Raw genomic sequence first — 286,028 nt, 5'->3', positions numbered from 1 at the left:
GAAATAACTACAGAAGAGAAACTCTCAAATATTTATGTTGCTCGCAGTTTTAGATATTGTAATAAAATTGTTCAATTTTTTGCTCATTTTCATTGTTTATTGGTGTAACAAGCCAGACAGATTGTCGCAACGTGATGAATCGCAACCTAGGCGTGTGCTACAGAAATTTGTATGATGAGAGGCTGTAGCTTTTCAAAGATTTCTCAGACACGAGCCGTGCCAGGGCAAGTTCGAATACGAGCGGGCGAAAGCAAGAAGAAAAAGCTTCGAGGGAAGCGAAACCCCAATCTAACCAGGTGCGCCGAGCACGATGGGTCCCCCGGCCGTTCGAATCAACCGTGGGATTCCTTATGAAAATTAATTAACATATCGATCGGTGCCGGTGCATACCTATTGGTTCGCGGGCGAGCGTTCGCGTCGAAAAACGAGGTAAAAAAGAAAATGAGAGGGAAAATCGAAAACTAAAATGAAAAAAACAAAATATCTGCGAAAATGGAGCATGAGGCAAATCGATGAATTTTGCGTCAAAATCAAAGAACTTGTTTTTAAATTAAAGTTGAAATATTGCAGGATATGGTAAACATAGAGAGATTATGGTACGAACGCGTTGGGTAGACAATTTTTGCAGCCAGAATTGAAATCAGCGTGACAAAATCTAACAAAATGATGTATGCAAGTTTAACACAGATTTTCAAAGTTAAAAAAATCTCTATTTTTCCTATACCCTGCAATGTGTCAGCTTCAGTTTGAGAAATAAAAGTCATCGCTCTGTCTCATTTGTATCGAAAGTTCTTTGATTTTGACCGTGCGGCGGAGGGACGCGCGACAACGTCGGTGATGTAACGCGATCTTTAATCGCCGTATGAAATCAACGAAACGAGCATCGACGCGCCGCGACGTTATGTTTCCGTGACACGAGGCGGACCGATCCCGTAAAAGTCGAACCAGTCATTGTAATTAATTCACACCTACGAACGGTATAAGGTAAATCTTCGTAATCGGTAGTAGGCGGACCGATCGAGCTGCAAGTTTGTCCGATGAAAATTGAACGGTGGGATGTTTAAACAAAACGCACCGTTGTACAATGTTTATCAAAAGTTCCAAGAGTACCCTCCGTTAGACAAATTTGTATCATCCTACAGGGTGGACCAATAGTTTTAAAAGAGCACCAAATCCTGTTATTTTTTATATCCTAGCATTTTTTGCGAATTTTCGAAAGCCGTAATCGACTCTACACGAAAAACGAAATTACTTTCCGAACAACTTAATATTTCTTTTGAAGAATTTCTCGAGAATCGAAAATTGATAAATACTTTTTGGACTCACTGTATGCGCGAGGAGAGGAAGAAAAAGAATCGGCGTCCCACGATTCGATCTCGTTTACATTGTTTATCGCGTTTCGTGCTAGCACCGCGGGGACAAATATGTCGGGCATGCTCGTCCACGATTAGGAAGGACGTCTCGGATAATATAATAACGGGAGGGAAAAAAAGAGAGGCATGTAGATATAAAAATAAATAGTCAGGGAACGGAGAACCCGACGTGCCACACGCAGAGACCACGCGAGACGTGTTTATAGTAATGAGCCTTGTCGTTATTTGTCCAGCGAAAGGGATTTATCGAGATACCTCGTGAGATCTTGTTGCTCGATCTTCTTCTTCTTCTTCTTCTTCTACGTCGTCGTCGTCGTCGTCGTCGTCCTCTTCGTCCTCGTCCTCGTAGTCGCGGTTCTCTTCCCTTCTTTCTCCTCCTCACTTTCTTTCCCCCTCGCCGACTGATGGCCATTCAATTCTTCCTGTCGCGGGGTTCGCAAGGCGATTCAGTAATATGAAAGGTTCGATGTCACCGCAGTTACTCGCGTTTAAAAATCGTCGGAACGCGCCGGTTGTAAAGATATGGTTTTCCACGGTGAGAAAGTTATGGCAGTTCTTTTGACTGGCGTCCCAACGATTCTCGCCAATTTTAGTGCACCATAGACTCGCCCGAAAGACATTCGAATTATTTTCCAGCGTGACTCGTAGGCAGAACGTTTAGCTCTTTGGGTTGGGTCCAGCTCAAGGGACGAGTTTTTAATCGATGCATTCCTTTATTTATACGGAATTTCGGAGTTGTTTAATCCCCGTGTGGGCAATCGAGTATCTAGGTATCCATTTCTTCGTTTATGGGAAAAACAGGTGACAATTTTAAAATGAAAGATTTTTTATTAGTTACTCTGACATTTTATGAGGATTAATTTAGAAACTGTGCAAGTACAGCGAGTACTTTTTAAACAGTTTCTTTTTTGTTGTTTACTACTGTGTATCTAATGCCACATAAAATACGTATCTACAGTTTTTTTTAAATATAAAATGAAATATTTACTTTACATCAGAAGATTTGTAAAGCTATGAACATTGTTATTATACAGCACTATCCTTGTAGTTTACTTATAATAGCTTTAGCCACGTGAATACAAAATGGTCGTCAATCTACTTGCGAAGTTCCGTCGTTTTTATTTCTACATTCCCGACGTTTTTCTTGTGCACGAGAGACATATCCATTTCGTGTATAATGGAAACTTTATTTCCCCGAGCTCTGATTTCTCACGAACATAATATCGAGAAAGACTAACATCAATGAGAAAAATAAACCGATACCACATAAATCAATGGAAACTCATGGTTCGTCGTTGCCGTTCCAGAAATAATAAAGTGTGACGTCCCATTTTCGTGGATCTTAAGTATCAGCTAGGCTCGAGAGACACAAATCATCGGAATCGTCACGCATTAAGAGCGTATTACAGTGATTGGAAAGTGATAACCGTAATAACCACGGCGAGCCATAGCCAGCATGCTTGTGCGTGTCCGTGGGTGTGTTAGTGTGCCGGTCGAGGAGGCGTCGACCGATCAGGGAATCAGCTTTAAATCGCCGATAATTTCTTTCTCCATCCTCGTCTGTCGACCAAGGGACGTGCTTTGGGTATCGAGTACCAGGTACCGGGTGATCGGCTCGTAAAATTTTGTGACATCCAAATTATCTGAATGCAAACCGTACGTCCCTGCCTCCTAACCAACGGCAATTATTAGATATTTGCCTTGTTCTCAGCAACATTGTCGAAGGACCTTTCATGTACGAAAAAATTGGCTCGGCAATTTCGTCCGGAATTTATTCAGAGAATACCTCATTTTTTACGGAGATCAAATGCTGATTATTCGTTTTCTTGTAGAAAAAGGCTACATGCATGAAAAATATTTGGCCCTATTTAATTCACAAAATAGGAAAAACTGAGAAGTTCAGATTTAGGATGTTAATCGTGCCCATAATTATGAAAACGATATTAACACAATCAACGTGTTAGAGAAATTATAAATAGTTTTCTTTGCCAACGAAAAATATTTGTAATCATTTCCGATGGTTTCAGAAAAAGTATGTACTTAAGGTAGTTCTTTAGTGTAAACACTAAACAGTGAAGTGTCCCTTTTAAGTTCATCTGGACCAATCTTTCGTGGATGAAGCCATGCGAGTAAAGCCGCCAATCTATCGACGGTTAAAACAGAATCCCTCCAAATACGTGGAATACGATTTAGTACTCCGTTGTTATACGCATATCCATTCAGAGTAAAAAATCTGAAACCGGTCATTTGATCAGCGATCGCAGGATTAGCGTTAATTAACTAGATATAATGACAGTACCACGTAGAACGACGAGTTTCGATAACTGAAAATCCATTAAGCGAAACCAAACATTAGTGTCACGCTGTGTCACAAATATTAGCCATTTCTTCGTATCGTTTTCATGATACAGCCATCTAAAAATAAAACAAATGAAGGCCCTCGAAAAGCTACGACAAACTTGTTATACAAACTTTAGCTTGAAGTCTCCCGTTTTCATCGACCCCGTATAACTTAACATAAACTGTTTCGTTTGAGTAGAACATTATTCCAGCTAATTCCAGCGAATTCTTCTACTTGCTCGAGAAAAGTCAGGTGGTTTGGTCGGGCATAAAGGGCATTTCAACACTTTCGCGAACCACTGTACATAGTGCTCAAGTATTAATCGTGTTCAGGCACTGATTGTCTTCCGAGCCCTCGAAATGCCTCACGAAAAAATAAAGAAACGAAGCTAAAGGAAAATGAAAATATCCCGCAGTCGAGCGATACCTTTCCACCTGTGGGACTTCCGGCTGTGGCGGTACAAATCACCGGAATTGTCGCACATTACGAGCGTATTACAGTGATTCTCCCGTGGAGATAGCCTTAATAACGAGGCAACAAAGTACATGTGTATAGGGGGCAGGGCGGGGAGGCGTCGACCGTCGAGAAAATCATCTTTAAACCGCCGATAATTTCTTCGTTCGTCCTTTCTCTCGCCCTCCGGGTGGATGATGGTTGGGGGTTGCTGTCGGAGGGATGGGAGAGCGAGTAGATCAGCCTTTGCGTGAGCGGAGAGGAGAGGAGAGACGCGGATGATCGGGGGAGAAAGGTGCTCGTAAGTATATCGCAGGCACGAGGGTCACGAGCGGCTCGTTCGGGGCCCCGGTTACGGTGTGATCTTATTATACCGCAAACCGATGATGACCGTGTTTAGGTGTTGGCTTGCCAGATTTAAGAATACACCGGAGCCCCTTCTGCATCGACGATTATGGTAACGAGGCCTCTTTAGTCACGTTGACGTACACCTTATTCGCGCGTTCCCTGTTTCACGGGCGCTATCTTATACGCCGTTTTACACGGTCCCCGACTATAACGCCGCGTACATACCGGTTCCGAGTGGTTTATCCGGTGCCTCCTTATTGAAACTTTGTGGTTACCACGATGGCCGCTGCTCGCCTCGGGAACTGTCAAAAAGCGTTAGACGCAACCGCGTCCACGCGCGACCGTCCCCCGATCGGCCCGGGAACGGTCCTAGGAGATTCGGAGAAGAGCATCCGTCGCACAGGCCCGACTGGCCCGAATTTCCCATAGTACGCTGCTTTTCGTTTGCGGGTTTTACGTTGAATCGACCTCCTGCTCTTCAAAGCGGCGAAGATCGAGGATAGCAACGAGGTGAACATCATGAGTTCACATCTGTCCGCGCGGATCAATAAACGAAAACAAAAATAACAAGATAAAAACGCGCCGGGTCTGAATACCAAAATATAAGTTGACATGCTATGTATGCAATTAAATTTTGGAATGTATCGTGTTAATGTTGTAAAAAACATTGCAGAGAGGAATTCTGTAAATTAATATATTCAATTATGTGTTCAAAAATGAAATTTCATATTTCGAACATCGACGAGCCTGTCACGTTACAATAAATATAATTTATGACGTGCATGCTATTGAACGTATACATATGTATATGACACTCAATACTATCCACGATATAAGAATTCATAACCATGGCAGTTTCAGAAAAATGTTTGAAAGATCATCATGATCGAAAATGATCATTTAAATACTTTTAGGATTGGAATTTCAGTTTCTAACAATGAGTATACTTAACCACTGTCGATGTGTTCAACATTGCATTGTAGATAATAATCGGTTCGATGTATAGCGGTGCAAATGATTCGATCGTTATCGGAGAAGGGGTCTCGTGTACATTCGAGCGTTCGGATAAATTAAAAAAAATTGATTTGCACGGAAATCAGACTCTATGCAAGGGGGCATACTAGTGGCTTCGCGAAAACGGGGGAGCTTTCGTACCTAATTATCGGTGCAACCAGACCTAGCCAACAGAAACTAGACTAAATTGAATTAGGTATCCTCTGTACAGAGTAATTGTGTGAGTGGTTGATCACTGCGAACAAGTGATTCCATTGCGCAAAATCAGAAACCACTAAATATTTATCCACTAAAGGTTTATTACACTTATAATAAAAGATTGTTCTATTTCCTAATTTGTGTTTTCCAGAAGTAAATCGTAAAGGCATTAGAAGAATAGAAAAATTTTGTTCGATTCGTAAAAATGAATGAAAGAAGAAATACATCTGCAGATGATACGTCTGCATAAGATCTGCAGTCTACATAGTGATTAGATACTATATTTGTTAATCAAATTCATGAACGCGAAGAATATTATTCGTAAAACAGGTTTGAGTGTATGCACTTATTCACGAAGAGAGTCAGGACACAACTAGTAATAAGACTTATTTATAGGATACAGCATAGTGCCACATAAATCAGGTAGAGTGACTTAACTGCTCTCCTACCGACCAAATTATCAATGATTTAAATGATAGAGATAAATGAATAAAATCTCCATAATTGATAGAAGAGTGTCTCTTTAACATTTTCATAGTATGATGGCTGGTTTGTGTTTTTTGTGTCACTTTGCCCGCAAGGACGTATACCTGAATATTACTGGAATACATATACAAGAATATACTTGAATATACTAGAATAAAATAGAAAATATACCAGAATATACGGTAACATATAAGAATATACTAGAATAAACCAGAATATACCCGAATATACTAGAATAAAATAGAATATACCAGACTATATACCAAAACAAAAATAAATTAGGATGTTCCAGAATATACAAAAATAAATGAGGATGTATCAGAATGTCCTAGAATGTACAAAAATAGGTAGACATTACCGTACTTTGACAAGTCGCCGCGTGTCTCGTTGGTTCGCACGTGACCTGGAATCCACCAATCAGCGAGAGGTGCATAGCGCAGCTCGGTATCCTGAGATTTCTCACGAATTGTCCAGGCACCAGTTGCCGTGGGGTTGGCGTCGACGAGGGTGGAGGAGGCGTCCGACGTTGTTGCTGGTACGCGCAGACGCGTTAATGGCCGCGAGAGCCAAGGCTTCGATGTCATTTCTTGTTTGCGATGTGTTGTTGCCGGTATGAGATATATCCGGCCTAATGACAGGCCACGTCGCGCCGCGCCGTATGCGATCCTCGTACCCTCCAGCGGTTCTTTCTATTCTGAACACCGGCGAATCTTCCTTTTCCGAAGCCACGACGCGACTACGCGACGCTTCGGTCCTTCTTCATCGTCACCGCCATTTTTCACAGAATGATCCTTGTTAACATGTCGACTGCCGAATTATAAACATTCCGCAATGTCGAAACAGCTCACCTTACAAGGGACCTTTGGTGACCTGAAAATTTCAAGAGAAATATCAGGCAATTTCTTTTTTCAGCCTAATTTCGGTTCTTCAGGGCGGAAACACCGCTTACTGTATCTTTAAAAATACATTGGGACAACGCAAGATGTAGCTATCACATTGACAACATTCTTTTGTTTAAGTAAAAAGTCCCCCATCATTGTAAAAAAGTTCGAGTTCTCTATCCTGTATCCTGATGAGTATTGAAAAGGGTCGAGTTCAGAATTGAAGCTTTCCAACCAATTGTACGAACCATTTTATTAGGCACAAAATAGAGGAGCACAATTATAATGTATAAAGAAGAAAGTGTTTGTAGCATGTATCAGAATTCTATCGAGTATTGAATAGGGTCAAGATCAGAATTGAAGCTTTCCAACCAATTGTACGAACCATTTTATTAGGCAAAAAATAGAGGAGCACAATTATGATGTATAAAGAAGAAAGTTTGTAGCATATATCAGAATTCTATCGAGTATTGAAAAGGGTCAAGATCAGAATTGAAGCTTTCCAACCAATTGTACGAACCATTTTGTTAAGCAAAATATAGAGGAGCACATTTATGATGTACCAAGAAAAAAGATTGTAGGATACATCAGAATTCTTTTTAGCGTGAAGGGCTGGACCAAAAGCTCGACAAATCGAGCAACGTCTATTGGTAATTCCGCGCACGGTGTAAAGAGGCTGTATCCATCGCATCGATCTCCCAATGGGCAGGCGAGCAGCAGCGTGGAATATTCCCTTGACAAAATCGGGATTTCTTTCTGCTAGAGCAGGGAAGAGAGATCGCCAGGGAAGATCGTATATCGCGTTCGGAGTGGCAAAGGTGGTGGGTTTCCTCGTGGCTCTCGCGCAACAAACCACAACGGCACAAGGGGCTCTCTTGCCATTTTCCAAGGTGGCTGCTTTATTATTGGCACGGAGCCTTAAATCTCGTAGGCGCTCGTAGGCCGTGCTCGTCGAAGCCTCCTCCTTGGCAGTCGAGTTGTTGCCGGCTATAATACATTATGCCTACCTAAGGCTGTTAGTGGCCACCTCGTGCTGGCGCGTTAAGTTATTAGAGAATCAATTACTCCTTGCTATTGTTTATGACGGCCCAAGGGTCTGACGTGGTCCCCCATCCCATCGTTCCTCTCCAACCCCTTCCTCCCCTTAACTTCCCACGTCCCTCCTCTTTGCCACGTCGCTCTCCCGTCTCTCCCTCTGCCTTTTTTTCCTTCTCCTCCCTCGTTCTCGTTTCATTCGCCTGTGCCTTCCTTTCTCCGCGGCCGTTCATCGTACTGTCGGCGCTCTTCCGACCGTCTAAACAGACCTCGTTTGCCCAGCCCTCCTCTTCGTCCCTTCGAAGAGTTAACGTTGCTTGTTCCGCTAACGAACGCTCGTCGATCACGATTCGTTTCCGTGACGATCGTTGCCACGTTCCCCGTTCCAATAGACTGCATAGACTATTTCTACTCTGGACGGAAGTTTTCCGTTCCCTATACCTCGATATACCGTTCTCAAAATGCATCGAGACTATTCTTAGTAGATCGCGGATCTTTATGCAAAATAAACATTTTCTGCGCAGATTGTACGAAACAGAAGCTAACCACAAATATCTTCCACTCTTTCGAAATTGTATGGGGTTGGAAATAATATGTCGACATCCTCAAATTTTTGTAATCTTTTCGCTGTTTTCAAATTTTACCAGGGCAGTCCTTAAATGAAATATTCAATATGTTTAGTTAGTATACATATTTCGGACTGTTGTAAAATTGAAACAGAAATAAAATGGGTACCGTAATTAATAAATTAAATGTAATGGAATTAAAAAGAGAATGTAAAATTGTCGTTAAGCTTTTCGTGATCCCATTTTAATAATAAATAATTTTCTTGCTGTACATATATTCTACAAAAATACCTTCCAATAATAGCCTCCCCACGAACCAAGAAGAATGCACGCGCTCTTGACGGACGCGCGATCCAAGCGATTTCTGAAAGCATCCCTCGCGGATCCAATAAATATCGAGCGAAAATTTACAGTCCCGGGGTTCCGGCGCTTTTCTCTTCGCCTCGTGGTCGGCCGTACAGAAAAGAGGAAAAGAAAATTCCCGGCGAGAAACACGGCACCCGGCATTTATCAAGGCTGGCGAGCGTCTCGTTAGAGAATATGCAACGAATTCGCAGCGGCTCCGCCGCCGACGGATAATAACCGAGTCTACCGCATCTCTAATTGCGCGGGCGAGGGTAGAAGGTAGAGTACGGTGGCAACGGCAACAGAAACAGCAACATCAGTCTAGGAAGGTAACCTCCTCGCGGTTCCTCATTCGCGCCGGATAAGAGATAAGGATCGGGGTCGAACCCCAAGAGCCACGGTTACGGGGACCGGCCGGTTTCGAGCGGCTCGGACGGACGGAAGAAATACGACGGGCTGGGAATTAATACGCGCCGGCTGGAATATGAATGGCGTTACGCAATTATCGGTTAACCCACAAATTGATAAAGAGTTATGGCCGCTGACGGAGAACGCTGTCTACCCCCGGTCTTTACCTCCTTCGACGGCGAAGCTGTTTCGGGAGGGCTGGTCACGTCGATGCCACCTCGAGATAAATTTGTAAAGTCTATTTAATTAGCAACTACGCCGCCCGTGTTCCTCGTATACTTTCTGCCGCGTTATCTCGTCCATTAAAATTTCTTTCGCAATCGCGCGGCCATCACAGTCTCTTCGCAGTTAATCATTCTTCTTGCTTTTTGCCGAGGAAAAAGAAATTCTACGTTTATTCTGGGAATACAGCACAAAATGTGACTGCATGGTATACCTATTTGTATACTCGGAGCTATTTATTAAAATTAATGATCTCTTCCAACGTAGAATACTTCCATTGTATATGATTTTTGTCATTTTGTGGATATGAAATTGAGATATAATACCCCGTACAATACTTAAATCTTTAGTAATTGATTAAATAATGATTATAAGTGTTAATTCAAGTATTATAATTGTGAAGGATTTTTTGGGGTTCGTATTCGGCAGTGAAGGTGTGAAAGCAAAAATTTGAAAGAGCCCTAAGAAAGAGGCGAGTGCTCTGTGTGCGAAAGCGTATAACGCAGAGGTATCCAAACCTATTCGAAAAAGAAGACGCCTAATCGTTGGACTAGAAGAGATTTACGAGGAACTGGTAGCAGCACTATCTGCCAAATGTATAATTAAAGGTGGGCCGACAGGGTGCTTCAAAAAATGCTGAAACTCGAGCTCCTATTGGGCGCGGTCGCTTCTGGGGCGAGTGATTTCGTCGCCTCAGGGCCGACCAAACCATTCCGTGATCGATCCTGCTGATCGATTGTTCTACCTACCTGCTCCCAACGATCAAGGAAACCCGTGGCAAGCTGCCATGTACCGTTCAATTACAATGGAAATACTAGAAATCAATCCGTACAGACGTTGAATCGATAAAAGATACTGTTACAATGGATGGAAAGCTTTAAGGAGAACTCTTAATCAGAAAGCCCTTATTATTCACCTGGAGACAGTGCGCACTCGGAGTACGTAGAAGATTAACGCTTCCTGCAATGAACAAAAATGTTTAAAGCGATGATAATTACAAGGGTGGTCATAGTAGTTTAACTTCTTGCCATTTGCATTTGCCCTTTTACTTGTAATTTATACTAATCTATGCAAGTTCCTTTCGCGTTTCTGGCTTTACTATCGGTAATCAACTACTAACTAACGTATTCTCGTTTTCAAGGATGTTCAACTTCTGACACAATTATTGAATTTTCAAAAAAAGTTGTCTATAAAGAAGTTAGCTTTGTTACACACTGTAAGAAGTTCGAGCAGCATTTTCACGCACAGAATCTCTCTATTTAATAAAGGATAAAAAGCATTTACTGTTACTCAAGCACAGAATTTTTCATAACTGGTTAACTATTGGTGTTTTCGCCTTAGCGTTAAACGCTGCAATATTTAGCGAGAATATCTTATCTGTGAAAATCGAAGCCACCGAATCGGAGGAAGGTATCCATCGATAATGCGTGCGAGCACGAGAAGAAGAAGAAGCTGAAAAACATAACGAACAAGCTGATAGAAGACGACCCTGACGGCGTGTCCGAGTGAAAGTCAGAGAGAGTGAGAGAGAGAGAGAGAGAGAGAGAATGAGCGAGTCGTGCAAGGGGGGGGCAGGAACGGGCCCTCATGGGCGAAACTGGTGTGGGGCTAGGTGTTAAAACACGGTAATTAACAACGAAGAACGCCGCGGAGGAATGGACGAGGACGAGAGAGACCACCTCCGGCCGCTCACGGTGGCTACCAAGATTTACTGCCAAATGGCGGCGTATTTATGAACTACGCCTCGCGCAACCACACCGCAGAGACACGTACAGACGGGACTCGGGCCTGTGTAATCACACGCATGCACGAAGACAGAGCCGGAGGCTCGGCCATAAGGGCCGGCGAGTGGAGTGCTAACCGGCCATCGATCATGTTTCGTGGATAGTTAGGAGCCATGAAACATTCATGCACGATCGACCACCCATCGGAGCCTTCGTCTTTTCGCTTGGATGGGCAAACCAGGCCCGTTTTCACCCATCCTGTGTTCTGCGCGTCCGCCAGACGTTTTCCCGAATCGATTGTCCACCCAGATCGATCTATCGATGCCTATCGAACGTTTCTCCGGGAGATAGAGAAAGGAACTCCGTTTATGCGAACTTGTTGGGACACCAGCAATTCATATGACTGGGATGTTTGCGTAATTTGAAAATACTGTTATACTATTTTCAATTTATTAAACATATTAAGAAAGAAGATCAATGTCTATTTCACTCCAGATTGTTGCAATTCAGGTAGAATATTTCTATTTAATAGGACAATATTGAAAGAAAAAATATACAATTTTTGATTTGGCTCCTGTGTTCTGCAATCAGAGTGCGAATATTTTGCATAAAGATCTGAAGATGCGAAAAATATGTTCGACAAAACCTGTAGATCTGGATAGGCTACGTCTTTTATGTCGTATTACTTTTCTCCGTGAAACAAAGAGTTTTCGAAAGAAATTGAGCAGAAAGTCGGGAATTTGAAAATTGAAGTGTTCTTTCATTATCTTTTATTTTATATTTTTTCATTATATGTATATATACTTTAGTCTTAAAAATTTTTGGGTTCCATTTTCCCAAGGGTCGAGGTCTTATAAAGAGAACTGCGTTTATAAAAATCCTGTAAAATGAACCGTTAAATAAATATTGTGCAGTGGGTGGAGTCTTACTATGTAGAAAAAACGTGAAATGGCCACGCGATAACGGTCTATTTGACAGTACCGAAATCTGCTCGGGACAGTGTGACCCGCGCGCAAAGAGCCGAAACTCGGTCCAGCATCGGCCCGAGGCAAGCGTGAGGCAACTGGAAGGGGAAGATATGACGACACTGGTAACGCTTATCCTCCTTCGACGTGCGAAAATCTGCTACTATTTAACTGTTTGCATTCGAATGGTGACTCTGAGGCGCCAGTAAAAATTGCCATACAATTATTCGAAACAGTTTTAACAATCTTAAATTCGTCTGTATTCTATAAATTGTAAAAAGCTCAACTGTTCTATTAGAATACAGGTTCAATTTCATGTGCACAGTGTAAAAAAGGTTACATAGGATAAAAATGATCTGGGTTAAGAAATGTCTTGAGAAAGAGAAGACCCCCTTAAGAAAGAAAATAAACGTCTATTTCACTCGAGATTGTTTAATGTAAAATTAAATGATATTGCCTTTCCGGTGAATAGTGCCTTGGGGCAGCATGGCTCCGTGGCGGTCAGTGTCAATTAGGCCAGTGCCCCACAGGGCATTTGAGGAAGAGCCTGGTGAAGAGGAACCGGAAGGGTGACGCAACCGCGGCGAAGAAAGGACATCCGGGTCTCGGAAAGCGGTCGGGCGCGACGGTTTTAACGCGACGGGGTCGGTTCCGGTGTGGTCGGTTGTTCATCGATATGGAGAGCGGTGTCGTCGTGGTGCGCGAGAAAAAGGGCGTGACGTATGGTACCCCGGGGTCCTCTGATACGAAAGAGGCTCTCCCCCAAACAGCACCACCACCGCTGCCGCTTATATTATTACCGGCATACATATTTATGCGTGGAACACGCAAGACACCGGTGAAGGTGCAGAGAAAGAAGAAGAGGCAACGAACGAGAGAAACGGAGACGGGTGGATGGTAAAGGTGGGGAATGGTGAGGAAACGAAGAGGGAACAAGGTGAGGAATGCGCGAGAGAGGAGGACTCACGTTGGCTCGGTTGAGTTAGTTATTACTGAATCAATTACCCGCTCGTATTTATAGAGTGTACCGTGTTTCTTTTCTGTTTCTCTCGACGCTCGCCACTCGAGCCCTCTCCCCTGTTTCTCTCTTCCTCTCACAACCTCTCGTTCTTTCCCTTCCTTCTCTCTCCCATCTCGCGCTGTGTACCTCGACCTCCTCCTCCTTCTTCTTCTTCTTCTCCTGACGTTGTCTTCCCGCGAGAGTCTTCGACCGGATCGAGAAGAATCTCCTCCGCGAGCACCGCCGAGATCGCGTCGAGATACGACCGGAAATTCACGGCACCACCTTGGAATATACGGCACCCACTGGCGACGCCAGTCTCACTTTTTACCCTAGCTAGAGTGACGAAGCTCGCATAATGCTAGGGACCGCGCACAGCGGGCCGCTTCTATTAAAATAAACGGAATTAGTAAAATCTTCACGTGCAGACATTTTCATGCTTTCCTAAATCTATAGGTTTGATTTGCAACCGCAAAAATAATTATTTTACTCGAAATATCATGCATATGACTAGACAGCGGATGTTTATAGGTTCAAAATAATATATAACAGTACTCTCAAATTCTTCTAATATTTTGACTGTTTCAAATTACCTACAGCTACTCATTTTTGTCATAAATGCCAATATGATTCTCAGCCCGCCAAATCAGTGTAGGCTTACACATTTGTAGAGCCTAAAGAATAACAAGCAACCTTATCAATATATGAATTTCAGGTATCCTAAAATCTCATCACTTTTCAACATCCTCTGTCCGTAGTTCCGCAATCCGATCGCGACTCGTATGCGGGTCAGGCAATTTTAAACTTGTCGATCCCTTTTTCACTAGTCAATTCCTATTACAACCGGCGATCCATCGGCAGCGTTACCGCGTGACCAAGATTTATCGCCGTCATTTTATTCGACGGTTATCGACGTTTAAACGAGCAGCAAGACCGAATTTGTGGGAGACCGCTGACAGATAGCAGCAGGAGGTGCGGTGGGGGCTTAGCGTTGTTCGCGTTCGATGGTGTATCGGTCCCATAACCGGCAATAACAACGAGGCCAAACGTTGGCAAAACAATTACCGCGCTACTTTCTCTCTTCCTCTTTGTGGTTCCTGTTCTGCGGCCCCTCTCTCCAACCAACTCGCGTGTACGTCTGCATCTTCTTCGAGTAAGTAGGTAGCCAGGCTATTTACGACTATTGCCTCTCTTGCCAGGCTCGTTTCATTACCGATGCATTGCCGGATGCCAACGGCACCGGTCCCCAAAGTCACGCGACCATAATGCTCCACGACTCGTAAATACGTAGAGAGGAAACGAGCCGCGTTGGACGCCATTGTGATCCTCGACGGGTTCGCCACGAAACAATCCCCACGCCCGCGACTAGGAAATTGGATTTCAGATTACGAACTGGCCTTCCGTGTAGCCCGGGTTAATTACCAAGCTGGATGGATTTGGTCCCGGCGAACGATCGACGATCGTAGCTTCGAGATCGATGATTTCCTAACGGTAGACGGTTCACCGTTCAACCAACCATCTATGAATCATCCGTTCCTAAGGGATTTTGTCGTTCCGGCACAGGGACACGCGTAACGATCCAAGCAGAAATACTGGACTGAGATTACCATTTTCAATTTAGCGCCGCGCCGGGTTGTTGGTTCGTCCACGGCTCCGCCACAGCTCGAGGATATTGACTAGAAACCGGCCCCGAGACTCGGAGATTAAACCCGTGGCTGTTACTCCTGCCTTTTACATCAGTAAAGGGTGAACTGTGAACCGTGGTCGTACGATATCGCGTCTCGGAATGGAGATGGCCAGTTTATGGTTGTCGCAGAGAACTTTTTCTCCGCTTTGCGCTGACCGCCGTAGACCACCGTCTACATGATAATCGATGTGATATTAATAACATTCATACAACTGAAACTAAACCTCTATGAACTTATACAGGGTGTCTCATTCAACTCTGCTAAAAAATGTATCGAGAGAAAGTTATCGTAACTGATGTCATACATAAATTATGGTAAGCCACTTACAGGGAATTAAAATATCATGCTAGCGAACACAGTGAGAGTTCGCGATTAACGAAGGAAAGTATGTAATCCTATTTTATAACGATACGCTGACACTATTAATAGCGTCTGGGTCGATTGAGTTCGAAAGCTTTTTTTCATGAAATTCGGTATGCGAAAAAGTAGAAAAACGAGCCTGTTCTTGAGGAGAAATTCGGTTAAGAGTCCCGGAGGACCTCCGGATTGTGGAACAATCATCAGGTTGCAACGATGTTGGCATGGTCGCTGTTGATGGGGACGACTCCCGTTTCATGGGACCTGCCAGGGGCTCCCATGTCGTGGGACACGACAGCGACCACCCCCAAGTTGTGGAACCTAATAGCTGCGACCCCCGAGTCGTTGGACCCGATATCGATGACCCCGAAGTCGTGAAACCCCCGATTGTATAATCGAAAGTGTTTGATACTATTACAATTGTTCGAGGCATAACAGGTCAAGTTGAACTTTTCTCTGGGGACCATTCAAGTCAATTATTATCTTAACCATTATGCCGATTAACGGGAAACTTGTTTAAAAAGACTGTCACAGAAGATACAGATACACGATAATTTTAAACAATATTTTCATCACGTTATACGGGAGTCTACTGTATCCGCCTTCAATTTCTTTTGAAAATTTGTTGTAAGCTCTTATTTAGGCTCAACAATAACAGAGTATCAGTCCATGCGAATGGAGAAAGAGATGGAACAGTGAATGCGGAGCGTACGAAAAGAGCAATTTGTTTGGACACGATAATGAGGGGATCGTTAAGACGAATAATGATCCGCGTGTGCCTGTCCTCCCTTCCTCGTGACCCGTGCCTTCGTGCTACTCGCCCTTTTATCCTTTAATACGCCACGGAAGGCGCATCATTGGGATTCAAAACCGATAATGCGCCGGCGCCACGTGCCGCTAATGTGATAATGCTCACGTGCTGCGAATCAGTTTCGATTTTCGTTGATCCGGGACAGGTTTTCGTTTCACTTCAAATCTATTATCGTGGCATTTCCGACATCTACAATAGAAATTTTATTCAACGATCTCGGTGATTATATTAGACTGCTGAACGAATGTAACGAACGAATTTGTAATATAACTAGACTACGGATTTTATGCATTTATGACAAAAATGGATACGTACAATTTAAAACAGTGGAGGTATTAACAATATTTAAGGCCTCCAGTGTACTAGTTTCGCCTTAATAAGATAATTAAAAGAAGAATGAAATTTTTATTTGGCTCCTGTGTCTTGCAATCCATGCAAACATTTTTTATTTTGCATAAAGACCCGCAGTCTACATATTTATCACTGATACTGACCTTTTTCTTTTTCCACCTCTTATTCTTCTTGTATATAATACGAATTTATAACAACATATTTATCACTGATACTAATCTTTTCCTTTCACCACTTGTTATTCTTCTTGTATATAATTCATAATTATACTGTACTTCGTAATTGTAATTCAATCGTAATAACGAATTACATTGCAATTTAAGTAAATGAGAGAATTGCAAAAAACATTGCAATTTAATTGGACGAAGCGACTCAATTACGAATTACGAAACAGTTGAATACGATGTGATTGAATTACTTTGTAACTATAATTCGTGAAGTAATTCAATTGCGGTTCAACACAACTATGCTCCATGTTTGGAAAAAAAGAAGCCTTTTCTCTTTTGCATAAAAATCCGCAGTCTATCGATAACCGATAGCCCAGTGGATGGGTTGGTTGAAGGAGCTCTCGATTATGGCGGCCGTATATTCCCGAAGCGCATAACGCTGTCAAATTAAAGCGCAGTCATTTAACCGAACGCCACGACCCAGATCTTCCCTCGGACCTGTTGTGTACCTGTTCACACCGCGACCCTCGTACGTCGTACGTGAGGACATACGACGTCGTTAATGCGTGCACGGAAGTTTTCCTCGTAACTGATACTTGTCTCCGTTCTCCAGTTACCACGGAGGAATGGTACCGCGCAGGGTACCATGACCACCTCAGCCGTCGCATTCGTTGCGCTCGAACGTGCAATTTCGAGACACGGTTTTGCCCCCTCTCCCCTTCCAACGCCACGTTCTCCGGCTGGCCCCGATAGTCTAGAGCCGGCTAGACAACACGCTTGCCGGCAGGCTCTTTCCTACAACCTTGCCGATCCGTTCCTGTGAGAATCGCGCGACCGTTTCCAACGAACCATTCAATACCGTCGACGCCACCGTCCTGCTCGGCTTCGAGTCCCGTGGGAGGTCACTTCGAAACCGGAACAACCCGAAAGCGTTAACTCGCCTGGTTACACGTAACAGGTTGCTACAACTTCTGAAACGAGCGAGCTGAACGAAATCACCAGCTTCAACTTTCGAACCCTTTGCACTATTTTGATAGGAGCTATTTTTTAACTGGAAAAAATCTAACGCTCCTTCCAATCTAGAATATTTCCATTCCCTATGATTTTTCAAAATTTCAATCAGCTAAAATTGGTTAGAAAATCACCAGCTTTAACTTTTAACCCTTTGCACTCGGAACTATTTCAACTGGAAAATCTAACACTTCTTCGAACCTAGAATATTTCCATTCCCCATGATTTTTCAAAATTTCAATCAGCTAAAATTGGTTAGAAAATCACCAGCTTTAACCTTTAAGCCTTTGCACTCGGAACTATTTTAACTGGAAAATCTAACGTTCCTTCCAATCTAGAATATTTCCATTCCCTATGATTTTTCAAAATTTCAATCAGCTAAAATTGGTTAGAAAATCACCAGCTTTAACCTTTAACCCTTTGCACTCGGAACTATTTTAACTAGAAAATCTAACACTTCTTCGAACCTAGAATATTTCCATTCCCCATGATTTTTCAAAATTTCAATCAGCTAAAATTGGTTAGAAAATCACCAGCTTTAACCTTTAAGCCTTTGCACTCGGAACTATTTTAACTGGAAAATCTAACACTTCTTCCAACCTAGAATATTTCCATTCTCTATGATTTTTCAAATTTTCAATCAGCTAAAGGGTAGGGATGGGATCAAGTACCTCGCAAACAGGTTCGAATCTTGATTGATGGAATTCGAATTCTCTATAAGTACATCGAAAAAAAATAGTACTCCCAACTATACTCGAACCTTTGCCAGACAGTTTCGAACCCTTTAGAAGTACTGTGGTAAACGTAAATGATACTTGCAAGTATACTCAAATCTTGGTCGAACAGTTTCGAAACTTTCGAAATTTTTATGAATATCTTTACGAATTTCCGTATTCTTGCACGCTCCGTGGCAACGTAAGGCTGTTCCGGCGCGGCGTCTGTTTGCTGTTTTTTTTTTAAACACGCTGTGGAGATGAGAGGGAAAACGGGGTCTCATAATTTGACATGCTTCTACCGATGATTGTAGTTTGGAATGTACTTTGCGACAAAAAAACTGATGTATTATATCGAATATTATCTAGGTGATGTCGAGAACAATCATTTGTATATGTTAACTGCATTATTGGATCCACGATTCAAAACATTAGCTTTTTCTAAAGATGAATCTATCCCTCGAGCACGGGATGCCTTGACTGATATAGCCACTAATTATTATATTAATAATGATAATTCATCTACAACATGTGATAGTTCACAGACGCAGATGTCCGAAAATCGGCGCAATAGCGAATTATCAATTTGGTCATCCTTTGACAATGAAATAGCAATTACAAATACTACGATACTTATCTGATCGTCTGCTGTGTTAGAAGTGGAAAATTATCTAAAATCACAATATTTAGAGCGCAAAGAAGACCCGTTATTATTTTTGCGTGAAAGTTCAATCAAGTACCCCATTTTATCAAAAATTGCACGTGACTATCTTTGTATAATGGCCACTTCTGTACCTTCAGAAAGACTTTTCTCAAAAGCAGGAAATATCATAGATAAAAAAAGAAATAGGATAAAACCAAGTATTGTAAATGAAATATTATTCTTAAATAGTTACGAATTAAATAAAGAAAGTGCTTAAAACCTACTAGGCAGTTCTGATTTCCAAGATTCGAGTACTACTTGTGAAAGTTTCGATTACTTTCAACATCGAAGTACTTATAAGTATCTTTTCGAAACTTGTAAGTACTCATTCCGAGGTACGATAACTACTTGTATACAATGAATACTTTTCAAGTATAATCATTGAAACTTTTATTGCTTTTAAGTAGTAATCGAAACCCATGAAATGGAACTTGGTTATTGAGCTTGACCGGGATTCGTGAGTACATATTGAACTTGATCCCATCTCTACTAAAGGGCCATATCTATGATCACGCTAAAAAGGATTTTCTAAAGATTGTTTCAACACTAAACGTACCGAGCTTTGGAAGTAGCCGATACATGTGTTCCTTCATAAAAATAACAAGATTATAATTATTTGAACTTTTATCAGCTAAATGATATCACTATACGTCCCTGATGATTCCTTGTTATTCCCAAGGTCCCGATGGCCCACCGTCATCTAACTAGGTTGCTTCGCGGTTGTTGTCGAAGGGTGCACAATATTTAAGGGTGGATGATACCAGGACGACAGGGGAGGAGCGTAGCTTTCGATCATGGCATTTCTCGTCCCAGACACCCCTCGATGTCCGTATCGATTATACACCACCCTCTGACGGCCGATACCGGTGCGTGAAACTTGGCCGGGCCGCACCGAGGGGGACACAGGCTTTTAATTATCCCGTCGTAGTAATTACGAAGGGGGTTGAAAGTGTAATCGATAAGTCAAAAATGACTTCGCGAAGTACTTCCGGAGCTCGCCCGACACCTTTCGACGTTTCTTCATACTATCGCACGCATTGCATGAATATTCAGCCGCGAAGCGAATCGAACACTTTAAAGTTCCCCGTTCTCTCTCTCCCGCGAACCCTTAAATGGCTTTGCCTTTTAATTAGTCGGGACCCGGTGTATTAAAGTTTTAATTGCCATCGTAAGACGCAAGAAACCGCGGAGGAATTTCGAGATGGCCATTCGTTATCTCTTGCAATCAGAAACGCGCGCTATTAAGGACCGGGATTCGTTTGTTTATTATTAACCATCAATGAAAAAAGGCATCGATGATTTTGAATAAACTTTGAATAATTTTGAAGTGACAGTCCCTGCATAGATATTTAGATATTCCATTTCCTCCGCGAGTTTACGTACACACATTTCATAAATTCAGCCCAGCATCTATATTATTATTGTCAATAGAATGTATATTGTTACTGTGGGAGCGCCTGCAATAATAACCCGTTCTCACGGAATCACGCACGCCGCATCAACAAAATTAACCGTATATAAATGTTATGCAACATCCAGATAGATGAACAGGTGTGTTTATATGTTTTTGCAATAAACCGCGCGGTAATATCGTATAACCACTGCACTGTCGAGACAAACTATTATTCGAATAATTAACCAATGAACACTGTTTTCTACTTTTTCTGTATCACGTTTTAAAACAATTTATTATACGTCTCAACCTGTTCATTGATAACAATAGACAGCGGACCTTTATGAAAAATAAAAAACTTCTGAATTGCAACAAACTGCAGTGAAGTAGATATTTATTTTCTTTCTTAATATTCTTCTAATGTTTTCACTGTTTTCGATTACACCTACCCATTTTTCCCATAAATGCATAGAATCCGCTGTCTAGTTATTGACACATAATACACACCAGAGAACTGTTCGCACAATTATGACACCCCCGTAGAGGTACAATTCTATTTTCGACAGGCTTGTTACACGCTCGTCATTGTCAACACGCCCTACGTAAAAACCCCGAGGGTCCCCCGTGAACAAGAAAAATTCGTAACTGCTGCCCTCCCCCCATAAACGTTTAGTTTCTTAAATTACGATATTAATTATATGTATTTATCATGAGCCCGATCTCCGCGTACATTGTTCTCCTTGTCGAGGCTGTGGAAGCGGGTGGCGAGTGCGCGGTGTACGTTACACGTAATTAACCATTCAGTGCTATTTGTCACGACACGTTTTTCGCAAGAAAAGGTGATCGTGGTCGACAACCAGCCCCGAAAACCTATTATCGTACCCATCGCCTCTGGCCACGTGTTGATTCACGTGCGCGCCGAGGAATACTCTCGTGTATACCATACATACGCAGGGACAACCACCGATAGACAGTGTGCGAATTTCCGTGCATGTTGCCAAAGAGGAGATGATGGGGCGGCACCCGCCCCAAACAATCGCGGTGGAGGATGGTAACAAAACCGAGGGTGTCGCGTAACGAGATCATAGCGCCGAGGGGGTAGTTCATGTGCGAGAACCTATCATCTCATCTGATTCACTCTAATTCGTGGCTTCCAATACCGGGACCAGCTCTTGTACACCCCGCGACGAAGCTATAGTATGTGCAGAATGAGACACCTAACTTGATCATCTCGAATAACTTTTAAATCATGCGTTGTACAGAAAACAGGCCAATACTGTGCGCATAAGACCACACGACCGAAGTGAGAACTTCTATGATGATTGCATACCTGTCGGCTCCCCCGAGTTCACCCGAGTAGCGTTTCACCTCGGAGCGTGATGGATCAGACTAATTCACTGCAAGAGAGGTGTGCACTTGAAATGCACTGATATACCTGCAAGTTAGTTCACATGCAAACATTGTGAAAGTGAATCGGACGATTAAGCCGGTTATTATTGAGTGAACAGTGTTTTTTTGCGTCAAATCATGATCTAAGAAATAACTACTCAAAAAACATTGAATATTTTTTGGGTTTCCCAACTTATACGGCAAAATTTTGTTCCGCCGAAAGCAGAGGTGGGCATTATTTGGCGAAAAAAGTATTTGAAATACTATTTAATATTTTAGATTTTATTTTGCATAAAGAAAATAGTATTTTATTTGGACAATCTGAACCTCGAAATAAAATATTTCTATTTGAACAATCTGAACCTCGAAATGAAATACTTCTGTTTGAACAATCTGAACCTCGAAATAAAATATTTCTATTTTAACAATTTCATCCACAAAATAAAATATTTCTATTTTAATAATCTGAAACGCAAAGTAAAATATTTCGATTTTAATCGTCTGAAACACAAAATAGAACATTTTATTTTTTGCGTCGCGTTATACCTAATACTTTCAGAAATCGCATTACTTATTTAATATTTCTTATTTTAGCAATAATTTAAAGAAGAAACGGTACTCAATATAAGAAACTATATCATTTGCCACATTTTCGTTTTATTTTTTTGTTTGACTGCTGCTATTCGCATACAACAAGGTGCAGCGTTCCAAATTGGAATCTGTTAGGGTGCTCCTTCGAGGACACAGAATCAGTCCAGCAAAGCTAAAAAGTCTCTCAACTGGGGCAGAGGAGCGAATAGCTGTGTTGTATTTTAAAAATAATGTTTTCACGTATTTGTACTTTGCAATAATTTCAATTCGTGTATCACTATCGCTCAAATATTGAAATAATTCTGATTCTGCAATGTTTGTATGACTGATATCATTTGTTTCTTTTTCCATGAAGGAAAAAGTCATCTACTTCTTTGTTTTGTGAAAGTAATTGAGGTCGTGACTCTGTATCTGGATTTGCTATCTGTTTCGAAGCATTTAATAGGGTTTCTTTAATAAAAGCACGTTTTTCTTCATTTAAGTCTTTTGGAATCCATCGTAATTTCCAGTTTGAATGGCTAACGATCGGCTAAAAATCGGATAAATCACGAAATCGAGATTTTAAACTCGATAGTAAATGAAGTTTCAAAGGTTCGCAATATCCATTGAATGCGAACCATTATTTTGAGCAATAATATTTAAAATTGAAATTGAAAATAAAGACAAAGTCCAAATAGTTTCAATATTCTTAAAATAAAATACTATTTTTCAAAAATTACTGCATCAAATAAAATATTTTATTTTCCAAAATTACTGCATCAAACAAAATATTTTATTTTCAAAAATTACTGGATCAAATAAAATATTTTATTTTCGAAGTTGTACAGATACTGTAAAATAAATGGGATTATATTTACTATTTGCTATTTAAAATACTGTTTTCCCAGCTCTGGCCGAAAACATTGTCTTCAGAAAATTGTCTTTCTGCAGCGAAAGTGTTGCTGGCTTCCCAACGGTCTATGTATATTGTTTTACGTAATTCTCATCCTACGAAATTTTACAGCAGAAAAACAAAATGCGTCCCAACCTTTACGACAGTCCCGTACTATTTCTATAAAAAGCGTGAAAATTTGTTTGCCGAGCGAGAATCATTCGCTTGCCGATTAGCCAGGAGAGCGAAAGGCCGGGCGCGGTAGAAAAAAGCATCCCGTCAATCCTCACCCCGTGGGATATAATTGAGTTCTCCCGCGCCTCCCGGCTCCTGGAGGCCCTCTCCCGAAGACGTGGTGGACGAGGATGGACGGTGATCGTTGCTTTTCTCTTCATCCAATGGATTCACGGTTCGCGGATGAGTCTACGTGGAGGATGGATCGTGGCCACGGGAGGACGAGCAGCCGGAGAGAGGAGGCTGGAGGAGGTGGTAGGAAAAGGAACGGAGGCGGGTAAAGGGGCTCTCACGTTACCTTCGGTGCGGCCAGGTGTCGGGTTACCTCCGACCTCATCTTCCTCCGTGCCTCCGCGAGTTTGCCACCATCGACATCGGCCGCGTCTCTACGTCTGTCCTTACGCACGCCTACCATCCGTCCTGTCATCTTAGTTTCGCACATGTCCCGGTTTTTATAGCCACTCCGTGGCAACGACGTTCCTTCCACGGGGGATGATAAACCTGCGCAGGATATATCCGACGACATTTCCACCGTTCCCTTTTCTTTTTCCGCGCAACACAACCCGCGAATTGATAGCAATCGCATCGGTATTATTAGACTGCGGATCTATATGCGTTCACTATGAAGAAATTGGTTGGGCGAAATATAAAACGGTAAAAGATTTAAAAAATTCAAGAATGTTGTAATGTTGCTCCCAATGTGACAAAGTCGTTAAGGGATGAAATCTATTTTTATGTTATTTCTGGTTCCCACAATCAATGAAAAGTAAAAATTGTCTGCATCGATTACAAGAAATAGACACTAAGTTCATTTTCACAGAGGAGAAATCACATTGAATTTCGTCTACTCAATTTTGCTATAAATGCATAAAGATACACTATGAAGAAATTGGTTGGGCGACATGTAAAACAGTAAAAGATTTAAAAAATTCAAGAATGTTGTAATGTTGCTCCCAATGTGACAAAGTCGTTAAGGGATGAAATCTATTTTTATGTTATTCCTGGTTCCCGCAATCAATGCGAAGTAAAAATTGTCTGCATCGATCACAAGAAATAGACACTAAATTCATTTTAACAGAGGAAAAATCACGTTGAATTTCGTCTACTAAATTTTGCTATAAATGCATAAAGATCCGCAGTCTAGTAATTACGAAGGTCACGAAATTTTATTTTTATAAGCTAAATATAAGTGTCTTTTTTAACGTTCATAAGTTCTGTTGCAATTGAAGTTAGTCATCATCGGATTCAATTAATTTCATGATTGTGATATACGTGATCCGTTACCAGGAAGTTGAATATCGAATTGTGCGCGGTTCAGAAGTGATCCAGAGTGACTGAAGTACCAATTAATTAACAGAGCTTCCGTTTACGTGGCTCGTTAAGATCGAGTACCATTGCAGTTGTCTAGCAATTTGCTTCTAATCCAAAGGTTCTTAATAAAACCGGTACCCGGGGACCATCCGCCGCTCACTTAACGATGCAATCGAAGATTACAGAAGGCAGTTCCATAAACTCCAGCGAAATTAAATCCCCCTGTCTAGCATTAGATCTCGGAGGTATCCTTTCGCTGAACTCGCCGTCGCCATTCTTAGCGAAAGCTTAATGACAAATTGTAATGCACCGTCTCTTTTCGCCTCTTTCTTTCTGTCTTGCTATTAGCTCATTAACGAGTGGTATACGGCTACTGGCCAGTCACGTAATTCCGGCATTAAACTCTCCCGTTTAGATGCTCGTGAGAGATCAATGACTACTTGCATCTCGGCCAGCCTGTCTTTCACAGTGCCAGCCACTGTCGTGTTCAGAATTATGCTCGATTTATTTCTTGATCGAAGATAACGCGGATATTAGGTTGTTGCATATGAAATGTCCCGTTTTTAAGCTCTATTTTCCATTCTGAAACAGTTGGTTTGTTGTTGTTATTATCAATAATATGTCTATACGTAACAATATGCACCTATTGAAATACGAAGTGGTTTATACGAAGTATAATAAACAGGATTGAAGGGAACATAATTTTTCCTTATGATGTAAATATGGGTTAACAAGCATAACATTTTTTCCAAATAAGCAACATACGCTGTCAATGATTTAGAAGTTTTCTGGCTGTATTGCGGCAAAAATTGAATTTTGTGGTCGTTCACGTTCTTCATTTATAAAATTGTCATCGTCATTTCAATTTTTCTAGTATTTTGATAAATACTTCGGTATTCTTCTTTATAATGCACGAATAAAAGGGACATCTGAAGTCTAGTTTACTATCACAGCGCGCGTCGCGATTGCAGGTTTCATACTGAATGATATTGCCAGGATATGCCATAAATCGTACAGTCATCGTCGATTCAGTTCCCATTCGTCAAACCCTGTTATCTCGATTGGAAACTCGTCGAGTTCTCACGATTCTGATAAACGCGTCGCGAAACTGAAAGTAACGGGGTATGCTATAATATAGGGTAACTGCACCAGTGAATGAACATTTAAGAAATTGTTCAGGAAGATATTTTATTTAAAAAAAAAAATATGTGAATTAAAGGAATCTCATATATGCCAAATGGCTCCCTATACTTCATTTGTCAAAAATAAATGAACACAAATAAAATGAAATTATTATTATTTTTCTTTATTAAACGTTAAATAAAAAATATAAAAAATACCAGTCAATGAACACTACATTCTAGTAATTGAACAGTGATGGTACAATGAATGAACAAACTAAACAATATTCTCCTATTTATTTAACTCTTTAATCACAAAAAATCCCCTAGAATTAATTTTCTTTGGCTCCGTTATCTTTGTTAAAACATCCTGTCTCTTTTACCAAACCGTATCTGGAATCTCTGGCCATTTCCATACCTTCCCTTTTTCACATTCTACCATTGTTGTCACTTCATGAATACTCTGTTCATTTACTGGGCTATGAGTAATATCGTGGACCAGTGAATACACACCACGAATTTTTAACGAAATATTCATTTTATAGCTATTTTTGTGATTTATATTCAATATTTAAACCCTCGTACATCTATATTGTTAGTAACTTTTATCTCATGTGTAAAAGAAACATATAAAAACTCATGTGTAAAAGAAAAGGTCGTGTATACATACCTTACTAGTTTTAGCTCTGTTGCACACACTCAACGCACTTGGTGAAAATAGGCCATCTTAGAAACTAATGGTCAATTGACCAATATAAACCAATAGGAATACAGCTACGAAAAAGAGTCATATATTCCATTGGCCCAAGAGTCATTATCGCTAGTATGCCGTGCGGCTTAAAATTTCTTGAAATATACAAAAGCGTTAATTTACTGGTGCCCGTTTATTCACTGGTGCAGTTACCCTACTCGGTAATCAGGCCAATGGGATTAGGTCAGATTTATAGAAAGTTTCTAATGTGTTCATTTCGAGCAAAATTGTTGTTTTGAATAAAATCAGGTTGTCCATTTCGATCTCCCAAGTGTTATATTTTCTTTACCAATTTTCTATTATCTTCTTTCGATTATGGCAATAAAATTGAGGTCAATTGTATAATTCTCGGATAACGGGTATTCGCGATTCGTCGGTGGTCAATCCTAGATAGACTAAGGTAAAAGCTCAGTTAGAAAATATATTAAAAATATGTTAATGCTATCCTCTACAATATTTCGAAAGGATTGTTTATCGTGACTGTTTTTACGAATCGTTTTCGGCTTTTCTAAAAATATTTTGTTTTTAAATGAATAAGATAAGAGATCAGCTAAGAATTCTATAAAAAATACTTGTAAGTAGCGATGCTGATTCTGCGAAGTTAACTTCTCTTTGACATATTTTTGAACCTGGTTTTTCGAGATGTATGTTCTTGTTTGACTTAATACGAAATAAATTCCATATCTATCCTGCGGTATTGCAAACCCTACTTAAGATGTAAATGTTAACTAATCAATTTGAGTAAAAAAGCATCGATAAATAACTGTTGACCTTGTTATTTCATAGATCTCTTACCACTGTGTCAATTTGACACCGAGGGGCAGATTCAGTTCGTGAAATGAGTGGAGGATGAGGGTTAAGGGTTAAAATTGTCGAGATTTTGAAGCCTAGCCCAGAAAGAAACGGATAGAGAGAGGGAGAGACTGGTCCGTTTGCGGGACACCCCGTGGAAGAAAAATGTATCGATACAGTTCCCGACGGTAGGTTAAGTAAGAGAGTTGCCACATAGGGGCTCGCGGTGGTAATTCAATCCCCCTTGGGCGTAGGTAGGTACGTACTTACATCCAGTCGTGTACATGCTCCGCAGTACGTAAGATCGACTACAACACTGACGGTCGAAGAAGCGGGGAAAGGACGGTGAGAGGAGTGAACAGGAGAGGAGAGGAGAGGAGAAGAGACGATTGGTAGCGGTCGACGGAGAGATGGAACCTGCGGAGGAGACAGAAAAGTCTCACGGAGGAAGTTCGACGCGGTGGGAACTCTATCGAGGATGATGGATCATTTTGGATGGGACAGGTGACGATTCGATCAAGACGTCAACCTTTCAGGCTCCTACCTAGACGTCCATAGTGTATTCGAATACACGTGTACACGTGTAATAAATGAATCCCGGATCGTAATCCGTGTAGCATTGAATGCACAGATACCCGTTTACATTACACGTGTACTTGAACGCATTAGTTCACTGTTCGATTGATTTCGTAGAATATTATTCAATGGCATTTTTATCATGCAGCAACGAACTATTTTACGTTCCTTTTTCATATAAAATAATGATTGAGGATCTTTATGCATTTATGAAGAAGTTGATTGGCTGAAATATGAAACAGTGAGAGATTACAAAAATTTAAGAGCGTTGTAATATCGGTTTGAATGTACCAAAGTCATCAGGAGATAAAACCAATTTTCCTTTTACCTCTGTTTCCCACAATCAATGCAGAACATTTTCATATTGCATAAAGATCCGCAGTCTAGTAACAAAGTATACATCAGTCTCGTTTAGGGCTCGTGTTAAAATACAAGACGAGGGGGTTGAACCTCGGAGGATACATCATTCGAGGAGATCGCGAGGACCCTAAGTAAGTTGTACCCGGGGCCCCGAAAAAGTAGAACAAGACCGCGGGAGTCGGACCCGAAACTCAGTAGAACAAGACGGCAAGGGTCAGCCTCGTTATCAAGCCAGACATCCTAATCCCCTAATTGTAAGACGAGCCCAGAAGGGCGTGTCCCTTTTTGTATTTTTCGCTTGGTTCTCTAACTGTATTTGAGAAAAAGGGAAAAAAGAAAAACAGGAAAGGAGAAGAAAGACCGACAAAAAACGATTAAACAAAGCGAGCATCGTCTGCGCTGCCGGAGAAAGAGAGAGAGAGAGGATGTTTCTCTAGACTATGTTGGAGGAAAAAGGATGGAGGTATGGAGGAAGCTCGGACTGGACACCGGTGTAGCAAAGACGCTCACAGAGAAGGAGAGCGAATAAAAGAGGAAAGGAGACCGGTTCAAAGGTGACGGGAAGGAGGTGGAGGAGGCACACGAAGGAAGCTCGCCTTGCATGGCGGCCTCGAGTACCTACCGACTCCCACCGACTGGCTGCACCATCGCCATCGCCTCCACCTTCTTTGCCCCACCTCCCACCTACCTATCCTCGACGCGTATCCTGCACCTTCAGGGTGGCGTCACGCTCAAGACGCTTCCGGTGTTAAATTACTCGGTGCCTCTCTCTTTTTCGCTCTCCTCCTCCTCCTCCTCCTCCTTCTCCACCGCCATCACCTCTTCCTCCACCGCCGCCGCCACCGTCGCCGCCGACGACGTCGACGCTACCACCTCTTGCTTCCTCTGTTCGGCAAACTTCTTCACCTCCATCACCGTTCTTTTCTCATCTCCGCGCTTTTTGTCTCAGTACATGGCTCCTCCATCTCTTTTTTCTTCCTTCTCCCTCCCTCTTCCCTCGCTCTCTATCTCTATCTCTTTCTTTTTCGCTCGTCGACCCTTTTGTTCCCCGACCAGGATTTTGTTTGTTGCTTTCAACGTAAGTGGAGCGATCGGGTTGTTGGTCTTCGGCTGCTGCTGCTGCTGCTTTGGGTGCGAATCTTGGGAGCTGTCGATGGAACCGAGTCGTTTGTCCGTTCTTTGTGACGATCGCTTTGAATTAAAGATGCGCTGCGATCTTTACAGTTCATCTTTGTTGTATAAAACAGACAAAAATTTGGAAATTAAGTTTTAAGCAGTCGTCATAGAGAAGAAGGTTCAATCTTCAAATCGCTTTGAATGAAACATGTGCTGCTGCGATCTTTATGTACAGTTATATATTCCTAATCGTTTTGTTGTATAAAACAGACAAAAATTTGGAAATTAAGTTTTAAGCAGTCGTCATAGAGAAGAAGGTTCAATCTTCAAATCGCTTTGAATGAAACATGTGCTGCTGCGATCTTTATGTACAGTTATATATTCCTAATCTTTTTGTTGTATAAAACAGACAAGAATTTGGAAATTAAGTTTTAAGCAGTCGTCATAAACGGGAAGGTTGAGTCTTCAAATTCGTGACAGATACATTGAGAAAATAAATTTGTTGATGCTTCGATAGACGATTCAGTTTGTAACATTTTCGACCAAGTACGTATCCTCAGTTTTCCACATTCTACATAATGCACAATATCTTTTTGTCATAAATTGATCGAGGATTTTATGGATTTATGGCAAAAAGGCTTTTGCTTGTGCTATCTTGTTTCTGAATAAGCTTCCTCGGTACATATATCTGGAGTGTCGTTTATTGTAGTTCATGATCTAATAAAAACAGCATCCGACAGACTTTCGAAACGCATCGAACCGTCGTCGTCGTCGGCGCCCCATTAATCACAATCAATCCGCGCCCTATTCCACCGTTTCCTGCAGATGCGAACGCCCAGTAGTTTCTCAACTTCTCACCAAGACTGTTCCATTAGCGGCTCTGAAAGGAGTTGAAAGCGTTCAAAGTACCTGAACGCGTCGTGTGTGGCTTGCCACCGTGCCCGATGTCCGGCGAAGATGAAGAAACTCAGCTTCCCGTTACCGGCGGTTTGTTTACAAGTGTTTTCCTCGTCGAACAGCGATCCTTGTCGATCGGGAGGAGGTGTCGTACTCCTCCCCTTCCCCTCTCGAACCAAGGTAATAATGAAACACCTAGACAAATTTTCCCGTTCGGGTAACGATCTCGAAACCGCGCGATACAGATCGGAGAAGACGACGCTACGCGACGCATCCTAACCCCTCGAGCTCGGCTTAACGAGCCGGATCTCACGACGTAAATTACAAATAATAAATATCCGGCCTGTGAGGTTTATCGTGGCCGAAAGATCGGGGATTTCGGGATCGGATAGGGCGCCAGGACCCGTCCCGCGATGTGGGCGGGCATCGGGGCCCTTCTACGGGGGCCCCCCACTGACAACGACGCCGCGTGGTGCCCCGCTGTCTTGCCTGACCCTTTCTCGCCCCCTCGTCACCTCCGGAAAAAACAATGCTGCCAACGGGGCACACCTGACCCGCGAGAGACGGCATACCCCTCGGTCTCGTCACTCCTGTTGTCGATTTTTCAGTGCCGGGACCCGTTGCTCCCTGGTGCCCACTCTAACTGAGACGTGTTAAGTGTGCAAATTAATTCGGTGCTTTCCTTTTGGCGATATTCAGCTTTCACTTATAAAGAAATACACGAGATTGTGTTTTAATCAACAATTAGGTGGAACGGCAAGATTCGTGCGATCAATTCTCTCAAAATGATCTTGAGAGGATACATAAATATGTGTTATTCCCCTGTGCCCACTCTAACTGAGACGTGTTAAGTGTGCAAATTAATTCGGTGCTTTCCTTTTGGCGATATTCAGCTTTCACTTATAAAGAAATACACGAGATTGTGTTTTAATCAACAATTAGGTGGAACGGCAAGATTCGTGCGATCAATTCTCTCAAAATGATCTTGAGAGGATACATAAATATGTGTTACTCCCGTGTGCCCACTCTAACTGAGATGTATTTAAAAAAATTACATAAAAACAAATATTTTTTTGGTATTGTGTGAGCCCCATTTTACTATTCAACTTTGTCCTCAAGACATTTAATGTATCTTTGTGAGTGGGGAAGTAACGCCGTTTAATCCAGGGAGCAAATAACTTCTCCCGACAACCACGAACTTTGAACGAACATCCCACTCGATTTTATTCAATCCGTTGTCACTTTGCAGCTTCGTGGAACAACAACAAAAAATCCATATAACAAAACCATTAAAAACAATAATATGTATAAGAATGTCTATAACAAAATATAACTTTTCTGCTATGTGCTAGCGGTTATGAGAATTGAATAAGTTTTTAACCTACTTCGAAAAAGGAGGAGGTTACTCGATTCGATCTGTATGTGCCTTTATTTCGCTTTTTTTCTATGTATGTTCGCCGATTACGCCGAGATGGATGGACCAATCGGAACGAAACCTTTTGCATCTTGCATAGTATGTCTCCGCGGTGGTACCGTGAAAACAAATTTTGCATTTTTTCATTCTTTACGGTTTTTATTGCAAATAACCAATAAGACCGAAAAACCATCCTACGGTGTTCTACAAATTCTGCTCGTCCCACTAAAAAGTGTGGAATAAAAGAATTTTATAAAAAAAAATTAAACCGACTTCGAAAAAATGCACTGAAAAGTATGACATAATTTCTATTCAATTTATGTGAATACACACGAACTTAAATACAATACAATCTTTTCGGAGGCGGCGCAAAATTGAAAATTTTCGACACTGGAAATTACGAAAATCCTTAAATTCCTCTACATGCTTTCACATATTAATGTTTCTTCTCTTCCCACCTACTGATTTCCAAGTCCACCATATTCCAATGAAATCATAATCAGCAACATCTGTCATCTGGAAAATTTTCAATTTTGCGCCGCCTCCGAAAAGATTGTATTGTATGTAAGTGCTTGTGTATTCACATAAATTAAATGGAAATTATTTCATACTTTTTAGTGCGTTTTTTTTCAATTATTTCCGTTATCGCGAAGCTCGTGCGCTGGCTGAGAATCCCGCTTCGAACTGAACTTTTCGCGGTGTCGACCCATTGTAATCTCGAACACTTTGAAAACAACAAAGATATTTGAAGTGAACACGTTAGGTGACTCACCCCGTATATTGAAACCGTGTTACACTAAAACCGTGTTATAGGTAGGCGCTACCTTTTAATCACGGAGTGTATGTATGTCCGTATCTGTACGAGAGCAACGGTGCCGCGCCCGCTGCAACAGCTCCCTGAAGAGAAAGAGGAATAACATTTGCTAGGAGCATTAGCCTAGATTGAAGAAGGTCGTTGAAGTTTTCGGAACGATTCGGAGGGAACGCGCGGAAAGATTCGCACGCGGATGGGAACGAGATAAGAGAATCGAATGCCCCTCGTAAGATAGGAGGTCGACGGGGGCAGGGGCTCTCTAGAAAGAGGTGGAGAGAATCGCGGTGTGTCTGGCCACTCTATAATTTGTCGGGGTGAGTTACCGCCCTTGTCTTTGCTTAGCGCTGGGCGTTCGTTCCGTTTGGTTCTCTCTGGTGATGCTATCGGCGCATACCTCGCTAGACAGGTGGCCACCCCGTGACACCCACACATCCGCCACAGGCACGCAACGACGTGCACCGGGCACACGCACCCACCCAGTCGGCCGGCTCGTGAATCGTGCCGCGTCGCATGCGTGCGTGAATGCGTGTAAAACGGGCGCCCCCTTCTGCCCTCCACTCCACTCCCACCCTTCTCGTACACCTACTCCTGCTGGTCCTCCACCACCGTCTTCTCTTCATCTCTCTCCCTCTCTCTCACTTTTTGCCTCTCTGTTTTGCTCGCTTTGGCTCTCTGTAGAAAAGTTATCACGTCGGGCAGCCTGTTCCACACCCACGTACACCCCCCATGGGATAATGCTAATTTCCGATGGATTAGAAGAACGCGATCCCGGCGATCACGATAACGGAACGTCACTCTCCGGAGTCCCGGGCATTATGGGACCGACTCACAGTGGCCAGTTTGTCCGAAAAATCTTATCTTATGTTTAGACTGCGAATCTTTATGTAATTATGGCTTCTGAAAATTTTCAAAAAATGCCAGGATATAAAATATGACAGGATTTAGTACGATTTTAATTTGTTTCAGATCTAAAAAGGCTACTGCCACGGAAAATAAGATTCCATTTTATTCCACCTTCTTAAAATTCGTCTACAAAAATTGAAAATTGCATAAACATCCGCAGTCTACTTAGCAACACATATTTCTGTGTATGTCAAAATCATTTTAAGTAGGTTGATCGCACTAAACTAATTGTTGATTAAAACAATTCGACAATTTCGTTAGATTTCGATTAAAGCTTACGATAATTACTTCGAAAGCTGTATGATTATTGTTTCCCGTCGATCGTTGATTTATATGGAGAAGTAGGTGTGAAAGAGTCGTGTTCGACAGTGACGTCGTTTATGGTAAATGGGTCATGGTTTTGCGACAGATACATTGCGAAATTGTGGCAGTTCTTTGAACTTTTCTTGCGGTAATGGAAACCGATATTTCCAGCGGCTGTGTGTAATTATTGATATTACGCCGCGGTGAATGCGACCGGGCGACTACCACGGCCGCGACGAGCCCTAGATTTCTCTGTTCAAACATGGTCCGAGAGGGCTGATCGGCAAAGAGTGAAACTTGCACCGGAAAAATTTCAATAACTCATCGACTAGAACGTTCTTCTTTCCCCGTTGTATCCCGAAGCGAACCAATGGAGCATACTATACCCACCATTTTAAAACGAGAACGTCCAATGAAAAGAGATATTTTCAGACCGAAAAAGAGGTAGACCAGGCTATTAAAAATATTATACTCGATCTTCTATAAACTTATTTATATTCAGGATTAAAACTCGTAGTGTGGATTACACGGCTTCTCAAATAAAAGGTTTCACGCAGGATATTCCAAATAGAAGTTCAACTTTTACCAACTCTTCTTGTTTCATTTTAAATAAATTTGGTATATACAGTTGTTGTACATACAATAGAAGATTCATTATTGCTATCTGTACCTCTTTTCTAACAAAAACGAGTAGCCGAGATTTGAGGCAGCAGTACATCACATAATTTTCATAATATTCACGTAAATGTGAAATAGAAACTGGTCATTTGACCGTGGTACGTTTAATTACTAAAATAATTACTGATTTTATCAGAATTGTCGAACCATTCCCCTTCGATCTGCTAAAAAGTTCCGTTCCGAAAGTGTTTTCGAGAAGGATCGAGTCCGCGACGAGATGCCAAGAGGTCGCCACGAGACACCAAGGTTTCCATTTGAACTTGTAGCATGATTGGACGTAGTTAGTTCGGGAACGAGGCAACACGCATCCCAAACTTTGATTAAACGAGTCGCAGGGACCCGCGGCCCGACTCATTTGTCTGCCCCGTCTGCCTCTTTCCACCACCTTCTTTGCCTCTTCGCTCGTTCTCGTCCCCATCCCCCTCGCCTACTTCTTTCTTTCCATCCCCTACGATTCTCCTCCACGCTACCAAGAATTGCAACGATTCCTTGAAATCCAGCCGCGAGGGTGGTCAAAAAGTTTCGGCCGTTTAAAACAGGTGCTCGCGCGATGTCTATCTAGCCCGTTCCGGTATCGATCACTGGCGCCAGTTCCCAGAAAATCAGAACAGTTTTTTTCGATTAATCGCGCCCGTCGCGGGGCGCCTCTCGTTCCCTTGTTCTCCGTACCTTGAACCTAATGTAAAACGACTGAATCATAAGATCGCATTCATCGTCATAGTTAAAGAGACCTTTCAGACAATTTATTTTCTGTTGCAGTTGACCTTGAATGACCTTGAACGACCTTCATAGGTCATATTATCTTGAAGCACACTATCAGAATGTAAATAAACCATACTGTTCTATTTAAAAAAACAGAGTTGACCTCCATATCTCCTCCGACTATAAACAAATTAGTAATATCAAGTCCCAACAAAAACATCCTGTAAACAGGAGCCAAGTTCCTATGGCCGTAAAAAGTTGTGAGACCAAACAATATACGGCCAAGTTCGTTAGCTTAGAAATACCTCTTGCAATACTCAAAAAAGCGTTTGTAAAAATTAGTTTAAAAGAACGCTATTTAATTTTTAAGGAGTTACATGGAGGGCTAAATTATTCAAACTTGGCCGCTACGCCACTACCTAATATCTTTTATGGCCATTGGTTTAAAAAGTAACGGCAAGTTTGAATAATTTAGCCCTCCATGTATTCTTTAAAAATTAAATAGCGTTCTTTTAAACTAATTTTTACAAACGCTTTTTCCAGTATTGCAAGAGGTATTTCTAAGCTAACGAACTTGGTCGTATCTTCTTTGATCTCACAACTTTTTACGGCCATAGGAACTTGGCTCCTGTTTACAGGATGTTTTTGTTGGAATTTCATCAATTTTTGGTGAAATTTCATCGATTACCAAGTAGGTATCAAAGAAAAGAAATCCTTTTCTAATCTGCAAGACAAAATCCAAATTCAATGTATCGAAGACTAACACTCTGTCGGCGACGCTCGGATCCGTTTGCCCCCCGCCGCTATAGACGATGCTCGGTGCAGTTTCTTTTGTTTACGTTAGAGTGATTGTTTTTTTCATCAGAATTTGTCGCACTTCGAAGCTAATAAAACGTATACTTACGTATGTTATGCTGCTGTGTTCTATCCTACGTACCTATTTCGTAATGTTTCTTTTCCAATACAACCCCTTTAAGCTGTAAAATTTCAAACTTTGATAATTGTTCTTTTGAGTGTTTGTTATGGTGGACGTGTGTACCAAATTTCAAGCTTGTAGGTCAATGGGAAGTAGCCAAAAGGTTTTGATGATCTCTCAGTCAGTCAGTCAGTGACAAAAGTGATTTTTGAGGTCCTATATCTCGGAACCTACTAATGTTGGAAGATTATTGTTTTGTCAATATTGAGACATGATAGCATTTAACAAGTGTACGAAATTACATCTCTCCATCTGCTTCCAGTGCCGAGTTATAAGCGTCTAAAAAACGGCTAAGTTGCTTCGTGTAAAAGGAGGTAGTGCGAGAACTTGGCTGGTGCACTACCGTGCACCTAGATACCAAGTAAGTTTGGTTTGATGGATTTTCTTCTATCTTGGAAACCAAGTGAGTTATTCGGGTGCAAAAATTTCGAATGTATGTGGACGTCCCTTTGATTTCGCATTAGAAGATGGACAAACAAGGAGCGGGACTGCCGAATCGACGCGACGGATGAAGGAAGTGTCCTGGGTGGCTTGTAACCGTGGAAAGTCGTCCGTGTGTGGTCCGGGTTCGACCGGGGTCCTTCTGTTTCGTCGTTCGAGAGTCCCTCTGTTCGGCTTGGATCGGCAACGATGACGTTAGTAACCCGATATCACCGCCATCCACGTCCCGCAGACGGCTTCCATACAGATGTTCCAAAGGGAATAGGGCCGTAGAGAGGTGGCGTGCCATTATCCGTTTATGGAATGCCGTTTCGCGATCCACCCCGCGGTCTACACCCATTCGCCATCGTGCCATCGATAACGGTAATCGGTTTTGTTAGATGCGCGTCGAATCGTTGACGATAGAGCGAACCGTACAGAGCGGACTCTACTATAACGTAAGTGCTCGAGGCCTCGGGCCATCGGGGCTTTCGATGCTTGCCGTTCGACGTAACAGTATTACTTCTTTTTTCTTCCTTCTCTTTCTCCCGGCTTTTCTTTTTCATTTCTTTCCTTTCCTTTAGGTAATTTTATCGTATTATCACGGATAACCGGGTGGTGCTGGGAACGTACAGCAACGTGTAGCCGGTCAAGCAGGCGGAACAACGTTTTTGCACTGGAGGATATTGGTCGCACGGTGCTTCAACTTTAGAATGGTGTATTATATTCTATGCAACTTTCCTCTTAGACAGACTCACAGTTATACCGAATAGAAAATGGTGTGTAGTCTCTTCCGGATAGCATAACCCTGATTACGGGAAATATTGTTGGACCCACTCTACGACGCTGTTCTACGACGTGACTCGTTCCGTCTCTGTCGCACAGGTGTCACAATGTCACGTGACTCCAGCACTGGAAGAGAGAGGGTAACTTTTCCCCTTCGATCCAAGTAAACTCCCCTGATCTGTCGACTCCAAGCTAATCGGGATACTAACACTAAACATACCGAGCTTTAAAAGTAGCCGATACGTGTTACCTTATAAAAATGACAAGATTAAATTTATTCGAACTTCGTGCAATAATTGTGAGAGAAGAAATCTGGAATCGGTGATTTGACCGGTGGTGTTAGGTTTAATGCTAATAAATAGACTCCGGATCTTCATGCAAAATAAAAAGTTCGTGCATCAATTGCAAGACGCAGGAGCTAATTATTAATACTCTTAAGTCTTTTAATATTTTCACTGTTTTAAATTGCACTCGCTCATTTTTGTTGTACAGGGTTCGTCCAATAAGTATCGGGACTGATTTTTCCCATCCAGCAGCAAAGGGTGGAGGGCGGTTTAAAGGCGCTAAATTGATGGGGGGTCAGGTATGCTAGGATGACAAGTTCATTTGTTTGGGAGCTTTCGGAGTGTGAAGATCGCGATAGGAGTGAACAATCGAACAGCGTTGTGACATCAAATTTTGCGTTGAACTTAACAAATCTGCTATGGAGACTTTTGATACGATCCGTGCAGCTTATAAGGGCGAAGCCATGTCTAGAACGCGTGTTTTTGAGTGGCATAAATAATTCAAAGATGGCCGGGAAGACGTCGAAGCGGCTTCGACCGAATGCCTAGACAGCCTTGCAGTTACCGATTATCAGGAGGCGGTAAAACAATGGGAAAAGCGCTGGCAACGGTGTATCGATTCAGAAGGGTCATATTTTGAAGATTATTAAATCCATGTACAGAGATATTTTCAATCAATTTTTTTTTATGACTTCAATCCCGATACTTATTGGACAAACCCTGTAAATGCATAAAATCCGGAGTCTACTAATAAATAAATCGAAATCTGAAAGCAACATTTTCCTATTTCATTCGGAGAGTTGTTGAAGCAGTCGACGTACGGCGTGGGGTGTTTTTAACGAAAACCCTGAAGTCTCTCTGCGGAGGGGATGAAAAAGCGTGGAAGAATAATGGAAGGCGCCACCGTAACCGTTTCGGGAAAGAAGAAAACGCGAGGAATCCGTCGTACGAGAGAAAACACAGAGGAGGGATGTTGTATGTATACGATTCCCTACCGGCGATAAACGTTCCGACGCTTAGGAGGAGGTTTCGCGTGACGGAAACACGCGAGAACCGTGCATACATGCGTGTCTCTCGTGGAGCGACGCATCGCGTCGCATAAAGTAGGTGGATATGGCCGTCCCGGCGAGCAAGCGCCTCGTAGATAAGCAATTACGATGGAATCCGCAGATAACAGGGACAAATTCGAATTCCGAGATTCGGGGCTCCGATAGGATCGACACGAGACCTATCCTTCTCCCTCTCTGTTTCTCTTTACTTCGTTCCCACGACGGTATTCTTTTCCTCTCTTTTTTCCTTACAACTCCTGCCAGCTCTTTCTCGGTCTTTGTCGTCCTTCCATTTTCCCCTGAAAAATATTTCGTTGCGCGAATAATTTACTGCAACGCGCTCGTTCAAGTACTGGTCGAGCTAGTTCTTTTTCAGAAATTTTTAGGATTAAATGATGTACTTTAGTATTTTAATACGGAACTTTTTAATAAGAATATACACGGCCCACCCCTTAAATTTTCTCTCACCTGTAGTCGAACACCCTGTATATTTTAAGAAATGTTTTAATTCCTGCCAACAATTTTAATCAGGAAACACACGCTGCGACTGTTGATGATCATTGTATAAATATTTAATCCCTGCAAATCTGGGACTAATTCCTTTTGCACTATGATCACTAGACTGTGGATTTTTATGCATTTATCAAGTGATTGGTTGGATGAATTTTAAAACAGTAAAATATCAGAAAAATCTAAGAATATTGTTATGATGATTTCAATGTAAAAAATGTATAAAGGGATGAAATGAATTTTTAAAATGAAAACATTTTTATTTTGCATAAAGTTCCGCAGTCTAATGATCACAAACCCATATCCAATGCAATAATACCAGAAAGAACACCGGATATCACTCAATACTATAACGAAATCGTGAATGAAGTTTTAGAATCGTAAAAAAGATTACAGAATTGTTGATTATGTTCAAATATTAACAACTATAATAATTTACTGTATATCTCTCTCTCTCTACTTGAAAAGGTTCTGCAATGCAAGAATTTACACGATTTCCTCTAAACACTTGAAAATCGCTAAGGGTGGATTTGTAGTGGAGCTGCGAGCATCGATGATAGCGGCGCACAGTGGTCCAAACGGCCGATTTATGAGTGCAAAAGTCTAAACGCTTCTAATAATCGATAATTCTGTGTTACATGTATTCTATAGACATTAGATAAGTATAAAGAAGGCTAATTGAGTTCCGTAAGTTTTTTGAAATATCTTTTTTTCTTAAAATATAGCAAAGAGGAAGCAACATATTTCAATTTATAATGCCAGTTTTAATGTACAGTGTTAGAAAAGAAAAACTTGTGCACAATTCTTCATTTTTTACAAAAGTATAATTTTCAGAAATGAAATCTACGACAACAACAATAATAATACATATAAAAAAACACAATAATAATAAAAATAAAAACAAAACAATATTTATATCTAGTTATACTATTATATTTACATCTAATTAGATATAATTATATAACCTAACACAATCCAAGCTGTTAACGATCTCTTCGACACAATAAGAATGGGAAACATTCATGTGGAAGGCCCATAATAATAGAAAATCAATCTCGTTTTGTTTACGCTCTCTACGACTCGCAAAAAGAACTGCCAATCGGCCCTCCAACAACAATGCCACAACACCAGGCATTCTTTGCACATTATTGCCTAATACGTCTATTAATCGTCTATTATATATTATTATAATAGTATGTCTATTATATATGTACGTCCTACGCGTACTCGTCATCGAACTGTACCAGAAAAAATAAAATAATTTACTAATCTGCATTTTTCTACAAATAAATTTGATGAAACCATAAACTACATATTTCATTCCTAATATTCATGTAAAAATTAACGCGAATACGGGCGAGTATCGTTAGTATTTCCTACCAACTTAAGAAATGAATTTCTTAAAACCTCTTCGTTCCACGCGCACTCGTCATCGAACTGTATCAGAGAAAATAAAATGACTTGCTAATCTGCAATTTCCTGCTAATAAATTTGATGAAACCATAAACTACATATTCCATTCCTAATATTGATGCAAAAATTAGCGCGAATACGGGCGAATATCGTTAGTATTTCCTACAACAAACTTAAAAAATAAATTTCTTAATACTTCCTTGAGGAACATTACTTAAACATTTCCGAAAAATTGTTTTATATTTTTTTTCATATCTTCCCAATGCTTCTGAACACGGCTATTATAATTAGAAATCAATATTATCGTTCTAGACAATAAATAAGAGTTGAAGAGGATGTCCTTTATATCGATGTACTTGTCATACTGCTACTTTCAACCTATGCCACACTTAACAATAATTGATTTGAGAAGTAGTATTGTCGATTTCAGCTTCTACAGACATATGTGTTGATGTAAGAAACAGTATTAAATGCCTACTTCATGTTTGGTTTTTTGACTTTTGCACTCCTAAATCGGCAGTTTGGACCACTGTGCGGCGCGGTGAAAACAAACCAACATGCGTGACAACATTTCGACACATACTAATGAAAAAGTACATATGTATGTATTTTCATTGTTTTTCTTTTTTTTCACCGCACAGCTCACCTCGCTGCTCCACTATAAATCCACACTAATGAACAAACGCTGTTTTACAGACTGTTTATGATCGCAAAGCGTGCTATAAAATGACGGATGTACAAACAAAAAAAACAATACTGAAGCCTTATTCTTCAGATCTTTGACTACGTCATGCGTCGAAGAGAGATCCATTTCGTACGAAAAATCACGTCCCACCCTGTACACGGCCACCGTATGTTCGAGGTCCGTTTCCGGAGACACGCGTGTGGGACAAGAACGATCTTCTGGAGGATAGTAAACCGCGATCGTTGGAGATCCCTCGGGATTTTTTCGCTCGTTAGGTGTCCGGGATGATAGCGCGTTTACTATTCGAATATTATTTCTTGGTGTGTCGTTTGGGCGCGTAGGATTCGTGGCGGCGAGGCGAGGCGCGCGTTTAGCCTTATCAACGCGAGACTCGTCTCGCACACGGGCAATCGTGCTTGCACACGGTCGCGCGTGGTGCAAGAGAGCACAAACGTATCGCGTTACGATGGAGCAACGCCCATCGGTTTCGGATAGCAGAGAACGCACGAAATCGCCTAGCCGGCTAGCGCAACACGCGAAACGTGTCCACGTAGACGCGCCACGCCACACCACGGCGGGCTTAACATCGCCGCGATTGCCACTTTGATGCCACCACCGTTATATCGTACTGTCACGGTAATAACGACAATTTTTCGCTTTACACAACGGACGCTGACTTGCTCGGCCTTTGAACGACACCGTTGCTTTGCCAGCGCGATTCGTGTCGCGTTGCACACCTAGAGCGATCCCGCCACATTTTCACGCGGATCACTTCACTACATATGTATACTACATGTGTACAACATGGTACAACGTTGATACACAGATCTTTCCGATTTTTATTGGTTCCCCGGATCGACTGATTCGGTTTTGTTCGCGTTTTATGCAGTCATCTAGCCGGGTCAACTAAATCGACATTATTAGACTGCGGATCTTTATGCAAGATAAACATGTTTTGCATTGATTTATGGAAAGCAGGAATAATATTGAAATTGATTTGATCCTGTCACGACTTTAATACGGTAAAACCGACATTACTGCATTATTGAATTTTTAAAAATCTTTTCCCTCTTTGTATTTCACCCAACCAATTTCTTTATAAGTGAACCAGACGACTCCAGTTTTTCTGCGAGTTAGATGGGCTAGTTAATGTAATGAACATTTTGGAAAAGTTGCGTTTGAATTACGCAACAAGAAGTTGCTTTTTATAACTCTTTTATTCGGACTTGTGAAGAAAATTTAATACATGATGTCTTGTAGATCCACACATGTATGTTATATACATCCTGAAAATTTCATCGAGATTGGAGAAATCATGTAGATCTTCAATTTCTGAAATTTTACAACAATTTTGAATTTCATTTACACTCAATCTTGCTATAAATGCATAAAGATCCGCAGCGTACTCAAACTTTCCGAACTTAAGTGGACCTACGAAACACATTTGGTAAAAAGATGTAAAAAAGCATCTTGTGTCTGCCAACAATTGAGACCGACCGTACAATTTAGCGTATTCGTATGTTAATTTTGGTGGCGTTTTGGTGACGTTTATTGGGTCAGTATTTTGATCGAGTCCCCCGGAAGAAAGCGGGCAAATCTTCTCTTTTTGGTGGCCGGGGTCGCCGCGAGACCGTGTCCCCCCGACACCTCAGGCTTAATTAATTTTAAACAAAGTTAAAGTCAGGTGACGTGCAGCCACCAACCCGAGCGAATGCACTCGAGCGAGCGTCGCGTCGTTGGTAACGTAATACGGAGTCGGACTACCTGACCGATCTGACAGTAAGCTCGAAACAAAATCGAATCGGTGCACGGGGAGCATCCGTATAGCTGAAACTCGTTTATAAACAAGTGTCCCCTTTTGGTTTCTCTTCCTCTCGAAGTCGTGCTCGAAATCTAAGAGGAAATCATTTTCCTCCTAGATAAGAAATTCAGAAATCGTCACCTTTCATTTTTCTTTCGCAATTGTGGCCGATAACCATTTAAAAAGAAATTATTGCCACATTAGCTTGCAAAGTAATCCTTCTAACGTCTCAAAAAACCTTAACCCGTTGAGTCCAATATTGAAAAAGTTTTTCGTTTTATAAAAGGTGCACGAATACTTTTGTACAAACATTTCCAGTGCGTTAATGTGGAAAAACGCACTGTCCCAACTTTTACGGTGTCCTAACCTTTACGACAGCTCCTTAGAGTTTTATGATTATTCATTAAATCGCTCAAGAATTTCTCTAAGAAGTTCCATAATTGCATTCTAGGAGAAATAACGAAGTACTAGTCGGATACTCATCATAATAATTTCATACGACTCGGGTATCGACGGACGTTCTTCCGCAATAAATCGAAATGGAGCAAACCTCGCCGAGGTTAATAAGTTTTCTTTCTTGTGTTTTGTTCGAATCGTAAAATGCCAGAACGATGGACGGAGTACCATAGGAGCATGCTCCGCTCCGGAAACAAACGTCAACGGCGAACAGATCGATGATTCGCGTCCATGGAAACCGCGGCTGGACCAATGCGGGACGGCCGTACCGTTCTGCGCACCCGCCTTTTTGCTCTCTCGGCTGAGAACCGTGTATAACAAGCGAAAGAAAAGCGTCTGAATCGTACGCAACGCAAACCGAACAATATTTGCTCGAACGGCGACGGGACTGAAGCAACATTTCTTTCAGTTCATGCGAACCGCGTTCCGACGAAACACACAATTAAAGTTATACTTATTCGTAAATTCTAATAAAGTAGAGTAACTCTGTGGTTGACAGGAAGAACGCCCCATGTTGTATACTTTCACTTTCAAGATATTGCCGTTCAAAGTTTTGATCACTAATGCTGTGACATAGAACGTTTGTTAAATTGCATTGTTTTCTGAGCCTTTCGAATGTGTTTTCATGACTTTTTTTCTGGTAAATACGTAAATCTTATCGTCTAAAGCTTAATTAATGCATAAAATCTTTATTGAAATTGTGACATGCGGCGTTTTTGCTTACAACCACAGAACTTATGCCTAACACATTTTTTTGTGTTACTTCTCGCGTTAAAGGGGTGCAATCAGCCTCTGAAGAAATATAAATATTTTCGTGAAATGTCTCAAGAACGACAAATGATGTTTTAGAAAAATCTAAACGAAAATTGCACGGTATTATTGTGTCTACCAAACTGAAAATGCAGTAAAAATGCATTTAAAAAATTTCTCTTTACACAGTTTGGTAGACGCAATGATACCATGCAACTTTCGTTTCGACTTTGAGATATTCCACGAAAATATTGCAATTTTTCAACCTTTCAATGCGAGAAGTTCGATGACTTCTCCCTTGTCAGTCGAAACGATGAGTTTTCGGAAAAGTTAGAACAGGAGGCTGTTGTCGTGCGAGATTCAATTAAACGTAGCTGGCGAATCGATTAACAGCGAGTCAGGTACTTTTCGAATCTAGTGAAACGCGAACTCGCTCTCTCTCCCCCATCGTACTATAAGTACTCTGACTCTCTGTGGTTCGAGAACTCGGCGAGTTCTACTCATTAGGACATTATCCCCGGCCGCGTCTGAAGCAGCGTTCCGCGATATGCAATCAAGGCGCACAGACGCGCACTTAAATTACTCCTCGAGGGTATCGAACGAACGGGACGAGAACTTGGATCGTTAACGCGACGTGAAATCGCGGGGCCAAACTTTCCGAATTCTCCAGTTTTCCAGCCGACTAACAAACCCCGCGTTAAAGTTCGGCAAATGTTTTCGATTCGTTTTCCGTTATAATAATTCATGAAAAATGATATCCATTCCCTTCTCCAAGAAACTGTGATTTCTCGTTATTTTTTACCGCTAACTGTTACGGTGAAACTCGAATTGAATTCCAATCCCGTAGTTTCATTTCGTTTTATCGATTTCGTTTTTTACCGCTATCGGTTCGTCAAAAATGGTATTTATAAAATAATATTTTCCGATGAGAATTCAATTTCAGGTTTTAAGATCGGATGTGGAATTTTCTATGTTTCTGTGAAACGGTAACTTCGCTTCGATCAACCGAATCGTTCGTTGTCTCTCGACACTCGATTCACACGGGTTGAGTAAACACATCTGGTTACTATCGAATCAAGACAATGTAATCGGTCCAAAAATTCTTGTGTAAAATTTCTCGCGATGTAAACAAATTTATTTTCTTCGAAGAATCCAGAGGACACTCAAGGACACTGACATGAACGAAATCAAGGCATTGACTTATCGATCTCTGTTTCCAAAACTCAATAATTCCCACTTGGTACGATCCCAATTAAACTTCTCGCGATCTTAACCCTTGTATACTATAGTACATACATAGATCGTTTAAAAGGCTGCTCACAATTTTTTGGAAAACATACGATCTCCAGTAATTTGCTATTATTTAATGGAAGACCTTGATGGAAATACCGGGAAACTCTAAATTTTAAGGATTGCTTAATTCTTACTCCAAACAATCGGCAATACATCCAAAATTGGCTTATATGTGAGCCAGAGTCGCTAGATCAGGCGAATTAACTCGGACTGAGGGGAAACAGTACCGGAGTCACGTGACGTCGTGACACGTGCACGTCAGAGGCGTCACGTGACCGTGACGAAAGCGTGGGGGAACAGCGGAAATGGTTTCGGAGAAGGGGAATGGTAGAGCGATAAACAAATCTTAATCTGGCGACTCTGATGCGATAGGGTTGAAGGTTGCCATCCGTCCGTTTTTCCCCGGATTTGTCCTACTTTTTAGTGAGTCCGTGGACGTTCGGGGAGATTTTCTTTAAGGATTTTCCATGTTACTCGCTCACACAACATACATAAGAATTGTTGATTTTACAGACGTGTAAAGAAAAGAGTTCTTTGTACTTGTCTCACGTACGTCTTGTTTGTGGCACTGTCCGAGAAAATTCCGGATTGATCTCGACGGTTTATTTATTGTGAAAATAAACGAATAAAAAATATTTTCACCAGTGGGAACAGCGGAGGAAGTTCAGCACGACTGAAACAGGAATATGGGAACCGATTCGATCGATCTACAAACACTGGACAGGGGCGAAAGGCGAGCTAGGCTGGGTGGAAGTTCTCATGCCGCGGGACCCTCACACGAATATACTGACTCGGATGAGCCGACCGCAACAGGAAAACAAAAAGGTCGTCTTTGGGGTGCGATGCAACAGGCCGCCACCAAGAATCGTGCGGATAATGGCGGAGGATTTCCGCCGCAGAATGATGAAAACGATTTCCAAGACCTGAAATTCATCTGCTCGAAAAAGAAACGAAATGGGAAGAAGAAGTCGCGGAACAGGAATCGCAGAGTCACTTTTGCTGTCTGAATTCATCTCAATTTGATTAACCATTCCACAAAGCGGCGGACAACATACTTCGTGTTAATTTCTCCAAATTTGGATCGAACAACTTGACTTCTTTACATATTAGAATTAGTAAAAAAATTTAAAGTAAAAGTCACGATTTTAAAATTTGCCGAAGAACAACTTTTTAAAAACTTGTTGATCTATTATCTGACAAACTAATTTTTTCTAATATTTGAAGAAGATCAGGTCGGTCGAGTCAATTTTAAAGAAGTCGTTGCGTCTTGTTCCAATTTTTGGCATTCGGTGGTATTGAATACGAACATTTAATATAAATAAACGAAAAATGTAAAGACGCTATAGAAAGGTGGTTAATCTCATTGGCTCATGAACGGCTCAGTTGTAAGATAAGACACTCGAATGAAAGTTTCATCGAAATTGTACATATTAGTAACGTGATCATAAAATTAACTGTTACGAGAATGGCAATAAAGAACTCGTCGATTTATGAATAAATCACTCTACATACGAGGTACGGTAACAGTTTATTATAATACAGGATTAATATTCTTATAACAATAGATATAAGGTATTCTTTCACATTTTGCAACTTCAAATTTATGATTCGAATGGGCAGGGAGGCGATCACTTGGTACGGGCCTAGCGTATGTCCCTTTAAATTTCGTTTGACTCGAGGAACGCACACGATTATGTTCTGTCTCATCGACACGGTCGGGTGGACTGTAGTAGTAGGCTTTTGTCTACACATATAACTCTACGCAATCAAATTTTGCAAAAACTTTGACAGCTTATAACTCAATAACTATTTGTTTGCGACATGTGGCTTCTTTCAAACTGTTTCTCTTCTGGAGATGCGGTGTTAATGTAAAAATCAACTTTACCAACAATTTTGCGGCAAGTTTCTCTTACGAATGTCCACCGATCCAGAGGTGTAGATTCACCCCTAGAACGGATGACCATTACTTTTTATACACCCTGTACAATTACGTATTTACAAATGTACATATGTACAATACATATTTACAAATGTCAAACAGCGAGTGCCAAAAGCAGCACGTTTCAATCGAAGACGCCAACAATCGATTCGTCGCTGTTTCGTTTGGTCTTCCGTTGTTCCGAAAATTTTCTGTCATACTCGTTCAAAAAGTTTGGTTTGATCCTGAAACACACACCTACACAACCTCTGTTTAAATTCCAATTGACTATTTCAAAATTCCAAGTAATCGTGAAAAATTGTACTATAACATTTCAACTGAACCTCGTGGACGATGAACGGCCTCAAGACTTTGGTACTGCAGGATCTCACTCACGTGCTTCCACCGAAGAGTCTCCCAATACCATCGAAGGTAAATTTTATAATGTTTTGTATGTTTTTATAGTGTTTATATGTTTTAAAGTATTATCTGTTATATTGTTTTCTCTCTTGTATATTTATCATTTTCCAACATGCTACACCTTTTTGACACAACGAACTGTTTGTCCGACAATGCAACATTACTGAAATGCGGGATTTATAAAATTTAAGGAAAGGAAAATTGGAGTAAAGTTTCGACGATATTAATGGTCCTAGCGAATTATCACCATTATTTTGTGCCCCATAAACGCACGAAGATCCTCAGTTTAACACTTAATAACTATTAGCTTAATCCTCAGTTTAACACTAACAATTATTCAGAATGTAACTGAATATAGTATTATTATCTGCAGATTTAGAAGAAATTCGATTATTTCACTGCGTTTCTATAGATTTCGCAAATCAATTTCACCCTTCTGCAGATCAATTTCAGTCATTAAGAATACTTAAAATTAATTATTGATTTATTTAGTAAAACTTACTTGAAAATACATGACTTGTAATAGGTTGAAATTGATAGGATGAATTTGGAGTGCAAAACCTGTATAGTGTCAATGCATTGTGATCATTGCATTTTTAAAGTAAATTTTGAAGGTCCACTTAACATTTGACAAATAATTTTCTAATTACATATCGAATTATTACAGCTATCGACCTGCAACCTGCACACAGCGGCTTCGGCGCGTCGATTCTGGAACTTCTTCGAGTTCGCGAACAAAGATGAGGTTCCCCGCGACTCGGAGCAATGTCAGGTGTCGAAGGACATCGTTCCGCCGGAGCAGATCGCTGGCGAGATGGGCGAGATCGGTAAAATTCCGCAGAGTGCTCCTGCGGTAACATCGATGTCGATGAACCCGAGGATGCACGGGTACCAGCAGCTGCAAGATTCTCCAACGAATTGCTGGAACGCATCGGAGCCTCTTAAAGAGGACAACTTGATGTCTTTGCTGGACGGTAATTCGGTTCCCAAGACGATGAAATGGAAGCTGAAGGGATACAAAACGCTGCGACGTCATCAAACCGACGAGTTCGCGTTCGTGCCGGGTGGGATCTACGATTTCGACGTGGACTTGCTGTCGGACGTTCAGAAAGTACCGAAGACCAATTTCGGTGACGTGACTGCGAGTTCAGCGAGAGCGGTAAAGAATGATATAATATTATCGACGAAAGCGATCGAATCGAAGGATTTTCCGCGAGTTACGCAGAGAACCGAGGCTGTACAGTTGAAGAACACCGAAACGGCGAAACACTCAGAGAAAAATCAAAAGTTGGAAGATAGCACAGATCTTCCGGTGAAGACTCCGGAGTCAGCGTCCGGGACGAAGGTACCAGTCGCGCAGAAGGTGTTGCCGCTTCCTAAGGCAGACCAGATTAAATTTCTGCCGATTTCGAAGCCAGAAGTGCCAACTGTGTCGATGAAGTGTCAGTCGCAGCCGACGGCTCGGTACTCGTCGCAGCCGCCCGACAACTCCCAGAAACCACCTCTGCACGAGCCGTGGTTGGCGAAAACGACCGCTAACAAAAGGCATTTGGATCGTCAGGGAACGATGGAGCCAGTAGAGGAATCGGATACGCACTCGACTGCTCCTCAACAATCGTCTGCTGCGCCAGCTAAAGAGAATTGGAGAACGGAGGCTGAATCTCGCGTTCACGAAGAATCTATCGAAGCGGCACCAGCTAAGCAAACAATGGATGAGGCGTACGACCAGCCGGATCGACTAGAAGCTAAGATGGATGCAGTCGACGTTTATGAGAATCGGATGGCGGATAACAGGCGGGATTTCGCTAAAGCAACTGCAGCGAGGACGTCGAAGAACGAGGATCCGGCAGATTTTGCGCCGGGTCCGTGGAAACACCAGCGGAACGAGAATAGGCAGACTCGTTTCCAGGGGAAGTCAGATCAAAAAAGTTTGTACAGCGTCTACGAATCCATGGGGATCTCGCCTAAAGAAGGTCCACCGTTGAAGATCGTTGGTCCAGACCTAAAGCAGCAAGGAAAGACGTCGCCGTGCGCAGCGACTCAGGCTAGATTGCAGCAAAATGGCGGCAACGCTTCACAGCGACAGCAAGGCTCCTTCAGCTACGATGGCGGCTCTTCGATGGCGGGGAACGGTGGAGGATCGAGGAAACCACCAGCTCCTTATCCTCCGTTTACCAGCCGACGATCGTCCTCGTCGAACAGCTCCGCGCTTCGAGTTCCTTCAAAGGCGTCGATTAAAGGGGTCCCTAGATCGAAGGTTGTTTCTTCGAATATTTCCACGACCAGCAGAAGACCAGGACCTAGGAAGTGCGACGACGATGACGACGGGCGGATGATCGAAGGGAAAACGATCTGCACCAAACCGAGGGAGAACAAGTGTTCGCGTAAATGCGAGGAGCCCCAGAAGAAGTCGAAGCCGTGCAAGCGTTACTGCTGTCCCGCGTTGCAAACATCCTCTGAATGCGACTGGTCTAAATCTCAGTGTCCCAAGACGAAAGGGGGCTGCGGTGGCAACGACAGAATAAGGGTCGAAAAGAGGAAGACCGATCCTACGTGCCTGCCCCCCGAGCCTGAGAATGAGTGCGGGCGCAATGAGGAGAGGGGCCGAGAAGTCTGCACTACCCCGAGGCGGTCTTGCGGGAAGAGGGACAGGTAGTAGAGCTGTGACTTATGAGCACACTGCGGATTTTATGTATTTATGACAAAGATAATTAGGTGTAATTGAAAACAGGAAAACGATTGAAAGAGTTTAACACAATGACGATATACTATTTTGAACATACATATGTAAAAATCATTAATGGGGAAAATACATTTTTACTTAGCTCCTGTAGATTGCAAAAGATTTGACTGTTTCGTCAACAAAACGATGTTCGTTCTAGAACAGAGGCACGGTATTTGAGTGATTGATAAGTTTCAACAATGTTTTAGGGGTTGCAGCCAGATTTGCAATCAACATGCCAGTCCAAGGCAGCGATGCAAGCGCGAGCGACGCAGCTGCGAGCGAAGGGAACGGTCCTGCGACAAACAGCAGAGACGACAATGCGATCGCGAGCAGGACAGGGGTGGCCGGGAAATCTGCACGAAACCTCGAAGACGGGAATCCTGTGAACGTCGAAGAGACTCCTGCGAACGTCGAAGAGACTCCTGCGATCGCGATCGTAAAGCGACGAAATGCAGCGGTAGACGAAATTACACGCAATCGGCACACACAAGGAGGTCGGATACGCGCAGCAACATCAATCGATTCTTCTCGATGACCACCCTCGGATTTTCTTTGGTCGGCGTCAACCATAAAGAATCCAAAAACACTCTGTTCCGTATGCCATCGCCAATACGATTCTACGGAAAGGAAACCTCTGCGTGCGATAAACCGACAGCTTGCAAAACAGAGCAGAAGAAATGCAAGAAACCTCCGGCTAAGTGTCTGGACAAGAAACCGTCCCAGCCCAAATGCAAGATCGAGACCAAGGGCAAGACCGAGTCCAAATGCAAGATCGAGTACAAGAACAAGCCCGACATCAAGAGTAAGCCCGAGACCAAGAGCAAGGAAAAGGAGAGCAAGTGTTCAACGAAGAAGAACCTGTGTCAGACGTCCTGTGGGAAATCAGCGAAAAAAGAGAGTCCTTGCAAAGCTGGTAGTAGCGGGGCTGATCGTTGCGCTCAACGAAGACAACAGATTTGCAAAAGTAAATTTACATTCCAATACTTTCGGCCAATACATTACAATACTGTCGCAGTTGCAGTGATTAGAACTTCCGTCTGGAAGAAGGGCCCATGTTAGGTTCTTCAAATTTTATAGGAGCGCAATTAGGAACTCATTTTGATTTAACATTTGATGAAAAAAATCCGTAAAAATAGTCTTTCGGCTGGTTATTATTATGGCAATTCACGTTCGAGTTCAAAATTGCGCTCCTATTAGATTTAAGAAACCTGACCATTCATTTAAATATCGACAGTAAAAGATTTTATTTTTGTACGGCTTTCATATAAAAGTAATTTCAGTCAGCGAGGTACTGTCTTGTAATTCATTTTTGCGGCAGCCTGTAGATCTGGAAGACTCAATTGCATCATCGTTTCGAATTCTTCGATTATAGGTGCAAAAGCGTCATCGGAGAAGGAGACTGAGAGCACGAAGGAACGGGCGGAGAGAGAACGGAAGGAGATGCATGAGTGCAAGAAAGATATCAGCGGTCGGGATAAGAAAAAGGGACAGGAAGGAAAGAAAACAGCGACTGGTTTAGAGCGTGTCATCAGTCCCTGTAAACAGCAGAGCGGGAAAGGGTCAACCAGCTCCGGAAAAACCTCGTGTGCCGCAACCACGTTGAATGCTCTCTCCAACCCCAAGTCATTGTTTCTAAATCCAGACAACGATTTCGCGGCCAACAGTGTATCCGATCGACTATTCTCCACGGCAAAGTTCAGTCAGTACGATCACTATGATGGACAAAACCCGTCCGATGCTCTACAAAATCATTATATGAACATCGACGACGACGTTATCGCCGACAGCGGAACTATTACGAATATCCATCAGCAAGAAGATACGACAAATGATAGTTCAACGATCAACAACTGGTTCCTCTCGTGGTTCCACAGCTGAAGCTTCTGAATGAAGAAAAGTGATGCATGGTACGTGCGATTTCTTTTTTTGCATTTGACTGTCCTCTCTAAGAGGTCATTGTAAATCTAGTCGGCAATATAAATTTTCTCTGCCCTTGAGTAATTATTAGACTGTCGATCTTTATGCGTTTATAGCAAAATTGAGTAGATGAATTCCTCGAGAATACGTGTATATGATTTCTTCTCTATTAAAATCGTTAAAGGAAGAAATGAGATTCAATTTAGTTTCTATGTACATCTTGCAATCGATGCAGACAATTTTTATTTTGCATAAAGATCCGCAGTCTATTTATCACATTTAAAAAGTGATTCTTTAATTGTACAGGCCGGTAGAATCCGAATGCTCCACAAAAAAATCCTGGAAGATTTGCTTAAAAAAGCGTTGAGTAGTACTGGAAATATTTATCGCCGATCTCTGTAACTTGCTAAGCGAGCTCGTATTCCCCTCTCGCGCTCGTGCCAGTGACGGTAGTGGGGGTAGCTGCTCGAGCGGTCGTCGGCTCGCGAGCAATCAGTTGCCCAGACCAGGCTTACCCAATAACCACATCTTGCTCGAGCCGTGATATTATTCGAGATCGGTTAAGAACAAGAAAGCAGACCGCTTTAGACAATCCTAAATAAATTGGATCGTAGTTTTTTGAACCGGGGGGCCGGGCACGGTAGCGGTAAACGGGGATGTCTTTGCACAATGAGCGAGGCAGGACAGAGGCGTGCACGTGAATGGAGGGGTAGCAGGAGGTGCAATTATGGGTTTATTCAGGTCTCGCTACGGGATACCCGGGGTGCCGTCACCATGGAATTTTTCCTGGCGTGTATAGTATACCTGGCGCCTCTTCTCGGCCCCTTTTTACGTGGTTGCGCACGGTCTCTGTGTGTGTGTATGTTCGCAAAAGAGATGGACAACCGGGAAGGGAGACACGAGCGAAAGAGAGAAAGAACAGCTCATGGGGAAAGAACGACGATGGGGTGAAGGAAGGGGAACGGAAGCGTGAGGACGTCTCCGCGGGGATCCCCCGTACTCCGCCACTTATGGGAACGTGATACGGAGCTTTTCGTCGGATGCTCTCTTGCGTTTTCGCATTGTTGCGCAACCGTGTCGTCCTTCTTTCGCGTCCCCGCGCTCTCCTTCCCGTTGTTCTTTTTCCTTTTTTCTTTCTCTGCCTCATGTCTCCGCGCTCCTCGACAAAGGGAATCGATGTCAATGGCGACGCTCTTTGTGTTCCTTGCTCCTTTGCTTTCCGACTCGTCCCACGAAATATCGGAAATGTACGTAGAATCATGGGGGATCCTCGATTGTCAACATCGATTGCCAATTGTTCCATGCTCTAACCAAATTTCCTTCTAATTGATAAGATTTTGCTCTTTCTTATCGGGAGTTCATAGTCGCGTCAACATCTTACTGTATTTTGTTGGTTTTGCATTCAGCGTTCGAGTGAAATTGTCTACATATATAAATGTATTTACGGTTTATAATACTAAAAAAAAAGCGAAAAAAAGGCACATACAGACCGAATTGAGTAACCTCCTCCTTTTTCGAAGTCGGTTAAAAATGAAAATATTGACATGTGTTTATCTAACCAATTACTAAACATTTAAGTATTGTACGAGATATTATATCAACTTCATGTCGATGAAATGGAAGAAATCATATAGAATGGAATTATTTTTGGTCGGGCTGCAAGAGGTTTTAATCAACAGTTTTTGTAGACGATTTTTAAGAGAGAGAGAAAGTGGAATCAAATAAAATCTTATTTTCCGTGGTAGTAGTCTTTCTAGATCTTAAATACATTAAATTCTATCGTATTTTATATCCTAGCATTTTTCGAATATAATATTAATTAGTTTCGGGCATAATATTATAAACGTTATTGTTTGCACAGTTGGTGCATTTTTATTGAGTTCGATCTCGCACCTTGTTCTATCAACTCCAGTAATCATTCGATTTTTCGATTATTTTGGGAATGGGATGGTAATTGATAAAATTCTTTAATCATGTTCCAGAAAGATTTCATTGTAACGCGACAGTGTTGTTACAGGTACTCTTAATGAGGCAATAAGTAGGTGCAGACACAGTCGGACGCTTTTGAGCAAGTTGTCATCGAGAAGATCGAACGCTTGATTTCACAGTTTCTCGAGAGTGGGGGATCTCGAAAATCTAGACGTCACATTACGATGTCAACGACTTTTTCCTGGACCACAAACCGCCTGGTTCGTGTGTCCAGGATGAATGGCGACGCCACGGGTGGCACCCCGTCGGCGAGAACCGCACACAACCACTGGGAACGTGTCAATTTTGTCAGAATCGTTCAGACCTGAATGAAACTGTCATTCTCGGGGCTGTAGGCACCCGTTGGGAATTTTCTGTTATTCAATTCCGAACGAAATTCATTCACAAGTCATAGAATTGAAATCCATAAAGTCTCGAATGTTTAAAAAGCAACTATAATTCCGAATCCAGTCGGGATGGATTTTATGCATTTATGAGTGCATCGTAACACAATTTTAACAAAGGTAAAACAGTGGAAACCTGTGGAGAATTTGAAGCTACTGTTGCATATCGTTTTCAACTCGCTTAAATACCAGCAGTCTAATATTAAGCGTCGAAATAGTTGTAGCTTTTTTGCATCTGCAAGCAGGGGGAAACTTGAAAAGTAGAACCGGAAAGATGTGCTCAATATGGCGTTTGTCAAGGAAGTCACGTGTCGATGAATTTCATTTCCAGGAAGATCCGCCAGTCTTTGCCGACCCGACCACCCGCTGTTATTATTTTTTAACTGTGGAAGTGCACGTTGGACCGCGGAAGCAACGAAACAAGAACAGAAGGGTTTCCCGCGTAACACGTGGACTACCATCAGCGGAAGAGTCCCACGTCAATCAGAAGAGAAGAGGACAGTTTGTACAAAGAAAGCAGTGTCTTGTCAAGGTCCTGGACAAGGATGCGTCGAGCAATCTGGCGGACACTCATTATTTTAGGAGGCGGGCTCCTGTTTTTCCAAAAGTCCTTGCGGTCTGAGAAAACAAGGTGTTTTTCATCCACTGCTCCACGTGATCGACTTCTCTCGGCCCGAGCGCTGAGAAAATACATGTGAGAAAATTCTGGTTCGTACGGAATCAACGATCTTGTCGCATATTTTTGTGGATACAAATTCTTTTTTGTTTCGTCATTGATTTTACTTTTTTTTATACATAATGCTTGTGTGTTATATCGATAAATGCGCAAATGAAATTACACGGAACACGACGCGTTGCTATAAATTATATCTTCTTGTTCATAGGAAATTACAATGATCAATCTGGGTACATTAGATGCCGTGTAACGCGATCGAAAAATTGTATGAACTTTACACATTTAATGTACATTTACTAAATACATGTTTAAAGTCTGATTAAATAGCTCTTTACTGTATCAAAGTAGTGTTTGGAGCTGACCAATGCTTAAATAGTGATTATAAACGAATCAAATTTTATTTCTTTTGGAAAGAAAGGCGTAACATTCATATTTGTTAGACTTCGCTTTAATTTTCATCGTGAGTGTGACTCGTTACAATACGGAAAGGGGTTAATAGCGTTAATTGATTGCGAATCGTGCAGGTCTTGCTTGGCTATGCCTCGAGGAAGAAAAATATTATATTAGTCCAACTAATTGGCTATTACAATAATATAAGGCCTAATCTAAATTCAATTACTTTCCAATAATTTTGCAGCAGTAGTTTCCACGATGGCGAAACTCTTTCTTAAGGCGAATAATATTTTATTTCGAGCTAATACATATAATTTCGTACTTCTATATTTTGCAGCAATGATTTACAAATTTACATAATGGAGATAGGCTGTCAGCTCGTACGGGCGTTCTTAAATTTTAATTGATTTATGGGATCAGTTGATTGACAGCAACGACTGTATACCGATTAGCAGTGAAAAGTCGATAATCGTTTCTGGAATTTATTTACGGCCGGCGGCCACACGCGCGGTAACGTCGCGTTTCGATTTGCGTGTTGCGTAAATGGAAAACGGTTATTAACATCGACTTCTTCGGCGCGAACGGGTTCAGCTTAGTTAGACTCCCTGAAAAATCGATTTATGGCTGTAGCATGTTTATGAACGCCTCGACCCAAGAACACAGATAGTAGGTGCTTAACAACAGAAGTTGGATAATGTTTCACGGTTGTACACTGGCATACACGAATCCCATGTGGAATCTGTGAACGTGGAACGAAGGATTTCATTTTATTCGGAAACAAGCGAAAAAGTTTATATCGTTCGCAGAGAAATACGAACATCCGGAGAAGGAAATGGAATAATCGCGATGATCGATAAAACAACCTAGCATGCAAGAACGATTAACGATATTCCTAAAATAATAACGAAGTACGCAGTTGTACCTGAAATGGAAAATTAAACATTTTAACGCAAATGCGGCACGGGTTCCCGCTGTCCGATTGCTTTCAAACTTTCCACACAGCATTTTCCCACGAATTCTAACAATTTAGTGCGCGAAAGACTGCTTTTCATTAATTTCTATTATGCATAACGATCCGCAGTATAACTATTACACTCTAAGAAAGAAACAACGGGATTGTGTGATAAATATTGAGTTGGCAAGAAAATAATTTCTTTCTTATTGATTCTTTTTGGCTTTTCGTGAATATCTTACTCGTTAACATTCGTTGTTTGGATAAAAAATTGGGCTCTATTTCTTGTCAACCCAATAGTTTTGATTTGCATCTCCCTAAGTATCTAGAAACGAGTTTACCCGAATAGCATTTCACCTGGGAGCGTGACGGATCAGACTAATTCACTTCTAAAGAAGTTTTCGCTTCAAAACTGTTACCTCCAATAGGCTAAGAACCGACCACCTAGTTGCACAGTGTATGACGTATTTATTCGAATGAAATCCTGGAAAAAGGAAGAAAGAGGAGTATCAACGCAGTGCTGTTACAAATGACTGGACCTTTAAGAGCCTTTAATCTACGACAGAAAAGTGGATCTCGTTCGATTCCTAGATCGCAGCCGACGCGATACGTCGGGATACGTGTTAGGCTATGGCTTCAGGCTCGTTGTCGCGGGGGAAAATTGATAGAGGACAATGAAATAGTTGGCCAATCCAAAAATTTAACGAGGAACAGGATGGATTTAACGCCGGTCTCGGGATGGATTCGTTGGATTCGGTTGCGGATCTCCGCAACTACACTCGCACTAGAGGCAAAGAAGCGAGTGCAAGTCGGGGGTGTAATGAGGCTTATTTATCGTCGCGCGTGGTTCATCCAATGGGATGGCGGGATGGTGGTCGTGGCCATGCCCAGCGTCCAATCACGCTGCACGGTTAGTAGCTGTCAGATTGGCCACGCCCCGTCCAATCGGCGTTCAGCTGCGCATGACAGAGTGGCTTGGTCTCGAAGCACGCCGGAGCGGCAGTCCCTTCTGGTGCGTGCGTAGGAGAACGTCTCTTTTTCGCCCGATCCCGAGACAGAGAGAGAGAGAGAAAGGGATTTGAAATCTGACGTTTCGTTATCAGACTTCGGACTATCATCGAGGTCGGGAATCCCGATACTCGATTGTCAGCTGCTGCGTGTCTCGGTCGGGGTCTCGGCGCGCTGTCAACGGTAGTGTTTCGAGTGCGCGATAAACGTCGGCAACAGTGGATGGGGACTTTTGCAACCCTTGGAGAAGTGGATTGTGTTCGCCGCTCAGCCCGAAAGTCAACGACAGTCGATTTCCACGGAGAGACGTTCTCCGGGCGAGAGGAGCGGCGACGAATCGAGGGTGATAAAGAAAGAGAGGGACAGAGAAAATGGACTATTTAACACGCTCCTAAGAATAGCCGGTGCGCGTTCGTACGCGAGTATACTAAGCGCCTATAAATACACACGTACCTCGGGCCGCGCGGAAACACGAGCTCGTAGATTTCACGGTGCAACCTGCCACGAGGAGATAGAAAAGACGAGAGTCGAAGGGAAAAAGAGGGAGAATATAATCTTGAAGGAGGGCGCACCTGGCGCTCCGAGAGAAACTTGCCATAATCGGATCTAGTCGCGGAGGTAGTAACGCAAGATAATCGCGGGAACGCGGGGCGCGAGGAACACGGACAAAGATACAGTGCGTGCGTGCGTGTGGCCGCGTGTTTGCGTGTATATACGTCTGTGACCAGAGAAAAAGAGAGAGAGAGAGAGAGAGAGAGGGAGATCACGTACGTGTATGTGGCAATCGGTCCATTGCCGGTGGTACCAGTCTGAAAGCAGATTAGAGAATAACCGCACCTGAAGTGAGATTTTACTATTTCACTGGTCTACCCTTTCTTTCCCTCTCGTAACACGAGAAACATCCAGGCGCGGAGTCGCTCGGCAGTCGAGCTTGCGGCAACTCTCTACCAACCGCTCGCCTAAAAATATCCTCCTTCCTGCATATTCCGGCGCGTTTACACCGACGCTCGTTGTTTCTCTCTGGCGTGCGCGTACACTTTTTACACTCTCCTCGTTCGCTGGAAATCCGGATACGATAAAACGCGTCGTTAACGAAATCGAGATTCGATAGAACGACGACAAGAAGAGGGACGAGTAAAGGAAAATGCCTCGCGGAGAACCGAGAGAGGTATGAGGTAGGGATGTTCGATTCCGATCCGACCCATCGGAAAATCGACACGCGAACTTTCTGGAGAACCGTTTCTCTGAAGGATCGACCTTGTTTCTTAGTGGTCCGGCAACGAATCGATCCTCGAGAATAACTGGACAGTCTTACTACGGCTACTAAAAAGAAGAAGAAGGGAAAAGGGTGAGATTCGAGACCGATACTTGAAGGAGAATGGAACAACTCTAGTATGAGGATCGTCGTACACCCTCGAAGTGGCTCGCGCAGGTACCCGCCGTCGGAACGATTCTCGATAAGACCAGGTCCCATCCGTCGGCCGAACGACCCTTGTGTGGACCCGCCGCGATCTGTCGTCGACGAGGAGGATCCGGAACAGTGAGTGAAACCAAGTGTGTAAAGCAGAAGAGAAGTGGTTCACGGTGGAGGGTGTAGGGAACGGTGTGCAAGGGGTCACCGCGGTGGGCCCCGGAGATGACGCGATGATGGCCTACGGAGGAACCACCGGGAACGGTGGAGCGATTGGACCCCCTTCCGGTCGCACGGAAGTTTTAAGATCCGCCGGTGATTATAGTCCTCAAGGGACCCCAACGCCCCTCACGGGTCACTCTGCCGGACCTGTCGAGGCCAGTACTTATGGTCCCGCGACAGGACCCGCTAGCTACAGTCCCCAGGATAGCCCCGCAAGCTCCGCCGGCGGAGGCGGAAGCGGTACCAACGGACAACTACCCAGCTTCGGGTTCACCCAGGATCAGGTTGCCTGCGTTTGCGAAGTAAGTTCCCGCCGAGTGTGACGTTTTGCTTGGCCATTCAGCTTTTTGATTCCTCGTTCTCAAACGCGAAGGTGGTCGAAAATTTTTCCCCACGTGATTCGTACATTAGAGATATACCGAAAATAGGTGGGGACGTTTCTGTTCATTCTGTTCGGGAACATTTTTCTTCAGACGTCCGATAGTTACGATTAATCGCCGACTTTCTTCTGCGCCTCTCTTCTTCGGATGTTCAATTCTTACGGATTTGTTTCACTGAACTTGAGAAATTCTCAACTGAACTCGATGCATTTCAACTGTCGCCATGACCAAACGAGTCACCTATACGTCGTATGTGCATTCGAGCTCATCCGCGTTGTCGTTTCTAGTGGCAGACAGCCTCTTAGCTACAACGAGACTAAAAGCGGAGCCTGTAAAAACGATGTTAACACCGAAATTAGCTTTCGATGCTTTTCGCTACACATTTCATCACACTTATGTTTTAGCTCGACCCTTGGTCCAGACCCTTATACCATTATTCAAATCATGTTCCAGAATGGAAATACGTATTCCACGTCGGAATAAATGTTTGGAAAATAGCTCCGAGTGCAATGGTATAAAATAATATTACAGTTGAGTAAGTTCCATTAAAGAGATTTGTACAATGACATCAATATTTTAATAGTTAGCAGTTTAACCCATCGCCGACGTACTGGAACGCGTTTCAGACGAATTCTTCCTTTATTATTACTTCTATTGCTAACACGTTTAAATGAGAGACTATAATAATTTAAAGTAGATTTTTAAAAAATATAATAACAATGAACATCGATCCCGATTAGTCATATTAATAGCAGTTCGGATATAGTGTTCCATAGCTAAGAGGTTGACTGTCCAACGTATCAATCATGTGTTATTTGATGAACACTTGGAATAAACATTCCGATATGAAGTGAGATCAGAAAGTTTCGGTTGGAACAAGTCGCAGAAGACTGTCAGCTCTCGATTATGTGTGTGATCTGAATAAAAGTGAGCGCGCGTGGTTCTTTAAATTTGAAGTTTTCGAACACCTTCGCAATGCGAGTCGCCGATTGGTCGACAAGAATCTCGCGCGCGGTGTTGGTTGGCACGATCCGACGGAAAGGTGTAATGCGACGGTTTTCCAAACAACTCGGCTATCTACATACGTGGTGTCCGTCGGTAGATACGTTGAGGCTGCCGAGAATCATTTTGCAATCCGTGCTTGTTTATAATTGCAGGCAGACGAGCCACGCTGGTAGCATTGATAAAATAACGTGCGAAGCAGCACTTAACCTGTTGGCCGCCGCGAACGACTGTTCGCGGGATACTTAACAGCACCCTTAACATAAATTTATGCACCTTGCAATGGGATGACGAAACCAGCCCTGAAATTCTGTTCGCCTCAAGGTGTATCGTGCGCAACAATGTACAGCACCGCGCCAAGATTCACTCGCGTGTCACGCGGCTAATGGAGTTCATGCGTTTTTACTGCGATCATAAATTGTTTTGTGTGCGACGTTTACGCTCCTCGGCGTTGGACATTCCCGCACGTGCGCGGGCGAGCCAGTTTTCTTTCACGCGTTCATAAACATTTTGTTCTCGAATGCGGAGAACTCGTTTGTTATAGCCTCGAATTCTTTCATTGACTGTAATTATTAACGAGCCGCGGATCGAGCCTGTCGTGTCCAATAGGCATCTTAGACTCGATGCACACGTATCAAAGCAAATGCATGTTATACATGTCTTGAATCAACATTCGACATAGATATTGTTTATTTCCCACAGTCTTCTATTTAATTCCGTTGAAATTAACTGCGTCAAAAATATTCGCTGCTCACGCTAAAACTACATCTAGAACTCCATAACTGTCATATGCCTCCTCTTTTAATATTAGAATGTAAATTAGTAAATTTATTATATGATTTAAAAAGGAGGGGTTAGAATTATAATATAAATTAGTAAATATATTATGAAATTTAAGGAAATAATTTAATATGAGTGTAAATTATTAAATTTATATAAAATTTAACATTTAGAGGGAATTTTAAATTATAATATAAATTAGTAAATTTATTAAATTTATGAGAAAGATTTAATATTAGAATGTAAATTAGTAAATTTATTATATAATTTAAAAGGAGGGGTTAGAATTATAATATAAATTAATAAATTTATTATGAAATTTAAAAGGAGGGATTAGAATTATAATATAAATTAGTAGATTTATTATGAAATTGAAGGAATTAGTAAATTCATATAAAATTTAAAATTGAGAGGGAATTTTGAATTGTAATATAAATTAGTAAATTTATTATATTATTTAAAAGGAGGGTGGTTAAAAGAGGTGACGGGACGGATTTTCGAATATATCGGGACCCCGAATTTTCTACATTTCCGAGTTCTCGCACACCTCTGCATGTACGACAGTTACGGAATCCTTGATGTAGTTCTAGCGTCAGCAGCAAATATTTTCGACACTGTTCATTTACGTATATGAACTGATAAATTAAGAGAAGATCTATAACGACTAGGCTGGTTTTGAATAGACTATCAAAAGTGCTTCGAACCGTTTAAAAAATGAAAGCGGCTTTAATCTAAGGACGATTCGCCAGAGGTTAAGGAACGATTAAACGCAAAAATGTCTAAAATGTCTTAGAAACGCCACGACACGGTACTGCTGTGTGTTTTCGACAAAAAGAAAAACGGACGTTTGAGTGCCCGCTGTACAGATAGATGCGCGAGGAACGTCCACGTTCGCACACATTTTCCCATAAGTGCGTTGCGCGCACGGCTAGGCGTTTAGCTCCTTGCCCACGTCACATGGATGCTTCCCTACCTCATAATTTACGGCAAAAGGTTTTGCGCTTTCGATGAACTACTGGGGCCTCGGCATCGGCTCGAAATGGAATCGTTTAACGCGTAATTATGTTCGGATGGCAATAAGAAAGGACGCTTACAGAGTGGTCCAAAGAGCGTTTACGATCGAGCCTCTCAATAATTCAAGCGTTCGTTTAAAAGCATACCGTGCCGCTTGACGTTTACAGTTATTAAATAATCGGGCAACGACGAGCTTCGTCGCAGCGCGAGCAGAAGCGAAAATTTTACGCGAACGACAATAATTGACCGTCGATCCGTGGGATGTCGTTCGCCCTGTTACGTGGCGTTCGTTCGCGATTACACCGTGAGACGTGGGCGCTAGTTGTCTTGTATCATACGAAAAACAACCGCCGATTTCACGTTCGAGGAAAAAAGAAATATGTTATTTATGCTCTTTCTCTATCTTTCTCTGTTTTTCTCTTTCTCTCGTTCGCCGCCGGGTGCCGTCGCTCGTTCCGCCCCATCCCCCTTGAGCTACCTGTTTTCGAGAGTGAAGACAAATCGATTCCCCCCCGAGTAGTATTTCAAATAGCATACTGCGAACAGTCGATTTTATTTTAACTACGGCTTCGAAAGTAAAAGATCTCAGGCGGTGCTACAAGATTTTAAGTTAGGAGGAAACGTTTAGTTTTCGAGTTCAAATAGCTTCGAGTGCGAAGGGTTAATAACTATTGTTCTTTCTGGCTGGGAGAATCAGAGTATTGAGGAAGTATTCAAGTATTCAACAGATATATTTCTTGGGCATATGTGTGCCCATAATTATGAACCGTTAGATGGTGCTTGTTATTTCAACATTATATGGAATTCATTTAGTGTTAATATCCTTTCCCTGTAAACATCGCGAAACAAGAAATATATGACTTGGATCACTTTCATAATTATGGGTACATATTACAGGAGGAAATGCTAAGGATAGATTCTTGTTATTTTTACAAAGTACTGTAAAATAGTCACTTGTAGAGCTTCGTAAACCTGGTCTTAATTACACTGGTTTTGTTTAAGCCATCAACTATCAGTTTGAGGGATATTTAGCATTTAACCCTCGAATGTGATACTCCGGGTCTTGCGTGACCCTAGCAAAATTGTCTGTCAAATATGATGTTTCTTTAGCTTCATTCTAACGTTTGGATTTTATAGCCCTAAACTTGAAGTACCTCAGCAAAACGGAAACTTTTAGACGATTAACCCTTTGCACTAATTCTTCTACCATTATTAAAAATATTTGTTGCATTATCAAATTTGTATTCGACAAATTACTAAACGTATTTAACATTTTAATAAACTACTGGAAGTATTGTGCGAGGTATTATATCGATAAAATGAAGAAAATCATATAAAATGGAAATATTTCAGGCCGGAAGAAAAATTCGGTTTTCGAATTAGAATAGCTCCGAGTGGAAAGTATGTGGAAGTGTGTTGGAATGATAGGCAAGGAAGGGGATCCCCATTTGTGTTCGCTCGACACCGTACGGTTGATTTGTCGTCGGGCAATCGAAAGCTTCGTACATCGTCATTAGGGTCCGATCACGATCGGGCCGTCGTCCATTTCTCTCGGGCTTTCGACACGGCTCATTTCTCATTATGCTCGGCATTTCTCGCGCATCGTGATTAATCGGTCGTCAGGGGGGACGGTCGAGCGCGAAAACTAGATGGCACCCGGCGCGGCGACGCGAATGAAGAAGTAACCGTGGCAGGTGCTCACGAGCGTGCGCGAGCTCGAGCAAGACTCGTAACAGGCGTCTCATCTTAACCGGGGACTCGTTTTCGGTAATTTGGACGGTAATGAACGATCGTGTGTCGATCGTGTTGTCATTATGTTCCTCCGCCGTGTTAGGTGCTTACTTTTAATGGGAATTTAACTGGTTACCATCCATTTTTCTCCCCTGTCTCCTCGCGGTCAGGTGTTACGAGTCTTGCATCGAAAGCAGCGCCGAAAAAATTCAAATGTTCGAAGCTGATCGAACACGATCTTATCGTTCGAGCCTCGAATTCTGCTGAATATTTTTCCATTTTATCAAGAATCGTCGAGAAAACATTTTCCACGTTGAACAAAATTCCTTTGTTCAATTTCATTCTTCGCGATGAAAATTGAAAGCTTCGACATAAGCATCTCCGGATTTTTCTGGCAGGGTTCATATCACGTTGCTTCGATATCAAGGATTAGAATCCGTTTAACCCGCGCATGATGGATCGTAGTCGTCATGCGAGACTTTTTATAAATCAAAAGTGATTGCCCGATAGTTCTTGGTAAGAATGAGCTTTGCCTGGCTGGAAATATTCGGTGCGATTCGAGGTTCGATCTTCGAGAGCGGCTCGAGCATTGCAGCCCTGACTGAAGGTACTGAACTCGCGAAAAGGGCGTGCGTGTCACGGGTTTCATTAGATTGTTTGTCGATCGACGAGATCTCCTTCTCTTTTTATTTGTTGTCAGGCGGAGACCTAGCTTTGTTATGTCGTACACACCTTCGCGAGAACCGTTCTCCTTTGTTTTCTGTTTTGTTTCGAATGAGAAGCAGCAGCAGCACCCTTTTCGCGCGGGATAGAGACACGAGACGATTTAATCTGACTGAAAACATATACAAGATACACTAGAATAAGAGGAGACCGGGATGAGTTCTGCCGACTAACAGTGTGCCCCCCCTGTCTATCGTCTTCAAGGCGATGGTGTCGTCTGTCCAGGTTCTCCAGCAGGCAGGATCCGTGGAGAGGCTCGGCAGGTTTCTATGGTCCTTGCCGGCTTGCACCAGGCTGCACCGACACGAGAGCGTGCTGAAAGCGAAGGCGATCGTCGCCTTTCATCGGGGACATTTTAAGGATCTGTACAGGATCCTCGAGAGCCACACGTTCAGCCTGCACAATCACCAGAAACTACAGAATCTCTGGCTCAAGGCTCATTATATCGAGACCGAGAGACTCAGAGGAAGGCCTCTCGGTGCAGTCGGTTAGTATTCTCTCAGACATTAGCGCTTTTCTACGATCTAGGTACAGTATTTCCCCCGTAACGTCCCGCGGACACCGAGCACAAAATCTCATTGCTATTGTACATTGTTTTATAAAAATGACAACACTGAATTCAATGAAATTTCTTGCAATTTTTATAACGATATGTGCTTGAATGAAGAAACTCATTTAATAATTTATTATTACTATTCAATGATTATAAAGTACAAAATGTGACACCGGTCATTTGACTGATCGTGGTACGGTTAGCGTTAAGGGGCTAGACTTGTTTTCCCAGGATTGCTTCTCATTTCTCGATAATGAAAAGATGGGGTTTTTAAGCAGTCAAGAGTGCTAGATAAAAGACCAATTAAGCCGAGACAGCCCCGAAAAGTCCTACTTTTACGTTTACGAGGCGTAATTTGCGTTATTCGGAAGCATGTAGCTGTCGCAGCTTTATGAAAATAATTCAAATTACGCTGCCGAAAAAAAGGAAATATTACAGGAAAGCTATTTGAAAAGTACCTAAAATTGCTAGCTTCTTTTATTGTATGTAACAGCGGTTTCCAATCTGGGAGGCACCAAAGTTTTTTAATAAAAAATTAATTTCCGTACCATAATATGTACAATCTAAAATATGTAGCTATTTTCATAAAGCTGCGACAGCTGCATGCTGCCGAATAATGCAAATTACGCCTCGTAAACGTAAACGTAGAACTTGTGAGGGCTGTCGCGGCTTAGATTGATATTTCATCTAGCGCTTTTGACTATTGAAAGCTCTCATCTTTGTATTATCGAGAAATAAGAAGGCGCATCCCTTGCAGTCCTGGAAACGAGAAGCAGAGGGAATGATCATCGGGTCTTCGGCCCCGTTGCAACTTTGCAAACGGTTGCGCAACATAGATGCCAGATAGAGAAACGCGACGCTATGGAGGAAATACTGTAGCGTGTCAACCATACTGTGTGTACGATCCGACAGCAGTTGCACTAACAGTGAACTTGTCAGAAATATACTTGAATAACAAGGTGAAGTAATGGACACTCTTATTCGACGGTGTGTCGGTGTTTATTTAATAGTCCAGTCTCTCATTGAAACGAGAAAGCCAGTTATAGGATACAACATGATCTGTGTGAGTCATACTACGGACTTTTAGGTTTGCAAGTTAGATGTCAGATTTTGCGATCGTTCTCGGTGATAGAACATGAAATATACAAAGTGTTACGTTCAATTTTATCAGTCGAAATTCTCTCCTCGCAAGAGATATTTTACTATTATGCAAACAAACGCGCACACGTTTGTTTTCCTTTGATCGCCTTCTGGAAACCAACGAAAATAGTCGAAGCGACAAAACCACTTGGTTACTTGGATTCGAAAGATTTTAGTATCTTCTTTTTTTCTATCCTTAGGACACGTATTTTATCAGTTGCAATTTATTATTAGAAAGTACAAACTTGTATTGAAAATTTCTACCTTGATGACCTAGCATGCAAACAGTACGTTTATTTATGCATGATACATTATAAAAGTATAACATCCTGCTGTCGATGCTGGAAGTTTATGTCAGGGGTGGAATTATGGGAAATGATATAAATTGATGCTTTTAAATGAACATACCGTTAGAATGTACGTATAGTAAAAAGTACAGGAGACCCTCTCGATTATTCAACCCCCAGACGCTGATTTCTGATACGTGTAAACAGTTGTAGAACTCGGTATAAGACTTTAGTTCAGCACTGAAACTAACTAACTATCATTGGAACAATTATGTTTTTCCAGTACGGATAATCGAGGTTGTAGTGTTCCCAAAAATGTAGAATATACAGGGTGTAGCCGGACGGGTGGTACAACCGAGCAGGGGGTGATACTACATGTAAAAATAAGTCGAAAAAATGGAATAAAATTGTATTGTTTGACGCTTCGTTTTCGAAAAAATCGAGTTTCAAGTTCCGCCAGGTTCGCGTGATTTAGTATATGCACAAAGTAGAATTAGTTAATCATGGTCAGACAATTCTTATGCAATAGCACTTTCGCTGCATTTTCAAACTCGATTTTCTCGAAAACGAAGCTCCTTTTTTCAACTTATTTTTACATGTAGTATCATCCCCTTCTCGGTTGCACCACCCTGTATATCCTATTCTAAGCAAATTCTTTTCGAAACGAACATCTAATCGAATAATACTACATCGCAATCAACAGCTTTATAAATTCGCATTTGGGGTGTCATATGTATAATTAACAAGAAAAACCCAAACTATTTTGTCATTACTAGACAGCAGATCTTTGTGGAAAATAAAAATTTTGTGAAACAGAAATTCATGTTCTATCTTAACGTGTTTAACAGGTTGAAAATAATACAACGAAATTTTTAAATTCTTCCAATGTTTTGACTGTTTTAAATTGTGCACCTACTAATTCTTGCCGTAAATGTGCATAAAATCCGCTGTCTAGTTATTACGGTCGTCGCGTCCCGCGGTTATTCCGTCCATTTTCGTTCGAGCCGATACGAAATTTTTCGCACGGTTTCGTTCCCCTCTCCGATTCCACGACATCGTTTGACACTAGTGACGCGTACGTTAAAAATACAACAAGCAGCGGCCGCGACGAGGTTGTAACAACGCTCTGGATCTAATTCACCGGCGATCATAATGGCCGCGGCAGAAACATATCGCGAAGGCATAAGCGCGGCGCGCGGCAATTCCGCGCGGACCATGCCAGTTTTATTTCCGTCTGGCGCGTTGCGAACAGGAGGATCGCGAGTTTAACGAGCTGACATTCTAATTAGATCTTTCCATTTACTTTCGCGGACCGAATTCGTGTCACCCGATCCGCCGAGTCCACTAAGCCCAGAAAGCAAATAGGGAAACGTTGCCTCTTCTGATGATTTCCGGTCGACGGAGTCCTATATCTTCGGTAACGAGTCCCTTTGAAACTGAACGCGAACACTTCTCGCCGTTCATCGACCACGTATTACTTGTTCGTTCATAAATTATTTAACATCGCTCGCAGAACTGCTGGGGTCTAAAAGTAGACAACCGCTGAGAAACGGAGGAAATAGGAATTCACTTGTCACCGCGTTAACTTAGCCATTTTAAATTTAGCAGTGTATTTTTTAACGTCGAATAAATCTAGTGCGACGAATCACTGTTTCGAATAGAGCCGGTATAAATCGTTGAAGAGAAGAGGAAGTAATTGTATTTTTACTAGTTGGACTCTTGAATATTAACCAACTTGCGCGACAGAAATAAAGGTTTCTAAAATCGACGATACCAGAATTTGTCATTCGTGTCTTAGTTACGTATTATTGCGAGCAAAAGAAAATAGTTTCGATAACCGTACCGTAGAATATTCACCTCGTGGAATGCGTTAGTCATGCGACGTAACTTCTGTCGAGGATTCCAAAACGTTGGCAGCGTGCATACCGAAGTTAGTTCATTGAGGAATTCACGATTTTCTGTTTGCGTCACGACGCACTATTTCAGCGATGTTGATCGCTCTAATCGTCTTTATTTACACGCGACACCGAAAAGAGAACCGATAAAGTTCCGTGCAGCTCCGGGATACCGTGGAAATGCGAAACAATGCACACCGGCGGTGTTATTTGTAACGGGATCGAACGACAAAAATAAAATGGACTCCGTGGCGTGCACCGTTTCAAAAATACCGCGACATTATTTCGACCGGCTTTAACGTGAACCACGTAATCCACCCTTGACGCAGTTTCCTTTGTAATTAATGACGACGACACGGCCGACTTTCCTGGCAGGGAAAAATATCGTTAAGCCGCGTCCACGCTGAAGCAAAACTGATGCAGACGTCGCCAGATCAGGGGAATCGAGACGAATTCAGGGGAAAAAGGTACCCCCTCCCTGCCAATACCGGATTGGTCACGTGACATTGTGGCGAAGGCGTGGGGGAAGGTAGAGTGGGGACACGAGTCTTAATCTGGCGACTCTGGCCTCTTGTTGCCTTCTTCTTCTTTTATTCATGACTTTTTCACGAAAAGTTGCTCGTTGCTGCTTCAATGTGGACACAGCTTTATAACACGTTCCGTACCGAGCCGTTTCAGCTCGACGAGTAAGCAAACTTACGTGCTTTGTTCTATACTGCACTTTTAATAGTGCCTCATTCTTTTGGTGGAAATATATTCTACAGTGTTAAACTTGTTATAAAATATATGTTTTTATAAAAATGATAGGATAGTTTAACACGTACCATCGGTGGTACACGTGGCACGGAACGTGTTAAATAATGGACGCTTTCATTGACCGCGGAACAATTTCTAAGTGTCGTTTAAACAAGCCCGAAACAGTTGTCTAAATTTTTAGGTCACGATATGTGCTTTTGATCTACTGCAAAATATAATAGTAAAATTTTCACAAGAAATTCGAAATGGAAAGAATTTTGTTCATCGATTTGCAGATGTATTTGAAGTTCTATGTATAAGTTCTTACCAAGTTGTAGCTCTCAACCAGTAGCTACAAACCGTGGTGTTTGTAGCTGACCGAAGACGTTTGAATTACAGGCAAGTACCGTGTGCGACGTAAGTTCCCCCTGCCCAGAACGATCTGGGATGGCGAGGAGATGTCTTATTGCTTCAAGGAAAAGTCCAGGAGCGTCCTGAGGGATTGGTACGCTACCAATCCTTATCCCTCGCCCCGCGAGAAACGGGAATTGGCGGAAACTACGGGCCTCACCACCACGCAAGTCAGCAACTGGTTCAAGAACAGGAGACAACGGGATCGTGCGGCTGAGCACAGGTATTTATCGCATCTTTTCTTCGTGGTTATATCGGACAATACAACTATATGTATTGCAATTTGTGTTGGAAAGAAATTCGCGCGTTGCGTAACTGAAAATCGCGACGTACTAGACGCGTTTGTCCGTTTTTAGTGAGTAACACCGATACTGATGCTCGTGATTCTTCTTACAATATTGTACATACATATTTATATGTATACATACAATTTTTCGCGGGTGGCCTTGTTCGAAGTTAATCGACACCGGCCGAGGTTAATATCCGTGGAATTCCGGCGAGCGCAGGCGTAGGAGTTTCATGTTGTTTGGAAGGTCGTTGCTCTATATCCGATTTTAGAAACGACCGAGCAATCTCGAAGACGGCCTCATAACTGCGTAACGCAGCCGCTGCTTGTCCCTCGCGTGATTCGACTTTTCCTTGGAATTTTACCACTACGCGCTTCTTCGCCATTTATCAATTTCACGCGTTGACAAACTTTGTCGCATTCTTCGAATATCTTCATATCATTCTTCCGAACGATACTCCACGCGATTTCTGTTGGGAGAAACTATTTGATTTACTCGTGGAATCAATGGTACGCTTCACTTCTGGAAAGTACGATCTCTTAGCCAGTACTACTGCCAGCACGTTCACAGTTGAATTGTTCTTCCATCAAATCCTGCTCTCCTGTAAAGTTTGCATTTTATGTCATCCAACGTTGTTCTAGCTTCAATTGTTGAATTGTTGGCTGGAACTACGTTGGATGTGTGTGTGTGTATGTGTGGAATATATATCTCTCTCTCAATTTAATTATTGAAATGTTGGCTGGAACAACGTTGGATGATACACAGTCTAGCCACCAATTCAATTTTTCAATTCGCAAATTTTTGTATTCTCAGGACTCTCACTGTACGAGCCATTTAATGCGAAAGTGGTGTCCGTTTAGTTCGTCACTAAATCATACTTTAATTTAATAATTGCAATATAATTTATCAAGGCTTGCACAAGACTAACGGCACATCTGTCGATATTATTTTATAGAATTTATTTTCAAGTAACTATATCTGTCACACGAAAATGATACGAGTCAAAAATCGTTGAACAATGAGGAATTAAATTCTATAAAATAATATCGACAGATGTGCCGTTAGTCTAGTAAGTCTCGATTTTGACCAGCTTAATATGTCAAAGTTACCAGAAACTATTTTCATACAGCAGACCCGCAGAAAATGATGTTAATGTTTCCGAAGATCTTCATAATAATGTACAAATGGAACAGACTCCGTCGAAAACGATCGGGACTTAAACGGATATTAATTTTCACTCCATTCGCAAGCCGGCAATTTTCGAGGCAAAACGAAATCGTCCGAGGCGTAACACGACCCGCCGATGCCCGCTTAATCGAAGCTTCATTACCCTCGGCCGGAAAGTGTTAAAATTCTCGACTGCTCCGAGTCGATTTAGGTTCCGTTATAATATATACCCCCCTGAAATCATACAGAAACTGCTGTTCGGCTTTCTGCGTGCCTGCGCCTCAAGCTACTCCGCCATTTTCCTTTACTTTTTGCACTACACCAAGAACAAAAACCGAAAATCTCGTTCAAAGGGTCCCTTCATCCTCTTAACAGAGTAAAAAAATCTTCGTCTTCGGCCCGGGAAAAAACTTCAAATTAACCGCATTCCTCCAATCTTTAGCGAGGCTAATAGGTGTTTAAAACGCTATACGCTATAAGATCTTTATCAAACACGTAATAATACATACTTCCTTCACGACTAGATTTATTTTCGTGATAACAGGAAAGATTAATTTTTTATTGACGTTACTGTCTGGGTACAAATGAAACAGAAACCTTCTAAATTTTTGCGCGTTTTCGGCCAAATTGTGTTTCACGCAATTGCAGGTGCTACACATAAGTGCCGAAAATATTTAGACTAATGTTTTTAATGAACGATAAAAGCAACATTGCTCCATCCATCAATTCAAGTTTTCAATTCGCAAATCTTTGTATTCTGCAAACCCTTACCGTACGAGCCTCTTGTCTGATTTAGCACTAAATCACAATTCAATGAAATAATTGCAATAAAATTGATCAGGGCTTGCACAAGACCAACGAAAAAATTACTTCAAATGACGTCAGGAGTCACCCCTTTCAAGAAAGTACAGCATTTGTTCCAAACCCCCGTTCAAATTCGTTTAACCTCGCGGGGTTAGTTTAACCTCATCGCGCGCAACTATGAAAAAGGCTGATTTCGCGAGGCTGTCCTACGCTTCCGGCCAGTGGAGTTTCGTTTAATGGCGCGTGATGGAAACGGCAGACACTCGACAACGGGGAAACGGTGGAAGTACCATAAATATTCGAAAGCGAACGAAGACGAGCTGAAACGAAAAAAGGGGAGATAGAGAACGCAGGGATAAAAAGAGAAGGGAAAACCGGTCGATCCCTCGATTTCGGTGGTGAATCCATCGATGCGAATCGGTGGCCAGGATAGACAGACAGCGCAGCGCGCCGCGTCAACTCGCAGAGAATTTTGCGAGGGAGGAAGTGGGAAGCACCACCGTGGCGAGGCCCAGTCCAGTGTACAGCCGTGTCACGCCACGGGGAACGTATCGAATTTCTTATGGCTTCTGTGTATTCCCATGAACGGAGACGGAAGGTCAGAGAGAAACAAGGGAGGAGAGCGAGAGAGGGAACCGCGGTGGTGGTTCCTATAGTCCTATCCGATGGCTTTGGGGGTATCGTGGATACGCATGGCATCATTCGCGGCATATTAATTACAGGAAATCCCACAAAGCATTCATACCACCCTGTCTCCTGCACCCTCTCCTTCTGTGGGCAATTTGCCACGCGTGCGCGCGCGCACGCCAGCACGCCCCCTACGGCAGATATCGAACCGGCCGAAACTGTTTGATCGATCGATCGGACAACTCTTTGCCAGTTTGTTCGCAGTCTTCCTCTTTTTATCTTCAGGCATTTCTATGCATTTGCAGTGGCTCGTAAAACGACTTGCTCTAATTTGAAACCGTAGCAACGTTAAAAATATTCAAGAATGTCTGTGTATTATCTTCAGCTTGTTAAGATTGTTAAAAAGAAAAGGAACGTCTACGTGGTTACTGTTTCTTGTAATCGATGCCGACAATTGTACTTTTGCACGAAGATCCGCAGTCTATCGATCGCTATCACAATACTGACACTTTAAATGAGAATCACTTTACTATAAATGGACTGAACAACTTTTTCTGTAAAGCTGGAAGGACTACATACACGGTGGGCATACAAAGACCTATCTGCTTGTACGTCTGACCATTAGCAACCAATACTACTGACACTATACGTTACATCTCCTTGTACGGTACTGTTCGATTGTGAATTTTTCTGAGAAAAAGATTCCGGTCATTTTTAATGGTTCCTGGTAGTTAAAAAAAGATCCTGCTCATTTTTAATGGTCACCTACTGGTAGTAAAAAAAATCCCGGTCATTTTGAATGGTTACTGGTAACCAAAAGAAGATTCCGATCATTTTTAGTGGTCAGCGAAAATAATTTTGGTCGTTCATAATAGTTATTCATAACGAAAATTTATGAATTAGATCTATTATACCACAACTTTTGAATTTTGTGTTAGTACAATTATGTCTGTTGCTCGCGGATTTAACGATTGAAGAGGTTTCGGAAATTCAGACTGGTGGCTTGTGTTCAACAGACGTCCTTTCAGCTAGTTGGCCCGCAAGCTGATGTGAATTAAAGCTGGATCACTCGCCAGGGGCGGATACATGGTCGTGTATCGGGCCCCATGGGACTGGGGCGTCTCGTGGGCGTTCATATCGGGCAAAAAACTTCCGACATCGGGACGCATGGTGTAGGCTCCCTCGGGAACTCTTATCGAACGATTAAACGGCCCCGTTTAGAACGCGATATACAGTATGCACGTAATGCGCGGATGAAGAACAGACGATTTATTCAAAGGTTCGCGTGATTTGAACTTCTCCGGTTCGCGAGGCAACAACCTTCAATAATTTAACCCTAGCACCGCGGCCTCGCGTAATAGGTTATATTTATAGCGATCCCCTGAAACTGCACGGCGCGGTTTTTTACGTGAGCTTCGTTCTGAAAAAGAATCTTTATTGTAGCCAACACTAATCATAGTACACGTATAGTTATGCATCTGTGGGACCATGTTTTTTCTTTAAATGCAATGGTGCACGTGCATTATTTTTTTCAAGGAAATGCACATTTTTTACATAACCTGATTACTCTGTAGTCATTCTACGTAAAAAAATATTGACGTTCAATGGTAAAAGAAAACTATTTGTTGTCGAGATATTTTGAGAAAATCCGTTAGAAACAATTCTCGACCGAAAGGGTTAACAAATAAAAAAGATGCCGAACGTATCTATGTCACGAACCAATATAAATGTGCGCAGTCTATTATTCTCGGATACGGTAAGCAGAATGCAGCCTTGATCGAAGCACGATCAATTCACCGAAACGAAAATACCGGCGAGAGTTAGATTCCGTTTCGCGGAATTAATGAGTCACATACGAGCCACGCCGAAACTATGAGCGAATGGAAAAAGGAACAATGAAGCGGGTAGCAACAGGCGATAAAAATTGCTTACCGTTGTGTCTGAGCAACGGCGATCTGCGCGTTTTGTTTACGTTCCGAGGTGCCACTGAGTCTTTGAATCTTTATCTTCGTTAGATAAAGAGTCGCCTACATCTCCTACGCTCCTCATCTTTCGTGTCGACTTTTTTAAAAACTGTCTGACATGCAACACACATTCACAACGTCGACTTCTACAGCTTTCTTCGCGAAGAATGTTCTTTCAAATTAATTTTACACCGTAATTGTAAAATAATGAATCCGAACTAATGAATCTTAATATTGAAAATAATGAGGATCTTGGGATGACGACGAGAGAGAGATGGATCTGCTTCTACGGGTGCAGCAATCTTTGACATTGCTGTCGAAGGCAGAAAAACGTTGGCTTTGTTGTCTGATAACCACCGGTGTCCGGTGACTGAACGTGCGCGCGGACCAAAGGAACGTTCAGCGAAAGATAACGGAAAAAAAGATGCTGATCGCGAGATTTCTGGCGACGCCGTCTGCCGATTATCTTCGTCTAGGGTTGCCATCTATAAAATCGCAAACACAAGAACATCATACCGTTATACGAACACTTTTATCATCTAATTAATTCATATAACGGAAGTTCTGCTGTACCATATTACATTTCTCGAATTCTTTTAATCTTTGTTTGCATTATTTTTTGAGCCTTTCGAATTTATTTTGGTAAAGACGTAAATCCTATACTATAAAGCACAATTAACGCGTAAACTGAAATTTTTTGAAATTCTAACGCGCGGCGTTTTTCCTTGCAACCACAGAAACAACAATGCTTTGAATTTATTCCACGATTTCCACCAAACGAAACGAATCAAGTTCGAATTAGACGGAGCCCGATTTCCTGGAATAACGCGTGCACCCTAGAACACTTATCGTGGCACGCCCACGCCACACGACTCTTCTCTATTCCACTTAAATATACTTTTATTACCTTCATTAAGCCCGTCGGGGATAGAACGGAATCGTCGAAAGCCTGGCTCGCTTCCGTATTCTCGCTTAGGAAAAACTCCCGTGATAAATAGCCGCGTCGCGAGCCTTAGGACACGTGCATCCATCTTTCGAGGCATAAACGGTCGGGAAAGTGTATCGTAGTTGGCCCGTTTCGATGCATTGTCGCGTTTTCGTCCGGCTCCACAGACAAAAATAAACCTATCCGCTGTCGTTCGCACGTGCCGCCGCCATGACAATGTTTTTTCTTCCCGCTGCAAACGCGACCCTTGTTATAAACGTCGGTTTAAACCGTCTTTATTGCGGCCCGGGCTCTTCGGTGTCGTCGTCTCGTCGACGAACCAACCGGAGGATCGTCTCTGCACCACTTCTGATCCCCGAAACAGCTAACCCGCTCGAAGGGCTCGGAACAACACCGAAAATAAACAAAGCCGGAAGAGAGGACGTGTCGAGCACCTACCTACTTGCCAGACGCGACTCGTTCGTTCTTCCGTTTGCCTTCTTGCTTCGCTTCCGTTTAGCCCGTCGATGAATAAATACTGCCTCGTCGAGGTAAATCCGGGAGAGCCATTGTTGGCCCGCCGAAAAGTGAGTCGGTGGAATTTCAAATAGTACGAAGATTAGCAGAATTTAATAATGTCAATATTCTTTCGTTCAGGAGAAGAGTGACATAAGTCAAAGAAAGGAAGTTTTACAGGAGAGACATTTAAAAATTACCCAAAACTGCCAATTTTTTTAATTGCATACAGTGGGTGTACAAAGTGTCCGTACACCTTTTAAAAACTAATAACTTTTTTATAATTGTATCAAAGGACCTCATTTTTTTATAATCAATCAGAAGCATTGGTTGACGAAGTGATATGCAAAAAAGATTTTCCAAAAATTATAATTTACAAGGTTACATGCCAAGATAAAAAAGGCATTTTCTGAAACTCTTTTATTTGGGTCCATAATGAAAATTTAAAATATATGTTTTGTAGATCTATGTATATTAGTTATACACATGCTCTGAAAATTTCAACGAAATCGGTTGACGTTGGAAAAAATGACACGCATCGAAAGATGTACAATTCTGTGGACTTGAAGCAGAAATTGATCAAAAGTCGTATAAAACTACGATTTTCACCATTTTTAATCGCTTGTAGCTCGCGTGTATGTTAATCGATTTCGATGAAATTTTCAGCATGTGTGTAACTATTTTAGATCTACAAAACATACATTTTAAATTTTCTTTAAGGGCCCCAATAAAAAAGTTTCAAGAATCCCTTTTTTATTTTTGCATGTAACCTTGTAAATTATAAATTTGTGGAAAATCTTTTTTGCATATCATTTCGTAAACCAATGCTTCTAATTGATTATAAAAAATCAGGTCGTTTGGTACAATTATAAAAAAGTTATTAGTTTTCAAAAGGTGTACGAATACTTTGTACACCCACTGTATAACCAACTTAGAAATGAAAATAATTTCATGTTATTTAAATACTGGGTTCATTGTCATGTACATTAGTTATAATTATACTATATTATACTATAATTATACTTGTTTTAGAAATACTATATTTTGAGTTGCGTCTCGTTTCTTATGAATGAACGAATTACAAAACTGTACAAATTAATTCGTGGCTCTCACAGTTTGTGACTCTTTAGCTTGAATTAAAAATATTTGTTCATTACTTATTCACGCGGGAAGTTATCGAGAGATTATACAAGAAGTACCTTCAAAAAGTTGTTAAATCAAGCAGTGAATGATTCTGGGTATTGTCAATAATACACGTGGCCATAAGAATAGTCCGCTGTCTGTTAGTTGATTATTTTAGCTCTTTAAAGAAATGATTGCGAGTATAGCGTTCCCGATGGCGTTATTTCGAGATTATCAACCGAGGAGATAGGCTGCTGTAATGATAGGTATTAGAGGAACAGGAAATAGAAACGCAGGGTTGGCTAATACACTCGGCCAACCCCGTGCCAGGGTGGTTCCTCGGTTCGATGGATCGAAGCTGCATAGTTGTGGGGTCGGGAACTCCGTAATGGCTCTGTCGTTGTTCTCTAGTGTCAACAAAACATTGCTAATGTACCCACTCCAACGCAAACTCACCCTCGCCTCACCCTTCGTCACGCTACTGTCAGCGCACCCTTGTCTTCGCTCGAGGATAAATCGAGGGTCGTCGTTGGAACAGCCAGGAAAATGGAGGACGAGTTTTGGAGGACGAATCTTCATTGATATTCTATGAAATTTACAAAGCTCCGTTTCATTTCATCTCTCCAATGGCCTCGATTTTCTTCTCATTATTCGATCAATGAATAATATCGGAAACTTCATTTGCATAATCCACTTCAGCGTTCCATTATCGACCAATTAACATCCATTTTACGTGATTAACGTTTTAAACCGATCGCGAATTCCCTGATGGATTATTAACGTTTCCTGAGAACCGATTCCCCGTTTTATATTTAACGCCGAAGGACGATTCTGTCGCGGTACTGACGTTCGTTCCAGGTGTTCCTATTGAAAATATATTTTTCGGTTTCTCACACTGTGAAAAAGGAGAATGTTGAAGATTCTCCAAAAAAGTAAATTTTACAAACCGTAGAAAATTGAAGTACCTAAAAAATGGACTTTGGCAGTTTTCATATGAAGCCGACGATATTGCGACAGCACTTTCGAACAAAATGGTTTCGAGGAGAACGCGTTTAAGAAAAGAAGATTTCTATCTGGCTTGTGTCTCGTGCGGTCGATGCAGACAATTTCGATTTCCATGAAGATCCGCGCGGTCTATAAATCGCGGGCGAAGATCGTATTTAGATCGTGAGGGATGCGAGTGTCTTTCAGGGATCGAGTGTAATCAGTAACAAACGTGACGTAAAAATGCGGGGGTCATCTGTTAGCCCGGGGGTCAGCCATTAAATCACGGCCGGGGATCGTATTTAGATTGTCGCGGGTTAAAACAGCCGAGAAAATTCGACGGACCCAGTAATCGTTGCCAAAGGTGACGCTATTAAACGACAAACATACATCAAGGGAGGCGGTGGCATTCTCGTTGGCGGAATCTCTTCAAAGGGTGTTCCCAGTCGAGATATTCGGGATTGTTTTCACTATACATAGATACGTCGCCACCATAACCCCGTTGCAGTTGCCACTGCTGCTCTACTGTTAGGCGATAAACGCCGCTCGCTTTTATTATTGCTATCCATTAGATTATCTATTCGGAATTAGATTGGGCGGACTCCGTTATTCTTGGGCGAATATGTGCGCACGAGAGGCGGTCCACCGACGATGAACGCATTTGTTTGCGAGAAGCAACGTGTACGGCTCCATTATGTTTTCCACGAATTGAATTTAACGATCCCGTATATCGCGACGGTGACATCGTCACCGGACAAAGAGAAAAGGCACGATCTATAGCACGATCACGCGAACACATTACACGCCTCGCGAAACGTGACTTTCGCGCTGACAGCATGCAAATCGCGCGTTTTTCCTTTTGGTTTTTAGATGGGAGTCGACGAGATCACGACGAACGTAATTTTACGTATCTCGACGTGATCTGTGACGGAGACAATTGAGACTCTTGTACAGGACGCGCGAGTGTGTGAAATATAACAAAACATCAAAAATAACAAAACAACTGCAATTAGAAGGAACATTTATTTTATTCCGCGGTAATCGTAAATAGCGCTTTCTGGACCTGCGCAATCGCGAACCAATTCGCCTTTGCAATCTTCAAAACATTTCATATCGTAAAACGTGGACGTGCATTTGCATCTGTTTTGACATTAACGGTGTCTCATGTTGCTACCAATTTACGATTTCACCTTTTTGATCGTATAACACTTTGCACTCGAAGCTATTTCGAAGCAAGACTTGGAATTATTCCATTCTACATATGATTTTCTTCATTTTATGGATATCAAATTGATACAATACTTACATGTTTAGTCATTGATTTCTACCCGAATTGCAACAAACTGGAGTGAAATAGGGATTCATTTTTAAATTCGTCTAATGTTTTTAGTTATACCCACCCATTTTCGTCATAAATGCATAAAATCCGCTGTCTACTTAAGCACTACTTAACACTTCAAGCATCGTGTTATACAGGGTGTCCCAAAAAGTTGTACCTCTTGGAATGTGGTGATTCCCGAGGTTGAAAATCACAGACTCTAGTTATAATCATTTCCGAAGTCATCAGATGAGAAGTTGGATAGTCGAGGCGCCATGGCAATACGGGATCGAACAACGGCAAAGTAGCGCCACCCTCTTCCTCGCCGTAAGGTCCCCTCGGTTTTCAGGAAGAGTCAATATTGGCGCAGCCACCCCCGCGCGTCCAACCCTTACCAAAAGGCCGACAACCGTCAGTGTCCCCTCCGTAACGCCCTCTCGACACTGACTCCATTCTCTTCTCTCCCCCATCTGTTCTCCTCTACCACATCCGGGAAATGGCATCCATTCCCAAAAACCTTCTGACTCAGGGGGGGTGGACATCCTACGACCCCAATCCGCGTCCACTTCAATCGGATGTGCCTCCATCTTCCACTTACGCAATACTCAAGAGAACGATTTAATTAACGCTGAATAATGCACATTTAATATTGGGGTTAGTATTTGCTTGTTTATACGTTGGCCCTTTCAGCCTGGGAATGTACGGGTGTGCAATTAACTCTAACCGTACCACAGTACCACATGAGTCTTACATTTGTCATGGTAGATAATTACAGGGTGACAAGAAAAATAACGGAGTTAAACATTTCTTATTATAATTCTGTCAGATCGACGAACATTGAAAATCCAAATGATAACAACCATAACATAGACCTTTAGTATTCATATATTTAAGAAGTTTCGAAGTGGCCACCCTTTGGTGTTTTGAAATTTTCGGGTATGGGTCGCAGCTCTTCTGGCGTCATTCGGTCCCACACCCGGCGCAAAGATTTTTTCAGCGACTCGAAACTTTTATGGGGCTGAGCACAGTCCCTGGCCTCCAAAATCGACCAAACGCTGGAGTTCATAGAGTTGAGATCCGGTGAGTACGGCGGCCATTCCGCAGATGTGATGAAACCTGGAAAATGGGATTTGCTACGGTTTTCGTGGATCAAGGGGTCAAAATCAACCAAGAAGTGTATCGACGGGACATTCTCGAAGCCGTCGTACTTCTGTGGGCCCAGCAGCACCTCGGCGATCCGGAATGGACGTTACAGCAGGATTCCGCGCCAGTCCACAGAGCGAAAACGACTCAGGAGTGGTGCAAAGCCCATTTTCCCGGTTTCATCACATCTGTGGAATGGCCGCCGTACTCACCGAATCTCAACCTGATGGTCTACTACGTGTGGTCGATTTTGGAGGCCAGGGCCTGTGCTCGGCTCCATAAAAATTTGGAGTCATTGAAAAAATCTCTGTACCAGGAGTGGGACCGAATGACGCCAGAAGAGCTTCGGCCCATAGCCGAAAATTTCAAGACACGTTTGAAAGCCTCTGTATCGGCGCAAAGGGTGGCCATTTCGAAACTTCTTAAATATATGAATACTAAAGGTCCATGTTATGGTTGTTATTATTTGCTTTTTCAAAATTCGTCGATTTGACAGAATTATAATAAGAAATGATTAACTCCGTTATTTCTTGCCACCCTGTATATTGAAATTACAAAGATGCTTTATATTATACTTATATTTTTATAGAACAACATATACCAGTCACATGTTGTGCTCGGTGCGGTTAGAGTGAATAAACTGCGAGAATTTCTACAAAATAAAAATTGGTCAAGCAGTGGACAGAATTATAATACACGATGCAGTTGAGAGCAACGGTATTTCGAAATTCTTCCGACGTGTTCGCCACTCTACATACATTTCTACCAAAATTGAAGAAAATGGCTAGCGAAAGAAAGCTAGAGGTGAAAGATGGATCCCGAAGACTGATGAATTGACTCTCGCCTCTCCTAATCCAGCGGTGTCGCAGCCGTCGGTAGCGTGGGTCGTCATCGTGACTCCTCGACACGTCGTCGATCGCGATCGATTTCCATCAAAGTCGCTGCCGAGCCTCGATACCGATCGACTTCCATCAAAGTCGAAGACCTCGCCCTGTTCTCCGGAGTCGGCTAGCAGGCGAACGAGCGAGCGAACGTTCGTCTCCCGCTGGGCACGGATGAATCACTATGCTCGTACAAGCGTTTGTCATTCGACTGCGATGTCTACCGCGATCTCTTCGAGGCTCGTAAAAGACGGCCGAAACGTGTGATACGCCGCGGTTGCTGATACGAGCTCGCTGACAAGTCGACCGAGAATCTAATTTCGGAAAATTTACTTGTTTCATTTACGAGTCGCTACATCAATCTCATTAACAGTCGACGCCTGCACATTGTACTAATTCCGACGAATATTTCAAAATTCAACAGACGAAGTCGGTCAACCAAGTTTCTACTTCTACACTTTTACACATGTCGCTGAACCCCCTGATTCTGATTAAAAATAACCGCTATAAATGACCGAAATGTCTCTGACATTATCGTAGTAACTGCAATCAGATAACCGAATAACCATTATCGCTGATGTAAATTACTTTCATCTTATTTTTGACAAATAATATCATTAACAATTAGTGTCTACACACGGTATAATACGAATGATAGAATTTAATCTGAAAATACTGTACAGTCGTGTGCCCTGTGTCAGGTAGAAGGTAATTTTTTAAAAAATCAAGTTTGCTAGCAAACATTCCGAAAGAATTCACAGCCCTGTGTACTATTGGTAGAATGTTCATGCATTTTTTTTCATAAAGAACCCTTATCCCGTAACTACCCTTGTGGCTATCGACTCGAAACTTGCCGCAAAGGGTTTCTGATGAAGGAAGATCAATTTGGTTAGATGGCAGATTCAACCACCGTATTCCACTTTATACCAACGCGTCCGCAACGTAAAGGGTTAGTGGATGCCTGAGGACAGAATTGTATCGGCAAGGGTGGGTACACGATTCCGGCAGAAGTCGCAAAGAGTTCATTCATCAGCGGTGGAATGAGTCAGTTATCCGGAAGAAAAACGAATGGGGGATTGAGGAACGATGACCGGAAGCCGACAGTGGTGAAGCTTCGTTGCACAAATAAAGATGCGTTCGGGTCAAGCGGGTAGACACTCGTTGAAATCGTTCTCGCGATGCCGACGTCCCCGAAATAGCTACGACTACTGCCCGCGTACCATTGCCTGGTTTACGGTTACAGCATGCACGGTGTCTGGGCAACGCGGTCTGCGTATCTGAAACCAGAGAACCCATCTCTTCGTCACCGTGACTCCTCTTCGTACGGTCCGCCCAACATTCATGAACCGTTGCACGAAAAAGGTGACTCTCTGTCTACCGTGATTCCCGTCCGGCTCCCGAATCCTCGTACTTTCAGCCCTTGGTCTCCTTCAGCCACTCTCGAAAATGTGTTTCATTTCAACCCTTCTAACCCTCGTACGTTCCTCGTGGTGAACTCTCCATCGAACACATTTTAACTCTAACCGTACCGAGCACAATATAGGACTGGTACGCATTGTTTCATGGAAATTACAAGACTAAATTCATTGAAATATCTCGCAATTTTTATAACGGCACGTGCTTGAATGAAGAAATTCATCTAATCATTTCTAATGGAGTTACCCTTGTAACTTCAATAATTATAAAATAAAAAATGTGGAACAGGTCATTTAACTATAAAATCCAGAAGAAACGCTACAAGATGAAAAATCTCGTGCTACAACATTGGCATTCCTGAAGGACAAGTACTTTACAAATTTGAATGCACTATGATCCCTGAGAAGGGACATGTGATTTAAATAATTGTGATTTTTTATTTATTCCACACCTGCGGAGGCTACTACCACTAAAAATAATATTTTATTTGGTTCCATTTTAATGTTCCAAATTCCACTAGTGACGATTTCGGACTTTCTTCCTCGCTGGATTATTACTAGACTGCGGATCTTTATGGAAAATAAAACGTATTTGCATTGTTTGCAAGACACAGGTGGCAAATAAACGAATTTGTCATCTTTTCATTATCTCATTAAACTGAAACTGATACACTGATGTCCTTAAATCTTTTTAATATGACCACTGCTTTAAATTGTGCGTAGCTATTTTTATCATGAATGCATAAAATCCGCAGTCTAATTATTACACAGTAGACAAACCACCGTGCGACGCGTTGGCGGGGGTTTCTCCTCTTCATTCATTCGTTTCCCTGGGGCCAGCAATTTCGTGAATTCCGGCCGGCGAACGAGCGTATAAATAGCCAGTTTCCACGATTTCGCGCTTTCGTTCGCGGTGTTGACGAGTTCGGTCGCGGTTCCTGTTCGCCGATGATCTCTCATTCAGATTTAGGATCTGGCGAGCCATGGTCTGTTCCCGTTTGGCCCGTTTCGCAACGATCGGCTGCGATCGGCTCGTTTCTCATCGTTCGCATGACTCCTCGAACAGTCCCGAGCAACACGAATCGGACGCAAAAACGACGAGACGGCCTTAGCGTCAATCAGACCGCGGTATTTCTGCGTCGACGCGTTATGGGCGGACCCTTGCCGATTCCTTCGAAATCATTGAATAGAAATAGAGCGCCTTCGGTCCTGCTGCAGACGCGACGCTCGCTTTATGACGCAACTGTTGCGTATCGACGATGGTTATTCTTATTTTTTCATATTGAACATCTGAAACAACGGGTCAGATTGATTCCAGCTGTTATCTTACACTCCCATTCAGAGTGGACGACGTTCGTCACTTTTTATGAAATTTCTGAAGTACGATTTACTTTATTATTGCTGAATTACTGCAAATATGTACGTGTGTAATTTCTTCTTTCATTACACTGAATTACGTGCAAGTTAAATAATAAAGAGAGTATACGTATAAATGTTAAATTATGATGTTTGCTTTAACAGTTAATATTTCTTCAGTTAATGCTAACTAATTGTAAGTGAATTGATTTGTGTCTATTCCATTCATATTTTACATAATAGTTGCGATAGATGAAATACGGCGTATTTGAGAGCCTGTTAAATTTTAACGACCCGCAGCAACACAATTTAATGTGATAGAAAATTGCCCACTGTTGTTGTGAAAATGTTGTAACATGAATATACTGCGCTCTAATTGAAATAGAGTATGAGTACGAGCTCAAAGTGGAATACCACCGTGAAATTCAATATTTCCAAAGTGTACAATAAATCATAAATATTGCTGGATATTACTCGAAGCACACGGTGCAACATTGCTTGAATGTTCTCTTCAAAGTTCCGCAACCGTTCTTGGAAAACTAATTGAACCGTAGAAAACTGTGCGACAAATAGTTCGCAATAAGACGGGATCGCCGGTGCATCTGCTTAAATTATTTGTACGAACAGGCGAACATTTCTACGTAAAGATACGAGCTAGGGAACAAGGCAGCTTTAACGTCTGTACGCTAGTGGTGAATAAAGTTCCAGCTCATATCCGTGAATTTATTGGTCGACCGAATACAAAGTAGCTTCTGCGTAACTTGCGTGTACTGCGCGCGATAAAGTTGCATTTTACGAGTTGCATTGCAACATTACAGCGGTTCAAACGATTTATGCTACCAATAATTTCAGCAGACTCGGAAATATTCGCGTATTGTAGCCATTTAATATTTAGCGATAAATTCTGTCATTTAGTGATTACGTCACTACACACAGCAAAAAGAAAAGTGAAACGTTTAGGATTAAAACGTACGAGAGGATTCCCGTTCTCACGGATGATCTTCCACTGGTCAGATTAAATGCATAAAGAGAAGTTCCATTAATTTAGATTAGCTTCTAAACAGGTGTTTACCGCGTCAGTTTTATTTTGAAATCCACCTTTATTGTCGTTCTGTGTGCTTCTTATTATTTTGAGGAATTCATATTCTGAAAATTTACTGTAGACGTAACAGGTTGTCTTGTTTGTAAGAACTTGAATTTTTCGAAGAAGAGAAGGCGACAGAACTTTCCCTGCGTCTGATAGAAGAATCGTAGTTCGCTATCGACTGAGGGATTAGTTTCTTCGTTCAGCGACGACAATCGTGAAATTTCCTCGAAGGAGAGACATCGGGATGGAATAATGCTCGCCTAATTCGACCTACGACCCCGTGACAAAGGATTCGTAGGACGAAAAAGAGAGAAAAAGATAAAAGAGGTGATACCGGGGGGTTGGATGTTCGGTGAACATTGAATCCAGGGACGGTAAAGGTTTCTCTGGTTCGACCCAGAGAGAAAGAGAAAAGAAGAGAGCGTTGGGGCGGCCATGTTGGCGTGGCCTCAGCCATTTTCGGGTTCACGCGGACAAAAAAGGCGGGTAGGGCCCTCGGTGAAAACCGCTTTTAAAGAAGACCACGTCAAATCTGACAGGACGAGGGGCGGAAAGGGGGGCCACATATGGGCACGTAAGGGGCCAAAAAGGGTCCGCCTAGTCCTCGCGGCGTCGTTGCTCGTCCGGTGCTGCCGTTTCAAAAAGAACAATCCTCCCTTGCTCGCGTTCCTCGCTCCTCTTCTTCGTCATCTTCGTCACTCTCTCTCTCCCTCTCTTCTTGGTCCTCGTTTTCCCTCTTCTTTCCTCCGAGCGAGCCTCCCTCGTTTTCTTCTGTTAACTGTCCACCGACAGAGGGGGCATTCATTCATGCACGCATTCCCAGAATGCACCACTCGCTCGGAGAACCGGAGCCCGAGCATACCATCGCATGTGTACCAACGCGACCTTGAAGCTTCCGTTTCGAGGAACGAGACGATCCTCTCGAAAACGGGAAACTTGCCCGAGCTGCGAAGATGTTGGCCACAGTGATTTGTAAATTGTCAGATTCCTAACATTTTCGTGGCGACTGTTTAACACCTTCTCGAACCCATCGCACGCAGCTAAGAACTCATTAACCCTTTCACGGCCCGCGCTTTAGCTTGAGAGATAATTAGGGGTCTCTCGTGTAACGGGAAACATGTGATTTTTAAGAATTTTGTTTCGATATGCATAAGCAATCAGGGTTGAACAAGTTTCGGTTGAAAACGAACGAGTTAGAAACACAATAAAACTGTTTAGAACACATTTGTAGCTTTCGCTTGTCACGGCTCCACTGAACACGACCTCTCGCTTCCGATGCTCGTGAATAGATTGCGAAATATTTGCAGAAAATGGTAGAATATAAAATTCGTCGGAGTGTAGTACGGTTTTTATGTATTTCAGATCTACGAAAAGGCTACTGCCACTGAAAACAAGATTTTATTTAATTCCACATTCTTAAAATTCGTCTAGGAAAATTGCATAAACATCCGCAGTCTACTCATGAAAGATTTGTTTATAAACAGAACTAAAGTTGACAACCAAGACATTTGTGTTTCCAGTGCGATAATGTGGATACTGTGCGTACTGTTCCAACGTTTACGACAGTTCCCTACAAGCGGGTACACTTTTAGTTCAATTCTTATTATTTATTGTACGTCTTTTGTGATTACGAAGCATTTAAACAATCCCCGCGTGTTCATGGTTTCGCGACGCGCGCAACGCATATGTATATCTTTATGCGAGCGAAACTTAAGCCCGAATAACACGGTCCGGACACGGGGGACGAGGTTGCGCGTACCACGAGGATCGAAGCTTCTTGGCGTACTTACATAAGCTTTGTGTCCGGAGAGCTGACGAGTAACTCGACACCGTTCAAGGGAACGTGTGCGTGTACCGTTGCATACGTAGGTATACGTCATACGAAAATGCTTCCGCTGGCGGGATGCTACCGCGAAAAAGAGGCGACGAAAAGAAAGACGAAAAAGCGTCACGCCGGTCGGATATAGACGTCGAACGCATTCAACTAAAGCGCAGCAGGCCATCATCGTTTCCTCCGACCTCTGCCAGCGTCCAACAGGCCGCAGTCGAACATCACAAAACCACTAACGTGGCGTTACACTTTGGGACCAAACGTTAGAAAATTTTTTTGTGGCCGAATCTACCGTGGATTTGAAGATTGAAGCGCTTCCTGTTTGCGACGACTGCTCCGAATTTGATCTACGATCTTTTTTGGCGGTTTTATGGAACAGAAACGAAAAGGAGGCTCGTTCATGTGAAGCCCTCGTGTTGTAGCTTATGTTACACGGAAATTTTTGTTAGAACGAATACAAAATTTACTCAAATTGGTCTATTATAAATGTGTTATCGCACGAACCGATAAATCGTGTTCTGCGTGTTCTGCGACAGAATTAGTTCGCATAAAAGCCCGGATAGATAAAGACCTATTGTATCCGAGTTAGTTGGACGAGATATTTTCGCCCAGGGAAACACGAGTAAAACAATAGGATAACGTCGTAACGAACAATAAGGTTCAAATGTTCCGTGCAGCCCCGGGAGACAGCAAGAACAACCGATAGGAGACCCGGTGCCAGATCCGCGTCTTCATACGCCGCGTTTTCGTCGTTCTGGACGGTTTACGACTCACTATCGCGGACAGTCTCGTGCATCGGATTAAATCTGGTGCACCATGGGCCGCTGTATAACCTTTCGCTCGGCGAAACATCCGAGGAAATCATCCGCCCCGGCGAACACACTTCCGTATCCTTGCACGAATGCAGAACGCAGAAAAATTCGTAGACGTGTTCAGTAGGGTTGCTCTCTTATCCCCCCTAAATTGTGAGATTTACTGAGAAAATGATGTGTGTACGATTTTGGAGCTGTCGGGCAACGGAAACCCGTGCCACATTTGTGCTAAAATTTTAAATTGAAATAATACATATAAATTTATGGGGCTGGAAAATAGATCAACACTTTCGTATACATCTAATATGTTAAAAACAAATGATTGATATCATTTCACTGTATATCACCTCTCAGAAATATGAAACGAAATTGATTCAATATAACAATCGTCGGCGGAATTGATTCTGGCTATGGTTTTACTATTCGTTCGACTATCAATTCCGTATCCGTTACAATATAGATTCTAGAATCGGCTCTACAACTATTACAATATCGGTTCGAATATTGATTCCGATATCGGTTTCATGATTGTTATAATATCGGCTCAAATATCGGCTTGATAATTGCTGTAACATCGAATGCGTAACTATTATAATGTTCATTATAATCAGACGCCGGATGTCGATAGAAAATAAAAGTTATTCGAATCAGTTATAACAAACACGCATTGTGTTCTTAATATGTTTCATAGGTTGGAAACAATCTTTTAATCGCTTCAACAAATCATAACTATAGATTGTACAACAGCACTGGAAACGTTGCAACTGATGTAGAAACGGTCGAAGGAACTTTTGTCGTACAATTAGTCGTACGATAAATCCTGCAGGCCGTTTAACAGTTAATCGAAGTTATTCTCATAACAGTTCGAGCGCTCAGCTTATTTCACCGGACGGATGCGCCGAACGCCAGCCGTGAACGTTTTCTTTTTTCCTCCCCGTCGAATTCGCTTCCCCGCGATACACGTTTCGCGCATGATCGGTTCCGAAGCTTCTTTCCTTTTGTTTCACATCGACGGAGCACACAGAGCATCATCCCTCCTTTGTGCGTTACCTTGGTACGAGTCTGACGCTGCTCTTCGCCTCTCCTGCCTTCCCGTCCTTCCGGGGGAACAATGGACGTCACGGCGGACGTATCCGAGCGAAAAAATTCATTTTCTGGAGGAACTGTTCGTCCTGGAGCGACGTTGCGTGAGACGCTCTTGATTTTTCTGCCCCGACGTGTCCACGATGAAAGAAGGAAAAATAATGATGCTGACGCGACCGGTTGCTCACCTGAATTTTTAAAGTCCTCCAAAAGCATAAAGGTAATCCTAATCGAGGTTTTTCTGCCCCGACGTGTCCACGATGAAAGAAGAAAAAATAACGATGCTGACGCGACCGGTTGCTCGCCTGAATTTTTAAAGTCCTTCACAAGAATAAAGGTAATCCTAATCGAGGTTTTTCTGCCTCCACTTTTGCCGGTATTAGACAGCGGATTTGATGTATTTATGACAAAAATCGGAGGGTGTAAATTGAAACAGTAGAAACAGAAGAATTTAAAAAATTCTGCTATGCTATTTCCAACTAATTAATCATGTTAAGAAAGAAAATAATTCTTTTTCGTTATATAATAGTTATTTTGTATATTTTTTTATTCAAATTGATGAGTTATATTCAATAAAAATTGAGTAAATTGAAACAATAAAAACAGAAGAATTTAAAAATTCTGCTGTGCTATTTCCAACCAATTAATCATACTAAGAAAGAAAATAATTCTTTTCTCTTTATCATAGTTATTTTGTATATTTTTTTATTCAAATTGATGAGTTAAATTCAATAAAAATTGAGTAATTTGAAACAGTAAAAACAGAAGAATTTAAAAATTCTGCTGTGCTATTTCCAACCAATTAATCATACTAAGAAAGAAAATAATTCTTTTCTCTTTATCATAGTTATTTTGTATATTTTTTTATTCAAATTGATGAGTTAAATTCAATAAAAATTGAGTAAATTGAAACAGTAAAAACAGAAGAATTAAAAAATTCTGCTATGCTATTTCCAACTAATTAATCATGTTGAGAAGGAAAATAATTCTTTTTCGTAATAATAGTTATTTTGTATATTTTTTTATTCAAATTGATGAGTCAAATTCAATAAAAATTGAGTAAATTGAAACAGTAAAAACAGAAGAATTAAAAAATTCTGCTGTGCTATTTCCAACTAATTAATCATGTTGAGAAGGAAAATAATTCTTTTTCGTAATAATAGTTATTTTGTATATTTTTTTATTCAAATTGATGAGTCAAATTCAATAAAAATTGAGTAAATTGAAACAGTAAAAACAGAAGAATTTAAAAATTCTGCTGTGCTATTTCCAACCAATTAATCATATTAAGAAAGAAAATAATTCTTTTTCTTTATATAATAGTTATTTTGTATATTTTTTTATTCAAATTGATGAGTTAAATTCAATAAAAATGGAGTAAATTGAAACAGTAAAAACAGAAGAATTAAAAAATTCTGCTATGCTATTTCCAACTAATTAATCATGTTGAAAAAGAAAATAATTCTTTTTCTTTATGATAGTTATTTTGTATATCTTCTTATTCAAATTGATGAGTTAACATTTCTATCTTAGGTGTCTCAGTTATGTGTTTCGCATTAAAAAAATAATAGTCACGAAGTTTCTGTGTCAAATTGACACGAGGAACAGACGAGGATTAAAATCGCTCGAAGATCCTCGGAATTCCCGCGAATTCCGTAAACTCGCGATCTTCGCCGGGGATTACGGACACCTACAGCACCGTTGTAAATTGAAACTGGTCGAGGCGATCCGCAGAGAAGCCACTAGAAATCGCTAAGTTATTCAGTCAGGAAGAAAGTAAATACTGGCGCGGTTGTGTTTCGCTCTAAACTCGGCTATGTTCGCAACCGTATTTCGTGCAGTCTATTAAAGCTACCCAGGAACATCGGACCGTTTGCGTGGCACTCGAATCATGTTTCTTGTTGTTCCTATAAACCTACGATCCTCGTAAAACGCCGTTAATACCGTGCAATAAAATTCGTGGTCAAGGACTGTTACGATGACTTACGCGTAAATAGAAATGGCTAACGCGTGGGGCTCCCTGTTTCGAGAACGCAGAGTACATTTCGGCTGTCTTTTTGTTGAAACGGCTCGTTTCAGGCGATGAAGAGCACGCGTGCTTCCCTTCTGTTCAGTGTACGTCTTCGAATGTTGTCAACAGAATTTACGTTACTAATTATGAACTATTAATATTAACTCAATCTACATACAAAGAACTACAAAGAACGAGACATCTCATTTCCACGATGATGAAATGTCTCGTGCATTTTTATTATTGATATATGAATATTATTACGAAGGTGCTTAAAAATGATAAATATAAAATACTCCATATTTGACAAAATTAGAGTTTTTAACTGTTTGCTTTGTACGGAACGCAGAGGGATATTTGTAATCGATGTAGAAGGTCTAATATGTATACAAAAATACAATTTACAGAAAAGATCTCGTCCAACAATAGAGAAAGAGAACGTGTGGTTTGCAAAAACAAAATGGATGTTGAAAGGATACCAGATTTTTCTGTAAAAATTACTCCATCACATTATGCATTTCTGAATGATAACATTGACAAGATGTTTCAAGGCAACCTAAACCGAAGTAAGGAACTACAATTGCTCGGTAATTTACTAATCGCGTCTGCCGCAAATGCATAAACATCCCTCCGGATTACATACGGCAAATCCCCGCCATATTTCAATCGTCGTTGGATCGCCGCAGAGGTGACCACGCACGCGCGCTCGATCCCTGAAGCATTCTTAGATCCCGCGACGGAAATTTACGATCGAACGTTTGTCGCCGTTCTTCCGCCGACGCCGCCGTGGAGAGGTAAGCGTCTCGCCGCCTTGTTGGCCGGCATTTGGCATGAAAATTCTGATTTTCTGGCAGCGTTTGCCGTGGCAGAATGCATTCTTCCGCGCGATTATTCCCGTCGAAACAAGTCGATCCGTCGAGGATCAAGCGCCATTCATTTTCCGCGTTCAAAAGGTCGATAACTCTTCCCCGCGAAATATCCGCTGTCCGGCTATTCGTCTTTCGTTTCGTTATCCATGTTACCCTCGTAATTATCGCGCCGTTAATCTTGCCGGCCGCGGGAGCGATTGCCGCTCGAAACGAATTAGTTTCCTCCATTCGGAAAATCGAGGCTTCGATTACGATTGGCGGATTAAAAGTAACGTCGACCGAAGAACAATCGAGCTTTTATTTCAGTCGCTACGATGCACTTTGTGCATCAAATCTGAATTTATATAAAACTGGTATCTGGGAAACTTTTATGATCATCCGATAACTTCGATGTAAAATCAGGAGTATTAAGTTTCTAGAATTTTTCAAAAATCAACTTTGTTGTCCAAAATTCGGAAAAAATTAACAGTCCTGCGTCTTGTTAGGTACAACGTCCATGAATTTTTTCGTAATTTTTTGTTAAGCAGAACGGGAGAAATAGAGCATAATATGTATATCGAACCATGCTCACCCTGTATTGTATTGTAATATAATTTTATAAAAATCGCGATTTTGCAACCAAAAATTCAGCAAAAATTCACAATTGTGCGCGCGATTGAGTAGAATGTTCACGAATTTTTTCGTAATTATAAACACCCTGTAACCACCCTTGTGGTAGGGGTGCTAACTTGAAACTTGCCACAGTGTATTCTCTTTTGGGGCCTTATCGAATGATACGAAGAAAGATCAATTTGTTTTGGGGGCGTATATTTGAAATTGTTCCTCAGAGGTTGACTTAAAATATTCACTGTTTGTGAACGAAAATAAACGAAACATGACTCGTCGATTTCGATAATCTATGCCGAGTCCGATGATCGATTTGCATAAGGTGTTCCCGGGAAATAAAAGGAGGCTCGTTGGGTGGTTCGTCCGCGAGAGATGATTTCGATCTGTGTTTAAATCAGTTTCGCGCGGCGAGACCGATCAGGCGATCATTGACATGATTATTAACGAACCTCCCGTGTGCGGCAACGAAAGTTTCCCGGAGGCTGTTCCGTTGACCGGGTGGTTGAGGAATAGGCGACAGACCGATTCCCGCTCGCTTGTGTAACACGGTCCCGCGGAGACGAAGAAGACTACCGAGTGGCAGGTTCAGCGTAATCCGGATTAAAGAATTCCGGAACACCGAAAGCGTTTTAACGCAGCGGTCCTGTTATTCGACGGAAGACTACTGAGTTTACCTGCTGCGATTTTATCGGTCTGTCACGTAGCTATTAGTGGTCAACTACCTACCGATCGATCGCTCCTATCAACCCGAGAATCTGAATTCAGGCTTTATCAATCTTTCGATTTACCTTTTAAGAATTCCTCGCGAGTCACCTAAGTCAAGCGATCTGCTTAACATTTCGTGATATTTCTTGAGAATATTTATTTCTTCAGATAGCAAGAAATGTTTCGGGCAGAAGTTGAATTGCTGGCTGGAGCAACGTTGGTTGTGAGATTTCATTAACATCTATTAGCTTTTATTGTTCTCCCATCATTGCACTTTGTGTGTTTATGTGTATCGCGTCCAAAGTGGTTCCAGCCAACAATTCAATAATTAAATTAGCGATAACGAACAACGATGGATGATGAAAGGTGCAAATATTCCAGCCAACAATTCAATAATTAAATTAGCAGTAACGAACAACATTGGATGATGAAAAGTGCGAAGTTTCCAGCCACCAGTTCAATTGTTTAGTCTTGGTTGTTTTCAGTCTTTACTTGCAATGCATAACAACGCTACACGAGTACATAAATAAATACATTTAAAACTGGTAAGCTGTTGTTCATACATATATTTCAATAGCTCAGACAATCTAAATTTTTCATCTTACGTAAGATTTGAAAAATTGTATTTTGGCCAACTGTCCGAGGCAAACGTGCGACGGCAGCTTTAGCCGACGGCAGTATTAACTGACATTAGCCACATGATATTCGTCAGTAATTCTATACTATACTATATCAAGTCTCATTGATTCTACAGCTTTTCCTTGCTAGACCATATGGCCGGATAGATTTATGGGGAATAGAGTTAGGATAGATTTATCAGGACAACATGCAATTAAAACTAATCGAGCAGAGAATTTGTTGGCATGTTTATGCGTTATACTTTACAGTTCATTTTTGTAGAAGTGAGAATCACTGTTTTTTATACATATAATATTACATATTTTATACATATAATATTACACATGAACAACCATAGTACCCCATCATCCCCCGTATCAAAGACCCCATCTTGCATCGAGCCATCGTTCTCCAGATACTGCAATTTTTAATTTCTTCTTTTTTATGGTACCCCATTTCACCTCTCAACCATATGAGGTATTAGGTATGATGATATTAGGTACCTACGCCTAAAAATACTGTAATTAGACTATACATGTATATATATGTCATGCATGCGCAAAGATCCGCAGTCTACTGTTTAATTGTACACGGTGGAAGCTCAAGAGAGAGAAAGAGAGAGGTACAACCGAGCAGGAAGATATTTTCCCGTGAAATTGCGCGACGGTGGGATTTAGCAGTCAGAGGGGTGGTCGGCCAAGAATACACACGCGCGGATAAAAGGAAAGAAAAGAAAAGGCCAGAGAGGAGCCGAGGCTTGACCACGTGGAGAGTCGCGGGAGAAAGAAAGAGAAAGAGTAAAGAGAGAGAGTCGAAGTTTGTAAACAGAGGCGGTGTGTACACGGTAGGCTGCATCCCCATTATTTTAGGCCGAAGAAATTCTTTCCTATCTGCTTATGGAATCAGCTGCCGGCAGAAGTCCCTACCTTCTGGTTCCTCGACGTGCTCACCTGCCGGCCGGGATGGATAGAAGAAGCGAGACTGTGCTCTCGAAGTGGCCGTCGAAGGGGACCACCGGGGGGTACCGTTGGGAAAATCCTAGCTTCCTCCCTTCTGCCCCCTGACAAACTAGCCAAAACCGATATTCAATTTGCTCTGCGTCCTTCGGCCACAGCTCCTCGAGATCGGCGGAGCAGTTTGCCTTCCTGCCTCTTTTTCCAGCTTTCCTTCCTTCTACATCCCGCGACAAAACTACAGTTCATTGTACAAAGTATTCGTACAGCTTTTAGAAACGAATAGCTTCTTCGAAATTGGACCCAACAGCATCAGCATCACAGCTGATGTGTGAACAATTTTTTTTTAAATTGTAAACGCCGCACATTTTGAACGCAACGTGGACCAGAGCTCTCTACGAGCAGCTACAGAATTTTCTGAACGACCTAGCAGTTTTGTCGCGGGATGTACCTTTCCATTTTCCTCGGTTGAGTAATCCGTAGTCTTCCCTCTGTTCCAAGGAAACGGATAATACCCAGTGCCCCTTTAATTCGCAGGTAATCTTATGAAAGTTCCGCCAGGAAGTCAAGTTTCGCGTGTTTCGGCCACGGTTCGCCAGACAGATCCGCTTTGCCGTTATCTTCCCGTGCACCCGCTGGTTCGTTCGACTCACTTTTCGAAAGACGATCACGCGTTTGGCTAACTTTGAGCCCCGTTGATTTGTGGATTCTCGTTCCGCGGACATGCGTTCTTTGGCACTGACGGACTCCGCCGCGTCGGTGGAACATGTCAGGAAGATGACACCAGAAATATTACGTAGTGTTACCCAGCTTGTTTATTGTTATCGTTTCTAAACAGTGGTAGGTAAATCTTGTTCGTAAGCGTTATGTCTTCAGGCCATGCTTCGCTAAAATGGTAAATCATGAATATCGTGCCAATCTTTTTCCCTAACGGCTTTATAAGGATCTACTAGATGTCTTTTAATAATGATTAAAATTAATTTTGCTATAAATGCATAAAGATTGTCTAGACATGAAGTTCCTAAGTACACGAATGTCCAATCGTCGTATACGCTCGCTCTGTGCGTCGCTCACCGAAGTTGTACCGACAAGGCGCAACCAGAAAAGTGCCAGCTGATTTTCATCTAAGTCTCGTTCGGTTGGTGGGATTTTCGGCAGCGATGTCTCGCGATTCGCTCGATTACGACCTGCTAGCCAGAAAGGAATTTGGAGGGCGTGAGACGCAACACCGCGCCGAGAGAGCATGATCGTCAGCGTGGCGTCTCGCGCGAGACACGCGTACGACGCACACGCTCCTAGATCCCGCTCGGTTTTCGAAGAACAGAGATGAGAGCATCGAGACACGACCAACACCGGCAGAAAGTGAAAGAGAGAGAGAAAGAGAGAGAGACAGAGAGAGTGGGGCAGAAAGAGGCGGAAAGCCGGCTAAAAGCCGAGCCAAGAGATCTGAGATTTCGGGCTTCTATTCTCGTCGGAGATGCGATCCGATTGCGCTCGTCGTCGCGTTAGAAACGCGAGACAATATTATTAGACTCGTTAGAAAAACGAGGAAATGGAAACTGACTGGCAGCCAGTGAGATCTTAATTGACTGGAGCTGAAAATTTGGCGACTCCGCGGGATTCCGTAAGAATTTTCGCTTAATTGCGAATTGATCGATCGAGCCGCAACTATGCGTACAGTGTTGCGGCCGGAAACCGTGTTACATGGATTGTTTCACTCTGATGAACGAGTAATGCGACCAGCAGACTTTCTAATTATCTTTGTATTCTTTCCTTGTCCTGATAATGGTAACGATTTCGATGCCATTAAATATCAGTAATCATTAGACAGCGGATCTTCATGCAAAATAAAAATATTCTGCCTGAATTGGAACAAACTGGAGCGAAATAGAAACTGATTTTCCTTATTAATATGTTCAATTGGTTGAAAATAATATAACAGTATTCTTAAATTCTTCTAATAGGTTCACTGTTCCAAATGGCACCTACTCGTTTTTGTTATAAATGCATAACATCCACTGTCTAGCAATCGTATAATTAAAATCTAAACGACGCATCAATTATTATTGTATCTTGTATCTGCCAGTATAACGCGTCCTGCGAAATGAATAACGTTCTGAAACGCGTCGGGTTAGTTTATATTCCGTTGATATAAAGTAGTTGATATTCCGAGAGGCGTCGTCTTTCATCCCCAATGGCCGCAGACCCTCGAGGATGATGGGTGGCGCGCAATTCGAAAGCGGCGCGCGCGGGATGCATTACACCCTAACCGCGTTGCTGCGCGTACAAAATATCAATTCCCGGCTGACCGTTTCTGTCAGAAAGACACGTCGAACGAGGAGCCGCGTAGTTTCGCTGGGGAAGGGCAAGAGTGAACTCGGGATTAGCATAATTCGTAATTTAATTTCCCGATAAATTTCCCGACGCGTTATTCCCCGGACCCGACCAACCCGAGATGAGATGCTATCGGGTCGCGCGATTCCACTAATTCGCGTCTAAGTTTATATCGGCCTGGAGAGAGCAGCACGGGGTCGAGATAGGATCTCCCTCCTGTTCCCCTTCTTTCTCTCCTTTCCCTTCTGGAATCCTTTTCTCCCGCGGGCCGCCTCGTAAAATCGGATTATATCGGCTCTGTCGCCCCTGCGTTGACGCACACTTTATTCGAGCCACCACACGATATCGCCTGTGTACCTTGTCCCTGTTTTATCAAACAACTGGGGTCAGGGTTCGCGGTCCTAGCTTTCGGGTTTTTCTGTTAACGCGCCGAGAACCCCTTCGAAAAACCTTTTCTGGCGAATCTAGTGCAGAAATAAGCAGACCCCTGTCCGAGCGTTTTTGACAACACTCATTATTTTTCGACAAGATAATCAACACTTAATTGTATGACATCTAGAAAATTCATTGATATACTTCTCATTCTCTGCCCAGCACAAATTGTGTGCGCGGTGCGCCTAAAGAAACTTTAGTCTAAAGTCAAAATCTAACCGCCCATGTTTTATTCTGAAATCGGACATCTACAATCGCCTAACAACAATAAAAATCAGCAACGGGTCGCTTCGATTGCTCCTCTGATAGCTCTGGTGTTAATTGTTCGAGGCCCGACACTTTCGTCATCGTTCACGAATCCCGTTCTCGCCGAAAATGCCGATTAGCATTTATAATTCACTGTTCCAAACGTCGAAGGTTCAGCTGGTCTGGGATCCTGCGGCGAGGAAGACGGTTTTAAAGATTGTCCGTCCGTTGTTTCTCGACTGGCGAGATAGAATCTGTCTCTCGAGCCTGGTCGGGTCCCAATGTTGGAACCATTTTCTGGCTGTTTCTCCGTTTCGTTCGAGGGCGAACGAATCGATCTTACAACGCAGCGACGGCGTCGAATCACCGACGGAATTTCGAAGCGGCGCTTATTTACGAACTGCTCGATTAATAAAACCAGCCGCGCCTTCGATCATTATCTGCGCAGGGCTATAAACCCGCGCGGGGCCTCGTTTTTCGGGTGATTTCAGTATTACCTTCCTGATGCGCATCGGTAACAATTAAGAATAACGACGATTCAAATTATCCTATCGGGCATCTGGACACTTTTTTACGGCTCTTAGATGTTCTACCTGTTCGTCCTTGATGATCGAGTTCCCCTTTATTGTCTTCAACTAGGGAGTCTAAAAATTGCCGTACCATTATTCACAATATTGTTCACATTATTCAATATGTTGGTGTCTAATCAATTACTACACATTTACATAAGTATTGTATAAGGTATTATATCAATTATTCATATTCATAAAATGAACGAAATCATATACAATGGAATTATTCTAGGTCGAAAGAAATGTTTAATGACTATACGATTGTCATGATTACTTTTCGTAATCACTAGACTACGGATCTCTCTGTAAAATAAAATCTGTCCATCTGAATCGCAAGAAACTGAGTTGAGACAGAAATTTAACTTCTTCCTGAATATATTTAATAGATTAAAAATAATATACTGGTAAATACCTTAAATTCATCTAACATTTTGCTGCTTTACATTACACCTACTCATTTTCGTCTGACGAGTGCCTATGTATAATCCGCAGTCAGGTTGCAAGGGGGTTGAAAGGCTGCGCTGGCTAAAGTAGAAGAGGGAGAAAGAAGAGAGATAGACATTGATCCCAGGTGAACGGAGTGGTAGGTGTCACGGCGAACGAGTCGGCCAAATAAATGTCTCCTACGCGCGATGAGTCACAAATCCTAATGAAAATAATAATGCCCGAAAGATTCCGTTCTTTCGTGGCCGCGCGGCGCAACGCGGATAAATTTACTGCGCGATCTTGCCTCGGATAAGGCATACCTGGGGACACCTCGTCGGGGTTATGGACCCTGGCATGCAACGGGTGGCGAGGAAAGTACCGGTGGAAACAAGCCGATCCTCTTGTCCACCGTCTCGGAAACTACGTCGTTCCACGTGTGGGATCTGTTGCATCGCGTCTCGCGGAGATAATTCTTGTTGTCCCGGGAACGAAGAACCGGGACTCCCCTGCAACCGGGGGACCAGATTTTCACCTGCCGAACGGATTTATCGTCGCCTTCGCCGAGACACCGGGGTCGGATCCTGGGAAGGATCACCGAGCCGATTCCTTTTTAACACAGGATCTTTTTTTGGTGCTAGCTTCTGATCCTGGCGACGATAATTTCGCGATCGCCGCCGCTGAAAACAACTATGGCCACGTTTCCTACGCTCGGACAGGATTCATTGGAAATGGGAGAACACGACTGTTAGCATAACACTTTGACCGCCGCATAGTTCATCGTAAACTCACCTATACCGTCCCGGCGTCCCTTCATCCTTATAAGCCGTTCCTGTATCAATTTAACACATTTCTCACACGGAGGAACATGTTATTCTGCCATTTCTGGAACAATTGATCTGTAACTTTTATGTTTAAAGTGAAAACTTCTTTAGTACATCACTAGACAGCAGATCTTTGTGCGAAATAAACGTTTTCTTCTTGAATTGCAACAAACTGGAGTGAAATAGAAATTTATCTTCTGTCTTAATAGTTTAACAGTTCAATTCTAATGTTTTTACTGTTTTAAATTCGCTGTCTATACGTCACGCTCCCAGGTGATAGTACAGCTCTGAACAGCGGGAACAAACATTTGACAGACCTAGAATGTTGGATCTCTAATCCTACGTTGATCGAACCAGCACCGTTAACTCTACCGTGAATTTTACACGATTCCTTAATCTCGTGTTGATCAAACCGACTCTGACGACTACCGTGAATTTTTACACGAATCCCGGATAAGCAAGGAAGAGGAGTTCGATGCAGGGTTCTGTTATCAGCAGCTCGGTAGCCTAGCCGCGGGGGCTCCGGGGACCGGTTCTCGAAAACAACACCCCGTAGACAAGTGTCGTGGCACTTGCGGCGGAGACAGTGCCGTATCGCGGCGGGCACGTCTAAACGACTTGTAAAACAAGCGCTTAACGATTGCTCGTACCTGAACGCAGAGAGAACGGAACGGTGGAAGACGACGCGTGATGTTCTGGTGGTGGGGACGCGGTAGAAGGAACAGGGGGAACAAGAAGAAGAAGAAGAAGAAGAAGCAGAAGGGGACAGTCACGGGGCCCTTCAGGTCCCACGTGTTTCGACTTCGAGGAGGTCCAGCCCGCTAAATTGAGTTTACGAGACGACCGAGATCGTCTCTTTGTCTCGCGCCGGATCTCGCTTTATATTCCTATTCTTCCATCGTTTTTACCCGTCCCCCCATCCCCTTCCGCGTCCACCCTTAATTCACAAGTACCCTCTTCTCGGTAGTTTACGCATCGGCCACGGTATTATCTTACCCGATATTATTCCGTGCCCCTATCCTCTTCCGCTTCGAGTCACTGCCGATCACCGCTCGGAACTGCTCCATCCCTTTCTCTCTCTCGCTCTCTGTTTCTCTCTATAGCCTCGGGTTCTTTCGTTCAGTAATTATATTAGACTCATTCCGTATGCCCGGGGTAGAGGGAGACCGGTCCGGGCGAGATTATTCGATAGAGGGTATATTACGAAAGCGCGAATCGCGGCGAGGCCGATTCGCCGGGAAATATATTAATTGGGATGCGGGGATACGCCACCATGTATTGTTAACCGTGTAACGAGAGGCTCGTGGAATCGATAAGATACGTAAAACGCGACCACGCCGATCCAGAATCATCGAGCGAGCCTCCTCGAGCGAGATCGCGTGCTAGATCGGTTTACGGTTCGATATAGCCGCCTCTGAGGAAGGAGTGTGTATTCGTTCGTTCAGAAGAAAAGTCCAAAATGGAAATTTTACAGGAAAGCTATTTCTGAAAAGTACCTAAAAGTGCCAATTTCTTTTGCTGTATGTAACAGCGGGAGGCGCCAAAATTCTTAAATAAAAATAAAACTTGACAGTTTCCGAAACGTGTCTGTATCATTATATCCATTAAAAAATAAAAGATAATGATAAAAAAGTTAAATGGAACCGTTTTTGAACCATGTGTATGCTATTATATCCATTAAAGCAATAATTTTAGATATATTTTAGAGAACACCCGATAGACAGCGTCCATCATTTCTTACACGACCAAACGTTTTCTGTTGCAGTGGCCAAAGGGAGGACAAGACCCACGGCGGGGGGCACGATTCGAGTAGCGAGAGCGGCGACGAGTCGAAGAGGCTAGCGATAGGCCCGCCACAATCTCAGCAACCGTTGGCTTGCGCGTTGCAACAGCAACAGCAGCAGCAACAACAGCAACAACAGCAACAGATTGTGGAGCACCAACAGACGTCGAACATGTACCAACTTCCGCCACCCGTTTCCGTCTCAAGTCCTCACGCGTATCAAGGTCACGGCTCGACCTTGAGCCATCCTCATACGCCGACGCACCACATGCAACACCACGACGCCAGTAGTGAGAGCGGTGACGACAAGCGGAATCTTCATCATCAGATACAACAACATCTTCAGGTCGGTGCACAAACTACACACGGCTTGGTGCATCCGACGGCGACCTTGCCACCGCCACCACCTAGCTGCGCCCAACAGAAGAGTCAGCTGGATTACATGCAGTACTATAGCCCGCAGGTTAGCATGACGTTTCAGTAACACGGGTGATCTTCATCGAATTCGCTTATGTCTCTGTTTCGTTTCGAAAAAATCACGCTCTAGGCGTGAAGGGGTTTTCTATGAACGATTATATCGTCGGCCTCATATAAAAGCTGCCTAACATACAGTCCTTACTGTATTTTGCTCCTTAGCAAAACTGAACCAATAACCGCAAGTTTTGAATAAATCATTATTTATTGCTAGCAATATAGAAGAATAACAAAATATCAACATTATAATTATTTTTATCATAGTTAGAAGTAACTTAAGAAATTTAGGCTTAAACCACGACATGTGAAACAAACGTTAAAGCATGGAGGCGGATCCCTAATGTACTGGGGGTGTCTAACAGCATTTGGTGTTGGATCACTGCACCGAATTAATGACGTCATGAATCAGTACATGTACGAGGATATTTTACAAGATCATCTCATAGATGCTGTTAAAAATATGCCTTTTGAAGAAAAAAATGTAATTTTCATGCATGGCCGAGACCCTAAGCACACTGCTAAAAGTGTAAAAAATTGGTACAGTACTAAAAAATTTTCTGTTATGGATTAGCCTGCACAGAGCCCCGACCTCAACCCCATAGATAATCTATGAGGTTTACTAAAAAGACGACCTCGGGATTCATACGACTCCCAACCAATTCCAATCACAGATTTGTATGATAGAATTCAAGAAAAGTGGAAACAAATATCTCCGGATTATTGCAAAAAATTAGTAGAAAGTATGCCAAAGCGAATTAGTGCAGTTTTACAAGCACGAGGGTTGTGGACGAAATATTAAAAATAAATAATATATTAAATATTGCCAAGTGTTGGACGTGGTGCAAAACCGAGTCGATCTATTTTTGTTGTCATCGCTAAACGAGGAGACATTAATTATTGAATAAAATTTCTTAAGTTACTTCTAACTATGATAAAAATAATTATAAAGTTGATTTTTTGTTATTCTTCTATATTCCTAGCAATAAATAATGATTTATACAAAACTTGTGGTTATTGATTCAGTATCGCTCCTTACTGTAGTTTGAAAAAATCTCCGTGTAATTTTGAAAGACGTCTAAAAATAGGTTTAACTAAACAAGAAAGCTCTAGAAAAACGGTTGCGTCGGCTGTTACAGGATTACCTGATCAGCACGCCGACCTCGGCGGACCTGCAGAAGTCTCTTCCTCACACGGCGACGTCGATGCAGATGGGTGCTATAGCTCCTTCCATGGGTGGGCTGAGTCCGATGGGGCCGTCGACGATGCTGCCGAACACGATGCAGGGTGTGAACACGATGAACACGATGTCGATGAACGGCATGGGCATGGGGGCGTACCAGGGTATGGGTTCCATGGGCATGTCGACGTCCCACGGAGGTTATCACAGCGGCCTCGTGTTGGGTGATTATCATTCGTTGTGACCCTGGGCCCCAGCCAGCCAGAGCAAAGGAACCAAGAGGAAACTGAACGGAGAGCTGGTCTCATAAGGATCTGCCACGGCACGCGTCCTCTGAAAACGAAACCGTTTGCCAACGTGTCCGAGTAAACCGAAAGACTCCGTAATCGGTCTGAATTGATCGGTCCGGGACTATTGTGATCCCCTAAATCGATCGGAGAACGTTTCCCTACCTCGGTATCAAATCGAATTCAGAATCAATCGCGAACGTTCCCGGGGTTCTCGATGGAAGAGATCGAACGGAACGAACACGTAGATCGTCGATCGCACCGGTACGTGTAATTAACAAATCGAACAAATCGTTCGAAATCGAAACAGACTCGTCGTCGAGCGTTTCGAAGAGAAACGACTCGTAGTTTCTTGACACGAAGTCGTTTCGCCTCGATGACGATGACTCGCGGAGCTTTGAGAAGTCGCACAGTGGTCTAGCTCGGCTCTAGAGCCGGCTAGAGCGGAGATCGAGATGGACAGTCGCTTCCTGGTGAAATAGCAAAAGACATATTAGCATTTTTCTTTTCGCGTATCGCGTATCGCGGCGTTACGCGCGACAAAGCAGAGCTCGTACACTTCCAGAAACGCGGTGACCGCGCACCGTGTCTGTTTTTTTTCACGGATCCAGCAAACCCCTGCACCCCTCGAACCCATCCCCTAATTCTCGTAGCGTTAACGCCCGTACCTAGCTCCTCAGAATAAGAGACAACGCATACGTTATTTACGGTTACCAGTAGTCGGGATCGAGCCCGTGCACGCTTCAGCTGGTATGAGCGATGAGAACACACGTCCGGGATTAGCGGACGCCATGCTACGATCCGCTCGAGCAATAAAGCTTGCTCTCAGGACGATCAAAATTCATTTTACGGTATGGCCTCAATTATTCGAACGTCTTAGTGTCTGAAGTCCCTGCTGGATATCTTTAATACGTTGAAAGTAATTCATTAGTCTATTTAAATTCTTCAGATATTTTTACTGTCATAAATCAGACGTACCCATCTTTGTCATAAATGCATAAAATCCGCAGTCTAATCATTATACTAAATATATAAATCGTGCAATTGCAATTCAGAAATGAGAATGCATTATGACGACAACGTCTGATTTTTCGAGTAATTTATATATCCAGTGAACCAAATTTTCGAATCGACGTGGTCAATCTAAATTTTGCAGTTCCTGCTGCATCTTGAGAAATGATTTCGATTAAAATCGTTTTAATCAGCGTGGAATTCGTCACGAGAAATCCATCTCGTTCGTTTCTTTCGCGGCAGTATGGCTGACGTTACCTTGAGAAGACGGACGAAGAGTCGTCAAAAAGACAACAACGGAGATGCAAAATGGAGAATGATTCCTGAGGCGTGCACGGCTCCCCAGCCAGCAGCTAATTAATTAACGTCGCTATAACGAACCACACATGCTCTTTATACGCAATCTTCTTACACCGTACGCTTCTGTGTTTGTCCTGTGTACATATGTAGATAATACACATACACACACACCCACACCAACACACATACACGTACATACATACGAGACATGTATACATTATCACACACGTATACACTCACATTCGAGAGAAGATTAAGTTAATCTCGTTTGTATTAGGCGAGTGCCGGGTGCTCGCGATTCAATTTCACCTCGTGATACTTATAATTATTCTTGATGACGGCTCATTGCATGGAGTTTTTCTTTTTATTCGGTCCTTTATCACTGTCAAGATATGCCATGTTTGTTCTCGTTGTACAGATTGTTCGTCAATTAATTGAGAACTTTGACGATTCAATCGAAGAATTGAAATACATCATCGATAGCAATTTGTAATTTATTTTTCAATCAAATAGAAATGTAGACATTAAATCGGTATCGTGTTCCTTCGTTGGAACTTCAAGCTGTTATACAGGGAGTGCCAAAAGTGTTGTACTTCCTTGAAAGGGGCGATTCCTGCGATCTTTTCTTTGCGGAAATGTTCTCCTTGTTCAGGAGTTATTAACATCATCTCGTTAATAGCTCCTTAACAAAGCTGAAGAACATTGTCGCAAAGAAAGAAGTTACTTCAAACGGCCGCAGGAATCGGCACATTCTGCAAAATGCAACAATCTTTGGACACCCTGTGCAGTTCAAATCGGGTGAACCTTTCTTACTATAAAAATACCACCATATAATTCTAGTGTCTCATTAGTGTAAATTCTTTCTGACAATGTTGTATAATTTCAATTGTTTAGAATGCTCAGACTTATGAGCTGTGGCAAGTGACGTGTTCGTCCTTGCAGACTTGTCCCGAGACTGGCGATTTTCCTATTGGCCAACAACAAATTGGACCAAGCGTTTTTTTAACGCTGTCGCTCGAAATCGGGAACGCTTCGGTTTCCAGGAAGAAATAAATTGGATTAGCAGAGGGTTAATTAGCTTCTCGGTTGAAAAATGATTTGAAACGTGCCAGTAAGTGGACAGAAACGTGTAGATTCGAATGGTATGCAAATTAGCTCGACCAAAGCGGCGCATAGTAGGCGGAGCAGCTGTTTCCTGCCAACCAATTGGCTAGTGTCAATCGTCCCTTCGCGGATTAAATCAGCAACACCTTTTATGAATGCTACAGCCGCTACCGAGCCACGGGTTCACCTTGCTTCAAGTTGTTCGACGATTTAATCTCCGCGACAATGTCCTGCAAACAAATTTTTCTTCTCGGAATAGATGGTGTTGTTCGCACACTCGATATTTCGCACTATTACACTCTGCGCCGCTATCCAAAAGTTTCAGATTTTTCAAAATGCTCGCATAGAGCCTGCAGTAAATTCAGTGCACTCTTGATTCATTAATTATTAGCTTGTTGTATGTTATACAATTCTTATTTCGATACGTGCGCCGATAAAAACAGTTTCATAATCTCAACAATGACGGTAGTTCTAGTATTAAATATGAACGAATACTTTTTGTGTATAGTATTTTAAAGTACAGCTATTATACATATTGGCACTGCTAAGAATCGAGTATTGAATAGTACTATGTATATATAGAAGAAGAAATACTGTTTGATTGAAAATATCACTTACAAAGAGTATGTCTCACTTAATAAAGAGCAGTAACTTGTCCCAGTTCCCAGAATCACCTGTATGTTATTGAAGAAACTGGCTAAACATTTCGACAGACACATTCTTGTCAGCTTTTCGCTTTGAAAGGTCCAAAGTTTTCGAGAAGGGCTGCAAACAACTCGAATCGAAACTCTTCTTATTTTCGAACGTTCTGTACACAGGCAAAGAATCTCGCGATCCTATGAATATTTCTTTTGTAAATTACCGACGAAAATTCACCGAAAAATTCGAAACTCGACGCGCACCTGGTATATGATAGACACCGTCATAGAATAAGTTAGCGGGTAAGTTATCATTTAATCGCAGTTCGCAGTCTGTACATAACAAGAGGAGAACGAGAGTGATAGAGGCGGAAAGAGAGATTGCGAGAGAAAGAGGGAAGAATGTCAGTGAAAAGTGTGCGATCGTGGAAAAGAGCAATAGGCGGCAGAATACAATTTGAGAGAATGAGAGAGCGAGTGTGAGAGAGAATGGGAGAAAGAGAGAGAAGAGGGGACAAAAGTGGAAGAAAAGGCGAGACAGAGTCATGGGATAGAGGCAAGAGTTATCAGTTCTCTATTTAGGAGACATCTCTCGCGCAGATGTCCCGGAATGTATTCCATTCGCTGCGACATTGCCTTGTAAGATTCTTATCTAGGATGTTGAGGAGGGAAAGGATTTCCCTTTAAACAGAGTCCTCGGGACGAAACAGGGTAAGAGAGAAGAGAGAAGAGAGACAAAGGGAGAGAGATACAGGCCGGATACTAACGAGCAAAGAGACACAGCCGCTTTTCTACAGAACACGCGCCTTTGACTCTTCGCTGTACCAAACTCTCAGGCCACCTGGTACACGTAAGGAAATCGCAACAGGTGGAGATCTTTTCGCAGATCTTATGCTGCACTTTTAGTTTTCTTCGAAATTACAGCACAACTTCTTTATCTGTCCATTTTTATGATTTTTACTAGCCATAAATATACTTGATTTTATTTAACTATACGTGATTTGGTCCCGCGTTATGGTACACTTTCAGTTTTCTTCGAAATTACGGCACAACTTCTTTATCTGTCCATTTTAATGACTTCTATTAACCATAGACTGCGAATCATTATGCAAAATAAAAATTGTCTGCATCGATTGCAAGAACTAGAAACTAAATTGAATGTTACTCCTTCCCTTACTGATTTTAATAGAGAAGAAATCATATATTAAGATCTTTAATTTTTTTAATTTTTCAACAATTTTGAATTTCATCTTCTCAATTTTCAGTCTAGCCATAAATAATATTATATTTCATTCAACTAAACGTGATCTGGTGCAACGTTTGAAAATTATGGCACACAGGTTAAAAATAATCAAGTCTGGTGTACGAAACGTCTCGAGATCTCGACCATCGTTGCGTTTCTCTTCGAGATTTTTATCGACGAACACGAGCCAAACCATTTCGATTCACGCACAATCTATATGCTTTGTACGCCACAGTATACACATACTTCTCGACGACACCAGTTTGCGAAAAAGTTTCTTGCAGGAGATCTACAATGATCACGAATTCAATCGTTTTCTTCAAATCCGGACAAAAAGATTCTGCAATGTGTTCTCCAAGATACAGCTGTGTTTAGTCATCCTAATTTATAAAATGATACGTACTACTGTAAATGTAATTACTATTCCTTTTTAAAGAAACTTCTATCTCGAACTGTGTACACAGAAAAAGACATTTGTTACGCATTTTACTCGATCATGTTTTACGAAAGATTGATCATTTTCTAGTTTTACTCTCTACCAAATGTTTTTTCCATAATCACGCAGAACATTTATTTGCGAACGATCATTACTAGAGACTGCGGATCTTAACGAAAATTCGAAATTATTCGGATGGATTGTACAAAACATATTAAAATCTCATTTTGTCATTGAATGATCTGGATAAATTGAAATCCGCAGTCTGTGATCATCATAAAAATTTCATTCGACGACTCGAAGTTCGGGATCAATCTAATCATTGTTAATCGACCAAAGTTTCGTTTTAATTGCGAACTAAGTTTGCACAAATTGTCTAGCGACGAAAGACAGAAGATTAAGTGAGATGAGAGGATTAAATGGAAGAGAGTGAAAGAGAGAGAGGAAATTAGAGAAGGAACACGTAGAAACACGTAGAGACACATAGAGACACAATATCGCACGCGGGGAATACTTCACGATGCAAGGACGATTATTAATAACCGGGAGTTCTTCTCGTTCGTGTATTTTAGCGGACAAGCCTAAACGTTGCACAACTAACTAAGACAAATCGCTCTAGAAGAAGCAACCGTGAACGAAAGAAAGAGTAAGAGAGACTGATGCGTTTATGCAAGTGTATGAATGAGTGAGAGAAAGAGAAGGAGAGAGAGAGATAGATAGAGAGAGAGAAAGAGAACGAAGAAGGCATGAAATAAATAAGTAAAGATGTCACCGATGTACGATCGAACTGTAACCGAGTAAAGTTGATGTTATTTAAAGTAATAAAAGGAAACTATTATATACGTCGCGTAGCTGATTACATCTCTTTGTATCCTGCACACAAGATCCCTGTTAATCCTTCTGCGATCAATGAATTTTTCAGTGAGACATCGTTGCCAACGAACGATCTCGTTGAGAACTTACAATTTAGATCTGACCCAGACGTTTCAACTAAATCAAAGTTGCACGAGTTGCAAGAGATTTGGACCAAAACCAGACCTAAGCTGGTGCTGTAACAAATTCGAACTAAATCAAGACACGATTCAGACTTGAAAGAAATTTGGATCGATCCCAATGTCAACTGACAGTCCGACAAGAAATTTTGATTCAATTCAAGCCCATCCTAGATTCGCGAGAAATCTTGACTGAATCAAGAACGCGTTCTCCGAGCTGCACATTTGGATTAAATCCAGACAAGCTAATCCTCTGGTAAAGAAGCCTGCTGGGACGTTGTCAGTTATCCAGTTGAGCTTTATGCAAAATAAAATTTTTATTCGTCGATTGCAAGACGCAGGAACCGTATAAAAATGTCTTCCTATCTCTAACAATTTTAGTAAATTGAAAATAACATGTGCATAAATACGTTCACAGAATATTGACTAATATAAATTAAAAACGGTTGTTGTGACCATTCGTTCCATATTTTATCAGTCTAACTAAATTTAATGTTGCTAATGTTTTACAACATTTTTCTAGATCTCGCACTTCGAAAAATGGACGTTGCCGCATTCTCTCGAAACGCTGTGTGTCGTGTTAAAACGCCGAACAAGATGGTTGGAGGATTTAGCTCGATCAAACGCGAGAGGATCGTCCCGCCGTGAAAGTCGGCTCCGTTTAAGGGAAAACGGAGCGTTGTTTACGAAACTACCTGCAACAGCTCAGAAAGATCGTCGATACGATACGCGGTGGTAATTATTTCAAAACGAGCATCGGTCCAGTTCTATTAGCTCTATCAGCGATCGCCGATGACAGATAAGGTCATGGGGCCTCGGGTCTTTGTGCCGATATTTGCCGGTTCGAGTGTACGCAACGTTCCCTGCCTGGAACCATCCGCTTGTGCCACAAGGATCGATCCTGGAAAAGAGCATCTGGCCCTTCCACGTGACCCGATTTCTTTGTGCCGGCCAAACATCTTGTCTGCCCTATCGGCGATCATCAGGCTAGCAAAATCTCTTGAAATTATACGTATTATCCAGTGTGTCCCAGAAACTCTCTTTCTCTCCAACTGAAACATCTTTGTTGTTCGGAGCAATACGCGGGAATATTCCAAATATAAAAGTCTGTCAATCTTCAAATCTGTGGTAGTTTCATTGACGAGGCAAATTTTTGAAAGTTTTTCGAGCCGTTCGAATTTTCATCTCGAAGGACAATGAACACTGCTTTACGAAAGTAGCGGTTTGTATAATTACGAAATAGCCTGATTGAAAATTTTCGAGAATCGGCAACGTAGTGATTACATAAATACTTTTCGGATTCACCGTACATGCTGAAAATTTCATCGAAATTGGTTAGCATTTTTACGAGCTACTCAAAATGTAATTTTGATCATTTTTAGTCGTCTGTAGCTCATGGCAACGTTAAATAATTTTAAGAATGAATCGTGCGTGTGTACCTTGTCGTTTTTTATAGTTCCTAGAGCGAAGGCGGCTTTCAGGACTGGAGGACGAACGCCGACGATCCTAAAAAGTATCGAAAGATCCTTTAATCGGCTCCCTGGGCCTTCGACTCCGTCGTTCCCTATTTCGCCCCTTCCTTGTCGACGTCTTTTCCCCGATCCGTCAGCCGGGCGGAATAAGAGCAGTCGACGCATGCTCATCGGCCTGTTATAATTTCGGTTCTATTAGCCTCGTAGTGGGACCCGTAAGCCCTGAAGGGATTTCGAGAGATCGTAAAGTTAAGCCCGGACCCCACAGAGACAGCGCCGTGTGGATCCTTTCCCTTCTCTTTCTCCGTGTGTATGTGTCGACAATATGCTTCGAACGATTTATACTTCATACCAACAAGATCTATCAGTGCTACTCGGAACGTTGTCCGCCGTGACCCAAAAATTCGAATTATTCTCTCCCGAAATTTTCCAAATTCGTGGAACATCTCGACCGACCTACCAGGTATTTTTTTCTTTTAACCTTTAAGTGAATTTAAAATGTATTTGAAAAATGCAATGATCCAATGAAATTATATTTATGTTGTATCAAATACAACATTAAATAACTATCAGCATAAATTCGTGTAGGGCTGCGTCGGCACCAATTGTTCACGTAAGGGTTAAATCGTTTCCGGAAGAAATTGTGAGATAAAGTCGTAGGTAGAATTCGATGATTGCAAAGGTCTGTGCTCGATTTGAAAATGAAATACAAGCGGCTACATATTTTACTCTGAACAGCTAAATCCTAATTTAGGACCACTTCCTGTGGAACCATGATTTTAACGTTAGAACTACAGAATAATAAATGTGACTGATGCATATTGCTTCGATAAAAAAGTTCTACTTATGATTTTGAACAGCTAAATCCTGATTCGAGACCACCGTGGTACGCAGTCCGCTTGTAGTCCTCGACGATTCACGGCACCGCGCCCCGAAGAAGCGATATTAAGTGGTGATTGTGGCCAATTTCATAGAAAATCGAGTGTATAACAGGGGTCGAAGAGGGCGAAAAGTATTTGATGCAGTGAGTATCACTGGCCCACGTAGCCCATTGAATGCCGCAAGCTGCATAAAAGAGCGAAGCCGTCTGTGAAGAGGGTCCGGTTCGTTCAACGGCACACCGTCAAGTAGCATCTTGACACGGGGGCTCACAATGGCTACTTGTTAGCTCGCTGCGTCAACAGAGAAAGGGAAACGACACCCCAACGGCTCCCGATTCTGGCTTTTTATCTTCTAAATACACTTGTCTCGAGCCGATGGGATTTTTCAACGTCCGCATGAATTTCAACTTCAATGTTTCTTCCTTTAGAGAAATGCTACATCTCATTCTACTTTCCATTTGGCCATTTTTTCGCGTTCGTGAGGCGACATTGCAACAATGCATTCAGTCATGCTTATCGAGCTCGTCTTCATATCAAACGAGGCCATAGAAGATTATATGGTTGTCCACAAGAGATCGGAGGACATCACAAAATAAGTAAAAAGAATTGGATATAAGTGTTTTTCGGCAGGATAAATTTTGAATCGGTTTGCTAACAACGATAATTTAAGGTGATCACGTTTTGTTCTGTGGGTTAACTTCAAAGAAAAATATGTCCAATATGCTTTAAGTTGACCCATTTCGTTATACATAGCTCTTTTTGTGTCCTCGAGCGCCGCTTGTGTTAAAACCATGCGCACGATTTCCCCATAAAAACGGTCGAATATCGAGCAGGTGTTCCGCGAATGAACGGTATCCCCATTTCGAGGATCTTCGGATCGGAGGAAGAATTTTGGAAAATGTTGGAACGAGCTGCCCGAGGCGAGGGAACGAGGGAGCGACGCTTTCCGTACACGATGTAAAGCGGGTAATAAGTTTGACGGTGTTACAATGCAGTCATTACGCGCCGATAATGACGGCGCATTCAAGCGCGCACGGACCGACGACGGTGAATTGCGATGCACGGGCGAACGGAACGGCCCCATCCGACGCATCTGTCCGCTAACAATAGCTTCACGTTCCACCACCCTGCGAATCGTTACGCGGAAATTAATGACGACCGTTCTCGTCGGGACCCGCCTCGTCGAAATTATATTCTTTCGGAGCCGGCTAAGGAGACCACTGGTCGCCTTTCCGATCGAGTACTTGTTCGAATAAAATTTCATTCGCTAATCCACAGTTCTTTTGCTATTTCCATCAATTGCCTAGTGTTTATGAATCTTTTGTAAGGGACTGTCGTAGAGGTTGGGACACTGTACAAGTTGGGACAGTGCTTGTTTTTCACATTAACGCATTGGAAACACCAATTATCATGGTTGTCAACTTCATTTCTGTTTATAAACAAACTTTTCATGAATTCTAAGAAATAAAACGTGTCCCGACCTTAGTCGAGGTCACGTGAAGGTCGTAGTATTATCGGTGGTTGGTATCTACCTTGACCTCATTGTCAGTTATCGTGTCGCGATGGTGAAAATATGTAGTTCCACTTTAAAAACATCTCCGATGACGTTGAAATCTCAAAAATATGACCTTGATAATAATTTTTATGATCGCAATTTTTGCTCAGCCATCTTTTCCTATCATAAAGAATAAGCGAGAAGTTCAAGATGCTCAAATTACGTGAGACACCCTGTAGAAAGGACTGCATAAAATAATAGATTCGATAATCGACGGAATCGGATCGATGATCGTATTAAATGTTGCATACTTGCACCGTGCGCATCTCCGATTCGCGAAATAAAAGAGCACGGACAAGACGTTTTGGACGAAAGAATAATTCATGATGATCTTATTCGACTTGCGACACGTCTAGAAAAATGTGGAGGAGTTTCATTGGCATAGTGAATACTAATACGACGAATGCCGCGAAAACCATGAATGACTGCGGATTTTTATGCGAAATAAAAATTGTTTGCATCAATTATAAGACACAGTAACCAGATCGACATTTATTTCTCTCTCCGTTTAAATGAATCGCGTGGAATCGTCGCAAATAAGGGATCGAACGCGGCTCGATCGCTACACTGTCGATCACTAACGTAGAATCGATCGACGTTGGAAACGGGCATTTACAAAGGTATCGACGTAAATTACGCGGCGACGCGACGCGGGGTAGCGTCGCGCTCTACACAACGCGCTTAGAGTTCGCACCGGAGGTGGGAGAATGATTTCGAAGGGGGGAATATTTATGGGCAGACCGGCTGAAATTAATTTATGCAGCCGCATAGGCTGCCACGTAATTTATTCGCGGTGCCCGCGACGATCAGTCACTCTCTTCACTGGCTTTTGTGTGTAAGGAAATCCTTGGCCATTAGAAACGGCCACGAAGAGCCTTCCTCTCCACCTATACGCGCGCGCGCCCCAGCCGATCCCTCTTTCTCGCTTCTCTTCCTCGCCACGCTTCGATTGCGGGCCATCGTACGTAGAACACGATTCTAGATCTACCGACTCGCCCGTTCATTCGTGGAGCAAAGCTTTTCGGTCGTTGAATTCCAAAGATAATAGACCAGTCGCGCTTTGCACACAAGAACCGCTTTAAATCGCTTCCGAAAATAACAGAGCTCGAAAACTGTTCTAATGAAACTGCGGATTTTATGTATTTTCGGCGAAAATGGCCGGGTAAAATTTAAAACAGTGTAGGGATCAAAGGAAACTGATTTCAAATTAATAATATTATTAAACGAAGAAAGAAAATTATACTTAGCTCCTGCGTCTCGTAATTGATGGAGAAAATTTCTATTTTGCATAAAGATTATTTTCCAAGACTGGTGCAATCAAAAAGCGAATTCTGTCGGTCAAGAAATTTTTGTTGTCTAGTGCATTGTCTCCGGTTCATTCGGTTCATTGTCTCCGGAACGGTTTAGATTCAGATAAATGGAGTCGCGTAGTAAAGCGGCATGAAAAATCGCGAAGAAGAAACTTCATCCTCGGACGTGGAGGGAAGAAGTTCGCTGGCAGTGTCCCCAGAATGTTTGCAGTGGATCCATGACTTCAGGATCGTGGAGCGAAAGTTGCCGTTTCGGGAGCACGGTACGGCGGCGAATCGAGCAAGAGAGGAAGCGAGAAGTACAGACGAAAGGAGGAAGAAAGGAGAAGAGGAGGAAGATCTCTGTCCAGGATCTCCGGTGCACCCGCGTTATGATTTGTGGGGGCCCAGATCCTGATCCTGTCTGCCTGGAAGAGGCACCCACGCTTTCCAGGAACCGCGGTCCACCCCGTTCCCGCTGGAGGAGGAAGCGAAGGAAAAGACGGAGGTGGAGGTGGAAAGACAGGACCGGGTCCGTCTGGTGGGGAACGTCTTCGAGATCAGCCGACCCGATTACACCGAGGGTGTAATGGACGGACTAATTTGTGAAATTTAAATTCCGTCCCCGACGTTTTACCGCGAGGCGAGTCAAGCGGAGCGAAGCCGAGACACGGTGCCCGAAGCGTGGACCCTGGCCACGAGATAAATCGCGACCCCCTCCGGCAGGTTTCATAGAATCTGGGGGGACGATCCGACGGATCTTTCTGGAAAATCGTAGGTGGGCAGGTTTCGCGATACGGATTAGGTGCGTTCTGTCGTGTTGCCGCGCGCAACAGCGACACGGTGGTATACAGGCGGTTTCATAACATATTGTCGCTTGCAGTACCATGCCATCGAGATGAACCCGGAATTGTTTGTCCCACGAATAAGATGAAATTGACTAGTGTAATATTGATTGATTTTTAGGATTGATGATGGGAGACACATGTAAGGAGAAAGTTCGTTCACAGAAGAAAGAAGAGAAATCTGAGACAAAATGAAATTAAAAAAAAACTATATAAGATGGAGATTGAAAATTGCACAGGGAAAGCGAGTGATCGGTAGATAAGACAATGACGAAAGAGTTTAAGAATAGGATATGCACTATCTTTGCGTCATAATCTCACGCAAATAGAGTGTTCACTTTCCCTACTCGAACCTGATTGCAAAGTATAACTTGCCCATATATTTTGGTCGACCTGTCACAATCCACAAATCTCCAAGTCGCCGATGGCGCGTATACATCTTATTAACTCGATTGAAACGCTAGAAAACAAGACATAAAATAGCAGCACCGCTTATAAAGGACAGTCAATGAAAGGTTCCCCCACCCTGTTATCATTCTTCCAACAAAATTACAACAAAAACCATCGTCATTGTTATCCTCGGTGAAACAGACGTCCAACAAGGGGCCGTATCCAGCGGATAGGGAAATAAGAACGTGAAACGGTACTACAAAAGGTAGCCAATAAAAGGTCCCCTCGGTAGAAAATAGAATAAGGGTAGAGAAGATAGCTAGGAGCAACCATGTGAGGGGTGGAAGGAAAAGGGGGACTGGGAGACTGTATACAGAGAGGGGGAGGGGGTACGAAGAAGAAGGGACACGCGTGATCGTGGTCCTCCGTACACGCAGTTATGGGCACGCTTAAAGGGCCCGACTGCGTGTGGGTCCACGGGATACGAGGACGTGTGGATGTCCAGGCGGGGCCCTGGCCCCGTTGTAACCCGACACCGGCAACCCTGCCCCCCTCTGCCCCTTCCCCCTACGCAACCAGTACAGTCCGTCAGCCAAACCCTCCCTCCTCTCTCCCCGTCTGTTCTTCCATGAGGCCCCCCGGTTCCCGTTCGTTCATTCGTTCGCTCGGTCTCTCGCATCCTCACGACCCAAAACTAAATCATAACCGTATTATGCGGCCCGACAATAGGCCCGCTCGCTATACAGCGAGAAGCCGCCTCTAATCCGCCACTCCGTCGACGTCTTGCTCCCGATGCGATGGTACCATCTCTCGGGGCTTTCTCTCTTTCTTCTCCTTTTTACCTTTTCTCGTCTTCCTTCTCTTTCTTTGCTCACTCTCTGCCCCTCTCTCTCCTTCGGCCAACCACCCCCTTTCTCGCTGTTGCGCCACTTCCCTTCCTGGCGCGTTCCCTACCTTTGCGCAGTTCTTTCTTTGATTGTTCGCCGCGGGGACCATTGTTTTATCGGACGCGTCCCGTGTCTTGCCTCTCGATGCTCACTTCTTCGCCGACGGCTGTTCCCGGAAGCCTGAGAGACTCTGCCGATGTACCTCACTCTTTTTTTAATTTCATCGTAAATCTAAATCTAAAATGCTCTCTTTTGCACTATGTTCTTTCCAAAAATGGTTGTCCCTGGGGGAAGTCGTGTTTCCGCGAACTCTGTAAACCGTCAGAAATTTTGAACAACAATAGACGTTATGAACACACCAACTGGAATCGCTCGAACGTTCTCCGCGTATGCAAACATTGGGAAAACAGCGGGGTCGCGTCGTTCTGAGCCTTAGCCGAGCTAGCAAAGATAAAATCATCGCCAAAGGGTTCAACTACATTCTACGATTCGGATCAATGATTTATTTGAAACACAGTTCGCACGGACACGTGCCATCTGTTCTGTGTAGGCATCGGCGAGCAACAATCTCCTCGCGGAGACAGGCGAAAAGTGAAAGCGTTGGTGGTATTCCTGCAATTTTCTCTATTAGAGACAGATCACGCCGACGATTGTCGGTTCCCCTCGAGTATGCTAGCGGGAACAGACGGCGGACAACACCGCGATAGCTTTCCATTTTATTCTATCTTTTTATTCGCCTCTCGTAGCCGCGGCACGGCGGAAGAAAAATAAAAATAACCTTGTCACCTTTTGCCCACAATGTCCTTTCCTTGCACGACGCGGGTGCACGTTCCGCGAACTCGCGAATTATGAATATGATTATCTCGGACGGGCTCTTGACGGGAAGCCAGACCTGTCCCAGAGGTGTCACCTTACATCCTCCCTCTCCTTCGCGGTGTCGACGCTCCTAGGCCCCCCTCGTGTCCCTCGCCGTCGCTGATTCGACGCGTGACGTCGCTTCTCGTAACCGAATCTCGCAAATAATTGGACCTCGACGCTCCTCGCTTTTCCTCCGCTGCCCATTCCTAGACCCAAGAAAGTGCAAACTCTCTTTCACCCTAAAATACTGTTGCAATCGTGTCCACCGTGCAGAGGTCCTAAATCGTCGGCCACTTGCCAATCGAATCAGTAGACTGCGGATCTTCATGCGTTTATAGTGAAAGTGAGTAGACGGGATTCAAAAGCGTTGAAATATTTAAAAAATTAAAGATGTCGATATATGATTTCTCTATTAAAATCAATTTGGTTTCTATTTCTTGCAATCAATGCAAACAATTTTTATCTTGCATAAAGATCCGCAGTCTATGAATCAGTATATTGTTTTATAAATAACCTAGTAGAATCGTCAAAAATCTCTCGCGATCAAACAATTTCTGTTTGAAACATATCTGTATACAACAAGTAGATTACGAATAAATTTCCAAAAGTGTCCAAAAATCATGAACCGGCTTATACATACAATACTTCTAAACACAATTCTCTCTACAAGAACCACGCCCGTTGATCTTTCTATCCGTCCATCCTCGATCCGAACTGTTGAAACAGTTTACGGGTCCGCTGACGTATCGCGTCATCGGCTTGCACAGATCATTGTCCCGTGACGCGCGCATACACACACAACATACACACAGATGCAAGGAGGGGTGCGTTACCCTGCTATCTGGCCACCGGATCGTACCGACAAAATTCAATTCATAAGCGTCAAACACGAGCCGGCTGTTTAGCCCGTTCGGGGCCCATTGTTGTCGGTCAGCTCGTATCGGTGACAGTTTTAGGTGACGTCGATAGCACGAAGAAATTTCTATGATGCACCATGGCGCGCGCAACACGCACACACTCGCTCGTAACAGTGTAGAGAAAGTAGAGGCTCGTAGCCGTGCGTTCTATCTTCGATACGATCGGTAGTTACTTAGCACTTCTCTGACGCTCGTTCGATCGTTATCGCCGCTCGCAAACCGGCCCTGCCCCCCTCGTTGCCCCGTTTAAATTTATTGCGGACCCTTGCGGAAAAGAGGCTGACGGCCCATCTGCATCCCCTCCCCGTCCCAACCTTCCTCGCCTCTTCGTCTTGTTTCCCCCTCTCTCTTTCACTCACTCTTTCGCGCATCCCTTTCGATAGATTTCAATTTAACCGTGCCCCCATTTCCATGACGCGATTCGTAATTTCTTAATGGCGCAATTTCGCGCGATCGATGCCGGTTTTAAGGGTTGCTTGACCGGAGCACGGTAATTGAGTTCCTCTGTTCCCGGAACATCGAGCTGTTTCTTTTGTTTCATTTTTTTTTTTTAGAGAGAAAGAGAGGAGATGGACAAGGTTCCGATGGCCGACCGCGTCAGCCAGGACGATTTACATTTTTACATATTAATGCGCGCCAGAGATCGCCGAGAGGTTTTACTCGAATAGATGATAACAATATGCACTGTCCTAGTAACAATATTGTACTCTTGCTAAAGAAACCAATCGGTTTAAGACAATAATAAATAAACTATTCTTCTCATGAAAGCAATCATTTCGACAATCTGAACTGTCTGGACACCGTCCAAAATTCTTCTCAAAGAAAGAAAAAACTTCTCAAAGATAAAAAATCCAAGTTGTATGGTCGGATATTAAAACAGTTATTGTTCCTCCCAGAGTGTTCGAATATTAACACTATCCGTACCGAGCACAAAATTCAACTGCTATACATTGCTTTATAAAAATGACCACACTGAATTTACTTAGATTTCTTGCAATTTTTATAACAATATGGGCTTGAATGAAGAAATTCATTTAATAATTTCTAATGGAAGAGCATCTTTATATAATGTCGCCAATTAAAAAATAAACAATGCGCCGTCAGTCATTTAACCGGTCGTGGTACGATTAATGTTAAGGGAGTCACTGTACACGAGGCTTACCATTCATCAGTTCGTATAAACGAGGTTCTAATCGTACAAACAACTATGACTAGCGTAACACTTCAAAATACAATTCCCTCGATTCCCCAGACACCGTTGTGTCCGAGCTCTAATTCCGATTCAACTCTCGAATCGTCCGCCATAGATAGCTTCACCGAGCCCACCAAACATATGTCGAAGATCTCGTCCCCTTCGGCAACAATGACACCGTAGAATTTCGCGCAGACGATTGGCCGGTCTCTCGTCCAATCAGACACGTGGCAAGGACGTTATGGGGGTCGAAGCTCGCGGGTCATGGGGGGTTGACACGCGGCCGACGTTCCGAAGGGTGGAATTTATGGGATTACGAGACGGCAACCGGGAACGTAACGTCGTTATGATAACTCGTGTTCCCCTTCCTCCCTCGAGTGATTACATTGGATTACAGGGGCGGCTTGCCACCTTTCGTGGAAGTCGCGGGACGAGTCTATTTTCAGACGCCCCGGGGTGGTGTTGCGTTTGAATGTTGGTGACGACTGTTCGACACCGGCTCAGCTGTAGCCTGTGTGTCCGTCAGTGTCGGGCTCGTGGATTCGAGAAGGTAGAAACGTCGAGAAGATCCATCGAATAGGGTAAATGTACCTATTTCTACGAGTCTAAGTTTTACTACGGTATTTTTCCCCAATGACATTAAAATACGTAAAAATAAATAGTTTGCCCCGAATAAATTTGCACAATTCAACGAGATTGTATTCCCGTCGGCGGGGCAAACGAAATTGTCAATCTTTCTCATGTTTTTATAGTCCCGGGATTTGCATAAACATTCTTCGTAAAAGGTAAAAATAAGACCGTTTCTCTTCTATCTCGATCGCTAAACACCAAAGGACTGTATGTGTTGTATTAGATTTCGAGAGCCACCAATTTCTTTTTTGTATTCAGAACACATCATTCTTCCATAAACTGCTTGCACGCATTGTTTTATTTCATCATAAATTAGGAATAATCGGAGTAATCGGTACAGTTACCCTAGTTCTACAAATTGCAGTCAGTTGTATGTACATATGTAGAAAGTATTGGTACATTAGAATGTCGATTATCTGAATTAGTATATCAGTAAATGTCCAAAATATTGACACGAACATTAACGAAAGATGAAATAATATATTTTTAAAAAATATAAATTATATGAGAAAGGACAGAAAGAGGTGAACAGGTGTCAAGAAACTCGCCTTCGAAGGAGCCAAAACTAGATAACACAAATATTTCTCCTTCCACATTGCGTATAAATAAATCTTTCGATTGGGAGAACTGGAAGAGCCAAACGGAGCACGTAGAAAGGGAATATACAAGTTGCAGTGTCAGGTGATCGACTACAGAGTCGATCGTCGGCCGCTTGTATGTAATTCTAGACAGGAATTAAGCGGTGCAACGGTCAGCCACAGCTTCACCGTAACGAGCGGTATATCGTAGAAAGGACAACTTTGTGATATAACGACAGTTTGTGTGATTGGGTATCAAAATTCACGAACTTAATATCCGACCAATTTATTCGTCGAAAATCATTTCGTACAAATCCCCGTACAAATCGTTGGTGAACCGGTTGGGAACGTCTTTTCTTTTCTGCCCGAGGAAAATGTCTTTCTGTATCAATGTCTCTCGAGCCACTCTAATAAACCCAGCAACATTGTTGTCGTGACATGAGCAGCGGGATACCGTTCAATGCAACATTATACACCCGGAAGATGCAAACTGTGTCACTGCCATAAACCAGATACGTAGCAAGTAAAGCTACAGTTCACACATTCTTTTGGCAATTTCTAATTGTAAGACGATCAACACATCAGTGTAGCTCTCCAGGTGCCGCTTACACTGTGCACCGATTCTTCATCGATCAATGAACGATAGAGACGGAGTCAGTTGATAATCATGATCAGGTAATAAATAAAAAACTCATGTGTGTACTTCAAATTCAGTAATTGGCACATGGAAATATTCTAGAGGAAATGTTTAATTTTCCAGTTAAAATAGCGCCGAGTGCAAAGAGTTAAAATAAGGTACGATCGAAGCGCGATACCTCAGTAATCGGTACAGTTACCCAAGGGGTCTGCGTCTAGCTTGACCCATGAAACGAAGTCGCCTAAGTAGACCGAATGAATGATGCCGTTCGCGCGGTATAGTCGCGTGCCATGATCGGCAAGGATCATCTGAGCGTGTTGCGAAGGCAACGGCAAGCGTTAAAGTCATGAACAGCTGGATTCTCCGGTGACTGGGCAGTGGTCCATTCAGAATCCCATCGCGACAGCTGAAGGACGTTGTTTTCCTACGACAAATTACGCGCGCGTTCGCCGCGGCTCGCGTCGAGACGCGGCGAGCCGAGGCGAGGCAAGGCGAGGCAAGACGAAGCTTGAAAGCGTGTGTGCACACCACGCACACGTGCTCGTCGATGTAGTACGCGGCACTCGCACACCACGCACACCCGACCTACCCCACCGAGAGAATCGTGTTTCAATACGGAAACCGAAAACCATATCATTACGTTGAAGCTCCGTTTCGTCGCTCACGAAACACGTTCGCTCGCTCGCTCGCTCGCTCGCACTCGGCCGCGAATAGAGAGCTGTTTTGTCGTCGTGTCTGTGCACACCGTGGAGGCAGCGTTGTTTCTCGCAGGTGCGTATTAGCGCGAAAACCGACGCTGGGCGCCGCGCCGGTTCGCGCGCGTGCCGCTCTCCCAACCACGGAGAAATGCTCTTGGATCGCTCACTGTCGTGACTTTCTGATCCCTGCGGGGCGTCCTGGTCCGGAACCCCCGCACCCCGGTGAACGCTGGACCAAAGGGTTCGCAATCCTGCAAAGTGGGATCTCGCCAACCCGCAGGATCCCGCGTCATTTTTTGCAAGAGCGCGGGATGCGCCTTCTCATTTCTCGGTAATGCAAAGATGGGGTAGTCAAAAGCGCTAGATAAAAGATTAGTCTAAAAAACGGGTCTAAGTAATCGAAATTACACGGATGACGACGCGCAAGAGGAACTATTTTTTGGTTGCATTGATACCGACTATTCGACTTACAAATGTAGAGGAGCACAATTGGCGAATGCGGGGCAGAATTGTCCACCACGCCGGTTACATAATGGGGCCTCCTCGGTTTGCGGTCTCGGCAAATGGTGGGCAGTGCGAGTATTTAGATGAGTTGACTCCAATTGGCGTACGTACCGTGAGAATCCAGTATCTAGCGCGTAGACCGTGTGTGAACCGGTCTCTCGGGGCAGCGATGAAAAATGGGTGAACTAATCATGCAAATTGGGCACGATGTTACGTAATTCTGGTCTATCTTCAGCCGTACGCCTCTAGAGGCTCGACGGATAACGTGACAGCCGGATGACGACTAGCATTTGGCAAAATATTAATCTTTCCGCGGGAACTTCGTTAACCGACCGGATAACTCTTCTCGCGCCGCTGCAGTGTCCCGTTTCTGATTACAGTAGACTCTCGATTATACGTATACAATAACGAAACAGTAACGTAATTAAAAATAAATTAGTTCTGCAATCACCTAATATTCGTGCATTTATAAGAAAAGTGACAAATGAAAAAAGGAAATTTTACAGGAGAAAGCCAATTTTTTTATTGCATATGACCGTCTTAGAAATAAAAAATAATTTGTTATGTTATTTAGATACTAGATTAATTGTTCCATGAACATTCGCTATAAAGTACATCACAATTTTTGTGACATCTTTTACTTATGAATGAACGATGTCACGAAAGTCGAGAAAAGATCCTTTTTATTGACATAATAAGTATACAAATTAATTTGTATCGATTACGCAGTTAATCAATTGCAACTTTATTTTGAACTAAAATCCCTCAACCACCATATTGGATATTCATCAATTACTTGTAAGATGAACTAAATACATTATAGAGTAGAATGTACTTCGGTTCATATGTTCACGAAGGAAAGGCTGCGAATTAATATTGAGTAAACATGAGAAAATGATCCTTTCTACATCAATAATTATCTATTAGGAATTGGACGTGCAAATTCTTCGGTGATCGAGTTACACGAATCGAGTGGTAATAATAAAACGCGAAGGATTGAATTCTGACGTTCAAGGATTAATTACGAAGTCTCAGAGACGACCAAGTTTTTCCTTCGATATGAAATGAAAGCTTTTTAATTATAATTGATATCATTATTCGTCATTTTCTTTCTGCGGAGCAGGAGTTGTCTATTACAAATAATGAAATTGTAGTAATGGTTTGCGTAATGCGAAACTTTCTTCGCGTTTTCATTAAGCTTCAAACATTTTCTCGTTAATTCATACAATCTAAGGTTACTCACTGCGTACTCCAGAAGAAAACGTTCTCAGAGGGTAATTTTCCTTAAGAAAACTACGCTATATCCAATTACAGTTTTCTACATGTTTCCGCGGGACGGATATTAATGTCGTAAAATGAAACGCGAATAACATTGAACAATCTACCCTTAATACGGTCTCAAAGTTAATTGTCAATTCATTAACAACTACTTAAGACAAGTTGACTCCTGCATATCCCATATATGTATACAATTGTTTGTCTAATTGTAAGCTGAAAAATCATTTTAATTTATTTTAACAATAATTTTCGAAGGGGTAGAGAACATAGTAAATCTGAACGTTTTAGGTGAAAGGCCTAAATCAAAGGAATAAATCAAATATTACAATTAAGTAGAATTAATGAATAAATTAGATCCTACTATTTTTGTCTACAATTTCTCGATTTTCAACCATAATTACCAAAGCAACAACCAAAGTACAAAATGTTAGCAATTCACATAGTCTGTACAAAACGATCATAAACTACTTAATCGCGTGATTCTGTTTGTGTGCTAGTATTACTACATCGATTGCTATCGTAAAAAAACCAGTATCATTCAGTATTCATTTGGGCAATTACTGATGCCAAGTGTCGATTTCAAGTACTTTACTTTCAAATACGCTTCGATTCTTCGAATTACTTAAAAATCATGTGAAAGGTTTGACTAATATTAAGATCCTTGGTCCTCGGGGCTTCTTGGCGAAGAGTGAAACGGTTCACGGGCAGATTTGAGCGAGGAACGGAAGAGGTTCGGAACGATTATGCAGCACGACACGGTGTGCATTGAGGAGGAGTGCAGTGCACGCTGCGAGCAATGTGCGAGGCTTCGCGCGGCCGTCAATTACGATTAATTAGAGCGGAGACTGACAGCGGACGCAGCGACGGCTACTTAATACTTTAACTTGTCCCCAACCCTCCACCCGTTCACTTCCTCCGTCGTCGTCGACGGCGCGAATCGTGAGTGTCGCTCGTCGGTTCGACGCGTGCATCCCTTTCTGTCTTTACAGGGCCGTCGGGGCCATTTTACTCATCCACTGTTAGGTTCGTGCCAAAATAATTGCAGCTTTTCTTCTTGAATTTTAAAGCCATCGTATGGTCGACGCACAATGGAGCATTTGCCCCGAAATGTTGGCCAAAATTATTTAGCATTATTTTAAGAGTTGCATGCAACAGTATGTGATAAAAAATTAAATTGACCATGATTTTTTATGAAAAGAAAAATGATTTATAATTTTTTGTATGGGGATTTATAAATGACAGTGCAGAATGGTTAATATGAAAATATAGTAAACTTTGATAATACAGATTGAACATTCACAGGATCAGAATGTAAAAAATGTCGTTTAAAGTTACACGAAAGTGCATAAAAGAGTCAAAAGCACGAAGCGCCGAGGGAAATTGGAAATTTTTCGGTATCGATGTCGAGGCAATATTGAAATTTTGATGTTCGCTGAAAGTCCCACTGTTACTATACGGTTTAATCCGGACACTTTATTATTCATTATTAATTTAATCAATGCAGAGCGATATTAGTTACGTACCATTAACGTCGGAAGAAAAGTGATCGGTAGAGATATATTATTTCAGACGCGCAATTAATGGAGGAAATTAATTTAGGAAACGTCCGCATAAATCGCCTGTTTCTCCATCATCGTTTCACGGTTTCGAGCGTACATTTTCGTCACGCATGACATCGGCTTTGTATTAATAACAGTGATTTTCTACTTGCTGCGAACACTCCGGGAGTGTAATTATACCGAGTAATTACTAACGTCAGGCCTGATCCCATAAACCGTTCCAGTTTCCTTGAATAATGTTCTGCGTTTCGTTACGAGTATAGTGATAAAAGTGATGTAAATGAGTATATAATTCGGGACATGGTGTTACTTGCAAACTACAAAGTAATAAATCGTTAAAGAATTCTTAGAATATTAATATTGTATATTTAATGAGAAAATGTTCGGGACAATTCTCACTAGAAATATATTCATTCGTTATACAACTTATCTAGTAAATTGGATCACGAACGTGAAATTTCTTATTTTCGTGGACCGGTTAAGTTTCGCGAGGCATTGCCGTGGCCTTGATCGAGCGGAAGCAGCGATTAAATGTTTTGGTAGCGCAGAGGTTGATGGAGGACAACGTGTTCGACCGATTGTGCTCGTCGTCAGTCTTCTTCGCTAATTGAGCCATTGTCTAGGTCCGGTTAGGCACGTCTAAAAGCCTAATGGCCGTTTCCTAGAGACGCGCCAGCCCGAATACAGAACGAATTAGAATAATTCGTTCCGTCTGGCTGCGTCACCACGCCAGCAGATACGCATCGTCCTCCCATCGCCAAGAATCGGTGGTTTCACTTTAATTTCGACGACGATGGCACGTCCATTTTGCATCGCGTGGCGTGCCGTAATACGTTAATACCTACATCGTTAGTTTTGTAAGTATCACTTTTATCCGACGTTTTTTCTGTCTTCTTTTTTTTTCATTAAAACGCGATCGCGCCGACCAAAAACGTTGTTTCATCGTTCGCCGGGACTCGCAGCTCCGAACGTAAATATTTTATATTCGCAAAAAGTGGTTTCGTTCCGCCGGAGATTTATTCTATCAGATCGTATCGTCCGAATCTCGGTTCTGGTTTTTTTTTTATTTTTATTCTACCTCGGGCAAATTTTATCCGCGAAATAAATGTTCGGACGAAGCCGGGAATATTCGACGGGAACACGAACAGCGAATAAAACTTACGAACTAATCGTGAACTGCGTGTTTTATCTGTTTTTCGAATTATCGAACAGAACGGAGCAGAAATATTAACAGATATTAATCAAGTTTTCGATCTGCCGATCTTAATTGATTCGTTCTAGGGCTGTAATGTTCATTTTACAAAATGCATTTATAACAAAAATTGAGTAGGTGTAATTTAAAATAGTAAAAACATTAGAAGAATTTAATCTTTTAACCTGTTAACACCATATTAAGGGAGAAAATGAATTTCTATTTCACTTCCAGTTTGTTGCAATTCAGGTAGAACATTTTTATTTTGCATAGAGATGAAGAAAGAAAAGGGAATTGAACATCATGGACGTTCCTGGAAAAGTCAGGCTATTCCCGAAGACCTCGATGATCCTTTTAAAAGGAGGCCTCCCTCTTAATTTCATTACGGTTACTCGAGCGGCTCCATAATGGCCCTCATAACCTATAGGCCATCTGGCACGATCTTCGAGGATCTGTATCTACATACCGATCGGATATAATCGATCAAGGATCGATCAGCGGAACGACGTCTAGCTGGCTGGTCACCGACGATCAGCCGGTTTAGCTTAAACCCCGTGTAATCATGCTTCGATCGAATTTACATGGCAAATTGCGCGAATCTTCCCTTTCCTGTGTTCCTCGGCGAGCCAACGGGACGGATTCAAGTTGCCGAACACCGAGAAACATGTTTGCGGAAACGTTGGGATATCTCAAATTACTATTTTCCTTCCATAAAATATTATTGACTATTGTGGAAAAAAATTTGGTTATTGACATAAAAGTTAAATTACACCTACGTACTCTCGTTTTTGTTATAAATACATAAAGTCCGCGGTCTACTTATAAGAAATCGAATGCATTTTTAAAAGAAATTTGGAACTACAAAGTACATAATTGATTATTATAGAAAATTCTTCACCTGCTCCTTTTTGTTATAAATGCACAAAATCCGCGGTCTACTTCTAAGGAATCGAATGTATCATTAAAAGGAGTTAAAAGACGGATGTTTTAATCGACGTTCGGGGACACGTGCAGTCCGAAGACACCGTCGATCATCGTTTGATGAACAGACACGAACACGATCCGGAAAGCTGTGGAGAGAAGTGTTGCGTTTCGTGGATGTGGAGCCGCTGAATAAGATTTTTTCCAGGGAGAGGCGACAGCAGGAATCTTACAGGCGTCGATAAGGCACACATTAATTGAAGAACAACATCCGGCAAAGAGCCGGTGGCCAGCCACGAGCGGCTACGTGACATCATTGTTTACGACAGAACGAAAATGGAGTTAAACGAGAGCTGCGCTGGCCGAGTGATTCGGAGCAAAGGATAATTTTAGAGTGATAACGGTTACGGGAACTCCGTCCACGTGTCGTGCAATTCGATTTCGCGCGAATCACCACGCTCCGCGCCGAATGTTTGCTGAAACTCACCTTTTAACAAATTCAAATCTAATATTTCCTTCGTCGTAGATTTTATCGAATTCATAATGGAAATTAGTTTACTAGATCGTATGAATGGTAAGAAAAAATTGTGAAAAGCAATTTTGGAACGTAAATTTACAAAATGTGTTTTGTAGATTATTGAGTATAAGTGGAAATGGCCGAATGGTAACAAACTGTAATTTTGACAATTTTTAATTGTTCGTATCTAGTAATCCAATTAAGCAAGCTCGATGAAATTTTCAGCATGAATATGCATGTACATTTTGTAAAAGCTACCTTTTTATTCCAATTTTGTATTTTTATTTTATTGAATCGAATGAATTTTTATTTGGCTTTTTTGAGATAATGGATCGTCGAATTTCAATGTGACTGTGTTGGGGTAGAATATTTGCGAGACGCAATTTTGTATCTGACAATGGCAATTGAAGAACCTCGATCAATTGAATGGTCGTAACAATGTAATTACATTACGAAATTGCAGTTTAGCGCAACGAGAAACTTTTCTAAGTGATAAATTTACATTTTAACAGGCTCGATCATCGCTTCGCCGATGGACGATCACGGGTTTCGATCAGCTCGAAGCCTGTCCACCTGTCAAGTCCAATAGCGGAACTAATAGTTTCACAAAGGAGGATGGCTAACGTCCATCTAGTTAATTACAAAACTGTTTTGTACGTGTATACCTTTCCACCAAAAATCGATTCGACGTTTCTGCTATCTCAAAAAGTTGGGAGTCGTAATATCGTTGATAAAAGTAATTTATAATCAGTATAATACTAATAAATTATGACAAGAATAAGTAGATCAAGTGCAAACAGTAAAAGCATTTATAGAATTTACAAATACTTTTGTGTTTTGCTTAACTCTAATAGTTTTAGCTCAATTCAACACAAATTTTGGTTAACTACAGACACAAAATTTTAAAATCATGACCTTTACTTTTTCCTTCGCAATTGCGACCAATAACAATTTAACGAAAAATTATTTACACATTACTAATGCTTTTAACGTCTCAAAAATACTCGAGCTGTTGGGTCCAGTTTTGAAAAAGGCGCACGAATACTTTGTACACCCACTGTATATGGAGCAACCGCGGTGGTTCAGGGTCGTCGAAGAGGGTTCCAGTTTTACGAGCTTTTTTCGACCGACAGAAGCCACACGATCGGCGCGGCAGTCGAAGGACCGACCGACGAGGAGAGGAACACGATGATGGGGAAAAGAGTTAGGAAGCCCGCTAGAACCGAATAGCTCTGCCAAATTAAGCATGATTTATGGGAACCGCCGGCCAATATTCCATTCTATTAACATCGCATTATCCGACCCGTGAAATTACACGGCAACGACCCCGATATTCGGGAGTTGGTCCCGCGGCACAAAGTAAACTCTTTGCATTGATGCGGTCGTTCGCATTCCTCTTTCGCTCCACGAAAGAACCGAGGAATATTACCCTTTTTCCCTGAAATCATCATCTTAATTTGAACGCGTCCCGATTCCTTTTTCTTCTTTTCCACAAAACCGGTCACTCATTTTCGATAACTCTTTTTTCCGACCTTTATAGCATGAATTAATTTTCTTATCTTTCCGTTCGCATTATTTAACACTGTGTATTTAATACATTGAATTTCTTTTTCTTTTTGTAGATTATAAAATTTCTTATGTAAACATTTTTACAGCTTTAATAAAATCGTTGAAGACAAAATCTGAGTGGTTTCGTGCCGAGCAGTGGTTCTAGCGTTAAACAACAAATGAAATATATTGATAAAGATATATCAATCAAGTTTTTTTTTAATATAACAAGTGATTTTATGTTAAAACAGCGTCGATTACGCACATACCTAACAAAAACTGTATCAAACAAAATTTTATACTGACTCGATTGGTTTCAAAAAATGGCTATGCTGTTAATCAAAATGATTTTTCGGCATTCCGTTATTGTATCGTGCAATTTGTAATGTCGATTGAAATAATATAATGATTGAATTTGGTGTATTATTGCGCAAAATCCCTGCGGTATTGTTTATAAGGGAAGTGACAGGCATATTCAATGTACAATTACCGATCACAGGATCGACACTTTATAGTCTTGAACGGCCCCGTTACAATGTGGCATTCTATTGGTAGGCTACATGTTGCAATATTATACGTATACGCGGCCGAGCATCGAATTGCAGGCCGCAATGCGTGCTTGCGTTTAATTAATTCCCGCATATCCGGCCTGCGCGTGCAATCCATTCCATTCGCCGAATTTCCCGACGAATAGTAAATATTGCTGTTATTCAAATTTTCGGGTGGTAATTGATTAAACTCGATACAGTATTATCGATTGACCAGATTACGTGGCAGGTCGTTACTAAATATTCAAATAATCGAATCGTTATTATCGGAAAAACTACGGTTCTAACGCTTTCCCGTAACGATAACAATAAATACTAATCGAACCGTGGATATTCATACAGCTAATTCGCGTTCTTGTGTGTAGAATCAGGAATAGTTACCCTCTCTCTGCCATTACCGGACTACATAGTCACATGACGTCGTGACACGTGCACGACAGAGATGAAACGTGTCACGTGACTGGACCGTGGCGTGGGGATGCTCGCCCCTGGAAAATGGGGGAAGAGCGTCGTGGAAGGGGAAGGGTAAAGCAAGAGTTGAAAACTTGCGAAGACAAAAACGAGTACTGCAAAAGTCTACATGAGTACATAAATAAAAACGATGAAACTTGTACGCTGTTGTTCATATATTCCAATAGCTCAGACATCCAAAAATGTTCATCTTACGGAGGATTCGAAAAATCATATTTTGGACAACTTTTCGAGGCAAATACTGTGCGTCGACCCTGTAGATCGATCGATCGAGTCCGATCGTTCTCGAAAAACGGACGCGCGCACGTAGATAGGGAAAACCGTCGCTCGAAAAGGATAAAAGATCAGAATAGGGAGGTTCGGTAGGGCTGGCGATGGAAGAGAGACAGTCGAAAGGGGCGCTTGTAGTTTACATCGGATGCCCATCGATGCGGACGGTAGCCATTTTGAGCGAGAGAGGCCCGGTTTCGTGGCTTCTTCTCCACTATGTGTTCTGAACGGCGCGGCTCGCCGAAAGGATGAAGGAGGAAGAGCCGAGGAGTCCGGGAGAACGAGGATGAGGGCACCGAGGGTGGCTTCTGGCTCATTGGCTAGCCGTACAAATTCGTCGCGACGTATCCGTGGATTACGTGAGGGGGCCCGGTAACGTTGGTCCCCCGATGTTTCGGTACCACTTCGGGGCCCTGTGCCGCGGAGAAAGGGACATGTCCCCCAGCTCCCCCACCTCTACTCCACCCGTCGTCGTCTTATCTTGGACATCGGGCCCGAGCTTCCTTCTTAACGGGTGATCGGACACAGGCTACACGGACACAAGAAAGTATTCGAACCGCGGTGCACACATATCTGGAATTGATGTGTGTACGTGTACGGCGAACAGTAAACTCCCGTATAACGTTGTACGAGTCATACAGTTTATAATTAAACAGGTCAAATATTATACGGAAAATTACACAGATCCTGGTCAACGTTTTGCTACCGCAAACGAATCAAGACTGCTTCTCTGATACATGCTTCCACGAACAAAACGATACGAAGTCAAAATAATATATGATACATAATGATATACGAACGGGAACGCAACATTTGTGCTGCGTTGTACGAATCTGCGTCATGTATAGCAGGTCTGTCGTAACAATTCGCGTTAAAAGAGACTGTAATTGTAGACGGAAGATGTTTGAGCGATGTTGCACATTCGAAGAAGTTTAATCTGGGCCTTTGACGAACGGACGCATTTTTCCAAGAATATTTACCGACGCCTCTTGATCTTGTTATTAGAAGATATTACTCTTCGATATCTATAAATACCAACGAAGAACCAAAATACGTATATACATATATGTATACATAGACTATTTAAAACCTTTTGAAATTCTTCTACATTTTTTGTAGTAATATTTTTGGAGGAACATTGACAAGTTGAGAGAAATGGAGTAAAGGATGGAAGAAGAAAGTTTGAGGAAGGAGGAAGCACGTCGAATCGAAGATCGATCGGCGTTGAAAATCGCAGATATGATTGGTAGTGCGGTGGCTCGACGATCAGCTTGGGTAGGGGGTACACGGTGGTCCAGTTGAAAACGAGCGGAAAGGGGGGCGGGTAGGAGCGGAGAAAAAGAGTAGGGGGCCGTCGATGGAGGGAGAGAGAAAGGAGAGCACGGAGCTCGTGTTTCCGGCCGGGTGAACAACAATGCCCGCAGACAAATGAGCATCCCGCCTCCATTGTTCGCTTCATCGGCACGGCGCAGCCTCTCCCCTGGTACCCACCCCGGTTCCGCTTACGCCCCCTTCCCTCCAGCCGTCATCATAGAGCCCGCAACTCTCTCCTGGTTCCTCTCGCTGGTTGTCTATCACTCTCTCTCTCTCTCCCTCGTATCCTCGTCATCGTCATCGTCACCGTCGTCGTCCTCGTCCTCGTCCTCGTCGTCGTCGGCGGCGGCGGCGTCGCCCTCGAACGCCCAGCTGGGGGGCCCTCGATCAACCTGATGCGGGCCAACACCGATTAAACATCTCTGCTTCGTCGAATCTCCGTCAACGGGACCCCCTTCCTCCGCCCTTGTCGAACGACCCCCCATCCCGGCCGCTGTACCTCGCTTTTGTCTCTCTTCCATCGTCTTTCTCCTCTATTTTTACCTCCCTCATTGTTTCCACACACGCGCGCTTCGTGAAAATAACGCGACGCGCGTCGATAGCCGGATGGAATTGGAATCCTACCTCAGTTTCCATTTATTCTCTCTGCTCTACCTGTTTTTTGTTTGTATCCCTGCTTCGCTCTTTCTTTCGTAAATTGTTGATGCCGCCGCGCCGGACTCGATCCGCTCGCCAGTTGTTTATTGATCCTCGCGTGAACATTGCGACGATTAGCACGCCCGGATATCGTCGTTTCGTCTTTCTACGGTAGAACTTCGATTATCTCTTGTTTGGACAATACAGTTTCCAATTACCGTCAATTCACCAGCTAATTCAACTTCTGCTGTCCGAACGCGACGAACAATCTTGTCCCGCAACGAGTTCGAACGAACGAAGTCTCACTGTGTTAGAATTCGGAGTACGGGAATAAACCGGACGCGTACGTATTTTCATAATTATGATTAAGTAATACAGCAGATCGGAAATTTTCTATTTCACAGAGATCGAGAAAGGAGAGCGAAAGATATGTACATACATACGTGAGCAGAATAACCGCGAACAATTGGTACAAATTGCTTAAATCAGATTGCGTATGCATATATTAGTTCATTAGTCGCATCCTTTATTCGAGAGATATTATATTCAAATTTATCGAAATGATTATCTGGGCTGATTTAATTACATAATGTTATTCTGATTGCATTGAGATGGTCATTAAATGGTGTCAAAATTACAGTATTAATACCGCGTTTGTTACACTTATTATGTATTTTAGTCGTCTTTCGATCCCATCCAATTGCCAATTACACCTTGATACTTGCAATTATCAGAAACTGTTATTAAACAACTGATTTTGTGAACCAGCAATCTACCTCCTGAATTTCGTTCCAAATTATAATGTAAAAGAAACTTTCCAAGCCTCCTTTTGATACAGCACAACTACTGAAAACCCTATTAACAGGATTTAAAGTGTTCAAATAACAACGAAATAGAAGCGTCGCTAATCTGTATCGTCGATTCACGCATAACAATATCAAATTCCGAAATCTCACAATAATAATGGTACGTTCCGCGACAGAATAATGTCGTCCAAGAAATGCAGTTGGAAGTCTCGCGTGTTCAGAAATCAGAATGCAACATCCTGTACGACACAGTTAACACAGGTCTGTGAAACCCGAATCCTACTGCAGACAATACAATTTGAAAGACGCCGAGACTAAAGAGAGAATTCAGCTTTATTACAAATATTAGTCGCGAGAGAGGTTGACGAATTACCTCCGAACACCCGCTAATTTCGCAAACATTTTTCACGATTCTGGACCCACGCCAGTGGCACAAACGTTCTCCGTTTCCTGTAAGATTTGTCAACCTAATCCGCCCTCTAAACACGGGCTTAAGTTTAAAGATGCGCGCTGAAGTGGCAGTAAAGAGGGTAACGCGAGAGACTCGAGGGGGGGACCAGATGTCATGTAAGGATCCTCAGCATCCTCGGGTCCATTCATGGCTCCTGTGGCAGGGGGTACCTTGCTCGGACCGAACAACGTCGACCGCCTGCACCACAGAAATTCGATACTCCTCGGAACCACGGAACCGTGAGTTATATCCCGCTCATCTATATTCTAACTTGTTCCAATTTCCAATTCCACAGGCCAGAAGCAACGAGAGGGCCGAACACAACGTAAACGGTATCGGAACTTGATGGCGTGGACGCGAAATCCGCACAAAAATCAACCATTCTATAAATCAATTTCACCATTCTGTAAATCAACTGCATTTCAATGAAATTGTAAATGTAATTCAAAGTACTTTTCCCAGTGCTTGGTCTTTGATCGAATATGGCTAATCACATGCAAGTGTATTATCTATGCCATTGGTGTGCGAGATATTTGATACTTGATTAAAGGACTATTTTTGGTTTTGTCGTTCAGTTTTTCGTCGAAGTTTTTCATATCTTCCAACAACTCGTCATATGGTTCTTTTACCGTGTCTGCTAATTCTGAACTGTTTAAATATACATATGTAGAGTTAGTACATGACTACAGTGAGTATACGTAACTATTTGCTATTCACCTGTCGGTAGTCCCAATACTGCATAGTTTGCAAGTTTCAGTCGCTGCAAGTGCAGCTTTATCTAATCCATATTCCTGGAAGACTTTGAACTGATCCCGCCACATTGTTTTCGGTATCTTTGAAGTTTGCTCATCACCGTTTTGTTCTTGTAACTGATCTTTACCTGTATGTTATAATAACTCTGAATTGATGTTAATCTGTTGTACTTAACCCCTTGCTATACGATTTTCATCGGGACTATAATGATTCAAATTTTGTTTATCCTAACTAGCACAAAATGTGACTGGTACAGGTAGTTCTATAAAAATTACAAGACTGCATTTAGATTCCTCGCAATTTTTATACCAACATGTGTTTGAATGAATAAATTTACTTAATAATTTCCAATGGCAGCGTCACTTCGTAATCTCAATAACCATTAAAAAACATAACATTCATTACGAGTCCGACTCGTTATTATACAGTAAGAAGTTAATATTCAATTGCGTTTCTTTTCAACTGTACCAAAAGAATTGTCATTACAAACAAGAAGATAAATGTTACCTGACGATATACTATATGGCTTTAATGGCGTCTCAGTATCAAGAAAGTTCCAAAATTCTTTCACTTTAATTCGTTGACTGTAGCTGATCTTTTTATTGAAAGCCAGTTCCATGCAAATTTGATCGGTTTGTGACATAATGTACGATTATAATGCCGCCAATTCTTTTGAATGAATAACCGTCACTTCCGATTTAAATGTTCCTAAATTAGAAAACACATGTGAATCGGTATCTAGTGACTTTTAATAGTGCTCAGTGGGTAACGTAGAATTTGAATGCAAACTATGTAGCACAAAGACTGTCAGCCTTATGGGAGTTCGTGTCACCCGAATATTTCGGTGTTCTGTTACGCCCTCTAGGATATATTCTGGCTCCATCCAGAGAAACAGAAGGCCACCGACGGCATTTTGTCGGTGAAGAAGACCTCTGAGGAGATTCTCGTCGCGATGCATCGGTGAGAATGCGAATTATCACGAAACCATATCGATTATTACATTCTCTGCCATATTTCAGACGATGTTTTGGCACTATTTAGGCACTATCTAGAACTTTTAGCGATGTGGTATTTCAGATTACTGTAAGTTCCACGTTATCCCCGCGCCCGGTCGCGCCCGGTTACTGGTCCCGCTGAATAGCACAGGGGCTGGCAGTCTTTAATAGTACCATGTCAATGACGAAACTACATAACACGATTGGTCTACTTCATATTTGGTCTGTGGCGGCAGCTTTAAAAAAAATTCAGTTTCGACACTTTCGCGAGGATGCTTGAATCCCTGTTGTAAGTGTTGTTTCAATAAACAATAAACGTGATATCGTTTCGATCATCGACTCGTCTAGTTGTGATTTTCGAATAAATATCAAATCCAACTGGTGAAAAGAGACGAATGAATTGTACGGACGATGATGTCATTGCCCCGACAGGTTATGAGCAGTGCGCGGCGAGAATGTCAAGATGGCTGCCACGTACATCTGATCGGAGGTGTGTGCACTCGCGAAATTTGACGCCAAACCGTGATAAAACGAGCTGTGCATTTCAAGTCCCTGACATGTTGACAGTGCGTAGTTAGTCGGCCCGTATCCATGAGGACCGCTTTGTACTCCATCGATGAAAGTTCTTGTCGTCGCGGCCGGCGGCGGCTCGCATTGAACCATGTTCAGCAAAAAACTACATGTAGACGTCAAAAAGTCAACACTGAAAATTCAGGATGTTAAAAAAGATAGCGCGACTCGGTTCAAGCATCTCAAGATCGTATTAGGTGAGTCAACCACTTTCTATCCACCTCGTCGCGTCCTATAATTAAATGTTTCAACGTTAATTCGGTTCATAGACATTAACCGCGAATAACCAGTTTCCAGCTAATGAACACGACGACGATTAAGAGGGGGCGACAATTTTGTTAGCATTTGCCGCCTACGCGTCAACGCACCGAGACCTTATTATTATTATCGTAGAATTTCAAGAATCCGTTGAAAATTCGAATCAACGAGTTTTCTGTTCGTTGGAATACTTGCTCGCATTTCGTTGTCAGCTGTTGTTACGAACTTACAATATTTTTTCTCCAAATGTGCCGCGACACGATTTAGAAGAATCATATCTAAATTAGAAATTAGATTTGAGCTAATGTATTTTTCAACAAAAAAGTCGTCGTTATTTGTTGTCTTTGCGCTGTTAAGATTTTTTTGAAAAATAGTTTTCATTTGATTAAAACATTGTTAAACGTTATTTTTGAAGAATTAATGCAGTTAGTGTGTATACAATTAAAATTACAATGTTATATTCATAGGTGGTCAGTATCTAATCACCAAACCGCATGACCACATTAACCAATCCACAGTGGCCTCCAGTTCTGTCTAATGTTACATTATTATTACGTATAGATAGAAATGTGTAGATAAATGTAGTCACCATAGTTCGATACGATTTTTACATGTAGATTATAATTTAGAGGTTTGATTATTTCGAAATACTTGAGAAAGGCGAATTAAAAGTATTTACTAGAGTATAATAGAAATAAATTTGACTCTCTTGACCTTGAACTCAGTATTTATAGTATACTGAATATTGAATTAGAACTTTTTGTTCATTTGTATTGTTATGATTATGACATGTAAATATAGTGTTCACGGAAATATACAAAAACATAGAAGTAAACGTGAACTTCTATCTGCTGTATAATATTAGCATAAGACCAATGATGTCATAGAGATTTCATAGCTCTTTCCTGAACTGGAAAATTTTCAAAGAATGCCAAAATATATCCTTCGACAGAATTTAGTGAAATTTTGATATATTTCAGATCTACAAAGGCTAACAACCACTGAAAATAATATTCTATTTGGCTTCCCCTTCTTAGAAATCGTCTCAAAAAATTTCAAATTGCATAAACTTCCACAGTGTTCTCTTCCTGAGTTCTTATGTTAAATGACAAATGTTTATGCATTCAAAATATGGCAAAAATTACAAAATAGTCGTCCATATGTTAAATAAACGATATACCGTCGGAATCCTGTAAAAGTGTCGACACAATGAAAAATGAATGGCACTCTGTTGCAGAAAATGTGGACACCGACGAAGCGAAAGGATTTTTCGAAGGCAACTTCAGCCATGTCTATTTCATTCTTTACGATTGTTTTGTCTCGGCTGAAGCGAACTTGCGGCAGAGAGGTAAGACTATTTGTACACACAAACAATCTAGGTCTTAACAATGTAAATTACAACTGCATTGCATATATATATACATGTGGATATGATTGCGATATCTAATTCTATCAGTGCAACCAGATGCAGTTTTATTTGATAGAAGTAATGAATGCGTGAAAATGAAATATCATTTTTGTATTACCCCGATATTATAATTATTTTACTATTTGCTTGTTTCTCTCTATTTTGCTGTCAGAACTTTCCTTCCATATTGGTGAGTAAAAGATGGATGAATATATACATACATGTCCCACAAGCATGTTGCGGAGTTTCATTAATCTGATCAGTGTATCCAATCTTACAAATATACCTTTAGTATAACTAGCATGTGCTTAGGATACTTATGACCCGGTGCTATTTCTATTATTTTTAGTCTTTGTTAGTAAAGTATAGGATGAAAGTACCATGAAAAATATGATATATATGTATATATACATATATTTAGTGACACAAGTCTTTTTCTTATAGTCCATAAAGCACATAGGGAGGAATTGGAGCAGGTATTGCAGCTCTTAGAGAAAGTTCTGACGCTTCTCCCTGAGCTTCTTAATAGGAGATGGCAGTGTCACAGTTTGGCAAGGATTTTGCAAAAGCTTTTACACCCTGGTAATAGTTGGAAACTTCGTAGACAAGCTATAAGGTACGCAGAAGGTTTTAATATCAATTTTGTCCATAATCAGAAGTTAGTAAATTTCTATTAAAGTATTATTTGTTTTAGGTATTTCATTTTGTGGTACCAAGCACTCGGCGAAAATGCACCTGAACATATACATCAAATGTTTGCAAGCCTGGTACCAGGGTTTCCACCCCAACAACCATCCCCCTACAAGTCTGAACGTAAGGTGGATGGAAAAAATAAACATGCAAAAGTAATTGGTTCCGATGATAAAGATAAGAAGGAATTCTATGATACACAATTGTCGCAAAGTACTTTCCATGACAATGGTTCGAATCAGAGTCCGATCACTCCGGTTGACAGCGGACCGATTTTACCGCCACAAAGTGGGGAAAAGCCTCTTGACAATGAGACTGTTCGATTTTTAGAAGCATTACTTGAATTTATGGTTACTCAGGTGCAGTTTACGACTACAAAATTTGTTGAAGCATCTGTCAGAATATTTATTAAAATTGTATTTCTTTCCATTCGAATTTCAGGTTGTAAAAATAGAATGGCGAGATAAATCTTCAAGACAGCACAAGACCTTCCAGTTTTTATTAGAACGTTTTAAAGCTACGTACCTTCGTCACATTTGTCCCGAGTTCGACGATAATTTCTCCTTGTACAAACCTAATTTAGAATTGCCTACGATGCGCAAACCAACGAATCAAAGTCAGGATAATTATGTATTGTGTAAAGTTGCATTGATCAAGTGGGTCGCTAGTTTTACGCATGTTGCTAGAAAAGATGGTCTCTTCGCACATCTTTCTCATAGGTATTATAGCTGGATCTTAAAATGTACAGAACCTTCTTATCTTGTAACACGTCTTTTTACTTTTAGCACAACTCCAAACGAAGAAAACGCGGAGTCGGAACTCCGTCGCGTCTCGGTCACACAAAATTCAGCCGATTCGACTCTTCTGTCTCCTGAATCGAGTATATCTCAACAGGAGAATCAAAATCAAGAAGATAATACTGTCTCGGCTGTTACTCTTGTCAGAGAAGTTCTCTACGGTAACAGAGACAACGTGAATTTTGTACATGAGTTATATAGACAAGCATTTCTTTTGGACTTCAATCATGCCGGTGCTATCAGAAAGGCTATAGCTGTTTATAAAGATTGGATTCAGATGAATGTAAGTAAACAAAATAAGTGTGACATAAAGTATAACAGTAAAGCAATTGAAGTTGTTAACAGATTCTTGAATTGTGTTACAAGGAGCTACCTCCATTCATGCTAGAACCATTGGATACACATAAGGACAGAGATATGGAAGACAACTTCAAAAAAGATGGAAACGACATCGATAGAAGTCCATCTGAATCTTATCGTCAAACACGATTGAGAAATGATTCGTATCTCGGTGCTATACATAGAGAAAATTTGTTTATTAGAGCGGGATTGCAGAATGTTCTACAAATATTCATCACACAGGCTTCAAATGTATTTTTCTTAGAAAATTATGGACCGAACGCGTCTCTGACGTTACTCGAGGAGCAAACGGATAGCTGTAAAAGAGTGTTAAATGTGTATCGTTACGTCGTTATGCATTCTAGATTAGAACCAGGCACTTGGGAACAACTGCTTAGGTATATATTCATGATATATATTTTTTTATACTGTATTGCATGTTATTAATTTCATCGTTCGTTTGTTAGGGTATTGCTACAAATCACGTCGCTCGTTCTGAACGAGAAATCGTCTCGACGAAAGGTTCAAGACAGTATTGGTGGCAAACTTGCACCTGCCATATTTCAAACCTTAATCGTCACGTGGATCAAAGCCAATTTAAACGTTGTTATTTCTATCCAGTTATGGGATCAGTTTCTGGAGGTGTTGACATCGTTGACCCAATGGGAGGAATTAATTCGAGAATGGGCCGTGAGTTAATTAAATATCATTTCAATACATTTAATACATTTTAAAGATACCCATTTCTCCTTTAATGTTATTTCTTTATAGAAAACACTGGATACTTTGACAAGGGTACTTGCTAGGCACGTGTACAATCTGGATCTGAACGATCTACCGTTGGATAGACTAAGTGAACAAAAGACTAAAAAGCGTCGCGGCGTCGGAAGTCGTGCTGCGTCTACCGGAAGTGTGCAACCGCCGCGCAAAGGAAGCGTTGATCAAGAAAGTCATACAGTCTCGAAAGAAAACGTTATTGGTATAGAGCAACGATAATTATTTTCCTTAAATTGTATTAGATGTACCAATGAAACACCCACTATTTTTTTAACAAAAATATAACGATAGAATCGAAAATAGTGAACAAGTTGTTGGTACACCTAAAAAGCTATTTTCAACGACTCTAATTCTCTTCATTCCAAAATAGATCATCCGATGCGAGATTTGAGGAAGGTTCGACCTCTTCCACGTAGTGCAAGCGATAACACGATATACAATGCAAAAGCTCGTACGAAGCTCCACAGAAACCGTACGCACACTGTGCACAGTGGTATTCCTGGTAAATATCTTAATTTACAAACGGATTGCTCGAGTACTATATCTTCTATCTCTCTCTAATTCGGTTGAGTTCTGGTGACTTTTGCAATTCGGTAGTGCCATCTGTGTTGCTGATAGCGCGTGCAAATTTATTTATAACTGTGTCTCTTACTTTTTCGCTTGGACGCCGACACCAGTTTAAAAATAACCAGTCCAGTGTCAGCCAGACACTTATCTCGTCTCATTCTTTCTCTTCCCTTCATCCCCTTCATTCGCAATATCGTTCTCCCCTGTGCTTGCTCTCTCCATTTTCAGTTGACGAACCGTCTCAAATGAGAACCGCCCTCTAAAGATATACATATTTCTTCTCGCTCGTTTTGTGGCTTATTTGTGTGTATTAAGTGTGAACAATTTCCACACGCGCAGTACTCCCCCTATCAATAGAGCAAGACATGGCTCGGTTGCTATCAGGCAGTTCTACATCATCGTCGGGATACACGAGGAAAATGTTGCCCAATAGACGTGCTAAATCCTTGGATAGCCTTGTCATTGTTGATAGCGAACCACCATCGCCGCGTTGCCCATCCCCAACGCCCAGCAGCGGGGTTGACAGCAACAAAGACAGCCCAATTCAAATCGAAAACATTGATGGCAGTAGCATCGGTAAGTAGACTTGTGCAGCTCTACCCGCATACAATTATTAAAATCAGAGACTTTTCCAATCACAACAGTGTGCGAGCATTTTCACAAACTCCCAACAAAACGTCCATGTTCTGATCGATAATTCATTGATGTAATACTAACAATAATATATTTAATTCGCTCGGAAGATAATTTCTTTGTATCATGCTTCGCTTATATTTCTGCGAATTATCTACGCTCGTGTGTACAGGAAAACTGTTTTCCCATTTACACGGACAATTTTTCACGTTTTACGATGAGTATTTATGTATATGAAATTATTTGTAGCTTCTTGCATTCGAGATTTGTTTTTTTTTCTAATTCCTGACTGATTGCGAGCGTGTGATGAAAGTATTTTCATTTCGGTGCAAGGATTTGTACAACAAATGTTTATTATAACTTCGCAGACACTAATGACGCATCGGAAAGGAGATCTGTTATGGCAGGTGGTGGAGTTCGGGGATGGCTGCCCGATGTGGCAGTGGTTCTGTGGAGACGTATGTTGTCAGCATTAGGGGATGTAAATAATATTCAAGATCCCATTCTTCATGGTCAAGTAATGGATTACCTTGTACAGCTAACACAGACACTCGTTAAAGTTAGTATCTGTTACATTATACAAGTTGTCATAATTGTTGACTTCCTCGGTTGGCATGGACAAGATATCTCACTAGTTGCTAGAATGAATCATCATTAGTAGACTGCGGATGTTTATGTTTATATAGGAAATAAAGTCCTAGTTCTAATGAGAATGGTCTTTGTGAATCCAAAACAAATAAAAATAGTGCTGAATTCTATCGAATTGTTTATTCTAGCATTTTTTGAAAATTTCCATCAGCCATAAATACATGAACATCCACAGTCTAATAATTAGATTCTACATCCTACACCCGTAAAACCTAAGTGACTTTCAATTGTAAATATTGAAAAACGGGAATGTAGGAAATGTTATGTATATCTCTCCACAACATCGTATGAACAACATTGCACAACGAGATATTCCGTCCACGCCAACGAAGCTATTGTAATTAAATAAATGTAATTACTCTTTTCGTGTCGAATAGATTCGTTTAAACCAAGGCGTGTCTGGAGATAATCAAGCGACCCCTCCAGCCCCAGAACTCATACCACCGTTAACAGTGATTGCTCCTTGGTGTTTCAAGGTTGTTGATAATTATTAAACATAATATAATAATAATATATATAATAATATATTATTAAATATAATATTACGTGCTTTCAGGCGATACAGCTACCTGACCAGTACGAAGTTGGCAAACTAGCAGCATATCGTTTGGTCTGTCTCTTAACGATCCAGCCGCAGGATATCAGTTTACCGAAACAACACTTGACTCTGTTTTATCGTGCAGTTCACAACGGTATCGTCAGCAACGATAGTAAAGTGTTGCACGTGCTTGTTAAATATACGGGGCCGAGATTATTCAGTTTGAATCTTCCCGGTTCCAGTCTGTTGATTTTGGACTACATTCACGCTGCTAATGTGATATTAAGCAGTCAGGACATTGGGGTACAGTAGAAATTGTATGACAATTAGACTGCGGACTTTATGCATTTCTAACAAAAATAGATGGATGAAATTTAAAACAGTAAAAATATTTCCTGTCTTGTAATTGACGGAAGAAAATTTTCATTTTGCATCAAGATCTGCAGTCTACTGATACTATATTCATGATTATAGAAATATAAATGATGAACGATTATAGGCACCGAGAACAGAAGCTGTCTCAATAATTGGATCTTTATTGTCATTGCCTGCCACTACAATTAAATTACCTGTTCTGCAACCGACTGCAACAGACATTGTAACCATGACGTGTCCGGACGCAAAAGTAATTGGATATAACGACCTGAATTTATACACACATTGTGTATATATATATATTACACGAATTATTTTATTTTAGGAACATATAATCACGATACTCCTACGAAGCTGTAGACGTGAACCGACTGGTATCGCAAGATGCGTAGCGCTCTCAAGTATCGCAATGTTCGTTTACAGAGAACTATGCCACAAAAATCAACACCCGAGAATCCCAGAATCCGTTACGGTTCTTCTTTTAGCGCTGCGGGTAAGCCATTTCAATCTGTTACCGATAAAAAAATACATTTTGTCCGATCAGTTTTATTTTTTCATTCAGAAGAATCTGCATGTTATATATACATATATATATATATATTTAAATTGGATAATATTAGTTTGCACTTGGGACATATCTTTTCAGTAAAAATAGTGTGTGCTATGTAGTATATTAATAGAATTTTTAGTTGCAATCTCTTAGGTGGATTTACCTAACAATATTTCCATTAAGTGTAGTAAATGTCAATAGTAGTAGTGCAAAAAAATTCAGTATCTCTTCCACTGAGTCTGATTGACAGCGGATACAAGGGGCAGAGCGTCGCAGAGCTGGTTTCTGTTTCCCCTTGATGGATCAGGTAGTTTTTCTTGGATTAACAAAACCTTTGTCGAGTCCCTTATTATGTGTTGTTACAGTATTTACCTGTCGACTGATGTCTACGTGTCTTCTTTAAGGATGTTGTCAACATTGCATGGTTTTATTGCACGAACATGTGTCTGTATAATGTCCAACGATATTTTAATGTTCGATCTTATTTATCCCCACATATATTAGTGATTAACGTACTTTCTGTTTAATACTAATTATCTTAGAGCAAAACGAAAATATGTTAATACTAGAAGTACCACTCATTTCAAATGCATCTTCTTTTTATCCTGCAGTTATTGAACATATAAAAAATTATTAAGTAAGTTTAATAAATAAAAACAGTGTATTCTGACCAGTTGGTACTCCTAGTATTAATTGTACATAAATACAACGTAATAAAGAATTATGGTTTTTATTATTTAGGCAAGTCACGCTACTGTTGCTCAAGTGGCGTGTGATTCTCTTCTGCTATTATGTGATAAAGCTGACATCCTCTTGGAATTATATCCGAATGTGCCATCGAAAATAATTCAGGTGTGTGTCGTCAACGAATCTGATTACAAATTACGTGTTACTCTGTATATAAATGCTTGTCTTAATTTTAGATATTGTCAGAAACGCTTGGATATATGAGTACACGAGACAGACGCGGTCAATTGATAATATCGATGTTGTTCTGTTTGGGTGAATGGGCTATGCATCTAGGTCCAAGCGTCTTATTACGCGTGTTTCAGGGAAAACCACTGTTAATGACGTTATTCAATGTTAGTATCTTGCAATTGATAATTCTATGTTATCTTTAGGAGTGTGTGAGATCCTGGAAATATCTGGTCAAGTCGGTTTCGAACTCGTTACACAAAATGTCCGAAACTTTGGTCGCATTAAATAAAACTACAGTAAGTCCTCGACTTTAGCGGTTCCAGCGCTTTCTGCGTAAAAAACGAATTTCACAGTTCGGAATTGGTTTTTTTATTCGCTTATAAGAATCCGCGTAAGTCGAGGCTCACTGTAGTCCGAAATATCGTTCAGGTTCTCGAGATTCTTGAGAATCCCGACATTTCCAGGCTTCCGCACACCCGTAGTTATTTTAAACGCATAATCTGGAATGCTATGTGTGCAGGTTTTGAATAATATAGTACAAGACAAAGGTGGTAAAAGTTTATCGCAGTCGAGCAGAAATCACGAAGACGAAGATGATGATTTCGATCCTGACATTACTTTGGACAATCTGGCTGACGAAACTTCCATTAAATCACCTCGTCGAGGCAGCATTCAGTCTGTTCAGCTGGCAGCGAAAATGGTAAAATATTATAGATGCCCTTTCCAGAGCACTAGTTCTATATCATAATTAAAATTCTAGGTAATGATGCATTTAATAAATCATTTGGGACACTTCCCGATGGGCATTGGAGCAGCTCGATTGTCTTCGCTGGTCGTTGAATTGGATGATGTGCCAGGAATCGACGGTGACGAGTTGTCATCCGCTATCTTTCATGCGCCAAACATGCAGTTATTAATGTTATCAAATTCCGTGATAATGTCACTGGTTGAATTGGCAGCTTTGGATGCACCTGGCGGTGGTGTCACAGCCGGTTTAACAACAGCACCATCGTTGGTCCGAGTCTTGTTGAGAGATTTAGCAGGAAAAGCTTCGTGGGACAGTTCTATCTTATACAGTCAACCATCTATTGACGATGATATTCCGATAGCATTTACAAAGCATGGTAATATATTTCGTATTAATTCAGTCGCTACAGCTTAACCCTTATGTGGTCAACCAAAATGTATAGATTATTTAAAGCCTTTCTGTATTTAACACTTTACCTACCGAAAGCCTATTAATAGAATTTTCAATAATTGTGCTGTACCAAAAGAAAGCATAGACATTTTCTCTTTTACATTACAATCTGAAATGAAAGTATTAGATGACGTTATTGAGGGTGACTTGTTAGTACACAATGAAAATGGCTGTTGCAATTGAAGGTTCCATTAAAAAGTATTTAGCCATGTACCTATCATAGATTTTTCAAAATTATGCAATAATCACCAGTCGGTAATGTGTTAACATGTTTGCACAAATTCTCATTATAAGACTATAAATTAATATATTAGCAAATTAAGAATGGACATTCTCGAGAAGTTTTGTAATATTTTTAGAGGAACATTAACAAATTGTTGAAAGGAATACAGTAAATGGGTATCCGGTTGACTACACAAGGGTTAATTTTATTTTAATTTTAGTTGAATGGAAAACAAAGCCGCACAACGAGGATTTGAGCAGCGTTATAACGTCTCAAACGTGTACTCCTCGACATACTGTACGACACCGTGAACCTCATGTATTGCCAACGTTCGCGAATGGTGCGAGCGATATGGATAACTTAGATGATGTAAGCTTCAATATTTCTAACCCCTTCCCCTACTACAATATCGTGTCTGACTCGTGATGAAGATTCTGAACAGAGTCTAATAAATATGTATGCTACTAATTTCCTTTAAACCGAAATAAGATTCTACTTTGGTTTTGTTCACGTACAGCTATTGGAGAATATCTAAGCATACAGTAGATAAATCTCCTCCTTTTTTAGGAAATTATACGAGCTACAAAAAAGTTCTAATTAAATTAATTATTAATTAACTCGTTGATAACAATGTGTTACGATTATATACTTTATACTTAAAGCTTCTATTTTCAGCTCTTACAGTACATAGGACACACAAGTCCAGAAGTATTAACTAACCCAGAAATAGCACTTAACGAACCAGCAAATCCTCCCCAAGGTTACTACCTCGAAAGCGAAACTATTGCAACCATTCTCAGTCAAAGGAATGCGGAACAGGAGCATATCAACAATTGGAGTCAGCATATTAGGTGAATTGTGTCTCGATAAAACCGGTCATTCTTGATTCGATTTGCTAATGTTATTATTATTTTAGCATGTGTGCCTCAGCAATAAGTCCGCCTTCCTGTCGTCCACCTCCAGCACCGTTTCATCACTGCCGCCTTCTCTTTTCGCATTTGGGTCTATCCGGTTGGGAACAACGTAGGAAGTTGCATTTACTCTCGAAAAACGAGAAGCTGTTACGAGAACTGCGAAATCTCGATAGTCAACGGTCCAGGGAAACGCATAAGATAGCAGTGATCTATGTCAGTCAAGGACAGGAGGATAAGAACTCTATATTGAGCAACGTCACTGCTAGCAAAGAATATGAGAGCTTTATCGCAAGATTGGCCTGGGAAGTCGAGCTTGAGTCTCATACGGGTTTTCTCGGTGGTCTTGTGCCTGGAAAAGCGTCCGGTGTCACAGCACCGTATTTCGCTACATCCTTTACGGAAATTCTTTTTCACGTAGCAACAAGGATGCCTTCGGACAGTCCTGAAAGTTTATTACAGAAGGTAACTGTTATTTAACGCAAGTAAACCAAGGAAATACCTTACGGTGAAATTGTTTCAGACCCGTCACCTTGGTAACGATGAAATTCACATAGTTTGGTCCGAGCACTGGAGAGACTATCGTAGGGATATCATACCAACTGAATTTTGTGATGTTTTAATAGTAATCTATCCGTTGCACAATAACTTGTACAGAATACAGATCTCTCGAAAACCTGAAATTCCATTTTTCGGGCCACTGTTTGACGAATGTATTGTGGAGGACAAAGTTCTGCCCGGATTAGTCAGGACAACGGCTCTGGCAGCGAGTAGAGCGAAACGATCTACGCTCACGTTGTATCAGCATTAGTGAGTACACTATCCGTTGGGTGTGAATATCATAATTAGACTCCTACCCAAAATCAATGCAGAATATTTTTATTTTGCATAAGGATCTGCAGTCTAATTATAATTGAACGCTTGGTAATAAAAAAAACATTACAGTTACGAGGAGAGAGCGAGGTCCATCGACACCGTCATGAGAAATCATAAAGAAGCTACAACGTTCGAGGAGTTCACAGCCAACGTGTACTCTCCTGTACAACCACCGAGTCCGTTCAGTGGGGCATCCTCAGTATCTGGTTAGTTTATCTGTTATATGTTAGTACGAAGGCAAACCGTAGAAATCTTTATACATTCACACATTTTCTAGAAACATTCCAGTTGAAACTAGCGGCATAGTCACGCGCAGATCGTGTTTATGTGCAGTTTAATTCAATGCACAGTTCTTATTGTTCATAGCAGCCCGAGACATAGATTTCTCTCTAGAATGTACGATAGATGCTCAACAGCTTACAGCTGAACCGTGAAAACCCCCTTCTCAATAGTCTTCCGCATGATACACCGATTGTTTATTATTATTATTATCAATATCACACTGTCAGGATCTACAACAAGCGTGCAATCCACAGCATCGTCAAACCTCGCAGCAGCGCTTATAGATTCGCATCAGGGTCGATCCGGACTGAGAAGTTCATCGGCGGCGAGCAGTGATAACCGCGCGAATAGAGGTGACTAATTCAGTCCACTAACCCCCACCCACCTTGTAACACCATCCGACAAGGTAGTATTATAATTTATTTTTTTTTTCCTTTGCTGTTTTTTACGTTCTATCTATACGAAGTATATCCTTTGTTTACTTTTCGTATACTCTTTCCTCCTATAGACTATCTGGTAGTGGTTCTATATGTTATAATATGTTAGTACTTACTACAGACGTCTACACCGTCCTTCAGTTTTAGTCCAACAGAAACTCTAAGCTTAATTCTATTATCACACAGTCACTCACAGTGAAAATCGTACATAATCTATCGATGGATGTTTTAGTTAAGTTTAGCAACGGGACAACGATTTTGACGAAAATTGAATTGCCAAGGTCTAGTTTAACATATCTTTATAATTCTTTTTTGATTGATAAATATTGACAAAAAGGGACCCACCTCCAATATTAAATATAATGTTAAATTCGGTACGTTAAATTTATTTTAAATTTGAAATATTAAAATTGATTTTTTACAATATTTTGAATGCGAAGTAAATTTCGGTCACATTTTTGTTATATTTTTCTAGTAAAATGTAATTTCTATTTCTTCAGTTTTTGGACAAGTTATGAAAACAGTAAACTAGAAGTTGGTTATTCAATTTTTGTCAAAATCCTTAGCCTGTTACTAAACTCAGTTAAATTATCCGTCGGTACACACCACGATTTTCACTGTGAGCGAATCTTCTTCCAAACATTACACGATTTACTCAAACTTTACCAAACTCTGAAAAAATTACAATACGCTTGGTATACGGTCAGAAATATATCCTCCAAATACAAGATCGGAGAAAAATATATTACGAACGCTCTTTGTTTAATATGTTTAACATGTTTCTTAATTATATTTTTGTTAACAGTCTTACACAATCTATTCAGAGGTAAAATTCCCCTTTCTATGTGCATATTAGGCATAGACCGATACAGTTTCCTTCTATTCATATCTCATTACATTACCGCCAGTTTTGTTCATATTGCTTTATAGATAGAGAATACAGTACTATGTTCCTACATATAGCATTTTAGAAGTGTGTTAGTAGTTAACAGTAAAAGTGTTACAACTTTGATGAATCGATGAATCTTTGACTAAATAGCTTCTTGCAAAGTGTGCGAATGTTTTTATTTCCAAAATTCACCCATCTTATCCCATTCACAGCCTGGAAAGTCGAATATGTGAATATTTTATGCCAAATTCTATCACAAAAAAGTATCTGTATACTATCACAGTGTTTTATGTCTATATAGAGTGCTTGTTTTATAAAATTCATTTCACATAATAAATTTCTTTTAACGATTATTTTAGTATTATACATATAGCACATAGAGTATTGTACTTTATTACGATTAGATTTCTTTAGCGAATTGCATGTTTACTTTCAGTACCATGTACCTACTTCCATGTGTTAATTGAATTGCATTTTTAGCTACACGCGTAATCGTTTAGCTTGATTTCAATTTGGCAAAATACAATGCCAACGAAAGTAAGTCCTCCTTGTATTGTTTTTAGTGTCCGATGGAAGCAGAGTATGGTTCAGCAACGACACTCCGGATAGTACTGCGCTTCATGGAATTTCACCTAGACCTGTAAAAAAGATGTCGTTCAAGACTGGACAGAAGCAGAGGGCAAGCACTCAACCAACGCCCCCCGATAGTCCGAGATATAAATAAGGAATTTTATATCGATACCATAAAGGAGAAGAACACTTTTTGCACAAGAGGTTGTTTCGAAAGAGTAGCATCCCTGAAATTGTAATTTAAGAGAATTCTTTAAAATGCTAATTAACACAATGCGTTACGATACTACATTATATACAGGAAGGTGACACCCGCTGTTCTCTGCATTAAAGATGGTAAAGTTCGTTAGAATCGAATATGACGGGTTAAAGTGTGTTTGCCAGTCATTTTTGAATGTTGTCTTTATAAGGGGTCATCGAATATATCTGAATTAGTCTTAGCGTTTTCTGTTTTCCGTCCTTAGGTTTAATTTTTATATTAAATGTACAGATCGTTGTTTATTTGTTGCAACGTGAATAATTAATTTATTGGAGCATAAACATATAACGAGAGGATTTAACGGACATAGGTAAATACAATAGCGGAACTATATTTGTTACACATACAATTTATTAGTGTCGATCGTGACAGCTACTTTTCATTGTACAGTACATTCTTAAGATATCAGTTTATCCTCGTACTTGAAACTAAGTAATCTTAAATAATTCTATCGACTAAACAAAGCTTCTATATATCTTAATTTATATTACGAGCTCCTCGATGTTACACACATGCCTTCGTAATGGATAACTTTTTCATTTCCTGTAATTGTAATGGATGATAAGAGAACATAATTATTATAATAATCACAGAATGCATCTATGAGAGTGTTGATAAGAATCAAATGTTATTTTTTAACGTCACGTGTTTCTTAGTACTGTAATAAGTTGTACTTGAACGTTGCGTATCACGTTGGCCGAATTTCTTTACAATCATTTTCAAAACAACTACATTCCATATCCGACTATCTTTTCTACACTTCATTCATTCTTTAACCGTTGCGGATAAATTTCTTTGTTTTTAAATACCTTTCGGAGAAGTCGAAGCATTCCATTGTACGTTTACCATTTGATTTCGAAGATTGGAAAGAAGTCGTGTTAGAGTCTACGTGTTACCAGGACAGACGGTGTCTTAGTTACGTGTACATTGTGTAGCGAAAGAGAGAAAATTAGGGAACAGTTCTGTTGTCATACCAAAGTTACAGGTACTTGGTGCTTTATAATACTCGAGATAGATAAGTATTTTAAATAATGTGTTATTTCTGAGGAACGGTAAATCTAAAGAGAAAAGAATTATGAAATCAGGAGATGTTTCAAAAGCGAGAGGAAAATAAAAGTTACGTAAAGCATAAAACATATTTGCTTCAGCGAAAGATTTGTCTTGATACACAGTGATAATAATCAAAGTATTAAATATATTATTGGTCGCTGTCAATATGAACAGAGTGTTAGAGAAAATGATATACATATATTGTGGCGAATATATAAAATATATATATATATATTTATATATATATATATATATTAGTATTCAAATTGAGATTGTAATAGACTAACAGAAAAAGAGAAAGATCACAAGATTCGAGTTTTTTTACCATTTTGAGGATTATCATGAGACCGCATTAAAAAATGTAGGTGTTAGCAACGAAGATATAGATGAATAATTACCGATGCGCAGACCATGGCCAAAGCAGCATTATTTTTTCACTAATTTATAACGAAGTAGTAATCGAGAAGAGCCGTGTATATGTATTGTACATAAATTGTTACGCTCGCGAATGACTTCGAGGTCACTTAGCGAAAAAAAATTATTCTCTGCGATATTATGTCGCTCCATTAACTAAAAAAAAGGAAAGATATTGGTCTATATATGTATACGTATATTCGATATACACGCATAAACGAAAGGAGAAAGAACTTATTACAGTCTTACATAAGCGGATGCTTCTACGAATTGTATCTAAACAGTGTACTTAATTAACTATCTTCATTAGTATCATTAAAATAACTACTTGCTATTATTTATGTTATATACATACAAATTGCTGTTAACATTATTAGTATAGCTTTCAACTATTTTTCTTACTGGACGTTGCGTTTATACAATTACATACTTAGAACGGAACTCGTACAAACGGATCAATCCCACGGTCAATAATGTCGCATAAAATTGCATTATTACTTTTTTTTATAAATATTAACAGCTTGAGATAATGAACAATAGCGGTGGTTCTTTATTTTCGACGACTCGAAGTAGAGAAATGTACAAACGACACGAGTTTATAATTCTCATTCTTCTGTATAACTGAATGTTAATGTATGAAGTGTAAAAGTTAATGATGTTACTATCGTATATCTCTGTAATTAAGTGTAATATCAAAAATTTCATGGTAGGTAGACCGAACCTCTTTTTTAAGGTAAACTTTTCAAAGTAAAACTGTTCTGTAGCATTTAATCACAGAGATTTGTAATTGTAACATATTTAATTTTGTACCATGCATGTATATGTACAGCAATCGTCGTATGCATAATATGAGAAAAACTATATACATTGATCATATCTGATCTTGCGGGTCTCATTGTATTAATCAGACGTGTCTGATTATATCTAATTTTCTGTTCGTAAAATACTTAATGCGTTTCAATCGTTTCAATTATTTAGCCCAACGAGAACAGTGGAATTTAGAGTTTTATAGTATTACAGGCGGCTCTTGAACTAATCGATAGATATTTTAATATCTCTAACAAAAAACTTCTTGCTGTAAAATCTGTACCATTCGAATCCGGAGTCAGTAAAGAAATATTTGCAGAATTTACAGCGTCATAGGGCAGAGTAGAAATCGGCTAGAAAATCGTATTGGTCTCTTAATCTATTGATAAGAATTCATCGTTAAAAAGTTCACGATATTACTTTAACTTCGAGAAATCGGAAATCGTCGCATGCTTTCTCATGTTTAAAGGTCAATAGTTTGAACGTTATTTACGGCCCCGGTATTTATTACTGCGGGTGTACATTTTACTGTGGTATTTTTCCCAATGAAATTGAAATACGTAAAAATAAATATCTTCGTTGGCGAGGCAAACAAAATTGTCGATCATTCTCATATTTTTATAATGTCAGGATTTGAAAAAAACATTAAGACCATTTTTCTTCTATCTCGATTACCAAAGGACTGTTCGCATGATTGTACATATTATTTATATTGCTTTAAATTGCATAGGGAAAAGTTTTATTATGATTTAGATATCTACTTCGATATAATAAAAATAAACAAAGAGACTTCTGCCTTTTTAATAAAAAAATTAAGCCCTCAGCACGTACATTAAAGCGAAGGAGGAGCTCATCAATGCGGCACAAAGTCACCAGGAATGTCCCTGATACTGCGGTGCGAATTAGAAACATGATAAGAAACGAGATCACTAACGATCACTACTATGGTCATTATAAGTGAACGCCATTGCTATAGGTCGGAGGAAAATCACAGAGACCAATCGAAAAAGTTGAAAATATATTTATATCTCACAACTTGTCAGTGCAATAGTTCTGCAAATCACTTTACAGAAATATATTCTATTATTGGACGGTATAATAATATGTACTTGTATAGATAGACGGAATCAATATCACTATTCCTTACGTGTAAAAGCGAGCGAAACAAACGAGTGGTAAAAATACATTTTTCGTACACTCAAAAACGAAATTTCAAACATGATTAAGCCTATGAAAATATCACATTATTGCTTTCTCGACGACTTTAAAACATGTATCGACCGTTTGTTAGAACAATTCTTGTTTACACCGCTCGTTGTTACGCAAACAGTAAACATAAGAGTACAAAAATATTAAGCGTGAACGATTATGAGATCTAATGCTGGTTTTACTGTTTTCGCGAAACCATTACAAGTACGTAGACTGTTGACGCTCAATCTACATATAAGTGACAGTGCTATGACATAAGGGGCAAGCATTAATATTAACGACGTCTCGCTCGGTAGCAACGTGATGTCTGCAGACGGTACATATCCAAGCGTTGCTGAGATCCATCAGCGGTTTCCCTGAAACGATGCAAGCGGGAAATCTAGTCATACAATTCGGACAAGCGACGCACCAATCCGGCACAAGACTCTCGCAATTCGCGCATTCGGCTTTCAAATTGCGAGCGTCCTTCGGGCTGTGCTTCGTGAAGATATCCACCGCCAAGTTCTCGTATTCTTCCCTGACCGATTCCGGGATTATCTCCAACGATTCCAGCTTGACGAAAGCCTTGGAACATACAGCGAACGCGTGATGAACGGCGCTGGACAATGCTAACAAGCAGTATACATGCTCAGGTTCCAGAATGTCCTCGTATTCGCGAAGCCGAAGAGCTGTTTTCATAGCCGCGTCGAAATTCCCCAAATATATCTGCCTATGCGCCAATAAAAGAAAATGATAAGCTTCCGCACCCTTCCAGGCGTTCTCTATTACTCGGGTGTCTTCGTTGTTCTCCGCAAGACCCATCACGACGTTGCTACGTGCTCCTTTGATCGACGGCGCACCGTTTATATGATCCTCGATCAGCAACGCTGCCAAAACGTAGATCTTCTTCACGCGCAACGGATTGGTTCTCGACTTTGCCTGTTCTTCGGCTAGCTGGAGCAACAACTTCGCAGCCTCCAGATTATAGTTCGCTTTCTTGTAGAGTTCTATCGCTTGTAACCTCTTGCCGTTCGAGAGAAGATGATTGGCATATTTGTTCAACAGCTCGCCGATCTGCGCCATTTTATAAGTTTTAGCCAGCTCAACGGCTTGATCCCAGTGATTCAAGCGAACGCAAGTGTCTACAGCTAGTTTTACGTCTCCGTATTTAATGTAAGCCGCGACGGCCTGCGAGCACATGCCCACTGAAGCCAACAATCTAGCCACCGTCTTCAGCAAAGGACTCTTGTCCGGCAGTTGTTGCACCGTTCCCGCCAGCTGAACGAAATCCTCCAACTTGTAATAACATTCGACCAACTTCTCTAAATTTCTACTCTTCTCGTAGTACTCTCTGGCCCCCTCCCAATTCTGTCTCTCCGCATAGAACTCCCCGATTTTGTTGTAAGCGTGCTCCATTTGCTTGTCCGATCCACCGATGCCCATCTTCATCAGCTGTACCACTCGGAAGTAGTCGCCCAACTTTTGTCGCAACGTGATCGCAAGGTCCCGCCTGTCCATGTCTAAATACAGCTTCTCCGCTTCGTCGTAGTTGCCCAGGTACGCTGCCACCTCCGCCTTCTTCAACTGATCGTTGTGCACGTTCTGCAAACGCTTGATAAATTGTATGCCCAAGTAGTCGGAGCAACGGACCATCGCGTTCTCCGCTGTCTCCAGATCTAACTTCTCCAGAGCCGACTCGGCCAGCAGACGCCACAGTCGCGGATGCGGATTGTCCTGAATAAAGTTGTTCGCCTCCTTCGAACCAACTTTGACCAACAACTCTCTCGTGTCTCTCAAAGACTTCACCTCCAGGTCCACTATCAACTCGTTCTTAGTATCTTCCGGCTTCTGCATAAGATCGTCTAACAGAACGCAACGTATCTCCAAGTCTTTAAACGAGCAAATGTATCCGGAGCAGGATATCGGTTCTTCAGGATCGAATTCTCTTAACACGTACATTCTAGTCTTTTCCATGATAGCCAGGAGAGTCGGATTATCTTCCGCCCAACACATCGCCCACACGTCTTTCCTCTCGAATTTTTTAATATCGTCTGTCGACTCCCCATCTTTCGAAGTCGACCTTCTGTTATCCGTTTCCAGATCCATCATCGTCAACACACCGCTCGTATCCATGATAGACGCGCGGGACGAGTCGCAGTTGATCGCGATCTTGTATAATTTACAAGTCGTGTTGTATCTATTCATTAGAGTTACCTGCGGCAAGGAATACCGTTGGATCATACCTGATTCTCTGCCTATCAACAGAACAGTCTCGCTCGCCGACAAACAACAAATCGGATCCATGGTGGCTTTAGTGTTAATAGGTGTTTCGAACGATCTATCTTTATCCAGATCTTGAATGACCTCCGTCACACCCGTCGGTGTCTCGTCGATGTGATAAATCTTTTCCCTCTTTGGCTTGCTCGCGTGCAAAGATCCGTTACGAGGAGTACGGTAATTCCACAGGAGAAAGTTATTCTTCGACGCGGTGATCACCAGACTGTTCGTAATGCTTACCCACAGTGGCTCCAAGTTGATGAACTTCGCGTCAACCGGAGTGGCTATAGAGTTGCAAACCAGAAGAGCAAACTGCTCGGAACCTTGCGAAGGATCGTTCATCACTGCTAGTACACAGTGTTCCCCATGCGAATCTATCGATATTAGCGCCCTCGCGTGTTTGGTGCAACATGTGTTGTTCACAGTGTTCCAAAACATTATGGAAATCCCATCCTTGCTGATCCTTTCGTTCGTGTATACAACTGTTTTGCTGAAATAAGTCCATTTGTAATCTAATCGAATATTGGCAAAGTATATATGGGAATCAATGGACAAAGCTACTCGGAGAGATCCTCCTTCCCACGCGCAGCTGGTCACTTCTCTACCAGGTATCCGTAGAGTTCGCATGTGTTTACCGAATGGTGTATAAAATTGAATCACATTCGTATCCTTCGTCTCTCCGTTCCCCAGCAACGGCATCATACCAGTTACCGCGAGCAAAGAACCATAACTATTCCAACAACACCATGCCGCTGTCATGCCAGTCTCCAGGACAATCGGATTGTCATCGTTTGTGTTTCGCATCAGTTGTATCTTACCGTTTCTATAACAAATGGCTAGAGTTGGACAATCTAGAGCTATGTAACCATTTCTACCGTCGTACCATTGTAACGCTACAATCGTTTGAATCTGACCAGTGTTCATCGATATCGTGTTCAACTTTGTTAAAAATACACCCTGATTATCGTAAAGATGAACTTCGCCGTTCTTCAAACCAAACAGCAACAGTTTCCCATCGGGTGACCACTGGACACCAGCCAGAGACACACCTTTTAGTTCCTTTCCCCAAATTCTATTACCGTCTACAGAACCAACGATAACAGTTCCATCTTCGTAAACTATACAAATCTTCAGACCGTCCGAACTCCACGACATTCCTTTCACTACTGATTTATTGCCATTGTTTGTCATTTCGTCGTACCAAGAACCTTTGTACAGCATCCAAACAATTATTAATCCAGTCTCATCGCTGGAAGTCAATTTTTGATGTTGTTCATTCCAAGTGACAACTTGCACGTGACCATTGTGACCCTCCAATGTCTGGTTCATACTTAAATTACTAGCAGTTTGTATATTTCTTAATTTCCCTCCACCTGTAGATCCGCTAGGGTTCGAATCGACTCTAAGTACTTTTAATAAACCATCTTCCCCGCCGACTGCGATGTAACCTTCCTTCTGATTCCATCCTATACAATTCAACCGAAAGTTATTCGGTATTGCAATCTTTTTACTCAAGTAGACAAACATTTTGATTGTACGGATTAAAAAATGTTTGAGATTAAAAATCAATGCTCCATACTCTTGTACAAGTTTCTGAAATAAGAAACATCAGGGATTACTAGAAATCACTTGACTATTTTCTGAATATTTCTTTTACGTTACTTACATTATGCCAGTACTTGACAGTTGATAAACATGTTTGTTGTCGTGATTGTCAAGTCGGTGTTTATTGTGTGTATGTCAAAAACGTCTCGCAAGACGTCTGCATCCTCTTACATTCTGTCGTAAGTGCATATATTTTTTCAATATTTTGGAAAGGCAGCACTTATCACTCAAAAATTGACAAAGAATGATAGATGTAAACAAAAAGGAAATGGGAGCGCTTACGGCTGGGGTTTCGGCTTCGGCATCCGGCATACAAATTACAAACTGATGGCAGAAAAACCTACTAGCGTCTTCTCACGACAAATTGATGAAACTTAACTAAACTATGTCACTCATCGCCTGTTAGGTGGCGTCACAAGACAAGGACAGAAATTGTGTACGCCAGACCTTCAGTTTATTAAAAAAAACTACAACTGAAAGTGAATCTCAATCAATTTTGTGAAACCATGTAGCTACAAATCTTTCAAGAGCAACTACCTATTTACAAAAAAGGTACGAATTCAAAAAACCCATCACAATTTTTTCCTCTATAAATTATATTTTTGAAGATACTTAATTTCACAAAACTGTCGATTGCCGTAAAATTTATGAGTAAAAGAGGTGTGTATATAAAAAGAATGAAATGCAAGTCAAAGAATCGGTTTTTAAATTTTTTATTCAATATTATGAATAAAGTATAATGTGAAATTTGTGAAATTAACGGTAAGATTTCTGGTACCGTGCCCTGGCACCTGGACCACCAAATTTCTTTGGCTCGCACCGCCTTGGATCAGCTACCAGAAGGGTTCGGTCATACTGAATCAAAATATCTTTGACTTCCTTTTTACTTGCTTCATCAACGTCTGGAAGTAAACGTGAAATTGTTAGGCACGTTTACATTGATATTAATATTCTCAGAACCTTTATAATCAATAATACTTACACTTTTGATAGTATGCGACCAGAGCTTTGGAAATAGCTTGGCGGATAGCATAGATTTGTGCAACATGTCCACCACCGTTTACTCTGACTCTGATATCAACTCCAGCGAATTTTTCCTATGAATACAGAAGATCATTAATAAAGATTGTTCTATGTAAACATATTTTTGCATGAGAAGGTACATTGCAATTCCTCAGTAATCTTTTGTTTAATCAAAACCAATCATGTTCGGAATAAGAAACCATCATAGATTAATATTAAAGGATTGACAATGATATCTTGAATCGAAAGGAAGGTATAGAAAGAAATTTCAAGCTTGTAGTATGTGAAAGCATTGCATAGTACTCACTTTGCCCAACAATAGAATGGGTTCCTGCAATTTATACTGAAGTACACGTGGTTCGACTAATTCCAAAGGACGTCCATTCACGCGAAGATTTCCACGTCCTCGTTTGCAATACGCGACTGCAGTCGCGCTTTTCTGTAAATACAAACGTGCTCGATTAAAGAAACACGCGCAAACATAACCTCACTTATTTTTTGGCAGCTATACTTACTTTGCGTCCGAAGACTTGCACGGACTGGATCGGTTCCTTTTGTTTCTGTAACAAAAGTGATTGTACATCATTCTTTAGTTACAGAATTATTTTTTACGAGATTGCAATAACTGCAGTAATCCGCAAATGATAAACTCACCTTCTGCATTTTGGATAGCACGTCGTGGAAAGGAAGTGGAAAGGTGGCGGCACAATGCTTTCGTCAGTAGTACTACGGGAGTCATGTGCGGGTCTCGAAACGATTTCCGCTTAGTGACGGGAAATTTTAAATTTTGAAATTTTGAAGTGCAGTAAGTCGTCGACTTACGCGGATTTTTAAAAGCGAATCGGAAAACTAATTCCGAACTGTGAAATTCGTTTGTTGATTGCCAGAACGGGAGCTTTGTTTAGATTACTTAAAAAATAATATTCAGCAAGTTAGTTTGTTAACAAACTATACAAACTATACAATTGTACTTTATTGCTTATTCAAAGTTTTAATACAATGTACTGTTCGTAAAAGACTTTTAACGAATGAATAAATAAAAAAATGTACATATATATTATTCATCTCTTCAGTGATCATCATCAATTGATTAACCGTTAACCGGCAAGTTCGTTTTTAATAACATAAATTGGAAATTCTTCTTGTATGTCTGGATAGTTTGAGTAATATCATAAGACAAGATTGATAAGAGAAATTGGAAACTAAGTAAATCGGTTTCTTTCTGTGAATACGATTATTTTGTAAATATATGTATCTCGTCTGCGATTTAAAATTCTGTTGATAATACTTATCTAAACTATCGTTATAAAGTCGTATTTGTGCAAACACTTTTATCAGTTAATAAATAATGGCATAGTAAGTAAATCACTAAATACTTCGACAGTTCGACAGTAAGTAGATAAGTAGAATTAACCAGCGCAGAATTATTGGCCAGACCACCATGACTCCTGCGCAGATGTGCCCCTGTTTTCCGATTGACCTTCTTATAATCTAATACGACGGGTTGCGTACAGCAAGGCGGTCCCTCGAGTTTTTAATCGTTAACCTTCCGTCGGGCGCAATATCTGGACTGCCGAGTTCGGGCGCAATGTGCTTGACGGGCCCACATTCAAAAAACATGATAAACACCTAATTAAGTTCATTTATACAACTGCTGTTAGGGAAATAGTGCACTTGGTGCCTTCTATACTCATAGGGCCGTCCTCTTGGACACTCCCCAAGGATGGGGGTGACTGTTTTCGACGTACCTAAGAGGTATCTAAATGATCGCGCTGTGCCGCTCAAATCGGTTGCGGCCGACGGATTTTTAAACAATCAACTGCGAATTATAATTTTTGCGCGGATCACTTTAAGCTAGAGGTGTACTTATAATATTAAAATTAGATTGCGGATCTTCATGCATCGTTCATCTTCATTCATAAACTAACCACCCATCAAAAAAGTAATCCAATCATTTTTATAGATTTGTTGAATCATTAACTTTGGTTACTGTACTCTTCAAATCTTGTGTTTTATACTATTTTACTAGATGTTTAACCCTCACACACAATTTAACCCTCATGTTTACGGTTTACTTTATTTTCCTGGTGTCAAATTGACGCAGCGATAAAAGATGATCAATACGATATAAATAATTGATTTTGTAAGTTCCTTCTTCGAAAATGAGGAAATACGATAAGGTGCGATGTACATATATTTAAACTCAGATTATTGTTTGCAATCAATATAACATGATAAGCAGCTATGTTTACTCCGAATTCGTGAAAGCGTATAAAGTTGAAGCAATTGACGGGTGGGGGATAAAGGAGAAAACAATTTGTTCTATGTATATATCATAGACATATAGAGAAAAGATATGATATGTCTATGGTATATATTCTTTATTTGCTCTTCAATTCGTCTGGCTTACTCATTTGTTTTATTTGAATTTTCGTAGTTGCAAAACAGCGTCTTCGATCCATCCAGATAATGTTATTCGACTTCTACAAATAAATCGATCGATCATATATATGTATTTGCAACACAGGTTCAATTCGCAGTTTACTCTTTTGTTATTACTCACACTTTTTCAAAACCCCATGGATAGCATTGAGAAGCGCGTTTTTGGGGCCACAGTTGCCATGGAAGTCGTCGGTGTCAACGCTCCAGATCATTACACCGCCGAGGTTATGAGACTTGGCATATTCAGCCTTTAGCCGGACCGAGCTGTAAAGACATTTTACATAAACGTATACTTTGATCATTTAATCATTTGATGTGCTTAATACTTTAGTATTACAAATAAACACTCACCTAGGATCGTCATAGCTGACCCATTGTTTACCTTTGTACGCATAAGGTACGTCTTCCTTACCTGTTCGAACCACGGTCCATCCACTTTTCTTCAGGTTTACACACATCTCGTTATAACCGATGTTACCTTCGTCGTTGGTGAACGGTCCCTTTTTCCCGGGGCCAGATGCGGGGGCATGAAGACCGTGTTGGCTGCTGTCCTTCAGAGTGAAGGTTATTCCGTAGAATGGTATACCAACGATGAGCTTGTTGGCTGGGGCACCTTGGTCGAGCCAATAATGAATGCTGGCGTTCTAATAACCGTAAAAAGATCATCAATCAAATCATTCGCTTAGGACTGCTTGCCAGAAATGCAGTGAACCCTCTCTGACGCGGCTAATTCGTTTAGTATTATAAATACAGGACGAGACGCTTAAAACAGACCACCTGAATAACTCGGTTGCTGATAGAAAAAATATGTCAGACGAAACTTCCGTATTTTCGAAGGTGGCATAATTTCATGTTAGGACATATGAAGATAATTTGCGACCTACGATTTAGGGTCGTTCAAGATCATCGAAGGTCAACTGCGATGGGAAATACTTTACTTTGAGGAACTGATCGAACATTTTCGCGGGTGTTTTCGCGTTGCTGTTGTAATCTCTTATTAGGGGCCATTAAGCAAACCCCATTCCCATTATCTGTACCCATGAATACTATTATTATTTTGCGATATCTTATCGGTCTAATAACTGCGACTCAGATTTCGAAAATGTGTTATACAAAGGTGTATCACGTTTGGTAAATCTTTCAGTACAGTTCAGTTCATAAGATATTCGAATGTAGTAAACTTATTGTTCCGATATTATGCGTACAATGTTTAACTGCCGGTAGTAGTCATCATGCTCGTCCTTAGCTGAGGCATAGAGCGGAGAATTCATGCCAGTGTAACCGTTATAGTATCCATTGAAGTCGTAGGTCATGACGTTGATGAAATCCAAGTAGGCTGCGATTTTCGAGATCTTGTAAGATCTGGAAGCGGAATCTTGTTCAGCACCGACTGCAGCGCTGAGGCTGTAACCATGGCTCGAGAACGCTTGTTTCAGTTCCTTCAACAACTCGACGAAGTTTTTCTTGTCGGCTTTCTTGCCACCGTTTTGATTCGGGTACTCCCAATCGACGTCCAGTCCGTCGAAGTTGTACTTCTTCAGGTAGTTCACCGCGCTTTCTACAAACCGATGCCGTGATTCTGCGTTTGCGGCGATGTTCGAGAACTTCTTCGACTTTTCGGAAGCTCCACCGACGGAAAGTAGAGCCTTGGCACCGTGGCCTTTTACATATTTGGTGAAGTGAGGCAGATCGGACTTGTCGTCGAGCAGTTTGAACTCTCCGTTAGACTTGACCCCCACGAACGAGTAGATCACATGCGTACAGAGATTCACGTCGAGAGACGTGATCGGGTATTTGCCTTCTCCGGGGTTGTCTTTCGCCCAGCTCTCGTAGTAGCAGATTATTTTCTCTGAAATGTTTTCGATTGGAATAAATAAGTACATTTTTTACCTAGAATTTTCGCGTTATCGAGCCTCGCAGAAATATTATAATCTCCGAGGAGATTTTACCGATACCAGTCATGGAATTTTTTTAGTACACTTACTCTCTGCTGTTGATAAGGCTGCAATAGCCAAGAAGATGGCCAGAACCGCGATTTTCGTGTGCATCTGTAAGAATGTAATCATCTCTTCAGTACATTGGGTTGGCAAGAAAGTAATTTCGGTATTTTAAAGTGAAATATAAAACCCAATTTTTTTAGAAATTTTATGAGCGCGGAATTATGAAGCTATCGGAAAGATGGCGAATGATCATCGAAAATTAAAGTTCATTGCTTGAATAAATAAATTCGGTTTTATTTCACCTTAAACTACCGAAATTACTTTCTTGCCGACCAATTACATCGATTTCAAGATATCGGATGCTTTAGGATTCGCATAGGACACTATGAAGTGGAGAGTACAATTATGAAATTATTGAAAGACATGCTTTAAGTAGTAGAAGAATAAGTTTTTCTTACGATTATCGTAAAAGTTCTTACCATAGTTGGTCGGCGGTTCGACGGCTTCAACAGTTGCATAAAGGAATCACAATTGTTCCGTCGTACTTATACCCAGAGTTACGTGTTTTTGTCCCCATTCAAAATGTATCAGTAAATTAAATGAACGATTGTCAAACAGAGCCACGTGTGCTATTTCTATGCTAAGTCATTCGATCTTATCGCACCAAAGTATTAAGCAAATACACCACGTAATTATACTATATGAACAAGTTGTTGGCGTGCAGTTCATTAGGGGGATTGTTTCTTTATGTACATTGCGGTGTGTCCTAATGAGGAAAATAGAGGCGTTCGAGTATTAATCATTGTGTTTGCACATTCTCAACAGGAATAACTTTTTATAGCAAGTTGTTTTGAACCTTTGACACATTGAAATTCATGCCGTAATAATAGAGCTTTTGTTTCCGAAAGTTTGTCTATACGTATAAATAGACCGAGGCATTAGTATAATATAGGGTGCGTTCCGTTTCACGCTTCAAGCGCATACACTGTATAGTGTATGCATAGAGACTCTTATACTACACTATACAGTGTATGCGCTTGAAGCGTGAAACGGAACGCACCCCTTGTCTCTTCAATTTTAATATTAAAATTGACTAGATCTAGTCAATATTTACTCAAGATACTGGGTCATTCCATGCCAAATCGATCACTTTTTGCAGGCACCATCGTCGATTTTGTTCTGAATGAAATATATTGTAGTCCATGTGAAATTAGGGGGGGGGGGGTTAAGTCATCATTATGCCGGTTTCGAATTTTTTTAGAAATGGCAGGCCTTCAAAGTTTTCAATTTTAGCCCATTTCGGCGAAAACGGGCCTCGCTTACGAATTTTTATCTCGGGAACTGTTTGTCCGATTGAGCTACATTTTTTTTGTCTTATTCGGAAAGGATTGGGCTATTACAAAATAATTTTTTCAATCTCGAAAATCAACTTTATAATGTCGACAAATTTAAACAAATTCTTTTTTTACGTTTTTTTCGATGAGGGGCCGGAGTGATTTAAATTTTGAAAAAAATATGGTTCTATTCCTTGAAGTTTCCCTTTTAAAATGAGCTCTTGAAAAAGATGGCATCATTAAAATTGGCGTCACAATGGCTGGTAAAGTACGCCGTGTACCTCATCCGTTTCAGATAGAGGCGAGTCGAGCGCACCGCTCTTATTAGCGCACCGTTGTCTATACCGCTGGTCTTCTAACAATACCAGCAGACTGTATACAACTAAATTACCCTATTTATACCTGGAGGATAATATTAGTAACCACTCTTGTACTATCAGTACTGTCCGATTTAACTATTCTCTTTCGAATCTAAAATCATGCGGAAACATACGATACATTAAAATTAAATCGACAAATGTATAATAAATAATTTATATTTTTCACAATGGACGTATACAATCGTTGAATAATATGAGTATTATAGAAAAATATATAAAAGAACATTTTTTGAAATTGTTCTCACTTTCCACTGTTTGTTCAGATAATCATTGTTATCGAAATAATAGCGTACTTTTTATTAAAAATTTTAATTGTGTAGATATATAAACGCACTGTCGTCATCTATTATCATTTATAATCTTGTAAGAATCTCAGAACATATAGTATTATACGTATATTATTTCAAACTGCATTTGAACTTTTTAAATTGTTTATCACTGGTACTTTTTATCAGTAGTAAAATAGTTTAAAATGCAACTATTACTAACTGATAGTAATCTATAATGACGACCACTATCCTATCGCTTTGCACGCTAATATTTTAAATCGTGCAATTAGTCTATTTAGAATTTTAAACATTTCATTTCTTGTCAATGTAAAACTGCATGACTTTCGAATTAACAATCGTTAATGTTTTAAAACACTTCTTAAAAATAGGAAAACACCTTGCGTGGCGTAAAAATCCTCTATAAATAATAAATTTCTGTTCTTTAACTTGAGTAAGAAAAGTAGGAGAGAGCTAATTGGACCTAAATTATATGTAGTTAATTAGCGCCACTATACCAACACACTACAAATATTTTTCTTAGATTTTCGTAGATTGGGATCGAGGGACATTCATCTCGCGATAATGATACGGGTGAAAACTTTGTTTAATTTTTTTTTATTAAAATGCTTTTCTCAGATTACAAAACGTGTATATCACAAAAATCGTTCGGTATAACAGTCGATTAATTTGGATGGCATTGCTCAACAACCGGGTACATTGTCTTTGTAGTTGCAGGCGACAATGGACGGATCAAAAGCGGTGCCAGCTGGGCAGTGGAACTGGATCATTTTCCATTGTCCCTGGACATTCTGGCAATAGTAAAAGATGGAGCAGTCGTTAGGATCGCGGACATATCCTTCTTTGTTGCACAGTCCTGATGGCGGTGGACCAGGCGGCGCTGGCGTTGGTTTTGGCGTTGGAGGTGGATTTGGGGGTGGGTTTGGTGGTTGAGGTACGATGCCTCTTAGAACTTCGTTCATTTTAGTCAGAAGAGGATACTTTAGTCCACAGATACCGCGGAAGTCGTCGGTCTCAATGCTCCACATCATAGCACCGCCGAGATTGCGACTGGTAATATAGTCACACTTTTCGCGAACGGAGCTAAAAACGAACGGAAACACGTACCATTAAAAAATGATCGATAATTTGAATCTTTTGTCACTAGACTGCGGATCTTGATGCATTTATGAAGAAATTGGTTGGGCAAACTATAAAAAAAGTGAAAGATTTAAACAATTCAAGAACGTTGTAATGTTGCTTTTAATGTAACAAAGTCGTTAAGGAATGAAATCAATTTTTATATTATTCCTGCTTCTCCTATAATCAAAGCAAAACATTTTTATTTTGCATAAACATCCGCAGTCTACTTATCGCGTATTCCGCTCGCAATTATGCAGAGTATTTTATAGGGACACTTACTCGACGTCATCGTATCCAACCCATTGGTTGCCTTTGACAGCATAAGGCACGCGTTGCTGATCTTCCCTACGAATAGTCCAGCCGCCTTGGCTAACAGATTCGCAAATCTCGTTGTAACCGAGCATGCCCGCTTCTCTGGTGTATGGTCCAGCATTTCCGGGACCAGTGGCTGGAGCACCTACACCATTGTTGCTAGGGTTTGCCAGAGTGAACGTTCTTCCATAGGAAGGAATACCAACAATGAGCTTATCGGCTGGAGCACCATTCGAGAGCCAGTAGCGGACGGAAGCGTCCTAAAATAATAAAGAATATAATGATTATACCATAAACGATCTGCCGACAGTCATGTCGTTTAACATGCACTTACAACGTTGAGTTTAGCCTGTTCTCCCTGCTCGCTATCGGAAGCGTACAGAGGGGCGTTGATGCCAGTGACTTTGTTCCAGGAACCGTTCATGTCGTAGGTCATCAGATTAATTAAGTGAGCGTACTGCCCCACTTGATTGATGATGTACGATTGGGAAGCGGATTTCTCGGCGGCGCCAACGGCCACACTGAGGATGTAACCGCGGCTGTCAAAAGCTTGTCTCAGCTCCCTCAATAAAGCCACGAAATTCTCTTTGTCGGATGGTTGACCACCACGCTGATTAGGGTACTCCCAGTCGACATCGAAACCGTCGAAGTTGTACCGTTGCAGAAAGCTGACCACGTCCTGAACCAGTCGGGAACGGGTTTGCGGGTTACTAACCACCTGAGAGAACTTTGTGGATCCTTCGTTCCAACCGCCGATCGCGATCAAAGCTTTGACATCGTTTTGTTTCGCGAGAGAGGTGAACTTGCCGAAACCATTTTTACCGCCGCCATCCGCTAAATCGGCCCATGCGTCCAATATTCGGACAGTGCCGTCCGTGTTGATCCCGATGAAGCTGTAGATCATGTGCGTGCAAAGTCTGGGATTGATGTCCTCTATCGCGATCTGCCCGTTCCCAGGACGATACACGGTCCAGCTACCGAAGTAGCAAACGATCTTCTCTAGATAACGAGAGTGCATTGTATCAGGCGATGAATGTCGCGGATCTTTTCAATGATACAAAGCTCCGATAACCGATTGTCAACGCAGATATCGTAGCTCAAACGATCACACGATGAAAAAGCTTTTTTCCAGCACATTATCAAGTACAAGGTGTGTGATACTTACTTTCAGCTTGAACATTGGCGGCCATTGTCGCCATGAACGCGACCAAGAGCGCTACCTTGAACATCTGGAAACAAGAGATTCATTTCTCAACTCTTTATCTATATATACTTATAGCTTCATTACTCTTTAGGATGAAAATTATGTGTCAGAAGATAGAGTTCTCTTCGCGGAAACATGCACGATTACGGAATATGTACTCTACGAAGTGGAATGTCGATCGGCGAACAAATTCTCGCGACTTCGATTCTGAGATATGAAACTTGAGTTTCGAATTTTGAATACAACGATTATAAACACGTTTGGCGGATAAAGGAAACCGCGATACCTTGGTTGCTTGCTTCCGACGACGTTCCCCAGAGACCACTCTCTAAACCGGCATCGTCTTTTCGATCCTTTTTATATCCCGCCCGAAAATTTGTGGTTTACTTAAAAGTAATCAGTGTTATCAGCGTTACATATATGGATATGAAAAGGATTTTATCAGTCACGATCTAATCGAACACACGTGCGATTATTATATACAGGTATTCGTACAAAAACAGCGTGACACTTGATTTAACATATCCGAAACGGCTCATACAGTGGAACTCTTGTTTGATCAATTGAAAGCAGATCGAGTACGATGTAATTAATGATTAGTATTCATTGATCATTGATTACAATTGATCATCTTGCTCGTTACGAGCTGTATGTACTATTCAAGTGTCTAATATCAAACGTAGAGATCGATCGAAGCTAATCTTTCATTGATTTTTGATGAACCAAGGTGAACCGGCGAAGCAACGATCCCGTTGCGCAATGGCAATTGTCGAACAGCAGCGATTTGTTTGCTTTTCAAATACGTCTTCGACGAATTGTCACAGATGTGCATTTGGAAATAAGGTCGTCACATCGACAGTTTACAAATCAAATTCATGGTTCCGCGGTAGATAATGATATCTCTGGAAATATACGCGAGGTTACCTGCGTGCGACAACAAACGACCGAGTTTGATGTGTGTTGTGTACGCTGCTGAGAAATCGGCAAACTTTTCGAAGTCTAAGATAATGAAACCAGATCTCTTTGTTATTCTAATCCGTGGCAACGCCGGTTCAACGTTTGCCGAGGTGTTTTAATTTGCTTTTTATTTGTCACTAAAATGACCAAAGAAAGAATACAACGAGGAAAACATTACCTCTTCGAAGATACAAGGGTACGGTCATACAGACTTTCACGGACGTACTGTGCCACGATGTTGTAGGCGATTACTTGTCACTGAAATACGCGAATTTATCGCAAACTCTTTTATCAAATAGATAATAGGGAGAGGGAATACCCCCACGTGCGAATATGAAAATTGTAATTTCCCACTGCAAATAAAACGAAAAGATAGTATGCGTTCTCTCATCCGATATCTAAGAATCTATACGGTTACATGTATCCTTTCCGCGAACAAAATTCGACTAAAGATTATGGTCAAACTGGTGCCAATGGTTTAATGTATTTAGTTTCGTTACTGATCCCTATAGTAATCACTTCCATATACCCAAGATAACAGAATGTTTAATTAGTGACCAATAAACCATTTTCTTATCTGATTCAAGACCATGTCAAGATATTGATCTAGCTGTAAATATACCGTTTAGGATTATCCATTTGTAATTCTTGTTTAATCATTTGTACTTATTCTAAATTGTACAATTCCTCTTTTTACTGTTATATACAGGATGGCTCACGCAACTTGCACACCTACATATATAACTTCCAAAATATGCGTTGCACGAAAAAGTTTTGTATACAGAAGTTGCATGGTCTGAAGGGGTACATTATGTAGTGTATTTATTTTTTTTACAGGTGGAAGCGTTTCGGAGATTTGAAGATCGATTTTATTTTTTTAAATGGAATACTATATTTTTTATACCAAAATATGGAATAATGTTGAATTCTGAGTAAAAAAGTATTGACCTTCATTAGCCCTAAACCTAATAATTAACGAGTAAAATTTTCAGGAAATAAAGTGAAATTACTCGTTAATTATTAGGTTTGGGGCTAATGAAGGTCAAAACTTTTTTACTCAGAATTCGACATTCTTCCATATTTTGGTATAAAAAATATAGTATTTCGTTTAAAAACACAAAGTCGACCTTCAAATATCCGAAACGCTTCCACCAGTAAAAAAAAATTAATACACTTACATAATGTACCCCTTCAGACCATGCAACTTCTAGTATACAAAACTTTTTCGTGCAACGAATACTTTGGAAGTTATACAGATGTGTGTGCAAGTTGCGTGAAACACCCTGTATATACAATATATATACTTTTAATCAAGGTTCTTTGGGTCTATTTGTTAACTGAACAACCATTATGGTGTAAGGGTTGTTACTTTCGCAACCCTTTTGTGCTCGAAAAATTACTGTTTTGTTTCTCACGAAGCTCGTCAAAAAAGATTTAGCAATGGAAAATTTGCTAACATTGATAGAATGTATACTATTTGAAAATTCCATATTAAAACGCTAAAAATGAAAAATATGTTATTTCTTCTAATCCTTTAATGATCAAATAAGAAATTTTATTTCAATTTAAAGAATTAGATTTGAATCGTTCTCTACTTGTTTTGCTAATTTGATGAACGAAGTGAGTCAACATCATTATGCATTACAAATAGTAACATGTGTTTTAATTGTATGAAAGAGAAAAACGTTTACAATCATGATGTAATGACTAATTATAGATTCGTCAATACACTAAGAAGTTATTATTTGCTACAAAAATGGAAAAAGCCAATTATATTCATAATTATTAATGGTTTTACTAATCTTGAATAAGTTCAGAATTATATATTATATATATGTGTGTGTGTGTCGTGTGTGTGTGTGTGTGAGTGTGTGCAGAATACACATTGCATACTTAATAACAAGCTCTCATAGTTGTTTTTAAGTTGCTTCTTGAAGTGTTACCTCTAATCCACATGATCGATAATTTAAAAAATGGTTACAATGTAAATTTTAAAAATTCTCAGAACACAATCGTAAATATACAAAATGTACTTCTACCAATCCAGTAAACTATAAGTCAATATTCATTATGAAAAAAGAAATACATACATGTATGTTTATATGTATATATATATATATGTATAATTATAAATACAGTTTTATGTTTTGATTTTTACATAATGTTCAAATAACATATTTAATCAATCTTAATGCAATCCAAAGTATTTTGCCCGTCTGTTATTCCTTCTTAAGCCTTGTTTCCGTAGATACCTCCAGTACTCCTTTGTATTCGGATCTAAATCTTCCAATCTCCGTGGTTCAGTACTAATGTTCCACAACCAATCTGGATATTCAGAGTCAGGCTTCAATTTCACATCTTCACCTTCCTTGAGAATATTCGATCCACATACATAAGTTAACAATTTATTCACATCCTTTTCAACAGGAATTTCTACTTTCTCAAGTACGGCAACTTTTTTAGCTACTTTTTTGGGTGGTGCTATAAGAAACAGAATATTTTCGATTAAAAAGTTGTTCGTTGATAATCACAAGTGATAAACACTTAATAATGTATAGCAGTATTCATTTTATTACGTTTTCGATAAACATGCAACAAAACACCCAAAAAAATCATTTTATAACATACATGTACAACATAACCTCTACCCATATGAAATAAAATTTTAGTATTCTGTGAAAACAAAATGATGTGAGAAAAGAAAACATTGTTACCTGCATAATTTTTTACTTGTATCGCATATTGTACAGGAATAATAAGGCCTTTTTCAATTTGGAACAACCGCAACGCCGAAAGAAAGGACATCGTTCTGGTATTTACAAATAAATTGATCAACAAGCCAGATCAAGCTCAAGTTGCACTGAGTTGCACCAAGTTGCACACAATGGTAAAGATGAATTCTTAAATAATAAGAGAATAATATTAATTATTTGACAGGTTATAGAAATTATTTATTTACATACAGAGAGGAAATTCTCTGTTATATACAAAAAGGAAATTTTTTTATTGTGAATGTATTGAAATGTATGTACTTGTGTATGTGTGTATCTATATATATACATCTACATATATTTAGAATTTAGAATTTAGCGAAGCGGTTCATTCAAACTGATTCAAACGTTGACAACGGCATGGTTACAATGTTACAAATGCGCAATAGCAAACAATAGCTTCGCCCCGTACTAAGTTTTATTAGTGGTGATTTAACTAAAAATATACATAAATAATATCCATAATGTATCAGTGTATTTGTTAAATGATTAAAATCAGATTCAGGAATTTATGGTGTAATCAATTGATCGTACTTTTATGTTTCGGTTATGTGATGCCAATAAGCAACGATAGAGTTACGCGGGTAAGTACGATTTTTATTTTGTAAAATATAAAAAATCATACCCGGACTTTATTGAATTGTTGTAGGTTAAAACTGTAGCCTTTGATATACGAGGCATAAAAGGAATATCGGTAGAGTCCAATTGTAAAGCAAACGTTCAGGAAAATAATCAATTTCTGACGATAGCACCTGCTTTACCAATTCTACCTGGAGCACCTATTCCACCGAAACTATCTAAACGGTATTATAACTCATTTAGGTACAAATAAACTATACACACACAGATTTATATGTAATCTAATTACTGAATTGCACAACTCTTTTATGAATTTTTGACGCAGTTTAGCAGATTCTCCATTTAATATAGAGAATGCTAAAGCCGAGGGTTCCAATACGGTCACCTTGCAATGGACAAGCGAGGGGAAGACTATGGTTGCGACAAGAACAGTTGCGGAGAAAGAAAAAAGTCCCGATAGGATATGTCTCGATAGAAGGGGTCTGACTACATTCCCAAGTATAGTTGGGGAGCCACGTTTACGTTTATTATCTCTTCAACATAATCTTCTCACAAAGATCGAGAACTCAAACTTCTCTCAGTTAACGAAATTAGTATTTCTTGATTTGTATGACAACCAAATCGAAAGGATTTGTAACTTCGATGTGTTGGAAAATCTAAGAGTGTTATTGATTGGAAAGAATAGGATAAAGAAGATCGAAGGTCTGAAACAGCTTTCTAAATTAGAAGTATTGGATCTGCATGGAAATCAGATTCTACAAGTATCAGACTTGGAGAATCTTGCATCTTTGAAAGTACTTAACTTAGCTGGAAATAATATTAAAGCGATAGGCTACCATGATTTCCAAGGTTTAGCCTCGCTGAAAGAGTTGAATCTCAGGCGTAACAAAATCAAGAAATTGTTAGGATTCGGTGAAACGCCACAGCTACAAAAATTATATTTAAGTAACAATAATATTCAAAAGTAAGTATTTAGCGAAAGATAAAGGTATCGATTATATAGTATCGTTGTATTCAATTCTGTTTTAGAATTGAAGATATAGGAAGTCTAGTGAAAGCGTTACAGCTAAGGGAAATAACGATAGATGGAAACCCAGTGACTTTAAATGGAGATTATATGTCCTTTCTTGTGTCGTATCTATCGAATTTACAATTCTTATCTACTATGCCAGTTACGGAACAACTTCGAAGGACTGCTATGGCGTGGAGGACATCTAAAGAACAAAGTAGCTCTACTTTTCTAAATCTCAGCGCACAAGTCTGTATGAACGTTCGCAGAGAAGAAGTTATATCGAACGCTAAAATAAATTGGGAACTTCTCAGATGTCATTCCAAATCCTCTGCGGATAACAATGGCAACAGTACTCGAAGTAGTAACATCGGTTTAGTTCAAGTTCAAAAGTCGAATAAGTTTAACGCATTGAAACCAAAGAATCTAGAGAAAGGAAAGTCGAAAGGCTTTGGGAGTTTAACTTCGATAAATGAGAACATAGAAGCGACGAAGATAAATATTAAAAAACGAAGTAACTCCAGTGATAATTTATTTAGACTTAAGGACACGACTAAAACATATCCGTTAGAGTTCAAATTACCTCCTATTTTAGGTTCTATTGTAGATAATTTGATTAATAACAGATTTGACGAGAAAACAAGCAAAACCAGCAAGAATTTGTCAAAATTAAAAGCTAGTAGCGATGCTGATAGCGAATCGAACAGCGACTCTGATAGTTCAGAAAGTCATGAGAACTTGAAGAGTTGCTTGAAATCTCATCTTCTAAATTCTAGCAACCATATTTCTCCTCGCGATGTTAATAAGTCTGCTGCTAACAAACTGTTTAATCCTATACATGTTTCTTCGCCCATGTCGACTGCCAGTCATGAAAAAGAAAGTGATAAGAATTGTACAATGTTCAAGTCCACCGAGGCGTTAAACGACGAGGTATTAACAAAATTAAGTCGAAACATGAAGCATGATCAAAATGGCACAAGCGATTGCCAATCGAAATCAAGCATTGGTTCCTCCGGTTATTTTTCATTAAGCTCCAAAACAAACAGCATGGATAGTTGTAAGTCAATACTGAGCGATTCTAGCACATCTTCCGCCGCTAAAAATACACTGTTAAAGAGTAAAAATTCCGAAAAAGATAAAAATAGAATAAAGAGTGCTCAGGTGAAAAAAATAGTCACTTACAAAAGTAATAGAGCAGCAACAGCTAGAGCTAAATACAGAGCTTTAACACCGCCAAGTCCACCGCCGTTGCAAAATCCACCAAAAGAGAGAGAACAAGGTGTGTACTGGTAATACATTAGCAGTAGTAATTCGATTAACAGATATCGCTAATACATTCTAGGAGGAGATTATTTAATAGAGATTGTTGGTCGATGCTTAAATGTTTATGGTCAAGGTGCACTGCGTTTTATCGACAAACCATGGGACTGTTCAAAGGCTCAAGATGTTAATGTAGTTAAATTCAATTATGTACAATTCAACGACGTGGCCAAAGTTTTGTGTAAAGTGAAAAATAGGTTTCCACACATAGAACACTTTATGTTTAAAGAAACGAATATTAGTTACCTTGGGCAACTTAATGCTTTAGCCGAAGTACAAGGATTGACGAGCATTCATATAGAAATCGGGAATCCGATTATATCCAAGGATTGGAAAGTATACGCTATATTTCGTTTAGCGCATTGGGGACTCAAAGTTATCAATGGGAAAGAAGTAAATACTTTTTTATTTCGTACAAAATGAAATAGAAAAGTATCTATTAAAAATATTCACTTTGTTCAAATGTTACCTTCAGATTACTAACGAAGAAATTGAATTGGCGAACAAGGAGTATGCTGGCCTTATTGATATTGTCATGTGTTCACTGCCGGAAACGCTGTTGCAACCTTTGTTACAGAGACTTCACTTGGAAAAAGTGCAAAGACAAAACGGAGAACAAATTACTGCCAAACAATTTTTGCTTAACAGCGATCCAGCGCTTAGAAGCGTTGTCGCTAAGGAGGCATTGCAATGGAGAAAAGGAAGTATAACGCAAGTAAGAGAAAAATAATACAGTTCCTGGCGATAATTTGATAAAAGACAAGCACATGAATTTGATAAGAAACAAGTTTTTTTTCTTATTGTAGGAAGATCTTATCTGGAGACATAAGGGAAAAGTGCATCTGTTAAGTCTGATAAATCTCACTATAGACGCGATACAAAAGCTGCAACTTCTTGAAAATAAATGGCCAAGTATTTTGTGCGAGATAATTCACACTACTTTATCCGACTTTTCCGAAATGGACGCGTACATGAAACGTTGTAGCGAGACACTTGAAAGTGACAAATGATGCGCCTTCACACTTCATTTTATCAGTTGAAGTAGTGTGAATTTGCACGACTTAACGACACACGTTCCTTTAGTATGTGTTCACATTTATTTCGTTCATTTATTATTACACAGACTATAGGGCATGTTACGCATGTTATGTATATTTGTTACTTAATACGTATAACACGTTCAAAAGTGTTGTCGGCGATAATGCTTGAATTTTTATACAATATACTTCACGATTATGCAGTAAATAAGTTTATCGCGATGTTAATGTACGATAATGTATTTTAAATATAGAACGCAGAAATAATAGAAGCACACTGCAGACTTTAAAAAAAAAGAAGTTCTTAAAAAATGACTCATGCTTTGGTTTAATTTATAATATAAATCGTTAAGTTTATATAGGTCGAGAGGGTGAATTCTATTTACAATAATGACACGTAATCTTTAGCTAAAGAGAAATCAGTCGTTTCGTATCACTTCGTTCCGATGATGGATTCAACGCTAAAAGAGATGGTTGATTTCTTCTCTAAACAAGATCCACTAGTTGCTGTAGAAATGTTGCTGAGATCTGTCACGGCGGAAGCGAAATTATTGAAGTTCTTCTTAATTTTCCGCTGCTCTGGAACATTTTCGAACCAAGGAATCGCGGAATACGTAGACGGAAAGGACTCTAATTTCTTGGAATTTTCAGAGTCTTGCTGGTTGTGCGACAAACCATTCAACAAGGGTGCGTCTGCGGTAACTGAAATAAAGAATATGTTCGCACTTTATAAAAGTATTACAATATTTTCATACGTGTGTAATTCTTTGTGCGATATTGACCACAAGTATTGAACACAGCTGAGGCCACGCGAACGTTACTTCTACGATTTCATGTAAACTTCCATATGAGCGTTTTACGTGCGCTTCAGCGCCAATACAAGGAAGAGAAAGTGAAACGGAGAGGGGTACCCACAATACAGCATGATCAAATTTTGCGACTTATTTAATTTCTATATTCGTATAAATACTAACATGCTGTGGGTAAACCATGAATAGTCTTCAATCCATAAAACCCTTGCGTTACGCTGATGCTGGTTTGCGTGAAGTGTAATTGATGACGCTGAAAGTTCTTTGTCCTGCGACAAACAGGACTCTGATCAGGCTTCAACAAGTACGGCGAAGCGGAAGTATCCACGGGTGTATGGCAGACAGTCGACACATTGTCACCGAAATAATTCCCTTGGGCCTGTTGTTGTCTTCTGAGGGCGACCTGCGCTGCCATCACCCGTTGTCTTTCAACCACGAGCAAACAACAAGGACAACGGCAATCCTTCCACGCGCACGACCGTTTGTGGCCCTTTAGACCTGAAATCACACCGTGGTTCCGGCATCTCGCGCACTTTGGACTCCTCAGACGTTGTTCCATGCTGGAATTCACTTGGCTGGAACTGCTGATCCCCGTTTTCATCTTAAATTCTTGTACAGCACCCCTTCGGTAATGTTCTAAATTTTACAATGTCCACGAAGCTGTCTATCAATAATTAATCTTTCCAGTTCATTTTAGCGCACTTGTTAAGCCACTTCACTGAAATACGAGATCCTTAATTTTGAATGGAAACTATACAATGAGCTGGATATAAGGATCTCACGGAGTCACCAGGTTCACCAAGAAACTTCGCACCCTTTCGAAATCGCTCCCGAATTCTTGCACACTGCCTGGACGAAGCGTGCTCTATGCACTGAATGAGTTATATACTTAGAGGAATCTTTTTCCTGCGGCGAAGGGGGTGTTCCTTCATCTCCTCCTACCAATTCAAAATGTATTTTTAGAGAAGAAACACGCTGGGATTGGCTCCGAACGCGAAGAAACGACGCCACCCTCGCAGACGAGGAGCCAATCGAGGATAACCGGGCTCTCGGTGTTCTTGTTTCCACGGTGTTGTATCACCCTCGAGAAAAAGGTGAAGATCTTCGTTAAGCGAGCGATTTCTTTGATCGCCGTCCCCCGCGACGGGGACGTATCGATCTTCCGCAAGGCGGATCCGACATGTATACGCACAGAGAGTTGTTTGGACGTAAAAGGGCGAGATTCATCAAACTCGATGCCTCACGAGGAAACGGAGTACTTGCTGGTACCGATAAAAAGCTCGCGAATTTATTACTTCAATGGATTCTGCAAATTCTGTAAAGCTTCGTTATACATATATTAACGTGAACATTTTGGCGTTCTTTATCGTGAATTATATTATTATTATTCTAGATCACGTATCCAGGTAGTCGATCGGCGAAGCGTTATGCTAGTGCGGCCATTGAAATCTTTTCGATTCTTTCGTTCCGAAGCGTTTAGTAGGACAAAGTCCGCGAAGAGAAAATAATGCAACGGGCCGAAGGTAGATTTCCTTCGTGGCGTTTCCGTGGAAGAGTAACATAAACCGGACGCTTCCTCTCCGAGTATATAGATTTTCAGGCAAAACAAGGGTAGAACGTAGCGCACGGCGGGCCGCGGCACTTAAGAGCCGGCCTTCCGAAAGAACACTCATACGTTAAGAAAACATACTCGAAACTAATATTAACTGTGCGTTGGCAACATCCGAGCGGATCGTATTAACGAGCTCTAAGAGCAAGATCACAGAAAGAATGCCATGTGGCCGCAGCTGGCGGTGTGTACCGTTGTTAGTCCAACCAGACTCTGTCTTCTATTTTTGCAGTACGCAATAGAACGGAAAGGGTGTAGAGATTGCACTACACCGATACTTGGATAATATACTATATTCTTAGTCGAACGGGTTCGGACAGCGATCCCGAGATGCTCTCAGCCTAAATCTGAAATTCTGCTTCTTCAAACGTCGCGAAATTCTAAGCCCCGTATTCTTATACGTTATTCTTTTAACTATAGGATTTTAATTGCTATAATCACTATGGCAAATTTTATTTTTCCAGTTTTTCTATTTGTATATTAATACGGTAGCAATTAATTAAAATTCTGTGTGCAACCCTTGATGAAGTGCTCGATTAAAATACGATGATTTATGCTGGGAAGATTTACATATTCACGCGCATTATGTTAACAACTTTTTAACATGTGAATTCGAAAGTGTTGACGGGTTTAGTAGGGTAGACGGGCAGAGTTTCCGACAGGCACTCGATTAATTATATTTTTGCCGCCCTTGCGCTTGATTTATGAAACGATCGTTAACAACCGCAAATGAATTTCTGTTCTTCGGAGAAACATCGACCGTTAGACGACACATTTCCTGACGAACGACGAAAGAAAGAATAATCAGGGAAGTTTAAATTTACATTCAGCTGGTAAGCACGCGTGAAACGCACCGAGGAATTCGCCCTAATGAGCGTGGAACGAAGGGGTGTCATTGTAGATGTCCCCTCCCCCTTCGCCCATCGACGGAGACAGCTCTGCTCGAGGGTGTTGTCAGAACGGCAAATATGTTGACAGGTCATTCAACATCTTTCTACCGCTGGCAGCAGCGGATCCGTTGAGGATGCGTGACCAAGCCGATGTTGCACCTCTGAAGAATATCTCTGGCTAAAATTGGCCCTTCTCTTCGATTTTTCCCGCAAAAATGACTCGCCGATTATTAATAACTAGACTGCGGATCTTTATCTATATAATAAATACAAAATAAAAAATGTTTGTATTGATTGCAAGACACAGGAGCCAACACTGGTGGCCTTAAATCTTTTTAATATGTACCTCCATTGTTTTAAATTGTACGTACCCATTTTTGTCATAAATACATAAAATCCGCAGTCTATTAATAACAGCGGTCACGTCGAGTTATGACCTAATACCAGCCCTGACAAAGAGTGTTCAGTTGTCACATTTTCGACATTTGATTCTACGCGTTAAATAAAAGCAAATATTTCTTAGGAACTCGTTCCAATTCGCGAAATGTTGCCATGCTTTATACGTCCTCCGCGTTGCCAGACCGATTTCGCGAGTACTGTAACATTTGTCAATTGCACGCGGATTTTAATAAATGTTCTTGACAGGCGGCCGACTCTATAAATAATTATTTGTTAACAAGAGTAACGCAATTTCGGGAGAAGCGAGCCGAAATAAGCGGCGCGGCGGTTCCGTCGAAACCGACAGCTTTGACATTTGCGTATCGTGACACTTTGCATTTGTTCGTAGCCGAAAAACTGTTCGCATCACTGGAAAACCGCGGTATATATGTAAAATTCATAAATCCGCGTCTTGACAGCTCCGACTTCCGGCCGATACTCGCGTTCAAGCCCCACCGGCCGTTTCTCGAATGCGAGCCGGTGAAGAAGATCGGCGCGTCCCTGCCTTCGATGTTGCAAACATGTTATATAACACGAGATTCAAACGATAAATCAAACCGGCGAAACATCGCGGGCAGGACAACGAACACCGAAACTAACCCCCGGGAAATTTCAGAGAATAATCTTGACGAGTTGTCCGCGACATGTAATGCAATCGTACAGAAGGGCCAGAGTACAAAGAGCCGCGAGGAAGTATTCTTCATTTACTGCCGCTACTTCGTTCGTCCGAGGTATAAATACGAGCGTAAAGAAGCGTGTGTTCGCGTAGCAATACTTCGGTTTAGTTGCCGATACTTAAATGGCCGGTGTAAAGAAGAAAGAACTCGCTGGAAAGATCTTTTTTCTAACTGGAGTGAAATAATAGTTTGACATTCTTCCTCTTATTCTATTCATTTTTGTCATAGCTACATAAAATCCGCTGTCAATTAGTTCTCAAAAACAAAAAGGAAGGGAGCGTCATATCTTTTTACTGGTGATGCAACGTGTTGATACGGTATTAACATTTCTTACATGTTACAAGGCTGGTAACCAGCCAGTAACCGAGTACACTGCGATGCCCCACTGTACAGGCAACTTTGCATGGTACTTGAGCAAGTTTCTCACGGGTTTCACGGGCATGCTCTTCTTTTACGTGTGCTTCCTGAAAGAAAAGTAAGTCTCTCCCGACGCGGATTATATCGGCACAAACAGAATAGATAAGAAAAATGTTTTACGAATTGCAGGGAATACAGTTGCCTGTGCAAAGCGAGAATGCGAGAGTTCGCTCGTGACAAAGGAGAAAAGTGAGTCACGTTGGTCATACGTGCGAGATTTCTCCGAGGATTTTCTTGAAATTCGTTGTCACTAAAGAAATATTATTCATCTCGTTAAATATGCATTGAAATCGTAACATTGCCACGAGATCCTAAAGAATATCGCGCATCGTATGGCCAGCGATATAATGCGCATGGCGTAATCAAAAGTTCTAATACTCAGTACTAATCCCTGCACTTTAGACAACCAGACTGGTGCGAATGTGAGGCAGGGTAAGCGAGAACGATATTTTTCGATATTTACGATGCAATTAAATATCAATGTTAATAGTATGATGTCTCTGATAGAAGGCAGACCAAGGTTTATGCTTGTGGTTGCCGAAAACCTATCGGCATGTAAGTATATCATTTTTTGAAGAGGTTTTTTTATATTTAATTATTTCATTGTCTCTTAATAATTGATTTTTAATGGTGTTTAGGGTACGCAGAAATGAGAGAATGGTTTCTCGAGAACGACCCAGCGATCTCGGAGACTGCACTTGCGCTAGGAAAAAATCCTCCTAAAAATGACAATGGTAATTTCGACTTCTCCAGCGAATCGCTGTAAGTCTTGCCATCGTGAGTCCCTTTAATCATGCCACAGATCAGTGACGCTCCGGTCGTTTTAATTGCAGTTGTGTCGCCGGAAAATTGTACCTGCTGTGTAACATTGCTTAATAAGAAGAGCAAGGTATATATTTAATAATTTCCGCGTCAAATGCAATACAACTTCAGCTTAAAATATACCGATAAGTAATCCACTAGTTTCTAACGATACTCATTTTTTTGACAGTCAAGATAATGTATATTGTATTCTAAAAATACGTTATATTTAATTCTTCATGTGTTTGAATTCCTTGTTAAATCAGCTTGCAGAATCAACGACCAGTGTGAGAAGAAAACGATTGCGCCAACATTGTCATTTCCGCCATTGCAGTGGCATCGTTAGCGCCGAAAAGCTTCTGAAGAAAAGAAGAAAACGTTCTTGCGTCCACATGCATGTTTCCCAAGACAGTATTACCGACTTCTGGAAGTTTTGTATTAAAAACATGAACGATGATTCGCGGAATCGTACAGATGATATAAAAAATGAAGATACAACTATCGTAGACGAACATAAAGATAAAATTCGGAAGAATTGCCGATGCAACGTATTAAGTAAAAACGTGAAATCCATTAAAACAGAAACAAATTTAGAAGATGCTCTACAAGAAAATAGCAAATGTGCAAACGAAATGCCTTCGAAGCCGTGTACAGACAAAGTAGATGCGAAAGAGGAAGTATCGATTGACTCTTCATGCAATAATGTTATTAATAAGGTGAAAAACTATAATCTTAGTTGTACATCGAAGCAGGTTTCCACTCAAGATATTACAGACTCGCAAACTGTTAATAAAATCTGTGATGGTACTATGAAATGCGAAGTAAGAACAGCGTCCGACGAAGAATTGATCAAAGTGATCGATTCGAATAAATACGATTGCTCTCCGAAAGAAAGTAGGAAAGGATCGCAAAGCGAAAGCAGTTTCACCGACACACTTCTAACAGATAATTGCATGGATTTGATTCTGTACCGCGAATTGCGGGAGAAACGTGCTCCTAAAACTAACAAGAAGACAGTACCGGTCCGTCTAAAATCTAGCAGAAGCATCGAATCAAAGTTGAGCCTTAAAGCGCGAAATATTAAGTTGCAAAAATATTCGGACGTCGATAACAAAACTCGAAAAAATTGTTTTGTCAAGGAAAACAATCAACCTAGCCTGGAATATTCCGCGATAAATCGTTCTTCGACTTCGGGGTCACAGAAAGAAGGTATTCGCGACGAATTTGAAACTAGATCTACTTATTCCGACGCGTGTCCAGCGAGTAAAGAAAATCAGAAGAACTTTCGTGGGAATTGTCCTTGCGATCCGAAGTTAGTTATGGATTTTTTTTTATAAATGTTTCATTCTGTAGTTTCGGAGCAGTCTGAGTTTTAATAATCATATTTCATCGTTTCAGAAGTCGCGATCGTACGCAATCGTCCTTCAATCCTAAAATCTCGCAGCAACGCTGCAAAACATTCTGCGAGAATTCGCAGAGGCAAACGAGCAATTTCTCCGGCGACAATGCTAAGTTAAAAAGGATCATCGATACCATGTTCGATCGGAAGTCTACTTTGGTGAGCGAGAAGTGTTTCGCGAAATGTAAGATGTCGTTCCCGCAGAACAAGAAGAAAGTAACGGCGAATACAATCAAGGATCAGAAGTACGAGGACTCTACGGACAGTTCTTCCACTGTTTCTTCCGCGAGCTCCGACAGCGAAGATCGAATCGCTTTCCGGAGTCCTTACAAGTCGACGATGCATGATCAATGTACTCACGATCGCTCTTCTCCGACGGATCTATCCTGGAGAAGGTGTCCGTCCTGCACGGTGCTGTTCGAACACTCGGCGTGCCACAAACGGGAGCCAATTTCCAACGTCAACAAGTGGAGAAGAAGAGACCAAAGAAGACGAGGGAGCCCGACATCAACTTCTTCGACGTCTTTCGTCTCCCCGCCGGTTTGCAGAGAAGATTGCATATTCAATAGAAATAATGTTGATCGGAGCATGCGTATCCTATTCAGAAAAAGTAATCAAAACCGATCGTTCAGGGAATCCACACTTTACGAACAGGGCACGAAAAATAGAATGATGTACACAGATGATCGTCGCGTAACGTGGGGCTTCAAGCGCGCTTATTAATGATTGTTGAGCGAGTCGGAAGAGAATGAGTAGCTTCATCAGCGACGAAGAGATACAAAAGTCGCGCGAGCCAATGATCAAGATTTGATATAAGCGATGAATGATGACTCTTCATCTTTTGCTTTGCTATCGCAACAAGTGGATAATTGGTGAAGTTATATATTCAACACGAAATAAGATTAAGCAATCTTGTATTATTTTAAGATTTTGAAAAGTTGGAACGCAAGAATCGTTGTCGTCGCGATTGTGAAAAAACAGAGCGCCGAAACGTGGACCCTTTGATTGCAAATTTAACGGTGGCAACCGCGAGGAACAACAGTAACGAGTGGTCGTAATTGGCAGGTACAGAGTTAGCAGTGAAACGCCGTGAATAAATTGGACGTACAGGGATGACGCGTCCCGTTGGACGTGCGTTGGAAAATCTGAAACTCGATTAATACGCGTCGTGTCCGTAGGTGAAGAGTCTATAAGTAGAATCTTCGGCGGACACGGACGTCAGTCATATTCATATATTATATTCTGAGCCGGTAGACGAAACCTTCCTTTACGCTAACGAGATATACGCGGCGGTTAACACTATGCATACATCATGCGCCGCCACGGTATACATCTTCGACGAAAATTTCAGCTACAATTTACTCGATGAAAAAACGACCGGTCCCGAAGATGTCCAGCACCCAGCTGTTCTTTTAGTTAATAGATCATATATATGTATATGTTTGATAACGGTGTACTTTATTAACGTTCTGATGTGCATTTATTTTTACTGAATTTTTCAGGATCCCAATAAACTTCTTAATACCACCACTGTCGGTTTCATAAAAATGGGATTGGGTTTTTTAATTAACAATGGCAACAACGAAAACGTTTGTCAGTGCACCGGTGTTTGTATGACAGCAAAGCTTCCTCCCCCCCTCTCCCGGTATGCTCTCGTCTTAATCTACTCGAGAATCTCTCTGAATGGCAGGCTTTGTAAAGGAAACGTCGCAGCTGCGTCCCTCTTGCCTCATATTTTGCACGCATTCCGATGAAATAAAACGAGACTAGTAAGGGTGTCGAGTTCAACCGAGAAGAAATATTTCGAAACGGGATGTTAAATGAGCGAACTGTCCGACTGTCACTCCGCCTAGTACCCAGTTTCTTAGCACTTAACGAAAATATGAGCCAAAATGGCTCAACATATTTTTGGTGCCCATGTTACAAATAGACTTAGCGTAACACCACACTCTTTGCAAACGATTACAAAACTATACTTTCTGGTATGTACCGTTTAATCTTCGGAGAAAATACATTACAATATTTATTTACAGATAAGTTGCTCCATTCAAGTATAAAGTTTTTCATTATTCGTGTGTCGACCGACGTTTCACTTTCTAACAATGGTAAATGTTGATATATACAGTTTTCTTTCAAAATTAACATTTCTAAAAAATGTATTAAAAACACATTACAAAAAGTAATGGCTTCTACACCAATGTTATGCTGGAGAGATATTCCTCATCTGGAATCAGTTTCCTTTCATTGAAACAAGCTTCGATCCATTCACTTTTGACAATTATTGCACGTCTCTGTAATTCATCGTTTAGCGAACTCTTCAATTCAGAACTGACAGGACTCTCATCAATGAATATGTGCGTCACAGAATCGTCAAGGGTTTCTTTAACAGTTCCACTCAAAAAACGAAATACGTATTTAGACGAATCTGATAAGTTATTGAAATATCCCACTATGTTTCTAAATATGGAATAAGGTGAAATTCCGTGGTCGAACAACTCTTTATCTAACTCGTTCATTTGTACAAGATCCAGCTCCATAATCTTCGCCTGTAACATAATGTTATGTTACATTGTCAATTTTATTCATTAAATCTGTAGGATTAAATGGGAAAAAATAATACCTCTTCTTCAGCTTTCTCTAACGAACGTGTTAAACTTTCTTCGGTTGCATTTACTAGGAAATTGTCGTAATAATCGTCGTAATTCTCTGCCAACCGACGTTTCGTCGATTCACGGCAACTTATTAAATCCCAAGGAAGAAAGTCCCTTAACGAATACCAATTTTCTTCTTTGATAACGCGCTTAAACCAATCCAATGTTACCACATCGTATATTTTCTTCTGTATAATATCCTTCGCCCTTGCCTAAAGTGTAAAGTTGCCTAATGTATCACTGACAATCTTATAAAAATATATTATTGAAATATTGGGTTGGCAAATAAGTTCGTTCGGTTTTTGTGATTTATTCCAATGTAAAAAACCGAACGAATTTATTTGCCAACCCAATACTTACCGTCTTGACGTTACCAACAATGACACAGTAATTTTCATTCAACGGGTTCTGTACAACTTTTGCTCTGTGTTGCACCAGAATTTCTTCAATGCGTTCTTTGGCCAATTCGTCGTCTCCATTTATCACACAGATCTCTTTACCATCGAAAAGTCGTGTCAAGCAAACTGGTGTACTTTCATATATATTAATCATTGTTGGTTTGTTATCATACGTGCGAAGACGTTGCTTCGATGTCCTGCGTACTTTCACTTCAATGTGTTCTTCTATGTCATCGTGGTCTACATCTCGTTTCGTTAGCTTCTGAACGTATCGCGAATCCTAATTACCAATCAAATTTACTGTACATAGGCAATTTATCTTCCAGTAGAAAATGTTAATTTTTAGAATACACATACTTTAACGATTGATAACAGTTCTACAGTGGTGCACACGTTATACCACGGTTTGTCAGTTCTCACGCTTGTGACTCTTGGGAATCTTAAACTATATCCTGTTGGATAGTCGTTACTTCTTGTCATCTCCGATGCCCTCACTGTAATAATTATAGAATCCTCGGGTGACATCCATAATCCTGGTTTATCCAGCTGGAAAACATTGAAGTTAAGATATTATTCAGTAAATAGAGTCGCCATCTTAAGACTTGTCTCTCACTTTACTTGTCCAACTTGCTTACTAATTATATTTAAAAATATGTATACCATGTAAGCTTACCCTAGGCGGAATCACATTTGCTGGGCATTCATTTTTCCATTTTCCATCAAACTTATTCCAAAGATCTCTTAACGTATCCATAGAAAACCCATTGCTTACTGATACAACTGACAGAAACTTTGTCGGATTTTCGCCTGGAACGTCCGGTGGTGTAGCTACACCCACCAGAAAACTTTTTATCAAATTCATGAATCTTCCCTCTCCATAGTATCCACCGAGAATAATCAAATCGACGTCCGTCACCAGATTATCAGAATACTACAATAGCATATTGCAAGATAAGGAAATGTACGACGGTAATACGAATATATGTATACGAATATATAGCAAACACTACCTCTGCTTTTATTTTATAACAACCGCTACCATCACGCACATTTGGTTTATATTTAATATCACATCTTTTTACTACCAGTCCTTCTTCTTTGTTTTTCATACTTTCGTTGAACAACTGGCATAAGCTTTCACTTTCGACAAAATATGTGAATTATTATTAAATAGTTTTTTCTTAAAATATATTTTAAGCTTGAATTATACCTTTTCGAAATTTTATTGATTTCACACAACATAAGAGAACCTTCTTCTTCGTTGAACGCACTCTTTAAAGTTTCCAGTCTTTTCTCGTACGTTTCATTATTAAGCAAAGTATCATTGTACATAATGATATCAAATGCAATAAAGCATGGCTGGTGGTGGCTGCTATCTGATAACTTTTTAACATCGAAATTCATCGCTTTCGAACCAAGCAACTTCTTTTCTTTATGCCAACCCATTAATTCACCGTCTAAGATGATCGATTTACAATTGGGATTTAAAAGTCGACTAAATACACTGCTCATAAAACCTAAAATAACGAGATTCATTTATACTTATGATTATACAAACTACAATATCTGTTAACTATACCTGAAGAACTAGTTTCTCCATAACCAGGATTATTTGTAATCTCGTATCCTTGTCTTGTAAAATATTTATATCTGCCATCTTTCATGTGTATCTGAGATCGTTCGCCATCATATTTATATTGCACAAAATATTGTTCACCTTTCAGAAACAGTTTCTTCGTATCCTCGATTTTACATTTCTCTAGCAGCATGGGTTTAAAGTGAGAGAATACTTCGATATCATGATGATACCTCAACCGAGTATAGAATAATGTATCGCAGACGTAATGTAAATTTGATACATCGATTACTGAATTTGCATCTGGATGAATAACTAAAAAAATATATATAAAAGACACTTTATAGAGACCATTGTAATACATAGAATGTAGATAATCCTAATATGAAAAAATGAACCTTCCAGTATTTTCTTTCCTCTGGTACCAAGTTTCAAATCTTTAAGAATTATACGTGTTATCCATTTAAACTCTAACGCATTGATTTTTCCTAATAATATCTTAAATGTTTCATCCTTCTGCTTCAGAATTTCGTTGTTTGATATGTTGTCGAGAAATGCATTAATTTGTTGTATAGTAAGGCCTGAAGCTTCACGTTTCAAGCGATTCTGCAAAGTTCGGTAAGCAATCTCTGCAAAATCGCGCCCTACTTTTCCCGTTCTTGGAACTCTAAAAGGAAATCGAGTTGTCATTAACTTCATTTCACAATATTAAAACAAAAATACGCACTTGTATTCTAGAAGTGTTTTCGCATCCTTACTACTTTTACCCAAGCAAAATACACGAATATATAGATTGGCAAGAGATTTTTCCTTCAAATTGGAAGGTCCGCGTATTCGTTCCAGATGAGGTAAAATCAATCTGAATATGGGGAAAGGTGAAACATCCTAATGACAAACAAAGTTATAAAAATAACATTCATATATTATTAGAAGAATCTAATTAAAAGCTGCACAGTATACCGCATTAGGATCTTGTGTTCTCAATTCGCAACCAACACGACGACATTCCTGGATGAACTTTTCTAAGATGTCAGTTTTCTTAGCGACAGGTGTCTTGGTAACTTTTTCCAAAACATTGCATAGATCTTTAAACTTAATTTTCTCTTCCAAGGTGGCACTCATGTTGTTTATTTATCTAAAGAAACAATAATAACAGATGGAACCAAATATAGCATTGTCAAAAAAGGAACAAGGTATATATAATATGTATACAATGAAATCCAAATATCGAAAATAGGAAAGTACCAATACATTTATTTACAATTGTAACAATTCATCGTACATTTCAGATTCTAATGTTCTTAAACTAAATTGTGATGTAATTTTCAAGATACATTCTCGCTAATAAATAATTCTCCGATTGTAAATAAATAAGATGTAGATTGAAAGCAGCTTCTTGTTTTAGGTCTAAAAGGTGTGGGTGTTTCTGTACTAAATCTCCGGGCTGTTCGTTAAGTACTGATTTGTAAAAATGCACAGCTGCTGGTAATAAACCGATTTGATGAAACGCGCGGCCCATGTTGTAGTATGTTTCTTGTTTTCCGTCTTCGCCTCGTAGCTGACAGTATTTCCTCAAAAAAGCAACACCTAAAATGAAATAACATAACTTTTAATATAATAAAAATGTATAGTAACTAACAAGATTAAACGAATCTGTAATTACCTTGAATTACAAGTTGATTCTTCTTCGCAGATGATTTCTGGCACGCCATTTGGAATAAAGTTATACCTATAAGCAATGCTAATAACGCGCTGGGAGCTACTTTAAAAAGAGAAATGTAATCGTTGAAAGCGTATTTGTACGTTGCCGAAACGAGACAATTGTTCGCGTGCATTACATGTACATAGGAAAATACATCTTCTCTTCCGAGAAGACGCATGATAAACCTGTTATGTCTGGAATCTTGGGCTTTTTGAACTATAATGTTCAGTAGATTCCAAGAGTTTGGCGTTTGACTAATGCGTAGCAAATTTCGCACAATATTGTATCCATGATAAGAATCGTTGTTATAAATACAGGCCAACGAGCATAGAAACATTATATGCGCGTTTCTCTTCTCGAATTTCTTCGACGTTAATGCACTCAAACAAATTCTTTGTAATAGACCGTATCTCTTTAATTTACAAGCCAATTTACACATTTGCAAAAGCAAAAAGAATTCACTCTTCTCGCTAAGTTCCGTAGAGTTGAGGAACATGGGAGCATTTTCTTCTTCAAATTTTTCACCGCGTGACAGCCGATTGAGCTTCAAGGAATCTATACGGCGTTGTACAGAGTATGGTCTTGTTATCGCACTTATCTCAACTTTGTTTCTTATATGAATGCAATGCCTAGAGAAGAGCAGCATGGCGGATCGAAAATATTCATCGTACCTCTTCACTTTGTAAAGAATTAATGTTCTTCTGTAAATTACTTGAGGATCTAAAGAATTAGACTCATAATCCTGATCGAGTATGTCTATCGCTTTGTTATATTGACCTTTCAATTGATACAGCTTAGCTAAAGCTATTTTTGCACCTAAATGTTGAGGTGATAATTTCGTCACAATTTCATACGATTTTATCGCTTTCTTTAGTTCTTTACAACCAACCCAGCATTCTGCATGTCGTAACCAAACTGCGGCTAAACTATAATTAGCACTATTTACTAATGGATCTAGTAATAGTAAGGCACGTCCAAATTCTTTCTTCCCCATTAAAGTTTCGGCTATGTCTAAAAAGAGATCTCCAGAGATCTCCGGGCTTTCGTGCAAGTAGAATTTAACTAAAAGCCTCTCTACTAGTTTAATTTGGTTCAATTCAATTAGTGTTATCAGGAACTTTGCTTTTAAATCAACAGCGACACTGTCTGGCATTCCGTAGCTTTCTATTTCACTTATTCTCAGGTTGTCGAATTCGTCTTTTTTCTCGTTTCCAGATTTTTTCACTGCTACAGCGGAACTGTCATCGTTACCATTTTTATATTTCACCCAAATAGTTGTGTAAGCAGTCAAGATATGTAAACATCTCTTAAACTTTTTAAGCGATATCAATATTTCAGTCATGATATTAACTTCTTCTAAAGTAATGAAGCTGGGACACTTGGAAAAGATATTTTCCATCGCTTCCAATGCTTGTTCATTATTATTCTCCTCCATATAACGCTTAGCTAACATTTTTGCATACTTAATTACATTTTCGCCATCTTCAGGCTCCAACTGATGAACCAATTTTGAGAATCCTCTTAAATATGCCTTTTTATCTCCATACCTTTCTAGAAGTTCTGCTCGTGTTTCGTACAAGTTTACATCTTTCGGGCTCCCTTGAATCGCCTTATTATAGCATGTTATAGCTTGTTTAATGTCTCCGCTTTCCAGGGACAGATTTGCCAGTCTCACCCATTGATCGGAATCTTTCGGACTGAGATGAGCTGCTATTAATGAAAATTGTAATGACCTTTCAGGCTGATCTGTTTCATATATCATCGCCAATGTTTGAAATGGTTCTGGAGCGCTTGGCACCTGTCTGAAGAGAAGTCAAAATGTTTACATTGTTCAATGGTACTTTTCGTTTTACAATGAACACTTGCCTAATTATTTCCATACATATTTGAGCAGCTAGTCCTGCATCTCCTCTAGCAAATCTTAAATTCGCTTCGCCCATTAGTCCTTGTAGAGCTGGCGGAAGTGTCCTTTTTTTCTTTCTGTAACGTCCTCTTGCTCCTCTTCGCTGATTAACTTTATTCATTCCAAAATCATCGTTGTCATTCTCACATCTATGCATAAAGACATCAATTGTTGTGTGTTTCGCATGAAAAAACATACATAATTACTAGTGTTTGTACTACCTAGCAGGATCTGTTTCTACAGTCTCCGAATCGATATCTCGGTCCATTCTCAATGAATATTCAGAAAACGTTAGTTCTCCGTTCAAAAATTGTTTTGTTAATTGGTCTTCTTCGTCAGCTGTCATCAATATATCTTGATCTTCTGTGTCTGTAGCAATATCCATGGCAGTACTACTTTGTTCGATATAAGTATCCGATATAATGTCTTGCGTTATATCCTGAATCTCCAAAGCTTTAGCTTCAACAAATTCTGTCATATCCACATTCATATTGCTAAGAGCATTTTCATCCAATTCTTCGATAATCACCGTTGCTATTGTGTTCCCTTCGTCGAGTGTCATATTATTTTTCTGGCTCGACGACGATAAGTTAATTTCAATTTCTGGTTGTTCCTCCATATCGGTATGCACAGTAGACTCCATGATAATGGAGTCAATCTTTCACTTATTATTCACAATAGAGAACACTACAAGTCGTTATAAACGTTGCAATATAAATATGTAAGGAATAAAATGGAAATAAAATTGTATTTCTTATAAATAGACTGTGGATCTTTATGCATTTATCAAAAAATTAGTTGGGTGAAATATAAAATGGTAATGGATTAGAAAAATTCAAGAATATTGTAACATTGTTTTTAACGTAACAAAATCAAATCTATTTTTCTTTTATTCCTGCTTCCGACAATCAATGCGGAATATTTTTATTTTGCATAAAGATCCGCAGTCTACTTATAAAAGTTGATTTAAAGAAAAGTACAGCATCAGGAGACCTAAATAAATAATATTATGATATGTAAACAGCCATATGGTTATGTGTTTGGTTCACATGTATTACTTAAACAGAAACTTGATAGACATGCATTCACGATTAATATTAAAAATTTCATATTTCAAACCATTAAGCTTATATGAATTTTATCACATACTCATTCTTTATAATTTACAAGCAGATATAAAATATGCATTTATTTACATTATGTAAATAGAGGTTATATTATTAATTGTTTACCTTCGTTGTTGTACTTAAATTTGGAAAATGTACTTCTGTGTAAACAACCGCTCCTTTCTGAAATGAATCTTTGCAACGCACGAAGCACGATTAACGCATTATAATTGTTTACATCGGTAGACAGATAATGTAAATAAGTAAAATGATTCTGATACTGTGAATTGACATCACTAATACAATATATGTATATACACATACATATACTGTGCAATACTGTGTAACGCAGTGAAGTTCTGTAAACAGTGTGATACGGCAGTGCATTATGATTTATTTGTTCGTCGTACTCGAGCGTAATTTATTCGCGAGAAACTATATTGGTCACACTTCAAAGAAGTGAGGAATGTGATGAAAATATTGAAGGAAAATGCGTATTTTGAACAGCTCGACTTTTCAATCAAGGCAAACCTTTATTTTAAGAACTTTGAGGTTATGACATCGAAAACAAGATTCTGACAATAAAAAATTATCCCAAAGACCCTTTACAGTTTTCGTAAAAAGTTAACTATTCGGAAGGATATGAAACCACTGTTTCATTAAATATTCAGAGGAGAGAAGCATGATAACGAATAATACTGTTTCATAAATTATGCCTTTCTACTATTTACATGTAAGTTTTGTAAGCTATATAGACAAGTTCGCATAAACTAAATTAACAATGATTTATTAATAGACTGCGGATCTTAATGCAAAATGAAAATTGTCTGCATCGATTGCGAGAAATAGAAATCAAATTCAATTTTTCCAATTTTCCAACAATTTTGAATTTCATCTACTCAATGCATAAAGATCCGCAGTCTATTTATTAAAATGTATGTATAAGAAAAATATATTACACACACATCTGAGAATAAATAAATAACTAACAATCATGTTTTCCAATCAGTGTTAACAGTATTGCATATTTTTCAGCTGATAATAATAGTATGAAGCCACTTAGATGCTGGCTATATATCCCTTTATTATTACTGCTTGGTATCGGAACTAAAATATCGAACAATCAAGTGAATTGTTCTGACAAGTATAATAACTCTATAAGCTCCGACATTTCGAACACTATCAAATCATTGTGTCGTGACAATGACCCAGAACAAATAAAGGTCCACTTTGCTAGCAGAATCGTCAAGAACGAATACATTGTTGCATTTAAAGGCTACTACAAACCACACGCACGCAAAAATTATATAAGAGCTACATTAAACTCATCTGGCATTCACAACTGGAAAATTTTATTTCGTGACAATTTGGCGAGCAATTTTCCAAGCGATTTTGATGTAGTACTTCTGGAGGAAACAGATAAATACAATGGTCTCGATGCTTTAACCGATCATCCTCTTATCAGGAGGGTAACACCTCAGAGACTTGTTCGCAGAAGTTTAAAATTTGTGAACGCATCGGAAGATGCTGATTTCCCAGAGTATAAAAATTTTAGAAGAAAAATCAATAATTACGTGAGCCTTTCGATTCGAATTTAATTATATTTTACATTGCAGAGATGTATTTATAAATATATTAATTTGTATGGTTTTTTTAGAATAACCAATTTTGGCAATCAACCAATCGGCACACGTCGCGTAGATTATTAAGAGCTATACCAAGACAGATTACAAGCATACTTCAAGCTGACGCTTTATGGGGAATGGGAGTTACAGGAAATGGTGTTAAGGTAGATAATGCAATTCATATAATGCAAATAATGCAGATAATGCATCCATAATAATTATTAATAGGTAGCGATATTTGATACCGGACTAGCAGCTAGTCACCCACATTTTAAAAAGATCAAAGAGCGTTCTAATTGGACAAATGAAAAGACGTTAGAAGATGGTTTGGGTCACGGGACATTCGTAGCTGGAGTTATTGCATCTTCTTGCATTGATTGCCTTGGCTTTGCACCGGATGCTGAACTGCATATTTTTCGCGTTTTCACTAATACTCAGGTATTTGTATTATTATTAGAGGCGTGTGAGAACCCAGAAAATGTTCTCTGGAATATTAAACTTGTTGCTATTTATAGGTATCATATACTTCATGGTTCTTGGACGCATTCAATTATGCTATTCTCACAAAAGTCACAGTACTGAATCTTAGCATTGGAGGACCAGACTTTATGGATCATCCATTTGTTGATAAAGTATGGGAACTGACAGCAAATGGTGTGATCATGGTCTCCGCAATTGGTAACGATGGACCTCTATATGGGTAACTATAATAATCATTTTCTTCGATTAGAAAACGCAAAATTATATATTGAACATCATTTATTTAATATAGGACGTTAAACAATCCCGCGGATCAAATGGATGTGATTGGAGTAGGCGGAATCAATTGGGAGGATCAAATAGCAAGATTTTCATCGCGGGGAATGACAACATGGGAATTACCATCAGGATATGGAAGAGTGAAACCTGATTTAGTTACATATGGATCAGGAGTACGAGGATCTGCGTTACAAACTGGTTGCAGAACGTTATCTGGAACTTCAGTCGCCAGTCCTGTGGTTGCTGGTGCTGTGGCATTGCTCGCTAGTGGATTCGTCCAGAAAGAAGGGTCCCAAACGATTAAACAAAGAGTAATTATCAATTTTTAAGGAAAATATATATTTCTGAGCAAAATTAAACACGAGCATTTTCTGTGTTATAAAAGGTTACACCTGCGAGCATGAAACAAGCATTACTTGGATCTGCGCGCCGACTACCTGGAGTAGGAATGTTTGAACAAGGTGCAGGTAAATTGGATTTATTACGAGCGTTTCATTTTCTTCGATCCTACACACCGATTGCTACTTTAAGTCCAAGGTAATTAATTTCTTATACTGTGAAATGTATTACTGTACCGAAGAGCAACATTGTAAGCATTTTCTAATTGAACTCTTATCTTATAACATGAGAAATGTATTGAAAAATTCAGTGACACTTAGAACTGCCAACAATGTTACTCTGCAATATAGTGTAACACCTGAATAATATAGAACTTGTGGTATATTTTTAGTTACATAGATCTGACCGAGTGTCAGTATATGTGGCCATACTGTACACAAGCTGTATATCACACTGGAATGCCAACGATTGTAAATATAACTATAATAAACGGCTTGGGAGTATCTGGTCATGTAGAAAATATTGTATGGCATCCCTACACTGGTAATGGCAATGGAGAACGGATTGACGTGTCAGTAACTCATAGCGATGTTCTTTGGCCATGGTCAGGTTGGTTAGCGATTGCGATAACAGTACCATTCTCTGCCCGTGACTGGCAAGGCATAGCGCAAGGTTAAAAGTATTCTAATCACTTACATTTCGACTATGAAAAGATACAATTTTTGTAATATTCTATTACCGACACAGGTCACGTAGTAGTTACAATTGAATCACCACCAAGCGACGGAGAAGAAACACCGAGACAATCTAAAATCGAATTACCTTTGAAAGCAAAAGTTATTCCTACACCACCAAGACAGTAAGTATACAGACTTTCAAAAATGTATAATGTAATTATCAAAGTAATAACATTTGTCTATTAGTAAACGAATTTTATGGGATCAATATCATAACTTGCGTTATCCTCCTGGATACTTTCCACGAGACGATCTACGTGCAAAGAATGATCCCCTAGACTGGAATGGTGACCATATCCATACCAATTTCAAAGATATGTACCAACATTTACGAAATGCTGGATATTATTTAGAAGTACTTGGTGCTCCGTTCACCTGTTTCAATGCTAAAAACTATGGTACTTTGCTTATCGTGGATGCCGAGGAAGAATTCTTTCCAGAAGAAGTATTTACATTACACAATGCATACAGTAATATTTGTTGCGCGATATATGGGGTGTTCACGCTATTACTTATTTATTATTATTTAGTGTCTAGCTAGTAATAGTGTAAACACCTTGTATATGTATATCAAATCATGTTAACGAACAATATTGCTTTCAGGTCGCCAAATTAAAAAGAGATGTGGAAGAAGAGGGTCTCTCTGTAATTGTATTCGCAGACTGGTATAACGTCACTGTCATGAGAAAGGTAAAGTTTTATGATGAAAACACTCGGCAGTGGTGGATACCAGACACAGGAGGCGCAAACATACCAGCCCTAAATGATTTATTATATCCTAATTGGGGCATAGCGTTTGGAGATCAAGTACGTAATGGGCAATTCACTCTCGGTCAACATCCTCCTGTAACGTTCGCGTCTGGTACCACGATTACACGGTACGTCAATTATTTGTAAAATATAGATTGGTTGAAAAATTGTTATATAAGATTGATATATTTCTGTTTCGGTTATTAAGATTTCCAAAGGATGGAATCATTATCTACGTAGAATTACACGATCAGGGTCAAGAACTTTTAATAGAATCAGAATCTAGATCTACAATGTCTGTGCCAATTCTTGGACTTTTCCAAACAAGTGGCTATAAGGGCGTCGAAAAGGTATACAAAGATAATGATGACGTAATAGCAGACGAAGAAAATATAGACAAAAGTAAGGCGAAAGATCAAATAGTACCAGGCAGAATTGTAGTGTACGGAGACTCAAACTGCATCGACGATAGTCATTTACAAAAACGTATGTATCTAGAACAACACTAAAAACTGTATGAATAATTTTATAAATTTAATTCATACACATGTTATGCCTTTTTAGCTTGTTTCTGGATGCTCGATGCTATATTGGAGTATACAACAACAGGCCATGTTGCCACGGTTTTCACTGATGAAAGCCGGACCAAAGCGAAAATTCTAGAGAAACCTGCGACTCTAGACAACAGCGAACTGCCACAACGTATGGAGGGTAGTCACTTAAGACGTCATAGTAAAGTATTACTACCTGAAAGCACTAATGCTGGCCACATCCGACCACTTCCATCTTGTCCTACCATCACTCTTGCTATTCCAAAACCATTAAACGAATCTATTCCCATGTGAGTTTGTTAAATTTTGTATTCAACTATTGCAACATTAATAGCGACATTAGCAATAATATAGCATAAATTTGATTTCAGAAATCTTTACAAACCGCAAAAGTTACTATCTGTAGGGGATACGATAGTTGCGGTAAATCCAGTTTTACAAGACACAAGCCCCTTATGGCTTAGAAGGCGAGTTGGTGCAAACATTCCTACAATACACCATGCAGAACAGAATAATATTATCGATGAGTTAGAACAAAGTGATGAAAATAATAGTGAACTATTTACAAGTAAGTGGAGTTACATTGCAGGAATAATTATCGTAGGGAGTATTATTCTATATTTATTAAACCAGTGGAATTGCTTAATATCAAAAAGGCATTCTCGAAGAAAACGAACAGTCAGTAGATTACGCAGAGTTATTCAAACAATTTCTGTGCGTCGAGTGCCTCAAATGTGATTTTGTATTTGAGAAATGTCAACCAGTGCAAGATAACATTCGATTATCTGCGGTAAACGCTTAGAAAATAAAACAAACTATGTTACGTGCCTTTAAACATACAGTACTCAACGTAAATTTTACAAATTATATAACTTATTTTGATAAATTTTACGTGTCATTAATTCATTCTGAATATAATTCATATTTCTGTTAACAACTTACAAATGTCTATAATGCTATGTTATTTTTTCGTTTAGTCGCTTCTATACAGTTAAGCCAAAAAATATAAATTCACCATAAATGAATATACAGAAATACATTAAATAAAATAAATTTATACTTCCAATAAATCGTAAGAATATAGTTTTGGATTTAGCATTAATAGAAATTTACATGTTTATATGTACATCTCGATGAATACTTTAATCATTAAATTTATGATCAACACACATTTGCTTGTACTAAATAAGTATACATACATAAAAACTGTAATATAAGTTGATTTTTTACTATTATTGACATGTGATATATACATACTTATTATGCTTTATTATACATAGCTATAACACTAATTATTTAATTTTGTTACTATCTAGTAAGATAGATTATAAGAACAACTGAGAAAACAATAGAAATAATAAGACCATACGTTTTACATATATGAAACTGATTTATTTAATGATGGGAAAAATTAAGTTTTCTTACATTGAAATTATCAAAGTTTCAATTATAGAATGGATTATACGTAATCCAGTGTGCTCTATCTTGTTCTGCTGCAGATTTGTGACTGGTAAAGAGACTTTTAAAAACTTCCGTTGCTTTCGGGTCCTTAGCGACGCTGTAGTTATCTTTCACTTTCTTATATGCCGGATCTTCTGCTTCGCTTCTGTTATTGTTTATCTTAATATTAGCAACTTTATCTTCCTTCTTTATTTTTTTCTTTGGTACTTCATCTTGTTTAGCATCTTGAGTTTCGCTACTTTCAGTACATTTCTGTTTCTTTGATTTCTTTTGCATAATCTTCCGGTTTGCTACATTCTCCTCCATTTTTTTAAGATCATCACCCTCTGCATTTATAATAACGATATCTGTTTCACAGAATGGTTGTTGACATTGGTGACATACCTACAAAAAGAAAACCTTTTAGTACATCAGATATACTTTTTCTATAATCATATTTTATATTTAATGTTATTACTTACGGTACTCTTAATTTCTTTAAGCGCACGTTCGCTCATCACACAACCGCACGACCATAAGAAACAAAATTTGTATTTGCCATTCATTTCTAATCCAATAACTGGACAAATATATGGACTTTTGCCTCCATCTGTATAACAATCTCCTTTCTCAGCTTTATTAGCTTCAAACGCTGAATTTGCAGTTAAATTTAAACTTTTTATGTCTTTCAAAGTTTTAATATGTTGCGCCGATTCTGGGAGTGTGCTTCTATCGAGAAGACCTTCTAAGACGGACTCTTTGCTATATAAGCGACCTAAACTGCAACCAACCACTGGTGATTGCAGGGGTAGTTGTTTTATCGTGCAATGTCGCCATTTGAATGCAAGTTCTGCCTCTTTATCTTTCTATAAACGAATCGAAAAATAAATTTATTGCGAACTAATAAGATTATTAAATATCATATCAGTATTAAGGTGTAATATTATAAACATTATAAGTTTGTGTACAAGACACAAAGTAAACTATAAGAATTACCTGCTCTGGCTTCTTTTTAACTCTAACTAGCTCGTCTCTACGAGGAATAGTTCCACCGTCACAACCCATGATAAGTATCGATAAAAACTTATTGGAATCTAAGAATATTTACGTCAAACGTTGTTATAGGCTACAATGACTGACAACTGCTGACAACTGACCACAAATCACAACTTCAACGACTTCAACTGACTTCAACTGACAACCTTCGCATCCAATTGACGCACAGTATACTAGACACTAGACGCGAAACACCAACGTCTTTATTGCCAGGACCAATTTACAATACGCTTGCGCACGCAAGTTTCTGCGCCATGAACATAGACGACATCTTATGGACATATTTGTGTTGTACTATTTAAACTTCTTTATATCTTCACAAAGTAAATATAAAATTTGTATTGAGCGTGTACAAACATTCAGTGTTATTTGATTAATTTAATTCACGATATCTTATAATATATATTTGTTAAAAATCGTTTTCTACTGTACTGCATTTCAAATATTCCCGCGCTTTTCAAAGTTTGCAATTTGTCGCATCAGTCTTGAAGCAGTCTTGAAGCAATAAAGAAGCGGCAATGTTGCTATTATATGTTTTATGTCAAGGTCACTCAATCTATATACATAGAGACCGAATAACAAAGATTGTGGTGTTTGAAAAATGAAAATCAGTATTGCCAACCTCTCTTTTCTAATTAGACAGTTTTGCGAAGGGCGCATTTTACACCATATTTGTGGAAGAAATACGCGTAGCACTCGACAATTAGTTTTTCTAATAAGCATGCGACGAGTAACGGGACCAATGAAATTGAATTTAACATTACAATCGTAAGTTGCAATGTGTATATATTGCAACGCGTGTAGTGGCAATAATGCGTAATTGTTGCAGATGGATTCCGAGTCAGCTGATGATGCTCCGTTTCAGTTTGTTTTAGTTGCCGGGCGGGTCGTAAGGCAGCAGCACACAATTGTCATCACGTGAGGTCGCAATGGTTTCTGATAGTTTCGGCGACGAGTGATTTAGAACAGCGAATGTTTTGAATTTCTTGAGAAATTCAAGCATCTGCCGCGTTCTCCGAGCAAAGGTGCAACACAAGATATCTCGTAAGTGGAAACGATTTAATTTTTTCCGTGATAGACGAAACTGATACCGAGACGAATTTTTTTTTCTTCTCAAGTGGTAAAGAATCATTAATTTATGTGTTGCCATTAGAAGGTGTCGAAAGTTTCTGTCAAGACTTTCTAGACACATGCATTTCGCGAATGTTAAACGCGATAATTCGTCACGTCATGTGGCATCGAACATCCGTATAATTCAGAAAGCGAACGTGTGACGTATTTGAAAGGAGGAGCAACCGCGTTATCGATTTTACCAGGGGTTTATTAACGGACGCCATTAAATCGTTTTGATAATAAAGCCCAACATTGTAGTTAATGCCCTCGTATGGCTTACGACAATTCAAGGGCATCCGTTTTCGTATGCAATTTTCTGCACACTTGTCACTTGCCTATATCGATCACTATGCAAGTTAAGCGCGCCATTCGTGCACTAACTATATGTCACGTGGAAAGCGCGCCTAATTACATAATATCATTGTCGGAAGAAATACACTGTGCCACACCCCCTTCTTTTATTGAACTTTTCACGAATTCACGGACTTTCCGTGGAAGCCCTTAGCATCCCATATTTTAGGTTATTGATTGCTTCATGTGTAAATAGACGTCAATAATCAGTGGATGAATGACTACAGGTTTATACAGTTATTTGTCATCGATATAATAACATGGATCGACAAGGTGAAGCAGGTGGTTGTTGGCGAAACGTCAGTTTTATTAGTTCAAAAACAATTTTTCCTCTTTGAAAATGATTATCGATCCGCAGGAATATATCGTAATGGTAATGCAAGTTTCATCGACATATGTCAAGTGTTAGGTGTAGTTGTATATTGTAAAAAAGAAATCGTCAGTAATAAAATGTAATAATATGAAAATGTAATTATCGAAAATTTCACCGATAACAAGATTGTTCGGTAATAATTCGTCTTTTGTTATTATTATTTTATGCATTAGTTTATGCATTTATGACAAAAATGAGCAGGTGCAATTTAAGAAATTAGAAGACAATTAATAGTATTAATGTATTATTTCCACTACATTAAAATGATTAGCGAACAATATAAATTTATACTTAGCTCCTGTGTCTTGCAATTGATGCACAAACTTTTGATTTTGCATAAAGATCCACAGTCTGATTGTTATTTATGATATAAAATATTGTATACCATTTCAGAGATACTAAGATATTTATCTAGAAATATCATTCAAAATGACGGAATATTGGTTGATATCGGCACCAGGAGACGAAACGTGTCAGGAGACATGGGAAATCATGAACAATTTAACATCCAAACAACATTCTTTATCGGTTAACTTCAAATTCCATATCCCGGACTTAAAAGTTGGAACGTTGGACCAGCTGGTGGGTTTGTCGGATGACTTGGGAAAGCTTGACATCTACGTGGAACAAGTTACTCGCAAGGTGGCAACATATTTGGGAGAGGTCCTAGAAGATAAAAGAGACAAACTGCAAGAGAATCTAATGGCCAACAATAGTGAGTATAAAAGTGTTGTGCTTGTAAATTTAGAACTTGCTCTTTAATTTATATTTGCATCTATTCTCTGGTAAAAGAGAATAGATCGTTTAAACATTCAGGGGTCCAAAATTATTTAATTGCATACTTTTATTACATACAAATGCTAAATATAAATTTGATAAATTACCGTATTAAGGATAATACTTTTTGGGCCCTTGCAGACAGGTATCGATCGATTTTTTGTGTAAGATGTTATAACAAAGCATAATATCGGTTGGCAGAAAAACATCAGTGAATACTATACACAACACAAAACATACACACTGTTTAGAATTTTTCTTTAATGAAGATCTCTTAAATATTTATTAGTTGATTTATTAAGATTTTTCATTTATTCATTGAAAATAATGATAGCACGACTTTAGAGTCTTTTGGCCCTTATTCTCCTGAATACCCTACATTAATAGATCAATTAGGTGTAAATGAAATTTTGTCTGTGTATGCTAAATATAATATACGAGCGATCGCATTTTTCTGTGACTATGTTTAAACAGATTCATATTCTGTTTGACTTTTAATCGAGAGTAATATGCAGGCAAAATATTTGTGGCTATAGCACATAGTAACTAACATCCATAAATATGATGTGCACCATTTTAAAATCAATTCAATCTTCTTACCATTGTACTCGAAGTACAACAAAATTGATCTTATTGAAATTCGTATTTTAATACTCAGTTTTTAAAAGACACGATGCAGATTTATAATTGAATTAAGTGAGCACTTTGATCGTAGGATTTGATAAAGTTGATTAATTATGTGAAATAGAACAATGGTACACATTGTATTCCGCCATATAATTTATATATCTGTAGAATGCTTATTATTCTAATTGGTTTAGAAGTCATATCATTTATTACTTACTATGAATAAGTTTTCATATTTGTGGTGTTGCTTGGCTTGCTTCATTTAATTTGGACCACATTAACCCTGTTTCCCTACCTTACTTATTATTTTATTAACAAATGCTCATACATGTGCACCATCAAGGATGTTGTATAATGCTACAAAAAACATTTCAAGACAGAAAATGCCGTATTGTGTGCTAAGATAGAAGAGAAATTTCAGTAATCTTGTACATGGAAATCTGGAAATACAGACGATACCTTGTTATATGAGAAACGTATAAAGGACGCAAGGAGTCGCTTGGGTTACTGTGGTCACCAAGCTCTAATTAGTTATTACAAGGATTCTGTTTCTTTTCTCTTTAGTTTGATTATGTACTATTTTCCCCTTTAGCATTATTGATCATTTGCAACTTTAAGTTATAATCATTGCATATCATTTGCTCGTACAGTTTCCGGTTCTCTTTTTTTCCTTTTTGTTTTTTTTGATTCTGTACTGTTTCGTATTATTTTCTCGTTATTCTATCTTAGTTTCTTGATTTAGTTACATCGGAGTATTTAACGCAAAATTTATTTCATAGTACAGATATAAATAGAGTATATTCGAATACTTCAATAAAATAATTAATACCATGATTCCAAGATACACATATGTTATATTTTCTTGAACGCAGTTATTCCGATATACAATACGTAATAATTAGACAACAGATTTGATGCATTTATGACAAAAATGGGTTGATGTTATTTAAAACAGTAAAAACGTTATAGTTTAAAACAGTAAAATGTTATATTTAATTTATTACAATTGTTGAAGACAGGAAGAACTTTTTATATGGTTCCTGCATCTTGTAAGTGATAAAGAAAATTTTTATTTTGCATAAAGCAGTCTAGTAATAGTATATAATACATACCATAATATCAATGTGGGTAGTAGTTATTAGAATTGGATTACAAGAATGACTTATAATTAAGCATTATTATAATACATCCATTGACTCTTGATCAGGATATATAGATTTCGATACGCTAAATACTCCACGTTATTATTTTTTTTTCTTTGAGTTATTTTGATTGAGTTTCGACAGCATTGTCGTTAGGCATTTGCGTAGGACGCAATAATAGTTGAACGAGACGTAAGAAAAAATCGCGCGGAGATTGGGACTGGGCTGTAATGGATAGGTCAAACGTCAATGGATGGGGAGAGCTCGAGCCCCGAAGGGGGCCCGGACACCCCGCCAAACACCCCCGTCACCCCATCACACAAGACTTCGAAGGAGCACCACAGGCAGTGGAAGGAATCGGAGAAATGCGAACCAGATCCGGCCGCCTGTTTAGGTCAGCATCATCACCAGCGTCACCATCATCATCATGATCATCATCATAGCCATAAACATCATAATCATTCCTCCGATTTCGACAAGAAATCATCACACAGTCCTCAAGGCATCTGTGATGTTCGATCATCGAACGATCCTCTGTCAGTATATTCATGCTACCATGCGCATTGGTGCTCCGCTTCAACCTCTTCCACACCAATCCCTAGTCCTACCCCCACAAGTCCCAGCCTTTCCCTTTCATCAAACTGTAGCAGTGAAGGAGAGACCAGATGGAAGTCGACGACACGTCACCGGACTACTGAGAAAGCGGATCGGTGTACCTCCAATCGCAAATCGCTTGGCTATGACAACGACGACGAAGACGATGCGGACCAAAACAGCGACCACGACCAAGACCAAGACCATAGCGGCAATTTGCCCAATCCAGGTACCCGTCCTACCACCGCCAGGTCAACCCGTCGAACCTTTTTCCCCAAACATAGCTGCGAGACTTGTTCAAACCTATTTTTCCTGTGCACCTCGTGATTCGCCCGTTTAGCGACCGATTCTTGTCTTGTCTTATCTCCTTTGGAGGTAGATATAGGAGAGAAAGAAAGTAAGAGAGAGAGCGAGAGAGAGAGAGAAAGAGAGAGGTTGTCATTTCATGGTATTCTAGTTTTGTAAACGACGATCTTCGCATGCAGCTTTAACTTTAGGGACAAGAAGAAGAAAGAGAAACAATATAATGTCGAACTCCAAGTCTATTCGATTAACAATATCGTGTACAATGAAAGTATCTTCATGATCCTAGTGCGCATTTCCTTCAATGTCAATTTTGCACAGCTGCACTACATATGCAATGTTTGTAACGCTGAAATATTTTTCTGCCAAATCTTGCCTCCAATGTAATAGAGTATATTTGAGGTCTTCCTTCAATGTTAATGTGCTGTGTCAAATAAGAAAGCATTGCTTATTATACATATTATTTTTTGTTTCGTCACTGTAAGTAACTTCTCCACACATTTTTTGTGACTATTAAATTTGCATTGTTTGAAGAACACAACTGTTTCGTATTGGTGATTATAAGTATACATATATAACGTATTTGTAAATACTTATTATATACATATTTCAATGATGTGCCGAAAAAGAGGAAGGGAACACTTTCATAAAAGTCATGACAATCTCTCTCCAATGCTTACAGCATACACAAAGTGAAACAGTACCAAAAAGGAAAGATACTTGGGTTAGTTTATCGAGCTTTGTGATTCTAAATCAAATACCCTAGTATGTCAAATATTTTTACGTTCTACCGCAATAATTTCCTCAATGATGTTACAGCAATATTTAATTTCTTATGCACGCAGGAATTAAAATATCGGAAGATAACAAAGACAGCTGCCCAACTTTCTAGCACATTTTAATTGCAGCAAATGTGCGTACATTCTGAAAGTTTAATTTTTCGGGAAATGCTCTAGTATGTTTTCAGTTCTTAGCTAGTTCTTTTTTACTCCTGCGTCCTTGTTGTGAAGAAATATTTCACAAAATTTTCTACAAACAAAATTAGGGAAAATTGGTCGAGTTATTTTTTTCTTTTGTGAAGTCCACTTGATGAGAAAAGATTCGTGTTCAATTAACATTTTTCGGATATTGTTCAATCAATTGTTCCAGGTGCTGTGGACGAATGAATGAACACATAGTGTATTACCTTAATAATTTTCAACCCCTTCTTTTTCATTTTAAAGCTTCTCTTTATGTTTTTATTTTCTATCTTCTTATACCATACTCTGTTTCAATTCTTCTAAAGATATATGTTTAAAAAAAATTTCTATCAATTTTAATCAAATATCAGAATAAAAAGAGAAACAATCGGTTTTTAAAATATTATTGTTTTAACATTATTTTCATTTGCTTCTATAATTTTAGTTAGACACTGTTCAAAAACTCCAAATTCTAATCGGACAATTAAGGTAAATTCATTGATCTGAAAATACTGTACGAAGTATGGTTTAAGAATCGTTGTAAAATGTGGAAATAGCAACACTACTTTATTTAATTGAATTTTGTTTTAGTATACTTTTTAGCATTCTTCCCATACCTAGCTTTCACATTGCTTTTTAACCATTACATTTTATAATTTTTCGTAGAAGGACAATACTGCACAAACTGTAATACATGTACAACATATGTATTATGGACGCTAGCACAGATTACAGATGAGACACAATTTAACAAAACAAAATTTTTAAACACTTATCGATCGGTACATGGACTTATAAGAATACTATTTCGCATGATCAGATATAGATTTTGCAGACAGTATGGTGCTCAAATACCCTTCAACACTACAAGTTACCCATTTCACAGAATACATCCTACTGATCAACTTTAATAAAGTACTTCATAAACAGTTGGCATGAAATGCTTAGATATCTTGGCTTAGCTGCATACTCTGTGTTTACGTTATTGCTCATGTTACAATATATCATTTAAGTCACTGATAGTATATACCAGATAAAACTAATATTTTTCAAATACACATATGAAATATTCGTATTACACAATATCTATAGCCATTATATTCTATGGTATTCATTTACTTATTCATAGTTCTGATGATCCAAGTGTACATGCGTATAGATGCATGCCTGAGTGCGCGAGTGTGCGTGTGTTTGTTCATTCAAAGATGTTGTAAAGCAATAGTTTTATGAAGAAACATTATTAGAACTATACGAAGTACTATGAACTACTTCAAAGTTAATTTTCTAATTATCACAGAGTTATCATAAATTTTGTTTGAATGAATATTTTGAAAGACAAGTTTACTTTTCCAAAATATTAATAATGTATTTTTACAACCATTTAGTGGTTGATTCATTCAAACGTGATTTACGAGTAATTCTTCTAACTCTTACAATTAATTATTAATAAACAAATAAATATATATTTATATATTACTAACATGCATTATTATTATTATTATTATTAAGTATAAATAATCGAATGAACCAGAAGCCAATTTAAATAGATATTTATGAAAATAATATTATGAATTAGGAAGCCACATCTATTAATATGAAACGATTCTCATAATTAAGAAACAATGCATTGACGACATTAAATGCTTCTATACACTAATGTTTGCATGCTGTATTTTGTTAATGTTTCGCTTATTTTTGTAATGCTAATAATTTTAGTAAGGAGCGTACTAGAATCAAGAGAAATCAGTTTAGTAGAAACAGTCTTTCTCTGTTATCTCATTGTTATCAATACTCTCCTTATCACAGAGTCAGTCTGAGAATTGTTTTATTTATAATCCAATTAAGATTAGTTTAATTAGAATACATATTCATATGCAATAAATATATTGTACACACGCATGTAAATAAAAAGCAAACTTACGATTAATAAATTTTTAAAACAGAATAAATTTTGTAGTACAAAAGCATATTTTCATTTGGAAATAGAATAAGTTATGCTCACTATTTTACATGGTATACCGTCTATGCGTTTGTACAATATATTTTGTGATTCAACAGAGCTTTGTCATTCTCGGCTTCTAAACTTGTTTCAATCATTATTAAAGATATAATGGATATTGCATTTGTGAGCACATTCTAAGCACTTAGTATTACATATGATTTAAACATTGCATGTTACTTATGATACCATATGTTCAGAATTTTGCAAGCTCTGTTCGAATATGTTATAGAAACTGAAACACATGTTGCTCCACGAAATGATTACTATAATATTTTAAATTTACTAGGTGATCTACCGTCATATATAACTCGGTTCCAGTGGGATATGGCGAAATATCCTATTAAACAATCCCTGAGAAATATCGCCGATATTATCAGTAAACAAGTGGGTCAAATCGATGCAGATCTCAAAACTAAATCTACAACATATAACAACCTGAAAGGCAATTTACAAAATCTTGAAAAGAAACAAACGTGAGTATTAGAAGTATGTTATATATGTCACAGCTAATTTTATTGTCATTTGAAGTACTGTTTGCGCCTCACATGAAGATCCGTGAAAGGAATCAGCTCTGCATTCCTTTCACGGAACTTCTTGTAAGGTACGCAGAGTAATTGTATCATCGCTCTAAATTTTATACTATTCATATAGTAATCATAAGTAATTACTATTACACAGAGGAAGTTTATTAACAAGAAATTTGGCTGACTTAGTTAAAAAGGAACACTTCATCTTGGACAGTGAATATTTAACTACGTTACTTGTAATTGTGCCAAGGTAAATACACTTACTTTCTTTAATGTACTTATCCATTGTTTAGATATTTACAAATACACTTCTATATGTGCATATTTCAGAGCGAGCTTCCAGGAATGGTACGGTGGATACGAAAAACTAACAGATATGATAGTTCCACGTAGTACACAACTTATTACTCAGGATGCTGAGTATGGTTTATTTACCGTCAGCTTATTCAAAAAAGTTATTGAAGAATTCAAGTTACACGCTCGTGAGAAGAAATTCATCGTTCGAGATTTTACGTACAACGAAGAGGAGTTAGCAGCAGGTAATTGTTATTCTAATAGAAATTCTTATACTTTTGTACATATGAATTAATTAAAATATATTTTAGGGAAAAATGAAATTACAAAGTTGGTAACTGATAAAAAGAAACAGTTCGGACCTCTTGTACGTTGGTTAAAAGTCAATTTCAGTGAATGTTTTTGTGCATGGATTCATGTTAAAGCATTGCGTGTATTTGTGGAGTCTGTTCTGAGGTAGTGTTTCATTTAATACCTAATCACATGAGTCTTTCAAGCGTACGCGTACTGATTAGAATAATAATTGAACAGGTACGGGTTACCTGTGAATTTCCAAGCAATTTTGTTGCACCCGCACAAAAAGTGTGCAAGGCGACTACGTGATGTTCTTAATCAGCTCTATGCTCACTTAGACTCCTCTGCTACAGGATCTTCTGCTTCGCAAGGAAATCAAGAAGTACGTTGTACTTTTACATCATTGTAAAATAATACATTTGAAACTAATTAATTTTTATTGTATTCGTATGTTCAAGCAGAGCATGGAAATAGCTGGATTAGGTTTTGGCCAAAATGACTACTACCCCTATGTGTATTATAAAATCAATGTAGATATGGTCGACAGTAAGGTTTAATCATCAAAGATGAGCCTATTTTCCGTCTATGTTTTAAATATTTTTTTTTCATTTACATAACATACTTCTATAACTCCAGGTACTTAACAACAGGTGCGTACAAAAGTTTCTCTCTTTAATTGTATAAATTATGATTTCAGCATTTCGAACTTTATAGTAATTTGGATTATCATGTTATCGTAATTGTCATCGGTTCACTTCCAGGAGTAGACCAAATGTTTACCCAAAGTATAATGATATTTTTATAGTGCATCAAAATCCTGGAGAGATGTATGGTCTATGATGTTAGTTCAATATAAACTGTGCATAATAGATTGTGCAATCGTTTGAATAAATTCCAGTAAAGATATTTCAATACCGCATAACAAAAATTCTTTTTTTTTCGAATATAATAGATTTGTATTCGATTAAGTAACTGGCATTATTACAAATTGTGCTTTGAAAATTTCTGTTGTTTATAATAAAACAGAAACCACGTATTCCCTTCTAATACCTATATAAGTTGATTCGTGAACTTTTCCATAATTAAATATAGCACAACCTATTTTACATGGTATTACAACAACAAACAAAAAAAATGAGTATCGTGCCAGAATAAAAATTCTGTAATGTATAACTGTATTATGTTATGTATTATCTACAAAGTTAAGGACATTGTGAATATTGTTATGAAAAAAATGCATCTTGTTATAAAAGCATATATATAAAACATACAACTGAACAAAGTGATGCTGAATCGCCTTCATTCAAAGTCTTTATTGTATATTACACATGTTACAATGCAACTAAACAATACAATTTTTTGGTAATATACGTTCCCAATTTACTGGATATTAATTATACAAATAGTATTTATTAGAAATTATGGATTTGCAAAATCTTAGTTAAATTGTGAAGTATTATTACTATAATTTAACGATACATAAACATGATTACGATTAAGAAACTAAATTGAAATTGAATAAATACTGGTGTGAAGAAGGCAGCACAAAAGTAAAGTGAATATTGAGGAAATCATTTATCGAATGATTGAATAAGTTGTACTGTAAATGCTTTGTGTATAGAAAATGTACTATGCATATTACTTTAAGTATCATTTACCCTCGTTTCTTTGAAAATGATACTTTAATTGATGGGCATAAATTAAAAGCATACGTTTGAACACACTCGCAGGTTTAATCTGTACATACGTTTTAGAAATAGAACGGGTACCAACTAGGATAAATTATTATTCCACTTTTATGCAAATTGATTGTATCTGTGGCAATTAATTTTTCTCCAGTTAAAAAACTTTCCTTTTAATGTTTAGCTACGATCGGTGCTTCAAGACGCAACTATATTCGTATATCGTATTGTTGGCGACAAATTGTTAACGTAGAAATAAAGTTTTATCGTCTCTAATTGAAAATTTGTACAAAAATAGAGTTTCCTATGTGTTATGTGATGAACATATTATATGTTTAAGAGAACCGTTAAATGTATCATACTGATAATTCTGAGTAATGTATTATTTTATATACCTTAAAAATCAATTACAATATTATATTTCAGTTATAGCAACGACAATACCTAACCGAATGATAAATGTATTTGATCCATGAATAAATGAATTCTTACTTGCGATCAAAAAAATAACACTGTTGCCGCTTGTAGATATATATTGAACAAAAATCGTCAATCGATTGACTTGCTTTTATTAACTGTATAGAGAAATAGTATTAAATAATAAAGCCAAGTTTCGTTGTCGCATTATTTATTAAATATTATAAATGTACATATAATATGTTCCCACAACCTTTAATTTAACTTACAAGTTATAATTCTCAATTGAAATTCTAAGTTGTAAGTCTTTCTTGCGATTGGAATCATAAGAAGAATGTTTACGAAGAAACATTACTACTTTCGCGCAGTTCCTGAAATACAAAATCATGTATAATTTAATACTTTTATTCGCCTATATGGCTTAGTTACCTTTAAATCATCGATCTCTTTGTCCCAATTCTTTTCACCGATAACTTTGATTGTTCCTATAAGCAGATTTTTCACCTTATCAACATTCTTTTTAAATACCTCCACTACATCTGCCGCATGGACTTTATCTTCGCAGTCTCTCCAACAATCATAATCTGTTGCCATTGCAACAAGTCCGTACAGTAGTCCTGCTTCTTTAGCCAGGTGTACCTAATTCAATCGTTGAAAATTGTCTAAATTGAGATATTGAGAATTGAAAAATGTCTTCTCTAAAAATTGTTGCTATGTTTGACAAAATACCTCTGGACATGTAGTCATACCGATCAAATCTCCACCCCAGATACGCATCGCATTACTTTCAGCTTTCGAGGAGAAACGTGGTCCTTCTATCACTACTACTGTTCCTCCACACCTAATATCGTAGTTTAAGTCTTTACCAACTTGGTATAATATTTTCGATGTCTCTGGGTGAAAAGCTGGTTCCATGGGAATGTGACATACACCTATAATTAAACATTGTACAACCTCTGTTAACAAATGGCTTGTAAATAAAATTGGAAAAGCATAAAAATTACCCGCATATTTAGACGAAGTATTATCGTAAAAAGTCACATTTCTTTTTGTTGTCCTATCTATGAAACTGTCTGGAACAACTAATTGCCCTTTGGGAATGGATTCTTGCAGTGAACCGCATGCTGCGGATGCGAGTATGTGAGTGCATCCAGCTAATTTTAAAGCTTCGATATTTGCACGATAATTGACTGCAGTGGGATTCAGTCTGTGACCTGGACCATGCCTGTTGTTATTAAGGAATTATTAAAAACCAATTTCAAATTGACAAATGGTGATATCAAAAGTGTTAGTTTTACTCGATATAATTTTGTTAGAGTGAAGGTATCAGTTACCGTGCCCCACCAGGTTATCGGACAGGAAACAAACTTTTTAGAAATTAATAAAAATAACAAGTACCTAGTATTATTTTATTTTGAAAAATAAAATTGACGTTTCCCCTTTGTATACAAATCAAGAGTGTTACAATATTTTTTGTTTAAGATATAGAAAACATTATTATAGATTATAGAAAATGCTATGGCATAAAAGAAAATGAATTAATTAATTTGTTATCAGAAATTTCTTGTGTCCGATAAATAGAACTAAAACTTTGGATTAAAACTTTGTTAATATTTGACGATACAGAAGAAAGAAAGTAATGCAAAATAAATTATAGAACTATTATACAACTATACATTCCATTGCTTTCGTAGATAAATATAATATTACCTTGACAATAATACTACGTCCACACCTTGAATCTTTCCCTGATAAAGATCACTGGAAGGCAATCCAAACTCATTTTTCACGCTCTCCCGAGTAAGTACAGTACGCTCACTGAGGATTTCTTCTTGGGGATTCTCCAAACCAGAACCGCCAATTATTCCAATCTATAAATTTCAATTAAATAAACTTCTACGAACATGCTAATGTCTTTAATATAATAAGAAAATAGCGTGACACATGTCACGTGCAACAAGTAATGTGGATAAATGAAATTTAAAAACTTTGCGTACCTTACTTGCGTATCTACTTGTACACTTTACAACGTACCTTTTATAAGATAAATGAAACATGCTGCTACATAAATTATATTACAAAAAACAATCGTACCTTGACCTTGTATTTAGCCATTTTGAAATTTTCCTTAGCGGCAGTGTCGCCAGAAACAACCAAATCAAAACTAAATAGTTGTTTGCTGTTTTTTCCTCTCCTCCTTTAACTTTTAACCCTTCTCCTTCCACTTCCACTCCACTACCCCATTCCAGCAAATTCCAGCACCATGAGCAATGTGGCAATAGCACAGACGAATAGTATTTACATGTACATATTTACACGTGTATTACAACATTTATGGAGTTTGCGTAAATATCTCAATAATTTCTAACTGTAACAATTTTCAGTAAATTCTGTCAGAGAAATTAATTGGTTATTATTTATTCCCTGACACATTATATTTACATTTATTGAAGAAAAATCAAGAGTACTGGATATTCATTACAGCAGCAAATGATTCGTGCCGCTTTCCCCATAATACGCAATGCAAATTCCGGCACGAATTATTTGCTCTTCTTAAACGTCCGTACAGCTCCACTTCATGCAGCGGCCAAACGCTCAAACTGTTAGCCAAATTTAGTTGCGAAGGTTCTCGGTCGGTAACGTTTGGCTAACAGTTTGAGCGTTTTGCCGCTGCATGAAGTGGCGTTGTACGGACGTTTAGGAAGAGCAAATAATTCATGCCGGAATTTCCATTGCGTCTTATGGGAAAAGCGGCACGAATCATTTGCTGCTGTAATGAATATCCAATATTTATCATTTTGCATGAATGAATAATCTTTATTGTACAATACAGACATAGAGGGTTCTCCAGTAGACACCCATACATTTTTTTAGCCTTTGAATTTAACAATTTCATTGAATATTTAACCATCCACGGTCACCTGTCAATAACGCGGTTCAAGTTTAATTATATAGATCTCTGCATTTATTTCAGTGCATCACTATATCACTATCACTATACATAGGATCGGGAAGAAACTGGATAAGCGCTGTATTAATGATAACTGGCGCAGTGTATTAAAAATTTCTGCAACTGTGTGTAACGTAAATTGCGCACAGTTTTGTGCGTATTTCGCATTATATGAGAATATAATTTTTATTGTGAAACCGATGCTATTTTATTATACTTTTATGCTTACATTGTTTTTCGAAACATTTATTTTGGTATAGTAACAAAATTACAAAAGAAATTATTAAAAGTATGTATCTCATTCGCTTGATTTCATTGCATTACAAACATATTAAATATTCGTTCGAGTAAAAAAACAATATACAATGTATACGTTTAATATTCAGTATTAAACCGAAAGAAATTAACCAATTATTATGTTATATATTAATATATTACGACACTAGAGAGAGAGAGAGAGAGACCTGGCGTCTAAATCTGCTGGCAATCTAGGATGGGAGTACTAGCTAGTTCGTTACATAATTTACTTGTTCGTTGCATACTGCCTAAGATGCACAAAATCTTCAATTTGTTCAAAATATAAATAAGACTTAATGAGCTGTTCATTTTCATTTCGATGATATATAAATATATAAACTTTGGCGCGATAAAGTGACATCATAAAAATATGTAACTTACACGAGTACTCTATTTTACGAAGTATTTTTCCATTGAAAATTATATAATAAAAAAAACCCTTATTGAGTCAATAAAAGAGTACTTCGACTTAAGATTCTTTGAAACAGTATTAATCGATTTGTATGATATACAAATCAATGGGACGTAATGGGAAACAGAATATGAAAATATCGAATTTCAAAGTTCTTCCGCATCTTCCAATCGCTTGATTACTTTCTTATACTCCTCTTCTAAGCTTCTATATTCTTTTTCAAGAGTTTGCAAACGTTGCTCCGATGTAGGTAACGTGATATTTGATTTCTTATCAATGTTTTTCAGTGCGCACTCCAACTTTCTCAAATCATTCTGTTCACGTTTGTATGGAATATTCAATCTCTTTTTTACATCTAGTCTATACTCACGATATTCATTCTCGTTTGATAAATCGGTCGTGCGTAATCTCAAAATTTCATATACTCTACGAGCTTGTCTCTAGAAAATATATTCTTTATTATAGACCTATATAAAAAACGAAGCGTATCAATGCCTATTTTAATTATTACTACCTTATTGATCTTGAATTTCTCTTTCGCTTCCATAGCCATCGTTTTATTAAACCCTTGAAGCAGACATTCGCGTGAGAAACTAGGCAACGTGCTGCAGTTTATTGCGTCCACGTAATCTCTTAATCGTTGGAAAGTCACTGATGGGTCCTCAACTACAAAAATGATGACAATGCCTTACCAAAATGAACTAGTTTTACTGAAACCAAATTAATTGATCAGGCCTAGCTTTTGCTTGGCTTTTCTTCAATTTTAAACACAGATTAAGCACAGAAACAAGACCATCGTGTACGAAGAAATATCGAATGAGCTATGTTCTCGATCACAACGGTAAGACAGGGGAAATATTTGATGTATATAGTCCACAATAATTATTAACCATCATGTACTCGTTTACCTGTTATATCCTTGACTTGATTTCTTCCTATATATTCGCGATAAATCGCATGTAACAAATGAGTACCAAGACCCATATTTTGAAATGGTGGTAATATTAGAACTTGAGCTATACGGGGTCTAGTATGGTGTGGATACGCGTAATATTGATACACAGTAGCGAAGCCAGTAGTTGCGTAGCGAACTGTTCCATGCGCCGAATGATACTTTTCAAATCTATTTAAAGAAACAAGATTATTAAGTATGTACTTAACGAGCTAAAGACAAATTGGAACCGATCTTACATGTTAAAGTAATGCCACCGATCGTCATCTATGTCTATAAAATTAGCAGCATCTATATACCAAAGAACAAATGTTTGTAGACGTTGATGATATTCCTTGAATCCTTTGTAAGTCATATCAGCTTTGTATACTTCAAATTTTCTAGTACATCCTTCATCTGTATATACACATAAATATATGTATACATATATTAGTTTATTCTCTGTAATTTTTCAGATTTAAACAAAGAAGAGTAATTACCATCGATGGAAAACGAATGCAGCATTTCTCCGTGAGGTCTAAACGTATCGTCTTTCTCCAGAGATTTTATAAACGAATCTAAGTTATCGTATACTTTCGGCGCGAGTTTCTCCACAATTTTTGGTAGCACTTCGTCAGCTTCGACTCCTTCGCAAATTGATTTGTTTACTTTCTCTGAATAAGTCATACCCAAATAAGTTTCTAAGCAACCTGCCGAGTAGTATAGCTTCACTCTAAGATCCCGGTAACCAAATATAGATTCACTGACAAATAAAATGAATAATCAAGAAAATAATTAATAAAGCAAGTCGATCAATATAATATGTATAATGTAATTAATGCTGGCGTCAAGTGTATTCTTGGAAATATTTGATTTAATAATTATATTTCAAACAAACCTGTCACCGAATACTTGATGAGACATTTCTGGTTTAAACGTGGTTTCATCGTCTTCTAAATCTTCCATAATACGGACCAACTTGAATTCCAAGGCATCGTTGCTACTTACGACTAAAGCTTTTAAGCGTGCTGTAGCTGGATCTTCCATTCTACGCTGACAACAAAACGAAGATTACATTCATGATTTAAACAATTTCTTTAAAACATTCTTTTCAAATTGTTGATTATTGTTTAGCCGATTCTTAGACAAACAATCAAAAATAAACATATTTCATAATTTTATTTACATTGTAGAACAGACTTCCAATCAGTTTGTATTTTACTTTGAATTATATAGATTTGACCTTGATCGATTGGAACCCCAACTTTCATAGGTTATACGTTGTCCAGTACAATATTGAGTTATTTACACATTAAATACAACATGTTCATTATCGTACAGCAAATTAAATATAAATTGTCAAAACAACAACAATTAAAATTTGATCACTCAGTTCTTTAACGTAATGTATCGATAGTATTTATTTAGTAGCATATTTAGTACATGTTGGTTTCAGTATTTTAAAAAGTTTTCGATGTTTACGTGTATTAATATTTAGTATTTCTATATTGTTATACCTGGTGACGGTATGCTTATAAATATGTTATACGTTTCAATAAATATCACTTATTACTTTCTTTTTCTTTGAATAAAACCATAAAACACCTTCGCGCCAAAAATAAAGCGGTTATTCAAGCTATAGTTACAATCCTCTTGAAGTTTAAAGATTGACTGAAGCCTGTATCAACCTGTATATTGAATCCTCGTTACCCATTGGCTAATTTCACAAAGCAACCCCCTTCCATGTAGAACACGATTCCTTTATATACCCAGCTAACCAGGCGTGCCTTGGGCAAGCCGTGCCTAGGGCACAGATCGGCAAATCATTGTCCAATCTACGCTCGGAGGTGCTCAAGTCCCGATTGGCTTAATTTTGGACGACCGTAGGACCAGGGTTTGGACATGGGCATGAGGTCGGCATCAGGTCGGCACGAATCGGCCGAATGTGCCTTTGTGGCAGCACTGTCGCACTGATGTACCGCATGCCGAATATCGTTTTACAGGTGAAACAAACAATTCCAATGCCGCTTTTGCAAAATTCACATGTTTTTCTATAAGCGAGGGTGAAACTAATATCCTAATCGCGATATGGAGCAACAAAAAATGAGTATACACATTCGGAGCTAATATCCCGTACATTACTACCGGGCCGGTATATAAGAGAAATTGGCGAAAAAAAAAATACAAATTTTATTTATTTCTCACATTTGTTATTTTTCCTAGGCTGCGGATCTTTATGCGAAATAAAAATTGTCTGCATCGATTGCAAGAGACATAATCTAAAATTTGCATTGCCGTACAATTTTCTTTACAGTTCAATTTCAACTAATTGAATACACTTATATTTTAAAGATGATAAATAAAAATGATTTTATCATCTCCGCGCGAATGGCAGTACTCGATAAGTACTGTCCATCTGATTTTTCTAGACGCCCGAGGCCAATAGAAGAATATTCAACTTTTAAAGCGACCGAGTTTCGCCAATTTCTCTTATATACCGGCCCGGTAGTAATGTACGGGATATTAGCTCCGAATGTGTATACTCATTTTTTGTTGCTCCATATCGCGATTAGGATATTAGTTTCACCCTCGCTTATAGAAAAACATGTGAATTTTGCAAAAGCGGCATTGGAATTGTTTGTTTCACCTGTAAAACGATATTCGGCATGCGGTACATCAGTGCGACAGTGCTGCCACAAAGGCACATTCGGCCGATTCGTGCCGACCTGATGCCGACCTCATGCCCATGTCCAAACTCTGGTCCTACGGTCGACACTAGCTCGGCATATGCGCGCACAGGAGGTCGACCAAATTTAGATTTTTGGTTGGCTGGGTAGCTTTTATTTCGTAGAATTTTAATTACACATTACTTGAAGCAATAATTAGAAAGATGTGTATATTTTACTGTTCAATAAAAATGTGTAACACATATACACATTCACAGTCTTTTTAAATTTACATTTATAAAAAATATGATTTCAATCAACAAATAACAAATGAACTTGAATCGATTTCAAGTTCTTATACATGTATAAGAATGTGCACGCTGTTGTATGTTGAATTAACATGAAGCACATTGCAAATTTTTATTAATCAATTTATATATACGTAATATATATATATATTTTTAAGGGAAAGAAATCATTATAGAATTAAAATACACGAAAATTTTTATATAAGATGTCAGCAGGAGAGGTGAAAAAGACAGAAGAACCATTACATTTTCATACTTATCCTTTGTGTAAGGTACATTTAACAATTCTCATAGGTTAATATTTGTCATTTTATTTTGATATTTAAATAGATATATATTATACCGTTGATGTATATTCTTCAGCACAGCGATATGTCGGAAGAAATGAAACAAGAAGTTATAGAAATCTGTGTAACTGCTACGGAAAAGTATACAGACAATTACGAACTTGCGGCTCGGTCAATTAAATATGGTTTAGATAAACGATTCGGAGGACCATTTCACGTAGCAGTTGGCGAATCGTATGCTTCTGCAGTTACATATCAAGAGAAAACATTATTATACATGTATAATGGCGGTAATGTTGCCATCCTTGTATGGAGAACAGTTTCAAATTTTTGACAAGAGTATTAAAATCATGATGTTTCATTTTAGTTGATGATGTTTTATTTTTTCAGTTTCAAATATAAGAGCCCCAGCTCTAGAATCTAGAGCCCCCATGGAGCCCCCTTACCATTTCTGTGTCGCATCTTACCGTATCGGTCGGAACTAATATTGTGGAACGGGTAAACTTCTGAAAATCAGTCAAATCGGATTCAGCTAAATTTTTGCACATAGGTTTATTTTGCATTTGAAACATGTTTCCCAAAAGGATTTTTGGAAGTTTAGCTAAAATCTGGATTCCCCGGACAAAAATCTTTCATGTTGCAATATCGCGTAGTTTGCTAGCTGACCGTTCAATTTCGATAGAGTCCGCTATCGTAGCATTTTCTGCAGAGTCGGTAATTCAGAACCGTATCAGATTATATTCAATGTCTGTACGGTTGTCAACTCTGTGGCGTGAAATAGGAACCACCCCTAAGTAAACACCCTTGAACATTCTTACCATCGTGCACGTGCTTCTCTCGTTTCCTTCGACCGAAACACGCCTCGGTTTTCCAAAGTCGACCGGACAGCAAGGAGACCCGAGCTATCATCAGGAATATGTTACAAAACACTTAACTATAATTAATCTGAACAAAAATCCACTCGATTTTATGGTAGTTGACAACGGTCGTGACCCAGAGGTCAAACGCGTTCCACCAGAGATTCAGCCGCGAAACGACTGAAGAGTAAAAAAAGAGTAAACGTGATTCGCGAAGCTATTAATTATTATCATTAATAATTATTGTAAACACGCGTTTGTGGATAGTGGAGCCGGCAAAAAGTTGCTCGACGATGCCACTGACCTTCGCATGAGCTCCAAAACAAGCGTCGTATTTAGTGATCTTCGTCCGTAAATGGTCAGAAGCCGGATGGCACCTTTAATTAAATGCTCTTCCAGCATGGCGCGTCGCATGGGCATCGATCGGATAGAGATTTCTAGGGGTGTGCGAGAACCCGAAATATCGGGAACCCGATGGTCGGGACGAGTCGAGAAGAGGTCGAGTCGGGTCGGGTCGGGTTCCCGAAAATTTCGAGAATATGACATAAGACACTCTTGAAAAGAATTCGTGATGGACAACATTCTTTCAAAATTTCGAAGACATCTAGAATAAAAAATCCGAAACTATGAATGTATTTATTAAACCGAATATAAATGATTACTGGGTTCTCGAAATTTTCGGGAATCCCGATAAATTCGAGAATCCCTATTTTTTCGGGAATCCCGATAAATTCGAGAATCTCGAAATTTTCAGGTACCCGTCCCAATCTCGAAAAAATGTCGTGTTCCCAACCCGACCCGATATTTCGGGTTCTCGCACACCCCTAGAGATTTCGTAGACCAGAGACTTGTTTTTACGATAGTTTTCGCAGTTTCTTTATTGTGGTACAATTTACTTCGGGGCAAAACGAGCCAAATGTTTCGAAGGTGAACCAGAAGCTGTGGAAACGTTCCAGGTTTCGGGTTCTCGACAATATAAAATATTCAATCTTCGTACTGTCGTCGTCCTGGTTCGCCGCGGTTTCCGTGTATTACTTACAAAAATGTTCATCGAACGATGTCAATAATAATAATTATAATACAATCTTATCTCACGAGGTAGTGTTCAAAGTGTGGAGGAACGGTAACAATAGTCGGATGCGATAGCGTAAACGAAAAAGGGAACGGGTTTAGAAAGTATAAATACTATACGTACGGTGCTTAAATGGCGAGGTATGGCGTGTACCCGTGTTTGAGAAACTCGGCTCGACGTTTCCTATGCACCAACCTAATCGAAAACGTCACTTCCGATCACCGACCGAACCGCCCCTTCGAGATGCGCGAAACGAAAAAATCGAGAAAAATAAAAAGAAAAAAGAAGAAAAAACGTGTGAAGTTCCGTCGGGTTATCAAAATTACCTTCTAAAACACTGTACATTAAATAATATCAATATCCTCTTAATTACGTGACAATTAGATGTCGCCCGGGCGGGGCGAGTCTTAACAAGATCATCAAAGAATATCGTGATCACACTCCGAGATCTTCGAGTCCGTAGGTATGTAATTAGCGATACGACCTGGAACATTGAATTGGATTAACTGTCTAGACCGGGGTTCCGACAATTGTATATTTGAAAGTGGACGTGATCGATTCCGTAACACAGGCAACAGTTTCAAGACCAGTAAAATCGTTTTTCACCACTTTTTATTAGCTCTCACATTCCATTCCTTTTTCTCTCTCTCTCTTTTTCTTTCTCTCGATCTCACACTTGCACTCACACTTTCTCTCTCGCTCTCGCTCTCTCTCCTCTCTCCCTTCTCCCTCTCTCTTTCTCTTTCTTATTGCGTATCGTCCCATTCTACAGTGAACTGAAGAGAAAACAAAAACAAAGAACAACAGTGGAGTCCGCGTCCTTTCCCCTTCGTGTTCTCCGTTCCCTATCCTCGTGCATCAGAGATATACACTCCCCCATAAGTCACCGGACATTTATCTTCAACAAAAAATATGGTAATTAAAAAATGCAAGCTTTTCTAGCTTCTAGCTTGATTTCATTGTCTTATTTTGATTCGATTAGATGTAGCAAAATTAAGTATATACATATACTATTTGAGTAAATGTTGGAAGAAAGAGATTGAGAGATTGTGGGTTGATTATGGACAGCTCAAGAAGTCAAATTGGAAAACAATTACTCCAGTTAAATTTTAAAAATTGTTCTCTACATTCGAAGAAATTAGTAGGTACCATTTTTCTCTCGTAATATAGGTCCTTCAATAACGAAAAATCGTCTGCATTCAAATTTGAATAAGTATCCGGTGACTTATGGACAGGAGTGCATACGCGCATCATGGAACCGACAAGGAGAGTGCGGGACCTTCGGGTCACCTATGTACATATGTACCGTGGTGGGATGAGAAAAATAGCCGCGGTACGGCGCGGCGCGGCGCTGGGGCAAGATTAGTGTATTGTTAGATTCTGTTCACACCTCAGACGCTCCCATAGTTCCAATGTTTTGGCTTGGACGTCACACGCTACATAGTATGTGTGACCGCTTTAGCCAATCTTTCGGCGAGAGCCATCCCTAAATATTGTAGTACACATTCGTAAACAGAAAAACGAGCTCTACAAGTGTGCAAAGTTAGAACGAAAAATCGGTGACCTCGAAGGACGCGCGCATTCCTCGTGAGCGAGACCGCGTTCGCCATTTTTCTTTCTCTCTCTTTCTGTCGTACAAATATTGTCGCTCGGAGGATACAAAAACGCGTACCACAGGATCAAACGACGATTAGAAAAGGGTTGCCGGAAGAAAGAAGCGGGGGATCGATGGGTTCAGAAAAATTGTGCGTTTATTAGTGAAGACGACGCTCGACCAGCGTTCCAACCGTTCGCTGACCCCTTGCGCACCTTGTGCACCCCCTTCCTCATCCCTCTCGAGGGGATAGAAGAGCCTCTCGGCCTTGTGTGCCTCGAGTGTCCTCTACGTTGATTCGCTTCGAGACTCTCTGCAATGTGCCCTGCGTCCAATAACAAAGCGGGGGAGACAAGCATACTCGTAGATCCATTCAATCTCCATCTTGCATACATTTCGCAAGCCTTCAACGCCGACTTTCGCGTCCTCTTCTACTCGGTTTACTTCCGTTCCGAATCTTCGAAGTCACCGTTTCACGTGCGTACCCGTATCGTCATCGCGCAATTTTCTAATACCGTGTATCGTGCACACGGTTTACTTGAACGCGTCTCGTGCACGTGGAACGGAGATCTCCGATCGAGACGCAGACATTTTGATTTCACGTGCACCAGTGAAATAGGAACCTGTATTATAAGAACACGGATCTCTTGAATCCTCTCTAACCTTTCACACACCGACGCGACGACGCTCTTTGCGTCCTTGTATTCCTCGTTTCTGCGATTCTTTTATTTTTGGTCAAGTAATTCGTCAGAAACGAACTCTTTTTGGGTATACATTATTGATAAAATGGCTGAAAATTTTGGTAGACACATTCTTGGTTATTTTCATAAAGTAAATGTTCAATCAAAATCGAAAAAGAAACGAACGTTGCTAAAAATTCTGGAACATCGCAGAGGACTTCGGTAACACCCGTTTACATCTGCAATCTTGTTAAGCTCACGTGTAATCTCGCGGCGTCGAATTCGATGCGTTCCGTTTCTCGATAAAGAAACCGTCGTTTACCCTGAATTGTGTTTCCTTAATTTGTACCCTGGGTTGAATTGTTGCTGTTCAACAAGGAGTAGAATATCCGGTGATAGAAGGGTCAAGATTGAAAAATCGTTTTACGGAGGGTCGATAATCGTTCGTGGGGCGGAAAGAGATCGCACGGGAGCGGAAAATGGCGACGCGCCAGGCTGTGTGCTGCTTCGTCCTTTATTTACTTTTGTTTTTTTCTCGTTTTCTTTCTCGCGAGTCACGTGGAACAACAGGATCAATGAATGAATAAAACCGGTGTCTTTCTCTCTCTCTCTCTATTTCTCACTCTCTTTCTTTCTCATTCACTCCCACTCTCTCCCGCCCTTTCTCTCTGCCTCGCGCGCGATTCGCACCCCGCCACCCTTAAACGCCGAACATATGCAGCACATGTACGTGATTCCATATATATTTATAATATATATATTTTTTGGTTTCCTTTTATATTTATATATATATATATATGTATATTTATATATTTGCATGTATAATTAGTTTAATCCTCCCCCCTCATCCGTGGTAACTATCTATAATATTATCTACAGGGCAGTAGCCAAACGCTGTGCCTGACTGTGCGACTTGGTTTCCCCATCGTTTATTTTCGCGACGATGTACGCTCGTCGATTTCATTTCTTGGTATGTTTGTTTACTTTTTTGTTTTATTTGGTGATCGATCGAGTTCGGTCCTCCTGAGCGTCGGCGATCGACGAGCTTCGAATGAGTTCAGGGTCTGCCACCCCTGTCCAGTCTTATCCCCTGTTCACAGAATAATTACGAACCAAACGGTGTTTCAGGACTAGAAGAAAATTGGCACGGAGTGAAAGCAAAACGAGATCGTTTCCTCCACGCAGAGAATCGCTTTCGACCGACTCCCTCGATCGACTACGAATCGATCATTCGAACGCGTTTGTTTAAAAAATAGTAAGTTGTTCTTAACTCTGTCGAGGTCGCCGTTTCTTAGCACATTACTTACGTTTATGATTCACAGCTGAGAACATCGTAAAAAATGATTCGACGGCAATGTTGATCTCGTACGATTTTCATACCAGCAATCCATCTTCAAACATGTAATCCAATCATTTCTTTCGGAAGTATTTTCTAAAAGAAGATTTTTCATTCTTACTATTTATTTTTGAAGCGATTAGGATCGTAGACTAGCAACGCTCGTCGATCGAAGGAGCTGGATTAAACTCGAGATCTGCGCGTGTCTCTTTCTACTTTGCATAAAACGTGACTCCACGAGGGAGATTGTACCTCCGCCTCTGTAAAACTGTGCGAACATTCGTGGAAGCGAGACCCCGGGCACGTGTCAAATCGTGTGCGTATGTTCACGAATGCGTGATCCTTTTGTGCGAGGTCCGCCCGAGTGCGAATCGTTTCCGATTCATCTCGCACTTCTCTATCTTTAATACAAATGGAAGTTAGGATCAACAGACCGCTTAAATAAAATAATCTCTTTCGTGTGCTTCACGGCTCCGCGAGAACGAGGTGCTTCAATTTTCCACGAGAAAGATTCGACCGAATCATGACTAGACTATCGAAATTGAAAACACTGTTCTCTCAGTGAACTAAACTCCCATTTCTTTTAAACAGCCTTATGCAGAAACTCGCGGATAGACTGCGGATCTTTAGTGAAAAATAATAATTGTCTTGGTCGATCGTAGGAAATGGAAGTTCGATGAGAATGCACTGTTTCTTTCAAAAACCTCAACCCAAGGACAGTGGACCGTTCTCACAACTATGTCGTTGATGATGTTTGGGACTATTTACTGCGTTGTTTACCGAGTATTCGAAACATACTTTCGCCGGTACTTGCAGACATTGAGTATAATTAATACTTTACCTACCGGAATTATTATTTTAGATAATAATTTCAGCAGAAGTAGTTACACTATAATAACTCTAAAAATTTGTTGATCACGAGCGAAATTCTCGACTGTTGATCTTTGGTTTTAGAGGGACTATATTAGAACTTCGTAAGTAAAGTGTTAAATAACGATTTTCCAAAGCTCACCAATCGGAGGGTTAACAAATTAGATTCTACTCGGTTTTTACTGGTCCATTCCTAAACACATTAGATCCGCAGTCTACCGGCAAAGTTCCGAAGCCTAACGATCCGTAAACAAATAGTAAATTGTTTGTTAAGTTGAGAGCGACTGGTTTTTCACCGGGAAACAACTCGCGTCGCGACGTTTCCGCTCTGGTGTCAAGAGGATGGCGGCTGCTCGGATCTCGGAAGTGGTTCGAACTGGCCCGAGTATTATATTCTCTGCTTAGGCCATTTCCTGTCATCGACGCCATCGTCCTCGAGCGATGCTGACTAGATCATTGTCTCCCCTTCTTCGTGTTCATCTACCTTGGTCGTCGAAGTAGTCGTTCGATCCTTGGTGTGTATCGCTGGCAGTAACTCGGTGTACGCCATCCGGAGCTGACCTTGCGGTCCCTTCGTTCATGAAAACGGATATCGAAGTTCGAAGTCCCTCTTCGAATGAGAAACGGAAGTTGAGCGTCGCGACGTGGACCGGTGTTGTCGAGGAAGATCGTCCTGGAGCTCTGCCTCACTTTATCCGCCTCTGCTCCTCGCGATTCGTCAACCACTTGCCGTATTCTAACTAGGACTGTTACTTTTCTTCGAGGGTCTGGATTGAATGTCACGGGTTTCTTTTTCGATTAAATAATATTTGATTCGTTTCTACCCAAGATTTTTCGGGATAAAGACGTTTTAATCACTGTAACAGTAAAGAAAATGGTACGGCAAGGGGTTAACGAGCCGCAACTGTACACCATTGTCTCGCGACACGACCTTGTACATCAGTAACCAAGTTACGTGAAACTAAAACGAACGCCTTCGAGACCGAGCGAAATGAATTTCTCAAAAACACCGAACACTGTGCCCGAAGAGCTTCGACTTTTCAAAAAATGCGTTCATATAGATACCAGACTGTGTGGATCAAAGTCTGAGTAACTTGTCCGATTGATTCTTCTGTAAGAAACGATGCAAAATGAAAAAAAACAGTTCTTCGATGGCGACTTTAAATGCATGGACAACGATCAACGATCTTTCGGAAGCATTTCGAACAACGTAAACTATGAACAGTTCGTCACCGGTAAGCTCGATGAGTCCGTTCGTCTGTTCTGTGAAAGCATTCCTCGCACCCGAAGACTTCCTTCGGTGCGATTAACAATACATTCGACGCTCGATTGTCAATCGATTCGTCTCGACTAGAGAGGCCGGCTCGCTTTCCCGGTTTCGTGTTTCTGACGATTCGCCGGCTCGGTTTCGGACGTTAAAGGTCCATCGGACTAAATACGTTGCAGACGAAACTCCTCGTCGCATTCTAGAAAAGTCACCCCCTCTTCTCGTGGTCCCGTTGCAGTAATCGCGATTGTAACGAAACGAGGGTACTTCCAGCGATCAATTTTAAACATCCGGAGATCGCCCGCGGCCGCTCTGGCACGGTATCACAAATCTGTGGTTGTCAAGAAGAACGCCGCATCTCACATACTTTCACTTTCGAGATAGAGTAAAGTCGCTATTTGTTTCCCATCGCCGGTTCCGAGCAGGGAGAGAGATCGTGTAGGGACACTATTTTTTTATGACTGCGTCGACCGCGCCGAAAGTACAAAGGATGCCGAACGTAGAAAGAGACTGTCCTTCCTTGCGCCCGAAACTTTCATCGTCAATTAAGCCACTAAACACGGTTGAAATTATATCGTGTTTAGTGTAACTTTAATCAGAAGAATGCCACAAATAAGTTGGCGGAAGTCCCATAAAAAAATAATGAAAAATAAAGATGTTTTGTAGTTGGACTAGTAGTAGTGGTTCACACCGGTATATCCGACCCGAGATCAGATTACGCGGCATGTTTGCACTGTAAACTTCGTGCCCCAGGGGGCACGCAGGCGGCATTGCCCCTCAGTGGAATGGGTAACCAAGGGAGAGTGATCGTGGAGACCCTCAGGGATAGAAATCGCGACTTTACTGTATTGCCGTCTGAAGTTTTGATCGCTAATGCTTTGACATAGGACATCGGTTAAGTTGCATTATTTTTTTCAGCCTTTCGAATTTGTTTTCATGACTTTTTTCAGGAAAATACACAAATCCCTATACTGTCGAGCTCAATTAATGCATAAACTCAAATTTTTTGAAATTCTGACATGTTGCGTTATTCCTTGCAACCACAGAAATAAGACCAAGCGGAACGGGGACCCTTCTCCCGTTTTTTCTCTTTTTGTATCTCGGAAACGATTCGTTCCGCCGCGGCGGGGGAACGATCGGGAAAGGAGTCCCCTCTCGCGCAGGAGTTTCGCATGCAAAGTGGGCGTCGCGTCGCCCCGCCACGTCGCATTCACGGCATCTCGACGCTCCTCCGTCGATCTCCCGTATACTAACGATCGATTCGATCGATGAGATTCGTTCCCGCTGATGAATATTGCTTCTGTCGCGTCGGCCGCTGCGACGAGCGTCCCCGTGGCGTGCGAAACAACTTTCCTGCGCCATTTTCGAGACGCTCGCAAGCCACGGGAAATCAGCCCGCGAAATTCCTGTACAGTCAGCCCTCGTGTAACGTAATGCTCGTGCAGGGTGCCATGTAGCTCGCAGCGCAAAACGATTTTATGCATTCATGACAAAACGGAATAGTCGAGACTCAAAACTCTAGATTCAAGGAATCTAGGAACATGAATATATTTTCTTCCGAATCCATTCGAATTATAATTATTAAAGGAAGGGAGAAGTTCCTGTTTGGCTCCCTGTCTCCTGCAGTTAATGCAGACAGCTTAAACATCCGCGGTCTAATTGTTACGTGTAATTATCATTTCGCAGATTTCATTCTTCCTCTAAACAGTTCGTTCGATTACAAAATAGAGACTTCATTTAACCACGTTCAGTTTTTAATCATTCTGATTGTCAGCTTGAAACGATCGAGGCTGCGGTAAATGAATAAACTTCTACGTCTAATACAACAAACTCGGCGTTCGACTTATTTCTTGCATGTGGTATAATCACGCTTCTTAACTGCACAACACCCTGTACAACGTGGTTCATTTTTTTACGTAGCGCGGATTACGGTAAAACATGAAATGGCGATCGATATACACACATATACATACATATATATATATATATATTCCTTCTTGTCGTTCTTGAAGTCGTTACAAAAAATGTCTATTCCGTGTACAAAAAAAGTACAAAAGGTTTTTCATGTAGCTTCAACAAAATGTCCCGAGTCAAACGAAAGCGCATATACGTTACACTTGAAAGAATCGTTCTTGGATCTGACTTGTATGAAACATTTCCATATCTGACGCTAGAGAGACGATTCTTATTTTATTCCCGAGCCGGTCGTTACACGAGGATCGATTGTACTCGACGTCCTCGAGCGAAACAAGGAAAGAGAACGATCGGAAACAACGAACAACAGAATCATTAACTTAGGAGCTTGTTTCGCAGCGAGGATCGCGTTCCGAGCGTCCCGTGGCTTGATCGCATCGTGGATCCTCGACGATCGTCCTGCGAGACCTTCTTCGACGATGAAACGAGGTGGGTATTGTGAAAGAGAGCGAGAAAGAGAGGAGAAAAACCGGCGGTGTCGAAGGGCCTGATAGAAACAGAGAGAGATAGATAGAGAGAGAGAGAGGCTGAGAGAGAGAGACTGAGAGAGAGAGAGAGGAACGCACACTTGAATGAAAGAGAGAGAGAGAGAGAAAGAGAGAGAGATGATCGGCGACGATCAGTCGTTTAAGACACTCGGACGATGAGCTTAGGAACTTCCATAACGGACGAACGCCATCTCCGACCGACCGATCTTGTTCGAGCTTTTCTTGGCCGAGTATCCTGGAAGAATGAGTTGGCTTCCCGATCCTCTTTCCTGGTCGCCTCCTCGATCTGTTCCGCCGTGTGCGATTCCTCCCTCGTTCCTCTTCCCTATGTTTTTCGTTTACTCGGTTTTCTGTGAATTTTCTTTCGAAATGATTCAGTCCATCGTCAAGTTCGTGCGTCACGTTCGCAGACGCGGCGAGCGTGTTCACGTGGCCCCGATGTGGCGTCGCGTCGTGGAAGAGCGAGTTGCAAGCGAGCATCATCTTCTTTATTCCTCGACGGTCTCCGAGGTCCTCGAAACGGGACCATTCGCCGAAAGGACCTCTCTCTCTTCTTATCCTCTCGCGACAGAGGGATGATGTTTCTGGTAGATGACCGGACGAGACCGGTGTGGTCCAGGCCGTGGATCCTAGCTGTCCCCGATCCAAGCCCGGTGATCTATGATCGCCGATGCCTCCTGCCGGCTTGTCTCTTCGCCGGCCACCGTTTCAACGCGGTCCCCGATCGAGACAGACGCTCAACGATCGGTAGACACACGCTTTGGAGACGGAGGGTGTTTATCCGCTACCACCCCTTTTCGCAACGATACCCCGATTACGTCGTACCCTTCTTCCCCTTCGATTTACCGCTACCCCCATGGTCCTCGTTGCCACCAGCGGCCGACTTGTTGTCCAGTCGAGCCACCCGCCGGTAGATGTCGCTGTTCACGAAACGGGGGTAAGAGTCCCGCTGCATCAGCGTGTAGATCTGCAGCTGGGCCTCGTCGAACGTGTGCGGGGTCGGCTCCAGCATGTTGTTGTTCACTATCTCGCGCACCTGCGCGTCCAGGCTCACCTGAAGTCGACAGTTTTCTTTAGAGATAAACGAAATTCGGCGGAAATCGAATGAGCGAGAGGAGGAAGATCGCTGTCCTTTTCAGACGCTGGGATATCCGAGGGCGGTTGGCTACGGTATGTCTACAGGATGTTCCACACATTTTGTACTTCCTTGAAAAGGGTAATTCTTTTTCCTTCGCGAAAATATATTTCATTTAAAACAATTTAACAGTTCTTGAAAAGTGACCAGCATGATTACGAAGTTCGAACAGTTTCTAGTAATAAGTTGGATCACATTTTGACCTTTGAACGTTCAAGTAATGTCACTCGGCACTTAAGTAATTAGAAATGAGTCTATCCCAGCGTGAATCAGACCGAATCTTCGCTTTTCGCCCATGTCGCTGACAAGCAAAGACAAATAATGAAAAGAGGAAGAGCTGCTTCACAGAAATCAAGTAAAAGAGTCGACAGGAAATAGATCCTGTCCAAAGATCATGCCCGAAAAGCGTAGCATCCAAAGGGGGAAGGATTAAGGAAATTAATTAAATGGAGTTGAGGACTGTGAAGGAAAGGAATGAGGGGGGTAACAAAGCAAAAAGCGTGGATCAAAGAGGAGTGTCGATTACCGACATAGAAACAGCCATGGAGTTGGCGAAGCGCAAGAAGAAAGGAAAAAGGAAGAAGGATCGAGGTTCGGTTCGAGGATTAAGCAACGAAAAACAAAGAAACACAGTTTTGCCCAGCTGGATGAAAGACAAGGATACTCGACTCACTTCCTTCGCCGAGTCTTCGGATATGTACGCCTTATAGATGATCTCCGCCTGTTTCTTGATGTACTCGGGATTGTTCTCCCGCTTGAAGTCCTCGCACGCCATCCAGAACGCGATGTTTTCCTCGCTGAACTCGCTCCTGAGGAACGCCCTGAACAGTTTGCGACCAGCCGCGCTCCTCATCAGCTTCTCGAAGGAGGAGCCCCATGTCCTGACCTCCTCATTACTGCACTCCATGCTGTCCTCGAGGCCGTTCCCCGCACCTGAGTGCTCGACGACGCTGCTCCCGTGCTCGCCGCCGACGCCCGCGTTCACTTTCTTCTTCCCTTGGTCACCTGCGCCCTCTGCACCCGCCGAATTACCGCCGATCGCCGCCAAACTGTCGACAACAATACCATCTTTAATGTTCATTGCCTCGCTGTCCTCCTTCTATAGCTTCCGGAACGACGATCGTTCTTGGACACCGGGTGATCGATAAAGGTCGCGCTTGATTATGATCTACGCTAGTACCCTATGAAAGGACTATCAGATGTACTTGAAGCCATAATGCTGAAGCGATAGGAGTAGAATAGACATCTATTACGACTTTATGTATTTTCTTTCAGAAAATAGTCCACAACGAGGAAATTCAGGAAACGTATCACCGAGCAAAGACACTGTATCACGCGTTATTGGAACGACGCAAATATCGTGATGCTTTCGGCTAGTACTCACAAATGATCCAGTATCCAGGGTTTTCTCAAGGTTAACCGGAGAGAGATACAGGAACTGTGATTCCCGGAATCACAGGGATTTGCTTTATCCGTCGGAATTGTATCAAAACTACCCCCGATATCGACGGGACCACGGGCGGAAACTGTCCGCGTTATCGCGACCCGACAAAGGGCGGAGAAAAAGAGAAAGAAGTGAGATCCAGCGTAACAAAGAACGATTGTTGTTCCCGAGGCCCGTAACAACGACAATGTCGAGGCAATATCGAATACGACATAAACTGGAAGAGAAGCGCTCGTCCGCCGCGGACCGTACGAAGAATAAAAGTGCGAGCGCAGGTTTTCTTCGAGTTTCCCGGCTCGGTCCCGATTATCCTGGAAACTTGCTCGTTTCGTTTCTGCAAACAGTCGACCGCGACGATAACGCCCGAACGGCAGGGCCGAGGGTGGAGAAGAGAGACGCACGGATAAATAAGCAGATAGCGGCAGCCGGAAAACCTTCGTTCCGCCCTCGCCTCGCTGGGACAGATTTCCGCCGAGGGAGGACACGTGTTACGCATCCGGAGGGTTTTTCCGCGGCCGACGGTTTCACCAACGATCCCAGGGGCGGTTATCGCTGGTAAATCTTTGTCGGCGGAAAGATTGGCCGCCTCCACTCCGATGCGAAATTGTCCCCGTATAAATGCCCCCGGCTCGCAACCTGGAGAAACTCACCCCCCCCCCCCTACCGAAACTAGGGCTGTTACTCTTCCGAAGCTTCGACTCTTCGAAGGATTCAAAGGAGCAAAGGGAACTTTCAAGTGCACGAAGTTTCGAAGTCTTCGAATCGTATCAAGTTAAAACTTAATCGATCTTTTAGTCTGTAGTCCGTAATTCTATCAAATATAATTTAGCAGCGAAATTTCGAAGTTCAAAGCTTCGAAACTCCGTTACTTTTAATCCTTCAATAATTTTCATCACCCTCGAAATTTCTGAAATCGTAGCTTCGAAATTCGAAGCTTCGAAGCTTCAAAATCTTCGACCTTCGAAGGAAAGTAACAGCCCTAACCGAAACTATCTTCTATTTTTCGTGGACTCTCTACTTTTGTCATTTTATCTGTTAGAAAAATTCTTACAAGAGATAATTCAGAATCTAGAACTCTCCTGAATTATTCTGATCCGTAGGTGAAGTTAGAAGCTTCTTCTCCGTCCAATACCGCGACGAAAAATGAAAAATCTTTGATCGGATAGAAAATAAGATAAAACCCCAATTAAATTTAATTAAAAATGATGCATCGCGGTCGGCGAATGTAAATTAATGTCGAGTGAACGAAGTCCGCGAACTGCTGGCAACATTTACAAGCTACCGCCGACTCGAGCACTCGTTCATTAAAGAATATAAATATAGACGAAATATCGGAATCGGAACACGAACAACTCTCAAACTGTACACAACCCTCCGCGAGCAAGGCTCGTTCACATAAAAAGTTAAAAGCCTCTTTTCATCTAGCTCCGCGAACGGGGAATGAAAGGAAGTGTAAGTTGGCTCTGAAATGGAGCCCCTAATATTCCGAATATTTTATTAAACCGGAAGCAAAATGATATCTTTATTGAACTTCATTAAAATGTAATAGCGTGGAAAAGAGAATCCACTCGCGATAATTCTGCACATTTAAATCGATTCATTATTTCGGGGTAAAATCAACATATCAATTCAACTAATTTTTATTTACTGAAAATAGCTGCAACAGCTGAATCATCGAAATATTTACCATCACTATTAATGCTTCTAAAAATGTTCAAAAAATGCTAAAATTTCCTCCGAATTTAATACGATTTTTATTCATTTCGGATCTACTGAACACTGAAAATAACATTTCATTTGTTCCCACTTTCTCAAACTAGTCTAATGATCACTCTATAGCGAAGATCCCGCAAGTAATTGTCAGTTTCTAATCTCCATGGAGCAGTGCTTGTTCGCATAAAGACACAGCTTCTTTTCGCGCGCTATCGCGACGGTGGCAGGAGGAAGGAAGCGAAAGTTGGCTTTAGATAACGGAATTCTGAATTCTCTCCCAGTGATAGGGCTCCCATTGCAACCCCCGTCGCGAAATCTCATCGGTACACAGTGACTACTGGTCGGGTCGGATTCACGGAATTTCGGAACGACGAATACAATTCACGGTTGTATTCATAAAATGTCCCGATCTCTTTATGGCACGAGATGAATTCGAAAAATTCAAATCAAAGTGAATTAGATATCTGATCGCTCCAAAAACAATGTCCTATCCAGTGTATCGGCTGCCCGAGATTTTCGGGTTCCCGCACACTTGTACTTTCCAGAAGCCGACCCGAGTGCATATCGGGTACCCGAGATTTTCGAGTTCTCGCACACCTCTGGCGATTACGTGCGAGCAAGCTTCAACAAAGTCCAGCCCCGTGGCCTGCTTACCATTTATTCCTACGCGCGGCATGAAACAGAGAAAGAGTGTACGTAGGTATGTCAGCTCGGCGGTAAATAGGTCGTAGCTCCGTTTAAAGACAATGGACTGACATCGTTCCACCGACGATTATATTACGAAACGGAGCGATAATGGCTTGTCACGCGGCAGGATATACGCAAGTTTATCGGCAGTCGGTTTCGAGGATCGATCGCCGGATGTTCCCACTTTTTCACCGGGCCGAGAACGAACCTTTCAGACAGGCTCGTTCACGCATTTTTTTTTCTCGTTCTTTCATTCCGTTCCTCGCTACTGTCCGTTGTCTTCGAACAGCTTACGGCTTACAGAACGCGCGTCATTCTCAAAGCCGGACGCAACGGAAAAAATCGTTAATGTCGGTGAAATTATTCGAGCGAGATCGCATCTCAATGCGAAATCCGGGGATTTCAGTCTCGTAAACAGTAAAATAGCATTTAGTAACCGACCGTATAGGCAAACAGGAAGACTCTAGCAAAGAAATGCAAATATACAGGAACGGTAATACCACAAGCAACTGCAGCACCAGCACAGGCAACAGTTGTCCTTCTTCGAGCGGCCCATGATCCCAGAGCCCTGACGTTGCTGTTGCTGCGGTTGCTGCTGCTGTGACGAGGGCGTTTGTTGCTGCTGCTGCTGCTGCTGTTGCTGTTGCTGTTGCTGCTGCTGCTGTTGTTGCTGCTGCTGGGACGATTGTTGCGGATTGTGCTGCGTCGAGGAGTCGGACGCAGGAGTCTGAGCTTGGCTCTGGGCGCGCATCCGGCAACCACCGGCGACACCCTCGCCACCCCCGGTCCCGTGACTAACGCCAATCCCCATTGCAGTTGCACCGATTCCGCTCGACATCTGCAAACGTACAAGGTACAAGGATTGCAAGCAGAGTTAGGCATTATCCGAATAAATATTTATCCACAATAATTATTCGAATAAATTCTTTTCAGTCGAATATTATACTCGGAGAATAATTACTCGTTACTCGTAACAAGTTATCATCGCTCTATTTCATCGAATGATCCATCAGTATTTCTTCGAATATTCGATTCGAATAATTATTTCTTCGAATATTTTACTCTCGAGCACCGATCGCAAAATTAGTCGAATAAGCTCCACTGTATTTCCTCCAACGAGTTCAGTCGGTAAAGGTAAACAAATGCGCGTACTGTCCGTCCGCCACATGGTACCTAAGCAAAGTATTTACGTTCTCACTCTAGCCTGACCTTGACTCCCATCGCACGCATTGTTACTATTGGTCGGAGATGACGAAGAACGACAACTTGAAAGACCACGCCGATGTTAGGAAATTATACTATCTCACTCGGTCTTGGGATCGTCCAATTTGACCAGTAGCAACAATGTGTATGCAGGTAGGTGTAAGCCTGAATTGTTTACCTAGGCATCATTTGACGGATGAACAGTACAATCCTCTTGAATGCACGCTAGTGGTGCACTGATTCGTCTCCTTGGGCGAACTACAATAAGCTGCTAAGCTCTACCAGTGCTCCACTTACTAGATTATTTAGGATAATATAGTTTATATCATCATGTATTAGGTTGTTTACAATAACAAGTGAATACAGATCGTAGATGCTCAGCAACTTACGATCTCTGCACTATACCCGCTCTCTGCTCCGAAAATAAAGCGCGCCGCTGCGAGCCGCCGCGCGGACACTCGACCTTAACCTTCGCGACCCGGTTTCCGCCTGGCCCTCCGGAGGGCTTCGATCGGCGACCTACGAGCTAGTTACCTAGAAATCGGCAACAAGCTGATCACGAAAACACGACATAATAGTCAGTCTTACAATTGACGGCACACATGTTAAATCAGAATAACCTTGATGACAAAAATCACGGAATAATAGTCAGTCTTACAATTGACAGTACACACGTTAAACCAGAATAACCTTTTTATAAATGGAACAAAGAACTTCGGTTTTTCTTCCAAGCCGGATGGAATAGTTTACTGGACGATGCGTAATGAAAATTTTGGAGAAATTGCGTTTGGTCTGGATTAAGGAAAGAAAAATAGTAAACGTTGCTTTCCATACCTTTTTTATTTGGGCTTGTAACGAAAATTTAGAAAATGTAAATTTCTCCGACACGGTTTTCGCCGACAACATTTCTCCGACTCCAGATTTGCCCGACAATAGCTTTGGCCGACAACGCCTTTAACCGACAACGAATTTGACCGACAACGAATTTGATCCACAACGACTTGAAACACAGTATGATAATATTGTATGATAATACATATGATACTACTGTATGATAATGCATACTGTGGTCGTCTTAAGTTGTTGTGGATCGAATTCGTTGTCGGTTAAAGGCGTTGTCGGCCAAAGCTATTGTCGGACAAATCTGGAGTCGGAGAAATGTTGTCGGCGGAAACCGTGTCGGAGAAATCTGTGTCGGCGATTTCCATGGGACCCTCTGTATACATGTTGAAAATTTCATCGAAACTGGTCAATTGGTTTACGAGTTACAAACTATTAAAAATGGTGAAAATGTGGAAAACTATTGTAATATTTTTGCACAAGGAATCCAACCATGCGAGTAAATTCAGAACAACTCCATTCGTTCGAATAATAATAGGAGGCACCGCTTTTTTTCTGCGAACTATGAATAATAAATGAACGATTAAACTGCGATTTTTGCGATTGTAAGAAGACTTGAATATTACAATATGATAATTTAATGTAAGAAAGTTGGAAGTCAGAGATGGAGGTGAATATAAATGAGGAGCACACTTGTTATCCCCAGTTAACAGGTTAAGGTCAATTGAACTCTAGCGCTCCGAAATTCTTTAACGAGCTACGAAGGTGGACGACCTTTTTACCGACCACGTAATTGCTTTATAATAAGCATTGCTCTTTGAAATATATAATCACGTTCGTTTAATATTATCGATCGATCTAAAACACTTTTTCAGATTCCAACTAACAGCAAGCGTTTAGAACGAATATACAGTTAAATCTACAATCGACCTACTTCTTCATTGACCTACTTGCAGCGACTGTGACATTTCGAAACTAGTTCAAAGAAAAACACGGTATCACAATAAACAAAGTTTTTATCCGCAGAATGGCGGTCTCATGAATTTTTGCAAATTTCATCGTAGATACATATACAACAAAAGAAATATGTATAACGGAGAAACGATCGAATATTATGAAGCAACAGTTTTATGGGGACAGGTAGAAAGTGCGAGATGCTTTTTAATGGGACCGAATATTGCCTGGAACGTTTCGAAAGTCAACAAAGTTGAAAACATGAAAATTGCGGAGGTTCCGCCTGGATCGGAAAAGTTTCGCGACGTAAACCAACGGAGGGTTCGCGAACCAAAGCAACGGAACTTTACAACATAAACTGCAGCTTCATTTAAAAAAAACTGGGTAAACTTTGGTAGTTAATTGCACTACATGCGCCAGCTTAGAAATTCGAAATCAGTTCTATCGGTTCTCATTAGAACGATTGAGAACTTTTCCTCCGAAGGATTCGAACTTTCAACGAAAGTGATCATGGCGTGAGATATGAATGAACCGAGGAGTATTATCTGCATAAGCATATTCAAGAAACTTCTGACTTTTTACTGTGAGAGTCGTGGACTCGTTTGGAAATGAATATTTCCACGAAGCCTGTTATTGCATCTTAACGGTTCCTTCGATTGGCAATTAAACAAGTCCCGTGACGTATCGCGCTTTCTCTCTCTCTCTCTCTCTGTGAAATTCTAGTCTGTCTGCTGGAAAAAATTGGCAGCTCAAGGGAGTTTAGTATCCGCGGACAGTGAAAATCGTCCACAAAGAAATTAGGACGGGATCCGATCTAGCGTGCACCGGCAACTAGATCGACCGGCGCGGCTTATTTGACCACTCGAAAAAAACATCACACAGCCCTGATTCGTACGCGGAAGCACGATAAAGTCGTTAAGCTTTAATTGAAACAAGCTGACCGTACGGTAATTGACACATAAGCTTTGAAAAGGCAGCCAATTAGTTTGGATAGCATTGTCGCACGCTCAGCTGCATCTATCGATCCGCTTCGTGTTTTCGATGTTAACGCGGAAACAACGACACCGGAATGCAAAAGACTCGCTCGTAGAGATTTACTGTTCGCGTCACGCTCAAAGGGCGGAAGACAAAATGGCGCCCACTTCTGTTCTTTTTATAACCCATTATTTTAACATCGCCGCCTCCGAACTCGATATTTAAACCTGTTTCGGATAATTTTAGACAAATCCGACTGAACGGGTTAACATTCAGCTAAACCCTGATAGAATATGTTCGTCAAGGAATTCAACCATTCATGTACTAGTTAGTGTTCAATTACTTGGAATATTTCGAATATTGGAAGATAATTATCATAATTTCCTTACTTTCCTGGCAAATTGATTGAATAAAGAACTACTGCATTCTGCATAATAGTAAAATTATAGTGTTTACCGTCAAGTGTCTACATTCAAGAATATGTTTAAAAAAATTGATAAAGCACTGAATCATCTTCTAAGATCGGTTCGCCGTCCGAGGGTGAATTGAGCAAATAGGTTGACCAACCAGTAGCATAAAAGAATTAACATTTCAACCCCTACGTCAATCGGAGAATAGTAAAACATCTATAGATTCTCACTTTCTTGCATAATCATGATATACAGGTGTATAAATACATGATGAAGATATGCAGCAGAACGTGGCTGAACATCGCAGAAAATGTTCTGTTGACATACAAGGGTGAAATGAATCGAGAATCCACGCCCAGGGGGCGTGTCGCTGGATCTCATTTTCCTGACGAAATTTCTTTGACGAGAAAAAACAATGCGGTGGTAGTCGTGTTTATTGTGTAATTGCCGGACGATTGCGATCCAGCAAGTGCCCAGCAAAGGCACCTCGTGGATCGAGGCTCCGGTAAGCAAAGCACCGCGCATGCACAGCCTCTCTCTCTTTCTCTGTCTTTCTTTCTCTAGCTCGCTCTCTTGGGGGCCGCTTTATTTTTACGCCACGGTGTACATCGATGATCTGCTCAGGCTTCGCACGATAACGGCCACACTCGAGAGCCGCTAATACGGGCTGTGGGCAGCGATTGATAAACAGCAGACTTTCGTGGAGATCCGCGAGCGAGGCGCACGTGTGTGCGTCCAGATGGAAGCTCGAGCATTGGTCGACTCATTGTCAACAACAAAATCGCAATTTCAGATTCCGGAGCGTCGATGAAAATACCGAAAGCCGAGAAATCTCACGAATATTCCGGAAACGTTCCTCGGGAAAGTATTCCGTTTCTGTTCCGAATACGAGAAACTTCAGATTCTTCCTTTGCTGAACACCTTACCTTGAAATCTTGTCTCAGCGACGTCATTCAATGTTAACCGTGTACGAGGGAGTAATTGGACCCCGCACATTTTTGCATAAGTATTGTGAGATTTGATTGATTTGTAAAAGATAAGTATACGGTACTTAACAAATTAGGAACATATCATGGATAGCGTTCCTAGGGAATTTTTCGGAAAACCTTAAAATTCCTGGGGATACCTTAGAATTCAATTGTGAGGCAAGGGGTTGAAACCAATTTCTTCAGTGTGCGAAGAATTCGCAAGAATAAAAGAAGGAAGGTTCTCAAACATTTTCGGACGAAGTTTCTATGTTTTATAGCGCGTTAACAGCGGAGAGTTCACGAAGGCGTTGGACAATTTGGAAACAGCGAGGCGTCAAAAATTCTCGAGCGTTGAAATTCGCTGTTTACATAAGCGAGGCTCGCCGCGCGTCGCTCGGTTGCCGGTATTTTCGAAAATACTTGGCCGCGAAGTGATTTCAGATCGCCGCGCTGTGGAAGCTTCCAGCTACGTTTCCCATTAAAACGGAGGAGTCTAGCGTATGGAAACACAACGGAGCGATAACACCAAGCTAACGAAAGAAAATATGTCTGGGGAACGTTCATCGGGAAACCGCGTCTCGCGAAACGCTTGCGAACGTGCACCGATATCGAGATGTACTCGTATAAACGAAGAGGAGTGTGTCTCGCGACTATTATACTCGAACGGTGATCGTCGCGAAACTGTATTTAACAAAATAATATTTACGCCAACGATATATACGGGAAGCGTAACAGATACGCGATGGACGAGGGATCTCTAGGTACTGAATCACCTCGCAACGCGTTGGAGCCGCGCCAAAAAGTGCATTCGCACAATGTTTACATTCCCCCCGGGGCCAGAATATAAAAATATTTTCCGCACCGAAATACCCGCGGCGAAAAAATAAAGCGAAAAATACCGAAAAGATAAAATGGCGCGTCGCCGGGCGAAGTGTCGCGTCCCGGCGCCTCGGAGCAATTTTTTATTTTCTGCCGGGTCCGTCAAACTACCGCGTTTGTGTTTGAAACGGGCGGCCGTTTCGAATCGCGCCACTTGTTCTAATTATGCAACGCTCCTTCCGGACACTTGTTGATGCTCGCCCCCGGCTTCCGAACCCGAGCACGAATATTCCTCGAAACAGAAAAGAACCCGGTGTCTGGTTATCGACGCCGATGTATCAGCGGATCGATCCCGTCTTCGTCGACGAGTTGCTCAATTGGCAAGCACGTGCGCCGCATGAGGAATGCGGCTCCCTAAATTTGTTTTGACGTGTTGCGCGTGTAGGTACTCCGCCTCTGCCGGGCTCGATTTTTGTGTATTTTTCCGTGTCGTTAACGCTGAAATCACTTTGACTCTACCGGCGGCGAACGAATCGTTCTGTAAATGAAATTATTTCGGCCCTACCACGGAAATTTAACATGAATGACCGAATTTTTGCGAAATTCTGCTCGAAAGATGCAAACATTCGAGAGATTCCAACGTTAACCCTTCGCGAACGAGAACGTAATGATAAACGACACAGTGAAATAAAACAGTTCTCACTGTTAAAGCTTTCAGCTGTAAGCCGTGCTCTAGTGGAATTATTTTCCAGACGAGTATTAGCGTGTCTTCAACCCTCTAATGCTTGCAAAATGTTGGGAAAATAATTCCACTAGGACACGGCTTACATCCGACAGCCGTGACAGTGAGAATTGTTAGATGTCAGCCTGTGAAAGTCTCAAATTTCTGATTGGGTAAACTCTTCGTGGTAAATCTGGTACATTTACGTCCGGAGTTGAAATACGAGCTCCAATATGCATTCTAGAACTTGTTAGATTTTTTCAAAGCTCAGAACAGTAAAAATATTAGTTGTGGACTTGAACAACTTCATCTATTTAGAAGTTCGTCTAGAAAGAATGTAGCTACTCGAACCTAATTAGGGAATAGACATTCGAAGAATTTCTGAATATCGCGACAATGTTGTCGACCGATTAAAACGATTAAAAGGAAGAATAGATTTTTATGACAATTCTGCTTCCAACGATCGAGCACGAAAATGTTTATTTTGTATAAAGATACTACTGATTTCATGATCTATCAAACAGTAATATCTCGGACCGGAGACTTCGTGACCAGGAACGTTCAGCCAAAGAAACTACGATGATGTCTGGAGTGGTCCAAGGTTCGAGGCGCGATCCTTGGCACCCCATCCCCCACCGTGCGTTCGATCGCGGCGAGTAGATCGCGCGGAAGGTCTGGTAGTTTCGGCGCGTGTCAGTCGCGCTTCGTCTATGCCGAATATAAATCCCGGTTGGATCAACAGGCTCCGTGTGCGGCTAGCTAGCAGGCGTCTAACCCAAATCCACGGTTCACCGAAGCCTTCCAGCTGTTCTGGTTCGGCGTGTCTCGAAGGCGGCGATAGCGTATGTCCGAATCGCGGCTAAAAGCATCGCTTTCGCATCGGGAAACGAGAAAGAGTGAGCGAGAGCGAGTAAGAAAAAGAGAGGGTAGGGGGATAGATAGAGAGAGAGAGAAAGAGAGAGGGAGAGAGGGAGGGAGAGAGGGAGAGAGAGAGAGCGAGTAAAACGGAGCGCGGCGGCGAACGCGAGCAGACATCTTCCGACATCTCGCAGCCATCGACAGGCTCTGGGTCTCTCAATCGATATCGCATCGGCCTCACCTCTATCATGTTCCATGCGCCCAAAAGCGAGTCCAGCTCGCTTCCCGCGTTCGAGATATCTCAGCTAAACGACGTGTTCACGGTTGGAGCAGCTAGTTGGCGAGGAGGTCTCGCCGATCTCACCTCCACCCTGCCGTGCGGGATGGATCAGCTTATCCTGGTCCGCCAACGGGACTAAGGCCTCTACGGGCCTCGCCCGATTCCTGCATGCTCTTCAGCAGGTTTGTTTCTCAGATCTGGTTGTTTCCTGTTCCTCGGACCCTTCGAACCGGCCGAGATACACACACCGGGGGCTGGCAGAACTTTCTTTTTCTCTCACGCACTCACGGACGGACACATACGAGCACCAGATAATTCACCACTCGCACGAGAGCCACTCTCTCTCTGGAGAGATTATCTCTCTTGGAAGAGAGAGAGAGAGAGAGAGAGAGAGAGAGATCTCTTTTCTTCGACACTATGGGGATTCCGGCGTGCTCGAGAACGGCGAGTAATAGCTCGAATCAGCGCAGCGAGGTCCAGCGACACGATCGTCCTCGCGCATTATACACCACCGGCCATTTCCCGCCTCCCTCTGCGCGACACGGTCCTCTCTCGTCCAGGCTGCCTAGCCCTGGTCGCCGACACCGACTTCAACTTCAAGCCGATCTTTCTTTCCTTCCGGTCGTTCACCACCGCCTTCTCGGCCACGATTCACCACCAGGGCCAGCAGCAGCAGCACGTTCAACAACACCGGACCGAGCGACGAGGAGCACACGACGACGCGACGACGTGACCCAACCCCATCCACCTCTACAGAGCGAGCCGCGGGTCCCAGCCGCGCGCAGATCGCACACGATGCGAGAAGGGAAGGCGGATGCGCGACGGTCGATCACACGGCCAAGGGAAAGATAGACTCTCAATGGCGTCCCCTATGGGTGGGCACCGTTCGCGCCGCACTCCCGACACCCGTCACGATCACCACAAAGATCCTGTCCCATCTCGTCGGGTCCCGTTTGCCTGCGGCCGCGTCCATCGACCGGGCCAGCGAACTTCCGGTCGAACACGAAGGACGATCAACGAACCGAAGGACGGAGAACGGGTAGGAGAGAGAAGAAGAGGAGGAGAGGAGGATTGATCGTCCTGTGCGTGGCTCTGCTCGACGGACTCCTCGAGGGGATGATGACGATGGTCACGATGACGACGATCACGACGGTTCCTTGCTTTCCTCGGCGATATATCCGGTTTATAATTTGGATATCCCGGGCACCGTTTTCTTTCCTCTGTTGCTACCGTGACCACGATGTTTTCCGCTTGTCGTCGCACCGCTTCCTCTCTCTCGCTCGAGCTGTTGCTCGCGTGGGTGGCCGAACACGGCGCTGTTCTCGCTACGTCGTCCGCTACGTTGACGGTGTATAAATAGGTTTCGTGGCTGTTTGAAGCTGCAGGGCGCTGGCGCGGGCAGCTAGAGCCTCGCCTCGCCTTGCCTTGCCTCGTCGCGTCGCGTCGCGTCGCGGTGTTCCCTCCGTCGACGACTGTCGCTCGCCGGTATCTCGTCGCTCGAAACACGCCGACTACAACTCGCCGCCTGCCTCGCTAAAGAGAGAGAGAACGCGCGCGAGAGAGGACGCGTTTTAAAAGGGCGGCGAGCAAGGAACAGCGGAAACGAGGGGAGAAGAGACAAAAGAGGGAAGCGGTCGCGAGGAGACCGGGAACAGCCGCAAATCGGACGGAAGAGGGAAACAGGAAAACATTGCGAGCCTCTCAATGCATCTAGGCAATTTTTCAGCGCCGCCGGACTGATTTCGCCGGCGAACGGATCGACCTAGGTGAGCCAGAGGGAGAAAGAGTGTGCGTGCAAGCGAAACAAACAGTGTGGTAACGAGGGAGAGAGATAGAAAGGGTGAGGGAGACAGAGAGGAGAGTGAGAGAGAGAGAGAGAGCAGAGCGTGAACGAGTCGGTGCGCTGGTTATTGATTGGCAGAAGTCGAGACCAGAGGGAGAGACGAGACCACCGCGTTGTCACGCTGGACACCGAGCGAACGACCAGTCGTCGTGATTCACCTACCGCACCGTCTCGATCCACGAAAATCACCTACGATGATCGAGGATCGATCCACCGTGCACGTCGGTAACGCGCGAGTCTCCCGACTCTCGAGAATGGCGGCTTGTTGCAACAAGCGATGTCACCGATCCCCCGGCTACTCGTGCCGGTTCAACGGACGAGTCGCGAATCTCGAGTGATCCGATGGAATTCCGAGAGTGAGTCTTCGAAACGATTCGATGAGTCGAGTCTATCGGAGGCAGGACGTAAATTTTCAATGTTTTCGTGGGTCCGAGGGTGTAGGCTGAGGGTGAAATCGGTACTCGGGACTCATCTGACACACTGGACACTTTCTTCAGCCACCGAACACTGATACACTTCTTTTCACCCCTCTGTTCCTCCCCTGGTACTCTGGTTCTCCGTCTCTCGCTCTTTCGTCTCGCGTGTCTCTCTGTCTCCCTCTGCGTGCCTGCGTGTCTCTCTCTCTCTCTCTCTCTCTCTTTGTCTTTGTTCTCCTCGTTCACCCTCTTTCACATGTCGTGGAAAACATTCGAGGCGTATCTCGGCGTGTCTTGCGACGTTATTGCCCTCTTCCACCACCCCTGTCGACCTTCTCTCGCGCGCCGGGTTAACACGACACGCTGCTACGCGCTACGCCCTCGTTCTCACCCCCTGCCTCGACCTCCCTTGCCTCGGCCTCTCTCGTCGCCACCGGATCCCGAGCAAAGCTTCGCGAGCGCGGCCGTGCACCCACGGCCTCCGGCTGAAGAGTTCGCGGCCAATATGGCGGATTTACGCGGTCACGCGATATGCGTTTGGCCACCACTGTTGCCTCCGTCGACGGTCCCAGCGACGCTGACGCGAGGCACCGCGCCGCCAACCTATCCACCTATCCGCCTTATAACGCCGACGCCGCGCTCGACGCCGACGCAGCCCGCGCCGAACCAAGCTGAGCTCCGGACAGAGTTCACAACAACGGATCCCTAGTGCGAACGACCCGACCATACAGCATTCCTCGCTTTTTGCAAAGATTCGGATCCGGAAGTCGAATTCTCGCGTTACAGGCCAGATTTGATAAAGGAAGGGAATAGATATAGCGAACGAAAACGGTTCTTCGAGCATCCACGGTACCCAGACTCGACGCGCGACGCTTCTCAAAGATGCCGCGAGCGTAAAAAAAAATATACGCGCGATATGGAAAATTTGAATTTCGGTAATGTCCTTTTTGGCATTTCAAATGTGGTAGCAGCAGATTGATGAGATTGTTCCGATTAAAACAAGTCCAATACACGATGCTAATTGGTCTACTTTTATTTTGTACACTCTCATAGTACGCTATAGTATATTATTTGTATACTGTACGATTAGATTTGACTGATTCACGTCGTGTTTGTATTCATTTCAATCAGGAAAATCTAAGTAAGGCAAAAATGACTGGATTTGAAATTCTATTCACTTGATAAACTTGTGAAGAATTTGAAGAATGAACAGAGAAGTTTGATTTTGCATAAAAATCAGCAGTCTATTTATGAACATCACCGCAATAGTCTCTTATACATATATGCCGAAGATCTTCGCAGAAACCACGACTGACTCAATGTTTACAGAATCGATGGTGGGGACACATAACAGGTGCCATTTTCGCGAGGTTCCCGGCGCAACAGCACGCGTGTGATCTGCGTGAGAATAATAAGCGATGACGCGAACCACGTGCGACACAGTATGACGTTGATCCCTGACGTAGGCCAGTGTGCTCTTAGTGTTATCGTTTCACGGATTACGATCTTGAAAAATGATATCACGCGACAACTTACGTCGAGCTGTTAATTTTACACGATCGTCGATTCTTTATTTCATCGACGAATACTCGCGATTGAACGTGGTTGATTTTTTCAGGAGAACGTGATCGTCTCAGCATGAACCTTCAATGGTTTAAATGTAACTTACACCGGTTCCGTGACTCTCGAGAATGTCGACCGATCGATCCTCCGAATTCCCTGCGCCCTTCAGTCATCCCGAGAAAATTACACGCGTTCCATAATTTTCCTGCGCGTTTACGCACGCCCGTACGTCACGGTGCGTCATCTTTTACGCGAGACTGGCCGCCCTTTCCGTCCTTAGGGTGTACTCGCCTGATTTATTTATAGCGTGCCACGCGAAACGTTTTCACACAACGCAGACCACGGACCGCGGACACACCGTCTTTTATTCGTCCTTTTGGGAAATTTCTGGCTATTAACATTCAACGCCATTAGCATAGGGGTGGAACGAACAATGGAGCTAAACGTTCCGCTCGTTAGTCAAAGAATAACGTTTGCCGCAACAATGTCAAATATTTCCCGAGAATACGCTCCAACAAATAAGCTGAATTGCTAAATAGAATACAAATGTCCTTTCCTAAAATTCATCCGTGACGAAGTCGATGCTCAAAGGAGTTACTTTCCTATCTTGTATTTCATAATGGGTAGACTGCCGATCTTTATGCATTTATGAAGAAATTGATTGGGTGAAATATAAAACAGTAATAGATTTAAGGACGCTGTAACGTTGTTTTTAATGCAACAAAGTCATCACATGGGATGAAATTAATTTTTACATTCTTTCTACTTCCCACAATTAATGCGGAAGATTTCTATTTTGCATAAAGATCCGCAGTCTAATAATGAGTAAGAGACTTTGATATTCTACAGAACACAGTGGGTTTACGGAATTTATATTATACCCTTCGACTTACCCTTTTCGTAAGGGATGATCGTAAGGGATGATCGCAGCTCCGTGGATAAAACAGACCGAAACCGCCACGAATCGCGGCTGCTGGCACCTAGTTCCCCGGCGTTCAAGCTTACAATGCAGCCACGTGAAAATACCGACGATGATACAACCGCAGAACCTCTGTCCGTCGGCAGGACAGTTACCTGTAGCTTCTCGAATTGCAGGATACACCCACTCGACGCTCCCGTGTTCGTTTCACCCGTAATTCTTACGATCCAGCACAGCGCGAGGAAACAATAAGCGAATTTCTCTATTCCTCAGCATTAAAGTCTTCCATCGGGGAGTATCCGAACGATTCCGGCGAAATTGAATCGCGCATCGACGACAGATTAACTCGCTCGGATCCTCCCCGTTCACCGGAACCGATGAAAAAGGATATTAATAATAGGAATAAAAGGGAAGAGCTACGAGTCGGCAGGATTGAAGCCCGGGAATTTATCGGAGGATCGAATGCGAGGCAATTCTCAGAGTCCGCGAGGTGATTATCGACTCTTCGCCCCAGATATCGAATTCTCCTATAAATAGAAAGCCTTCGAAAACACCTGGCGCGCGAACTTTCAATCCACGACTTCCTTCGCGCGCTCCGTCTTGTCTCCGTTTTTTTACAAGTTCATTACCTGAATTACTCTCGAGAAATTCAGAGGATCAAGAATACTTGCGCTAACTCTTTCGTTAGTAAATCCACGTTACTCGTTTCCTTTGAATTGAGAATTAGAAGTCTACGATAAATACAAATTTTCTTCCTCGTAAACGTAAAATAAATCGTAGTGCTAGGGGTGACTATGCCTCAGTTTCAATCCCTGCACGATAGCCAGCCATCCTGGAAACAAATTCGCTTGAAAATAAGAATAAAAAAAACAATTTTCAGGGGAGTCCAAAAATATTCCAAGAGCCCCAACACCACCGCGATCCTAGGAAGGCTAGAAACATCCGGTGCAGGGTATATCCTGCGCACCCCCGCGCAAGGCAGCGCGGCTCGGTCGAAGAAATATAGCCCGCGGGGCGGGGAGGGGAGGAGGTAGGGGGTCTGTCGGGGCCCGAAACGTTCGAGACCCTTCCGAGGAACGGTTCCTTCGGCAAGGACCTCGAAGTGCCTCGAAGGGCCTCTGTAAATTCTCCTCCCTCCCCTGTCGGTTGGCAGCGAATCCGCCCCTCGGCTGGCAGGCAGGCTGCGTTCGTGAACACGTGCAGGGAGGTTTCGGCTGGCGGTGAATGTGTCGGGGGTATGGGTGTGTGAGTGCGTGTTGCTGTCCGTGTGATACGTGCGTGAAAGAAAGAAGAAGACAGGGTCGGGCGAGAAGCCTACACTACTAGAGCGTGGCAGCGGTCGCACACATGCATCGACGATGCGAGGCGAGGTGAGGCGAGAGAGCACGAACACGCGTGCAGGCATCCGTCGTCGCCGACATCATCCTCGTCGTCGTAGACGTTCCTGCCTGGGATATGCGTGGCGGAGAGACAGGGGGAGGGAGGGAGGCAGGGTGGGAGGGAGGGAGGGAGCGAGAGGGGGAGAGAGGGTCGGGAACAGGCTCGACTGCTCCCCCTAATACTGCAGGATTGAATGGGCGAGGAGGGTGGTATTGGGTTCCCTCACCCCACTCCCACCACCCACACGCCGCTGCTCCAACCCACCCGCACCACCCACTTCTGTCCGCCTGCCACCCCGCCTGCCCACCCACTCGCCACCCGACTGCCGTCGAGGAAACAACCTGCAACCGAACCAGCACAACGTTTTCTCGAACAACGAAATTTCCATCGAGGCTACACCACCGAAGGCCTGGCGGCCGAACCACGTCGTCGCCCGTCCGACCCGTCCGACCCGTCTCAAACGAGAACCGTGAGTACCCAAAAGAGCACAACACACCTCTCTCTCTCTCTCTCTTGTCCACCGTTCCGCGGCGCGATCCGCCACCGTACAATCAGACGACGGATATCATTGTCGTCAGCCCCGAGGACCACTGCGCGCTTCAATTTTTTCCTACTACCGAACGAGGCCCCCCCATAGAGAAGCGTCTCCTTTTCTTCTCCTTCCTCTTTCTGATCCTGGCGGCTGTCCACCTCCTTCGGAGAACTGTCTTCCTCTCGCGTTAGCTGTCACCGAGCGCCGAGTATACTCGTGGCTGCGGTCTACTCTCTTACGGACCTTCGACACTTCCTTCTCCTCTCTTTTCCTTTCCTTCGAGTCGCGCGCGTACCGTGTAAATTCGGAATCGATGGGTGCGAACGACGAAGCGACGGGGGGCGAAACCAGTGAGAATGTGACAGAGTGCGCGTACAATGAGCCCGCGGGGAGGAGAGAATCCGACGACGACGAAGACGACGACGACGGAGGAGAACGCGTGCCGTGTGCATCGCGAGGAATAAAGTTGCGTATCTTCGCATACTCGCTTGCTCTCTCATTGAAAAGCAGAGAGAGAGCGAGAGAGAGAGAGTGAGAGGCAAAAAGTGAGAAAGAGATATAGATAGAGACGTGTCCAAAGGAACGGTGAACGCGCGTATGTACGACGCCGGCTCGCGCGCAAGTGGATCGCGCTGGGACGCGTACGAGCGATGAACGCTCGATATGCCGCGCGTCGCGTGTGCGTGCCTCCTCTCGCTGGTCGAGCCTTCCTCGTCGGCGTCTTCTTCTTCTTCTTCCACCTCCTCCTCCTCCTCCTCCTCCTCCTCCTCTTCTCCGACCGTTTCTTCCTTCTCGGTTTCGTTTCCGCGTGTGTGCGCGCCTACTTTCGCGCGACCGCTGCAAGAGAGTCGCCGGCTCTGGCGAACGGATCGTCTGGACAAGCGAGAAACACGTTCAGCACGAACCGTCCTCCGGAGAAGTATACGGGCCACTCTTCTCTATACATTTCTAAATCTCGCGTGGACGGTGTGCGCGCGCGCGCACCGACCCGCTCGCCGTCCTTGGTTAGTCGGTAATAATTTCCGGATGAATTTGAATGGCACACTGCGCGCGCCTTCTCTCCTCCGATCTCCCACCACCCTTGCTCCCCTACTCTAGCCCCTCCACGCGGTCTCTTCAACTGCTTCTCTCCGATAGTCTCTCTCTGTTTCTCTCCCTCTCTCTATCTCACTCCCCGTTCCCGTCTCTCTTTCTCTTGCCCCTTCGTCGCTTTCTCTTTTTTCTTCTCTCCGTTCCCTCGACACCGTCTGCGTTTATACCTCCCTCTGGCCGACCCACCCGCATCTCCCCTCCAGGCCAACGTGGTTTTCTTCGGAGACAGTGGCTCTCAACTGGCGCAGAAGCCGAACGCCTCTAATGTCCACCCCCTCCGCCCCCATCTGTCGCCTCTGCAGGACGTGTCCTCGATCGCTGGGAGGGGAATATTGATTTATTCCCGAGCCGGTATATGTAGAACCCCTTCCACATACCGAACGTTCTTGCCCACCCCTGGAACACACCAGCCTCTACACACCACCGGCGTGCACGTCGCGCTGCTACGTGTTCGCTGACTAGGGTTGCACGATTTCTCTCTCCCTACGCCCCTGTTCTCGCCCTCTCTCGCTCGCTCCTCCACTTTGTATCTGGCCGTCTTCTTTCTACCTCTATTTGCCCCTTCCCTCTTCCTCTCTCTCCCTCTCTCCCCCCTCTCTCTCTCTCTCTCTCTCTCTCTCGCCATTTTCCACTCACGCGGCAGCCCGATCAATACCAGGCTCCTTCTTCCTCATTCCGGACAGCACCCACCCGAAAACCGTGCGCTACCTCTGCCGCTCGATCGAAATCAATTGGACACCGACGGGGGTGGGATCCAGCTCGATACGTGCTTTTCGGGCTGAATCAACTGGTTGAACGAGGAACTTTTTCTTTCGGATCTTACTGCTTCGTGGCTCCATTGTTCGACCATGACTCCGACATAACGGTTCAGATTGCTGAAAAATCGCCTGCACGGAAGCAGAAATTTTCGGCGCTACGATTCATCCTGGTACTCATCTTTTTGTGTTGCTTACTCTCCGGGATAGTTTATTCGTAATGCTTCCTCGTTGAAGTAGAATCATCTAAACTTTGTTTCAACCGTATATTCATCTCAACCCCTATTCATATTTCTGCAAGGATCATTTATTCAAAATATTTCTTACGAGAACATCGTTTTGTCTTAATTTCTCCCCAATATCGATTTTTACCGCTCTCCAGTGTCCCCGATTAGAGAATACTCGATTTCAACCCCCATTAATATTTCCACAAAGATAAGTTCTTAAAAATCTTGTTACGAAAACTTCGGTGTCTGCGTTTCCCCCCGATATCGATTTTTTACTGTTACCGAGTGTTCTCGATTGTCGAGTATATCATTTCAACCCCTTTTAATATTTTCGCTAAAATAAACCCCTGAAGATTTTCTTTCGAACAAAAATATTGTGTTGACCAAGTTTCACCCCGATATTGATTTTTACTGCCCTCGAGCGTCTTCAATCGGCGGATACTCGACTTCGATCCCTATTAACCCTTAAGTGGTACCGCGTTTACTCTGACTAGAAAGTATTATATTGAGGCCTTCCTGAAATTCTGTAAAAATTTTCCAAGATACCTTTGCACTCCGAGCTATTCTAATTCGAAAACCGAATTTTCTTTTTCCATTTTACATGATTTTCTTATAATAATTTTCTATAGTTTCAGTAGTTTATTAAAATATTAAATACGTTTTACATGATTTTCTTAATTTTATATACTTTCAGTAGTTTATTGAAATATTAAATACGTTTTACATGATTTTCTTAATTTTATATACTTTCAGTAGTTTATTAAAATATTAAATAAGTTCAGTAATTTGTCGAATACAAATTTAACAATGCAACAAACATTTTATTCAGCCACCACTCGAGTGCAAAGGGTTAAGCATGTAATTTAAGACTAAATTTAAAAAGGAACAGTATAGTTCCTCTAAAACACTGCAGAATTAAGTAATATCGACTTTCACCTCCGTATTGATCATTCACTCTCGAATGTCCAGGATTAGCAAATATTATTCTTAGACACGAACACCGCTTCCCCAGAGTAGAAGCTCCTCGGAAGTCCTTTGCTTTATTGAAAGAAAGACGTGAGATACGTCCATGAACAATCTTTTTAGAGACCGCGGGTTCTCTCGTTTAATATCCTTCTGTAAAGACGAAAAGTTATGTCACCCATCTGCGGCTGATATGGCGCTCATAATAGGAACGTCTAGGTTAGATCCCGTATTTGGTAAATCGAAGCCGCTTTCGGGGACGGTTTTTTGTAGGTGGTGGCTATTTCTGTATTGGGGTTGAGGGTAAGAAATCTGTTGTACGCCCGGATGGCTGTGTCGGTTAGAGTCTGGGTTTGTAAACGATGGATCTCAATCCTGAGCCATGTGGTTGGTTTTTTTTCATCCCTCCCTGAACAGTTACTCGAAGGGTTCGCGTTGTTTGGCCGCTGGGGCACGTTGGCAGGGGGATGATTTGCGCTCGGTTATTATTCGTGATCTCCAAAGTTTTGTTATCGATACAACAAATTTCTTAAACATTATCACCGAGAAAACATCTTCTACTAACTACTAGAAGGAAAATGTTGCATTCCAATGGTCCGTCCATTGTAGAATTACGCCATTTGTTTTCTTAACATTACCTTATAAAAATAACAAGGATGTATCGAACCAAATTTTCAGTTGTTTTTTCAATGATATATACTCAAAGAAATAAATTTGTTGAATAATTCCTCGTGCATGCACCTTCGCAATCTCGTAATTTGAGAGACCCTGTGAACCTAGTGATAAAAATTACTCTGAATTTGTGAATTTGTTCGAAAATTAAAGTGACTTCTGACCAACACAGATGTGCAGCGTTTAGTTGTTCATTTGTGAAGCTCTACTCGCAAAGACTCGAAATCGAATAATTCGCGGAAATTCAGCCACGAAGGAAACGAAGGCTCTCTCGTTCGAGTTCTAAGTGAAAATCGATACCCCTTTTCAGCCAGCCTCTACACTGTACCACGCTCGAAAGGCGAAAGATTTTGCGTTCATGAATATTTAACGTTCTGTAACACAATCAGGGTTGAATTTTTCGCTCACTCCTGTTCCACGTAGGACGCGACGGGGGTGAAGAATTAAGATTGCTCGCGCTCGAGTAAATTACAAAGTGACTTTAACCGTCGATCGAGCCGCGCGGGATCCTCGAGGAATATCCGTAACTGTTCCTCGGCCCTTCTTCGTCGCCGTGGTTCCTTTCTAAAGGATATTGCGTCGCCTCAAGTGCTTTCTCAGCATCCCCCATTATTTCCTTCCGGCCTTAAATATCCTTAAGCACTCTCTACACACGGCCGACAAATTTCCCAAGCGAAATTAAAATTAATTAAACACGCGCAACCACGCGATCAGAACGTTTACCAATTCTCTGGCTAACTTACGAACATCTTCACACTTTCGAAATGTATTCCGAGCCTGCACATCGTATTAGGTGGATGCGAAGGTTTTAGTCTTGTTCAATTGTCCATGCATAATGACTAGACAGCGGATCATCATGCGAAATAACAATTTTCTACCCGAATTGCGACAAACTGGAGCGAAATAGAAATTGATTTTCTTCCTTATAATTAGACTGCGGATTTTTATGCATTTATGAAAAAATTAATTGGGTGAAATATACACAAAACAGTGTAATGGATTACTAAAATTCAAGGATATTGTAAAAGTCGTTAAGGAATGAAATCAATTGTTATTTTATTCCTGCTATCCACAATCAACGCAGAATATTTTTATTTTGCATGAAGATCCGCAGTCTACTTACAACTTTTTAAAAATCGCACCTGATATTTTTTTTTGACAAATTGGAAAAATCAGAAACATTTGGAAATATTAAAACTTAAAAAATGTGTTTTCTCTTTTATCTTAAAAACTCGAACATAATAGCATCCTTAAGTTCTTCTGGTTCTCCAGTTTTATATTTGATCTATTCATTTTTGTTACAGCTGCATACAAATCGCAGTCTGGTAATGCGTTACGAAAATATTAGACAATCGGGAGACAGAATGCAGGAAGACATTTTTACAGGGAATATTTGTATGCGAGCTCCTCGCGTCGCGTCGCTCCGATCGAAATGATCTAATCAGTTAATATTACGGTACCATTAGACTTCACGATCGAATTAGAGTGTCTACGAGCCAGAGTTTCCTCGAGGCCGATAAACGATCGTCTCGGAACACGCCCGCCGCGCATAATAATTACATCGCGCCGGTGTACTTGATTTCCGAGGGCCTCTAATTGAAGATCCGTAACGTCGATCGCTGCACCTAAACGCTTCGTAACAACCTGATTCTAATGTCGTCGTGCTACCCCCAGGAGCTCGTTAAAGACCTCGTCACCGAGTTTCGCGTCTCTTTACATGTTCCCGTTGCCTCGACACAGTTTATTACGTCCCCGATCGACTAATTGCCAACTTCAAAATCAATTTCGTACCAATTGTAATTTTTTCAAGATTTTTTCTACACGTCATTCGGTAAACCAATGGTTCTAACTGCTCGAAGAAGGTCGTGTGGTCCAATTTGAAAAAGGCTGAAACATAATTTTCAGGCTCTACGTTTCGAAAGTGTGAGGACTTACAATTAGTAAATTAGCCAAAAAATTTGGAGGTGTGAATAGTTCCGTGTTTTTAATTTCGCTGGGGAATTTGTCGGCTGTGTGTGTAGGGTAGTGTTTAATGATATTTCAGGGCGGAAAAAAATAAAGGGGGATGCCGGGACTTTTCCAAGTATTTTTTATTATAAGGTTCTACGGTATTCTTCTCTTTTTTACAAGTTTCCGTCGCCTCGACACGATTCATTACGATCATTACATTCTTGGCGCAAATGGATTTAAATATGCAGTTCTGCTTCCCACAAGAAGACGATTCACTTGAATGTATTGTATGCGCGCGGTGCAGCTGAATATATAGAAGATAAGAGCAAAGGGGAGAAAAATGAAGTGGGTGAGACGGACGGGAAACTCGCGCACAATATATGTACACTCCGAAATAGTCATCTCTTTTTCGTAGATTATACAGCGCGCAATTCTCTCGTAATCTCGTGGAATATCGTTGAAAAGGGCTACTATTAGCTTTTCCAACGTTCCAAGAACCTTCATCCAATGCGGAGAATTTTTAATTCGCGTGAAAATCGGCGATCTGCAAATTATGACTTTGTGAAGGGTTATTTATCGTGTAGCTCCTGCCATGTGAGCAAAGTAGCCGTCCAAGAGGAAAAGTCGAATGGTTACAGTGTTTCGGGGAAGCGAGGCCGTCCTCGGAAGATTTAATTAAAGTTCGATGACCCAATTACCGTGGCTCCTTTATCGATTCAGCCCCAATTACCCTGGTGAAAGGGTTACATTCTCGAGCAAGCGAAAGGAATACGCGGGAAAGAATTGCCTTGTAGATTTAAGGTCAGCAGGAACGGCGCGGCGGGGAAATGGAATTGCGGGAGGAAGAGGAAGAGGAGGAGGTTTTAGGAGGGTTGGGTTGGGGGGGTTAGTGTTTCGAGGATTATTAGTTGTAACCCGACTTACAGTCTACGACTTCGTGCGCAGGTAGCCGAACGGGCAGGGTTTACTGTCCCAAGGATAGTGGGTGACCGCCCAGGTCTTCAAAAATGGAGGGAAGCGGCACCGGAATTAGCAGGCTCGACTGCTACGAGGATATGTTCAAGGAAATCACCAGGAAACTCTACGGCGAGGATCCTGATCATAGAAGTAAGACATTCCGTTAATTACAAACACTGCCCGTGCCAGAAATTATATAATTGTTCATAATATTTCATTAACATCAGTTTAGAATGTTTCAAATATAAAAGTGACTACGGACTTTTCCAAGATCGTCATTTTATTGCGGATCGTTTTAACGAAACAAGTACTCGTGACGTTATTTTCCTTGTCGAAAGTTTCGCCGACATAGAGGTCGATTATTGGAATTGTTATCCTATTGTGATTTGCATACTAAAGGGTAATATTAATGCATGAAATTTGCAGTTTATAAATGGAGGATATGGTATTAGACTGGAGACAGGAAATTACAGATATTATTGATCGCGATATAGCTTAAAATCGCTTTTATTGAAATCTATGGTAATCGGTGTCTATCTGATTGAAATATATGAGGCGCGTGTGGATAATATGACTATCATACATTTATTTTCGATAATTCATTTTTGTATAAATATTGATTCATTCGCGAAGGGGGCCCTGAACTACTGAATACCTAGTGGAATTTAAAATTGAATAATTCTCTCTTAAATCGGATAATTCGACGGGAGTTTTTTTATTAATATTGATTCATTCGTGAAGGAGACTCTGGAACTATTGAATGTTTACTTTACAATTCGCTTTTAAATCGCAAAATTTGACCGGAGAATTTCGGATCGAGCTGCATGTGGGTTGACATTTGGTCATCGTAGAAAACGAAAATTTACGATTGGTTTTTCGTGCAGCGTCGAGCGTGCAAAACGAATTCGAGACATCGGTGTCGTACAAGAACGACGATGACACCGGAAACGGCACCGACGGAAGCGACGATGTTAACTGGACGTGCGAAGAGGAGCCTCTTAAAGGGACGGATGGAAGCCGTATCGCAGCTTACCATGCTGGAAAAGCGACGTGGAGGTGCTACGAATGCGGTTCGTATCTTTGCCTTATTAAAATCTCTCAAACTCGAACCTCGAATCATTCGAAAACGCTAGAAAAGTGCGTAACTACGCCCGGCTTCCAGTGCAACGCTAAAACTCTTACAAAGTACCATGAACTCCTAAGTCTCTCTCACTTTTGTAATTAAAATTCAAAGTACAGACTATTATTTACATTTGTAAAATTTCGACAAAATTATTTTTGTTGTGTCGTCATCTTGGATGACGCCTAGGTATCTCAACGAACACTATCCAGAAATACAGTTGAACATTTCTGGAGCTTAGGGTGTTTCATTCACGTAGTTAGACTGCAAATTTTCATGCAAAATTGAATTTTTATAGTCGGGACTTGTAGAATCTGATTCTGCATATTAGTAGTATCGGTAGAGGAAAAATAATGATCGAGAAGGAAGGTTTCATTTATTATGGAAACGAGCGGATCGAATACAACACTATCATGAAAAAAGAATAAACGTAGATTCGGTATCGCGCAATTAATCCGGACAGTATTTATTTTGCATAAAAATCCGGAGTCCAATTAGAACTGTATAAAAATCCGAGCGAAACGCTAGCGATCGAAACGAAATATTAAAGATGTAAATGGAGTGCTGAAAGTTTGAACAAAAGCGTTATGCAACCGGTCGCGAACAAATTAAGTAAGTTGGACGGATTAAAATTTCCGGTGAGAAAAGCGTCGTTTCTACAAGTTTTCCTTGGCTGGGGAAGGTTCGTTTAATTACTGCAACACCGTCGAAGGTCAATAGGCAGAAATGGCGAACGTATTCGTCGAAGTAACGGGTCAGCAATCATGAAAGAGACCCTCACGGCCAAATCGACACCGAGTTCAAGTGGTAAACAATAACGAAATGCAGCCGGGCCGGGAGGCACGGTACTTTCCCGAGGACAAAAGGCAGTTTTATTGTCCCCGGTCGGTAATTTTCCAGCGTGTTCTGTGTCATTGAGTCGGCTTAAGGATTCTAGTATCTCGCTCAGGCAAACGGGAAAACTGTCGACTTTCTCATAATGCCTTTTCTACCCCACACCCCTCACGGTCGCGATGAGCTGGCCCGACCCTAAATATCGTTAAGACTTTATTTTATGGACTCGTTATTGCCTCTTCGAGCTTGTGTACGCGTCACGTTCGACGACTCTCGGCGCTGTTAAAGCGAGACTTTCGTTCTGTTACACGGCGAATTTAACCAATTACGCGGCTGAGCGCACCGGTACACGGAATTAATCGAGCTCGCGTAGTACTATACTGCGGGTACTAAGTGAAGGAACCAGCCGGTAAATCGATCGGTGACACTTTCCAGTCGTTTTCAACCCCTGCGATTTGTAAATCGGCTCCAGACAATATCATAATAATCACATCGAACTCACTTATGTACTTTAAAATGATTTTTTTTTTTAATTTTCACTTAAACCACTTTCATAATTACGGGCACAATTAGTGCCTTTACGAAATACTACGTTTTATCTATGAAAAAGGAGCAAAATATGTGTGGGCCTCGACGTCAATGGCTCTCAGACGATAAGAGGTCACTAATGTGTGTTTAATATTTACATAACTGTATTCTCACTCATGTGTACACTATCGTCCAAAAGTATTCCTAGACTTGTTTGGAGTTTCAATTTTCTTTTGTGATCGAACGCCGTGAGCAACATTTGTTAATAGTGTAGGTAAAATTGCTACAACCAAGATGTACACACTACAGCAGTCTTATAAAAAGAACCAATTTTACAGATCTTTATCATTGCACATTAATCGAAGAAATATACTTTTTCATCGAACGTCTTCTTCTTGCAATGAACGTAGTTAATGTTTATTTTGCATAAAGATCTGCAGTCTATTTATCACTCATTTTATTCTTACCCCTGATCTCAGCGAACCGGGTCTAGTTTTTACGACCCAAGTTGGTCAGATATACTCATTTGAGCGAGTCTGAGTCATTTAAGATTGATAAACACGAGATCCGAACAATGCAGTTAGAAGTAGCATGACGCATTAGTCACACAAGCTACAATCGAGTGCCGAAAGTCTGTGCAAAACGGTTTTACGACCAATTACGAACAAATTCGGAAAGAAACTTGGTTTTATTGATATACCTGGGATAACAAATAAAAGATTTATCTTCACACTATCCTGAATCGGCTAGGTATCCGAATACGTATGGACGACAGTGTACACAGTCTTTTTAAACCCTTATGTCTATATACAGATACTAGGACACATTGCAAAATTAATATATAGATTCATATCAACAAATAGATTTCTATTTTCTTGGTCGATTAAAATTCGAGGCATAAAACAATGCATTGAAATTGTGAAGTACGACGAAAGTACTACATTCAGGGTGGTCCGAAAGCCATTAAACCATTTAAAAATCGAACGAACCTTCTGCTTTTCGAAAAACATTCATTTCATTTTGTCAACAAAAATACGTTTCTTCTTTGAAGTAATTTAATAACTTTCGGGCCAACCTGTGCGAAATACAATGTGGTTGAACGTCATAGAAAAATTTAGGGTACCGACATACGAGTTGAATTTGCAAAAGCACTTATCTTTTGCATGTCAGCTTCGAATGAGGAAGCGCGTTAAAAAGAAGACAAAGCTGGAGGAGCCGTCGAGGTAAATAGGGAGAGAAGGAAATTTCGAAGTCGGCACGAGGGGGCGTGATTAGGGGTAGGAGGGTACACGTGCATTTCGAAGGAATTGTCAAACCCCATTGTCCGACAGGCGACGTGATGGGAGGAGGCCCCCGCGATGTGGCCGAGCATTTCATGGAGCTTCATTCCTCGAGGATCCTCGCTGACGACAGTAGGAACAGGCATCATTCGCCGCGCAAGGACTACCTGCAGTCGGACCTGAAGATCGAGGAGGTGATCTCGTACCTGGAGAGGCTACGGGAGCGGGCTGAACGAGTAGCGCCTCCATCGAGAAGGACTCAGGAGACGCAAACAGTACCTGCAGCCTTGTTGCCGGTCACCTCCACGTTTCTGCTACAGGAATTACCTTCCTCCCCTGCGCCGCAACACCTTCATCAGGTAGGTCTTCATAATTCCTAGATCCGTCCGCGAGAACTTGAAGATTTCGGTCACATGTTACTGTCATTAGACTGCGGATTTTCTAGATTCAAAAATCCTCTAACTTTGTTCTCAATTTATTAAATCTACCGTCGGTTGTGTGTGTGCTGTTGGCGGAAGATATTTTTATTTTGCATAAAAATCCGCAATCTAATAGGTACGAGGCTGGAAGATGATTGGGCGAAAGGAATCAGAATAAGGACCACTTATCTGAAATCACAGTTTATTCTACGGACGCGTCCCGTTTGTATACGGCATACGGAATACGGTATCCGGGAGAGGTCGGCTCGTACTAAATGTTTTGGCGATATTCGGCGCTCAGCTGTGTTGACAACCGGGTCGGCGTAACCGTTGCGCCTCGCGATGTGATAAAAGCAAACATTCGCGAATCTTACGTGTTCAAAATTGATCGTAGTGGCTATAATATTGTTTCCCGTACGTAGTGGTCGACAGTGCTTAACGACTCTAAAAGTGAAGTGTGGACGATGTCTTCCATCTTTCTCTGAGAAAGAGTGTTACCTAGAAGTTCACAATAATTGTAAAGATTACGATCGTTCAAGTACCCTCGAACCACTCTCACATGATCACTGGACTGCGATTTCATGCAGCTCGTGAGCAATCATTTGCCCGAACTTGATGTACTGCTTGCGACTCTGTCAGTTTTGAAAAATTACTTTATTCATGATAACGAACAATTTTGCAGACGACAACGACAATGCCGACGTCCGCCACAGTGTCCGCCAGCGGGAAAAGGTACACCTGTCCCTACTGTCCCTACGGAACAGATCGTCGGGACCTGTACACTCGCCACGAGAACATCCATCGCGAGGAGAAACCGTTTCACTGCTACATCTGCTACAAACCGTTCAACCGTGCGGACCACGTGAAGAAACACTTCCTAAGAATGCACCGGGAACACGGTTACGAGCTGTCCAGGATACGCAGACCCGCTGGGTCCAGCGCGCCCAAGCCTCTTCAGCAAGATTCAACCGCCGGGAACACCGGAAACGGAAACACGAACGGCCAGCAACAACAGCAACAGCACGCGAACTACTCGACCGGGTTTAACAATAACAAGAGTTACCAGTTGCAGCCGAATCCTGGAAACGGCACCACCACGACCACCGCGAGCATCTATCAGGCGACTTCGATGCCTGCACCTAGCATTATGCAACCGGACGCGACCAACTGCACTTCTGGTAGAAGGGTGCAGAACGGAGGGTGCAATTCCAAGAGCCATCTCAAGGGAGGCTCGAAAGGCGCCCAGGAACGAAGGTAGCGAGCGGGTTATTCGAGTGAACTCCTTTAAAGACACCGATAAACAGACTGTGGATTTTTATGCATTTATGAAGAAATTAGCTGGATGAAATGTAAAACAGTAGAAGACAGATAGCAATGTTGTTTTTAAGACCCCGTTCAGACACGGCGGAATCCGCGCGTTTTCGATCGCGCGGACCTTATTTACTTTAGCGTATATGGATTCGTTCACACGCATCCGCGCGTTTTCGATCGCGCGGACCTTATTTACTTTAGCGTATATGGATTCGTTCACACGCATCCGCGCGGTCGAACAATGAAAAACAAAAATCGCGCGGTTTCCGCCGTGAACGGGCCCTAATGCAACTAAATCATTAAGGGATGAAATCAATTTTTATTTTAATCCTGCTTCCCTCGTAGTGGACGCAGGACATTTTTATTTCGCATAAAGATCCGCATTGAAACGTTACAAAACGTTCAAAACATCCAGAAATAACATTCGACTAACCAATCGAAATTTTCAGGTACACCTGCTGCTACTGTTCGTGGAGCGGCGTAGACAACTGGTGTCTGAAACGGCATTTGAACACGCACCTGAAGCCGTTCGCTTGCACCCTCTGCGAGTACAAAGCTGCACGCGCCGAACGTCTGGCAACGCATGTATTGAAGGTGCACAACAGGCGGCAGTGTTCGAGGTGCTCGTTCCTAGGCGAGGATGCAGCACAGTTGCAGATGCACCAACTGCATGTACATCGTGTTAGCAGCGCGAACGCACCTGCAACCTCCACGGCGCAGGCCGCACCACCGCCTAATAATCGCCATCAGCAACCCTTGCAGTAAGAATGCGTTCAATTGCTCCACTCCGGGTTGCAACAATTTCATTCCGACACGCGTTCGCTGTCACAGTCTGTCTCGCTGTCTACTGAATTCATTCTATGGCAAGAAATTGGCCTGATTGTACGGCTAAAATGAATATTTCGCTGCGTGTTACGACCCTAAATAGCGAAATGTATAATTTCACTACTTTCTGACGGTGATAGCGAACGTGTTAAACGTTCTAGCTTTTGAACGATCTAAAATGGTCGCAGGTACTGTTCGAAAATGTCTATTCATTTTTCTGGTGAGGAAATTATTTTTTACTGGAGACCCCCCCCCCCCCCGATACGCGAAGTGTACTCACATTGTACAATGTGCATACTATTTTTCAGTGTTTTACAATTGAAATCGTAGGGGGTTGAATCCGGTAGAAATCTCCTTAGAAGCGACACTCGAAGTGTTAGCAATGTACAATAAAGACACGAATATTCTGTCGAAGGTGGATCGATGTGAAATTTATCCGAACGACGCGCAAGGGTTAAACGAGCGTGACGCGCCGCAGGCGTGATCCGTCTTCGCCGATCGCTCGGAAAACGCGATCGAGCGACGGGAAGCAACGCCGGATCGGATCGACGCGACGACGCGTGGGAACGAAACTCGTCGGACTCTCCCCCGTGTGTTTCTCTGGTGTGCTCCGTTAATTGAAGTCTGATCGAACGGCTTCGGTCGGTCGTTGTAAATTTCGTCGGCGGGAGGGGCCATGTTTAGTTTGTCGCTCGCGTGGTTTCCGGCGGCGCGGTGTGGCAGATTCATTAAAACGATTTAATCGGAAGCCGATCACACCGACTAATCCCGGTCGTTACTTTTTCGGTCGAGTCCGCCGGGCAAACATGTGTAACGAGCGGTCGCCAGATTTAAACTTCAATCGGGCACCGAAACACGCGTGTTTCTCTTTCTCGTTAGCCACCCTCCCCCCAACCGTCGCGCGCACCCTTTAAACAGAATTATTTCTGCTGGACAAATTTACCGACGAACCTGATGAGGCCTTTCGTCCGACAAAGAACCGCTGCGAGTCGATAGATTGATTCCCCCGCTGCACGGAGGATTAGAAACTTTGTCCCGATTTGTCGACTGGCAGTTTCGATTTTCGGGAATACGAAGCTCGAGTGTATATTTCTTTTTATTCGGTGAATGGGAGCGCAGGCGTTCCATTTTATTATACGAGTTAAGCTCAGATTAGTGTATTCATTTGCTTTATAAAACAAAGTGGTGTTCTGAAGAACGACATGTTGTAGTTGAGATAAGGAAAAGATGTGTTCAGTATGAATTTGTTTGATGATATTCTAGAATAATTATATTTTTACCATTGAATGTGGAAATTATTTAATATTTTATTCTGCTTAGCATTATTGGCACTGTCGCTTCTTTGAAAAGTAGGTTTAAAATAGGTAAAAATAGGTAAAGTAGGTAAATAATATTCTGAATTGGATAAAATGTCTCGGTTTCGGAGTGAAAATGAATAGAATAAATTTCGAGTCTAAAGGGTTGAAACTTTAACGAAGTTTTGATGTTTGGTTGTGGAAAATGGTCGCGCGGTTTCGCGAAATCGGCGACAGTTTTTCGCAGAATTGTTGATCACCGTAGTGTTGTGGACCGTGGTTAATAAACGAGGGTCCTTATTTATCGAGAATTATGAAATTTACAGTCCCGCGGGAGGAGGTCGGCCGCCACCTGGTCCACCAGTTTTTCCCGCACCAGCACCGGCCATCGCACCTGCTACCACCGTGATACCACCGACAACGATACTCGGGTGAGCATCTCCCTGTGCCATGTCGTTCATGCTATTTTTCTGCTTTCATTTTATCCACCCTGCAACTCATATTTCTGCGGTGACGTCAGTATCTCTTGTCATTAACCCCTTGCCTTGTTGCATCGTATTAGCGAGAGTTCTTTCTATACATTTAATCATACATGATATGAAATACTTATACATGATTATTAATTATACACAAGTGCCACGTAGACATTATAATTTTAATCTGTTGAAAATAATGCACCAGTATTTTCAAAGTCTTTCGAGGTTTAGAGAATGTCACTCTCGCTTATACATGTTGAATTAATAGACGTGAAGCAACATTAGGCTAGTTCCAAAATAAATCGGAAGACAAGGGGTTAATAAATACGGTCTAGAGTTTTTACTCCATTTTTCGTTAACAGCAGAGAATAATCGATAGACCTCTAAAACGGTCATTAGTAAAGCAAATTCGTTTATTATCATTGACATGGATCTAAGTTGCGAGTGTGACTATTACGCTTTTTTTCAAAATGTGTTTATTCTGAAGTGATGGTTAAAAGAAAGAGATTAAATCATTAGTAAAAACGTTTTTCTTTGTGCAAAGTGGTGTCTGCAATACCTGAAAGTAAAACTGGAAACATATCAATGATATCTACCGAAATATATCACATTTTATAGTGAACCGTACCTGAGCATATACAAATGTTGTATGTGCAACAACTTTCTTTTGGCCGTCACAATATAGTGATTTATCTCGCTGGGTCAAGATGTTCAGCGACAGGTCGCAAAAAAAAGTCAACAACAGTTTTCACCGTTTTACATTCTAGTCATATTTGTCACGAATGCATAAAATCGGTAAACGTGCAACCATTTGTAAACGTAATAATAACATAGTCATTGCGACCCGTCGCTGAAGTCCCGCTCCACCCCGCTCCCTTCCAATTTTCTGTTACGTTGCAGCGTCATTTTTTGGTTGACCGTTCCTTTCCGTTCGCGTGTGCACGCTTCGTTTGTTTGCTTTCGGTGTTCGTGGCAGGACGATCTCCGGTCTCGTCCGGCGTAGTCCTAGCTCCCACCATTTTGTTGTATCACGTGTTGTATTTCTCTCTTTTCTCTGTCTCTATCTCGAAGAGCGTGTACCCGTGTCGGCGGGTCGCGCGTTCATTGGTAGAAAAATGACGCGAACGTAACTTATGGAACAGTGCCGCGGTGGTTGCAGCCACGAGATGGTAAACTCCCCTGCAACTGCAGCGACAATGGCGTACCCGACATTGGAAGAGAAGAGGCGGTCGAGCGGTGACGACCGTTGCGATCTGACAGGCGACGAATCCGACGAGTTCGACGACACTTCTGAAAGACCTGCCAACCCGGCGGGTCGCAGCGTTGGACCAGCCGCGGGTACCTCTACTATACTAAACCGTGATTTTGCGTGCAGCTACCGAGCGGTTCCCGAGGCAAGCGAGGCAAGCGAGACAAGATCAACCACTAGGGGGCCGTCCGAATGTCCTTGGGCGGGTCAGAAGCCGAGCGAGAGGCGGTCCAGGAAGCAGAGCCAGCCTAGGAAGGTGACATGGAACCAGGAGTTCGAGGAGGACGACCTGACGGTTCCGGATCACAAGAGCCAGGACAGAAGGCAGCAGGAAGATCCCAAGAAGATCATCAGACTTCCCGAGCTGAAGAACAGGTACCAGCGCCGACTAGCTGGCCCGAGACTTCTTAAGTGCAGGCTCTGTCCTCAAGACTCGTACGCCAGAGGATTCATCTGCCGACCATACCACACCAAGGCTTCATTGGTGCTCCACAAGCTATGGCGGCACGGTATGCCCAACAAGTGTCCTAAGATCTGCTTGCTCAAGGACCGACCTCAGGTCTCGTCCATCACGCTGAAGGCCACAGTCTTCACCAATCCCGGATACGGTTACCACAGATAACACGCGGTGTTCTGGAGGACGTAGCAATGGGCGACCAAGCCGGTGGACGTTGGAACGCTTCTGGACATCGTCGATCTCTGACCAGTTGCTCTCCTTTTACTCGCGTTACGTCAGCTTCTTGACGTCCACCGACTTCGGTCGTTGTTGTTTTTTTTTTGGATTCAGGGTATTCGATGGGATGTCCCAGTGCATCGCGGGGGACTTCTCTCAAAGTGATATCGTTACGCGGATGGGGGGGCAAACGCTCACGGGGACTTTGGTGTGTCTGGCTTATCTAGTGTCTAGAAGGAATGTGATTTCCGAGAGAAGCTTTCAGCAGAAGGCCGAGCTCTTTCGTGCAGGTGTTTTTTCGGACCTCCCGGGTTTGAACCCGAGGAGCATCTCAGTGATAGGAGGAACGTTCCGTCGGAGCCAACGAAACGGTAGATAGAAACGAATTTCATCGATGTTGAGAGCCGCGGCAGGATTAGGGCCGCGATCAGCAGCGAACAGGAGAACGTAACTTTAAACGGGTAGACCGTTTCCAGGATTGCAAGTGAGCGGGATGCGCGTTTTCGGTAGTCAAAAACGCTAGGTAAAAGATCAATCGAGGCCGCGATCGTCCTCAAAAGTCCTATTTCTACGTTTACGAGACGTACTTTGCATTATGCTCGTAACTTATGTCTCGTAATCGTAAAAATAGGGCTTTTCATCTTTTATCTAGCGCTTTTGACTCCCTTTGCGTTATTGAGAAATGAGAAGCACATCCCGGACCCTTGCAATCCTGGAAACGCGAGTCTACGCCGAGGATACGGCAGAGACAGTTAGGATAAGGATGAAACTAATCGAAAGTACCTTGACAAGCGGTTTCCTTGCGAACTCCCGATCACAATGTAGGTCCTATTAACGATTAAGAAGAGGAGCGCGGAGCTAGGCGCGACCCGACCATATTTTCATGTATAGAACGCGTGCTGACCGACAAAACACACCCATCGATCGGTGCATCGTGCATTTTTGTCCATCGTCCAGCCATAAACCGAGCGATCAAACCATCGTTCGCCTAACTACGGACTTCGACGTTCGTGGTTCTCGAACGCGCAACGATCACGAGCAAAGTCGCGAACGCTTTCTCGGCCGGGCAAGCATGATTTTTATATTAAGGGATATTTGTACAAAAACCACTATCTTGTTTACGTTATTATATGAAATATATTATATCTATTGTACTTAAGCAGACCACGCGAGCCACTCGGAGCACGTCGAGTTTCAGAGACCCAGGGACTCTCTGGGACTCTGGCGGTTTCCGGTCTTACATTTCGTTCGACCTTTCCTTCGTTCGAGACACTTTCGTTCCATTGTTCGGTATTTGTGAGTCTGTGTTCGACGTTATTAAATGATAGTTTTATATCTAGCGTTGAGTCGTACGTTCATTCACCTCTATCTAGTCTAGTCTGTTTTCGCATGATTTGTTCGAGTCTCTTCTACGTCGTCCACAATTGTTTCTTCGATTCGTTCTTCACGAAGGCAACCAGAGTTACAGCGGCGCAACGTTGTAGCTAATCTTCAGGGGCCTCCCGGAACGCTGTCGAACGCAGCACAAATTTCTTTTCCAGAGAACGCCTGAGGCACGCAACCACAGTTTGTAGCATCCTTGTAGCCTATCTTCAGGGGTCTAAGTATCCATGGAACGCTGTCGAACGCAACATCGTTCCCGTGCGTACCGAAGCCGAGCTCGTCTAAAAAGTCTAGATGCGCCGTTTTGAAATTCATCTCCTAAATTATGGAATATCGGCCGCGGAACGGGAACGTTACGAGAACGCTCGTAACTCGCGGCCCGGTTGAATATATGTATGAATCCGTCGGCCGTGTCACCTTTATCACGTCGGAACTTTGCGCGGCCAGCGCCATCGCGCATTCAAAAAAACGACGGTCCAACATTTTTGGAGCTGTCACGGCTACAATCGTCCGAAACGGCGTGGCGGTTCGTTGTAAACGCGGAAGGCAAAAACAATTTAGAACGAAATTACATTGTTTAACAGGTGAAAATACAACGGCCGTGGGAAACATTCCCCGGCGAACATTTTTCTTGCGTAATTTTCGAACGGCCCGCGATATTTCAAACGGTGACCAACGAATGTTCTCGTAGCGACCGTATTTCTCATATTTATGGAGAAAAATAGAGCTTTTTATTTCGATTTCATTCAAGTAGAAACGCACTTCGACACGAAACGATGTTATGACAATTTATTCGGCACATTTGTACGCGCGAATAATTTTTAGTGATTTTTCGTCGTAATCTGCCTCGCACGGGGAGAGGCTGCAGCAATCACGTTTTTATATAAACATTGTCAAAAGCTTTCGACCGTTCATCCTTTATCATTGGATTTCCTCAATTCTCTCTGGACGTTAAGAGTCATTTGCTTCCATTTATTAAAACGAATTATGCGATTAAGCTGCGAGCTCTTCTGCGGTGACATATTTTTCGAAAACAGTTTGTGCAGGTGGAGTTCAACAAGAAATCTTCTCCATTCAAACAGAACCTCTTTTCCGTTTAACTATTTCTTGAAAAATATTGAAACGTTGACAAACAATAACCAACTTTTTATTTTAAATATTAAATGTGTACGTTGCGAAATAAATATCTCGGACAACACGTAGCACTAACAAGAGCAGATTGTTCACGCTGTCAACGTGGATTTTTTAGAACAAACCATTTACTGAAATTGTCCCTTCCAAATCACACTGATTCTTCGCCGATCTGTAACGAGACCAACAAGACAATATCATAGGAACGTCTCGTGGCGGCGCTGTACAAAAATCGCCCGAAGCCAGTCGATTTTCTCGATGGATTTCCGGTTCCGGATTTGTCCCATGCGTTGGAACGTGTGTCCTCATCGATGGTAAATGACTTGTGCAGAAATGGACTCGTGCTCCGAGAGTTCGATGGAGTTGCATCCGAGCGACGAGCGCACCGAAAAGCCGAAAGATCGAAGCGGAAGTGTACGGACCCTGGCAAATTCCGGTCTATCGGGCCGGCAGATGACCGAGACGAAACAGGTTAGCAAAAAAGAAAGAGTGAGGAGGGAAATTGTGATGTGGAATTTCCGGTCGATAGCGATCGCGTGACAGCGTTCGCATCGGTCGGATTATTTTAATGTCATCGGCCCCTACAGTCCGCACGCTGCTGGTTTATTTATTTATCCGTACGCGAGATTACCGTCGTTAGAAAAATTAATAATACAACGCGGAGTGCGCGGCACCGATTAGTAACGTTGAATTGTTGATTCAGCGATTGCGGTATCATTATTCGTCGGCGAATAATTGAGAATTTATCTTCTTTTGTAATCCACTGCGTTTTTTCGGTCGCGAGCAAACATCGGACTCGTCACCATGAATTTCGTGTATTTCTAAGAGAGCTACGTTACTTTGAATTCGTTAAAAGTTCTTAATTTTCTGTAACTGTTTCCTTCATCTCGATCGACAATTTTTTAATAAAATATATTGATGTTTTCAGCGCACTGGTTCGATCTGGTGGTTTCAAAATACCACATTATTTAAAGGAATTTTTCCCGCGATCAAAGATAAAGTACCATTGTTAAAAAACTATAATTTAGTTTATTCAATACCTTTTAAGGGTTGTAGGTTTGTTTCTTGGAACATTTGGTTTTTTTTTTGCGGAATGCAACAGAAATTACATATTATACATTGATTTAATAATTTTTTACAGACTCAATTATATAAAAATTTTTCTTGAAAATGGTCTAAAAATTGACCGAAACGTTGAAAATTTTGTGGTAATTTGCAAAATTGCTTAGTTAGTTACATCAGATCGAACCAGTGCGCTGAAAACATCAATATATTTTATTCTACGTAGTCTTGAATATTAGAGATTGTTGAAATGATTAACCCCTTGCCGTATTTTAACGAGTCAGACGAAGATTTTAACAAAGTCTAATAAATATGAATGCTATGCCTTTCTTTTTAGATGAAATAAAATTCGATTCGTTTGTAATCAATATTCAAGCATTAAAATAAATGAAGCCATACGGAAAATATACAATTTTGCTCTAATAGATTCTACAATAAATACGATTTTCTTTGCGGTTACAGCGATGAGAACCTCTTTACCCTTAATAATTTTACAGAGGAAAAGAGGAAATTAATTTTTATTCTTCATCTACATACATTTACAAAAGAATTAAATTTTATTCCGCCCTAAAAGAAACGTTTGAAATGTTCATCACGAGTCTACCCCGTTATTATACCGCGAGGGGTTGAACAACAATGAATTTTTTTCCAGAAATTGTTTCGAACTGATTAGCAGAAAAAAGCGACGATTAAGCGGCCATGTTCTCGTCGGGTTCGAGCTCGAAGGAAACGGGGGTGGCTCGTCGAAAGTCGAGAATTCTTTGATCCCGGGCCGTGGCGCTGCAACGCGACGCGCAGGCAGGAATTACGCCTGGAATTATATCAGCGCGGAATTGACGTAATTAAAATGCAAAGCGCATTTCCACCACAGTAAATGAGATACAAATAAACGATCACGAGGATGCGCGTCGGTAGAGAGGGCCGGAAGAGGTGGGATGGTTGCGAGGGTGGAGGGCGGAAGTTTTTGAGCAGAAAAAAAACGAAGGAAAAGGGAATTGCATTTATCATTTGGCTGCCGCTGGCGTATACATATATACATATAAATTCCCTCGAGCTCCTCGCGGCAGCGCTGCCACCGTTAAGATATTAAAAAAAAACCATATGTCATGAATATTCATACGATAATGCGGCACGCGTTTGGCGAGGAGCGTTGTTCCCAGCGGTTCCACGCACACGTACACAAACACAAATAACCGTGGAATCATTTCGGAGTCATGGGTCAATAAAGCACGGAACAGCGAAGAACAATTAAAGAAGCGAGATGTAAAATGCTTCTGGATTACGTTTTAAACGTCTCGGAGATTCTCGTTTCCTCGAACTACTCCGTTTTATTTAAGCAATCGGTCGCTGCGTGTCGTAAAGATTATGTGGACTCGAGTCGTTTCGATTTTATTTCGGCGGGTTCTGCGGATTCTGGATTTTATTATAAAATCGTGGAACCAGGTTTGGCAAAACACATTCACAGACGCTAATTATATTATTGGTGAACGAACGAACACGTCGGTGTTTTCTTTTGATATCGTGTGTAAAACAATGCTTGAAAAATGTTGAAAGATAATCCTCCAAAATTTTAGATCGCTAACCCTCATTTAAGAATAATATGCGGGTCACAGTTGGGCAGTAATTAATTACATCTTCAATTTCATGTACAAAAGTGGAGTATAATTACAATAAGAAAACGGTTAAAACATAAAAATTAGTGGTTTAAAAGAACAATTACACTGAAGTAATTGTTGGACTCAATTACAATTACTGTAATTTCACAATTACTGGTTGAGTCAAAGTAATTGCAATTACCAATTACAATTACATGTAATTGTAATTTTATTTCTGCAATTTCAAATTACAGTAATTGGTAAGTAATTGTAATTGTAATTGAAATTATATTTTGCCCAACTCTGATTCGGATAAACACCCCTAACGTTATCATTTTTCTCTCGGTTGTTAATTAGCGACGATTCATTGAAAGACGAACCATGCTTTTCAGATATCTTGTGCCATTTTTACGATGTTGTCGATTTAGACTACAGGGTATCTCGCCCGTCATGACCACCCTGATTTACAATACAAAAGCGGAAACACAAAAATCGTCGGGAACGCGCAACGAATTAGAGCGACAAGTGTTTAGGGGATGATCTAACATTACTGGCCGGCCGCAGGGGTAAATACCGCATTGTTCCGTAGACCGAATAGAACGGTGAACAAAACGCTTTGCGGTGGTCATGCTGGCGGTGTGTACGCGCCCTAAATTCTCCCGGTGCCCGTTTCGTTTATCAGGGGAGGGACGCGGGAAATTCGAGTCGAATGCGACTGCACACGAGAAACGTAATACGCGGGGCCGAGATAATCGCGATTCTGCGGGGCAACGATAACAGAAGTTCCGTTAATGCGGACGAAAACGCGCCGCGTCGCGGAGTTGTCCTGTATTTTTTGAAGATAGGGACGCGGCTGTAATTTACGCGCCATTACGCGACCCACCCCATACCCGTCGCATCCGGCACGCCCGGTCTAGAGACACCGACCCGTTCATGAATACGCTTTACGTACCCGACGGCCCCGCAACTTGCTCGCGAATGCATTTTACATGGCCGGCGAACCGGCTAAAGGTTAAGGAATAACGCTCGGCATTTTTGTTCTGCCCACTTGGAGAACGTGGCAACTGACTCGAGGATATGGTTACCGAAGCCTTTTATCGTCCTTCCATTTATAAATTCCTACGGAATTACGCTGAAACCTGATACTACACGGTTTAACCCTTCCGCGCTCGCACAATTACCACTTTACGGGGTATTCTTGTTTCATCAAGCATTCTTTAACCAAGTTTTAGGAATATTTTCTTTGGAATCGAAACGTTGTGGTTCGATGCCCTAATGACAGGATCAAAATCCCAAAGTTGTGCGATGATGCCTTTAGGTTGCGCATCGAGCCCAAAGTTTGACCATTCAGGGCGAATATTATTATAAGAATCTATTTATATATTATTAGAATTATTAAATGCAATGCTCCAAAACTTTTTGCCGTTTGTGTAGAATGTGTGATCGATAGATTTTTGGAGCTAGATAAAAGTTCACTTCTTTCATTAATAATTTTAAAACGTTGAAAGTAACATGTTGATACGCTTGAATTCTTTTAATCTTTCCACCGTTTTAAATTGCACCTACCCGTTTTTACCAGAACTGCATAAAATTCGCAATCTAGTGATCAATTTAAAAAACCTCCCCATATCAGGCAACTTTCCTATTGCCGTTTGTCAGGGCCGGGATTCCCTCGGGCCCCGCAATCTCTAAGGGCGGCACTGTATATTTATAGCTACTGTTGTTCGCCATGTATAAATCCAAACATTGTCCCGTGAACGGTTCATGCGCTACATTGTATATCGGCGCAATAATGAAGTTTTAAATCTGGACCAATAATTGTGTCACCTGTATACGAGCGACACTACAGTAAACACGTTAAGAAGCGGTTGTAACCGGCGCGAGAGCTCGTTTATCGTCAATATTTACCCCGACAAATTATTTTGTAATTTACAATCACTTTCAATATTTATGAGGCGCCGTCAGCGTCCTCGTTCCACCGTTAAACTTTGTAATTAATTTTTGAAACAGGAACGTTCTAACTCGCCTGACTAAATGTCGCTAGCCCTTCTGGATTAATTGCTAATTTTCATTGTCTACAGGTCGGTCCACAATTCCGCACCGGACGGGGAACATAAAAGTCGTTATCGAAGTTCGCATAAACACGTGCATACTATTTTGTCGCGTTTACACTTCACTGTTTCTAGCCGAACAATTTATTAAGTTGACCAGTCGGTTCGTCCTAACAAAACTCTCTATCTACTTCTAACGGAAAAGATCAAAGGTGATCGAAAAACAGAATGCAAGCAATTCAGGAACAAAATCGACAGAAATACCGCGTTCTCGTGCTTGATATTCATTGTTTACCATCACAAAAGTCGATGCATTATGGAGGATCCTGTATTTATCAGGCAGAACGCTCTCCCGAATCGATCATCGAGATTACATTCTCCCGGGCCTCGGAGTAAAATCCTTTGATAACGCTCCGCGAAGTTTTTCGTTCGCAAATGGGTTGGCTTATACAGGTTCTATCACAAACTTTCCTAGTTTGCGCTTTAGATAAAAATAAGACTAAAATATGATGCAGAGGGAAGTTCGTAAACAACTAATTAAAAAGTTGTGAGACGAAATGATCTGGTAACATGCTGATTAACCGTCGAATGGCTGGTTCATTTTGATACGGACCTACAAACTTTCCGTCGAAATCCGTAAGTGAAATATAAAATTGTAGGAACATTGAAAGAGTTAAAAAAATGAATTGATATTGTTAGGAGAAGAAATCGATTTTTATTTTGTACGTATATCCCCAGTCTAGTTAGTATCACGTACAATCATAAGATCAACGTTGATCTCGCAGAAGTAGATTCAAAAATATTATATATAAACAGAATGAAAGAATGAGAAGTGTGTAGTATAGTAGAAATTGAAAGCAGGAAATATCTGCTTGAAATAAAGTAATTACAAAGATGAACCCTGTGTGGCGAGTAGACTGCGGATCTTTATGCAAAATAAAAAATATTTACGTTCACTGCAAGACACAGGAGCTAAATAAAAAATTTTTTCTTCTCATAATTATCTTGTTAAACTGAAACTAATAAACTGATGTCCTTAAACCTTTTTAATACGATGAATCGGAAGTTTCCACTTGGAAAATTAAAATGCATTGGTATTGTACTTGGCTTAGTCAACGTTTCACTAACATTTTTGTTGTAACTTCGTAGACCGACTAGACGTTTCGTTAGTCAGTTTAGTGGATCCACCGTGAAAGTTTGGAGACCTGTACGATGCTGTAGCTAGGTGAACAAGCCGTTCTGAGATGGAGAGCGCGGGTGGCGCAGGTGACGAGGACTGGTAACGTTACGGCGATAAAGGGCTCGGGCTAACTTGTAAATTCATGTCAGCTTTACGCACGCTTTAATAGATATAACGGGAATTTTTCGGGAGAAAGTTACCTTAGTGCACTCGGGTTCCCAAAACTTCGGGAAGACTTTCTATCTTCGTCTAATGTTCTTTACGAGGTCCCCCGGCGAAGTATAACCTCTCGAAACGGCGCGCGATACGTTTCTTGAAGCACCGATGCGAAGGGAGAGTCTAACGCACTGAATTATGCACGGAATTTAATGGAACGCGAGGCAGCATCCTTGTTTAATTCACAGTTATCCGATGTCTGGGAGCCGCGGCAACGTCGGGTGCAACTCCTAGCCCATCCCGGAAACGCTATTGACAGCGCAGTTTTAATTATTAATTAATAAATTGCCGCGTGCCAAGGTGTTGTTCCTCCAGCCGCGCGGATCAATACTTTATACGACGATTCCGAGAGTTTTCACGTTTTCGACTGCGCTGATATACGCCCGACGTCCGGAAATGGAGCGTGAATTTTCTACGAGCCTGAAACACGAATTACGCGGAATGAAAATATGAAGTGCGCACGAAACACCGCGCCCGCCGTTCTTCTTAATACCATTCAACCTGCGAATTAATCGCACTCTCGGAATCACACCGGTTCTTATTTTATTCGACCGAATCGATACTCGCGGACTCGAGATTTTGTACATTCATTCAGAGATTCTCCTTAGCTTTCGAAACCCTGCTCCATTATTATCGCGAGCGAACATTTCACTCTCAATTCTCGTTTTACGAACAGAGAACGTACATTTGTTCGCTTAATTCGTTCGCGTTATTTAGGAACCTTGTTCAATCATTATCGCGAGCATACTTCTCTCTCCAATTTTCATTTTACGGGATGTACAGACTTGCATCGAAATTGCTACGGACCGTACCAGCACGTTTGTTCACTTAGGTTGGAGAGAAAAATTGTTACGCTTCACCTGTATATTTACGTCCTGTTCCCTTTGATTTACGTGACAATTGAAATTCTATATACAATTAGGACGAGTAATAAACACATTTCCACCGTGGCATTTTTACTCCAACGATTTCACCAACGAGAACAAAAACATAACTTGGTTGTGTAAATTGTAGCTCTGTGACTCTCTTCTTGATGTTTCACATCATTTTTACTCACGCTTAAAGAAAATGCAGAAAATCGTTGTGAAGGGGTTCACAAGCAGAATATCCTCTTGATAATTCTTTGTTACGAGGATGAATCATGTTGAGCTAGAACAATGTTAACGGGATCGGGGACTGGATGTTAACACCGACAATCGTGCGTAATCTTCGATAAAGCTTCGCTACGCGCGTCACAAATGTTGTACCATCGCCACTATCGAAATCCCGGAGCATGATAGGGGGACGCGTGCCGCGTCACGTATTTTTCTATCGCGGCATTACGAAACGATCTCCGGGGATCGCGAGAACATTTTTTTTCGTCCATTTGTTCCGCGAGAAAACCGTACAAAATCGGCTCGCGTGTCACCGGTTGCCGACCTCGGCTACACTGTCGTGTTCCGACGTATTAACCCCGAAACATTTGCAATTGTGTGTTTGAACGACGATCGCTGAAACGCGCGCGATTATCAAATAAAATTCGCGACACGGACGATACTGTCGCGTTTTTCTAGCATGAACGCAAGAAAAATCCACGGACGGGTGGTACATAGAAGCGATTTTAACGAAATATTTACCATCGAGCAAAGAATTTAATAACTTTTCAGCAAAGGGGGAGCATTGTTCCCCCTTTTCCATTATGTCGGATCGGAAAGGCAGATCCTCGTTAATGAAAACTGTAGAACGTAATGGATCGGTAATTAATTGAAGGGAACCAACGTATTGTCGTTTCACGCACACTTTCTCTGTTAATGGTTCAGAAGTGTGCACGCGACACGGCGCGGCGTGGCTGTAGCAGTCGGCGAAGGCAATGAATAATGAGAAATATTATTTCCTTTTAATGGAAACGTGGCTGCCAGGTGTCACAGAGACGCGTTAGATGCACGCTCATCGACGTCTCTTTGTCCAATCCTGATTGTGTTCTCTGACACGTTGACTTCAATTCATAAAATCAAATTATTTGGTTTAATCAAACGAAATTTTCAAGTCAGAGAATAGAATGTTCACTTTGGAAAGAACCTAGTATAGGTTGCGCCAAAGTAATTTGCGCGATGAAATATTTGAACCGCGCTTAAAAACATCGATCCCGAGTGTGAATTATCGATCGAGCCAACCAATTAATTGCGTTCAACGGAATCACGGCCGTGTTCCAGTATAAATCGAGCAATCCGAAGGATTACCGAAATGAGTCCGGCTCAGCTTCCAAACAATTTCCGTGGCCAGTTTTCATGCGCGTTCGCAGAACAGTGTCGTAATTTTCGAGCTTATAATTAATTGATCCTCTCCCCACTCTCTTAGAACCCCTCTCCTGCGTTACACCGCATTTATTCCTTTTTCTTCAACATATGCGACGGGGTTCATGACCGCATTTTTCGTAAAGTCGCACGACACCGTCCAGATTTTCTGGAAAGATATTTAACGTTATTCATAACGATCGATCCCGTGGCACGATAAATAATCGCGTTAATAATCGCGTAATCGTCGCTCGTGACGGCCGGCGTTCGCGTGGCCGAGAAATTAATGCGAAAGAACCGTCGCGTGTCCGAAGCATCGACGAGCAATCTTCGATGTTGACTCGACTTCGTTCGGCGCGCTCGGGAAAAATGGTCAAAACGGAGCAATAAAACCGTGCACGGAACCCTGACGGTGTTTATCGACGGTTCAGAGGCTTAACCAGGTCACGTTGAACGTGAACTTTCAGCTGCACGTCTCCGGCCCTTTGCTAACCACAGAGAGGCCTCGAGGAAGACATTAGAAAGCGACAGTGAACCCCAGAGTCTAATGACTGTCAGAGAATCTCGAAAACCACCGAAAGATTTTAAAGGCGCCTGAACTTTTCTGAGGATTTTCTGAGGATCGCAGGCTCCCTGTAGACCTCGAGAAAACTGTACAAAATCGATCAGTGAACTTCAAAGCCCCTAGACGCTCTTCGAAAGTACTCGATGACTATCGCGGCCCCTCTCGAAAGTCTCGGGACCTCCTAAAGTCTCGTGAACCTCTTTCAAAATCAATAGATCGAAGAAGGTCGTCATTTTCCATCATCGAAAGCAGTTTGGATTTCACCCTTTATCCAAGTTTGCGCACATCTACACACCCGGATAACTTCCAAAGGGCTTCCGCAAACTGAACAAGTGCAAGCTATTTGATCACCTGAATTATGTTAGCAAACTCTGGCCGATGAAAGTTGTGCGGAGTCCTCGCGCTGCCACATACGCGTCGGCCACACCGGGCATTAATCTTCTTTACCCCGCGATCGCCCTCGCGTCCAGTCTCCCCAGTGATTGCCCACTCCTCGCGAATATTTTATCTGCTGGTCCACCCCCGCAATTTTTCCCTCTCCCCGTAATTAACCGCCCCTCTTCGGACCATCAAAGATTTCCGGCCGCGATATCGCCAGGAAATGAAGTCCCTTATCTTTTTGCCTCCGGTTTTACGGAAGCGGCCAAGGGGTAGCTACTTAACGCGGAGATAGCGGCGACCACCAGAATCTCATGAACTCATTCTTCTTGCGTCGGTCGGACAAACTTCCGGCGAATTCTTCGCGAATCAATTCTCGTTCCTCGGTGATTCGCTCGATCTTCTTGGAAATCCCGGAAACGACGCCGATCGAACGGATGATGATGGGCCTCGCGTTTCCGAGCCTCCGTGTTATTGACAAAACCTTTCCCAATGCAATTCAAAGCAATATAAAGAATGTATTAGGTTGTTGCAAATGAAACGGCCGTTTTGAATCTTTAACATAAACTTTTATTTTACAAGCTTTATTCATATTTCATTAATTGAAATAATTTCCATCGACATCAATGCACTTCTTCCATCGTGATACAAGTGCCTCAATGCCTTTCTGGTAGAAATCTAATAAACGTGAGGCAATCAATTCATCAAATGCAGTTTGTACAGCACGTTCTTCTTTGAATATTTTTCCATTCAAAAAGCCATCTAGGTGCTTGGAAAAATGGTAACCAGTAGGTGACAGGCCAGGCGAATAACGAGGGTGAGAAAGAACTTCACACTTCAACTCTGCGAGCACTATCGTGAAGCAATATTACATCACGTCTATTGACTAATGCCGACTGTTGAACACGCAGTGTTTTTCGTCCATCATATCAATTTCCTGACAGTATTTATCAGCAATTATGGTTTCACGCGAATCCCTTTCAACTATCTGTTTTAAATCTAAATCTTTAATAGCTATTGGCTTATTACCACGAGGCTTATTTCCCAGATTTGTATCTCCGGAACGAAATTTTTCAAACCAACGCCTTATGGTCCGATCACTGGCTATACCTTCATCGAAAGCGGCATTTATGTTTTTCGCTGCTTGAGACGCAGCACGTCCAAGTTTGAACTCGTACAAGTAAATTATACGAATTTCCTTTTTTTCCATGATGAACGAAAATCGATTTTGAATCATGTATACTATACAATATTAATAATCTTATACACGCAAATTCATGTACGAGATATGTACTTTTCAAATCGTACAACTTCAACCCCATCTGTCGAGGAAAAACTAAACCACAAAGGCGGGAAGTTTCAAATGTGAAAAACGGTCATTTCAATTGCAACAACCTAATAGAATCATGTGAATGACAGTCCTGTAATGATGATTTTATAAAGAATGTTTCTTCAAATCCTGAAACCCGCCAATGAGAACGCAATCTCATTACTAGTAACGATTTCTGGTTAGGGTGGTTAGGGCAGGGTTGGGCAAAAATTTAATCAACGATTGACGACTAAATTTCTACTTCAATCGTCAATCGCAATTAGCAATTAATCTCCTAGTTTAGTCGTTAATTGCGGTTAACGATTAAATTTCTACTTTCGTCGTTAATTGCGATTAACGATTGCATTCCTTTCAATTGTAGTCGTCAATCGGATAATTGATTACTGATTAACTGCTGAAATTTCGAAATGAAATAGGGAATCAAAACTATATATGAATACTGAAAAAAATGTAAACTGAGTTTAGGTGTATTGTAATTTGTATTGCCAAGTACAGGAGTGGTGTGGGAGCGATGAAAAATACCTCCGCTGAATGCGAAAAGTGGGACAGCGGATGTATGCAGTCATCGTCTACGGGAGGAGAAGAAGGTCCCGTGGGTCCTGGGCGGTGGGGTTTTATTGGGTATAGGCGAAGGCGCTAGGCCATATGGTTCCTCCAAATACCACCTTAGGAGGAAGCCGAGTCCCAGACTACCCTCTCCGATCATCACCGTTCGAGGGGATGTGCGTAAGAGCATTTCCCTACCGCCCTTAAACAAAAAAAAAGGTGTATTGTCATTTGGTCTATAATATAAACTCTGTTTACGTGCTTTTAAGGATTTTTTCGATGATTTCTTTTTTTAATTAACGATTGACTTCATCAATCGATTGGATCAATCGTTGATTTTTCGATGATTTCTTCTTTTAATCAACGATTGATGATTAACTTCATCAATCGATTGAATCAATCGTCGATTTTTTTTTTTTAATCAACGACCGACGATTAACTTCATCAATCGATCGAATCATTCGTCGATTTTTCGATGATTTCTTTTTTTTAATTGTACACAGTAATCAATCAAACATGAGTAAAATTTTAATCGATTAATGCCCAACTCTGGGTTAGGGTGACCCTGCCAAATTATACCGGTTCTAGGTCCCTGCTGAAAGTAATAGGCGCGCGATCCAATTGATTTCATGGTAGATCACACAATTTGAAGGCCGAGATCATCCGCGCGCGAGTATCATTACACGCGTCCGGAGCTCGATGATCGTTAGCGACTGCTGATTAAATGTGTCGCGTTAAGAATCTCCGCGACACGATGTTTCAACGAGAAGAAATTCTGAATTCGCCCCAGAGGTGCTCGGTAACTCATCGACTCGTTAATTTTACGTAAGTCCACTCCAGTGGCGTGATAATTGATAAAACATTGGTCGGATACGAAAGCCGCGGATCAAGCTCCCGCGATGATAATCGCGATCTCGATCTCAATCGAGTTCCAACGTCGTGGCTGACACGTGAAACAAGGCTACAGCCCGGAGGGAAACTTAACGAACGACATTAATTAGAGCCGGAGATCGACGGAGGAACAATGCCGGTACGTTTTTCTGCAAAATGGTCGTTAGCCCGTGAGATAATTACACGGACGAGTGTCGCACGAAATAATACCTTGTTATCGGTAAATAATTACTACGACATTGATTGTTATCGGTTGCAAGTGCAGCCAATGGAATCAAATATTTCATGATTATTGGATGCATGATTTTTAATGGGACGGGTTGGAATCCAAGAACTCTGAAAATATTATATGTATATTAGTAGCTTTCGACACACTGATTTACGTTACAGTGAATGCTATATCAATAAGGATTAATTCATCACATTTTTGAAAATATATCCAGAAAATATCAACAAATGTCATCGATTGTAGAAATGATTTGGCTGCTCCCTGACACAAATAAATATGTCCATATTTTCATGTTTTCGACAAAATCACGGCAGCCGATGGTTAAATTGAATTTCACGTTGCCGTGCTGCACGGTGCTTTGACAACGGACAAAAATCAAAAAATCAAGCAAACGTGTGTTCGTTCTATACAAGTGAAAACTTTTTTTCATCTGCACGTGAGTGTCTCTGCTTGTTATTTTCATGTTAGTTTCTTTTCCGTTTTTCCTGGAGAACAAATTAACAATGTAATGTTTTAGTTGTATTGTGATTAATACGCCGCGAAAAATCTAGAGAACGAGCGAAATGTGGAGAACATTTGATACAGCGGAACCACGGCCGAGTTCGAACCACAATTTAGCGAATCGAGGATCCCCGGCTCTCAAACCGCAACCGACGCAGATGACGCGCGAGCGAGCGAGCACATCGCGGCCCCGAGAGCTGGGCGCGTCCTCGAAAATTATTTTTTCCCGACCGCGGGAATTTACGCGGACAACGAGCAACCGGATTAACTTTTTAATTAATCCCAACCGCTGCTTACCGTTATTTCATCCGATCGGATTTCGGTCGCGGCGAATCGTGCCGTGGTACGGGGTAAAACGTGCGGGCTCGGATCGATCATTAAATGAAACCCGTGAATCGATCCGATCGAACAATGTCGGGATGCCCGTGTAATCTATTCGAGCGAGGGCGGGTTTCGCGGAATTCTGGCTGGCGAAAGTAATGAAGCCATCAAGTCCGCTAGATCCCGCTGGAAGATAATGTCGGGCAACGGTCAACGGGTCGGCCAGCCAGAAGATTACGTATTACATCGTGAAATAGACTGGACCAGAGTTGTATAATATTATTTAGATACACTCTCCGCGACAAAACGATAAGACACCTCTAGATTTCTAATGTTTCTCAATACCAATGATGTGTACAGAGATTTTCTATACAATAGATCTGCATAGAGTGTCCTTTGTTTAGTAACATACCAAGTAACTGCTACTATTTACGTTGTGTCTTGGGAGTTATCTAGGTGCACGGTAGTGCACCAGCCAAGTTCTTGCACTACCTCTTTTTACACGAAACAATTTAGCCGTTTTTTAGAGGCTTATAACTCGGCACTGGAGGCAGATGGAGAGATGTAATTTCGTACAGTTGTTAAATGCTATCATGTCTCAATATTAACAAAACATTAATCTTCCAACATTAGTAGGTTCCGAGATATAGGACCTCAAAAATCGTTAAATTTGTCACTGACTGACTGACTGACAGATCATCAAAACCTTTTGGGTACTTCCCATTGACCTACAAGCTTGAAATTTGGCACACAGGTCTACCATAACAAACCCTCAAAGGAATAATTGTCAAAGTTTGAAATTTTACACCTTAAAGGGGTTGTATTAAAAAAAAAACGAAATAGGTTATGTATGGAGAAAATGAAATATGCCGCTTTTTCCATAAGGAACCGTGTAAATTCCGGAAAGAATCATCTGCTCTCTTCAAACGTTCGTATAGCGCCATTCGAGGTAGTGGCAAAAAGCTCAAACTGTTAGATTACAATAAGGTAGAAAATGACACTAAAATTATAACAAAGAAAATGTAGGTAAAGTTGAGTTCTAATTCGCCGGCAGAGTGTTAATCTTTGCTACCTACTTGATAATTGATGAAATTTCAACAAAAATTGATGAAATCCCAACAAAAACATTCTGTAAACAGGAGCCAAGTTCTTATGGCCGTAAAAAGTTGTGAGATCAAACAACATACGGCCAAGTTCGTTAGCTTAGAAATACCTCTTGCAATACTGAAAAAAGCGTTTGTAAAAATTAGTTAAAAAGAACGCTATTTAATTTTTAAATTGGTGCAAAGTGGTATCTCTCCGTCATTAATGATTGTTTAAACATGTATAAACATTCATAATGTATTAATATTGGATATCACTATATTCGGGAAAGTCTACAGAATCTTCTGCTGCAAAGAACAATTCAATATCTTCTATAATAGCATCACAATATTTGTTTAAAGTTGAAAAATACGTTTTTTTTTAAGTCATGTTTCTCAAAAACTGTGCGTCTAGGAGAAAAATGATGGGCAGATGCGGAATCAGCGCACTGAGTACTGATATAATTCCTAAGACACAACGTAAATAATAGCAGTTACTTCGTATGTTACTAAACAGAGGATACTCTATACAGATCTATATACAAAATCTTTGTACACATCTTGCTATTGAGAAACATTAGAAATCTAGAGGTGTCTTATCGTTTTGTCGCGGAGTGTACTTACTTCGGACTTTTAGCCCCACCGTGTCATGTGAAACGTTACAATTGATTTAAGAAAAGTTAGTATGCGGACAGACTCGTTACACAAGCTAATATAATAGTATCGTTCGATGATCGAGCGATAGAGTCCCCATCGGATCCGGAGTTAATGGCCAAACGAATTTACAACCACGATATGCGGGGATACACGGAGGCAGGAAGGAAGGACGGAAACGAGGCAGGGTCAGTGCCATTTCCGGAACGAATATACGAGGGGCCGGTGCACTGTATGCCGTTGATAATTGTCGCTCTTACGCAGCCTGCAAAACGCGGACGGCCACACGGAACGATTAATTTATTCGCCCAGAGGAAACCGGTGCTCTGCACTCCAATGAAAAATAATGTCTCTGTCCCTCTAACTTTATTTTAAAGGACACTCGAGATTCCAGCTCTCCTTAATAAAGGAAAATTGCCGAACCACTGTTCCTTTTGCGGTGAATATTTCACCTGCAGAATCCTCGGGGGAAAAACCGAACAGAATCCAAGCCCGTCTCGATATTCATGGGATGTCCGAGTCACTGATCAATAAATTTCACGCGTTTCCGACGAAATCGAATCGGTGAAACGCGAAACATTCGGAACAAGTTTAACGAAGCTGTTGTATTATCATCGACTTGATCAAATTCGCAAGGGAAGAACCGAATTTTAGGATCAGGAATGAGCTTCTGATTTTTCCGAAACGGTCCTGAATGATTCTTAGTTTTGTAAGAATTTCAGTTACTTACTTACTTCTTATAAAGATAACACAGAGAGGTCTGAATTGCCATAAATCAAACTGAATATTTTTCTGCTATTTACGATGAATTAATAGAAATAAATGTTGCTTGTAATTGGACAAGAAATACTACAAGCTCTGTCACTTTCAATCAGATTTTGATTTTGTACAGAGCCTGGTAAATCGACATTTAAAACGTTGTTAAACATCTGTGGTCTAGTTTGAAATGAATATTTCTCGTCGATCGTCAGCTTGTCCATAATAATGAGAATTTTATTGCTTTCGGAGCAACGCTATCGAATCGAATGGATTAGAAAAGTGAAACGTGACAGCCGCGCGTGCGACTATCGAGTGGCCGTTAATGATTTTATTCGTTGTTATGAGTGTCACTCTGCAATTTCAATCATCATCCGTCGGAGTCCACCGCGGGGTAAAATTCGATAAATTTCCTCGGGGCGGAACGGTAAACCCGAGTAATTTTGATAATCGTTTAAAATAATTACGTTAATTCGATCGGGCCGTGCAACGGATCGCGGCTCCACGAAAATGCATCCGCCTACGATTAAACGGGAATTATTTTGTACACAGAATATTTCCGTTTTCACGTGATCGAGCGTCGTTGAACGAGAAACATTCGCCCGGATATTTCGACAATAAACGGACCGAGTCAATGCGAGTCGGGCTCTTCCTTCACATTTTCTGACAATGCCCGTTCGCGTTTCAATTAGAATTGGATTCTGCTATGGAAAACCACAGATGATTATGGTCTCGTGTTTTCAACGAAAAATAAATCCGAGCGTTATTCCGTCGGACATAGGAAACAGAATACCGAATGATTCCGGATTATTTAGTTTGAAACAAGCGTGTTGTTCCGGCGATCCCGACGAGTAACGTGTTCGAACGCGCGGCCATCTTTTCCGCACGAAAAATTCGGCCGGTCGAAATTCGTGCACGAGAATACGGTCAGCAGATAATCGATCTCGAAGCTGCCGACGAAGAATCGCCAGGAGAACCGACGTGAATAAATTGTACCGACAATGGTCGATTAGCTTCGGCGAACACGATAGAAAACAGCATCGACAGGCTTAAAGAAGAAAGAGAGTTCATTTTCGAACGATACATCTCGCCCGGAGCCGATACAATGATTTATGCATTTAAAAGAGCCGGCGAATCGATCGACCATTAGCTTACTCGGCCCGGAAATATTATCGCGACACGTGTTACCACGAGAGATGCGAAAATGAATATGTTGCGAGACCAGCTCGCTCTTGCACTCGATTTTACAGGGTGTTCCTAGAACGAAAATATCAGACACTTCGAACAGTTTTGTCCATACTCTTCTTTCAATCGTTTTAATAAATTGGAAAGAGATTCTGTTGGAAAATCTTCATCACGAGTTTGAAATGAGATACCCACTTTATAATTTAATCGAAAAATTCTCAGAATATGTACTGGGTGTTCCACTAACTTTGTTACAAGTTTTCTTCATCGAGGTCATTTTTTCAAGATTTCAAGGTCATCGTATATAAATACATATTTTTATTAATATGACGTGACAGTCGAGATCAAGACAATTATCCGGAGGTGTAGATTCACCCCTCGAACGGACGACCATTGCTTGTTATACACCCTTAAAAGTATCGATATTGTATATTGGCCAACATATTTCTACCCTATCTGATATTCCCACCCTCTTCTCGATACTACTCGTACCATTCTGAACGGGAAATTCAGGATGGGGCTTACGGGATTCATGTGGTACGGAACGTGTTAAGATAAAAATTGATAGAAGAAATCTGGAGTTATTAAATCTATAGAATTGCACAAGCATTTCCGAATGAACCCGGTCTGATACTAATCGACGGTGAGAACGAATCGTCTGGAACGTCGACGTACGACGACAGGTGGTACAATTTGTAGGATCAGCGTCTCCCAAGAATTAGTATCACCTTGGGAGACGCATTCCGCGGTGGGGGAACCACCGCAGATCCCGGTGTTTCCGGGGCCACATATCAGGGACACGGGCCGTATTAGTTAATTCGCGCGGAGATGAATGAATGTTTAAAGGGAGACGCGCCGCTAATGATTTCGGATCGATGCAGTCATGTTTGCGGGGTTATTAAGCCGCTGATTAATCGTGTCCCCGGCGTAAATGATTGTTATTAGACAATGAGACGAGCCATCTGACAAGATTGATTGTTGCCCGCGAACGGTACACCGAACCCGTGAACGATCGGCCATTGTTATCGTCGCCGGGGAATGCATTGTTCGAACACGGAGAGCACGAAACGCGAACGGCAACGTCCCGGCCCGGCTCGGGGAAAACGAAAAATACAATCTAACCGGTCCGAATGACTTCATGAGCGTTTA

General features: G+C 41.2%; 20 protein-coding genes across 64 annotated transcripts; 9 read left to right on the top strand and 11 right to left on the bottom strand.

Annotated features, from left to right (window-relative positions):
- The first annotated feature begins 45,584 nt into the window (after positions 1–45,584).
- On the top strand, positions 45,585–47,325 carry LOC143210746 (uncharacterized). Its single transcript, XM_076427887.1, has 2 exons — positions 45,585–45,746; positions 46,445–47,325. The coding sequence occupies exon 2, from the start codon at positions 46,486–46,488 to the stop codon at positions 46,804–46,806; it is 321 nt and encodes a 106-aa protein (XP_076284002.1). The 5' UTR covers positions 45,585–45,746; positions 46,445–46,485; the 3' UTR covers positions 46,807–47,325.
- A 443-nt stretch (positions 47,326–47,768) lies between these two features.
- Positions 47,769–56,097, top strand: LOC143210466 (uncharacterized). The gene is made up of 5 exons (XM_076427359.1): positions 47,769–48,149; positions 48,805–50,789; positions 51,069–51,826; positions 52,235–52,769; positions 55,483–56,097. Exons 1-4 carry the CDS (start codon positions 48,072–48,074, stop codon positions 52,738–52,740), a joined length of 3,327 nt encoding a protein of 1,108 aa, XP_076283474.1. The 5' UTR covers positions 47,769–48,071; the 3' UTR covers positions 52,741–52,769; positions 55,483–56,097.
- Positions 56,098–58,168: 2,071 nt separating this feature from the next.
- On the top strand, positions 58,169–111,179 carry So (SIX homeobox 1 protein sine oculis). Of its 3 annotated transcripts, none has more exons than XM_076426943.1 (5): positions 58,169–60,115; positions 65,669–65,930; positions 70,453–70,687; positions 102,145–102,625; positions 103,773–111,178. In XM_076426943.1, the coding sequence occupies exons 1-5, from the start codon at positions 59,825–59,827 to the stop codon at positions 104,055–104,057; spliced, it is 1,554 nt and encodes a 517-aa protein (XP_076283058.1). In that variant the 5' UTR covers positions 58,169–59,824; the 3' UTR covers positions 104,058–111,178. The 3 variants fall into 3 exon arrangements, with proteins under 3 accessions (XP_076283058.1, XP_076283057.1, XP_076283059.1); XM_076426942.1 differs by having other exon boundaries at positions 65,648–65,930; XM_076426944.1 differs by lacking the exon at positions 58,169–60,115 and adding an exon at positions 61,386–61,519 and having other exon boundaries at positions 65,648–65,930; positions 103,773–111,179.
- Positions 111,180–136,665: 25,486 nt separating this feature from the next.
- Positions 136,666–154,189, top strand: LOC143210173 (putative Rho GTPase-activating protein CG5521). 13 transcript variants are annotated; one of them, XM_076426750.1, is made up of 30 exons: positions 136,666–137,183; positions 138,482–138,592; positions 138,825–138,842; positions 139,097–139,268; positions 139,347–139,701; positions 139,784–140,061; positions 140,128–140,422; positions 140,506–140,876; positions 140,946–141,168; positions 141,250–141,457; positions 141,626–141,757; positions 142,162–142,398; positions 142,824–143,014; positions 143,481–143,579; positions 143,660–143,944; positions 144,141–144,266; positions 144,342–144,509; positions 144,817–144,873; positions 145,308–145,418; positions 145,490–145,648; positions 146,005–146,184; positions 146,245–146,608; positions 147,126–147,274; positions 147,581–147,756; positions 147,822–148,281; positions 148,340–148,626; positions 148,762–148,898; positions 149,202–149,327; positions 150,217–150,237; positions 150,864–154,189. In XM_076426750.1, the coding sequence occupies exons 1-30, from the start codon at positions 137,078–137,080 to the stop codon at positions 151,022–151,024; spliced, it is 5,763 nt and encodes a 1,920-aa protein (XP_076282865.1). In that variant the 5' UTR covers positions 136,666–137,077; the 3' UTR covers positions 151,025–154,189. The 13 variants fall into 13 exon arrangements, with proteins under 13 accessions (XP_076282865.1, XP_076282866.1, XP_076282862.1 ...); XM_076426751.1 differs by having other exon boundaries at positions 140,485–140,876; positions 149,229–149,327; XM_076426747.1 differs by having other exon boundaries at positions 140,485–140,876.
- Positions 154,190–154,406: 217 nt separating this feature from the next.
- On the bottom strand, positions 154,407–158,798 carry Oseg4 (intraflagellar transport protein Oseg4). Of its 2 annotated transcripts, XM_076426762.1 has the most exons (3): positions 158,753–158,794; positions 158,532–158,644; positions 154,407–158,458 (listed from the first exon to the last, which is right to left on the bottom strand). In XM_076426762.1, exon 3 carries the CDS (start codon positions 158,390–158,392, stop codon positions 154,838–154,840), a length of 3,555 nt encoding a protein of 1,184 aa, XP_076282877.1. In that variant the 5' UTR covers positions 158,393–158,458; positions 158,532–158,644; positions 158,753–158,794; the 3' UTR covers positions 154,407–154,837. The 2 variants fall into 2 exon arrangements, with proteins under 2 accessions (XP_076282877.1, XP_076282876.1); XM_076426761.1 differs by having other exon boundaries at positions 158,532–158,798.
- A 369-nt stretch (positions 158,799–159,167) lies between these two features.
- On the bottom strand, positions 159,168–160,233 carry Rps16 (ribosomal protein S16). The gene is made up of 5 exons (XM_076426763.1): positions 160,148–160,233; positions 160,009–160,053; positions 159,801–159,932; positions 159,453–159,567; positions 159,168–159,372 (listed from the first exon to the last, which is right to left on the bottom strand). Exons 1-5 carry the CDS (start codon positions 160,154–160,156, stop codon positions 159,227–159,229), a joined length of 447 nt encoding a protein of 148 aa, XP_076282878.1. The 5' UTR covers positions 160,157–160,233; the 3' UTR covers positions 159,168–159,226.
- Positions 160,234–161,852: 1,619 nt separating this feature from the next.
- On the bottom strand, positions 161,853–164,492 carry LOC143210351 (endochitinase-like). Of its 2 annotated transcripts, none has more exons than XR_013009239.1 (6): positions 164,355–164,492; positions 163,920–163,983; positions 163,141–163,784; positions 162,348–162,579; positions 162,057–162,199; positions 161,853–161,976 (listed from the first exon to the last, which is right to left on the bottom strand). XR_013009239.1 is itself a non-coding variant. In XM_076427130.1 (6 exons), coding segments are annotated over exons 1-6 (1,185 nt in total). In that variant the 5' UTR covers positions 164,394–164,484; the 3' UTR covers positions 161,853–161,974. The 2 variants fall into 2 exon arrangements, 1 of the variants encoding a protein (XP_076283245.1); XM_076427130.1 differs by having other exon boundaries at positions 162,287–162,579; positions 164,355–164,484.
- A 1,965-nt stretch (positions 164,493–166,457) lies between these two features.
- Positions 166,458–170,314, bottom strand: LOC143210886 (chitinase-3-like protein 1). Its single transcript, XM_076428144.1, has 6 exons — positions 169,650–170,314; positions 168,801–168,900; positions 168,476–168,539; positions 167,645–168,309; positions 167,278–167,570; positions 166,458–166,959 (listed from the first exon to the last, which is right to left on the bottom strand). The coding sequence occupies exons 3-6, from the start codon at positions 168,537–168,539 to the stop codon at positions 166,560–166,562; spliced, it is 1,422 nt and encodes a 473-aa protein (XP_076284259.1). The 5' UTR covers positions 168,801–168,900; positions 169,650–170,314; the 3' UTR covers positions 166,458–166,559.
- A 1,250-nt stretch (positions 170,315–171,564) lies between these two features.
- On the bottom strand, positions 171,565–172,328 carry Mrpl54 (mitochondrial ribosomal protein L54). Its single transcript, XM_076428152.1, has 2 exons — positions 172,186–172,328; positions 171,565–171,952 (listed from the first exon to the last, which is right to left on the bottom strand). The coding sequence occupies exons 1-2, from the start codon at positions 172,274–172,276 to the stop codon at positions 171,660–171,662; spliced, it is 384 nt and encodes a 127-aa protein (XP_076284267.1). The 5' UTR covers positions 172,277–172,328; the 3' UTR covers positions 171,565–171,659.
- LOC143210882 (uncharacterized) lies at positions 172,219–176,160 on the top strand. Of its 3 annotated transcripts, XM_076428132.1 has the most exons (8): positions 172,219–172,358; positions 172,808–172,826; positions 172,892–173,046; positions 173,147–173,785; positions 173,851–175,109; positions 175,173–175,543; positions 175,626–175,865; positions 175,957–176,160. In XM_076428132.1, exons 4-8 carry the CDS (start codon positions 173,235–173,237, stop codon positions 176,158–176,160), a joined length of 2,625 nt encoding a protein of 874 aa, XP_076284247.1. In that variant the 5' UTR covers positions 172,219–172,358; positions 172,808–172,826; positions 172,892–173,046; positions 173,147–173,234. The 3 variants fall into 3 exon arrangements, with proteins under 3 accessions (XP_076284247.1, XP_076284245.1, XP_076284246.1); XM_076428130.1 differs by lacking the exon at positions 172,219–172,358 and having other exon boundaries at positions 172,573–172,826; positions 172,892–173,064; XM_076428131.1 differs by lacking the exon at positions 172,219–172,358 and having other exon boundaries at positions 172,574–172,826.
- Positions 176,161–176,620: 460 nt separating this feature from the next.
- On the bottom strand, positions 176,621–178,550 carry LOC143210889 (uncharacterized). Its single transcript, XM_076428151.1, has 2 exons — positions 177,162–178,550; positions 176,621–176,889 (listed from the first exon to the last, which is right to left on the bottom strand). The coding sequence occupies exons 1-2, from the start codon at positions 177,595–177,597 to the stop codon at positions 176,621–176,623; spliced, it is 705 nt and encodes a 234-aa protein (XP_076284266.1). The 5' UTR covers positions 177,598–178,550.
- Positions 177,748–185,211, top strand: LOC143210884 (uncharacterized). 4 transcript variants are annotated; one of them, XM_076428136.1, is made up of 10 exons: positions 177,748–177,876; positions 177,960–178,090; positions 180,955–181,085; positions 181,157–181,216; positions 181,410–181,459; positions 181,535–181,582; positions 181,666–181,761; positions 181,861–181,916; positions 182,095–183,140; positions 183,227–185,211. In XM_076428136.1, the coding sequence occupies exons 1-10, from the start codon at positions 177,873–177,875 to the stop codon at positions 183,948–183,950; spliced, it is 2,346 nt and encodes a 781-aa protein (XP_076284251.1). In that variant the 5' UTR covers positions 177,748–177,872; the 3' UTR covers positions 183,951–185,211. The 4 variants fall into 4 exon arrangements, with proteins under 4 accessions (XP_076284251.1, XP_076284250.1, XP_076284252.1 ...); XM_076428135.1 differs by having other exon boundaries at positions 181,410–181,582; XM_076428137.1 differs by lacking the exons at positions 177,748–177,876; positions 177,960–178,090 and adding an exon at positions 178,390–178,519 and having other exon boundaries at positions 181,410–181,582.
- On the bottom strand, positions 185,204–192,942 carry LOC143210883 (general transcription factor 3C polypeptide 3). Of its 2 annotated transcripts, XM_076428134.1 has the most exons (12): positions 192,690–192,942; positions 188,813–188,987; positions 188,580–188,737; positions 188,251–188,519; positions 187,856–188,167; positions 187,487–187,793; positions 187,287–187,416; positions 186,950–187,207; positions 186,634–186,822; positions 186,239–186,556; positions 185,848–186,090; positions 185,204–185,773 (listed from the first exon to the last, which is right to left on the bottom strand). In XM_076428134.1, exons 2-12 carry the CDS (start codon positions 188,972–188,974, stop codon positions 185,417–185,419), a joined length of 2,703 nt encoding a protein of 900 aa, XP_076284249.1. In that variant the 5' UTR covers positions 188,975–188,987; positions 192,690–192,942; the 3' UTR covers positions 185,204–185,416. The 2 variants fall into 2 exon arrangements, with proteins under 2 accessions (XP_076284249.1, XP_076284248.1); XM_076428133.1 differs by lacking the exons at positions 185,204–185,773; positions 185,848–186,090; positions 186,239–186,556; ... (6 more) ...; positions 188,580–188,737; positions 188,813–188,987 and adding exons at positions 188,994–189,439; positions 189,516–191,352; positions 191,417–191,606; positions 191,679–192,144.
- Positions 192,805–198,713, top strand: S1p (membrane-bound transcription factor site-1 protease). The gene is made up of 14 exons (XM_076428129.1): positions 192,805–193,296; positions 193,599–194,137; positions 194,221–194,352; positions 194,417–194,626; positions 194,704–194,888; positions 194,961–195,258; positions 195,333–195,484; positions 195,678–195,958; positions 196,034–196,145; positions 196,210–196,468; positions 196,627–196,901; positions 196,982–197,259; positions 197,338–197,614; positions 197,696–198,713. Exons 2-14 carry the CDS (start codon positions 193,613–193,615, stop codon positions 198,060–198,062), a joined length of 3,351 nt encoding a protein of 1,116 aa, XP_076284244.1. The 5' UTR covers positions 192,805–193,296; positions 193,599–193,612; the 3' UTR covers positions 198,063–198,713.
- On the bottom strand, positions 198,695–200,007 carry LOC143210888 (replication termination factor 2). Its single transcript, XM_076428150.1, has 3 exons — positions 199,761–200,007; positions 199,247–199,630; positions 198,695–199,169 (listed from the first exon to the last, which is right to left on the bottom strand). The coding sequence occupies exons 1-3, from the start codon at positions 199,827–199,829 to the stop codon at positions 198,768–198,770; spliced, it is 855 nt and encodes a 284-aa protein (XP_076284265.1). The 5' UTR covers positions 199,830–200,007; the 3' UTR covers positions 198,695–198,767.
- Positions 200,008–200,464: 457 nt separating this feature from the next.
- Positions 200,465–211,504, top strand: Vha44 (V-type proton ATPase subunit Vha44). Of its 5 annotated transcripts, XM_076428139.1 has the most exons (10): positions 200,465–200,588; positions 200,686–200,864; positions 202,051–202,372; positions 204,442–205,026; positions 208,348–208,534; positions 208,740–208,838; positions 208,919–209,127; positions 209,194–209,338; positions 209,414–209,558; positions 209,638–211,504. In XM_076428139.1, the coding sequence occupies exons 3-10, from the start codon at positions 202,087–202,089 to the stop codon at positions 209,731–209,733; spliced, it is 1,752 nt and encodes a 583-aa protein (XP_076284254.1). In that variant the 5' UTR covers positions 200,465–200,588; positions 200,686–200,864; positions 202,051–202,086; the 3' UTR covers positions 209,734–211,504. The 5 variants fall into 5 exon arrangements, with proteins under 5 accessions (XP_076284254.1, XP_076284258.1, XP_076284256.1 ...); XM_076428141.1 differs by lacking the exons at positions 200,465–200,588; positions 200,686–200,864 and adding an exon at positions 200,895–201,657; XM_076428140.1 differs by lacking the exons at positions 200,465–200,588; positions 200,686–200,864 and adding an exon at positions 201,649–201,790.
- On the bottom strand, positions 203,603–213,748 carry LOC143210887 (S-methyl-5'-thioadenosine phosphorylase). Of its 4 annotated transcripts, none has more exons than XM_076428147.1 (6): positions 213,370–213,748; positions 212,986–213,146; positions 212,280–212,500; positions 212,005–212,207; positions 211,705–211,914; positions 203,603–205,524 (listed from the first exon to the last, which is right to left on the bottom strand). In XM_076428147.1, the coding sequence occupies exons 1-6, from the start codon at positions 213,388–213,390 to the stop codon at positions 205,408–205,410; spliced, it is 933 nt and encodes a 310-aa protein (XP_076284262.1). In that variant the 5' UTR covers positions 213,391–213,748; the 3' UTR covers positions 203,603–205,407. The 4 variants fall into 4 exon arrangements, with proteins under 4 accessions (XP_076284262.1, XP_076284261.1, XP_076284264.1 ...); XM_076428146.1 differs by having other exon boundaries at positions 213,273–213,403; XM_076428149.1 differs by lacking the exon at positions 203,603–205,524 and adding an exon at positions 211,470–211,646 and having other exon boundaries at positions 213,370–213,743.
- Positions 213,749–214,075: 327 nt separating this feature from the next.
- Positions 214,076–217,543, bottom strand: Hat1 (histone acetyltransferase 1). Of its 10 annotated transcripts, none has more exons than XM_076427139.1 (7): positions 217,383–217,543; positions 216,764–216,918; positions 216,366–216,539; positions 216,126–216,282; positions 215,843–216,057; positions 215,449–215,600; positions 214,076–215,374 (listed from the first exon to the last, which is right to left on the bottom strand). In XM_076427139.1, exons 2-7 carry the CDS (start codon positions 216,810–216,812, stop codon positions 215,081–215,083), a joined length of 1,041 nt encoding a protein of 346 aa, XP_076283254.1. In that variant the 5' UTR covers positions 216,813–216,918; positions 217,383–217,543; the 3' UTR covers positions 214,076–215,080. The 10 variants fall into 10 exon arrangements, with proteins under 10 accessions (XP_076283254.1, XP_076283252.1, XP_076283257.1 ...); XM_076427137.1 differs by having other exon boundaries at positions 216,764–216,913; XM_076427142.1 differs by having other exon boundaries at positions 216,764–216,913; positions 217,439–217,529.
- A 3,288-nt stretch (positions 217,544–220,831) lies between these two features.
- Dhit (regulator of G protein signaling double hit) lies at positions 220,832–245,136 on the bottom strand. Of its 2 annotated transcripts, none has more exons than XM_076428127.1 (4): positions 242,233–245,136; positions 234,744–235,081; positions 231,073–231,448; positions 220,832–230,318 (listed from the first exon to the last, which is right to left on the bottom strand). In XM_076428127.1, exons 1-4 carry the CDS (start codon positions 242,239–242,241, stop codon positions 230,079–230,081), a joined length of 963 nt encoding a protein of 320 aa, XP_076284242.1. In that variant the 5' UTR covers positions 242,242–245,136; the 3' UTR covers positions 220,832–230,078. The 2 variants fall into 2 exon arrangements, with proteins under 2 accessions (XP_076284242.1, XP_076284243.1); XM_076428128.1 differs by having other exon boundaries at positions 234,747–235,081.
- A 3,583-nt stretch (positions 245,137–248,719) lies between these two features.
- Chn (zinc finger transcriptional factor charlatan) lies at positions 248,720–266,890 on the top strand. 6 transcript variants are annotated; one of them, XM_076428123.1, is made up of 8 exons: positions 248,720–249,389; positions 255,529–255,690; positions 256,425–256,610; positions 259,354–259,661; positions 260,404–260,975; positions 261,482–261,793; positions 263,479–263,583; positions 264,788–266,890. In XM_076428123.1, the coding sequence occupies exons 2-8, from the start codon at positions 255,591–255,593 to the stop codon at positions 265,497–265,499; spliced, it is 2,295 nt and encodes a 764-aa protein (XP_076284238.1). In that variant the 5' UTR covers positions 248,720–249,389; positions 255,529–255,590; the 3' UTR covers positions 265,500–266,890. The 6 variants fall into 6 exon arrangements, with proteins under 6 accessions (XP_076284238.1, XP_076284237.1, XP_076284240.1 ...); XM_076428122.1 differs by having other exon boundaries at positions 248,720–250,944; XM_076428125.1 differs by having other exon boundaries at positions 248,722–248,861; positions 265,004–266,890.
- Positions 266,891–286,028: the final 19,138 nt, after the last annotated feature.

Source organism: Lasioglossum baleicum, chromosome 7, assembly GCF_051020765.1.
Source record: "Lasioglossum baleicum chromosome 7, iyLasBale1, whole genome shotgun sequence".
Lineage (NCBI taxonomy): Eukaryota > Metazoa > Arthropoda > Insecta > Hymenoptera > Halictidae > Lasioglossum > Lasioglossum baleicum.
Note: the sequence above shows the minus strand (reverse complement) of the source record. Positions and strands in the feature narration are given on the sequence as shown.

Excerpts from the sequence above, each read along its gene's own strand:
- So (XM_076426942.1), top strand. The coding sequence starts at position 59,825 with ATGATGGCCTACGGAGGAACCACCGGGAACGGTGGAGCGATTGGACCC. Across the intron at positions 65,931-70,452 it reads AAGGCCTCTCGGTGCAGTCG|GCAAGTACCGTGTGCGACGT; the intron begins GTTAGTATTCTC and ends TTTGAATTACAG. Across the intron at positions 102,626-103,772 it reads TGCAGTACTATAGCCCGCAG|GATTACCTGATCAGCACGCC; the intron begins GTTAGCATGACG and ends CGGCTGTTACAG.
- LOC143210746 (XM_076427887.1), top strand. The coding sequence starts at position 46,486 with ATGGGAACCGATTCGATCGATCTACAAACACTGGACAGGGGCGAAAGG.
- Mrpl54 (XM_076428152.1), bottom strand. The coding sequence starts at position 172,276 with ATGTCCTTTCTTTCGGCGTTGCGGTTGTTCCAAATTGAAAAAGGCCTT. Across the intron at positions 171,953-172,185 it reads ACAAGTAAAAAATTATGCAG|CACCACCCAAAAAAGTAGCT; the intron begins GTAACAATGTTT and ends TGTTTCTTATAG.
- Vha44 (XM_076428139.1), top strand. The coding sequence starts at position 202,087 with ATGACGGAATATTGGTTGATATCGGCACCAGGAGACGAAACGTGTCAG. Across the intron at positions 202,373-204,441 it reads GAATCTAATGGCCAACAATA|GTCAAACGTCAATGGATGGG; the intron begins GTGAGTATAAAA and ends TGTAATGGATAG. Across the intron at positions 209,128-209,193 it reads CGAAGAGGAGTTAGCAGCAG|GGAAAAATGAAATTACAAAG; the intron begins GTAATTGTTATT and ends AATATATTTTAG.
- LOC143210884 (XM_076428135.1), top strand. Across the intron at positions 181,086-181,156 it reads GTGTGCTTCCTGAAAGAAAA|GGAATACAGTTGCCTGTGCA; the intron begins GTAAGTCTCTCC and ends TACGAATTGCAG. Across the intron at positions 181,917-182,094 it reads TGCTTAATAAGAAGAGCAAG|CTTGCAGAATCAACGACCAG; the intron begins GTATATATTTAA and ends TTGTTAAATCAG.
- LOC143210889 (XM_076428151.1), bottom strand. The coding sequence starts at position 177,597 with ATGAAAACGGGGATCAGCAGTTCCAGCCAAGTGAATTCCAGCATGGAA. Across the intron at positions 176,890-177,161 it reads TCATGGTTTACCCACAGCAT|TTACCGCAGACGCACCCTTG; the intron begins GTTAGTATTTAT and ends TCTTTATTTCAG.
- LOC143210886 (XM_076428144.1), bottom strand. The coding sequence starts at position 168,539 with ATGTTCAAGGTAGCGCTCTTGGTCGCGTTCATGGCGACAATGGCCGCC. Across the intron at positions 168,310-168,475 it reads CGCCAATGTTCAAGCTGAAA|AGAAGATCGTTTGCTACTTC; the intron begins GTAAGTATCACA and ends CTCGTTATCTAG. Across the intron at positions 166,960-167,277 it reads GTTGGATACGATGACGTCGA|CTCCGTTCGCGAAAAGTGTG; the intron begins GTAAGTGTCCCT and ends GTTCGTTTTTAG.
- Hat1 (XM_076427133.1), bottom strand. The coding sequence starts at position 216,912 with ATGGAAGATCCAGCTACAGCACGCTTAAAAGCTTTAGTCGTAAGTAGC. Across the intron at positions 216,629-216,763 it reads CATCAAGTATTCGGTGACAG|TGAATCTATATTTGGTTACC; the intron begins GTTTGTTTGAAA and ends TTTATTTGTCAG. Across the intron at positions 216,058-216,125 it reads CGGTGGCATTACTTTAACAT|ATTTGAAAAGTATCATTCGG; the intron begins GTAAGATCGGTT and ends TTCTTTAAATAG.
- LOC143210888 (XM_076428150.1), bottom strand. The coding sequence starts at position 199,829 with ATGGGTTGTGACGGTGGAACTATTCCTCGTAGAGACGAGCTAGTTAGA. Across the intron at positions 199,631-199,760 it reads TTAAAAAGAAGCCAGAGCAG|AAAGATAAAGAGGCAGAACT; the intron begins GTAATTCTTATA and ends ATTCGTTTATAG. Across the intron at positions 199,170-199,246 it reads TTAAAGAAATTAAGAGTACC|GTATGTCACCAATGTCAACA; the intron begins GTAAGTAATAAC and ends TTCTTTTTGTAG.
- LOC143210887 (XM_076428146.1), bottom strand. The coding sequence starts at position 213,332 with ATGTTTCATTTATCTTATAAAAGGTACGTTGTAAAGTGTACAAGTAGA. Across the intron at positions 213,147-213,272 it reads CAAGTAGATACGCAAGTAAG|ATTGGAATAATTGGCGGTTC; the intron begins GTACGCAAAGTT and ends TGAAATTTATAG. Across the intron at positions 212,208-212,279 it reads TACTTCGTCTAAATATGCGG|GTGTATGTCACATTCCCATG; the intron begins GTAATTTTTATG and ends GTTTAATTATAG.
- LOC143210882 (XM_076428130.1), top strand. The coding sequence starts at position 172,728 with ATGATTAAAATCAGATTCAGGAATTTATGGTGTAATCAATTGATCGTA. Across the intron at positions 172,827-172,891 it reads GCAACGATAGAGTTACGCGG|GTTAAAACTGTAGCCTTTGA; the intron begins GTAAGTACGATT and ends GAATTGTTGTAG. Across the intron at positions 175,544-175,625 it reads AAGTTATCAATGGGAAAGAA|ATTACTAACGAAGAAATTGA; the intron begins GTAAATACTTTT and ends TGTTACCTTCAG.
- S1p (XM_076428129.1), top strand. The coding sequence starts at position 193,613 with ATGAAGCCACTTAGATGCTGGCTATATATCCCTTTATTATTACTGCTT. Across the intron at positions 194,889-194,960 it reads AACGATGGACCTCTATATGG|GACGTTAAACAATCCCGCGG; the intron begins GTAACTATAATA and ends TATTTAATATAG. Across the intron at positions 195,485-195,677 it reads ATTGCTACTTTAAGTCCAAG|TTACATAGATCTGACCGAGT; the intron begins GTAATTAATTTC and ends GTATATTTTTAG.
- Dhit (XM_076428127.1), bottom strand. Across the intron at positions 231,449-234,743 it reads TGGTGCTGCAGTTGCTTGTG|TTTGGCGGCGATCGGCGGTA; the intron begins GTATTACCGTTC and ends TGTTGTCGACAG. Across the intron at positions 230,319-231,072 it reads CCGAAGACTCGGCGAAGGAA|GTGAGCCTGGACGCGCAGGT; the intron begins GTGAGTCGAGTA and ends TGTCGACTTCAG.
- LOC143210466 (XM_076427359.1), top strand. The coding sequence starts at position 48,072 with ATGAACGGCCTCAAGACTTTGGTACTGCAGGATCTCACTCACGTGCTT. Across the intron at positions 48,150-48,804 it reads GTCTCCCAATACCATCGAAG|CTATCGACCTGCAACCTGCA; the intron begins GTAAATTTTATA and ends GAATTATTACAG. Across the intron at positions 50,790-51,068 it reads TCTTGCGGGAAGAGGGACAG|GGGTTGCAGCCAGATTTGCA; the intron begins GTAGTAGAGCTG and ends ACAATGTTTTAG.
- LOC143210351 (XM_076427130.1), bottom strand. The coding sequence starts at position 164,393 with ATGCAACTGTTGAAGCCGTCGAACCGCCGACCAACTATG. Across the intron at positions 163,785-163,919 it reads AGCCTTATCAACAGCAGAGA|AGAAAATAATCTGCTACTAC; the intron begins GTAAGTGTACTA and ends AAAACATTTCAG. Across the intron at positions 162,580-163,140 it reads ACTACCGGCAGTTAAACATT|AACGCCAGCATTCATTATTG; the intron begins GTACGCATAATA and ends TACGGTTATTAG.
- Rps16 (XM_076426763.1), bottom strand. Across the intron at positions 159,568-159,800 it reads CCATTCTATTGTTGGGCAAA|GAAAAATTCGCTGGAGTTGA; the intron begins GTGAGTACTATG and ends CTGTATTCATAG. Across the intron at positions 159,373-159,452 it reads GGTCGCATACTATCAAAAGT|ACGTTGATGAAGCAAGTAAA; the intron begins GTAAGTATTATT and ends GTTTACTTCCAG.
- LOC143210883 (XM_076428133.1), bottom strand. The coding sequence starts at position 192,100 with ATGGAGTCTACTGTGCATACCGATATGGAGGAACAACCAGAAATTGAA. Across the intron at positions 191,607-191,678 it reads GTAGAAACAGATCCTGCTAG|ATGTGAGAATGACAACGATG; the intron begins GTAGTACAAACA and ends CTTTATGCATAG. Across the intron at positions 189,440-189,515 it reads GAATCAACTTGTAATTCAAG|GTGTTGCTTTTTTGAGGAAA; the intron begins GTAATTACAGAT and ends ATTTCATTTTAG.
- Chn (XM_076428123.1), top strand. The coding sequence starts at position 255,591 with ATGGAGGGAAGCGGCACCGGAATTAGCAGGCTCGACTGCTACGAGGAT. Across the intron at positions 255,691-256,424 it reads CGAGGATCCTGATCATAGAA|CGTCGAGCGTGCAAAACGAA; the intron begins GTAAGACATTCC and ends TTTTTCGTGCAG. Across the intron at positions 261,794-263,478 it reads CGCCATCAGCAACCCTTGCA|TCCCGCGGGAGGAGGTCGGC; the intron begins GTAAGAATGCGT and ends TGAAATTTACAG.
- LOC143210173 (XM_076426747.1), top strand. The coding sequence starts at position 137,078 with ATGTTCAGCAAAAAACTACATGTAGACGTCAAAAAGTCAACACTGAAA. Across the intron at positions 143,015-143,480 it reads TAACACAGACACTCGTTAAA|ATTCGTTTAAACCAAGGCGT; the intron begins GTTAGTATCTGT and ends CGTGTCGAATAG. Across the intron at positions 144,874-145,307 it reads GTTTCCCCTTGATGGATCAG|GCAAGTCACGCTACTGTTGC; the intron begins GTAGTTTTTCTT and ends TTTATTATTTAG.
- Oseg4 (XM_076426761.1), bottom strand. The coding sequence starts at position 158,392 with ATGTTTGTCTACTTGAGTAAAAAGATTGCAATACCGAATAACTTTCGG.